Raw genomic sequence first — 250,228 nt, 5'->3', positions numbered from 1 at the left:
AGGGCCTGATGGAAGGGAGCGGAGGGCCACATTGAGCCCCAGGCTTGAGGTTCCCCACCTCTACAATGTTTGGGGATTCTTTCAGTTTATTAGAAGAGTGAGTAAAAAGAGGAGGTTTATAAAACTCCCCGACAAAAAATAGAAACTTCCTTCACCCAAAGCATAACAAACTTTCAGAATTGCTGTCACCAGGTAGCTTCAGAGGTCTAGACAGCTCCACTGAGCAGGAGAAGGCTCTTGAATGCTTCCGGTCAGGCTGGCTAGATGGAGCCTCCACCATCAGGAGCAATGTACCCCTGAATTTCAAGCTGCTCTGAAGCAACAGCGGGAAAGTGCTACTGCAGTCAGGTGACCTGCTTGAAGGGTTCCCATTGGGCCATCTGGTTGGCCGTTTGGGGAAAACAGGATGCTCATCAAGTGAAGTCTAATGGGGTCTTCATGTTCATTTTTAAAAAAAAAAGTTTAGGAATTTTCAGATTTTTCTGCAGTCCTGACAGCGGGACCTGGGAAGACACCTGGAGTCCTGTGTCCAGTTCTGGGCACCCCAGTTTAAGAAGGATATTGACAAGCTGGGAGGTGGGCAGAGGAGGGCAACCAAGATGATGAAGGGTCTGGAAACCAAGCCTGATGAGGAATGGGGGTGAGGGAGTCGGGGATGTTTAGCCTGGATGATAGGAGTCTGAGAGGAGATAGGAGAGCCATCTTCAAATATCTCACATGGAAGAGGCAGCAAGCTGGTTTTCTCCTGCTATGGTGGGTAGGACTCGAACCCATGGCTTCAACTTAAAAGGAGATTCCAACTCAACATCAGGAAGAACTTTCTGAGAAGAGTTGTTTGACGGTGCAACAGACAAATTGGAAAGTGGTGGGTGCTCCTTCGATTGAGGCTTTTAAGCAGTGTTTGGACGGTCACCTGCAGGGGGTTGGACTGGATGACCTTTGGGGGAACCTTGCCAACTCTGCAGTTCTAGGATTCCATCAATGGCTTCTGGCCCCGGTGGCTATTTTATCTGGAGGCAGGAATGCTTCCGAATGCCAGTTTCTGGAAACCCCAGGAGGAGAGAAACCTGCTTGCGGGTTTCCCCTAATGGGCATATCGTTGGCCACTTTGATAAGAGGATGCTGGACCAGATGGGGCCCCCTCCCCCCCCCCCAATTTTTTTATTCATTTTATAACACAAACAGAAAAACAGGCAATACAAGCAAATTCTTGTCTTACCCTTATTTTTTCTAAACATTGTTAGGCGAGCTTCCCCAAGTCCCCCCTATCTGATTTTCATTTTACCTCATCGTTAGCAGTTTACATATATCATAGTTTTTAACCATTTTTTTAAGTCGCACTTACTTTTACCATAAAAACATTGACATTTTACCCCTTAAAAGTAAAACTATTTTAAAATACACTATCTTCTCCTCCTCACCCTACGGCCTATATCCACTTCCAAAGCTATTCTAAGACTTAAATATTAACATATTTTTTTCAAATATTCTTTAATCTTCTTCCACCATCTCTTCTCTCGGGTCTCGGAGTCCCCCGGTCAGTTCAGCAAGTTCCATATAGTCAGATGGGCTCCCTATGGCCTGATCCAGCCAGCTGTTCTCAGGCTCCTTTTGGACATTAGCGGTGGCACGAAGGAGGGAGTGCCAGCCTCTTGTCAAGCAGCAAGCTCTCTCTGCTGCCCTGAAAATGCGTCTCCCAGCCGGCCTCTTGGGGCTGAGCAGAGCCAACAGGGCGCTGCCGTTGCCTTGCGAACGGTCCCCACAGCGAGAGTCAGGATCTGCTTGGCTGGCTGGCGCCTCACCTGAGACGCCCATCCAATCCCCGGCTTGGGATCCAGGCCGGGTTGAGTGGAAAAACCAGCCGGTTGCCATGGGGAGGGCGCCTCTCTGCTGCCTCAAAAGAGGCACTGCGGGTTTTGAGGCTGGGGGGGGGTGGCGGCGGCAACAACAAAGGACTCTCTTGCCTCCCCCCCCCCCCCCCGGCATATCCCTGAGATCTCGGCTGCTGAGCCACAATAAGCTGTGCTGAGAATTGGAAACTGTTTTCTCCAGGATGGGGTTGTTGCATCCATGCTTGCTCTTCCCCCTGGGCATGGTGCCAGCTAGCAAGGGCACAGCTCAGAGAAACACACCTGGCAGCAGCTGAGTGGTGGAGCTGCCCAGGTTTAGTCCACCCTGAAATCTCCATGGAGGGCTGGGAGGGACACCCACTGCCAGAAACCCCAGAAAGCCGCTGCCAGTCAGTGTAGGCATTATTATAATTATTAATATTAGTGCTTTTTTCTAAAAAAAAAAAGTTTATGGTTACAGTGGTACCTCGGGTTACATACGCTTCCGGTTACAAACGCTTCAGGTTACAGACTCCACTTACCCAGAAATAATGCTTCAGGTTAAGAACTTTGCTTCAGGATGAGAACAGAAATCGTGCACCGGTGGCGCAGCGGCAGCAGGAGGCCCCATTGGCTAAATTGGTGCTTCAGGTTAAGAACAGTTTCAGGTTAAGAACGGACCTCCGGAACGAATTAAGCACTTAACCGAGGTACCACTGTACTCTCATTTTCCTTCTCATATTGAAATACTGCCCCCCAATGAGGCCAAACTTAGATTCACAAAATGTTTAGGGGTATGCGTACCCCCAGGAAAAAACCACTGATTATTATTAATTCAATTTATATACTTTAAAGCCCTAAACGGCCTCGGTCCAGTATATCTGAAGGAGCGTCTCCACCTCCGTCGTTCAGCCCGGACACTGAGGTCCAGCGCTGAGGGCCTTCTGGCGGTTCCCTCACTGTGAGAAGCCAAGTTACAGGGAACCAGGCAGAGGGCCTTCTCGGTAGTGGCACCCACCCTGTGGAACGCCCTCCCATCAGATGCCAAGGAAATAAACAACTATCTGACTTTTAGAAGACATCTGAAGGCAGCCCTCTTTAGGGAAGCTTTTAACGCTTGATGCATTACTGTATTTTAATCTTTTGTTGGAAGCCGCCCAGAGTGGCTGGGGAAGCCCAGCCAGGTGGGCGGGGTATAAATAATAAATAATAATTACTATTATTATTATTATACCACCCTTTATCAAAAGATCTTGGGGCGGTACACAACATTAGAAATACACTACAAAACATCAATGATCGAACCATAATAAAAAGCATACTGACAGCCTAATAGAAAAATAATCATCAGAATAACAGCCTCTCCCTCCCCCCGTTTTACAAGCCATAGATTATTTAATGGCCAAAGGGGAATGGTTTTGCCTGGCACCTGAAGGCATGCAATGATGGCGCCAGGCAATCCTCTCTGGGCAGAGCATCCCACAGTTTTGGAAGCCACCACCAAAAAGGCCCGTTCTTGTGTTGCCGCTCCGAACTTCTCCAGGAGCTTAGTGGCAGAACATCAGCCTTGCATGCAGAAGGACCCAGGTCCAAACCCTGGGGGCATCTCAAGGTAGGGCTGGGAGAGGACCCCCCCCCCCCATATGAAACCTTGGAGAACTGCTGCCAGTCAGTGCAGACAATGCTGAGCTAGGTGCAACTTAGTATGCCTTTACATTTTATTTTTTTTAAAGACTCCTTCCTCATTTCTCAACCCTGAGTAACTGACAACAACAATTGCTGACATTGCATAATTATTTTTGCTTCTTATGCATTTGCCTGAAACAAGAGTTAACTTCCGAAACACTCTGCCACAAGATGCGACCCTGGCCATGAAGGTGGGCAGCCTTAAAAGAGGATTAGACGATACAATATTGGTGAAGGCTGTGTCGTGCCTCCAGTGTCCAGCACAGTCTATCCTGGATAGCAGTTGCTGGGGATCACAAGTGAGAAGAGGTTTATGTTTCCATCCAAGTATTTTAAAATTGAATGGATAGAGAAGGGGAGAGAGCCCAGTTAAATACAAAGCAAGTTTGCGGCGTCCGCCGTGGAAAGAATATAACCTTCCAGATGTTTGTGGATTGCAACTTTATCTGCCCCAGCCAGCCCTGGCAATGAGATCAGAGAGAGCAGGAGTTAAAGAAGCCAGGAGGATAAGGCCAGAGCGTGCATTATTGGCTTTGGCCAGATAAAAAGAGGTGGGATGCTGCTGTCACACCAGTTGTATCTTAGCACAAGAAGTTACTGGTTGTCTGCACTAAAGTAGGGCAAGTTATTCCCATCTGGGTCCCAGCAGGAGCTCAGAAACAACAACCAAGCAAGGTAGATTGTTGTGAGACCCAAGGAGCAGAGAAGGGACTGCGAATCCATCTCCCAATACATTGCCCGTTTCCCAGCATAATCATAAGGACTAGGAACTTGCAGGAAGAAAATGAATGTTAAAAAGCTGGGCCGATTCAAATTACAAGGAGATTGTGACTTGAACATTAGGAATAACTTTCTGACGGTAAGAGCTGTTTGACGGTGGGGCTCCCACAGAAGCTGGTGGGTTCTTCTTCCTTGGAGGTTTTTAAGCAGAGGGTGCATGGTCACCGGTTGGGGATCTGTAGCTGTGATCCCTGTATTGCAGGGGGTTGGACTGGATGACCTTTGGAGGTCCCTTCCGAGTCTACAATTCTGGAATGGCTTTTTTGGAAGGATCTCTGCCCAGCCCAGCCAACCCATCTTTGTGTTGAATTTGGACAGATTTCTGGCTCCAAGGATGGGGAGGACTTTATGGGAAGAAAGCGAAGATTAATCAGGGAACTTTGCAAGCCCAACTTGTGCAAAAGGGACACTGGCAGGCGGTCTCACCCTCCAAAAAAAGTCCTTTTCCCACCAAGACTGGCCAAATAAATCTGGCCCTGGCGCTCTCTGCATGCCTGAACTGCTAAATGGGATGTTGAGTTTTCTTTCCTGAACGTCAAGGAGGTTTTGCCATGGAAAAGGCTGCCATGCAGACGCAGCTTCAGGAGTTTGTTCTGGGTTCATGGACTCATGTGACCACAGAAAGCGCACACAGCCTTCATTGAATTGCTTCTGGTTGCTGTCAAGGGCGACTTAAATGATCCGAGGGAAGGAAGCAAATCCCCTGCTGGAATCGTAAAACCGCTGATTTGGAAACTGACCGTATCGGAGCGTCAGGAAAGGCAGCAATTGGCTGTGATGGCTTTTTATAGCATTCATGCACGGTGCAAGCAAAGGGCAGGGAGAGGTTTTTCTTGTTTTCTGAACCTAAGTGCTTGCTGGATCAAGCCAGTGGCTCAAGTAGTCCGGCAAGCCTCCTGTTTTCACAGTGGCCAACCAGCCAGGGTGGTGTACTGGTGAAAAGTGACCAGGGTTCAAATAGCTGCTCAGCCCTTCTGGAAGCCCTTGGGTGACCTTGGGCCACTCAGTCTCTCAGGGTTGTTGTTGTAAAGCGCTCCTTGCAGGAAAGGTGGAATATAAGTGCAATGAACAGAATGGAATGGAGAAATCCACAAACAGGATTCGAACACAAGGCAACTCTCCCCCATCCGAGGTCTCCAGCACCTGGTATTCGAAAGCCTTGCTGCCTCTATGGAGGCAGAGTAGTCTCATCCAGGAATTTGTCCAGTCCTCTATTAAAGCCATCCAGGTTGGTGGCCATTATCCCTGCCTCCTGTGGCAGGGAGTTCCACTGTTCAACTCTCTGCAGCGTGAAGGACTTTTTTCTTTTCTTTCTGCCCTAAACTCTCTTTCCACAATACCAGAACATTGAGTCATCTAACGAAAACAAAAGATTCAGAACAGAGAGAATGAAATGGCAGGGCGTGGTGAACCTGTGGAACTGGCTGCCACAAGGCGCCGCTGCAACTCGCTCGCCTTGATGGTTCTGAAAGATTAAGACAAATTAACAGAGAGGAAATCTGCTGGTCACAACGGCTGGATGCTCTCCCTCCAGCATCAGAGGCAACCTGCCTCTGAACACCAAACACTACAGAAGAGCAGGTATTTACTGTTCTTTGTTAAGATTGAACCTCCAAAACAGCTGCTCAGGCATGTGACCACTTCAGCTGAGAGGGTCCTTGTCTCAGTCAACTTGGTGACGCCTTGTTCCCATCCTGGGACTCTTGAGGGCCCCAGAAACCCAGGAGGTGGCAGCGTTCCAGCTGCAAGCTTTTGCCAGAGTGATGGCTTTCCTTCTCTCTGCAGCACGTTAAGAGTGTGCTCACAACCTGCATCTGATAATAATAATATTTTTATTATTTATACCCCGCCCACCTGGCTTTCCCCAACCATTCTGGGCAGCTTCCAGCTCGGTTCCCCCACGGTTAAGCTGCTCTGTTCCCCAGCGCTTAGTTCAGCTGTGGAACTCCCTGCCACTGGAAGCAGTGATGGCCAACTTGGATGGCTTTAAAAGAGGATTGGACAAATTCGTGGAAGAGGAGAGGGCTCTGGAGGTCTGCTAGCCATGATTTCTCTGCGCAGCCTCCCCGGTTGGAGGCAGCAATGATTCTGAATACCAACTGCTGGAAACCACAGTGGGGGAGAGAGGGTTCTTGTGTTCAGGCCCTGCTTGCGAGTTCCGCTTTGGAGCATCTGGGTGTCCCAACAGGATGCTGTAGCTGCTGTGAGGATCCACAGCCCATCCACCTCCTTGCACAAACTCCTTGAAATGAAGCGATTTGTTGCACGCCCATCCAGGGCCCCCACTCCAACAGCTCCACTTTCACCCCACTCCAAACTCTCCCCCCCCACCCGACGTCTCAGATCTGAACAGGCACTGCCCTCTCTGCTAAAGCACCCAGCATCCAGCCCCACTTGCAACATGCCTTCCACTTATGGGGAAATTCTGGGCAGCCAAACCCATTGCCAAATGGAAGGCAAAGGTTCTCGTCAGTTAATCAAAGGAAGTTTAAGAGCACCCGAGTGCTCTTCAGGCTGAGAGCTCCGTGGCACCATCGCTCCAGGGAGTCCTTCACGAAGCGCACTGTTAAACTCTGGAACTCACTTCCCCAGGGAGGGGGAGAAACCCAGTGTCTTTAAAAGAAAAGGCAGATTCACAGAGAATGCTATGAATTGCCACTAATAATTTATTATTTATACCCCACCCATCTGGCTGGGCTTCCCCAGCCACTCTGGGTAGCTTCCAACAAAATATTAGAATACCGTAATACATCAAACATTAAAAACTTTCCTAAACAGGGCTGCCTTCAGATGTCTTCTAAATGCCAGATAGTTGTTTATTTCCTTGACATCTGATGGGTGTTCCACAGGGTGGGTGCCACTACCAAGAAGGCCCTCTGCCTGGTTCCCTGTAACTTGGCTTCTCGCAGTGAGGGAACCACCAGAAGGCCCTCGGCGCTGGACCTCAGTGTCCAGGTAGAACGATGGGGGTGGAGACGCTCCTTCAGGTATACTGGGCCGAGGCCGTTTAGGGCTCTAAAGGTCAGCACCAACACTTTGAATTGTGCTCGGAAACGTACTGGGAGCCAATGTAGGTCTTTCAAGACCGGTGGGCTGTGCCCTGCCTCCCCAGTTGGAGTCAGCAAAGCTTTTTGATACCAGTGGCTGGCAACTGCAGGAGAGGGAAAGAGGGCTCTTAGGCTCAGATCAGGCTTTGGAGATTTCCTTTGGGAACCTCTGGTTGGCCCCTGTGAGGGTGTGGGAATAGATGGGCTATTGGCCCTCCAACAGGCCCTCAGGTTCAGAAAAACCTCTTCCAGTCCTCCGTTTGCACTGTACAGAAGTTTAATAAAATCCATCGCATCCTCGCTTATCTGAATCAGATTTCCTGCCACTGGATTGCTAACAAAGCGATTCGGGTTTCCAATCAGGCCAGGCGCAAAGGCAGCTGGGAAGGGCGTCTTGCATTTCGCCCCAAGACAGCTGTTGACTAAAGCAGCGTCTTCTCAACTCTCCCACGGGTACAATGCCTTTGGCACAATGGGAGAAATCTTAGCTTTGAGACGGAGCCCCACGTTCCAGCAGGCAGAGGGTGCCAGGTTCAACCCTCAATAGCATCGCAAGTTAAAAAGGCTCTGGCGACAGGAGAGTTGGGAAAGGTTCAGAAAAGGGTGGCTGAAACAGACGGGGGGAAGGCTGCTGTGTCTGGGTTTTCGAGATAAAGAATTAAGCATAGCATGGAGAAAGTGCTTTTCTTCCTCATAAAGCTGGAACTCGTGAACAGCCAATGAGGTTGAAGGTTCAAGATAGAGAAAAGAAAATCCTCCTTTCTTTCTCAGAACAGCTAAACTGTGGAACTCCCTTCTGCAGGCGGCAGTGGTGGCTTTAAGAGAGGATTATCATTATCATTATTGGACACATTCAAGAAGGCAGCTATTTATGGCTAGTAGCAGTGATGGCTATGGTCTGTCCCCACAGCCAGATGCAGTAATGCTCCCGAATATCAGTTGCTGGCATTGTGCTTGGTGGCCTCTGGTCTGATCTAGCAGGGTCCTTTTTAAGTTCTTACTACTTTTGACCTGTAAAATTCAGGGGGAGCAAGAATTGCACTCCAGCAGCATCCAGAGGGTAAAAGCTGTTCTCCCACCCCGAAATGTACATGGAAGAGTTCTGACATGGTATACCAAAAGGCTATATGGTATATTGTAACTGTTTCTGGCAATATTATATAACATTGGATGACCCAGAAGCTGCAGTTAGTGCAGAATGCTGCCCCACTGATGCTGATAGAACATTTGTGCTCCAAGAACATCTGCACTGGTTGCCAGTTTGCTACCAGGTCAGGTTCAAGGCATTACGGCTAGAATCTAAAACCCTTCACTTGGGACCAGGTCACTTGCAAGATCGCCTCACTTCCTATATGCCTGTTCAAGCGCTCTGATCTCTCCAGTATAAACTCTGCAGTTGTAAGGAAGAGGCGCTTTAGTGCGGCGGCACCTGCCCTCTGGAACTCCCTGCCTCTTGATAACGTTCAGGTGCCTTTCCTGAACTCTCTGCCATGTCTGCTTAAAACATTTTTGCTTAGGCAACCCTAGCCACACACAGGTAGATGCTGGCATGCATTTTAATCTCTTTTACTTAATCATTTTTTAAAAAATTAATTGATCATTTTTATCTGTAACTGTCATCTGCTTAGAGGCTTTACTACTATCAAGCGGCATATACATTTTGTAAAATTACATATAGCTAGACGCACCCTTTCTTTATTCCTTCCCCATTTTCTTGTGTGTGTGTCTGCATGGCTTATTTTATCAATACGCACGTACCTGGTTGCAGAAGAGTGTGGGCGGGCCATGTGGCCCCAGAGGAACTGCAATGAGCCCATGCAGCCCTTGGGATAGAAAAAGGGCTAACCACCTCAAGGCTCGTCTTTTGCCAAACAGATTTTGGCACTAGCTTAACTGCCACTGAAGCACTGGGTTGGGGGGCAGACAAAGTTGTTGATGCTTGAAAACCTGTGTGGACCCACAACCCTCCTTGTTTTCCAAATGAAAGTCTCTTCATCCTTATAAAAAGAAAACACTAAACGGCTGCGGTTTCAACCTGCTTCCGTCTCTCGCAACATCTGCCTCCCCGTGGTCAGAAAGAGGAAGTGCCCAATTTTGAACAGATTTAGAAATGGCTTTAAGTTGAAAACAGAAGCTTCCGTTTTGGATTTCTGCAGACAGGGAGCCATCATTCCGCTCCCGAAGAATAAGAAGACACATAAGCATGGTTTCAGATGCCTGCAGACCCACACTCCAAGGTGACAAAGCTGACCCCCCCCCCCCAACTTTGGCATTTGTTTGAAAGCATGTCTGGAGTTACTTATGGAGCCCAAGATGCAATTTATTGCAAAATCCTTTTACATACACTGGTGGGATTAGACTCAGGAGTCTATAGGAAACATTTTGTACAAAATGCATTCAGAGGTGGGAGGTCTTTTCGTACAATGCTGGCAACAGGCCACTTAGATGATACCAATCTGGAAACACAAAAGAAAAAGCAAAGAATTGCATTAGCCGTCTGATCTCCCCCAGCTTTTCTGCCCCTTGGGCATTCACACCCACCCACTGCGCTGCTCCCTCCTTGGGGGAAAAACCTGCCATCTTCTAGCAAAGGAGCTTCACAGCGGCCTACACACTTTCCTACACAACTCAGCCTCATAGTGCAAAAACTGTCCAAGAATTTGAGATCTGGGACTATTTCCTAGAAACCCCATCAGCCAGCACGTATTCTCAGCCATAACAGAAAATCTAGCAGTAATGACCAGAATCACAGAACTGTAAAGGTGGAAGGGACCTCCAAGGCTCATCTAGTCCAACCCCCCCCCAACCATGCAGGAATCACAGCTAAAGAATCCCTGATGGGTGGCCATCCGGCCTATTTTAAACCCCTCAATGAAGGAGAGTTCACCACCTTCTGAGGAAGTCTGTTCCAGCTCTCAGAAAGTTCTTCCTGATGTTTACTAGGTTAGGCTGGTCTCAACCAGAGCCAGGGCCTTTTCGGCCATGGCCCCAATATCTTTCCGCAGGCCTGCAAGACAGAGCTGTTCCACCAGGCCTTTGGCCAAGGCTCAGTCTGACCCCATCCTTTGGTAATCCTCACAGAACTCTAGCCCAATGGTTGCCATTGATTTGATTTTGAAATGATTTTAGAATGAATTGATTTTAGAATGCTGTGTTACTTTTATTGTTAGCCACTCTGAGCCCAGCTTCGGCTGGGGAAGGCGGGATACAAATAAATTATTATTATTACTCAAAATTTCCTCTTTTCAATTTGAACCCATTAGTTTGCTCTGTCTTCCATGCGACAGCCCTTTCGATATGTGAAGACGGCCATTCTACCTCCTCTTCTCCTGGCTGGTAATTCCAGGACTCTCAAGTGGGGAGAGCGCTCTTGCACTCACGTTCTGCTTTTGGCCTTCCTTCTGGGGAATTTGGCTGGCTTCCACAGGGTCTGGATGCTGCTCTAGCCAGGCCCCCTTTGGCCTGATCCAGCAGCCAGGCCCTGCCTGCCCTTACTCCAAGGCCTCGTTAGCCACAGCTACAGGGAAAGGGTCTATCGGCCTCTCCCTCCTTACCTTGTTGGCAACATCTAGCGCATCATAGTCTGGAGCAAGGCGGACATAGGCTTTCTTCTCACCGTCAGGCCTGGAAGCAGACAGGTGGTGTTAGGTCTCAAAAGCAGCGGTGCCGCACCATTCCTACTCTCCAGCCCTGGTGCACATTTGTTCCCTAGGCTAAGAGTGGTGTGTGATATTCTTGCTTCAGCTTTTTTTACTACCTTGAACAATTAGAACTTTTTTAATATTAAAAAAATCATGCTCTTCCTCTTAACAGCACCTGCTCCTCATTTAAATTTTAGGTGTGTGCTTTGAGTTACTTTACACTGGCAAAAACAATCCTTTCCCCGTTGCAAGATGCTAAGATGTTTAAAGAAAACCTTATCTTCCAGTCCAAAACCTTACACTGGATGCTTGGTACCACCCACTCTGGAATATAGCTATCAGGAGAAAATTGTGCATAATCTGAGATGTCGATAAGGACTAGAACGTTCCGGCACTTTTTATATCATTTGCCATTCCTTTTATGACATGTGCAATGGAACCATCATTTTCAAGACAACCTCGTCCCAAGCCTGGCAAATCTTGGAGAAATGCTTGACAATCAGATAATATTCTGTACTTGGAATGTTGTTGTTTTAACCCACATGCCACTGTACTCGTTCTATGTGCCTGTTTTACAGCTTTGTTTTCCATCCTTTTAATTTTAATCTGTTATTATTGTTCTCTGTTTGATATACTGTACATTATAAAATGAACTAAAGCTTTACAGACAGCAAATACCCTCCCCTGAGAATTCTTACACCTCTGTCGATCCCTGGAGGGGCATTTTTTGTGCATCAGTGGTTCCTTTGAAAGCATCACTTTCTTCAGTTCAATAATGTTTCCATCATTTGCACAAGAGTACCCGCCTCTCCCTGCTCTCTCTCTCTCTCTCTCTCTCTCTCTCTCTCTCTCACACACACACACACGGTCTCTGCTCACCTGATAAGCGTGTTGACCTTTGCCACATCAATGTCATAGAGCTTTTTGACAGCCTGCTTGATTTGGTGCTTGTTTGCTTTCACGTCCACGATGAACACCAGGGTGTTGTTGTCTTCAATCTTCTTCATGGCCGATTCAGTGGTCAGGGGGAACTTGATGATGGCATAGTGGTCCAACCTGGGAAGGAGGGCAGCAAAAGGGGGCTTTTTCAGTTACTCACAGAAGTGGTGAGGATGAGAGGTCCTCAAATACAGATCCAGGTGCATCAGTCACTATTAAGCTGTAATCACAACCAATCAGGCTTTGGTCGCTAAATCATCATCCTCTGCACCTTTGATCCTTGGCCAAAGGGGAAGGCCACGGGCTCAGCAATGGAACCCCTGCTCTGCGTGCAAAAGGGGGTCTCCGGTTCAACCCTCAGCATCTCCAGTGGGGCTGGGGAATATCCTCCCTGCCTGAAACCCTAGAGGGCCTCTGCCAGTCTGTGTGCTTAAGATAGACAGGCCAACAGCCTGACTTGGTAGAAGACTTGGGAAATGCCAGAGGTCCCAAATTCAATCCCCAGGGGAATCTGCAGGTAGGGCTGGGAAAGTCCCTCCTGCCAGTGCCTCTGCCAGTCAGAGTAGACAATGATGACCTAGAGGGGTCAGAGGTCTGACTTTGGATAAAACAGCTTTCAACATGCCTGCGTAGCATTCATAAAGCACTGAGATGAGAACATAAAAAGAGCTCTTCTGGATCAGGCCAACAGCCCATTTGTCCCACATCCTGTTCTCACTGTGAACACCTGGATGCTTGTGGGGAAACTCTCAAACTCCCTCAACAATTTGGGGGAGGAGGAGAACAGGAGCAGCAATCATCATTCATGTACCATCATTAAGTAACCATAAAAATAGAATAAATCTAGTTTTATCCTCCAAATATTTTACTAAAGACATTGCACTCAATTATTTCTATGATATATTCTAAGTGTAAATATTTTACTTTTCTTCAGAAATATTTTTTTAAAAATAAACAAAACTGTCAAAATAGACTGGAGCTGAGAGGGACAGTGCAGAAACTGATCAGCAACTTTTAAAGGAAGACACTGTGGAACTCATTGCAGGAAGATACTATATGCCATTTAAAAAATCCATTTTTAATACACAAGTAGACAAGTCATGGGTATTTTGCCTGGCTACCAGAGCTTGGTGGGCCACGCTGAGCATCTCTTGGGCTGACTTACTTGTTCCTCCTTGGCGCACTCTTCCTGGGATACTTGGGCTGCCTCCGTAACCGCAGTGTTTTCGGCCTTCTGAAGGTAGGGGACGTCCGGATCTTCTTCTTCTTGTGACTGTGGACGCCTTTCAGGACTGCCTTTTTAGCTTTCAGGGCTTTGGATTTTGCCTCGGTCTTGGCCGGGACAGCTGCAAGGAGAAGACAGAGTTGAGGACGAGCAGGGAGGTAGGGGGAGGGGAGGGAGAGATCCTCTGCACATCCCATACAGCTTCAATGGGATTATCAGCACATGGCCTTTAAAGCCTATGCAATTTACTCCACATCAATTCAAGTAACAGAAACATGTGCTTTTAGTGACCCACAGAGGGAAGGAAATCTTTGCATAAACTAACGGGCTCTGAACTAGCAGTGAATGGTCAAGAGAGGTCTTGTAGTTATGCTAGCACAATGAAAATGTCGACCCATCATCAAGATGGTGTGGAAAAGGCAAATTCCACATTAGGGATCATCAGGGACTGAAAATTAAACTGTCGTTATACAAATCTATGGTGCAAACTCTATTGGAATATTGTGTTGCCCACACTCATTTAGAAAGAAGGTAAGTTATCCCAGTGTTAGAGGTATAAGCTTTCGTGTGCATGCACACTTCTTCAGATACACTGAAACAGAAGTTACCAGATCCTTCTGTTTCAGTGTATCTGAAGAAGTGTGCATGCACACGAAAGCTTATACCAAGAACTAACTTAGTTGGTCTTTAAGGTGCTACAGGAAGGAATTTTATTATTTTGACTATGGCAGACCAACACGGCTACCCATCTGTAACAGTGTTAGAGGATTCAGGAGAGGCAAGAGTATTTCTTCACCCAGAGCACAGTTAAATTATGGAACTCATTTTCACAGGAAGCAATGATGGGACCAACCTAGATGGCTTTAAAAGGGATTTGGACAAATTCAGAGGGCTCTGAGTGGCTATTAGCTAGGACAGCTATGTGCAACCTCTTCTGAATACCAGTCACAGGAGAACACAAGTAGACAGTGCTGTTGTGATCATGGTCTGCTTGCTATTTGGTTGGCCACTGTGACAACAGGATGCTGGGCTGTTTAGTCTGATTCAACAGGTCTCTTTTTATGAGCACGGGAAGGGTAGATTTATAGTGTTTGCCTCAACACTATCTTAGTCCACTGGTAAGTCAGGATCTATTGAGTCACAACCTGATTTAGGAGTGGGCTGCAATAGCAACACTACAGCTGTACAAAAATATTTCATGGTTAAAAAGTGGGTCCCTGGGTGTCTCTTTGGGTCAAGGGGGGGCAGCATTTCTGAAAAGGCCAGACTCTACTGATCTAGAACATGCAGAATAACATGTAAAGAAATCTGCTCAGGGTTAATAAAGATTTGGGGGGGTGGGGGAGAAAGATACCTGTTGCTATAAAAAAAAATTGAAAAAGGAAGCCTACAAGCTTTCTAAAAGCCAGAAATGAAAGCCACTCAACAGTAGGTGAACTCTTACTTCACTTGTTAGATGGGTCTGGCTGCCAGACAGGTATAAAACACAAACACATGTCACCCTACAGCCTCAGCCAGGGCTGGATATCCCTCAATGCCCCTTCCCATTTGGACTGTCCTGAATCTTCCAACATTCAGTTTCATTGGGTTTCACTATTACAAGGGGAGGGAAATCTTTGTATCCCTGTAATTCCCAGCAATCGTTATTCAGAGGCACTTGCTGCCTCTGACCGTGTGGCTAGTAGGCCCAGGAAGCCCCCTCCTCCCCGATAAATCTGTCAAATTTTCTTTTAAAGCCACCCAAGCTGGTGGCCAATACCATCTCTTCTTGTTTATAGTTTTTTTCAAAATAAACAGTATTTTTACTGTTGCTACGACAATTGCTTTGGACCAGTTTTATATTTATTTTATGGTTTTCTTTTGTAGACTATAATTTTTTTGTTAAAAAAAACAAGAGGGGGTAAAGAAAGGAAAGAGAAAATATTTCAATCTATTCATTAAATGATTTCTTTTTTGGTCGACTTCCATTCCATGCTTCCATGGCCTCCTCAAACCATCTATTTCTGCTGCATATTCTAATCTTCCTAATCATTCTTACATCCAAATTTGAGGGCCAGTACCATGTCAGTCTCCCCAACCCCACTTCATCCAAGCCACCTTGGGGGGGGCAGTGCTGAGAGAAGGGTGAACGAACCAGCAGCCTCCCCAGGAAACAAGCCCTTCTGAACACCCCCCCCAATTCACCACCTCCTCCCTCCCCATAATTTAGCCCCCTCCCCTATTTGAGGGCTGCCTTGCAGCCAAACCACTTCCAACTTGGGGGGGGGGGGAAGAAACCATCAGCCCCCCCGACAAACCCTTCCCAACAGGCCCCCCAGCAGAGAAAGTTAAGTAACAGAGCTATAACAATTATAGGGGGGTGAAATAACTCCCTCTCCGCATTGCAGCCCCCCAGGTCCACGGCTGCCCCAGAGAGGGCGCCCCCCTGCGCCCCCACCACGAGGCTCACCCTCCTTCTTCACTTTCGGCGCCATCTTGGAAAGGCAGACGAAAAAAGAGGGAACCACGTGAGCCTCGCGCCAGCTTATAGCGCCAGCTCTCGCGAGGCTACGGCGCCCAAACGCCGCGAGAAGTCCCGCGGAGAGCCGCAAGCAGCCGGGCGGAAGGGATTTCCGGGGCGGGGTTCCCGCACGCCCGGCTACGCAGGAGGGAGCATGCGCGCCATGAGGCCTCGCGGGGCTATGGAGCGCCGCGGTGCGCGACGGGAGTTGTGGTTTAGCTCGCCTCCCCGCGGCCACGTTTGGAGTGGCAGTCACGGGCGGAGCCTTTGAAATCAAGGGGCGCAGACAAGGCTTATTCATTTATTTCAAGTAATAGAGATATGTAATATTCATCAGGGGAAAGAAACATGAGCAACATTGCATAAAACACCAAAGTGTAAAACAAAAATCAGTATTTTAACACTTTAATTGCTTTAACCATGACACTTGTCATTTATGGATGTATGTTAATAATAATAATTAATAATAATTTATTATTTATACCCCGCCCATCTGGCTGAGTTTTTTATTTTTATACTTTTTTTAAAAAAATGATTTTTATTCAGTCTCTTCAAGGGCGTACAAAACAAACAGCACCTGCCCTGTTTTCCGGAATGCCAATTATACCACCAAATAAAAGTGATCTAAAATAGGGCAGAGAGCAAGACTAGTCCAGGGGTTTTCAGCATGGCACCCTGGAGTGCTTTGAATGATGGGATGCCGCAGGCAACTCTGGCCTCTGTCCCTCTTTCCTTCCTTTTCTCCCTCCTCTGATGCCCACTCACATCTCTTTCTCCATCAGGCCACTAAGGCTGGGGGCATCCTTCCCCCCCGGGGGGGGGGGCGGTGGCATTAGGAGACACCTCTCTTTGGGGTGGAGTGGTGGCTGCTGTCCAGAAGACTCCCAAGGAGATGGGAAAGCAGAGGAGCCTGAGGGAACACAAAAGGAGATTGTTTAAAAAATGCTGAGGGGTTGTCAGTTTTGCAGACAAGGGGTGACATAGCTGGGCTTCTGAGGCTTGGAGTGTTTCCCCTCAGGGGAGACACAGAAAGATTGTAGTTGGACAAGGGAGCCGTGGACTCAAAAAAGTTGAAAGCCTCTGGGCTAAGGGGCGACTTCTAAAGTCTTCAAAAGCACTTACACACCTTTATCCTGGGGCATCACCTTCTTGCAAGGTGATGCTGAGGACTCTGCTGCAACAGAAAAATAAAGATATTCCTTGCTTTCCATTGCTTCCTGCCTCCACTCTAGCTTTTCTGACCCATAGAACTTGGGGTTGGCTTTACAGCCCTATTCCCCTCAATTTTTCCATACCAACTTCTAGGGAAGGGCCCATGCTTGGCATACAGAAGACCCATGTTGTCCCAGGCAGCATCTACCAGTAGAGGTGGCAATGTCCCCAGCATGCAATCCCGGGGGGCAGGCTGCCAGCCAGTGCAAACAATATTAAGTGGCTTCATTTAAAGCTGCTGCAGCCACAGCAGATTCCAAGCAGCAAAACAGGAGAAGAGACTCGCTTCTGCTGGACTAGAATGTGGGGTGGAGGTGCCTACCCCAATCGAGCCCTCCGGTCTGCTTCCCACAGAAGTGCCTGGAAAGATGTGCAGCGGCAGGACCCCGTGGCAAAAGGCCTCCTTAGAAGCTTGGTTTGATTGTATTTCTATGCTTTATCCATTGCAGCTTACAAGCAATAAATAACAGTAGCGTGATAAAGCATAATAAGGTAAAGGTAAAGGGACCCCTGACCATTAGGTCCAGTTGTGGCTGACTCTGGGGTTGTGGTGCTCATCTTGCTTTATTGGCCGAGGGAGCCGGTGTACAGCTTCTGGGTCATGGGGCCAGCATGACTAAGCCGCTTCTGGCGAACCAGAGCAGCGCACGGAAACGCTGTTTACCTTCCCGCCGGAGTGGTACCTATTTATCTACCTGCACTTTGTGCTTTCGAACTGCTAGGTTGGCAGGAGCAGGGACCGAGCAACGGGAGCTCACCCCGTCGTGGGGATTCGAACAGCCGACCTTCTGATCGGCAAGTCCTAGGCTCTGTGGTTTAACCCACAGCGCCACCCGCGTCCCAATAAAGCATAATAGAGCATTAGAAATACAGCATAAATCATACCTAAAATTTAACAAATCATCAATAAAACATTTACAATCCATAAAACCCTATTCACAAAGGGGCAACTAAAAACGTTGTCTCAGGCAGGAGATAGACTGCTCCTGGCCATGGAGGCACCACTTTCCGCTATCATAGTTGGCAGCTACGTCATAAAGATCTTAGGGATGCCAACGTGAATAAAATATTGGGGGGGGGGGCTGGTAAGCACTGCCCCGCGTAATCAATCACAGACGTGGTGCACGCACACTATTGAATAGTAATGCCCATCAACTTGGGGGCGGCCCCCCAAAATGTTTTATTGGAGGGGACCGCGGCTCCCTCGGGCCCTCAGAGTTGCCCCCTTGGAAAGATCTACTGCCCCCGCGCTCCGGGGGAGGAGCTTTCGGGACAGTGACGTAAGTTGCAAGACTCTCTGCTTCCGGAAGTTCCTTCTCCGGGTTGTCAGATACCCTTCTTTTCCCTGCCTAGCTCTAAGCCCCCGGCCGTGACGCAGAGCTATGACGCTTCAACAGGATCTTCTTTCTCTCTCTCTCCCCTTCCCCCCCTCCACTCAAAGGGCTTCCGGTCGAGCCCACCGTCACTTCCGGGCGGTGAGGCGCGGCGGCGGCCATCTTGGGCGGCTGGAGGGCGGGGGGAGGGAAGCGGCGGCGGCGGCGGCCGGGCTTGGGGCCCCTCCTGCTCCTGCTGGTGCGGCGGCGGCCCGAGGCGGCGCCCATGGCCGGGCAGTTCGACGCGGAGGACCAGGCGAGCTGGTACTGGGGCCGCCTGAACCGGGTGGAGGCGGTGGGGCTCCTGCAGGGGCAGCGCCACGGCACCTTCCTGGTGCGGGACTCCAGCAGCATCCCCGGAGACTTCGTCCTCTCCGTCTCCGAGAGCTCCCGCGTCTCCCACTACATCGTCAACAGCCAAGGTGCGCCCAGGGAGGAGCGGGGGCCCCGGGGCCGGCCTCGCCGCCTCCCCCGCCTCCGCCCCTTTATGCGGGCGAGGGGCCTGCAGCTCCGGCGGGCGCGGAGGGAGGCCTTTTCGGGCGCTGCCTTGGGCGGGGCTGCCCCAGCACGAGGCTGGTTCGGCAGACCCAAGCCTCCTCGGTTTCCTGGCGGGCTGGGCCGCGCCTGCGTTTGGCCTGAGGCGGGGTGGACCCCAGTCCTCGGTTAGCTGTATACTGGGAGAGAGGGAACTGACTCCACCTTCGCTCTTCTCCCCCCCCCCCCCACAAAAAATTAGGAGCGACCAGGATCCTGCCTCGCTCCAGCCAGCAATGTTTCTGATTCCTTGCTTTCTGCTGGGAACTTCCTGCTGTTGCGATTGGCCCCCGAAAAGATGTGCGCTGCTCCTACGCTTGGCTTTTTATAATTGCTTCAAAGTTCCAGTGTTGTGTTTGTTGCCGCTTGCTAGGTTCACCTGCACCTGCTTTAAAGGCATGAAGCGCCTTTGAAATCTTTTGGAAGAGCAGCAGTTGCCGAGTTTGCAATCAAGTGTTTGTTGACAGTGCTGTAAAACCGCTTGGCTTGGTTACTTTGGTGGTTGGGGCGCAGATGGTGCCCTGTAAATTGAATGCACAACTTTATGCATGCATCCTCTCCATAATGCATTCCATTATGGAGAGAAGATTGCCCAAGTGATGCTTGCTTTGAGGATGCAGGATTTGTGGGGTGACCCTCCATAACACTGGAGAGTTTTTCTGTTTGCTTTTACAATGAGGTATTAGATATTTTTAGATACTGCCTTAGTAAAAAAGAGTGCTTTTAGATGGTTGCATATAAACTAAGACGGTCACAAATTGAAAAGTTGATTGTACTGAAAGAAAGCTAGTTACAGTCAGAGTTATCTGTTTGGCCATGCTCATAGTTTCTGGAGTAAGTAATCTGTAGTTTTCTTTCTCCCCTCCTACTCCCAGGGTCAAATAATCCTCCTAGGTTTCGAATAGGGGACCAAGAGTTTGACTCCCTGCCAGCTTTACTGGAGTTCTACAAAATACACTACTTGGACACTACAACCTTGATAGAACCTGTTTCAAAATCCAAACATAACAGTGATGTGCAGCTGAGGCAGGAAGAGGCTGAGTATGTCCGTGCTCTCTTTGACTTTAATGGCAATGATGAGGAAGATCTTCCATTTAAAAAAGGAGACATACTGAGAATCCGGGAAAAGCCTGAAGAGCAGTGGTGGAATGCAGAAGACAGCGAAGGCAAGCGAGGGATGATCCCTGTTCCGTACGTCGAGAAGTATAGACCTGCCTCTGCTTCAGTATCTGCTCCGATTGGAGGTAACCAGGATAGTGCGCTCCCACAGCCACTGGGTGGGCCGGAGCCAGGTCCCTATGCCCAGCCCAGCATCAACACTCCGCTCCCCAACCTCCAGAATGGCCCCATTTTTGCCCGGGTTATCCAGAAGCGGGTCCCTAATGCCTACGACAAGACAGCCTTGGCTTTGGAGGTACATAATGGGCAAAAAGAGATCGGTTCAAGCAATTTCTCTTTCAAATAGCCTTGCATCCTAAGAGGTTAAGAATCCTTTTGCTGTTAATCAAACGTAGTCATGCTTTTCATGCATTCTTTGTTTAAAATATATGAAAGCGGCAGTGAAAACATACCATTAAGGGGCCAGTCCTCACCTTGCAGGAATATGTTGTTCTGTATCCCTATGCATCTACAGTACTAAATGTAAATGGCGTCTCCGTGCCTCTGGCACTTGTCACAGTGCCCCACGCGCTAGAAGTGGTTTAGTCATGCTGGCCACATGACCTGGAAAAGCTGTCTGCAGACAAACACTGCCTCCCTAGGCCTGAAAGCAGAGATGAGCGCCATGCCCCATAGTCAAATTCGACTGGACTTAACCATCCAGGGGTCCTTTACAAAATGTGACACGTGTCTAATGTTGGACCCCTGGGCAGGCAGGGTGTGCTTGCCTGCTGTCTCTAGTGCATGCGATTGCCACTTTTGTTTTTTCCTTAAAGGTTTAATTATGCTGAAATCTGGGAGCAGCCTATACTGAACTTTAGAATTGTTTCATTCTGTATGCTTGTGCATCCAAAAGAATGAGGATTCTGTGCTGTTCAGAGACAAGGGGATTCTCTACATCCATGCACTTTTCTGAAAGGCCTGATTAGAGACATTGCTTTGGCAAATAGATTGCTATGCTAAATGTTGTGGGTAGCACACTGCTATGCAGTTCAATAAGGTCTACTGTCTCCTTAGAGGTTTATGCTTTCATACTACAGTGGTACCTCGGGTTACAAACACTTTGGGTTACAGACTCCGCGAACCTGGAAGTAGTACCTCGGGTTAAGAACTTTACTTCAGGATGAGAACAGAAATCGTGTAGTGGCAGGCCCCATTAGCTAAAGTGGTACCTCAGGTTAAGAACGGTTTCAGGTTAAGAACAGACCTCCAGAATGAATTAAGTTCATAACCAGAGGTACCACTGTATTTCCCTTATGTGAGTAGATAAAACCCTAACTTCAGTTGTTCAAGAGCAAGAGGTTGGAGCAGTAAATGGCAAAGCAGACTTTTGTAGGCCAGCTGCTTTGGGAGAGGCTCTTTACTCCGTCTTTCAGGTGATTTGCAAGGCTTTGTCCTGCTTCCAGGGAGGAGTCTGATCGTAGAGAGGCCTGCCTGATGGGAGTGTTACTGTTTCCACTTCCTTAATATTATTGGGAGGCTACACTGTTTCCTTGGGCTCACCAGGTAGCTTTCATCTTGATCATAAATTTGGCGCTAAATCCAAGCCCCACTGGGATCTTCAGTTTCTGCAGCAAGCGGGATTTGCCTTCTGCTCTTTGCATATAGTTAATCATTTGACTGAGCGGTCCTTGATTTTATGAAAGCAATAAAATGGGCCAGTTCAAACCTGAAACCTTTTGTGATTGTAGGCTGCCTGTTAAATGAGCTTAATTTTTCCCAAGTGACTTCACTTGCTTTTGAGCAGCACCTGAGATGGTGCCGCTTTGTGTTTTCTCCTGGACACAGTGGAACGGAAATATGCAAGCAGCTGTGCAGGCTGCACCAGGAAGGCCGTTCTGTGGTCCTGAAAGCGTCAAGCCAAGAGTCTCCACTGATGCTTTGCTGGTTGTGTGTCTTAATTTCACTGCTTCCCATTCTCCTTGGTGCTTTTGGAAAGGGGTTATTGGCTCAGTATACTGTTGTGACTGACTACTTTGACCAAATAATTGTGGACTCTGCTTATCCAAGGAGTTGTTAACAGTGGTGCTTTCATTCTTGGCTGCAGGTCGGTGAGCTGGTAAAGGTCACCAAGATTAACATGAGTGGCCAGTGGGAAGGAGAGTGCAATGGCAGGAGAGGACACTTCCCGTTCACGCATGTCCGGCTGCTCGATCAACAGAATCCCGAGGAAGACTTCAGCTGAGTATGGCTCAACGGTTCTGCTTACAGATGGGAACAAACACACTGTGTTTCACTGCAGCTGCCATAGACTGTTCCTAGATGTCAAAAGCAGTGTCGCTTCTGCAAGGCACTGATATTGTTGAAATATCCCTGGGACCCGACACTTAAAAGAGGCTTGTGTTTTCAGGGTACGAAACTCAATGGCTTCTGTGCCAAAAGTGGCACATAAGGATAGGTAAATCAGAAACATCACTTCCCCTCTCCCCTCCCCTCCTCCCTGCTGGAAGTAGGATTTGGCCACCTCAAGAGGGTTCTTGTGTATGGCTTTACCAGTCCCATTGCTTTGTCTGTAGGCAGCAAACCTGAATGGTTAAGTAGGAAGCTCACAACTTGCTAAGCCAAGAAAATTTCCTTTCTTTGGATTTGACTTGCAACTCCTGCATCATAACTGCTTGTTGCATAATAAGTACAATTTGCACATTGCAGGTGACTGTTTAAACATACTATTTTGATACTGGGGTAGCTGTTGCATAACTACCATCATTTGAATGGGTTAGCTATTGTATAACTATTCTACGTTTTGGCTATTCCCCAGAGTTGCCAAGAAAGGGGGTTTCAGAAATCAGTCTCCAGTACAGGCATAGCAAGTTACTGATTTAATTCCAGAAGTAGAGATTAAAACCTAAAAAATTAGGTAGACTGTTTGGCCTTCTTCTAAGTGCAGAGAACTATGTTTGTTGCACTTTATTCACTAATATGGGTAACGATACAAGTTGCTGAATCTGTTACAGATCTGAGCACTACACTCCAGATGTAACCTTTGATGCGCTGCAGGAAGGAATGGAAGTGCCTCAAAGTCTTTGCGTGCTTTTATTCATTCAGTATAGTAAGATAAGTATTGCCAGTGCTTTTTTTTCTAAAAAAAAAAAAAGATTTGGGGTACTCTCATTCCGTCTGAGACTCAGGAAACACCGTGACAGGAATTGAGGCCGCCATCGGGGGTAGCAACGGAACGGACGATTCACCGTGCTAGAGAAGAAACAATTTTTTAAAAAAACTTTCTTTTCCTGTTAGATTCACAAAATGTTTAGGGGTGTGCGTACCCCTGCGTACCCCCAGAAAATAAGCACTGAATATTGCCATCAGAAATCAAAATGCCAAAACCTTTTTTAAAAACCTATTTAGGTCTGTTTGTTTCCATTTGTAAAGCATTCACATGATGGCTCCATGAAGATCTTATTTTTAATAAACTAATGGAAATACTTAAACGCTTTGGGATTGATTCTAATACATTCAGAATTCACAAAATTAATTTTTATCCCTTCACTTTTTCACTACTTAAACATCCAACTTTTGTGCTAATATTTCCCAGGCTGCTTTCCCCCCAAATCCTTTTTTAAACAATCCAACCATCCACCCAGATGCAGCAATTGTAAAGAAGGCTTTTCTTCCTAAAGGATAAAGAACTGAAATGTCCTTTGGATGATCCCATACAAGTGGGATGTTGTCTTGTTACACATTGCAGTGGAGTAACTGGATCCCAGTATAGAGACCCAGTATATGTGCAGAATACACCACCGTGTGTTAGGCCCTTGGGGCTGGAACACTGCCGTGGTCATGTTCTTCACTTCTGCTTAAGTGCGATTGCTTTACGTTGAAAGGGCAGTGCCTACAGAGTAATGCAAATTGGCTGTGGATGTGTGACAGCATAGACAGGTTTTAGCAAAATGCTCTTGCTGATCAATAATTCAGGTTGGCAGGTAATATTCCTTCTGATGGTGCTTGTTGCATGTTTTATCTAGATCATGCTTCCAAATTCTTGGGCAAGCCGTGAACACAATCAGTTGCCTTCATGAACCTTCTTGGATTTCTATGGGGAATGCAGATTATTATTATTTAATTCTGCTCCTTAACTGGAATTTGATAGTTGAGACCTACCTGACTGTCTCTGTAAAGTTGACCAATTCCTCAGCAAGTTCCTCCCTTTTCTTTTTACAGCATTTCCTGTAAGATAACATAACTCCTTATTAAACAGCTTTAGTACATGCTACAGTCTTAAAATCCATAGAACTTTCTTTGCTTTTGTTGATTTTAGTAGTTCCTCTTTCACACTTTTAAATTTTGTCATGGAACTGTATTTTACAGAGAAATGCAATATTTTTAATTAAACCTTGATGTGCTGCATTTTTAAATAAAAAATATAGGTATTACAGTCCATTTCAGTTTGGAACTGATCAGCTTGGCAGAAGGAAAGGAGCCAGCTTTTGTGCCTAAGTCAACAGTCCTCTGGATGTTACTGGCATTCAGTTCCAGTCAAGCCCAGCAAACCCACCCAGTAGTGCGGAGGTGATGGGAGGTGTCATCCAACAACATCTGGAAGACCCTCAACCCCTTCTCTTAAGTTGTGTGGGGAAAGTCCCTGTGTTTAAGAATGCAACACTGAATGAGACGGAACAGAAAAAACAAACTTCCATTTGCTTCAATGTTTGTGCTGAGTAAGGCTGGAAGGCAGGGATGCATGGATGACATTAAACTCCTGCAAAAGATTGGAGGCTATTTTTTCTTTGCCACAGTGAAGCTCCTTCCTTCATAGTTACTTCAGAGATTTAAGACTGCATCACTTGGTCAGTGTTGGGTGGTTAACTTGTGCTACAGCTAGCGTAACTCATAAAGGTTTCTAACTACAGCACCGCCATCGGCTGCCCTATTTTCATTCTCTTTGGTGCAGTTTTGCACTGGTATACTGAACTCTCTTTGAATGGGCTGCTGTGTATCCTGTCTTCCATCTAAGTCAAACCCAGCCTTTCATACTAAAACTTGCTGTGGTTTAATCTTGTTAATCTGTTGGAATTCCTAATACTGCAAGTATTTTAATCATCTTTAATAACATGCCATTTGGATGAAAGATACTAAGTAAGCGAACAAGAATCAAAAACATGTAAAAATGTGCCACTGTATTATATAACACTACACACTTTCTTGACAGTTACTTTTTGTAGTATGTAATTGACATGTGCATAATACGTGAAGTAAATAAAAATTGCAAAAACCGTATTTGTGACTCATTACTTTAAAAATATAGACATATGGATATGTGAGATACCTAGGATGATTGTAACAAAATTGAAAAGGTACCTCAATATTTTCTTACGTGCGTTGCACATTAGGATCAGTTTCTGGGTAGATGTAGGATGCAAATTGAATTACTATTAAAAGGACATTATGTGTCCCCAAAGTTGATGAGTTTCAGTTTTCTTGCCAGTTTAAATTATATATAACTCACATGGCATACAAGAGTTTTGACACCGCTTTGATGTGCTTGGAAATTTAGATTGCACTGTGGCTATTGGGACTATAGCTGACAAATAAACTAGTTCAAACCAACTTCTCCCTGTGGACATGCCAGCTGCTCACGGTACCGAATATTCACTGTTCACTGAGCTATTTCTGCCTGTTTGCAGCCTACTTGTGCACTGGGCTAGTCCAAAGTTTCTATGGGCCTCTTGGCAGGCGTTGGCATTGAGTGCCTTACAGATGAGGATTATAAAGATACACGTCGGGGAAGTCTGAAAATTTGTGCCATTGGGCTCTCCACCCTCTTGAGCTCTTTATGTTGTGTAAATCACCCTGTGATCCTCAGATGAAGGGTAGTACAGAAATCAAATCTTGTGGAAAGCTTTCTCCATCGCACTTATCCTGCCAACCAGGTTTCAAGCCAGACTGCCAATATTAAGTCAACTGGTTATTTTTATTTAAAAATTCTTAATTTATTACAAAGGTGTCCCCAGATCTGGGCAGCAGATCTTTTGAGAAAGAATTATTTGCTACTTTGCCAAAGTATATATTTGTATACCTCCCTGCATCCAGCAGAAAAAGTGTGAGTCCTTTTGAGAATAGCAGGGGCAAGCCTCCCCCCTGACATTGCATTGCCATTTGAGCAGGGAGGATGGGGAGGCGGCTGCGCAGGGTGACAAGGGTCCGGCCAGCAGTCGTGTGCCTGGGAAGGATGCAAGCGGGGTTGTGAGGCGCACCAGTGATGCAGAATGCAGGCAGAGCCCCTTCTCAGATGCTGCCCCCCCTCCCGAATGGAGTGCTCTTCCCCAGGACACACCTGCGGGCTTGATTTTATTTATTGCATTTATATAGCACACAACAGCCCTGTGAGGTAGGCAGTGAGTGGCCCGAGGTGGCGCAATGAGTTGCAGGGTTGAGGGACGGATTCGAACCCTGGTCTCCCAGGTCCTAGTCCGACCCTCTAACCGTTGCGCCACAGGCCAGCCGCTGCGTGGCGCGAAGAGGCCGCCCGCCCCGCCCGCCGGACAACCGCTGGAGGCCAGGGCGGAAGCGGACGCCGCGGCTCTCGCGGTTGCTAGGGAGCCGCTGTTGCTATGGACGGGAGGGGGAGGGAGGGAGAGCGCGCGTGCATAGCGGAGCGGTGCGCCTGCGCGCGCGGCCCGGAGTGCCCGGATGTAGCGGGAGGAGGCGCCGCCGCCATCTTTGCCCGGAGAGCAGCGAGAGCTGATCGTGGTTGAGCCCCCCCCGCCGGACCATCGGTCTCCATCCGCCCCGCGCAGCCCCCGCCGCCCTCGCCCGACGGACATGGACGACCGGGAGGACCTCGTCTACCAGGCCAAGCTCGCCGAGCAGGCCGAACGCTACGATGGTGCGCGCGGGGGGCGACGACGACGCCGACCCTCTGGCCGGCGGAGGCGGAGAGGGACGGAAGGGAGGGAGGGAGAGACGGAGGGAGGGAAAGAGGCAGCAGGCCGGCCAGCCGGGGAGCCAGAACAGGGCGGCGGCGGCGGCGGCGGCGGCGAGCAAGGGCCAGCGGAGGGAGGGGCGGGCGGCTGCCTCGCTGGCTGGCGGAGGAGAGCGCCGGGCACAAAATGGCGGCGCAGGCCGGCAAGACGGGGCGGGCGGGGAGGCGGCGGCGGCGACAGAGGGAGAAGCGACGGGGCGTGGGGGGGCGCACACAAAATGGCTGCCGCGCGCGACAGGCGCTGAAGACGCCGGCGGGGGAGCGGGGCGGGCGGGGGGCAGGCGGCGCGAGGGTCTCCTGGGCGGGGAGGGGGGCTGCCGGGGAGGACAAAAGCCCCACGCTGGGCCTGGGCGGCTCCCGGAGGTCTCGGCGGCGCAGAGGGGCGTGGCGGACGGAGGCGGAGAGCCAGCCGGAGGGCGACGCGGCTCCTTGTTCCGGGCGGGCAAATGGGCTCCCCCTCTTACGTCCACCCATTTCCCCGGTTCCCGCAGCCCCCGAACGCCTGGCGGGGTGTGTGTGGGTGTTCACTGTCAGTTTCGCGCCTCGCACCGGGGACGAGATCCCGAGATGGGTCTTTTTTTGCCCCAAGCTGGTTAGTTGAAGCGAACACTCTCCCCCCCCCCCCACCGTGTTCCCTTGGAAAAGACCGGCAGAATTGTTGGGTCTTCGCCAGCCTCTTTTCCTCTCCTGGGGCTAAGCCTCGTTGAAAGCAGAGGGACCGGCTTCTAGAATACCACTGCCCGTTATTGGGCAGGGGCAACAACCATTCTGAGGCTCGCAGGAAGATAATCTCGGGGGGGGGGGTACTGGGAAATAGCATGCTTGCTTAGCTGCCATCACTGTCCCTTGCTGGGGAACTGAAGATGTGGGGATTGCTTAGGTCCATTTGCTCTAGTATTTAAAAGCATCTGCTGCTGTGAAACCCGGAAGCAAAAGTACACTGTCCGCTTCACTCAATTTCTCCTTAAGCTTTACAACCTGTAGGTAGTAAGCATTTACCTGGGTTCGTGTGACACTGGCCCGTATCCTTTCTCCATGCTGAGGGGCAGGGAGGTTTGACGGGGCAGAGTGTGTGGGGTGGTGCCCTTGTTGCTGTGGGTAGCACACATTGATCGCAGTGCAGGGAGGTCCTCTCTAAAGCAGGGGAGGGTGGAGCTGTCCAAGGCAGAAAGCCACTTACTATTAGGTGGCCTGTTTCCATCTCATCCTGGCCATGAGGGCTGAGCTTACAATACAAGGAAGGCTGTATTTATTGAAAAGGAGCTGGGCTATTTGCAGTGACGTGTGGACACACTGGGAGTTGTAAACGCTTGACCCAGCCGGCTTTTTGCAGTCTTCGCATAAAGTGCCTTCTAGCTCCTTGTAGACCATGGAAGCCGCCACCTTTGTAGGTTATCCCTGGCCTGGGTAGCATCGTCTTGGGCAAAGGAAAGTGGCAATGGCTCAGAGTGCTGAACAGCTTGTGACTACCACTCTTGGGCATGCCTGTGTGTTTTTTGTGATGACCTGGTTCCGTTTCACCTGTCTGCTTGAAATGTTAAGGCTGAGCTGACTTCTTATTTCACCTCACGTGGTACATGCCTTTCAAAGGCTCCCTGCAGACCCCAGGAGCTGAACATCACAGGTGCTCTTCTCCCTCCCCCTGCCCCTTCCAGGTTACAGCTGCTCTCCTTCCTTAACAACAAGAGGCAAGAGGTTCTCCCAGAGCAGGAGGCCTTTCCTGATTTTGAAAACAGCTTCAGAAGTGCAGTATAAGGTCAAAGGCACTCCCTGCTTGGCAGTGGCCTGGCAACCCCAGATGTTTGGGTGACTTCTAAGCATAAATGGGCATGAGAGCATGAAGGTGCACTGAATATACTTCATTGCCCAATGTGTTTCAGGTTAAAACCTGTACTCAACTCTAGAAACATGATACATGCATAACTTATTAGCATATTTTTAAGACTCCCGCATGAATAACAGTATTGCTTTAAATTCTTTTGGGTAAATGTCTGAGCATTCTTAGTGTCTCTCTCTCCCCTTTTGGTTCCTGCATTTGTTGCCTCTTCATCTTTCCTCTGCTAAAGCAGCCAGGTAACACCTCTTGTCCCCTGCTTCTTAGCCTTTCCAATGCTTCTGTTTCTGCCCTCTTCCCCTCCAAATTTAGAAACCTATATTTTGGAAGCAGAAGGAATTATGCAGTGTAAACATGTGACAACAGATATCAGAATACAATCCGGTCATTTTCATCACTGTTCTCCAGCACACATCTGGCTCAGCATAGCTTGGAATGCCTCATCTTCTATCATATAGCAGATCTTGACTGCGGCTGGTGCCCAGTGATATGTGATGGTTGCCCCAAAGCAGCTTTACATAAAAAACTGGGCTTCCCTTTTAATATGGATACAATTTGGAGTTGGTTGATATATTTGTGCTCCATTTCTGATTATTGTTCTTTGCTACAGTGTCTATAAATCCACTGTAGTGAAGGCATCTTTTGTTTTCATGCTACATGTGCATGAACAGGAGAACACTTGAGGGATAAAAAAGTTGTACGATGTACATCTAATCTGAGTAGCTGACCTGAAATCACAGCCCTGGTGGTTTGTAGCTCAGCACGTCAATGGTGCAGCTCATCAGTGCCCTTTCCTGGCTCCTGGGAATAGCATAATGGATGCAAAAGGAAAGTGCTTTGGTGAAAACAGTCACACCACTTGAGTTCTTGAAGGTCTGTGAAGCTGTCCTGGGTTGTGCAAGTGGCTGTCTGCCTCCTGCCTCCCCTGCTCAGGTTTGTCCAGACTGACATTAATTCAAAGCCAGGCTCGTGTCTGGTTTGGTGATGGTTTTAAATGGAGAGCATGGAGAGCAACTCTGCTCAAGCACACACAGACACACCTATTCTCTCTTTAGAAATGGTTGAGTCAATGAAGAAAGTAGCTGGGATGGATGTTGAACTGACCGTCGAAGAAAGGAACCTGCTGTCTGTTGCATACAAAAATGTAATTGGCGCTAGAAGAGCTTCTTGGAGAATAATCAGCAGCATTGAACAGAAAGAGGAAAACAAAGGTGGAGAAGACAAATTGAAGATGATCCGGGAGTATCGGCAAATGGTGAGTGCTCAGGAGAGAAGGGACCCCTGGGACGCTTGAGGGGCAGCTGGCGGGTTTTGCAACCCTACATGCAACACAGACCAGTGGGTGGGGGGGCTCACAGACTCTGTTGTTGTTCCAAGCATCAGTGTGTGAGTTTCGGATTGTGGAACATAACTTCTCCAGCTGCACAGCCTTAAGGTGCACAGTTTAAGGTGGCCCCCAGGTAAGGGTTGCTTCATGATTTCTCTGTGATGGCTGTGTTTGGGATTAAGCAAGACTTTTCCCAGTGTAGACTGAGGCATGGGTGAGCTTGGGGATTCCCCTCCCTCCCCAACATCCCAGCTGCATTGTTCTGTTGGGCTCTTTGCCAGCAAAACTGTGTGTACCTTGCACTGGTGTTTTGCTTGTGCTCTTCATTCCCATTCAAGGTGCACTTGGACCTTTCCTTGACCTGGGCAGCTGCTTCTTGAGGCACCTGCTCTCTTCCTGGTCTCTGCCTGTTCCAGTCAAGGTGCTGGGTATAAATGTGAATAAGGAATGAGGAGCTGTCTTCAGGGCTGCTGGTTACATCACAGGCACACATTTCATCCTCCGCTTTGTAGCAGATCAACCAGGGTTGCTGGCGTTTATACTAACAACTGCAACTTTCACAGAAGGGACATAATCAGCTGGTTTGAGGGAACCCTAAGATTTACAGAACTATCAAAGAGGGTAAAAAGCCCTGAAAGAGCCCATTGGGAACAAAAACTTCCCAGTCGCTGTTTACCTTTTTCAAGGGATGGGAAAGATGGAAAAGTGATGCTCAGGTACAGGGGTGGGCAGAAAGGACCTTCTTAGAAAAGGGCTAGAACCCGAAACTAGAATCGCTTCACCTTGGAGAGTGTTGCTGCCCATCCTACTTGCTTAGACTGAATCCTGTAACAATAAGGCTGTCTCTGCTTGTGAAATGCCTTTTCTGCTTTTAGAAGACAGTGGATTTGGTTGTTGGGCTTCTGGCCCTCAAAGGCCTTGGATGCTTCTCTAGGAGCCCCAGTAGATTCAGGAAATGGGATTCTTCGAGCACAGGGCAGCTGCAAGGCAAGCGTTCATTCGACCAGGAATAAAAAAGACCTTCTGAAATCTAACGGACAAACAAGCAAACCCATGACTTATCCTCTTCCAGTTAAGCATACATTTTCTGAATACAACTGCCAGTTTTATGGGGTGGCTGTGAATTTAATTCTTTATATTTGCAGCCCTGTAACAAGGTCACATGGTGTGTCATTAAATAAATAAATAAATAAATAAATAAGAAAGAAAGACATTGTGTTGCATCTGATACAATAAAATAAGTCTTTAATAAGCTCCAGGGATAGCTCAGTTGGTTGGAGCAAGGTACTGATAATACCAAGCTTGCAGGTTCAGTCTCCATATGGGACAACTGCATATTCCTGCATTGCAGGGTGTTGGACTAGGTGATGCTTGGGGCCCCTTTCAGCTCTGTGTCTATGATTGTATGAAAACCATGGGCAATATAAAAGTCAAAGCAAAGAGCAAATCATGGCTCTGGAATTATGTGGAGGAGAGAAAAGTATCCACTCCCTTCACAGCACTTGTTACATTTCTCCTTAGCTTTTCGGCTCTCTAAAGGTTGCATCCCATGGTGTCTCTTTGCACATGGAGGCTTCTATGAATTGGAGGGAATGGGTGGTTCCCTTTTCCTCTGCACCCTCCTTCTCACATTGGCTCCAGAGGGGCAGTATTCATGGTGCATGCAGGAGAAAGGGGGAATTGCAACAGTTGGTTCCTGATCATGGAAACCCCTGCGGGAGCCAAGTGTAAGAGAGCACAAATGGTTAACCAGCCTTGGAGTGTGAACCTTTCCTCCTTGTGAAGATCTGCCCACTTCTCCAGTGCTTTGATATCCTTTTTGAAACCAGACAACCAGCCCTGTACCTGCATTTCAAGCACAGACAAATCATCTATTTATATATAAGGCATTTATTATATACATCCCTTTCCTCATAATGCCAAATATTCAGTTTGTCACTGACTGCTGCAGCATAGAGTTTGGCCAACCATGGAAAGCCTGCAAGCAGGACATGAGCACAATAGCACCCCCCCCCCCCGGTGGATTCCACCACAGCACCAGGTCCGAATGGTCTCATTTTGTTCCAAGTGGACAATCTTTGGGGTGGGGGAATCCTTTGTTTGGCACCCATACCTACAATCGAGCATGCTGTCCTTTGCATAAAGATGATGGGAATCGCTTGAACTGGAATTGTAAGGGAATAATGGTGGTGCCTCTGTGCTGTGGAAATGAAGCTGTCTAACAATGGGCACCCAGAAGTCTGCACTGGAGCACAGTGAAGAATTTGCATCTTAGGCAAACCAAGCTCTGGAAAGTTCCCTGGATCTTTAAAGGGCTTTGTGTGTTGTATTCAGTTCATAATAGTAGCTACATTGGTACCTCGGGTTATAGACGCTTCAGGTTACAGACTCCGCTAACCCAGAAATAGTACCTTGGGTTAAGAACTTTGCTTCAGGATGAGAACAGAAATTGCGCAGCAGCGGGAGGCCCCACTAGCTAAAGTGGTACCTCAAGTTAAGAACGGACCTCTGGAAGGAATTAAGTTCTTAACCCCCAAGGTACCACTGTAGTGTCTCAACCTTGGATTCAAATAAGAGTTTAGGAGTTGCTGGATCAAATAGCAAATCATTCAGTGGTCACTGGGAAATTAGGAATAACTTAGATCACCCTATTGCAGTGATCAGTTGGGCATTCATTTGCACTACAGTGAATACACAGATAAGGGGGTATTGTTTCTGAAAGCCGAAGATTTTGGGATCAGGGTGAGGTGGAAGGATGTCGCTGTGAAAAACAGCTGGGGGGAAAATGGGCAAAAAGAATTCCCTACAGGCTCCCATGTTGAGATCTGTGGGACACCTGATGAAATTTGTGCATCTCCCCACCCAATCCCTGCCTTGGATTGCAAAACAACAGCTAGCCCAGCAGGCCTCTTCCTTCAGACCCTCCATTCTGCCCCCTGGGGCATTTAAGTGGGGCACAGGGCGCATCGTGGCTTCTCTGCTCCTCCTTTGTAGGGGAGGGAGGTAAATCCTTGAGTCAGAAACTTTACCTGGGCTGGAGGCAGGGATTGGAAGGCAAAGCAGCACACTTTTCCACAGGAGTGAGACTGGTGATTATTCAAAAATTCTGTTAAAGTTCTGTTTGTTTATTCATTGGCAGCAGGTTTTCTGAATTGGCCATTCTTTTTCCCTCTCTCCCTCAAGGTTGAGACTGAATTGAAACTAATCTGTTGTGATATTCTGGACGTACTGGACAAACACCTCATTCCAGCAGCCAACACTGGCGAATCCAAGGTTTTCTATTATAAAATGTAGGTGTGAAATGGGGAAGATGCCTTAACTATGATGCTTGTGGGAATAATGGGTTCTTCTCAAAGATGATGGGCTCCTCCCTAGTGGTATAACATGTTGGGAGGCAGGGGCAGGAGGGGGTGAACAGTTCTCCTCCTGCCCCCTCCAGAAGGAAGCAGAAGTTCGGAGAGAAATGGAAGTGTTTGTAATATTTTTCATCAGTTCTTGTATAATATTGTTAAGAACATAAAATGTATTGTGAACAACATAGCAAGCATTATTTAGCACATAAAATTATACTCCTATATTTATTAAATTTGACATGAATGAACGCCTTGCCTTTATTCAGACAGTAAACTAGCTACTTCACCATAATGTAACAAACATTTCATGCTTTTTTCGGGGGGGGGGGGAATTATGTTTAAGGCAGAAAACTATCAGTAAAGAAAAGGAAATTGTATTATTTGAGCTTAGAAACAAATCTGTCTCTATAGTCAACAGCTTGCATAGCTGGTTATTTATTTATTTAACTTATATATTTAAATTTCTGCTTAAATGTTCTATATGGAATGCTATGCCAGCTGGTAAGCTGTTGAAGTAAGCAATGTTTTCTTCTTTCCTTCCACCTGCCCCCAGGAAAGGGGACTACCACAGGTATCTTGCAGAGTTTGCCACAGGAAACGACAGGAAGGAAGCTGCTGAGAACAGCCTGGTGGCTTACAAAGCTGCTAGTGACATTGCAATGACAGAACTTCCTCCAACACATCCCATCCGCCTAGGACTCGCCCTCAACTTCTCTGTTTTCTACTATGAAATCCTTAATTCTCCTGACCGCGCCTGCAGGTGAGGAGCAGCCCCCCGCATGGGAGGGTTTGGGGGAGGTGCTGCCTGCTAAGCAGAGTTCTCAAGGTTCTCTCCAGCAGCTCTGAGCAGGGGTGAGAAGCAGATGTCGTCAGGGCAGAGGGGCAGGTGGGTGGGTGTTGCAGCAGCTGCCACTGCTTCCGGGTCTCTGGGCCTGTTGGCGTGTGCAGCCAGGTAGGCATGCAAAAGGGTCGCCCTTGTGTGCCCACCTATACACCCCTGGTCATCTTTGTGGGTTAAAACTTTCCTCCCCTGGTGAGAGACAAAAGGTGGAGAGAATCCTGAGAGTGCTGTAGAAGTGGGCAGAGGCATCTCAGTGGCGATTTTGCATAAGAGCCCTGCAGCCAAAGGGAGGCCACCTATTCTAGCCTCCTGTTCTCACAGTGGCCCAGTGGAAGCCCACGAGTAGGACTTGAGTGCAACAGCTCTCCCCTCGCACAGTTACCAGGAACTGCTTCCAACCATTGTGGCTAGGAGCCATTGCTAGCCTTGTCCTCCATGAATTTGTTTTGATTTGTTAGATCTGGTATCTTGGAACACTGTGTCATCTGTCTCCTTGTAGGTTGGCAAAAGCAGCTTTTGATGATGCTATTGCAGAACTGGATACGCTGAGTGAAGAAAGCTATAAGGATTCTACACTTATCATGCAGTTGTTACGTGATAACCTGACACTATGGACTTCAGACATGCAGGGTGACGGTGAGTAGCTGATGATTCTCCAGCCTTAATCTTAACATGGGAGAGAGCAAGTGGGGCAGAAGGTTGCAGTGCGTCCCCATGGTTCCAGCTAGCCTGGAACAGGAAGTCTGTCACATCGGTTAGGCCGTTGTGGGGGGCACGGTATTTAAGAAGTAGGGAAGAGATAGGGGACACTTTTTCTCTCTCCCAGCTGAGCACCTTGGGACTGTCAGCCTCAAAGCTGAGTCTTTTAATGCTTATATTTTGGAGGACGTGCAGTTCTGATTCCCCATCTAGGATTCTTACTGGCATGACACCAGAAATGCTCCAGTTCTTCTTCTCCATATTTCCAACTGACACATGGATAGTCTCTTGTCTTTTTCCAGGTTTCAACCATAAATTATTGATTGATTGATAAACGGACACAGTCTGGCTTCCAGTTTATGTTGACCCTTTTCCCTTTCCCATGGGCTCAGCTGCAAGCATTTTTTAAAACTACCTTTTCCTTTTAGTTTTTCCACAGTTTTTTAATTGCATACTTGAGTACTTATGTGTACCCAAGGATCTCCGTAGTATGTATAAGCCTCTGCATTGATAGATGCTCAGCCACTTGAATTTGCTGTTGGAGGGGTGACTGCTGTGGCCTCCCCTTCTAGCAGGGCAGCTCTTGTTCAGGGTGCCAGACATCTACTCTGCCCTCCAAGTTACTAGGAACTGTCAGGAGCCCAAGCAGGGCTTTTCCTCAGCACTCCTCATTTTCTTTTCCAGCTCTTCAATGTGCTCATGAGACTGTTTTTCTGGGGTTGCATTTGCTTTTTCCTTTCAGCTACACTCCTGTGAGCCTTGTTCTCATTCTTCTTCTGTGGCCTTGTTTTGGGCTCATTCAGTGACTGCATTTGCTACTGCAGTGAGTTGTCATCTCTGGGTGACAGGCAGGAGGAGGGTGTTTCTTATGTACCTCAAGCATTTAGTTTGAGAATCACAATTTTAAAATTCATTACAAGCAACCCACTCCCCCACTTACGCAGAAGCTATGTTCCGAGGCACTGCACTCATCTGCAAAATTGCATATATTTGAAGCACCATTGAAAAAGCCTGCAAACACCCCTCCCCCCCCCCGCCCGTGATGCTTTTGAGTCACTTCTGGGTTCGGCATGCTCCACTATTGCACACACATTTAGCACGTGTAAACGGGTGGGGTGCCTGTATTATGCATATTGCTGATTGCCTCAGAAAAACATTTCTCTAAGCAAAAATACATTGGGTACAAAACAATGTTAAGGCAGCAGAAATGCAGTCACTTCAATATTGAATCCAGGCCTAGCATTAAAAAGCAAACAAGGACAAGCCACAAAATACATCACAGATAAAAAGAGTTCAAAAGGCCATGAGGGCAGAAAGTAGCCAGTTGCCATCATGAACTTTGCCTGTCAGCTGGGGTCCCACGGAGAAGCCTTGGTTCCACATAGCAGGCAGTTTGATTCCCTCAGTTTAGCTGTGAATGCTGGAAGAAACTTGTTCAGTCCCAGACTAGTTGCAAAGCGTGAAGTGAAGTGAGGAAAAGAAAACGATGGTCATGATCGCATGAGATGTTTCTGTTGAGACCACCAGCATCATAACGGGGTGTGTTTGTTTATAGGGGCTGACCTTTAGTTTCAGAATTATGATCAGTCTTTTGAAAAAGACAAAATTCACTTTCCCAGCTGGAACTTTGCTGCTGTTTAAACTCAGGAATGCCTGGCCATCATTTGTTTGGTCCCCTGCAACAAAATAAAAGTGATGAGATAGTTTCCTCTTTGTTGAAAAAGAAGCATCATCATGATTTTCACCATTCACAAGGCAGATCTTTCATCTCATGAGATGGAAAAGTGTTCTGGTAGCTTGACTTGGCACTGGTAAATGCAGAACTGGTAACAGTGCAGAATGTTGGCGGCTGGAAGGCGGGGAATGCACCTGTGCTTGGTACATGATCCAGACAAGGTGTGGGGTGGCATCGCATGGAACCAGAACAAGTGGAATGGAGCTGAGCACCTTGTCTTGGGTCCTGCAGGAAACCGACCCTCCTAGCCACTAATAGTTGGAGTGCTAGTCCTGGTGGAGCTAATGTGGCACCCAGCATGCTCAGAGGGGTCCTGGAGTTTTCAAGAGTACAAAGCAGTATTTGTTGCTGGTAACCCCCCCCCCCAAAAAAAAGAATCCCCAAGGCTGGTGATGAGGGGGAGAGGAGCAAAAGAAGCTCCATACTGCGCCAAACCATTGATCCACCTAATTTGATAATGTCTGCGCTGACTAGCATAAGCTCAGCAGGGTTTCAGGCAGGGAGTCTTCCAACCCTACTTGAACACACCGAGGATTGAATGTGGGGCCTTCTGCTTGCAAGGCCAGGTGCTCTGCCACATTCCCCCCCCCCCTCCAATGGACTAGATGTTTTTCATCACAAACAGGGAGCCCTCCATGCTGCAGATGCCAGTGCAATAAATGTAGTATTTGGTGTCAGATACTTTCGCACACATTCTCAGGTAGTCAGCAAATTGTCCAGATTTAGATTCCAACAGTTATTTTTTCTAGACGGTACGTTAAAAAGGGGGGGGGGGCAAGCACATGGCCCTTTCCCAGGCAGAATTAAGGAAAAGCACTTTCAGGACAGGTGGCCTCGGGCTTCGTTTTGTCAGACTTGGACGCCCCCCTCCCAGCTAGAGAACGGACCCCCTCTCCAAAACCCTGGACTGGTTCTCCACCCAGCTCTTCACTGTTGCAACACTCCTCGAGTCTTACCACAGGCACACCATTCAAGGTGGGGTTCATGTAGCAGAAATGGTTTTGCTGGTGAAGCCAGTATTTCTCCTCTCAGGGAAATCTTAAGTGTTGCTGTCAACCCTCATTTTCATTCAACTCAGTATTAAAAGGTCCAGTACCTTTCTGGGTCAGGAGTGTGAGGAGGCAGCAGGAGAGAAGGGCTTTTTAAAATCAATTTTTATATGTCCTATCTTTGTATTTATGCAACACATAAAATTTATGCGTTTTGTATTGTGTACATACCATTGTTTATATGGTTTTGTAATTTTTGCATAAATTTTTCTATGTTGTTGCCCACTCTGGAATTGAATTTTTTTTTTAGTGAAGAGTGGACTATAAATACTGTAAACAAAACAGAACAAATCCAAATTAGAATAGTTAAACAATAATAAAGCAAAAAGTTAAAACCACTGCAAGCACAGCAACTTAAAAAAAAATTAAAACCAGTATGGAGCGTTGCATGGTGCACAGATCTCAAATCATTAAAATAGATGCACCCGTTACAGTGAAAATGCCTGGGAGGACGAAAAGGTATTCACTGGGTACTCAAAAGGTCATCCTGTGGACTGCCACCTTCCAGAAGGCCCTGCCCCCACCTCAGCTGCTCAAGGAAGTATCAAAAGAGCAGCAAGGGGTAATCCATTCCTCCTTTTCTGCTTTTGGGGGAAGTTAATTGGTTTTTCATTCAGTAGTCATCCGTATTGTGAAATACAGGCAGCAAGCCTCTATGCACGTCAGCGGAGGGCATATAAGCATGCTCTGTCCCACTCCAAGTCTTCTTTCAAGTCCAAAAGGACCAGTGCGTCTGCGATCGTGTGTCAATTAGACCTGCTTAAAGTGGATACTGCCTGTGTGCTAAAATGACACCCAGGGAAAAGATGCATGCTTAGGAATCCACTTCAGGATGACTGATTCTGCCTCAAAAGTTATTGGTTCGAGTTGTGAGAAAGGGTGAAAAGGGAGCATCAGTGCACAGTGGCAGTTCCCAGATGTGCCTGACTTTTGTGTGTGCTGGTATCTTTGCAGTCCCTTTCCTAACCAGTCAGATTGGGCTTGCCACAATCCCATCTCCTGCTTTCCGTCAACATTGTACTTGGGCTCATTTGCTGCCTCTCTCTAACTCCTGTTTTCCCCCCTTTCTGTTGTGTAGATTCTTAAAAGGAACTCCACCTGTTCATTTTCTAAAACTCTACTTTGTAAGTCTTCATGGTTACTTGGGGAGTGACTGTTTTCCTCCTTGGCACTAATGCTCGTGGTCCTGCTTGCATATCTTGATTCTTTCAGGGCTGTGCACCAGCTCACCTGCTTCCCATAGGTTCTGAATATGGGCCGTTGGCGTTGGGTTTCTGGAGACCTGGGCAGGCCCCCTTAAGTGCTTGCTCTTCAGGCAGTTTTCAACACGTTTCTGTGCCTCTCAAAATGGCAAAGCTTAACTTCTGCACTGCCAGGGCTCCCCTGAGCTTATCATTTCAGTGGCCCCCATGAGAGGGCCTGGGACGTGCAGTGACGCATCCCTTCCACCTCTTGCAAGAGGAGTGCCAGGAGGGAGAGGCACAGACGGCATTTTGGCCACCTTGTTCTTCTGGTTGACCCGAGTCCTGCATGTCTGGGGCTAGATCCATGCCATGTTAGGCGTGTTTTCCTTTGGATGTAGGGGTCCATGCTTGTGTGTGTGTAAGGTCAGGCACCAACTGGTTAGTGGCCGAGGGCAGTGGAGCCGTCTGTGTTCATTGCATGCTTCAGTCTGAGGAGGTGGCTCCAAATTAACGCCAAGCATGTGAACAGCCTTGGTCAAAACAACCCTTTCTGTAACCTTTGGCACAAGGCTGCTTGTGTTGGAGTTGCAAAGTAACCATTAAAACAGTGTTTGCCTTCCGCAGAGCAGGTTTGCAGGGTAGACTAACAGTGTGTCGCTGTAGAGATGTGAGCCACTGAAAAGAGCCGTGGTCCTAGGGAGAAAGGAGGAAGGCGTTTCTTTTGGCTGTAGAAGTTACTTGGTTATTTTGGATGCTTGTTTTGATGGCCAGCGTTTGAGCTTTCACCAATGTGGGGGGGGGGCTGCTCTCGTGACTGTCAGGCACCCCTTGCTGGGCTGCCCACTTGTCCTGCCGCTGCTGTGAGGGGCCAAGCTCTGTAGGTGAATCCTGGCAGGCAGAGGCCTCAACGACAGGGTGATCTGCTGTCCTACAGCCATGGCCTAATTCTGTTGTTTTCCTTCCCAGGTGAAGAACAGAGTAAAGAAGCGCTGCAGGATGTGGAAGATGAGAACCAGTGAGACATCAAGGCCAATAAGAGACCCCCATCTTTGTCCCCCTTCTACCGCACCCACTCCCATAAGCCCCTCAGTGTCCCTGGGAACCATCTGATCTGACGTTTGTGATGGGCCCCAGAATTTAGGTTCCTACCCTGTTGGTTTTTTTACACAGTTGAAAAGTTCTTTAAAAGGCAAGAGTGAATGTCTGTGGATTTTACTGGTGCCAGCTTTCAGTTTCTTTTAAGACACTAACCGGACTGGCTGCATAGAGGCTTTTTCTGCATTCCTGTGTTGTCTTCTGTCAGTGTTGGAGGTGACATCTGGAAGCCATTAGAATTCTAGCAGAGGCTTGCACTGTAGAGTGCATGTGTTGGCATTTTTCATTTTTTATAATTGTTTAAACAATTTTATATGAGTGTTTAGAATTGGGCGTTTAGCTTGAAGTTACCGGTTTCATTGGGACAGTTCTTGTAGTGGTTTTGCTGTAAAAGAAAAAACAAAAAGCAAAAAAAAAAAAATCCAACTGTGCTGAGATGATGTTGCTGCAACAGACGGTGCTGGTAACGGTTCAACAATCCGTGGCTGCTCATTCTTGCCTTCTCTTTACTTTCCCTCCAAGCAGGTTAGCATTGAAGGTGGCGTTGAAGGCCTGCATGTGTGTTCAATATTTTTCTCTCCCTCCCCCCTCCCTTTTCGCTAGCTCAACCTCTTTTGTTCAGTATGTGTAACTTGAAGCTAATTTGTACTACTGGATATCTGACTGGAGCCACAGATACAGGATCTGTATTGTTCTTACTGAAACACAGCATGGAATTAACATTAAACTTAAATAAAACAACCCTAAATTAAAATGATGCCAAATACTACTGCTACTTTACCCTGGTAAATGTTTAGCAAGAGCTGCAGACCGAACAAGTAGCAGGAAAAGTGTTACTTAATGGAAGAGAGGCTGGCCGTAGCAAAATGGAGAGGGCCATCACCAGAATTTGTGGGTCTCAATTGGCGGCTGCCCAGAGAGCGCAAACTTGGGCACTGAATCAATCTGAGGTGGTTCAGTCTGCTTAATTGTTGCATTGCGAGGAAACAGTTTTTATCAGGGAAGCAGCAAGGCAGAGACGCCTGCCTAACTGGGTCAAAAATTTGTACTCTGGTTGAGCTAGAACACCTTTTTGAAAACCAAGCCATGCTCCCTTTCATTTCTTAACGGCTCTGTTTCCTTTCAAAGTTCAACTCCGCTGTTAGCTGTGCTCAGACCTTTTGGTCACATGCTGACAAAACACTGAAAGGATTGTGGGGAAGCCTTCCGGCCCCAAAAACTGTTCCTTGGCTGCTTCAGCCTCCTTCTGCTAATGCCTTGTACCCTCCTTCTGGTCTGAACTGTCTCCTTGCCTTTTAGCTTCATCTGGGCTTTCCCCTCTGGCTGAGCAGTGAGTCTGTTGGATAAATAAAATACTGTGTCAAGATTCTGCACCTCAGACTGCTCTCTACTCTGAACCCTCTCAAAAGTGGGGAATGCTTCAGCACTCAACCAGCACCTGCCAGGCCCCCATCAGTCTCCATCCCTTGCAGTAATATGCTTAGTGATGCCTTTCCGTACCCTTCTTGGTGAGTGGGCAGGGGCTTGGGGCTTTTAACAGTGTTTCCCTCTTGAATGATGCCAAGAATTGTAGTTGGTATTGGAGGGGTAAAATGGATTGCTTGATTCAAGTGCCCATTCCTTTCAGCAGCCGCCCATTTTCATTTTTTAGAGCTGTTCCCTTCTCCCACCCCCCATTTCTCAAAATGCCAAATGAGCCAGTGGTATGGCAAGTCTGCACATTAACGGATTTGTTTGGGGCAAGTGAGGTTCTGGCATTGCCCTTGTGCTAACAGCTGCTACTGCTCCTACCTGCACATAGAACTGAGGTTAATGGATCCCTTTCCTAGGGGGGTATCTGAAAAGAGTGAGCATCTAGCCTGCCACAAGAACCACCCGTCCGTTGAAATGCAGTCTGGAGCAAATGACTGGTCCCAGGACCCCTTTTCTTTGTATTGGCCGTGGAGTGGCCATCTTGGGTGCCTTGTTTGGCGATCGGAGCCAGGAGCCTGGTCCTCCTCATGTGTTCCTAGGGCGGTGGCCTTCAGCCCCCTCCAGTCCACAGAAACGCAATGAACAGATCATACTAGTGTTGTGTGAAAGGTGTACAGTTGCACAAACGGTTCCTTACACTTGCATGGACTCTTCATACTTTTTAGCTATTTATACTTTAGTGGGTGCAAGATGAGGGAAGCCGCTTTGCAGCACCAACTGTACTACAGCTCTGATGAGAAACAGGTCACACACCCATAATACTTGTGCCCTCCCCTTTCTGACTGAACAGGTGACAGCAGACTGTTTCTACCAAGGACTGCACAGCAAGGGGGATTGCAGTAGTTTGCCATTAGGCCTCATTCTGAGGCTGCTTGCTTCATCTTTCTTTGCTGCTAGCTGGAACCATATTGGACTCTAATCTATAGAGGGAGAGGCTGGCACGCCAAGCTCCAGGAGCAGTGAAGTAGAGGCAGACAAGGGCAAGAAATTTTCTGCTCAACATCCACCCCATCCCTGGCTGCCATTGCAGGCACCGTCACTTAGCGATCTGCCACTTCCCTCAGTGCTGGGCAGCAACCAATCTGTTACATGAATTTTTGATACAAGGAAGGAAAATGGTGCTGTAGGAGTCTGGCAGTGCCCAGCTGCTGGCTGCTATTGCATCTTTGGGGTCCCCATCAACTATTCCCTAGGAAGAGGTTGGAATTGGGAGGTTCGAGTTTCTTCACAGGTAATTCTGCTTCATGGGACCAGTTTTCAAAAACTCAAACCAGAAAAGAAAGACCACTGCCACTTTTTGGTTATCAGTTTAAAGCAAGAATTGAGCACACTAATGGGAAGATTTGAGTTGCCACCACTGTCCATCCCAAAACGGGTCGTCTGTGAAAGTCACCCCAATTCCTCCTCTTCCACCTTCAACTACCCTCTGAACTTGTATTGTGTACTGGTATATATATTTTACAAAATAAAGGGTTTTCCAGGCCAATTAAAGCCACACAGGATGCTGCCTTATGTAAGGTGAGAGTAATTCTCCATCTGGAGTATTTGGCATAGTGTCTGTTTCAGGGGTGGTGGGCTTCTGGCCCACAAAGCCAAGGTAATGGTGGTTTTGCGGGGGGGGGGGCGGATGCTGCAGCCTTGGGCTAGGTGGACAAAGTACAGCCCGGCCCCAAACTGCAATGATGAGGAAAATCATCGAACTCTGAAGGAGGAACAATCTGAGGGGTGGCAAGGGTCATCTCCTTTATTAGGTGAGGCTGGGTAGGAAAATGGTCCCCTGGATCTGCATCTGCACATCCATCCCAGCCCCCACCCTTGGGCTAGGAGCCCAGTCTGCCTACCAGTGGCTTCTCTGGATTTCAGCTCCTTTTAAACTGACAGTGCTGTGAATGAGTAGCTTCCACTGAGCTGTAATTTCTAGGCTAGGCCAAATGCACACCACCTCCTGCAGCTTTTACATCTGACCCAGGCTAAGAGATCTCCATAGCTAAAGCCACAGTCTGCCCCCTGTCGTTCATGGACAATGTCCCAGTGCACTTTAAAGCTAGTTTGTAATGCAAAGGAAAATCTGATTTTAGTAAAAATTTATTTGGCATTTATATAGCAATAGTGCATTAAATCTTATATACACTATAGCATGGACAGCATTCCAGGCCTGGTGCAACATTTATTCCTGTCGGAAAAGAAAATCTAATTGGGCTTCTGAAGGTCAGCAGCAGCAGCAGGATGCTAAGGATACAAGCACACCAAGTTCTACATCTTGCCCATCAGTAATGCAAAATCAAATAGTGCCTTTAAGCTTGTCCAGTCCAACCACAAAAGTGACTCGTATTCACATTTTTACACTAAAGAAGTTTTTCCTTTATCTTGAGTAATTGTCCTTGAAAGCACTGCAGCTGCTGTTACTGATGACTTGTAACTACCTTCAAAAGATATCATAGCTCCTCCTTTTTTTGTTTTATGGGATTAAAGAAGTGCTCAAACTTTTGTGGGTCCTGTAAAAGACAAATCATGCCTCCACAGGGCAATTAAGAAATGAAAAGAATTCTGACTCAATGAATAGGGCTTTTCATATAATTTGAACATTCAGATTTAAAACGATATTTGGACGCCAGATGGAACTGTTTCACAAAAAGCTTACCAAAACCAAAAGGTTGGTTTAGTGTCTTAATGGTGGTAAAAAAAAGAATACTTTTGCTTCCAAAACCCAGGGGTTCCCACTGGAGCAGCCAAACACTAGAGCCTAAATTAAGCACCTTTGCATTCTTAAAACTCCACTTTATTTGAAAAGGCATTTTAAAAAGCTCTGGTTCTGTTTCCATGCTTGCCACTTCATGATAAAATACCCTGCAAAGGCTGGGGGTAGATGGGATGAAAGTTCATAGCGGGGGGGGGGGGGGCAGTAACTTGCAGGGGGAGAAACCCCAGAGGTAGCATGTGGGGGAAGGAAGCCATCATTGCCAACTGTCCCAACTAAGCTGGCTGCAATGAGGCCTGGGGCAGACAGATATTCCAGGCAAATAGCCACGAAGGACCAGAAGCCCCTCCCAGCACAAATGGATAGAGGTGCAAGCATGCCAGTCCTCTCTTGCAGCAAAAGCAGCCCAAGTTTTTGATGCAAGATGCCACAAGACTGAACTGAGGAAATGAGAAGGTCAGGGCAAGGCAGACGGGCATTAATTATAGATTGCTATCACAGCTCTTCCAATTAAAAATAAGAAAATAGTTTTCAAAGTGCAAACATCCCATACAATGAGCTAGGGCGTACTAACAGAATTACACACATGTATTATGGCTTTTACATTTTCATACAAAGCATCAAAAAATCTAGGAGAAAACATCTTCATAAAATATTTTTAGTATAAAATTTGGCATTTCGTTTAGTTGGCCGGCAGCTCTACGGGTTCTCCCTGCTGCTGCTGCTGCTGTTCTGGGTCTGGCCTTGATGTGGCACACAGCCGTTCGATGCCCAGGGGACAGAGCAGCCACCACTGCTGTGACAAAAGGTTCCTGCCTGGTACGATGGAAACCAAAGGACATAATTAGAGGATAATTCTTTGGATCTGCAGGTCTTTGGTAGCTAGAAAGAAGGTCTGCAAAGCAGCCCCCACCCCCAAAAAAGTTGGCAGGGAAAGTGTCCAGCCAGGATTACAGAATGTCGTCCGACGAAGAGGTCCCTTGCGGAAGGGCAGCTTTTGTCATCGAGAATTCAGACGAGGAGCCACCTGAGAAGAAGACAAAGGTCAGCTGTGGAAGGAGAGCAACAGCTAGCCCAAAGCAGCTATTCCTGCTCAGAACTGAACAAGGTGAGCTGGCAAGGAGCCTGGTCAGCACTGAGCAGGAACCGAGGCAGGGCTTTGCCAAGAGGGATGAGAGGCTTCTGGTGCAGCATGAACAGCTGCATAAAGCCTATGGCACCTGCAGGGTCACAGGGGAGGGGGAGAGCTGCCCTCATAGCACCTCACAGAGACTGGCTTAGGAGCCGCATGGAGTGATCCCTGGGGGGTGGGCAGGAGGGTGGAGCCACTCCCAGCTTGGCCAGCCCAATGCTACTTACAACCGCAAGATGGCCGTTCTTGGCTTTGGCGACCAGCAGTTCGGATCCCGATGTGAAATCAATGATGCCCTCTTTGCCTTGCCCAACAGTGAACTTTATGCTGTAGAGAAAGGGAAGGAGAAGAGTTGGGGCAGCTTCTACTGGGGCATCTTGGCTCAAAGCACAAAAGCGGAACTTGGGACCTTGCTGAGTCATGTCAAATCCATGTCACCACATACCCAGGGGTGGGATTAATAGATGGAAATTGGTATAATTTGACAATAAAAGGCAGGATTAAAATCAAAACCAACAAACAAGGCTTGTCACTAGTACTGTCTCTTAAGTACAGTGACCCAATCTTCAGCATGCTTCTCGTACATTCTTTTTGCAGTCCTAACATCCCTTCAATTCAGGCCATGGCTGTCTGCAGAGGAACAATCTGAGGCTGAGAGAATGGCCTCTTGTGAGCTTGGAGAAGAGCTGGGATTTGATATCGGGGCTTTTTGTCTGCATTGCCCAGTGGCCTGATGTGGCCCTGGCTTTCCACAGCAGCGCAAAATACACAGGACATTCTTCTGGCAAAGCCGCTTGATCTATAGACTGCCCCTTCCCTTGATAAAGCAGGAGCAGGCCTGGAGGCCTTTGCTCTTAAGAGAAGCAGGAGGGCGGTAGCTCCTATGACCCACATCAGACAGGCACACATTTTAAAATAAAAGCATAGCAAGCTCACCTGCCCTGGTTGATATTCACACTGTTTACTTTGTTGGCACAGATTGCAATTTTGGTTAGAGTCTCAATCACAAAATCACTCTGTAGCACTACATCTCCCTGGAAAACAAACCAAATGTCTTTCAGAGAGATTTTCGAATTCCCACAAGGTACAAATCTGTTGGGAATCTGGCTGCTCATCACTGGACTGAGCCACCAAACCCCAAATCCAGCATGTGCCTGGTCCCTCGCCCAAATTTCCTCCCCTCCCAAATCCACAGCTAATAGAGCAGAGAAGCTACCTTCTGCTTGTTATCCTCCCGGACCACGTGGAGAACGAAGAGGCTGTCACTCAAGCTGCTGACGGAGAGTCCTGTTGAGACAAGAAAGGGCCATTTTGCTTGGCAAAGTGGGCTCACTCCAAGCACGGCCACCTTTCTCTTCTGTGGCAACACTGGCAGCTCCAGCCCTCTAGGCAGAACAGGCCCCTCTTGCCACCTACAGAGCTCCAAGCTAGGAAGCTCTGCCAGGGACCTGGGCAGGGGAGAGAGGCCCACAAACAGGCCCCACAATGCCAGCAGCCAGCCACGTTCTGGAAATCTCAGAGGACAACAAAGTTCTCTGAGTTGGCCGCATCCATGTGTCACAAACAACAGCTCACAAGAACGGGGACCAGGCAACGCTTGCTCCAAAAGCAGCTTCTCCCCCCCCCCCAGCCTCCAGGCCAGCCAAGCGCTTGTTGGTCGCCATCTCCGCACCTGACAGGTTGCTGTAGTCAATCCGCTGCTTGACTTTGGCCTCTTCAACCAGCAGAATTGCATTCTGAGTGAGCAGCAGCTGCCGGGCTCGGGCCTTGTAGCCTTTGCGGTCGTACTTGGTCACGGGAACGGCATACTGAAAGGAGCAGCGAGAATCCCAACAGCAAATTTCCACAGTGCCTGAAGCAGCCTCCAGACAAGAGGCTACGGGGGGGCAGCAGGGAAGAGCGGCAACTTCCATCCCGGCCAGCCCTTCTGAGCCAGCTTGGCCTCCTTGCGCCCTTCCTTCAGAGCCCCTGAGCCGGGGCCAAAGAGCCTCCGTGGCTCACTTACCTTGAGCGTCTCATTTCCCAGCACTTGAAGGATTTTGGCATTAATCTCTTCGCTACCTGCCGCAAAAAAAGAAAGAAGGGGGGCAGTTGGAAGCAGCCAGCTGGAGACGGCAGCCCCACCCCTGGCCAGCCTGAGAAGCCCCACTCACCAAGGCGGGTGTTAAGGAAGAGGCGAGGGACACTCTGAGGATAGTTGTCCTTCTTCCCCTTGAAGATCTCACTGGCCACCACTTTCTGCTCCAGCTGCGGAAGAGACAGGCAGAGTCACAGCGCTCCCCAGGGAAAGGAGGAGCCACTTGGAAGCTGCTCACAGAGAGCCAGGGACAGGCAGAGAAGGAGGCAGCCCCAGCGCTACCCACCTGCAGCTTCCACTCAGGGCTGATCCTCTTGCAGTAGCTCCACACCATGTTCTGCATGCAGAGGTCTCTCAGCAGCTGAGATGCCTGAAGGACAAGGAGCAAACGTAGCTGCCAGATGGAAAGGGAGACCACAAGGGGCAGCAGCAGGGCAAAGACACGCCCCCCCCGTCACCCCTGGGCTGCTCCTCAGCACACCATACGAGGAAGGAGGAGCATTTGGGCAGCTTTTAAGCTCTCAGGACCTACGCAGACACCAGCTCACAGATTTAACTGGCCCCAAGCTGGGAGGGCCCCCTCTGGACATTTGCACAGGGTTCAGGGCAGCCTTGCGGCCTGAATAGGAGGTGGTGGCAATGGCACAACTTCAAACTTAAAGGTTTCCTTAGACAAAAGCTCCCTGCCAAGAGGACCATCTCTTCCTCCTCCTCCTGAGCTAGCTATTTTGAGGTCAGAGAGGGGCTTTCTCCACGCTTCATGCTTTTGCCTGCCTGAATAACACTTTGGGAATGAAAGCAGGCCTCCACCTCTTAAGGAGATGGGCCTGGCACTTGTGGGGCAGCTTGTGGGGCCTCCAGCTCCTTGTACATCACATCTGAGGTAGGGACAGGAGGGAGGGGCGGTGTCTGGCACCAGGTCAAAGGCATCAAGAATCTTCCCTCTTCTCTCCCTGCCAAATGTCCCACAATTCCCAGACTGGGTTGCAGAGTCTGTTTTGCTGACTCCCTTTGGAACATTAACAACAACAACAACAACAACAACAACACATTTATAAACTGCTTAATATTTGAAAATCTCTACGGACGGCAAGGAGGGAGAAGCACTATCACAATGATCCGGGTTCGTTCATTCGAAAGCAGAGCATCTCATTCAGCCAGGAGACGGCGGCCTAGACACTCTCTTGCTGTCACCCGCAACTGCTGATGGACAAAGGCCAAAGCTTCAGGACGTGGGACCCCTGCTTGGATCCAGGCCCGGGACAGCAGCAGCAGGAGGAGGAGCTCCTTGGGCAAGGCAGGGCTCTCACCCACCCCACCCCACTGCGCTGCCCCTGGAGCTACCTCTCTCAGGGAGGGCGGAGGCACCGGCCAGGACTTGTCCAGAACGTTCCGGGGCAGGTTCCGCTTCAAGTTCATCAGGAAGGAATAGCGGATGTAGTCAAGGAAGTATTCGTTCTCGGGGCAGCGAGCATAATTCCGGTAAATAAACCCCTTGATGAACCTGCAGGGAGACCCAGGGAAAGGCCTCTTAGGAGAGTAGAGTGGCACTTACCCCCCCCAACAGCCCCCACCTCCCCTCACAAGCCCTGCAAGGGGCAGGGTGCCCCCCCCCCGGCCCAGGGAAGGGAAGAGGGAGCCCAGACGCACCGCCGGACGGTCTCCACGGCCCGCTTCTTCTTGGCTGCCTTGCGCCGCCCCAGTGTCCCTCGCCACCAGGACTGGATAGTGATGGCTGGAGGGAGCAAAGAGGGGGAGACGGGGGGTCAGGGGCACAGGACAGCGTTGGTGAAGGGGCAGGAATGGTGGAAGGAGCCTGGAAAAGGGCGGTCTGGGAGCCTGGCACAACGGGAGGGCAGACAAACTCCCTAAGAGCAAGGGCTCTTCAGTGGGAAAAGAGGCTGCCTCAGGAGATGGGCAGGGGGGGTCCTTGCCAGAGATGCAGGAGGCTACCCAACACTCTCTCTCTCTCTCGCTCTCTGGGCATTTTGCGATTCCCAACCTTCCCTCCTGAAATGTTGCTGGCTGGCCTTTGCTGGACCCGCAAGGTAGGTCTGCTCCAAGGCATTTGGGCTTCCTGAGGTGAATGAGATGAATCCCCGCTCCCCGGCTGTTCCAGATGCAGAAGCCAATGGGGCTGGGCATGGACTCTTCAACACAGGCCAGTCATGGGCGGCAAAGCAGTGGGTGTGCCACCCTGTCCCTCCCTGGCAGCTGCCTGCCTGCCTCTCGTGGCAGGAGCTGCCCTGAGGAAAGGCGCAGAAGCAGCCCCCACGACCTGCCCCACCTGCAAACGGCTGCTGGAGCAAGCAGAGCACAGGGCCCAGAAACGCCCCTGAGAGGGAGGCCCTTGCCCTGCCCACCCCCCCTGCTAGCCTCAGGGGCTGCTTGGAGCGCCAGCCCTGCTGCTTAACTGGGGCCACCTTGAGCATGACTGTTCCTGCGGTGGACGGGAAGGGAGGGTCTGTCCCTAGAGGAGAAGCCAAGAGCCGTCGCCGCTTCTTACCTGACAGCTTCATCTGCCGAAACTTCTTCCGCCGGTAGTAGCCTCTCCAGCCTGCCTGGAGCTTTGTGGCTGAAGCCGGGGAGGGAAGAGGCACATTGAGCACAGAGATGCCCCCCCCAGGTGGCCTCAAAGGTTGCTGGGGCCCAGCGCCCACCTTCCTTGACCCCTGGAGGGCCCCAGGCATTCCCTACCCCTACCCCCAGGCTCCCCGATGGGCAAACTCACCCAGACTCTGCTTCCGGATCTCCAGGCTGTCTTCTGTCGCAAAGAGAGTCTTGGGGAAACGAATAAATATTTTTGTCCTGGAAAGGAAATTATCCGTAAGAGACGAGAACGTTTATCCCCTACCCCCATCTGGGGCAGCACCCCAAGACTCAGCCGCCTACCTGCCCATCTTGAACTCCTCCTGCTTGTAGCCAAGGTGTTTCACAAGCACAGCCACGCCGTCGTGGGGCCTCCCGTCCCAGGTGGGCCACGTTTCAGGACACAGAGACTTGTACCTGGCCAGGGAAGGGATGGTAGCCTGGTCACATGACCAAGGGAGCGCCAGGCAGAGCCCCAAAGCCCCCAGAAGCTGTATGAGGATCCTGCTGCCCTTCTCCTCTGAGGGGGCCAGAGCTGCCACAGCACAGCAAGCAGCCACAACCCCCCTCCCTTGGCGTAACATTGCAGGCAGAGCAACCACTCTTCATTTCGCCCCCAGGAGCCACCTGCTCCCTCCGAATCGATTCCTGCGCTGTAATGTTCCTGCACAGGGTTTGCACGCACACCTACCTCTGGAGGAAGACTTCGTATTTTCGCCGATAAGCAAAGCCAGCCCGACGCACTCTCAGGTTCTCCATCAAGCCCAAGTACTTCACCTGATGCCGGATCAAAACTTCATCAAAACGGCCTAGAAAATGATCAGAATGAAGGAGAGTGACCCGTAAAAAAGGGCAGCCGGGCCAATGCCTTGCCCAGCGCCTGGGTTGCCCTCTTGCTGTCTATGGAGCTATCCTTCCACAGCAGACAGTGCCCCCCCCTTCAAGAACAGGGCAGTGCAAGCCAGGCAGCATCAGAGGAGGCCTAGGCGGCAGCCAGAGCTTGTAAGTTGGGAGTTTTTGAGAAACGTCCGAGATGAGAAACCTGGAAAGGGGGGAATCCAGCCAAGGCTCAGAATGCCCCGAGACCCCCACACCAGCACTCCCCGCCCTCTGGGAAGGAACCAGGGACAGAGGCTGAGACCCACCCGCCTGCTTGGCATCGTTGGGCTTGATGCAGCGGATGTAGGAGGGGTCTTTGGACATCAGGATTTCCATGAGCTTCGCGAGGCTGTTCTTGAACTGTGTCACTGCCTGCAACGGAGGAGAAGAGAGGAATGGAGCAGAGGGAAGGATCACGGCAGCCTGGGCTTGCAGCAGGGCCACCACCCTCCCACCCTCTTTGGGCTCTTACTGTCTCTGGCCTCTTCTTGTCCGTCAGCTCCGCCCGGTCAAAGCACTGGTTGACAATGGGGTTCTCTGAGTTGCACATGGCCTGTGGAGGCAGCGAGAGGGAGTCACGCTGGGGCAAAGTGGGCCTGGCTTAGCCCCAGGAGCCCTTTGCACGGACAGGCACCTTCCTGCCCAGGGCACAGGCCCACTTCCAGCCGGGACTCACCTCTTTGAGGTTCCTGAAGAGGAGGTCGTTGTTCTTGTCCAGGAAACCTGGGGAAGGAAGCACAAAACCAGTGGCATAAAAGACCCCGCCAGGAGGAGCTGGAGGGAGGGCTTGCTCCTGAAACAGTGTCTGTATGGGAAGGGGGCCACAGGCACAGACGCCCCCCGCTGCCCAACACCGCTGCCTGGAGACGACCGCCATCTACCTGCCACGTTGTAGGTGACATCCCCTGCGTAGTGCTGCAGGCGGAACTCCTCTCGGCCCAAGGACTTCCGGGTCTTGGCATCTGCCAGCTTGTGTCTGTGGAGAGGGAAACCCCATAAATAATAATAATAATAATAATAATAATAATAATAATAATAATAATAATTTATTTATAGCCTGCCCTCCCCAGCCGAAGCCGGGCTCAGGGCGGCTAACAACAATAAAATAGTACAACATTCTAAAATCATTCATTATAAAATTAATTCAAATCAAATTGATGGCAACCATTGGGCTAGAGTTCTGTGAAGATTGCCAAAGGAGGGAGTCAGGCTGTGCCCTGACCAAATGCCTGGTGGAGCAGCTCTGTCTTGCAGGCCCTGCGGAAAGATGTCAAGTCCCGCGGGGCCCTAGTCTCTTGTGACAGAGCGTTCCACCAGATCGGAGTCACAGCCGAAAAAGCCCTGGCTCTAGTTGAGGCCAGCCTAACCTCTCTGTGGCCTGGGACCTTCAAGATGTTTTTGTCTGAAGACCTTAAGTTCCTCTGTGGGACATACCAGGAGAGGCGGTCCCGTAGGTATGAGGTCCTAGGCCGTATAGGGCTTTAAAGGTTAAAACCAGCAGCTTAAACCTGATCCTGTACTCCACCGGGAGCCAGTGCAGCTGGTATAGCACCGGGTGAATGTAATCTTGCAGTAAGGACCCCGTAAGGAGTCTCGCCGCGGCATTCTGCACCCGCTGGAGTTTCTGGGTCAGTCTCAAGGGTAGCCCCACATAGAGCGAGTTACAATAATCCAGAATGGGCAGAAGATGGGAGGGAGGGAGGCAGAACCAGTGGCTCAGGGTCCCAGAGGACAAGGTTGAGCTGGAGGGGATTGGGTCCCTGTAGCAGGAGCAGATTGGCTGCTTCTGTTCTCAAAGAAGCTGCTGAAACCAAAGTGGAGCCTCCAGTCCTGGGCTGAAGATGGAGGGGCTCCTCCGGCCCCCAAGGTGACTCACGTGAGGAAGTGGGGGTGGTTCTTTATTGTCTCCTCCAGTTTCACCAGGAAGGTTGTGTCGGTGGCGTCTCCAGGCCGCAGGCACTCCTCATCCTGCAGGGAGGAAATGGAAGGACTTGGGGGTCTAGCAGGCAACACCACCCTCCTCCTCCCCCCAGGACCATCACTGGAGCCTTTCAGAGCAGATGGAAACCTCCATAGGATCGGGGGGGGGGGGCTTGCAGGTGTCCCCAGGAGGCTGCCTGCTGACCAACTTGGCTAATGGGCCCAAAGGAGGGAGCAGAGCGGGGGGGGGGGCAGGAGGGCATTTCCTGTGCTGTGGGGCTCCCTCCCAACAGAGGTGCCTCTCTTGTGAAGCTGCAGGCAGACAACGTATGTTTTCAGAACCCTATTCCTTTGACCGTAAATTGTTTCCACCGATTAAAATCTTGCCTTTTTGCAGCCCTGGGACCTTTGGGGAATGACGGGACAGAAATGCTATTCCACCCCCCAACAACAACAACAACAGCAATAATAATAATAATAATAATAATAATAATAATAATAATAATACTTTTATTTATACTGCAACCATCTGGCTAGGTTTCCCCAGCCACCCTGGGCGGCTCACAGCATATATAAAAACATACTAAAACATCAGACGTTAAAGACTTCCCTGTGCAAAGCTGCCTTCAGATGTCTTCTAAAAGTCAGATAGTTGTTTATTTCCTTAACATTTGAAGGGAGGGTGTTCCACAGGGAGGGAGCCACTACCAAGAAGGCCCTCTGCCCACAATCTTCTCACACCCTTTTCTTCAAAACATCCTTGAGGACTTACCAAGACTGAAATGATGCCTTTGAATTTCTCTTCCACTAAGTCACAGATGATCTTGTTGTTGAAGTACTGGACAGGTTCCCACTGCAAAGGGGAAGTGAGAGAGTCTGAGTGAAATAGGCCCCGCTTGGGAGGAGAGGCGCATGGGGGAGCAGCTGGAGGCACCAGCAGGCTGGGCTCCCCCTTTGGCCTTAGGGGGCACAAGAGGAAGCCTCTCATTGCCAAGAGTCAGGCACTAAGGCCTCAACTCCTTGCCCTTCAAAGGAGAAGTGACGGCTGCCACGTTCTTAGGCACCTCTCATTCAACAGAAACGTGGCCAGTACTCCAAAGGCTCAGCAGAGCTGGACTAAGTAAGTCAGCCTCCTCAGGTGTAAATGGCAGCCCCTCCCTCACTGGGAGAGCAGCGGAGCCCCCCCCCCCCCGATCACCACTGCCTGCTCTTACCGCAATTCCCTCAGCCTCATATTCCTCCTGCTCCGACTTCAGCGTGAGCTCGATGAAGAGCTGCTGCAACTTTTCATTGCAGTAATTGATGCAAAACTGCTCAAAGCTGCAAAGGAGGGAAGGCAGAAAAGAGCTCTTGGCCCCAGCAGAGACTCTGACCCCCATCCCCCTCCAAGCAACCACTTTCACTGAAGTGGGGGGCCCACAGTCATGGGTGGCAGAGGGAGGCCCACCTCCCTGCTGGTGCTGGTTCTTCTCACAGCCACCGGAGATGCTGAGTTTCAGTGGCACAGCACAAGGTCAGAGACAAACCCTGGAGGAGAGCAGCCTGAGGCCAGCCCTGTGCCAGGCGGCCCCTTGCCCCTTGGAAGACAGGCAGCCCCTCCTCTTCCTCCCCCTGGGCAGGAGCCAGGAAAACCCACCTGTTGTGCTGGAAAACCTCGAAGCCGTAGATGTCGAGCAGCCCCAGGACGGAGGCGCTGCTTCTCCAGCCCAGGCGCTCCGTCTCCTGTCAAAAGGCACAGGGGAGTGAGAGCCCCCCTGGGAACGGCACCCTCCCCTTGCCCCCCTGCCCTGCCTGCCTGGAAAACGGGGACTTTGCTCCTGTCCCAGCAAAGCCACCCTTGCAGAAGGAGGCCTGCTCCTTGAGGGCCCCTTTCCCGAAGCAAGGCCTCCTCCATGGAGGGTGCCGCCCAGGACCCAGCGGCCGTCATGGGGAGAGCAGCCTGCTGACCTTGTAGGCGAGGGACTTGTTGATCTTGCCCACGAGCCAGGAGAAGGTGCGCCCGTAGATGGCCTTGGCGAGGGCGTCCCGTGCATAAGCCGCCTGCTCCAGGTTGAGGGGGCTGACCAGCTGCAAGGAAGGAGCTGCCATCAGCCTCTCTCCGGCCAGCGGACTCGGAGGGGGGGGGAACCAGGTACCCGAACCACCTCCCTTGGATATGGCCACAGTGACCATCACCAGGAAACGCCTCTGGGTTGGCCTGGCCGCCTCCCCCCCCCCCCCTCCGTGGCAGTCAGCCAGCCAACCCTCTTACCTCTTCCCCCTTGGCGATGATCTTCTTGTGGGTCAGAGCCTCTCGAAGCGAAGACCCTTCAACCCCCAGGAGCTGCAAGGCAGAAAAAGGATTGATGGAGGAAGATTGGAAGAAATTCAAAGACTACCTTCAGAAACACTGTAAAATTAAGGAATGTTAGAGTGATGTTGGACTGAAAACAAGAGGTTTCCAGCTGTACAGGTTAAAGTTAATGACAGACTAAGATTAAAGATTAAGATTAAAGATGTTTAAAGAAATGGAAATTTGATATTAAGAGGGAAAATTTTAATGGTATATGATATTAAGACCAAGGATTAGGTTTAAAGAAGCTGAAGTTATATATTATAATATTTTATTAAATTAAAGATTGGGATTAAAAAGTGGAAAAGAAACTGCTGGACAAATAATTTGGATTGGAATACAAAAGAGGGAGGTATGAGGAAGTCCAGAAAATAAGCAACTAAAAAACGGACATGAAACAGAGATATTGTTTTTAAATTGTTATGTTTCTTGTATTTTTATTGTTGAACTTCGCTTTTGTTTTTTTTGTTCTTTGTGTTTTTGTTATATGTATTGTGTATGTTTTTTCTTTATTTCTTTGTTGTTTAAAACTTTAATAAAAATTACTTAAAAAAGAAAAAAAAGAAAGAAAAAGGAGAGCCACGGCTGAAGAGCCGCGGCCAGAGCAGCCTCTGCCCACGGCAGAGGAAAAGGCTCCTTCTCAGCCCCGAGAGGAGCAGGAAGGCAGAGACCCAAACTGGGGGAGAAGTGATGGGTGCAGTGCAGCCGGGAGAGAGAAAAGGTGCAACCTGCCCCAGCCCTGCTTAGCATCAGAGAAAGGGTGTCATTATTTCTCCACACTTTAGAGGAGAATGGAAGTCCAACAGCTGTGACTAATCCTCACCCCCCCAAATATACTGAAGGCCTTGTTTACACTTTTCAAGTACTCCAAAGTCATTTCCTCTGGCATTCCGTCTTCTGACTCCAAGAGCTGCAGGAATAAAACTGTGGCCTGCCTTCGTATTCACTGGACGTTGATTCCCCCAATGTTACTTGGCCATCTCTCAGATTCATTCCTTTCTTTGATCCCTTCTAGAATATAATCCTTTCTCTAGACTTTATGACACACACGTCCCCCCTAAAAAACAGCCTCCAAGTGATGCAGCTCAGGCCCATTCCCGAAGGTACCTGGGGGCCTTTCGCTCCTCTCCACACCCCGCGCCCACTGCCCCCTCCCTGCCAGCTCTGCTACTCACCCTGGCCAGGTACTTGATCTGGTTCTCTGTGGTCACTTGTGCACTGCCCTCTTCGTCGGCAGCAAACTGCACGTTGCCCAAGTGCAAGACGCTGGCCACAATGCTCAGGAGGTCCTGGGAAGGGAAGAGGGGAGGGTCACTAACAGAAGAGCACCACAGAAGGGGACGCAGGACCAGCCCCCTCCCTCCCAAACACGGGGAGGCAGCAGCAGCAGCCGCAGGAGCAAAAGGGGCCTCTTACCTCCACTTCGTTGTCGCTGAAGTTAATGACGGACAGGGCCCTGCGCACGCCCTTCCAGTCGCTCTTGTCGTTGATGGAGCTGACTTTTGCACACTGACCCTGGCAAGAGAGATGGGGAATGTGGGGAGGAGACCCTCAGCAGCGAAGAGGGGGGATGCAGTGGCTGCCCCCAAAATGGACAGGCAGCAGGCAGGCAGGCGGTCCTCAGCTACCGCTCAGCCCCACTGCAGGCCCAGAAAAGCTTCTGCTGGGGGTGTGGGGGGGTGCAGCGCTTTACCTTCACCAGGTACTGGTACTGGTGGGGGCTTTTCTCCAGGCCCAGCCTCCGCAGCAGGTCCTCCTCGCCCCCTTCCAGCAGCTGGTAGAAGATGTGGAAGTTCCTCTCGCCGTGGTTCTGGTGCACCACCCGTGACTTCTCAAGGAGGTAGTTCAGGATGTGGCCCCCAATGGGAGCCCCCTAAGGCAAAGAAGGCAGCAGGTGTGGCTGGTGAGGGCAGAGAGGGAGCCAGCTGCTCAGGACCCCTTTGCAGAGGGGCAGACGGAGCCCGGAGCCAAGCAAGAAGGCTGCTGCCAGAGCTCTCAGGGATTCCCCACCAAGCGCCTGCAGACCGTCCACCAGGGGTCAGCCCTGCATGCGGAGCCGCCTTGGAGCTCCCTGCTGCTGGAGCGCTGTCCTCCTCCTCATCTCAGTAACTGGAGCCCACCCCTTCCGGGACAGGCCGGTCTCTCCTCTCCAAAGAGAGATGCTCAGAAGGACCTGGCTCAGAGAAGCTCACGTGTATTTTCCACAGGGGACATGATGAAAAGCTTTGGGGGCTGGGGGAAACCTGGCTCCACATGAGGACAGAGAGAGGGGCTCCCTCTACTCCTCCACAGCTCAGAAGATGGGGGTTTTCAGTGGCCCAGTGTGCGCACTGCAATGCAGAAGGGTCCAGTTTCAGCCCCCGACATGACCAGGCAAGGCGGGGAGAGCAGGACGGACCAGGAGGCTAACTCGGTTTGCCCTCCTACGGACTCACCTTATAATCGAACTGGACATCCATATATTTCCCAAACCGGCTGGAGTTGTCGTTGCGAAGGGTCTTGGCATTTCCAAACGCCTGTAGAGTAAGAAGAGGACAACTGATCTCCAGCCGTGGGGAAGGGACTCTGGCTCAGGCACAGCCCCTCGGACTGCAGGCCTTGCCTGGCTTGACTTTCTAGCCTGGCCCCCAGCTGGCCTCGACTTGGACTCAAGTGCTGACCACTGCAGGGCCTCTCCTGCCTCCACACAGGCATCCTGGGCCAGGGGCTGGCATATGGGCTCCCCTGGTTGTTGGCACCCAGCAGAGCAAACCAGGCCACCAAGATGGGGCAAGTCCACCAGGTAGGAGCGGCTGTGCTGTGTCCAGCTCTCTTCCAGGCCCAAAAGCCACAGAAGAGAAGGAGCAGCCGCAGCCCCGGCGCCTTCTGAACTGGGCCTCGTGCTCTTACCTCCAGGACTGGGTTGGACTGCAGGAGCCGGTCCTTGATGGTCTCCACCTGCTCGCTGGCTGGGCAGGTGACGGCGTAATACTGCAGCACCTTCTTGGTGGCTTCCGTCTTGCCAGCCCCGCTTTCCCCCGAGATGAGGATGCACTGGTCCTTCCTCTCCGTGCGCAGAGAGCGGTAGGCATTGTCTGCAATGGCGTAGCTGAGGAGGAGGAGGAGAGAAGCAAAGGGCCACGGTCGTCACCACCCGGCCAGCGCCACCATCCAGCGCTCCCGGGGCCTGCGGGGGGGTGGGGGGAGGAGGCCTGCCAGGGGGGAGTCTGTGCCAGAGTTTTGCTTCTACTTCTTCTCTCTTCACCTGCCTGTGCCTTAAAGAGCTTCTGCTGAGGCCCTTTCTCCAGACACCTTCCTCCTTTATTTCCAAAATGTCTACCATAAACCCAGAATGTTGCACTATTTTATTGTTGTTAGCCGCCCTGAGCCCGGCTTTGGCTGGGGAGGGCGGGATATAAATAAAATTTATTATTATTATTATTATTATTATTATTATTACACATTGCCATTAAAACAAAATGTAAAACGAGTGTAAAAGCTGGTTAAAACAGGGACTGAGACTGATATCGACAACTACAGGGTCGGATCCCTTCTGGCCAGGGAAAGGCTGTGGCAGCATCTGATTCCCGTGATGCAGCCGCGAGGGGCTGTTTGGCTGTGGCGTCCCAGCTGGGGAAGGATGCCCCCAAGGAGCCTTGCCCAGGGCCCACAGGGCAAATGTTTTGATACTCAGGGAGGCACTTTCCACTGCTACAAATCCTCATCGACATTTCAAGGATTTTGTCTGCTGGGTCATAATTGAGAATTTGTACCTTTTCGCTGTATGCTGCCCTGAAATCCCAACATGGTTTTGGGTGGTATACGGAGAGCAAACTACTTTAATAAATAAATAAAATGTGATAGGGTTTGGGAGAGAATAAATCCCGAATTGAGTATTCTTTTCCACTCCCTCCCTTCTTTGCTTTCCCTCATCTCAAGGAGGCTGAAGCTTGTGATCAAGAGCCTTGCAGATGCAACAAGTGGGAAGTTGGGAGGCAGCCTGTCCCTCTAAAAGACAGAGCTCCGCCCACTCAGCATTTCCGTTGGGCCAAATCCCAGGGAACATGGGTAGGGGGGCAGAATGTGACCTGGGATATCCCCTCCTCCCCTCTCTTCCTCCCTCCCATCTCCCAAAGCAAAGGCACTCCCTAGATTTTGTACACACACGCCCTGCAAGCAGGGCGGCCGGGTGTTTCGTGCACGCAGGGCTCTTTTGTCTTACGAACCCTCCAAAATTGTGCTCAGAATCAGCGCTCCGTTCTCTAAATGAGGAGTGTTCACCCAGCTATGCAAACAAAGATACTCTGGCGGGTTCCTGGTCTCTTAGCAACGTGGGAAATGTTGGGCAGAGGGAGCAGGAAAAATCCCACCCTTGCCCTCTCGTGCACACACACACACACACACAGATTTTCCTATGCTTTGGGTGTGGCTGGCGGCCTGCGGCTCCAGAGGCCCAGGAGAAGCAAGGGGGGAGGGGGGCTGGCTTGACCCCTGGCGTTACCCACAGGTGAGGAGAGACCTCGTAGAAGCTGACGCCCCGGTAGCGCTCCATGTGCTGCTTGGTGTAGATCTCCAGGTCCTTGTAGGGATTGACGGAGACCAGGACAGAGCCAATGTACGTCTGCAGAGCAAGGGAGGGAGGGGAGGTCAGGAGGAACAGGGAGAAGGAGAGAGCAGCCTCTGGGACACCTGGAGATCCCTCATAGTGACGCTCTTCTTCTTTGCCTTGAAATCTTCCTCCAAGATATGTTTCCTGCATCCCTCAAACAACTTTGCTTTCAGCTTAGTAGGGGAGGCTTTCTCAGGGGGTTATTACTGGATGGCATGAGAAACTGGGGGTGGGGGCAGAATGGTTTGCCTTCCTCAATGTTTGCCTGCAGGGCTGAGAGCAGCTGCACCTCAGGCCCCACCCCAGCCTGCCCTCCTGGACCCTCTGCTCCAGAATCTGCAGTGGGACCGCCCAGCACCCAAAGAGAGGGGCTCTGTGGGGCCACGGCTCCCGTCGGGCAGAGCCCCACAGGGAAAGAGGTAGCTGCTGGATGAAGGGGGCTGCCCCACCCGCTCCACTCACATAGATGAGGTTCTCCTTGAACCGCTTGCGCAGATTCTCGATGAAAGCCGCTTCGCTGGTGAAGTTCTCCAGCAGGACAAAGTCCTGGACTCCCACGCGGTCGCGAGCTGTCAGGGCGCTCTCCATGGCTGCGAGCCGGATCCCGTCACTGCCGACAGGCTGCAAGGAGCAACAAGAGGGGAGGTTGAGCCAGGCGGCCAGAGATGGACAGGGAGGGAAGCCTTGCTGTGCCTGGGCTGGCTGTCAAGGAAGGGCCAAAGGACGGACGCCAGAGCGAGGGCTGGCAGGGCTCAGGGAGAGGCATGTCCACAACAAGGAGGGGACAGAAGTCCCCGACCCACCGGCAGAAGTCCACACGCCCCACTCCAGCCCAGCCAACACCCCTCAGCTGGTTCACTACCAAAGTTTTAACATCTCCTAGAGTAAAGGAGTCCAGGTCTCAGAAGCCACAAATGGCAATGCAAATCAGGATCCTTCCCAGGAAGGCTGTGAGGCAGAAGAGAGTGGCTTTTCCCAACCCCAACACACACACGCTCCACTGGCATCCCATCCAGGCCTCCAGGTCCTGCCCTCGGCCAGCAACACCCTGCGCACGCCATGGGGGCTCACCACATGGTTGGCCAGGTGGAAGCCCATGGGGATGAGAGACCTCTTCTGCTGGATCTGGGCCAACAAGCCCTCAACGTTCATGGCTGGCGTGAGAGGGAACACAGCGTCCCCACGTCCTTCGCTTGCTGGGAGTGGAGCGGAGTGAGCCTGCCGGCCTCTCCCCAGCACTGTGCAGAGGCCCCCCCCCCAATGGAGGAAACTTTCCATGCCAACAGGAACATTTCCTCCCCTAGCAAATCCCCAGGAGGGGAGAGGGAGAAAGGAGGCGCACCTGCGCTCCTCAAGCACCCTCTTCACCTCTCCCTGCCACTCTCCCTGCTCAGGCCCCGCAGGGAGCCTTTGGGGGTTGGCCACTGGGAGGGGCTCTTCCAAGGGGGGGAAGACCTGAAGTTTGGGGGGCAGAGTGGGGAGAGAAAGGCGGATGCCTCAGAGACAGCTGAGCATCTCTCTCTCTCCTCCCCATGCCTGCAGGGGCTCCTGGCACTAGCCAGCCCCACCCCACTGGCCCCCTCAGCACCAGCAGCAAAGGGAGCCCAGAGGTCTTCCTCCAAACACTGGCTGGCCAAGGAGGGGAAAGCAAGAGGTCACATCCAAGCTGGACACAGAGACCTCTGAGTGAAGGACACTGACCCGACCCGGTCTCCCCAGGTGCCACAGGTACAGTTGGGGGACAAAGTGGTGGCTCTGTGGGGGAGGAGTGCCAAATGGCACCTTGAATCTGGGTCACGGTCACCACAACGGAACGTCTGCTCGCCAGGGGGTTGGACTAGATGACCCCCGGGTCCCTCCCAGCGCTACAATTCTACGATCCTATGATCTCAACTGCCCTGCCTGATTGTACTTGATCTTACAACACTTCACTAATCCCAGCATGCAAGGAGGAGAAACACACACAGGGGAAACTATGGATTAAGGCAGAGGTTTTTAAACTTTGCTGCCAACCTGGCGCCCAGAAATCTCCACACAATCGCAATTGGACCTGCGTCAGTAGCAAAACGCCCCTGGCGAATTTTGGACACTGGAGGAGAGGGCAGTGTGGGAGGTGGGAGGGGACTCACCACAAACCAAGGGAGACAAGGCCACAGTGATGCCCACCCCGTGGGAGGGTGGAAGGAGAGAAGCAGGACCCTCACGGGACCCTCACCCCCACACAAATCCAGAAGGCTCATCCCTGGCAGGCAGCCCCCTTGGCCAGCCAGATCAGCTGATGGGCCTGTCTGGGACCAGCCAGCAATGCTCTGCACTGGCTGGCTGCCTTCCCTGGGAGGAGGAGGTGGAGGCAAAGGCCCCAGGGCTGGCTGGGAGTGGGCAGCCTCCCCTTCCTCCAGGACATGTGGCTGGCATGGCTGGCCCACCTGCAGCTTCTCTGCAGACGGGACTGAACCTGCCCGTGGTCCTGAGGGTCCTGAGCCTCTGTCCACCGGAGGGAAGTGCTAGATAGGGGAAGCGGAACGCAGGTGGGGTGGTTTTTTGACTGCCTGGTGATGCAGGCAGTCAAATTCTCTCTCTCACACACACACACATACATTTTGTGCCAGGATCTTACATGCCTTTCTTGCATCTTGGATTGGGTAAAAGCAAATAAACGTAACGTTTAAAAATAGTACCGTTAGGCGTCTTTCTGAAGCAAACAAGTGTAAATTCTGCAGTATTTATTCAAACAAGAATTATAAACATTCCCATCATCGGAGGCAGAGCTGTGAGGCCCAAAGGGCACCCAAAGGCACATTGTTTTGTTGGGGTGGGGTGGAGAGATATGGGGAGGGAAGGAAGGAAGGAGGGCCTTTTGGACACACACAACCCGGGTTTTCCTTTCCAAAGTAGAAGGAACTTGGGCATATAGAGAAGAAGTTCAGGCTGCTGCAGCCTCAGGAATTTCCCTCCCTGCCTCTGCTGGACCACAAGCAGTGATGCCGGGCAGAGGAGAGCTTGCCTGCTCCCCAACAGCGACCCCCTTCCACACCCCATAGAAAGGGGTCCTGCTTTCCACCAGCCCCAGAGGCAATTTCCTCCAGAGGCAGAATTGACCACCGAGATAGAGGAGGCTGACCCTCTTCCCACACTCCAGGAGACCCCAACCCCCTTCAGAGGATAGGCTGTCTGGCTCCACTGCTCCAGTCAAACCATTCGCTGGCCTTTTGATATCTCTACAGGGCCCCTCCCTCACCCAGACAGATGCAGGCACCCCCTCCTCAGCTGCCAGGAGTTTCACGGGGCGTGGCAATGGCACCATTGCCCCAGGGGGTCCCTGCCCTGGCTGGCAAAGAGGCCCCACGTCACTCTTGCCTGGCTGGGGCAGCCTAGCATCCAGGCCAGGGGTCAAGAGGACAGGTGGGCAGCAAGGGAGCCCTTCCAAGGTGCCTGGGCCACCCTGCTCCCTCCCTCCCTGCTTGTTGCTCTGGCCGCCCACTAGGCAAAGCTCCCCTTCCGACTGCAAGACTGAGCATGTCTCACGAGTCGACTTCCTCCTGGTGCGCAAGCCCAGGCCGAGAGCAACAAGAGGAAAGGCAGCAGCAAGGTTTCTCCAGGCCAGCTTCCCCATTGACTGGCGAGCGCTTCTGCTCCCAACTTCCCTTGTCTTGCTGCCCTGCCCCTCGGGCTGGGACTTGGGAGCGGGGCTGTGGGTGTCGCTCAGCTGCTCCCCTGCCTGGCTCAGCCCCCCAAAGGCACCTGAAGGTAAGAGGCCCCAGCGCCACCAGAGGGTCCTCCTTCAACACCCTTCGGAAGGCTTTTTCGACTGTTTAATGGATTCACAATGCCCCCCCTCCACTCGCAACACACACAGAGCAAGGAGACGGGGCAACCCGGAACCCTCCCAGGGGCTGCAGCTGAACAAATGGCTCAGCCCTGTTTGTAAGGGCAGGGCTAGCTTCCTCCGAGGTAGGCTGTGTCTGGGGAGACTCAGGGGCCGGCCGGCCCTGACAAGGCTCCTATGATAAGGGAAGCTGGAGGAGGAACATTGCCTGAGGCAGAGTCCATGTCCCAGGATAGAGAGGGGGGTCACCTGAGGATGATGAAGGCTCCCCCTCCACGCCAGTCCACCCAGGAGGGGCCCTTGAGGCACATCAGGCCTAGCTTTCCTGGGTCACTGCAGGACTGGGGGGGACAGGACGACACCAGAGCCTCACTGCTTGTGGGCTCCCCTCCCCATGTCCTGATCCGGCCAAGAAATAGGCTCCCTCCCCACACCAGATTCAGGAGCCCCACAGAGAAAACCTCCTGATCTTTGTGGCCACATTGACACCCCCCCACCTCCTCCCAAGTCCAGGTCTGCCCCTGCAGGACAGGGCCACAGGGAGGGGCATCAGCTGGAGGCCAGGATCAACCCCCCGGAGACCCACGGAGGGATTTCCTGCCCCTCCTTGCCCTCTCCCCACCGCAGAAGAGCCTTACCACAGCCCTGAACTTCATGGCTGCCCCTCGCCAGAGTCACGGGCCTTGCTTCTCAAAGCAGGGATCCAAAGGATGTTGCCTCTACTCTCTGCCGCCTCTCTCCTCCCGGCAGCATCGCCCTGGGCCCTCCAGAAGGCCTTCCCTCATCGCCAGCAGCAGTAGCCACCGCCGCAGGAGCCCCCCTCCTGGCTCCACGGTGAGCAATGGGCAGCAGAGGCAGGCGGGCAGGCGAGTGGGCACACCCTAAATCACAAGCTGCAGCAAAAGCCTCTGCCGGCTGCCTTGGATGAATAGTTCCCTCTCAGCAGGCAAGAGGGAGAGAAAAGGAATCCAAGTGGCTGGGAAAGTTGGGCCCGAGCCCAGCACTCCTCATAAAAAGCCACAAGGAGGGGGGAGGGAGGGAGGGAGGATGGCGGGCCCAGCTTGGCTCCCAGAGGAGGACGGCAATGGGGAGATGCCCAGCCAAGGTAGCCCAGGAGGGAGGAGCAGTCGGCCACATCCACGGGGCAGTGTGAGAAACGCAAATATATAAGCGAGGGGCTAATGGCACCTTGAATTCTGGGCACCCAGAAGACTCCACATAGTCGCAAACTGACCCACAGCAGGAGCAAAAGGTGCCTGGTGCATTTCGAAGACTTCTGTGAGGCAACCCACCGAAAGGCAACGACTGACCCTTTGCCGCCAAAGTCCACAATGTCCTGCACACACTTTCCTACATCTTGGCCCTCTGGGCAACAACACCCTGTGAGCATCACACACTCACAAAGCACGAGAGGCTGGGGGAGACCTGGGGCCCACCCTGCCCACAGGAATTTGCATGGGGGCTTCCAGGTGGGGGGCTGTGCTGGCTCTTCTCCTGCACCGTCACACTGCCCAACCTCCTCTGGATCTCCACATGGCCAAGCCTCTGGGAAACAGTGGGGGGGGGGCAAGGGCAGCAAAGGCAACTGGGGGGGTCTTCTTCAGCAGTCTCTTCTTTGCCCGGGGGGGGGGGGACGGTGACGGACAGCTGCATGGCTCCCCTTGGCCGTGGTCGGATCCCGGCCTTCCTGGCCAGACTTGCTCTACTCACAGCTGATAAGCACCTGTTTCCCAGCAGGCCTGGAAGGGGCCAGGTGGAATCTCTCCCTGGGCTGGGCAAGGGGGCAAGGCTCTGCCAGCTGCACCACCAGCCAAGCATCTCATGTTGCAGGCCACAAAGGGCAGGATTCAGAAGGGGCAGAAGGGCCTTGGGATCCTCATCTGTCTGTCTGTCTGTCTGTCCCAACGCAGGACTGCCACGTTCACACCTGAGAGATCAATCGGTCAACTGGTTGTCCGTCCCCCCACTGCTTTGCCAGGATAAGCCCTTTGTATCCTAACCCCACAGCTGCTTGAGAAATGGAGGCCACAAGGGAAGGGAGGGGTGGCACCCTTAGGTGGGGCGGGACAGCCTCCCATGTGGCCAAAAGCAGCCCGGCAGCCCCCAGGAGGGTGAGCAGGAGCCCCTCAGTCACCCTGGGCCTCCCTCCCAGGCACAGGCAGTGAGTGGAGACAGAGTGTCTCTCCACAGGGAGCTTTGGGAGGAGAAGCGCCCCAAACAGGCCAGTCGAAGGGGTTTGCTGGCTCTCAGCTGCCCAGTTCCCTGAGGCCTGTGGGTAGGCATACACATCCGGATCAAAGTCAGCCCCGCTTCCATATACAACAGAGGTGCACAGCATCTGGTGCTAAAAGGCATTCAGGGTGAGGAAGACCGGGGACAGGCGGGTGGTGGGGTCCAGAGCCCATGCAGAACAAAATGTCACATTGGTGCCCCTTGCACCGGACCCTGCTTTGTTGTTTGTTGTTGTGCCTTGATCCCCCTCGCCACCCCCAGCACCCAGAGCGCAGCAGCCACGCAGACCCCCGGCTCAGCCCAGTCGCCTGCGGAGCTTCTCCCTCTCCTGCCAGATGTGGCACTGAGGAGAAAGAGCTGGATTCTGCTCAGCCAAAGCCTCTCCTCCTCCCAGCAGCCAGACCGTCATTTTCCTTTTAAGGAGAAAATATGTTTTCACGGGGAAAGTTCAGTGTCCAGAGCCTGCGGTTGCTGGAATCCTCAGCTGCTGGAAATGCCTCCTCCCTCAAGAGGCTCAGGAGAGCGGAAAGACTCTGGGGTCCCCTCCTGCGCCCCCCCTGCCCCACTTGATGCATTGGGCTGATCCAGGCCCTGGTCCGGAGCCGCAGCAATGGGGCAAGAATGCCCTGCAGACGGGGCCTCCCCACGGTTGAGAAGGCTCTGCTCCTCTGCCCAAAGTCAAAAAGCAAGTCTGCTACCTGGCTGCTCTGAGGAGGCTGCTGCAAAGGACGTAAGGTGGGGAGGACGGGCAGGGCCTGCCCCCTCCATCCAGGGTCCCCTCGGGGACACCAGATAGGAAGTGAGAGAAGTGCCGCTTGCAGTCCTCCATTTTTTAACGGAGGAAACAGGATTTCCTCTGGATGACTCCCCCAGCACAATCCCAGGGAAAAGCTTCTAAGAATAGGAAATGACTGTATAAGGGCAGATTTGCACTGGGTGCCTGGCAGTTTGGGAGGGGAACTGAGGAGAGCAGCAGAGCAGATTTGCTGCTGCAACACAAACACACACACAGAGAGAGGCAGGATCTGTCCAGGAGGGAGGAACTGGCCACTTTTCAGCAGCCTCTTCACTTTGCACATATTCAAGGGCACTTAGGCAGCAGCTCTCTTTTCCTCCCGCTCAGCAATGCTTTTGTCTAGGGCTAAGCACCTTGCTCTGACCCCCTGCAAAGCCAGGATGCTTCCTGACATCTTTCCCTTGGGCCTCTTCCACACCTGCTCCACATGCCAAAGGTCCCCAATGGCAGAGCCAGCCCTCCCTCTCCACCACACACCCCCCACTCCCAGCAAAAGTTGAAAGAGGACGCCTCTCCCACAGAGCACTGGGGCCAGGGAAGTCCTCCTGGGGGCCCAGGAGACTGTCAGGGCAGAGGAGGAGGACCAGTTGCCCCCCAACAACAGGTCACCCTTTTCCCTGACAGGGACTCAGTACCTGCAACCCTGTACAAAAGAGCAGTCCCAGCTGCTGCTGCTGCTGCTGCTCAGAGCCAGTCTGCGAGAACTAATTAATTGGAAGGGAAAAAGCCCTCGCCCAAACCCGTCCTGGGGGGGCCCTGACAATGAACAGAGAGCGCTGATCAGGCGTCCCTCGTGGCTCCTGGCAGGTTGGCACAGCGTCCCAGCTCTGAGCCCAGGCGCTGAGCACGCCGCCTGCCCTGTTGATGCCTGACGCTGAGCCCCAGGAGGCGCTTAATGGCTTGTTTGTTCAGCTCCAGACACAGGCCTCTCCCAACACAGAGGGGGGCGGCATGGTCGTGCCACCCCCAGCCTCACGCCCCAGGAAGGCTCGTGCTTCTCTGGCTACTTGTTGCAAGGAACGACAACGAGGCCCGGATCCTGCTGCTCCAAGGGGCTCCCGGAGCCATTGTGGGCTCCTGGAGGAGCAGAGGCAGGCAGGCAGGCAGCTGGGAGGCAGCTGGGGGATGCCACTGGCAGACTAGGGCCAATTATTGATTTGCTGCCGATTCCCACACAAGGCCCCTGGGAATTAAGGGAACGGGAAAGCCTGTGGAGCAGGCAGGGTGGTGATGAAATGCAGCAGCTGCTCCTACTCCCCTTCCTGTGGCCCCCGAGGACCTCCTTCCCCAGGAGCAGCCATGGGGAGAAGGGGCTCTACTGGGGGTTGGGTGGGACCAGGAGGCCAAAAAAGGCCACACTTCAAATTGCCTGATTGCCAGGTCATTTCCAGGCCCCATTCAAGGGGTTTGCATGGCGTTTGAAGCGGTGAAAGACTTAGGCCTTAAATATCTGAGAGGCCACCTCCAGCCCTCCTGACCCTCTTGGGGAGGAGTGAGATCAGGGGAGGGGGGCCTTCTTGGTAACTCCACTGCCCTTGGATGTTGGGGGGGGGGCTGGAAAAAGGCATTCTCTGTGCCAGCCCCCTTAGGGAGGGGCGTGGCCCAGGGGGAGAGGACCTGTCCTGCATGCAGAAGGCACCAGGTTCTGCCCCCAGAGGCATCTCCAGGGAGGGCTGGGAGAGAGAGTCCTGCCTGAAGCACTAGTGATGGCGTCATGGCTACCAGTCCGTGCAGGTAATACTGAGCTGGGTGGCCAGCTTCCCTTGCTCCCTTCCCGCAGAGGTGCAGATATCTGGCACCTTCATTGCACAGTGTGCTGAAGATGCACCTCTGCACCCTGGCCTTTAACACTCGAGATGCGTATTTTTAGAACCCGGCCTATTCTTGCAATTGTAATTTGTTTTAACCTGTTTTTAATCTTGTGTTTTAAATTCTTGCAACCCACCCTGGGACCTTAGAAGAACACAAGAGCCAAATTTATGCATCAAATGAAAGAAAATCCGAATTCTATCAATTCCTGGAAGAAAAAGTCATAGAATATTTAGGGGGGGGGAATTGTATTATTAGGAGATTTTAATGGAGTAGTCAATCCAAACATGGACAGAACAATAAAGAAGAAAGAAAAGAGGCAGAACAAACTCCCAACTATGTTTTTCCAATTAATAGAACTCCTGAATTTGTTCGACAAATTCTTGGAGGTTTAAGAATCCAACAGAGAAAGAATTTACACATTATTCAGAGCCACATAAATCGGCGGGATGAATCAACGCGATCTGGACAACAAAGGATTTATTAAATAATATTACAAAAGCAGGAATCCATCCAAGCACAATTTCAGATCACAGTGCGGTCTGGGTTAACTTTAAAGGGAAAGAAGAAAAGGTTAAAAGGTGGCAACTTAATGAGAGTATGCTAAACGATGAAAAAATTGTACAGAAGGCCAAGCAAATCTTAGAAGAATATTTTAAGTTTAATTTAAATCAAGGAGTAGATCTAGAGACGGTTTGGGACGCGGGTAAAGCCGTCATAAGAGGTTTCTTTATACAACAAAACGCATTCCAAAGGAAAACAAAGGAGAAGAAGAAAATGGAGATCTGGGAGGAAATTAGAAAAAAGGAAAGGATCCTTTTCCAAAAACCAGATGATGAACTAATTAAGCAAAGTATAAAAATTTTACAGACGCAATTCTCCATGATAATAAATGAAGAGATAGAATGGAAGATAAAATGGTTGAGACATAGAAATTTTGAGTTTGCAAATAAACCTGGCAAACTTCTGGCCTTGCAATTAAAGAAGAAAAAGGCAGATAGAATTATCAATAAAATTAAAATTGAAGACAAATGGATTCAAGAAACGAAGGAAATTAGTAAAAACTTTGCTAGTTTTTTCGGAAAACTATATAAAGAAGGTCCAGAGACTCTAGAAAAAATAATTGATTATTTCGGCAAAAATAAACTACCAATAATACCTAAGGAAAAAACTGAAATCTTGAACTCACCAATAACAGCTATGGAGGTGCAACAAGCTATACAGAGATCAAAATTAGGAAAGACACCGGGCCCAGATGGTCTTCCAGCTAATTACTATAAAAAGTTAGAACAAGCATTATTTCTTCCCATGAAAGACCTAATGAATAATATTCTGGCAAATGGAAAGCTTCCGAAAACCTGGAAGGACAGCTTTATTACTCTTATCCATAAACAGGGAACAGATGCCTCAAACATGGCCAATTACAGACCCACTGCACTGCTAAATAACGATTACAAGATATTTGCAGACATTCTTGCAAATAGATTAAAAATGGTGCTGAACGAGATAATTCATAAAGATCAAACCGGATTTCTTCCCGGACAATTTATGCAATCCAATATTAGATATGTGATTAATGTATTAGAATATTTGGATATTAAAATTGATAAACCAGCAGCTATTATGTTGGTGGACGCTGAAAAAGCTTTTGATAACGTGTCCTGGAAGTTTATGAAAAAATTAATGGAAGAAATCGGACCGGGAGAAAATATTTGTAAAGGAAAAAATGCCATCTATTCGGAACAATATGCAAAACTCATCATCAACGGAAGAATTACTGAGGAGTGCAAAATAAACAAGGGAACAAGGCAGGGCTGCCCACTGTCACCACTGATATTTATCTTGGTGATGGAAGTCTTGAACAATCAGATAAGAAAGGATGAGCTTGTTAAAGGCATCACTCTGGGAAACAAAACATATAAAATTAAAGCTTTTGCGGACGATTTACTTGTTATGACTGAAAACCCTAAAGAAAGTCTGAAAAGAGTGCTGGAATTGATTAAAGAATTTGGAGATGTGGCAGGCTTTAAACTGAATATAACAAAAACAAAAATGCTTGTTAAAAATGTAACCACAGAAGAAAAGGACGACTTAGAAAAAATATTGGGCCTGAAAATCTCTTCAAAAGCGAAATACTTGGGTATTTGGATCACCCCCAAGAACATAAACTTATTTCAGGATAATTACACCAAAACTTGGTTAGAGATTAGAAAAAACTTGGTAATCTGGAGTAAACTAAAATTAACATTTCTGGGTAGGATTTCCATTATAAAGATGAATGTGCTTCCAAAATTAATCTTTTTATTTCAAATGATTCCGATACTGGGTGAAGCAGGTTGTCTCAAGATATGGCAAAGAGAAATTTCCAAATTCCTGTGGGAAGGGAAGAAACCTAGGATTAAACACTTGATCTTAATAGACATAAAAGAGAGAGGAGGCTTTTCCCTACCCGATCTAAAACTTTACTACGAGGCTGCCTGTTTCACCTGGCTAAAAGATTGGTGCACGTTGCAGGATCCGGACCTCCTGGACCTGGAAGGTTTTGACAACCGTTGGGGATGGCACGCCTACCTAATATATGGAAAAGCGAAAATTCATAAAAATTTTACCAACCATATAATAAGAAAGTCACTCTTTGCTGTATGGGAAAAATATAAAGACCTGATGGAGCCTAAAGTCCCGTGGTGGACTTCTCCAGTAGAAGCCATAGCAGTAAAACGGAAAAATACTCAGGAAAGCTGGCCAACATATAAAATACTACTGAAAAATGAGGATAACCAAATAAAATTAAAAAACTTTGAGGAGGTAAGGGAACACATTTCAGACTGGTTCCAATACCATCAGTTATTTGGAAAATTTAAATCTGACAAACAAAAGGGGTTCTCAGCAGAAATTTCCCGATTCGAATCTGATCTTGTAAACTCTAAAAGAAAAACTCTTTCCAAAACTTACTGACTCCTCCTTGACTGGACAGTCAAGGAGGAGGAGGTAACAGTGGCAATGGTGAGGTGGTCCCAGGATTTTGGCCATCCAATAACCATGGCCCAATGGAAAAATTTATGGAAGATCAATTGGAAATTCACAAACTGTTACACAATTAGAGAGAACTTTCAAAAAATGCAACATCGATGGTATCTAACACCATGGAAACTTTCAAAAATGCATAAAAATGTGTCAAGTAATTGTTGGAGATGCGGAGACTCAGGAACATTCTACCATATGTGGTGAATATGTAGGAAAATACAGGTATTCTGGGAGAGTATACATGCAGAACTGCAAAAATTGATAAAGATCTCTTTCAATAAAAAACCAGAGGCCTACCTCCTGGGAATAACAGATTTGGATATTCCACAAAAGAGGAAGGGTATCTTTTTATATGCGACGGCGGCAGCAAGAGTTTTGATCGCAGCAAAATGGAAGAGTAATGAAATCCCCTCTATACAAGATTGGATCCAAAAGCTGACAGAATATGCCAAATTAGATGGTTTATCAGAAAAAAATAAAGAATAAATCAAAACAGGAATTTGTTTCTAAATGGGAGGTTTTCAAAGAATATCTGAAAAATAAATATAGTAGTTTAAATTCTGTTGCAGCATTCGAGGAACTTTAGTGATAGTTGCTAGGTAGATAGAAGAAATTAGATTTATTGAGAATAAGTTTAATTATGGAAAAAAATGTGTATTGGCAATACGTAATATGAATTTGAAATATGGAATAGACGGGAAGTTGGGTCTTTAGTGTTAAGACCAATACATGTTTTATTGTTTGCCAAGAAAATTATGTGTCTATGGTTATTTTTGTAATTTGTGTGTAATTTGGTATTCGTGTTTTTTGTGTGTGTTTTTTCTTGTTGTATAAATAAAAAGAAAAAGAAAAAAGAAGAAGAAAAAAAGAAGAACACAAGAGCCTGCTGGACCAGGGCGACGGCCCATCCAGCTGGATGCCCCAATGGGAAAGAGGCCCTGAGAGCAAGAGCCCGTCTCCCCTGCCAAGGTTTCTAGCCAGGAGGACTCAGGCGAAGCACTGCTGCCTCCCTCTGTGGAGGAAGAGCACAGCCATCCATAGCCTTTACCCCCTTGTATTCCTCTAATCCTCCTTTAAGGCTGTCTGTCTAATCCTCTTTTAAAGAGCAGGTAATAAAGTGAATAAACAATAAGCTACAGAAATGTTCATCCCACGGGGAACAGTCAGGGGAGCCAAGGAGAACGCCCCCAACCTCTCCCAGCAGATGGGTGTGGAAAACGCCCCTTGAAACAGCCCAGATCCCACCCTCCTCCCCTTTTCCTCCTCCGGTAAGCAAACATGGATGGCTCCCCCAGGCCCTCCTGGCTCTTCCTGCTGCTTCTCTGCGGAGACGGCACCTTTGCACGCCCTGAAGTTTGGAGGAGTTCCCCTCCCTCTGTCTGTCTCTCCACAACCTGGGACTGCTCAGCACCTGCCCATGAAGCCAGAGCTCTCCAAATTCCTCTTCCTAGGAAGGCTCCCCTTATTGGTGCTGCTGGCCAAACACTCGTGACTCATTCTTTATTGCAGGATCCCAGCCAAGGCACACGGAGCAGAACAAACACGTCTCTGGGGACCAGAGTGCCAAGGCAGTGCCCTACCCAGACAAGGGCAGGCGAGGTTCGCCCTGCCGTCTCGTGAACTCTGAAATGCTGAAACCTTCTCAGAACAAGCACCACCAAGTCCTGCAGGGGCTTTTCTTACTCAACGTGGCTCGGCGGGAAGCGTCTGCTTGCCGTGCAAAAGGTCCAGGCCCAGTGGCGTCCCAGGCAGGGCGGCTAGCAAACTGGAGAGCCACCAGGCGGCCAGCCAGAGGGACCAAAGGTCTGACCAAGGCAGCTTCCTGCACTCAGCAGCTGGGGTGTGGCTGCCGTTCTGCTCCACCATGCCAGCCTCTTTCCATCATTCCTTTCAGATTGTGAGTCTGCTTGACTTTAAGTCCCAGATGAAGAACCAAGCTGAGCTGTTCGGTTGCCTTGCTGCCAGCTCTGTCTGGTCAAATAAAACCAGGTCCCCTTCCGATTCTGCTTGTGTGTCCCCCCATCTCACATTACACAAAATGCAGAAACCAAAATTATCTCAGTCAACCATCACACGTCCCCTGCTAAATCAGGGATGGGAAATCGGCAGACTGTCAGATGTTGCTGGACTCCAACTCACATCACGGCCAAAGATGATGGGAACTATAGTCCGACCAGCATTCAAAACTTGCCAGGCGCTGGGCGCATTTTGCCCCTGGCTACTGGCCACTTGCAATGAAGTGAAGATGCCTGGGCGCCAGGATGACACCTGACGTCTTCACCACCTGGAGGTGCCTGCCTGGGGATCCTTGGATCTGGACTGTTTTCACACACTAGCAACGCAACCTGTTAAGATTCTATCTGTGATATTTTACCTGCACAATCAGAATGATTTTCAGGAACCAAAAAGTCATATTGAAAAATATGACTTTCAAGGCATCTGGTGCCCAAATGGCAACTAGGAATTTAGTTTTGGTGACAGTAACCCTGGTTTAAAGAGCCATTTGGTGCCTAGTGTATATATCTGAGTTTCTAACAGAGTCCAGCGTTATCTGGAGGACCACTCAGGCAGTGTTCAAAATTCCCCAGGCGCAAGGCGCATTTTGTGCCTGGCGCAGGTCCAATTGCAAGCAAGTGAAGACGCCTTGTTGCCAGGTTTCATGGCTGACATTGCCACCATCTGGCTGGTGTGCAGCAGTTTTCTGTTCCTGCATGCTCACGCATCAAAAGACGTTGCTGCATGCCAGCCAGCCTGCCAATCTGTGGCGATGTCTTGCACCTCGAAAAGTCTGGGTGCCATTTTTGCGCCTGGATGACACTCCAGGATTCCTGAAATGTAGTTGCTTTGAAGCAGACGTTAAGAAGAGACAATATGTTAAGGAGCTTAACAATAGAGTAGAGTGTTTTGAAAACTCAAGTATGGTACCAATATTTATATCGTCAACACCAAATTAAACATGCGTTAACAGTGTTGCTGACCCCTCCAGAGGTGACTAGACATTCTGTTTTAACACCCATAGCCCAGGTCTCAGAAACCATTTGGCTCCTACCTTTCCTAACCCAGTTTCTCACACTGACCGTAACCTAGATTCAAGGTGCCATTTGGCGATAAGCTTATCTACCTAATACTGCACCCCGACACTACAGATCTGTTTTACACCCACAATATATACACACATGAAAGGTTCAGGGAGCTATGGACACTTCTGATCCCAGAGGCTGGACCCACAACTGCAACAGCCACCTGCACCTTTTGCCGCTGTCCTTGCAGAGGCGCTGGGGCGTGGGGCAATCCTGCAGCGCCTTCTCCAGGAAGCGTTATGGGGCAAGGCGGGGGGGGGGCCCTGCCTGGGCTGCAGACTGAGATGGCAGCTCTGCTTCCAGCCTGTCATGGCAAGCCCCCCCTCCGCACAAGTCAAGCCCATGGAATGAATGGAATGCAGTTTGTGTCGAGATCTGGCGAGGGTGGGAAAGAGGGAGAGAGCTGACTTCAGTCCTACTTTCCGCAGTGGGGAGGAGTGGCAATGCCAGCCTGTGGAGAATCTTGCTGAAATTCCTCTCTTGCACGGGACCCAAGTGGGGGAGAGGAGCAAGGGAGGGAAGAAAGAAAGAAAGAGCGCAGGGCCCTCCGCAACAATGCTGGCAAGGAGAGGAGAGCAGGAAGCACCCAGGGACAAAATGTCAGGAGGGAGGCTTTCGTTCTCCCAGAGCCCTGAGTGCCTGGAACAAGACGCAGCGGCTGGTTCTTCCTGCCATCCCCACATGCAGGGAGAAGGGCCTGGGTGGGGGAAGCTGGAAACCTCCTTTGTCCAAGGAAGAGCACAGGAACCCACCAGCCTCACAGGTCCCAAGCCCTGAATCCCTACAATTCAAACTCCAAGGCAGTAAGTGGGACCAAATTCCCAGGGCTGCGCTGAGTTGCAGGCTGGGAAAAGGCTGGGATTTGGAAGAGCCAGGAATGTTTTATGTCCTGTATGTAAATGATTTCTATTCTTAGCAGCCTTTCCCCTCAAGAACCTTCTTTCTCTCTCAGCAGAAGAATCTCCCTTGCCAAATATAAAAGTGTCTCAAGTGGTCTTGTTCCAGAGGACTTCAGCCTCACCCCCACCCCCACCCCACCCAGGAATTTCCCATGCCCCCTTCAGCTGCCACTCCCAGCAAACAACCCACAGATGTGGGTCCAAGCCCCACCCCAGAGGGCAGATGGTCCTTCTCTCTCTGACATGCCGCATTCTCATCCCACAAGCTGGGGGGAGAGGGGGGCAAGGCCAGCCAGGGACAGGCGACTTCCTAAGGAGCCACTCAAGCCAGCTGGAGGGTTTGCTCTTGACAGAGCGCACACAGGGACCCCAGCAACCTTCCTGGGCACAATGATGGCGAGGGCTCACGTAAGGAGAAGACACATTCAGGCACCTTCAGTTTGCAGCATGTTCATGATTATCGCCTGGAATAAACAATGTCTTGTTTTGCTTCTCAAAGGCACCAAAGGATAAGAACAGAAGAAGAGTCTGCTGGGCCAAGCCAAGAGCCCACCTAGTGCAACAAACTGCTCTCACAGGGGGCCAACCAGATGCCCATTGTGGGAAGCCCGCAAGCAGGATCCAAGCACAAAACCCTCTCCTCTCCCGCAATTTCTAGCAACTGGTATTCAGAAGCATCACTGCCTCTGACCGTGGAGGAAGAACACAGCCCTCCGGGCCAGTAGCCATTGATAGCCTCCTCCTCCTCCTCCATGCATCTATCCAAGCCTCTTTTAAAGCCACCCACATTGGTGGCTACCCCTGCCTCCTGCAGGAGCGAGTTCCACAGGTTAACCATGTGGCTTGTGAAGGACTTTCTTTTGTCTTCTCCAATTCACTGGATGTCCACAAACCCTTGTACCACAGGGGGAGAAAAACCTCTTTTGCCAATATGCAAAACGCCCCATCGTGTCCTGCCTCACTCACTTACCTAAACCAAAAAGGCCCCCCAAAGTTGTAACCTGACCTGATAGAGGAGTCTCTCCACACACACCCTGTTCATTTTGGTGCCCCCTCTCCTTTTAAAATCACTGTTCATTGTTATTACCTGCAGTCCTGCACAGCAGTTTGAGCCCACGGCATTTCACAACAAAACATCACCCTGGCCTTCAGTTTTGGAGACCCCAATGTGAGGCTAGCACTTCCCTGACCGCAGGAGCATATTGCTTTGTGACAGAAGGCAAAAAACAAAACACAGGTGATCATTTGTTGCACTATCCACAAGCTGGCAGATACCTTTGGCCCCTCATTTCCAGGACTGTGTGCATAATAAAGGTTCTCCATAATAAACTCCACCATTCTCCACCAAATGTGTTTGGCTGCCTTCTTCTGAACCCTTTCAGGCTTCAAAATACCCTTTTAAAGGCAGGGCAACCAGAAATGTGCACCATATTCCAAATGTTTTGTCTAATGTTACTGTGAAAGCGGGAGTTTCATTTTCACTCTCTTTCCTAACGGCCCAGGCATGGCATTTGCCTTGTTCACAGCTGCTGCTGCTGCTGCTGCACACAGGGTCAACATCTTCATAGAGCTATTTGCTGTGTCCCAAGGTTTCATTGCTGGTCAGTCACTGCCAGTTCAGACGCCGGAAGTGTAGATGTGAAATTTAGATTATTATTTTTTTGCCCCAACACGCATCACCTTCCACTTGCTTACAAGGAATTGCTTTCCCATTTTACTTCCCACTTGCGGGGAGGGGGGCGGAATCAGTGGGAAAGAGAAGTAGGAGAGAAGACTCTGCCTTGCACATCCTGCATAGAGAGGTGGACCTGAAGGCTGAAGCACTCTGAATTGAATCCCCACGCAGCCATCCTGGGGTGAACATGAACCAGGCTCTCAGTCTAATCTACTCCACAGGATTGTTGTGAGAATAGGATAAGCCTCTGCCTGCTCGCACACACGCTTACTGAAGGAAGAGCAGGATGAATGAAAAAGCACCTGAGTTCAAGGAAGGGAGTGCTCACCAAGCTTTGTGTACAACCAGCCAGCGGGCTGCCCCTCCTTGTGGGAGATTTGGGCTCTGTTGTGACAAGCACTAGACAAGGACGCAAATAAATGTTAGGCTCCATCTGTTTAACCTGGGGAGGAAGGGAGGCTGGGAGGGCAGAGAGACCTGCAGAACCGCATCTGAATACGCACCAGCCTCTTTCCAGGATTAGAACATCACCCTCCCTCTTGTATGAAGGGCTAACACTTCATTCTGCATTGTCTCAGGGATCTCTCCGTGGTTCTTCATTGGGTGAGACTTAGGCAAGTGAAGAGAGGAAAGAGAATTGACCCAAAGGGCTCCAAAAGTGTTCATCCCGCCCCCACCTTCAAAATGGCAGGGGGCAGGAGGCTCTGGGCGGGGAGAGGGGGCAGGAGGGAGGAGAAAGGATGCCCTGTGCTTTTCAGGAGTGAAAGCGCTGCCCAGGCCCAGCTAAATGCCACCAAGAAGCCGAGAAGGACCTGAGATGCAGCAGGTGGTGTGGGAGCAAAGCACACAGCCCAGGATATAAAAGGCAGTTCAATCTAAAACCAATAATCCACTCCCTTGGAAAAGCCACCAGGCAGGACTCCTGCCAGGCCCTCTGGGGAGGCGAGGGGAGGGGCTGGCTCCAGGATGCGGGGAGGCCCCATGGAAGCCCTTTACCTGTCAACAGGATAAGGGCTTCCACCCAGAAGCTGCTCAACTGGCCCCAGCGGCAGCCAGCACTGCCTGTTTAAACGACAGAAGCCAGGAAATTAGCCAGGCTGCAGCTAAGCGAGTTAGAGGCATTGTAAGCTTGCTCTTATGTTATTAAACCAAGCTGGCCGGGGAAACAAAGGCTCAGAATGTGCACGGCAGGCATGATTTCGGGGACACCAAGTCTGGCCAACAAAATGCATTTTTCCTGCACAAAGAACGGCTCAGAACTGACTGCACCGCACCAGCAGCATCAGCCACTGGTCGTGAAGGAAGCCCACCCAGAACATCCAGCCAGGACTCCGCTCTCCTGGAGCAGCAAAGGCTTCCTTCTGGAACCACAGCAGAACAGGCTGCAACTGAGACAGTCCCTCCCGCTGTGTCTCACTAGCAAAGAGTCACAGCTCCAAAGTCCTCCTGGGATCATCCATGAGCACCACGGAAGTGGGCAAGGCCTTCCTCTCTCAGCAGCAGCAGCGCTGCACCCAGGTGCCCCTCCCTCAGAGGCACCACAGAAAGCAGAATCCGCTTCTCCCAGCATTTCCGGACAGCGCTGAGAAAAGAGTTCCATCACTCTGCTCCTCTCCATCACATCCCGAGACGCCAGCCATGGTAGTTTAGGTACCAGCTCTGCATCAAGCTGGCAGAGGCTTCAGACCTGCAAGCTGGCACCAGCATCCAATTTGCAAATGTTCTGGCAACCTGACATATGGGTTTTTTCCCCAGCCCAACTCACAAATGTAAGATAAGGGTTTTTTTAAGTGCAGTGAATTCAAAAGCTGCGATCGGGAACCAATACTGCTCTCCTCCATGCCACCCAATTTCTAAGGGGAGGGGGAGGAACTCTGCAGATCTCATCCACTTATCCAAGGCACAAATGGGCAGGGGGGAGGTGGAGAGAGCCCATGTCTAAGAGTTTCTCATGCAGACACAGACTGCCATGCCCTTATCACACCTCCTTGGCTGAGACCCCCCAACCCTCCGTTCCCCTGCGCTGCAACTGGGAGCCAGGAGACCTTCAAGCAGCCTCTGCAGAGGTCACCTGCTATGCTTCCTTTCCTCTTTGCATCAAGCCACTCTTGGCAATGCTGATTGTGACTAAGAGCTTCCATAACACTCATAAGCAACAGGAAATAAGAGCCCAGCAGCTCAGCCCAGAAAGATTAGGTAGCCCACCCTGAGAACAAAAAAATCCCCATTGGGGCAGTTCTTGACTTTCCGCTCAGAGTCCAGCTTCCCTGACCCAGCAGCTACTTCTGTAAGCCAGGTCAAAACCCTGGGGAAGGGGGGAGAGTGTGTCTGTGTGACTCCTCCTAAGGCCACGGGGTTTCCCTGCAATCACCAAGCACTGGAATGCAAAACGGAATATGAAAATGTACACGCCTAAACCCTGAGCAGAGCAAGAATACCTTCCGCTCTCCCAGGACGTCCACTAAGTAAGCATCCCGCCTGCCCTTGCAGCTGTGGATTTGCTGACCTCAGGTCACTGTTAATTAATGCCAAATTCACTCCAAGGGCTCGGCCTACTAACAACCTTGACAGAGACACAAGTTGCAAGACACCCATACAAAGGTGGCAGAGTCCAACTCATTTTCCTTTCCAAGGTCACCGGAGGTTTCATCCCTTCTGGCCGACCCTCACCCTCACTCACACTGCACTGAACAGCAACCCCAACTCTCACCAGGCACTTGGAAAGCCACACACACACACACACACACACGCACACACATGAGCAGATGAATCTCCACTCCCTCAACAACACAACTGCAAGTCTGGTCAGCAGGATATATTATGGGACCTCGCCTGGAGCTGAGTCCCAAGATAATCAAAGAAACACAAAAACATAACACAGTATAGGAATCCTCCTGGCCTGCATCTGGGATTTGATGTTCCCATACACTGTTATATACTGCTTATACATATTTATACTATATATGAGTGGTTCCCAATTGGCGGTTCGTGGACCCCAGCGGATCCATGTAACCCACCCAGAGGGTCCTTGTCTCCATTCACATAACAAAAACTACCATAGAGATATCAAAGTTTTCAAAAGTAGGAGGTCCATGTTTTGGCTTTTGAAAAGCATGTTACTTTGGAATCACTTATAATGAGGCTTTAAAAAGAAATATTATTAAAGTGACTTGCCCAGTGGAAAGTTAAACATGGGAGTATAATATGATACGTATGGGAGCAGAGTGCCGCTTGCTGGTTTCCCACAGGCATCTGGTTGGGAGAAGGTGCTGGACCGGATGGGCCATGGGCCTGATCCAGAAGGCAGCCTGAGTGGCTACCCAGGAGAAAGTCCAGTTGAGGCCGAATCTGCCATGTTGCCTTGCCTTTTAACACAGCCAGAGGCCCCTGCTGCACCCAGGAGGGAGGTGGGCTTCACACCTGAGCTCTGAGTGGGGGGTATTCACGTGTAGCTGCTGCCTGGCATACAGGACGGGGGTGGGGGGTGGAACGGATGGCAGCAAGTGGGTATGCCGTGCCATGGCCTGCTTCTCCAGGGCCACCATCCCCCTGTGCCTCAGTTTCCCCGCCTTCCCTCCGGGAGAGCAGCCTCTGCGGCCTCGTCTTCTCCCCAGGGGAAGGCGAGCGTCTTCGGCGAGGCAGCGGCTGGCTGGCAGCAGACGGATTAGGCTGGGGAGCAAGAGCCACGCTTCGCCGCGGGCAGCCCAGATGCCCTTCCGCTTTCGGGCGGCGGCGGCGGCGCCCTGGCAGACCCGCCCCGCCCCGGGGCAGCCGCCTCCCTCCTGCTCCGGCGCAGCCAACTCCGGCGCCGAAGCGAAGTTGTTGGCGGCAGAGCCAGCGCGGAGGGGCCTCCTCGGGAGAAAGCGAGACCCGCCGCCCCCCGGGAGCCCCCCGGGGAGGGGCCGCATTCACACGGGACACGTGGAGACCACCTCCTCAGGGTCGGAGGAGGCGGGGCTGCGGGCGGGACGCGGAGGGGGGAGAGGCGCCCCGCCCCCTCGGCCCCTCGGGGGTCGCCGCCGCACGCGAGAAGGTCCCGCAGCTCCGCCGGGCTGCCTTCGCCCCCGGGGAGACCCAGTCCAGCGGGCGGCGGGAGAGGCGCTCTGCCCATGCTCAGAGGTCCGTCCTGGCCTACCTTGCTGAGTGAGCTGCTGCCGCCTGGCCCTCCTGCTCCGCCGCGCCCTCCTCGTGCCCCGTCGGCGACGCTCGCTCCAGCCGCTCGGTCGGATCGGCGGCGGCGGCGGCGGCGGCAATTGGGGCTCCTGTCACGGGCCGGGCGGAGCCGTGGCAAGGGCGGAATGCGCCTGCGCGGCGGGGCTCGCGGGCCGGCCTGACTCGGGCCCTCCCGTGGGGGGGGGGCGAGGGCAGGAGAGCGGCCTGGCCACGCCCCTCCGCGCCTGCGCGACCCTCTCTCCTCCCCCGCCCCCGCGGGCCTCTTTGCGCGGGAAAGGCGCGCGCGCGAGAAGCGCCCTCAGGACGGGGTGTCTCGGTGTCCCTGAGGGAACTTTCTCCGCCGCCCCGCTATGTGAGGCGTTTCTCCGCCTCGGTCGCGCTCGAGGGGCCCCGGGGGACCATCCGTGGTGGCCCAGCCTCGCCCCCCGGGAGCCTGACACCCGCCCTCAGAGCCGCCGCTGCTGCCCGTCCGAGTGGGCAGCGCTGAGCGAGGCCTGAGCGGGTCCGAGGCGAAGGCCTCCTCACCCTCCGTGCGCCCCGGCCTGCCTCGCCCTGCTTGGGCCGGCCAGCTCTTTCCAGAGGAGCCTCCTCCTTGTTCCCGGAGGGCCTCTTTGGGGCACGGCGAGCCTTTAATGCTGGCGGGGACTTTTAAATACAACTTCTAACATTTGTCAACTCCTGGAGGAGGAAGAAGAGAGCTTGGGATCTGCTCTGCTCACGTGAAGAAAGCAGGAGAGAATTGCAATTCGCCGCAGCCCTTCCCAGGTGCCCACTGCAAGGAGAGCAAACTCCGACCTATAAAATAGATGAGGGCTCTGCCATGCAGAAACCCCAAGGAGACTTTCGGTGGGATTTAGCCATATGCTGCGGGTTGCACAGCACATACACTATACTTAGGGGCAAAGTGGAAGGGTGAACTCCCTTGCAAAAATTGCCTTTTGCAGTTCCCCGCCACCAGCAGTCTTTGCCTTTGCCTTGTGGTTCATTTGAGCCCAGCCCTGCTTGCAAATCTGACCAGTTTACAACGTGTCAGGCTCTGGCAGTTGGCAAGTCCACAGTTTGTTTGTAAAAGGTTGTGGGTTAAGGCTCGGACTTCTCCAATGAAAGGTCTCGGGTGACAGAAGTGTAAGATACACCTGTCTGGAGAGTTGCTGCCAGTTAATGTGCCCAGTGCTGGGGCAGATGCTTTAGCCTGTGAGGGAGCACCTTGTAACACCTGTTTGCTCACTTTGCCTGAAGCTCTGCAGATTTCTAACAATGATGGGGGATAGCGAGGGCAAGGACAGTATTGCACTGGAAGGACTAACAATCCATCTTAGGATAAGACAGCTTCCAACATAAGGGTAGCTGACAGGCTTCTGATAGGGTTGAGTCTTGCCTGTTTTCAGATGCTCCCAAGTGAGCTGTTGGCAGCTAATAGAGCAGCAGAGTGTTATTTTAGTAATAAAATATTTCAAGTTTCTTATTTTGAAGCATCTGGAGACAGGACATTTAAAAGTTCTAAGTGCATTTATGCTCACAATGGCAGGCTCTTCAAACTACACAGCTCTTATTCCCCAAGAATCTCGAGTGTCGTATTCAGAATAGTAGAAGACTGTCTGTGGGTCCATGTCAGAGCTATCCGCAGTACTTCAGCTAAGAGGTAAATTCTGTGTTGCTGACCTGGTAAGGATTTCTCCCCCCCCCCCAAAGTCACCAACAGTTGCACATTTCTGTTATTTTTAGAAGGACCTAATGGACTCTTAAAAAGTAGAGACATCACCTTGCCAACAAAGGTCCGTATAGTAAAAGCTATGGTTTTCCCAGTAGTGATGTATGGAAGTGAGAGCTGGACCATAAAGAAGGCTGATCGCCAAAGAATGGATGCTTTTGAATTCTGGGGCTGGAGGAGACTCTTGAGAGTCCCATGGACTGCAAGAAGATCAAACCTCTCCATTCTGAAGGAAATCAGCCCTGAGTGCTCACTGGAAGGACAGATCCTGAAGCTGAGGCTCCAATACTTTGGCTACCTCACGAGAAGAGAAGACTCCCTGGAAAAGACCCTGATGTTGGGAAAGATGGAGGGCACAAGGAGAAGGGGATGACAAGATGGTGGGACAGTGTTCTCTAAGCTACCAGCATGAGTTTGACCAAACTGCGGGAGGCAGTGGAAGACAGGAGTGCCTGGCGTGCTCTGGTCCATGGGGTCACTAAGAGTCGGACACGACTAAACGACTAAACAACAACAATGGACTCAAAAAAGCTGTGCTGCTTCAAAGCCTTGCAGAGAATTCCAGCCCCCCCAACCCACAAAACAGATATGTCACCTAGGTCCCACATGAAGCAAGAAGTAAGAGTGCATGTAGACCCCATTACTCTGAACCCCACCACATCCAAGTCACATCACACACAAGATCACATGTATAACACAAACAGCAGTGCAGCGCAGCATATTAGTGCAGCATATCAGCTAAAGGAGAGATAGGCATTCTAGGGAACGTGCCTATTTTATAGATGGGGAGCACTGAGGCTGAGGAAGTAAGCATGTAGAAAACATTTACCCCAGTTAATCTCATATTTAACCAATCCATAAAGGCAGCCAGGGTGGGGGGTGAGGAGGAAGGCAGAATAGAAGATGGCCTGGTGCTAGAGGAGAACGCAAGAGATTCATAAGAGAGAGTGGGGGCAGGGAGAGGGAACCAGGAGCTCAAAAGAATGCACAGGCTCCAGCATGTGGGGGTGGGGAGTCTGATCTACATTGCACTCTCCCAGCTACTCCCAGATTAAGTCTTCCAATGTTGCCACAAGTGTCCTGCCAGCAGCAGCCTCCAGCCTTTTCATGAGTGGAACTGCTGCCATTGGACTACAGTGGTACCTCGGGTTAAGTACTTAATTCGTTCCAGAGGTCCGTTCTTAACCTGAAACTGTTCTTAACCTGAAGCACCACTTTAGCTAATGGGGCCTCCTGCTGCTGCTGTGCCACTGGAGCACGATTTCTGTTCTCATCCTGAAACAAAGTACTTAACCCGAGGTACTATTTCGGGGTTAGCGGAGTCTGTAACCTGAAGCGTATGTAACCCAAGGTACCACTGTACAGTACTGGCAAGCCAACCCTGCTGCTGTCACCACAAGCTCCATCAGCAGGCTGTGGCAGCCCAGAATGTTACTCACCCTCTGAGTCCTCTTCCCCACAACCATTGTCATTTCACATTGGCGCATTGGCTGGTACCACATGGGCACAGGAGCTGTCTGAGAGGGCAGAGATAAACAACCACAGCAGAGCCAAAGGGGGGGGGGAGAGAAATCCTGCCGTTATGACAGGGCCTAGCACTTGTTACTAGGAACATCCTGGAGAGTGGGGAAAGAGTCCCAGGGTAACTTGAGAGCCAAATCTTGTCGCCAGAGAGCACAGGGCAAGGAAGACTCCCCTGTGGCTCCCACAACGGGTATAGCCACTAGTGCCCCACAGCCCAGCCCATGGTCCACCACAATAGACACTGGAGAAGACCAGCTGCAGGCAGAGCAATAATCGTTCATCTGGACTGTATAAAGCTAAGAGCCAACATCCTTTGGCAATGCAGGCTGTTAGCTTTTGGAAGTCCCAATAAAGCCAGAAACGTCCACTCCAACCTTTGTGACCTCTTGAATTTGGAATCCTGCCTATGTCACCTGCACAAAGAGTTAGAAACCTGCAGGCAACCTTAATTTAAAGCAACAGAGCAGATATTGGGAGAGATGTGTAAAGCCCAAACCAACAAATGCCTCCTCTTCACACGTATGGTATTCCAGATCCAATCATTCACCAACATAGAGACGGCCTGAAGCCCAGCTAATTTTACACAGCTCTTGGAGCCTTTTCCTTTATGCCCCCGCCCCTGATACTTGACCACCTTGACAGATTTCACTGTGTTTCCTTTTAACTTGCTATAGCATCAGTCCAGTGGTCTGAAATATGGACACCGTTGTTTCCTCCTTCCTCTGGCCTTGCAAGGGCCAGTTTTCTCAAAGCTTGAAGTTGTCACTGGGTATTGTCCTCACTCTCTTCACAAACCATGCTAGAATGTCCCTTTCCATAAATGCAGCAGTTCCCTTGCACTGATAGAACCCTTCCTGAATTGTGCCTCCCTCTTCGTGTTTGTCTGTGCCAAGTTACCAAAACAAGAAAAGGAAAGCAGGTTTAGGCAGCACAGGAAGAGCCATGCTTACAGGCTCAGCCCCTCGATCCTGACCAACCTGGCAAATCATTTCTCCGGTGGGGATAAACTTGGTCCGCAGCTCCATCCTCCCAGGGTTCGGTCTCTGGTTTTCACCATCCCTCTGCAGCCGGCGGACATCGAACAGTCCTGGCATTCTCTGAAGGAGCAGCAGCACAATAAACAGCCTCCTTGGCCCAGCAGCGGAAGAACCGGAGGCCCGTGTTTGTACAAGCTCTAGGTGTGAGCTCAAGCAACAATGCAGTTCAAGCACTTGTTTCCACGTCCTTTCAGCTGTTCCAGGAGCCTTTAATTTATGTCTTTGCTTATTGCTTTTAACTCCAATGTTTCTTCTCTCAGACCCAGGGGACTCTGGAGACCTGGATGGACGTCTGCAATTTTTGGCACCACCTTTGTGACCTTGGCTGTTCTGCCCTGAGAAGGTGCAGCGGAAGGGCTCTTTTCCTCTCTGGGTACATCAGCCCTCCTGGTCCCCCTTGCCCAGCCGGCGCCAGGTGTGTCTTTCTTTCTGTCAGACCTCTTCCTAAGGGGCAAAGCTTTGTGTGCTAATTTGGTAAATTATATGTGAAACTTTTCACCCAAAGGCTCCTGAAGTCAGCAAGTTGTTTTGTTAATAAAAAACAGTGGAAACACCATAAAAAGAGCTGCAAACACATATACTATATATAAAAAAGGCCACCACTGGCAGTAGGCAAACACATGGCAGTGATAATCTGATCTGAACACCTGCGTGACAGTCTTTACCAGTCTGTGAAATGGCCAGGGAGAAGAGAGGCTGCGCCCAAAGGAAGGAGAACCAGAGTCTGCACTGGTGCCACAGCCAAAAAAGACCCTCCCTGAATGTGAACAGCCTCAAGGTCTATTGATGAAGGGTGATATACAAATTTAATAAATAATAATAATTTGGCCCCCTCCATGTTTCTGCTGGAGGGGAAGGTGGGATGTGGAGCAGGGCCTCCCCAGCAGTTCTCAGAACGGCAGGTGGGATAACCAGGTTTAACAACACTTGGGACTAGAGATGATAACCAGCACTTTGAACTGGGCTCAGAAAGAAATCAGGAACTGATTAAGAGGGAACAACAATTTGCCCTCTCCTTATCTGAGAGGTCTTCTATGTCATCAGCCGTTCCATGACAGGCAGAAATTCTACATGCTCGCATTTTGCCTGCCACCACATCTCAATGCTAAGGAAAAAAAATTTTTTTTTGAATTTCTGCCTGTTTTTATGTAAACCACCTTGGGAATTTCTTCTGGAGGACATTATATTGATATCTATAAACAGATAGAGAGGAACAGAGGAAATCCTATAAATCTCCACCAGCTGCAAAGCCCTTGTCAAAGATAGAGTGGTTTACAGTAGTTGAAATATGTGACCAAGACATCATGGGTGATGAAAGTGGCCAGATTTGCCTTCTCCAGGCCAGACACAGCAGCCAAAGCCCAGCTACTGCCAGCATCTGACTCCAGGCAGGCTCAAAAGAAGGAACACTACCCCTTCCAGAACAGGCTGTGTCACCGCTTCTGAGTCTGCTTATGTCTTTTCCAGAATAAGTTTCCCATTTCCAAAGCAAATTCCTTGGTGGGAAGTACTTGCCAACAGTTTCTCCTTTTCCTAAAAACATGGAGCAGACTTGAATCTCTCTTTTCCTTCAGAAGTGGTTTAATGGATGTGCCTTAAGACCCAGGCTGAAACAAAATATAAGAACAGGTTTTAAGAAATAGATGTAAAATGTGGGGGGGGGGGACCAGGAACTAAACGAAGGTGGAAAGGAGCCAAAGAGCACACTGAGGAGAAAGGGAGGCTGGGACACAGCTGTCCAAATATATTCCCCCGAGATAAGCAATCCAAAAATAAAACTAGTTTATTTTTGTTTGGAAAAATGTACTTTTAAGTAATTTATTTGCTGAAACTTTAAATGTTGAGGGGTGATGAGCATGCCCAGAAATACATATGTACCATATTTACTTGAATCTAATGCTCACGTTTTTTGGCTAAATTACGTTGCAAAAATCAAGGTGCATTAGATTTGACAGCACATTTACATTCGCCAGCAATTCCTTTTTTTATTTCAAGGTTCTGAAAACTGAGGTGTGCATTAGATTCAGTGGTGCTTTAGACCTGAGTAAATATGGTATATGAAAAAGAAAAACTCTCAGCTGTTACTGTTGGCTTTTGCTACCCATCTGCCGCCTTTGCTGATAAAATTGAGCTTATATTAGTGCTAGAATCACTCCTGCTAAGGGTTCAAGGTGGAGTTAGGGTTAATTGGTCTGATTAATCAACTGAATCCTTCATCAGAGATTGAAATCCCACCTCTCTTAAAAATAGACTGGTATCAAGCTCAGCTGTCATGTACACTACCCAAACCAGGGTGGGAAGAGGCAGCCTTGCCCAGGTATCAAACTTGTGTTGAAAGAGAAAAGTTGCCTTCTAGTATAAAATAACAGTGTCCTTTCAAAGACTTCATGTTTTCCAAGATGTCTCACAGTTCTGATGAATCTTATATTTATTTATGGAGCCACCTTGGCTCTGGTGTGTCACTGGCTGTAAGAGAGAGTGGCATAGTCCCAAATGCAATGGGACAGTGAGGAGGAGGACGAAAGGGAAAGGTTTTGAACTTGGTGGACTTAGGTAGGAAACCTATACAGAGGTTTGTTTGCAGAAATCAGAGTTAATTAGGCATCCAGTGAAATAGCTAAATATACTTCAATTGTTGACAGTGCAGTTGAGAATGCAAGGGTGTCACAACTATGCTGCAACCTCCCTCCCTCTCTTGGTGGGGTGCCTGGTCAGTCCCCATTCAGGTTTTGAAGGAAGAGAGAATGGAGGAATGATCTGGTGGACATACACTACTGATTTCCTCCCACGCTGCAGTGTTACCCTGCAACTGCTTCCTGATGGGGAGTGCTCTGGAAATTCACCCGCAAGGGCTGTAACTGCCTCTTGGTGATGAGTCCCGCCAGCCTCCGTGAACTTTGTCTCCTGCTTTTCAGAGAAATTGCCTTGCTTGGTCCACGTTCCAGGATAATCAGGTAAGACAGGAGACAATGTTCTGGGACTCTAAGGCTGGGCCGTCTCAAGGAAATCATAATTTAGTTTGCAGGAAGCAGTGGGGAAAGAAACAATGGCTCTTATCAGTGGATATTTTAGGGTCCAGAAAACATGCGAAATATCTTGGAAACATTTCCTGTTTACATAAAGCTGTGCTATGTAAATGCAGAGGTTCACTATTTATCCCCAAGAGAGGGGGTGACCATTGATGGCTCCTGCCTGCGTTAAGGGATGGAGAGGGGGGAGCAAGCTGTCTGAAGAAACCTGCAATGTTTCACTTGCTACCCCTCTGGCTGAATTGTCCTCAAGTGATTTCACTTAGGCAACTTGAAAGCAGACAAATGTTTTCTTTGAGACACAGCCTATGGAAGACTGATGGAGCCAGCAGCTGCCAAGTATCTGACAAATGGGCGGGGGGGGGGCAGGGAAGGGTCATCTGGCAGGAGTTCTTCCTGCCCAAGAGAGAGCTTGGCCTTCCTCATCCACACTGGCAGTTGCAGCATGCTGGCCTCAGCAGGTATTTGTCATTCTTTCATGCCATTGCTTGGGACACATACGCACACACTGGGGGTCCCCTTGCCATAGCATTTTATGCACTTTCGGAAGCCACCAATCAGAATGCAAGGACTTAATTGTAGAGCCAGAGTTTCCAGCACCCCAGCCTGTCTACCACTAACAAGGAGAAGCTTGAAGGAGCCTGCAGATTTTGAATTGGTGGAAGACGGTTGACTCAACCTCCTTGCCTAAGAGGAGTAAAAAGAGCAGGGACTGATTTCGAACTAAGGTTTGAGCAGCCACAATCATGTGAAAGCCTCCCAGCACAGCACCGTCAAATTTGACCCACTTTAACAGAAAGGTTGCTCCCAACTCTGCTAACATAATTAAGTCACATTACTTTTCTTGGTCACCCAAAAGTTCCCTTGGAGTCTAGTTTTTCTGCTGCTCTTAGCTGAAAATGGGTGTATTTCCCCCCACACCCTGCCACATGATGATGATTTTGGCTGTCTTTGGTTCTGAGGATTTCACTAAATAGCTGATAGTTAAGTTAGCAAAATCTCCTATTGCAAGTCATTCCCGATGGTGGCTGGTGCCCCCACCCTCAGGCTCCCATTCCCTACTTGCTCCTGCTCCAACTCTTCCCAGCAAACCACACCAGCTACTTCCCATCAGAGTGAGGAGAAATGGCTGGTCCAAAGCCAGAAAGCAAGCCCATGGCAACTGGAAAAAAGAAAACCCGTGGACACAATCAGTCCATGACTTCTTGTTACTTCCCTAGTACAGCTTGGTACCTAAGACTTAAACAAAAGACAGTTATGAGTCTGTGGCTGTCTGATGCAGTGCCAGAAAAAGGACTCCTAGGCCTTAAGCAGTTGTGCAAAAAAGTTGCAGATGGATGTCGGTGCTGGGTGTTTACAGAGGAACTGCAGCTTGGGTGAGAGAAAATCAGAATCACTTTGGGAAGAAATCCTTGAAAGAACATTCTGCTCTGTCCCAAGAGGAAAGACTCCCCCTGCCCCCTCTACACGCACGCACCCCTGCCCAACCCTCTAGCCTCTTTCCAGGCCCAGGCTGGGAATTAAAAACCCCACAAGACACCTCACAGACTGCTCTCATGCCTCTAACATGCAGCAGCCAGGCCAGGCAGCTTTACCTGTGCTGCTGCCCACAGACAGTTCAGGAAACAGAGCAGAGGAACCCTCACCCTCGCTGCAAAATCTTTCTCTGGCTCTGAAACCAGGAGGATTGGGAGCGGAAGAGAACTTGCAGAAATACTGTCTCATCGCTCTCAACACTGATGGCCCACTTTGCTGCCTCCAGGGCATGTGTAGTTGTCTGTCAATCAATCGGGTCAGGGGCCAACCATCTTCTTGGCAGGCAGCCATAACTGGCTTCTAGGGCAGGGCTTTGTAGGAAGATTTCTGCAGGCAAGGAAGGAGGAAGCGAAGCAGTGTGGGAGCAGCTTTATCTGGAGGGTGTGTTGAGTGGGGGGGGGGGCGCAATAAGGAGCTGCTGCCACCTGCTAGGCCCAAGTCCCATTGTGCCAGGGAGGAGCTGCCTGCTGCTCCCCCATGCAGTCGGGTGGACGAACCAAAGGCAATGGGACAGGAGCAAGCAGCAGCTTCTGCCACCACCTGCCCCCCCCCCCCCCCGTCGGAAGTTTTATCTCCTGACGCTTCTGCTTGTTTCAAGTCTACTGTACTTCATTTCAGTAGCAACCCAGATTCAGCTTTTTTAAACACACACATCAAAACTCTTCCTCTTTGCATTGTGAACCTCAGTGGCGATTTCTCCTCCCTCCTACTTGCTTTGCATTGGCGCTTCTGCAGTGCTGCTAGTGGGGTGGGGGAGAGCTGAGCCAGGCCAAGGAGTTCACAGCATCTTACTAGATCACAAAAGAACACGAAATTGTTTTAGAAACCCTTGCCAGCTGGTGCCCTCCAGATGCCTGGTGCTGTGAGCTGCAGGCCATCCTATCCGGAGGGTGCCAGGTCACAGAAGGCTGTATCGAAGCACATCTTTCCTATCACTGTAGCACTGCTTTTGGAGGACACCATGAACAGGATTGTTTCAATCCATTAACCAGTGAACAACAGTGCCGGGAGGGGGAAGGACAGATGTGAGAACTCCTCCCAGTTTTCTTGTATGCCTAGCAGATTTTTTAAAAGTTGCCTAGTTGTTTCCATGTTCAAGCCTCTCCTCAAATACTTTCCAGTCTCCCTCCCCTCCGCCTCTGGCTCAGTCATCTCTTCCCTCTCAGGCTCCCTGCGCCTGCCCTGTGGAGCCAGCCACTCCCTGCCTGGTTATCTGCTTCCATCCGCAGCACAGGCCCTCTTCCTCCTCCCACCCCATGTTGCACTCTGCCACAAAGGCATGGAAAAGCCACAAGCTGGGAAGATTTAATTAGACGACTTTCCACTGCAGCCGGTGGTAGTAGCATTGTTCTGCTGAGAGATTAGCTTACTAAAGACAGATCCACCCACTCAGTTCAAAAGTGTCAGCAGTTTTCCCTGGCGCATTTCTGAACTGGCATTTCTGAAGCAAGTGATCAATTCCGGTCTTGTTTTGTGGTCTCGAGGATCTGTTCTCCCTTTGCCAATAGGAGCCAAAACAGAAGACTCTTTTGAGCTGTGAAAAAACTTTTCGTGAAAAAATATTCCCACTTCCTTTGCATCCCAAGTTTGAAGCGGGGAGTGGGGGGAACCTTCCCAGATAGGCGTCCCCTGCCAATGGCAGTGAGCAGGGCCATCTCTTTTCACGCTAACAATCTCCACGTCTCCCCAGCAACCCCCTTCCCCCTTGTGCAACGGCATGCACCAGGGTTCAGGACACACACAAGCCTCACTTAAAGGCAGGCGCACCCTATTAATGGTAAAGACTTCTGCACTGCCATCACTCAGAAGAGCTTCCAGAGGAGAGACCACGCCCGAAAAACAGCTGGAACCGTTTCAGCAGAATCTGCGTCCTCTGCAGTGCCCCCTCGTGGCTCAGAGACAACAGCAACAACAACTGGGAGGCAGAGTAACTATCAGAGTTAACATTTATTTTAATATTTCTTCTTTAAACCATTTGTGATTCACCTCAAGGGCTGCAAGACAAGTTACCATCTAAAATAAAATAGTACAGAAGCACAATACAAACTAAGTAGGGAAGACAAATAGCAGCAGCAGCAAAATACAGCAAATAACAGGTATGGGGTTGGGGGAAATACAGTTGTTACTTGGTACCTAAAACATGATTAAAAAAAAAAGTTGATGCACTTGAAAGTGTATCACAAAAGCAAGGCACCAGCACAGAAAACACCCTGTCCCAAATCACCACCTGCCTGACCCGTGACAGTGAGGTGCCAGGAGCTGGACCTTAAGACAGTGGTCTTCAGGAACCAGCAGGTTCATATGGGAGGAAGCAGAGCTCCTTCAGGTACCCTTTAAGGAATTAGGCTTTAAAAAACAGTAGGAGAAGCACCTTGAACTGCATCCAGAAACCAACAGCAACCCAGTGGTAGTCTTGTAAGTATTGCCGATACATATTCATTAGCTTGGACATTCTTCCTAGGCAGTCCCCCACAGTTCTTGGATGTTATCAACTGCAGATGTGGCCAAGTAATTACTCAAGAGGAGATGCACGCTGGTAACCAATCAAAGCTGATGAGAAGTGTTTCCTACCACTTGGGTGTCAACACCAGGACTAGATTTAATGGCAGATTTAACTGTGAACCAGTTTGGTATGGAGAAGTGTGACCCCCCATGCCACAAGACTCTTTGGCACAGTGAAAGGATGGAACACCTGCTTTGCCACATCTTGTTCTGTGTTGACAGAGCACACCTGACTGCCAAACAATTTTCGGGGTGAATCTCTCTCACACACAAAAATGATGTCATGATACAATGACACAAATACGATGCTTATCTTAAATTCGCACAGCAAAGAACAAAGGAAGTGGATGGCCAGGATGCTTAAAAGAGGAGAAAATGAAATTCCACTGAGGAAGCTGCCTTATACCACTGGTCCATCTAGCTTAGTACTGTTTACACTGCCTGGGTTTCAGACTCTCCCAGCCCTACCTGCCGATTGAACCAGCAGCCTTCTGCATGCAAGGCAGGTGCTCTGAGCTGTTGGGAAAAAGCACCAAGGCAAAAGCCAGCTCCAGATGGCTGGAATGCAAAACAGTGCAGATGTACTGTTGGAGAAAAGGTGGAGCCTATTCTCTGTACTGAGCACCGGATGTTAGCTCAGTGTGTCATATGACCTGTACTGGAAGTACAGGGGAGGAGTGTGTGACTCTTCTGATGGAGTCTGAAGGGAACAGTCACATTTCTATGTACTGTTGAATGACAGGAATAAAACATGTAGAGAGGACTCCTGTCTGTCTCATTTCCCCTCCCTGGGAGAATGCAGGGAGGGAGGAAGGAGGAGGGTGTGTCCTGCTCACGTTTGAGGAGGATCGCCGGTTTGTTTACCTAGCCTGCCGGGGGTCGCAGACGGACGGTAAACACACAGTATCTCGCTCAATTGCCTCGGGGGAGGCCAGGTACCTCTGCCTGTGGGCTGAGATACTGACATATGGCAGCCTTCGGATGGTTGCGATTCATCGGACATCTGCATGAGAGGCTGGTGGATTGTCCTCCTCTGCTCCAAGGAAGAAGGCAAGCGTCTGAAAGAAGCCAGAGGCTCCACAGACAGCTGGTGGAAAGAAGAGGTGTTTTCCAAGCAACGGAGCTCAAGGTATGCTGCATTTCGGGCTAAAAGTGTGAACGCAGTCTGATTAATTCACTGGTTCACGGGGAGCTGCGTTTTGGAAAAATACAGCTCCGGGAGAAGAGGCCTGCATTCCACAAATTCTTGTGGTTAAGATAAGAAGTCCCACTGAAATGCATTGTTGCTAGGTAACGGAAAGTTGGAAAGTTACTGGCAAAGGGGCTGGACTGTGATTATGAAGCCTGGGAAAGCGAAACAAAACCGGAGAATGTTTTGGCTACAAAGTTTACGTGCCCTTGGAAGGGACTTTCAATAGCAGCCAGTTTAGCTGCCAGGTGCAAAGAGCGTAAACAACTTGCAGTTTGCCTGCGTGAGAAAGAAAAAAACAGCTGTTGGATTTTGCAGCTTGTTTGGAGGTGAGAGAGGCTTGGATTCAAAATGGATGCCAAGAAGGGGGGAGACTTGCCTAACTCATCTCCCCTGACCAGAGACAGTTATTCATCAGGGTCTGGATGGATAACTACCCCAGAAGGGGTGAGCCAAGATGATGCTGGCCAAGTTCCTAAGAGCTCAATGAAAGCTGTGGAGAGCTTTGACCCCAGAGGGGAGAGTGCAGGAACTGTGGCTGTTGGAACTGTTGGTGTTCCTGAACAAGGTGCAATGGGTGTTGCTGACAGGGGGAGGGAAGAACAGAGTTCAAATCTCCCCACTGATGATGCTACTGGGAAGCATGGTGTAGCATTGAGTGCTATCCGATGCTACAATTGTGGACAGACTGGGCATCTACAGCGAAACTGTAAGAAGCCGCGCCAGTCAAGAGGAGCGAAGAGCAGCTCTACGAAGCCTGAGGCGTCAGGCAAAAGCCGTTCCAAGTGCCAGGTGAAACCTGCAAAGGCTATGATGGCGAAAGGAACCACGCCAGATGTTGGGAACTCGTTCATAATCGACACGGGCTGTACAAAACATTTGTGCCCGCACAGACAACTGTTTACGACGTTGAGGAAGCAAAGCTTCACTGTGAAACAGCCCAACGGTCAGGAGTTGGAAGCGACTGGAATTGGGACTGTGTATCTTGAGAGTCTGAACTTGACTATAAGTGATGTTTACCTGGTTCCAGAACTGAGATTTAATCTGCTGAGCGTGTCGCAGATTGCAAAGAAAGGACTGAAACTGTCCTATGATGCTAAAAGCTGCAAGATCTACAAAGATGGAGAACTGTTTCTTACTGCCAAAGAGAAAGATGGACTGTATTTGTTGACTTTTGATCAAAGTGATTACATGAAATGTAATTCTTCTGTTTATAACGAAATCTCTCTTGCAGGTGTGACCAGTGTGAGCACCAGGAAGGTGACTAAGACGAAGAAGGTCGACAGAGCATTTCAGCGGGTGTATGCTGATGTGATTGGTCCTCTAGAACCATCTAGAGGCGGTGCACGATTTTACCTTGTGTGTGTGGATTGTTTCACTAATTATTCTTGGGTTTATATGATGGAGAAACCGCAAGAAACTTTAGAAAAGTTTCAGGAGTTTTGTGACAAGGTTAAAAGTATGCATGATGCTAACATTGATTGTCTTTTCACAGATGACAAACAAGTTTTTCTGTTACAGAAGTTTCAGAAGTTCCTGGATGGAAAAGAGATAGACCACAAAGTGGCTGTTTCGACCGAAGCGTGGAACAGAGGGGTCTGTGTGAGGGTGAACAAAGAATTGCAAAAGGGGATGAATGCGCAATTGCTGAGTTCACATTTGCCACATGAATATTGGGCCGAATCGCTAGCGTCCTATCTTCATGTGTGGTTGAGAAAGGTCTCAACAGAGTTGGGATGTTCTCCTTTTGAGAAGCTGTTCAATAGAAAACCTTCTGTTGCCTATTTTAAGGTTTTCGGGTCTCATGTGAGAACAGAAGCTCCAGGTGGAGTAAAGAATGCCAGAGGCATTTTTGTGGGATATGAAAAGGGTCTCTACAGAGTAATTTTGTCTGAATCTGGTCAGGTGATTCTCACAAAGTTTCTAGAGAGTGCTCCAGAGCAAGAGCGGGTAGTACAGACATTTCCCACAGGTGGCAATTCTGATGATAATGATTTTTCTGATGTCACAGATTACAGTGGTACTGACGATGACAGTGATAGCTCAGAGAGTTCAGTTGTAACAGTCATTGAGAGAAAATCTCACACAATGGATAGACCTTCACAGATGAAGGAAGAACCACTGATTGCTACTGGTTCTCAACAGAGTCCAAAGGTTGAACCAGTGAGCACAGATAATCAGAACCTCATACGCAGGTCTGAGAGAGTTACAAAGGGTGTACCACCAAAGAGGTACTCAAAAGAGTTTGCTAACTTAGCTGTTGCATGTGTTGCTATTGTTAACAACTCAAAGCAGGTTAAAGCAGTGTCTAAGTCAGAGACAAAGACACAACAGAGAGTAGCTAGCCAAGGTAATGCAGGAGCACTCATTCCTTGGAAGCCAGACAACCAGAGAGGTACACTGGTGAAACCAGTGGTGGGGAGTTCCAAGGGTGGAACTGAAACAACAGGGGACTGTTATATGTATAACAACTGTTTGTTCTCTTCTCTGGATAATGTTTTGCCAATTGATGCTTTTGGGGGAGGATGTTGGGAAAAAGCACCAAGGCAAAAGCCAGCTCCAGATGGCTGGAATGCAAAACAGTGCAGATGTACTGTTGGAGAAAAGGTGGAGCCTATTCTCTGTACTGAGCACCGGATGTTAGCTCAGTGTGTCATATGACCTGTACTGGAAGTACAGGGGAGGAGTGTGTGACTCTTCTGATGGAGTCTGAAGGGAACAGTCACATTTCTATGTACTGTTGAATGACAGGAATAAAACATGTAGAGAGGACTCCTGTCTGTCTCATTTCCCCTCCCTGGGAGAATGCAGGGAGGGAGGAAGGAGGAGGGTGTGTCCTGCTCACGTTTGAGGAGGATCGCCGGTTTGTTTACCTAGCCTGCCGGGGGTCGCAGACGGACGGTAAACACACAGTATCTCGCTCAATTGCCTCGGGGGAGGCCAGGTACCTCTGCCTGTGGGCTGAGATACTTCCTGAAGAGAGTCCTTTCCCAGGGTGCGACAGAGCTCTCAAACAGAAAGATTAAAACAAAAAATATGTCCATCACAGCAATGACCCCAGACAGTATCTCGAGGGTGTTTACCGAAAAGACAATAAAAAACCGCTCTCAATATATCTTCACGCATGTAACAAAGTGACATACAGACAAGCACCTGCCACCACTGGCTCCCAAGGAAGTTCCTGCCCCAGGTAGAATGCCAAGGCTCAAGCGAAGAGTCAGGCTTTGCCAGACAGGGCGCCCTTCTTGTGGGCCAATTTACATAAGAATCCTGCTGTCCATCTGCCACAATTTAACTTTAAATCCATTAGGCAGTGACTGAAGCTCACCTGCTAACAGGCACGGGGAAATCTGCCCCATTCAAAAACCTCCCATACTTACACTTGGTCTGAGTCTAGAAGAGAGCAAGATGGCCACCTTCTCAGAAACAGAAACTCCATTGGGAGAAATGGAAACTAATCCCGATGCAACAGGAGTAATTCAGACAAGACAAAGTGAAAGTGCTTGTACATAAGGATTTTGGTGGGTGCCTCTGCCTTATCTCAGAGTTCAAAGGCTGCCCACCATGATAACACCCACCACTAATTATTTCAGCCCAGGTTTCTCCTGTTCTCTTGGCAGTTTGGTACCTTCTCTCCATGGAAAACCTTTGAGTCACAGGAGCAGCTGACAAGTGCCCAGAGGGCAGGTGCATCCATATTCCTCTCCCTCCCTTGTGAGTGCAAAGGATGGGCATGAGCAGCAAAGGGAATCCCTGCAGCGGCCAAGTCATATCCACACACAACATGCTGCCCACAGCAGCCTCCACATCACTTGCGTGCAGAGGAGAACTAGCCGGCTTTGCTTTATGAGCTTGGGGGCTGCAGAGAGTGCAGCAGAGCAGCCCATCCTGACAGGGGCCTTGAGTGCTGAGTGGAGCCAGAAACTGCAGAAACATGGGCTGAAGGAGACAGGCCAGGTCCACAGAAATTGTGCAAAGGTGCAGGAAATCCGCATCCAGATGAGGACTGGCCCCAGGAAGGTGCCAGCAAGGCTGTGTTGCTGTGGAGCTTGATCCAGAAGGGGAAGGGGGAGATAACACCTGCCCCTGTTCTTTCCTGACCTTTGGCCATGCTGGCTGTGGCTGATGGGAGTTGGGGGACCAACATCATCTGGACGGCACCACATTGGCTTCCCTTGTTGTACAGCTCAAAATAACCCCAGGTGGAATCACCAGCATGGCTGGGGTTTTTTTATGCGACAGGCCATCAAGAACTCCCACATTCCAAGCAAAAGTCAGCTGGTTGGTTGGATTTCAAGAATTTCAAGCACTGAACTCTTGGAGATTAAAACTACCATGTGAAGTGGGGCAGCTGGGAGTAAAGATAACAGAAGCCATGAGCTGCTCAAGTCCCTCCCTCTTCACTGCTCTGTCAAGACTGCTCATTTCCAACCAACCAAAATGTCACAACTGATGGCATACTCTCTTCATCTACGATAGAAAGTGTATTTCAGCTCCCAAGTAAATTCTAAGTGCATTTCATAAAAATAGGGAGCTGAATCCTGGAATGCTGGTTTTTAAAAAACAGACCAACCATTGACTACTTAATATTGCAGTGTATTGCCTGGGTCCTAAAATAACCCCTAGGACAAGGAAGCAGCAGCAGGCCTCAGGAATAAGTGCCCCCTGCCCTGCGCTAGGCCACTGGAAGGTGGATCCTCTTGGGAAAGCTACAATTAGTCAAGGTTCTTTAGTTGCTGAAGGTAGGCACAGCCTTGTTCCAACTTCCTGGGACAGCAATAGAACTATTTATTTCCTAGGAAATGATGCTCTGGGCTGCTCAAACTCACATGCCCACCTGTGTTTCTAGCCTTCTTCAGAGAGAGGCCTGTTTCTAAGGCAGAGGAAGGAGGTTCCCTCCTCACAGACCCCGCTGCAGGGGCACGTGGCACAGTTCAAAAGTCACACGGTGGTTTCTCATCGCAGAGCTGCTCTTGCATCCTGCTGACTCCGTCCCAGGCCAGGTCCTTCTCTGCTAACATTCTCCTTGGTTGAATCTGAAAGGAGAGATCAGTCTTTGTTTTTGTTTCTTATTATTTATTACAGTTCTCTCCCACCTTTCCTTTAAAGAGCTCAGGGCTGCATATACGGTTCTCTTCCCCTCTCTATTTTGTCCTCACAACAACCCTGTGATCCAAAGAGGAGAACCATTTCCCCAGGTGATTCCAGGAACATAGGGAAGAGCTCCCTGGGGGTTCTAGGAACCTAGGAAGCTGGCTTGTGCTGAGTCAGCCCATCAGCCCCATACCTGGAAGGGCTGGCTGATGCCAACCAGGGACTGCATTGTGTTGCTGTAATAACCCAGGAGAAACTCTCCTCCCGTTGCTGGAAGCTCCTCAGCACTGAGATAGACCTGGGGGAAATAAAGCAAAGGCAGTCAGCATTCAGCAAAACATCTGGAACGAAGCAGCCAGCAGTGATAACCTCAGGCTACTTCCCCCTCACCTGCTTGGCATCCTCCTCAGAGGAAATCTCGTTGTCTTGCACCCAGGCGTACATCACGTAGTCATTTGCATGCTTGAAGGTCACCTGCAAGGGGAAAGAGCTGCCTTGAGCACAACTTGGTTGTCAGGGAAGTGAACACCTGTCTAATATGTGAGAGCTATTTGCTCTGGTTAGCTAAGGAAATGGGATGCAAACTCTGAACTGTTTCACACTTCAGTATTGCTAAGAGTGATACAAGGTTTTAGAAATGAGGAAATATGATGACAAAAGCAAGACTAAGCCAAGGCCACACAATGATTTATCACAAAGTTTGTAACCTTTTCTCTAAGGAAGTTATGGCAACACATGTGGTATTTAGAGGCTTAGACACAGACAGAAGAACTGGCCTAAATAATCCAAAAGATTCCCATCCCAAAGACCAAGTCTCTCATCAGTCTTTTGACTGCTTCCATCAAAATGAGACTTTTCAGGCGCAAGGAGGTTTGCCACTCAGGAGCCTCCTCTTGTCTCTGAGCCTTGCCTTTGTTTCTGGGCCAGGGTCTGCAGCCTGTTCTTTCCCCCAAGGGAACCAGACCCTTTGCTCAGGTCACTCAGTGCCTGATACCTCGGCTTCACACAACCCACCACTGCCTCCTTTTAGTCATCCTTGGCTGCAGGATGCCAAAAATCCTCTTGGAACTGTGGGCACTCTGAGCAGGAGGAAATCTCTGACAGTCAGGAGGGACCAGGAGAACCTCTCCTTCACAAGGAGAAAATGGCACAGTTTTTCTCATGACCACAGCACACCTCACCCTCAAAGGAGCAGAGGAAATGGAAGCCAGGCCATTGGTATGTTGGCTCTGTGCTGTCTACAACAGGCATCTCCAACCTGCGGCCCTCCAGATGTTTTGGCCTACAACTCCCATGATCCCTAGCTAACAGGACCAGTGGTCAGGGATGATGGGAATTGTAGTCCAAAACACCTGGAGGGCCGAAGGTTGGGGGTGCCTGGTCTACACTGCAACAGCTCTCCAGGGTTTCAGGCAGGGGTCTTTCCCAGTTCAAGAGGCCAGGAATTCAACTGAGGACTCTTCTGCATGTCTCTGCTGTTGAGCTACTATCCTTCCCCCCTCAGTACACATCTGTGGCAATGTCACCTTGTAGAGACCAATCCAATCCCAGGCACTGCTTGGGAATTCAGGAGCTGTGGAGTAGCGGACGGTGGCATCTTGCTCAGCATCCCAGTTGCCCACAGGATGCAGCCTGACCAGTGGGACAGGGGGCAGAGGCTTCATCTGGAAGAAAGGAAAGAAGTTGTATCCCATAGCCACCCAATCAAGAGCAGTCAAAAGCCGCTCTTCATGCTCCCAACTCTGAAAATGTTAATAATCCTCAAGTGCTGCCACTTAAAGGTAAAGGGACCCCTGACCATTAGGTCCAGTCGTGGCAAACTCTGGGGTTGCGGCGCTCATCTCACTTTACTGGCCGAGGGAGCCGGCGTCCAGCTTCCGGGTCATGTGGGCCAGCAGGACTAAGCCGCTTCTGGCGAACCAGAGCAGCACATGGAAACGCCGTTTACCTTCCCGCTGGAGCGGTACCTATTTATCTACTTGCACTTTGAGGTGCTTTTGAACTGCTAGGTGGGCAGGAGCAGGGACCGAGCAATGGGAGCTCACCCTGTCACGGGGATTCGAACTGCCGAACTTCTGATCGGCAAGTCCTAGGTTCTGTGGTTTAACCCACAGCGCCACCCGCGTCCCACACTGCCACTTAAGCTATCCTAAAAAGGTTGTAGAGTGACCCTCAAAAAAAAAATTGGGGGTGCGGCAGCTTCACAGAAGATCTTCTCAAATCAGTAGGCAGATGCAGTTACAGTTTGCAAGCACCTACACGAGAGAAGAGTTTAAACGGGCCTGGAAATCAAAGGCAGACTCAATCCTGTTTATCTGCTTAGGGTGCAAGGGCTCTCTCCCCACCAACCATAAGATGGTTCGTGATCTGTCTTTGAGACACAGAGCAGGACTGCAAAGCGTCCATCAGAAAATACACCTTGGGTAGCTGGGAAGCTTGTAAAGCCTTCCCAGGTCTTCTGTAGCTGGGCTTCATCTGTCTCTGATGGAAGGGCCCGGAGTCATGGCCAGGTTCCCTTTTCCAAGAGCCAATTCTGCACTCAGGGAGAGGAGAGCATTACCTCAAGTACAAAGGTCCCGGTGACAGGTTTGTGGTCGCTGATGCCATAACTCATGTGGCTGATGTAGCTTTGCAGGGACACAGAAATGGCCTCCTCTTCTGGCATCTCTCCTGCCTCCGAGGCCGACTGCAAAAGGTGCTTCACCCTCCAGAGGATCCGGTCCGTCCAAGCAGGCTTCCGCTTCTTCCCACTGCAAAAGGGGAGGCAGTGAGGACACACCAGCGAAGCAAAGCTGCTATCCATGGCAGCAGCAGAGGCATTATGGGGACAAAGCAAACCAATGCATACATTGCCCCCCACCGCCTTCATTTTATAGCTCAATCAAACAACGTCTATCTGTACGTTAGCAGATCTAAAAGAAAGGCAGACGAAGAAGAAGGGAGGTTAATCAACTTCGTATCAGAAAACAACACGAACTAGCAGCAACCAAGTGTTGGCCAGGTTGCATCAGCTACATTTACAGTGGCCCACGTGGTAAGTCATGAGACCATCCAGTGCTCAGGAGAGGTTTGCCCACATTGAAGTTTGTGCCACCTGCATTTCTGGCCCTGATCCTGGGTAGTTTTTCAAAAACTCTGCTGTCTCTTCAGAGTGAAATGGTCATAACCGAGGGAGACAAATACAGCCTGGGCTGCCTGGTCCTTCTCAGAGGACTCAGGGCATGAGGCTTTTAATCTCAGGGTCATGGATTTGAGCCCCACTTTGGGCAAAGGATTCCTGCACTGCAAGGGGGTGGGCTAGATGGCCCTTCAGATCCCTTCCAACTCTATAATTCTACGATAGAAAGATGTGGGAAGAAGACAGTTTGCTCGGCAGCACTAAACTCTTACTGCCACCGGAGTTACCAGTAGCTCAAGATCTGACCTGTTCACTCCATTCCCCACCTGGGTCTCTTTGAAGGGATTCAGCTACCCAAGGCGCAGCTGAGCAACCTACGAATCCCGTTTCAAGCTGCTGAGCTGACTAAATAGCAGCAAGCAGAGCCCTTTTGTGCCTTGTGGAAGCAAGTGCAGCAGAAGCACTTCCTATCCTGACTTCTGAGGAGCCCCAGCAGGCAGGCAAGAAAGCAAACCTAGTGAGCTGACAAAGTTGAATCCACAAGGGCTATCATGCTGGAGAACAGCTGCTTCCTTCATCCCCATTGATCACTGTGGGGGAAACTCTCCGTTGCGCCCAGGTGCAAGAGGCTCTTTTTTATTTCAGGTCCATCGTGCCAATTAGCAAGTTAGGATCAAGCCTCCAGCAGCTGGAGAGAATAGAGCAGCAACAGTTTGAAATGCTAATAGTCTAAAATGCTGAAGATTTGGAAAGGAGGGCATCAAAATCTCCTTACTTAAACCAAAAGAGCGTCTTCGGCCCCCTGAAATAGAAACAGACATTAGTGCAAAAATCCCAAACACCAATTCCACTGGAGCTCTTTGGGAGGACTGGGCCCAGACACTGACGAAGAGCCTCCTCAGACCAAGATGGCCAGGCTCAGCTCTCTCCTTCCCCAAACTGCCTCCTGCTTTCTTCTCAGGTGGGCTGCTTATTCACCTTCACCAGCCTGGTCATGCACCCAAGATGGGTGTGTTGGGGGGGGGGGGGGTAACCAGCATTTACCTGGTGTCATAGTCATTTGAGTACAGGTCAAACTTGTAGGTGGGTTTGAACTTCAGGGGCCCCTCCATGAATTCTTGAAGAATGGGTTCCTTCTTCTTAGCGATGTTAAGCTGCATAAATAAAAAGAAAGGAATAACAGAAACGCAAAGCAGCAACCAGCCCAACTAAAAGAATCCTACATATGAGAAGTTCTGCAGCCTCCTCAAGGCTTGCTTGCTTCTTTCTTTCTTTCTTTCTTTGGGAAAGAAGATCCACATGAAGGTCATTTTACTCCACAGAAATCGATATGGAATGGGACAGGCAAGTTTCACAACTTCCCAGGAGGAAATTTAGAGCCAGTTGTGAAATAGATATGGACCAGGAATAAGGCAAAACATTATGGGAACAAAATGTAAACATTCACAGATTTGTTGCCAAGTGACATTTGGGGGGGTGAGTCATGGGTGGGTGGAATCAGCAGGAGAAATTGTAGGGTCTTCCATCAGGGGAAGCCAGAAGAGAGAAGAAAGCAGAAGATCCTGGTGGTGGCACCTGCACAGGAATGAAGAGAACAGAACTTGGAGGTAGTACCTGGTCCTTTTCCCACAAAAGGCTGAATCGGCTGTTATTGATTGATTCTCGAATGAAATGCAGGCCGTAATCTTCAATTCGGAAGTTCAAGTCACCAAACCAGAAGAGAACGCTTCACAGAGAAGAAACGAGAAATAAGCGCTTATGGAAAAAACAGGAGAAAGCTGCAAGGCAGACATCAGACATAGCAGATTCATCCGCACATATCATCTCAGGAGCACATTTACTCTGCAGTTCTCCATTATCTTTCACCACTGTGCAAAGTTATCTGTCCTCTTGCTCGCTTTGAACGGCATGCTTTTTTCCCATTAGAAAGCATCACTTAGTCTTGAAAGTGACACAACAGAGGGGAGTCAGGCTCACTACTAACAGTGCTCCCAAAAGAGCTGCCAGAACAATGCTCAAAATGGTCCTCCCTCTCTGGTCCAGGCACCTTACCTCCCTCCCTTCGCAGAACCAGGTGCTTCAGAGCAAAAGGGAAGACTTCCAAGCTTGGGAGTGAGACCAAATGCTGTTCTGCTTGAGGACCTCCTCTTCTTCCAGGAATTTTGTTCCCTTGAACGGACTTCTGCGGAGCTCTGAATAAACCCTAAACTACAAAATTCCACAACCGCTATCTCTTTTTAGGAGTTGGGCAAAAAAATTGTTATTTACCTGGGAATTTGGAGCGTCAAGTAAGTTTGTGGCCTTTTGCTCAGCTTTTTATTAGGATAAGTTGAACTGAATCCACATTTTATTGATGAGTATTTTAGATTGTTTTTAATGTTCATTTTTGTAAACCACTTTGAGTTGCTTTTGTGGAAACAGCAACAAATTAATCACCACCACCATCTTCATGAAATAACCGTCTTCCGGATGCTCTCACTTTGGGTTCAAAGCTATCAGAGGGGCTCCCTAAACTAAATGGACAATGACCTATATAGCAGAGGCCAAGCCAAGCTGGACCCTCTTTTCCTAGAAGCAAGACAGCAGGGCAGCCTTGACCAGATTCAGTTGCCACTCACTCATGATCCAGGACGTTGGGAATCTTTTCGCCTTCAAACTGCTGCATCTCCAAGATATGCTCAAAGTCATCCAACCGCTGTCCTGCATTCTCCATGTGGGCTGGCAGGTGGCAGTTCAGGAAACAGATGGTATGTCCATAGACAGACATGCGAGTGGTGACACCCCCCTTGTTTCCCTACAAGACATAAGAAGCCAAGGCACTGACGGATCAGGTCCCCCAGATCACACAACAACAGCGCTTGAGGCTGTTTTGGGACTTGTTTCCATTGAACTTGTTTCCATTTCCAGGTACATTTCAGAAGCAACACCTACCAGTCATAAATATCAAACACAGTGCTATTTTTCTAGAAAAAGAGGTGTCGGAACTTATCAGGAATACCTCCTTTGTTCTCTTATAATGGCAACGGCGCCCACCTGAGATGTGTCGGAACTGAGTTCCGGTGAGTTTCAGCTAAAAAAAGCCCTGGTCAATCCCAAATTTGTTTGAAGACAAGAAAGGGACTGGAATCCTCAAGACAACAGAGAAGTAAGCCACCAGGAGTGTTAAATAGGTAGCCAGGAATCAGACTCTTCTTTGGGTACAGAACCGAGGAGCAAATTTGCTAGCACCAGGGATGGCAGCACTTTTTGCTCTGATGTGGTCCAATCCTGCATCATCATACAGATTAATCTCCGTAGCCCTGGACAAGTTTATAACTTCAGACAAAATGTTTTAAAACTTTACTAAAAGGAGTAAAATTCTATATGTCCTTTTATTCCTCACTGAAGCCACCGCAGACAACATGCAGAAGCCAAGACTAAGTTGCAAAATGAAAAAGCCATTAAAATGTCTGGAAAACACAGCGAGCTGCTTACCCAATATCCGTAGAGACCCGTGCGAGTGAACTGGCTCTGAATGTCCCGTATGAAGGGGACGTGAGGCTGCTTTGCAAAGACCAGGAGGAGGAGGCCCTGCATGCGTATGGAAGATACCTGCGAGCGGAAGAGATTTTTAAAAAACAAACACTAGCGACCCCCCAGAAAAGGTTAGGATGCCCCAGGAAATCCCAGGCCTGGGAAGGGAGCCCAAACACTGCTCAGTTGGCTAAAGAAAGGCGACTGCATCTCCTCTGAAGGCCAAGGAAAGCGTCTGCTTCCTCCATTCTTGATGGAATTTGAGATAAATGGAAGTCAGGCAGTACCAAAAATCTCTTCCTGCCCAGCCCTGATAAAGGCACTGGGGAGCATCTGACCAAAGCCAGTGCAATGCTCAACAGAACTCTGGCCGTGGAGTAGTGTCTGAGGACCGAGCACAGGAAACATCAAAATTGTAGCCTTGTCTTATTTAATTTAATGCACAGCCACTGCAATTCTAGGTGGTTGGTAGGCCTTTTGGAATCAAACCAGACTAGAACATTCTTGAAATCAAAAGAACATAAGAAGTTCCTTCAGCAACTGGATCAGGCCAAAGGGGTCCTCTAGCCCACTCCCCTGTTTCCCATAGTGGCCAACCTGCTCCCCATGAGCAGGACCTGAAAACAGCATAAATACTCTCCACACTTGTATTTCACCGTATTCAGAGGCACTTATTGCCTCCAGACCAGTGGAGGGAGCACAGAGCCACTGTGGCTACATTACTTCTTGCATCAGAGACAATTCTAGAACACTTAATTCCAAAAGCCAGCCTTGAATGGTTTCTGCTTTGGCGAGTCCCTGGGAGGAGCGGGTAGTCACTGAGAATGCCTCCCCAACGTTCCCTTCCTATGCTGAATGCAAACTCTGGAACACTTGCAGCAGATCTAGGACTGTCTGCTGGTCAGGAAGGAGGCAGGGCCACGCCCAAATGACAGGACACCTCACACGACAGAATATTCATCAGGAGAATGTAAGCCAGAGACCACCAATAGACAAATCAACATGATTACCTTGACATAGCGCAGAGGAGAAAGAACATTCATGAAGAAAATACTCCAAGGATCATCAAAGGCCATGTCGGATAGGAAATTCACAATCTTGGAGTTCACCTCCTGTAAACTGAACAGTCCAGGGTTAACCCAGCTAATCGTACATCTCATTTTGACAAAAAGTACCCAGACCTATTGGGAACCACTAAGAGCAGGAGCGGCTGCTGTCCAATAAAATGTTTGTTAATCTTTTAACCCATCGCCTGCATCCACATGAAAGCAGAGGAAGGGAGGGTGCATCACTACAAGGTGGCACAATTCTGGATACCATCTTAGCACACTGAGTACTGACTACTCAGTCCTGAAATCACACACCAAGAGCATTCTTTCTTGAAGTCCACACAATCCTGAATGGCTGCCCCTTTTCTTGAATGAGATCTCTCACCTGTGCCACATTCCCCCTATGTCCAGAGACCTGCAGTGACCTTCTGCAAAAGATCTCAAGAAGCACCATGCTCTTGAAGGCCGCCCCCTCGCTTCTGCAGATGGCATGACCAGGATGATATCCCCAAGAAGAGCCCCAGCTCTAGTTCCCAAAATACCTACCCAATGACATACATGTCCATTTCCTGGTCTTGCAAGTTGAGCTGCAGCAAAGAGGTGACATCAGGAGGGGGAGAAGCTGTGCCCACGTTCCAAGTCACCAGGTGCAACCTTCAGAGACAGACAAAAGGCAGTGCAGCTGAAGTACAAACAGGTGGGGACAGGCTACCTCGTCATCCCATTTATCTCTCCCCTCCTCGTGCCTTATTATCTGTAATCCTGCCCTAAAAAGACCAAAGCCCCGCTGGAGAGAGCCTGTCTGCCTGGGAAGGGCACCTGATCCCTAGAAGCTTCTGCTTCTGCATCTTCCCACAGATCAGAAAAGCCTCGTCGATGGTGCGTGAGACTTCCTCGTGGATCTCGTCATCGGAGCTGACGTCCTCCACGCAAGCCATGAGCTGTGCCACTCGCTGCCGCAGCTGCAGCCGCCCGCTGGAGCCCGTGCTGCTCACACTGGCCGAGCGGCTGCGCAAGGCAGAGGGGGTGCCCTCCAGGTCCAGCAAGGAGACGGAGAGCAAGTCCTGAAGCGGCTCTTCAGGCTGCAAAGATGCCATGGGGCCAGAAGGAGAGGGGCATGCCCCACTCCCCACTCAAGGCGCCCCCCAGCCAGAGAAGGGTCAATGTAGGCAGAATTAAGCCTTGCTTCTGGCACAAGCTGAGCAAGGAAGCCGTCAACCGCACCAGAAGGCAACTCTGAGGCAGGAAGGGAGGTCCTCTTCCTCTCCTTGCAAGCCCTCAAGGTGCACCCCCCCACACCCATGCCACGCGCCAAGATTTACTGCTACTGGAGCCTGGAGATTTATGAAAAGCTATTGTTAACTGAGGCCAATCACATGTTTCTGCCACTGTGTCATTGAGGTATAATCACTGGTTTTGAGGCACGTGCCCCACATGGAGGGATTGCCAAGCCAGGGACCAAATCTGACAAGTGACCCCCTCAGGAGGCTTTTATTAACACAGCTTCTGGCTAGGAAGGGGTTTGGGGGTTCAGAGGTGGCTGTTGGAGCTTAGCTTGTGGTCAGAGAAGTGTGGGGAAGGGAAAACATATTTGGCCTGTTTCCCCACCCAAGTCAGCCCTCCACAAGGCACAGGGTGTAGCCCAGAGACAGGTGGTCTTCCAAATGCTGCCAGACTACAGCTCCCATCACCCCTGAGCACTGACTCCGCTGCTTGCTGGGAACTAGAGCCCAACATCTACTGGAGGTTCCCCGCAAAGGCAGAAAGCGGATGTGCCGCGCCGGGCCGCGGTTAGGAAGACCTGGCTGGGACTTAAGCGCAAGACCCCCGTCCCGCGGGAGGAGGGAGAAGCGCCACCGGCAGGCAGCCCGGCAGCCCCCGATCCTGGGCGTGTTCCCGGCTGGCTGCCTGCCTTTCCGCGGGCGCACCTGATCACCGCCCCCGGAGGATGTGGCAAGTGCGGGCCGGAGAGCCCCTTTGGCAGCAGGCGCAGCACCTGCTGAATAAGCGGCCCACGAAGGACTCAAATCCCAGCCGGTGCTTTGCAAGCCGAAATCGGCTTTCGCACTTCCCGCGGCGATTAGCATAACTCCCGCTCAGGAGCCGCGGCGCCGCATCCGGGGGCTTTGCTGTAAGAAGGAGCGCCTGTCCGCGGGCGGAGGCCGGTCACGGGGCCCCGAAATCCTTCGGGAGGGGTTGCTGCCTCCTCGCGGGAAACCCCAAGGGGGCGGAAGAGCCTCGAGGAAGCAGCCCTCGCCTCCCCAACAGCGGGGCAGGAAGGCTCGGGCGCACTCTGCACATGCCCAGGGACTCCCTTGACTCCGCCGGGGGCACGTGGGCCAAAGGGGAGTTTCCCCAAGACGGGTCCCCCGCGCGCATGTGCAGGCGCAGCAGGAGGCCCCCTCCGCTTCCTCACCTGAGATGCCGCGGTCCTTCCTCCGGCTCCATCGCGGCTGCCCGAGAAAGAAGAGGAGGGCGAGACGAGCGAGACCGGAGAAAAGAGCTCGCTCCGCTCTTGTGACCGCTGCGGCCAATCGGGGCAGGGGACGAGGTCGGCGCGCCTCCTGATTGGCTGGGATGCCAAGAGGCCGCGTCGTTCTGAGCACGTGATGCAAACAACGGGTAGCGAACGCAGAGCTACCCAAAAAGGATAGAGTGTCATATGCCTTGCGCTTCCAGATAGAAACAAGCATCTGCCCAGAGAAGTCAGTGGGGTTTTGAGGGTCGCTGCGCCGGAAGATGCGACCCTGGTGCCTGCTGCTGTTCATGATTTGAATTAATTTTATAATGAAATGATTTTAGGATGTTGTATTATTTTATTGTTGTTAGCCGCCCTGAGCCCGGCTTCGGCTGGGGAGGGCGGGATATAAATAAAATAATAATAATTAATTATTATTATTATTATTATTATTATTATTATTATTATTATGGAGCCTGACCCCAACCCGCAATATCCGCGCGAGGTTACCCTGCAAGGCTGTTGCAAGCGGCTCTCTTCCGCGCAGAGGACTCTCCGCTCTGCTGCAGCGATGGCCGGCGCAGTAAAATTAACGTATTTCTCGCAAAATAAAAACCTGCACTTTGATGAGGCATTCACGTGCCTGCGGCGTTTTGTGCGGGGAGGGGTCCGGGCTGCCGCTGTTTTCCGCGTGCTGCTCTCACTTGAGGGAGGAAGATTCAAACATGGTTTCTCAATTGGATCCAGGGAGTGGCCCATGCCGGCAGCAAGATGGACCCCTCTATCTATTTCATATCTCTGGGGGAGCGCGGCCCCGACGGAGTCATTTCGAGAGCGGGCCGTGACGTCCCGCAGCTCCCTTCCGGGTCGGCTTCGGGCCCGGGAGGCTTCGCGCTCCGCTTCCTGGCGCCGCAGCCCAGGAGCGCAGCAGCGGGGCTTTCATAAATACAACCTCGATGTGTCCCTTTCGGGAGCGGAAGTGACCGGCCTCAAAGCGCAGAGGAGCTCACAAGAATGCAGAGGGAGCCTCGCCTTGTACTCCCTTTATATATAAATTGGGGCTGTTCCACTAGAAAAGGCCGGACGCCCAAGCGCGAGTGCAAATGCGGAATAAGGGAGACCCAAGAACATGTGCAGAGCACCCCTTCTGCGGTAGGAAGGCATCAGGGGCTCCTGCCTTGCCTCCGGGAAACTGCAGGCTAGGAGACGCTTCTCCCGTCGCTCCTTCGGCTTCTGCCGCCTTCCCAGCGTCTTCTGGGAGGGGATTCATTCACTCACTCCCCAAGTCCCACCCCCAGCTGTCACCAACTCTACTGAAATCATGGTCTCCACTGTAGCCTTCTAAGAGGACAACCAGGGAAGCCCACCCACTCCCTATCAGCCTCTCTCAACCTGTGGGTCCCCAGATGTTGTTGAAATTACAACTCCCATCACCCCTAGCTAGCAAGGCAAGAGCTCAGGGATGATGGGAGTTGTAGTCCAACAACATCTGGAGACCCACAGGTTGAGAACCGCTGCAAGCACTGCTGTGTCGTCCTTAGAGATTTCCCCCTGGTTACTGGAGTCCAGCTGCTCAGTAAGCACAGCAGCTGTCACAGCTTTCCTGCCTGCTTCCCTCCTCCAGTTAAGGAGATGTCATTCACACTGGCTGACACACATACTAAAAGATATCAGGGGTGGGGGAGAGGCAAAACAACCCCTTTCTTCCTTCCCTCTTTCCCACCCACCCAAGAAAAAGCCAGACTGCAGGCCAATGCTCTGTCTATGATTTTATTAGATTTGTTTCCAATATGCCTGTATTGGAAGATTGGGAGACAAAAAAAGGCACAAACTCACATTAAAGAAACAATAAGATCATCTAATCAAGTCTACAAAGTGTTTGCCATAAAAAGGAGTTGCACTAGGAACCAACCAAAACAGATCAGGGAGTCCCTGCAGAGGCCAGCAGAGGATGAGCCCAGAAAGGCAAGAGCATGCTGGTGGGGTGGGGGGCTTCTCTCCCCCCACTGGGCTCCAAAGATGGAAGCCCGGGCAGGTGTTGGGAGAAAGCAGCTCAGCTCAGCAACCATACCCACCCTCCTCCTCCAAGCCAACAGGGTGGGGTGGGGTCTGGGTGGTGAAGCCAATGCAACATGTTACGCAGTGCCTCCACAGCACCCTCTCTGCTCCCATTGCTGGGCTCCCCCCTCCTCCCAAGAAGGAACAAAGAGGTCAGTCGTCACGGGGGGGGGGGGGAGGCAGAGAGAAGGCTCAGAAGATGTGCCTCAGCTACAGTTCGGCAGGAGGCGAACTCTAAAAAAACGCAACACGCAAAGAGCAGAACAAAGGACACACAGAGTGGAAGTTTGCTGCATTTTTCTCGCTCTTACTGCTAAGCAGGAAAGCTTTGTGTTTTAATGAGAGCTTTCACCTTCGTACCACAATCTTCCCTTGATTTTCTCCCCCGCCCTTCAAAATGTCACCATCTGTTTCCATAGAGATGTGGTGTCACCAGCTACAAAGCCTCTCAGCTAAAAAACAAATCTTTAAGCAGCAGGAGTGATAAGAACAGCCATGGAAACAGTTAACACATTCAAGCATAAGAATCCTCTTACACTTCATTACCAAAAAAGAAAAAAATGTTCAGTGTTTTAATTCCCAATTCTCAGTATTTTACAGTACAGGAAGATTAACCAGGGGGCCTCCTTGCCCTGGAGGGGAGGGAGGAGGGAGCACCCGACACATTCCTGGTCCCAACAGACTTTGCCCCAACCCCTGGGCTTCTCTTTCTCAGGCAGGCAAGGCAGGCCCAGTACTAAGCCACGTCTCCCGCTCTGCCTGGGGAGCCTGCTAAAAGCCCCTTTCCCCCAAAGCCCCTCAAGTCATCTGTCAAGAGAGCGCGACCAGAACGGATCAAGCTTGCTTATTGCACTTGGACATCAATAAGGCAAAAAATGGACAAAACAAGAGGACAAGAGGGATAAACTGCCTCCTCTCAAGGCAAAGCTGCCCGTCGTCACCCTGCTTGTCTCCCACCCTGTCTGGCAAGGGCCACTGCTTCAGGCGCAGAGCTTGCTCTGGAGGGAGAAAGGGAGGAGACCCGGCTACAGAGGCTGCCACACCAAGGCATGGCCTCAGCTCTGCTTCCACCAGCTCCTGAGTGAAGCCGGCAGTGTTTGTTCAACCCGCTCTTTCTCCTGTGATTGTCTTAAGCAGCTGCCAGCCCACAGGCAAGTGGGCTTCAGAAGCCCCTCCTCAGCAGCAAAGAGCTCAGCCAGCTTTTGGCCATGACCCCTGCAGCTCCTGGCAACCGAGAGAGACAGATCATCCCCTCTGCAGTGCCACTGCTCCGTGCTATGGGCCTTATTGCTCAGGAGCAGCACAAACGCCCAACACAAGCAGCGCCTGAGCATGAAAGAACGGGATTCTGCTTGTGCAATTTGTTTGCTGGTCGGGTTAAGAGACCATTCCGTTCGTCTACTGTAGTAAAGGGGAAGGTGGAGGAGACCCAGGACTGTTTTCCTAGCAGGCCAACTAAGTCACCTGCTCCCACCACCCCAAAAGCGGCAATGTGGACCTTGAGGACCACACTGGAAGGGGCTCAGCAGGCAGAACCTGGGCAAGGAGCAGAGGCTGATGCAGGTGCACTTCCAAGACCAGGGCACTGCTAGCAGCAATCTTCCCTGCTCCTTGTTGCCAGGAGCCCCGCCCATCACCGCGATATTCAGGGAGCAAAAAGGTTGGCCTGACACCCTCTAATACTGAGTTCCCATCTCCACAAATGGACAAAGAAAGGTGAAGAAACAAAGGCAGCAGTTTATCCCAGTGTTTCAAAGGAAAAATATAGATATATACATACATATGAAATCTAAATCACCACATCACAAGACTATTTCAGCTAAAACGGTCACTTGGAAATCAAAGAGCCACATGGGAATCAGGCTGAACACTCTTCTGGGGAAGGCGGCTGTGTCACAGGTGCAGCCATCCCCCAGGAAGCGCCTCCAGCCCAGGTGCCAAGGCCAGAGCGCTCAGGACCAGAGGACTGTCTATTTGCTCACGATAGTAAGGGCCACTAGAGTTAGCTAGGGGAGGTTGGAAGTCGCCTGCTGACTGGATAGAGGAGGGCTTGATCCAGAGATGGTCCGTTGGTCAAGAGGGTGGAGTTCCTGGGCCTTCCTGCTGGCTGTTTTGCAAACTTAAGGAAAGAAAGAGAGAAACTGGGTTACTTCAGTGGCTTGAAAGCGATCTTCCAAGTGGGGAAACTCTGCTGGGTAGCTGGATTTATTAAACACTCCTGAGTATATGGCAGTCATTTTTGAAGGAGGGGGAACGCAGAGTGCCTTTTCTGTCAGGGATGACATTGCAGGGTTTGAACAGTGAGGGTACAGTCAACTGTGCAATCCTGGAGAGCCAGCAGAAGATTTATTCCATGTCCTGCTCAGACACCCCACACACACACACCAAAAGCCTCCTGCAGCCGAGCCCACAAAGAACATTTGCACCAGGAATTTATTGCACTGGGCACAGATGTTTCTCTTGATATTTATGCTTGGAGCCAATGCAGGATCCTTAAGAAGGGACAACACAGCTCATGTCAGAAGCACCCTGTCCCCATATTTGTGGCATCGCCTCTTTTCTAACCTTTGAAGGCAGCCCCGAAGATGTGGACATACCGTGCAAAGAGAGGAATCCACGCTAGTCATCTGCAGCCGACGTTCCTTTCAAGGGGTCCTTCTGTCTCATCTGCAGCAGGAGAAAAGGAGATTTTTTGGTCTTTTGCAAAATTAGGCCAGGGAGCAGCACAACCAAGTGGGCAGATCTCCTGAAGTGAGAGACCTCAGCAGAGCCTCGTGTCACACACAAAGCATCCAACAGAGAAAAGGAGCAAGAACTCCAGGCACTCGGGCAAGGAAAGCAGAGCTGCTGGCCACCTGCCCGCCCCTGGTCCTTGATCACTCTGGGGGACATGAGGCCCAGCAGACCAAGTCCCTTCCCACTTGCCTCATCCAGCTGCCTCTTCGTCTCGTCCTCCATCCTGCGAATGTCCTCCATGGTCAGGTCAACCCATTTATCAAGCCAGCAGAACAGCTGCCGGTGGAAATTTGTGAAAAGCCGCCTCTCTTGCTACAAGAGAAGGAAGAAGAGCTCAGAGCTCCAGCGCGAGAGCCGTCCACAGCCAGCGTGCAGCAGGGCATACTGAGCCACGCAGCTGAGTCATGCCTCCCCACTCCCCTCAAGGGAGCAGCACTGCCTTGCTCCCTGCCAGAAGTCAGTTCCAATATTCTTGGCCTCATTCAGCGACGGACTGTTCTGAGCTCTGGCAGGCAAGCGCAAGAATGCAAGAGCTCCGATACACAAAGCAGAAGGAAGATGGGCTCTACAGTGCCTGTTCATCTTGCTGGGCGCAAAAGGCCATCTCAGCCCTTGGCTTGCAACTATTCTGAGGCAGGCACAGGTTTTGCTGGCTGTAAATGAAAGCTGTGTGCACTTGCCAAAGGCAAAGCAACAGCAATCCAGATATGAACAGGACAGAGCTGACTGCTCTGGCCTCACGACAAGGAGGGCAACGTGGCAGGGCTTCATTTGCCTGCCTGCAGTTGGTGCGTGGCTGCTCCACCTCCAAGAGAATAATGTGGCACGCCTGGCAAAGCCCAGCACACCAACACCCAAGCGATGGCAGGGACGTTTCCCCACCCAGCCCTTTTGTGAAGGCTGAGGGCTGCACCATCTCACCCGCCTTCCCCAATTACGTCCTGTTGGCCTTTGGGGATGACCTTTCACTCACCTTCTGTATAAAGTTTTCGACTTTGTTCTGCAGCCCCCACCACTTGAACTTGACCGTTACTAGCTTGTAAGCACACATGTATGGACAGTCGGTTTGCTTGCCCAGCTCCTTCTGCAGACGTAAGAGAGGAATCCTCAGAATGGAGCCCTTGGCCCCAAACCAGCCCCACGGCCAGCCCTCCCCTCTTCCTCCTCTCCACTCATTCAGTGTTTATACTTCCGGCAACCCAACCCACAATAGCAGGTCCAGTATGTCTAGATTATCGGCTGTGAGCCAGAAAGCCCCCCATTTAAGTCTCAAGGAAGACAGTCCTGAGCCACCTTCCATCAGCTATGAAGCAGCCTGAACACTTGGCAGCCACAGAGCCCCTATTCTCCAAGGACCACTGCCATTTGGCACAGCACCCAGAATGATGCCAATGCCCACACGTACCCTCCAGTTGGGCCCCAAAGGGCCACGCCCTGTTTTGGTGGATTTAAACTTTGATGGGTCTTCTTCCGGCTTGTAATCCTGGAGCAGATACAACAGGGAGCAGGTTACAGCAAAGGAAGGTAACACCTACCTCCAAAGAAGGGTGCAAAGCAGTCTCCTTTGCTTCCTGGAAAGCAAGGAGCTCAGGGGAGTTCCATTTCCCCCCGTCCGCTGTAGTATCGAGGGCTGCAGCAGCTCCCAGGCTGCCTTGTAGCTCCCTGCACTGGGGACCAGGAGGAAGAAGCCCCAACCCAAGCTGGGCATTTCCACCTTGGCCTGAGCTCCTAATCCCAAAGGCCCCCCAGGGAATGGAAGACGGACAGCACCCCTCTTTTCTCTCCACTCAATGCATGGCACAGCCGCCCTGTCAATTACAATCCTGAGCAAGGGAACAGAGCGATTTATGCTGGGATTTATGGTCCCTTCTCAGCGCTCGCAAATAAAAAGAAAAGAAAAAAGGAACCTCTTACTCTCCTAGAAGCCTCCACAAAATGCCCACAGAAATTAGAAGTCTTAAGTGGTTTTTGTGGCTAGGCCAATTCTTTCATTTGTAAGCTATGCCGCTGCAGAGCTCTGAGGGAAAACTCAAGGTCACAGGCAGCCAGACAACTCTGAAGTGGCTATTTGTGGCTATGCCCAGGGCCCAGTTCGGCCGACTGGAAAAAGCCCCCGACAGAGGCAGCTGCTTTTCTCCAGCCAAGCAAAGCCCCCACCCGCCTGCAGCCCAAGAGGAGCCCTTCTCCTGAACACCCACCCCAGGCCAGCTCTCGCACTCGGCTGCCGTACCCTTGAAAGCACTTGGCTCCGGTCTGCAATGTCGATATAGACGGCTTCTACGTTCTTCCATTCATTCGGGTCCAGTTTGTGAACCTGCAGGCAGCAGAAAGGAGGAGCGTTTGCGTGATGTCTCAGTGCCCCCCTTCCAAGTTTTAGGGCTCTTCTTTAAATTGATTTCCTCCCCCCACCTTCAGCCATTGGAGCTTTCAGGGCAGCCAGCGCAGGACAAGAACATAACAGCCAAGATCTTTAAACACACAGAAACTCATCACCATGAAAACAGTTTTTATGAAAGAGCAGAATATTTATAGTAAGCTATATTCAACTAAGTTCTACTCAGAGTAAACCCACTGAAATTAATGGACCCAAGTTCACTATGCCCATTTGCTTTGGTGCTCCAAGTACGACTAATGTTGGATACTGCTCATTAGTTTTATACATTCTTACTGTTACATTATGATTTTGTACAACCCCCATTGCACATCACTTCAGAATTAATAGTTTTCTAAGTAAGACAAATCAAATAAACACAGCAGCAGCAAGAAAAGACATGAGAGAAGCTGAGGGGTGGCTCATGAAGAGCCAGGTCCTCCGGGGTCCCAAAAACAACCTCTCCTCTGCCCCAGGTGGAAAGAGCTCCTGTCCAAAAGCAAGCCAGTAAGTGAAGAATCCCCCCATTGCCCGCAAGAGCAGGCTGAGGGGACACTTCACCCCACAGCCTGTGTGGTCCAGGGAGAGGCATTTTAAGATGGACACACAAACTCCTGGGGGAACCCCAGCACACGCACGGGAGGCGTATTGTCTTGTGGCGCTCCTGAGCAGTGCATGGGGAGGTGGCTGGGGAGGCTTCACTTGGGGACAAGCACTTCTGGCTTAGAATTGCTCCAAACCAGCAACATGCCCGAGCCTTCTTTGCACTTGGCCACCTCCAGAACGCAAGCTCTGCGTATGGAACTGGCAGAAATGACTGGCAGAATCCGAAACCAGGGAGAAGAGTCGGTGGAAGAAGATTGGAAAAAGTTTAAAGACTATCTACAGAAATATTGTAAAATTAATGAATGCTAGAAAAAAGTTGGAATGAAGTTATATGGCTTTAGTAGAAATATTATAAGGAATTAAGTACAGAGAGGTTAATAGAGCATTAAAGGAAAAAATAAGGTTAGAATGAGTTAAGATAATTATAGGATAGAAAACAGAGGAAGATGGAAAGGAATTGCTGAAATAATTAACAGAAGTGGAATACAAAAAGGGAGGTGTGAGGAGGTCGTGGAAATAAGTGAATGAAAGATGGGATAATGAAATTGTTTGATTTATTTTATTGTCTTTGTTTTGTTTCGTTAACTTGATGTGTTGTATTGTATTGTTTTTCTTCTTTTTAGTGTTTAAGTTTTTGGAAAAATAATAAATATTATTTTTTTAAAAAAAACAGAATGCAAGCTCTGCAGAGCCATCACTTTGCCACCCGCTTCCGGGACGCAGAGCCAGCCACAGGGGCCGTTCCTGCCAAGGGCACTTACGTTCTCCTGCATGCCAAGGTCCGGTTTGTGCCAGGTCTCAATTTTGATCAAGAAGTCGTCTTTCATGTACTCATTCTGCCAAAGAGAGAAGATTCTGTTACCAGCTGGGAATTAGGAAAAGCAAGCGGGAGATACACTTTCCCCAGACTCCACCCTTGGGGCAGCGGCTCTGTCTGCTTGCTCTCCTTTCCCCATTGGCTTCTGAAGTTGGGTCAGGCAACTTTCTCTCACAGGCTGGGATCACATCACAGCCATGGAATTCCAGGCCCTTAGAAACATTTTGAGAAAACTTGCTCTTACATTATTTGGCAGATATCTCAGAACTCTGTGCCTGCTAACATTTAACCTGTACTGTTTTATATATCACAAAATGAGAATGGAGTAGCTTTAAAGATGTTGCAGTGCTCTTCCAGCTAAGAGACAAACAGTCCCTGTTGGGGGCAAAGTGTAGTTGACTAGAACCCTCAAAGAATGCCTGGAGCTGACAGAGCCTTGGCCCCCTGCCCCAGGACAAAGACCGGCGGAGGCTCTCCAGGGGTTTGGCTAGCAGGTCAGAGGGAGCCAGCCCACCCACAACTTCTTTGCCCTGCCTGGAATCCATCGCCAGGGCAGCCACTTCCTAGAGGGGCTGATCGAGGGCCTGCCAGGACCGGCCTAGACACCGAGTCTATAAACCAAAGCACTCTGGGCACAGGATTCAGTGGCCAGGATGGGGGCCCAATGGCCCCTGCTGAGCAGCGAAGGAAGGGGCAAAGGCCACAGGACAGGGAGAGCCGGTTGGTACAAGTGGCCCGGGAGGATCTCAGCTGGCCCAGGATGAGAACAGGGCTGGGGGCAGGAGGCTGTGGAGGGGTTAGGGTTAGTTCACCCCTGAGGAGAGAAGGGTCTTCTGCCAGCTGGGACCTTCTGTGTGCAAAGCAGGGGCTCCACATCACGAGGGTGCAGTCCCTCTGCAAACCCCACCTGGCTGTGGGACATCCCAGTAGCCTCCCCAATCACTCATACACCTCTGCTCTGAAAGAGGGAGGAAGCCACACTCACCGTAATAACTGCTCCAAAAATCGGCACATGGAAAGAGAAAGACAGCTTTCATGAGAGAGAGAAAAGTTTGGAGATGCAGCAGGAACTGTGCCACACTCCTCCATCCCCATGCATGTAGCCCAGTGGTGCCGGGGGGGGGGGGGGGCGACAAATGGATTGCCAGCAGGAAGCGCTCCTGCTGCCCCAAACCCTCCCCACAGCCCTGGATCTGCTCCTGGGTCATTCTGCTCCTGCCTGCCTCTGAATCAACAGCACTGCCTGGGGCTCCTGCTCCAGCCTCTACTTTTCAGAGGGGGCACCAGCTCTAATGCTGTTCACAGGGGTGGGGGGGTCACATCTCAGAGCACGAGGGGCCTTGTGGGTTCACCTAGGAAGCTCCCATATAACAAGGTGGACCACAGCCCTTCATGGTCTGCACTGACAGTGGCCCCGGCTTGTGGAGGCACTCCTCAACCCAAGCCTTACAATAACCAAACATGCATCACAAAGCCATCCCCAGCTCCCTCCTCCTCCTTTCCTCTGCTGGCTGCAGCTGATGGACACTGGGAGTCCAGCAGCATCTGGAGGACCACAGGCCCCCCCCCCTCCTGCAGGATGGGGAGGAAGAAGTGTTCTCCATAGGCAGAGGGGTGTAGGAGACTTTGCTGCCCTGGGAACTGGCTCAATCCATCCCAGAGTTTCTGTGCCTAGAAAACAGGCTGGAAAAGGCTTCCTCTAGAGGGAGACAGCGCACCACCCCGGGGGAAATGTCCCAGCCGCCTGGTGAACCAGGCTTGAGGCTCTGCTGCCATTTGCTTCCAGCTGGATGAGAAGATGGAATAAGTTTGGTCAGGTGACTGCTGCCTGCCAGGCCTTCTCCACTTTGTGCATAAGGACATTCTCCTTCTCTCCCCACTCCAATCCTGCACAGGGGGAAAGAGCCGCCTCCCAGGCCAGGCCAGCTCTTCACATTCCACCGTGTGGTAACCAAAACCAGCACACCAAGTCCAACGCCGGCTGCCAGTAATCAGATGCTTCTGATAGCAGAGCTCCATTATTCATGAGCCAGGCCTTGGTGGATCTGGTGACAGGCCGGGCATCTGCACCAGCCACCGCCACTCTTTCCATTCTGAAGAGGAGGAGCGGAAGCTCACAGGGCAAATGCCAGGGTTTCAACGCCCCGTGTCAGACGGCTGCTCAAAGCGCAGAGACTTCTGAGGAATTAACGCCACCTTTTCAGGACCGGCCAGGTTGCTTGGCCCTACAAGTTTTCACAAGGGAACACCTGGGAATGTACCGGGACAAGAAGCCGCCATGGCAGTTCCCTTGGCGCACAGTCCCAGAGCATGCTGGGTGTGTCGTTCCCAACTTAAAGCAAGGAAGAGAGAGCAGAGGTTCACAGGGCAGGGCTCCTGAATCAGAGCAAGGATGGGCCTCGCACAGTTTGCTAGTTTCTTCCAGGAAATGAAGAACTGCAGTGTCCCAAGATCCCCACTAAGCCATCCCTAGCCCTGCGCAGCTACCACAAAGTGTGGCCTGCCCTGGAAGCAGCACTGCTGCAAGTCCAGGTGGAGGTGCAGCTCCCCCTCCCAACTAGGCTGCCTCCACAGACTCTGGTCCAGGGCAGGAGCAGCAATAGATGTTTCCCTCAGGGAGGCCTGAGCAATGCAAGGACTCATGGCCAGAAGAGGCCACGGCCTGGGCCCCCACCCAGTGTGCCTTCTCTGCCCTTGGAAAACTCAGGCGAAGGCAGCAAGGCCCCCTGTGACCTGCGTGAGCAGCTCCTGCACCGACCAAGCCTTGTGGCTACACCGTTCTCCCACCCAAAATGCTAACATGGCAGGCCTGGAAAACAGAAGTGCTGAGCTATGTGCTGGCCTGCCAGAGGCACAGCTTGGCAGCTGCTGGAGAGAAACAAGGGTTGCTGTTTCCCTTCATGAGAAGCTCATTAGTCCACGGTTTGGGGGAAGCACCTGAGGCCAAGGGACCCTGCAAAGCTTTCAGGGGCAAGAACATTTGCAGCCTCACCCATGCCCAGAGGAAAGCCAGCCGGGCAGCCGTGAAATGTTGGGCAGGAAAGGGGCACCAATTAATGCCAGGACACACTGACCATGCCCTGGCAGGAATCCCGATGTCTCGGGCAAAGTGCTAATGTGATAAGCCAGTGACAAACTGTGATCCTCGCCAGGACAGCTGGCCTAAGCTCTTCCCCCAGGGCTGCCAAGGCAGATGTTCCTCCTGGCCACGGCACCAGGGAGCCAGCAGCTGCCCTAGGGTCCAGCCTCACCCTCACCTGCCAAGGCACGAAGAGGACCCTCCGCAAGCTCCTCCAAACTGGCTCACTCCACTCAGCCCTGCCTGATCTCCAGAAATCTTCCTCTCGGCTGATTTGGAGCAGGGAGAGTCCTGCCTGGCTGATCAACCGGGCAGGATCAGCCCAGGTATCCATCAGACAAGCCCTGTTGTGGTTTACACAAGGAAGCAGAACGGTTGCTTCTCTCCAGCACCAAAGCCCTGGAACTCCAGTTGGCCTCACAAGACAGCTGCCCATCCCAGGGAGGGAAAGTGATCTCAGTTGCAGCTTAGGAACGTCTGTGCAAAAGGTCCCCAAAGCCTGGCCCTGCCTGCACTTTTCCAAACAGATGAGGGGGGTGCCCACCCCACAGAGTGCAAGGCTACTCACCAGTCCGGCAGTAAGGGTAGGCATTCCAGGCTTTCTCGTGGATATTCAAGGCTCCCTCTGGGGCCAGCATCTTCACAAAGGGAGGGACTTTGCTGCAGGAAACGAGCAACAGAAGACAGCTGTCTTTGAACGGCATCTTGCACACGCAGCCCAGCTCCAAAGACAGACAAGCCCAGGATGCTTTTGGGCCTCTGATCTTCTGACTGACTACTGCAACAGCCAGCGAACATGTGTCAAATGCCACAAACACAATGCCCTGCACTCAAAGGCTGAAACAACACCCAGAAGGCCACACAAAGCTGAGAAGAGCCACCGGCCCTGCAGAAAAAGGCAACTGACTTGAAACCACCCCCCAGCCAGCAGTGCTCAGGCCCAGGACCTCAGACTGACCCCCCACCTCCATTACTCACCTGCTGCTCTCCACAGTTGCAAGTAAAGCCAAAGGGCTCGCTGCACAGCAAGCTGCTTTGTAAAGGGGTCAAGAGGGAGCTCCTCTCTGTGGACTCCCCACGTCCTCCCCCCACCCAGCTGTGACTCCTCCTCTCTGTCTCCCCAGTCTGCTCATCACCAGGCCAGAAAGGGTCGATGAGGAACCTCAGCTCACAAGTGCCTGGCTGTGGCCGTCTCCAACGGGCCTGCAGGCTTCCTGAGGGTCACTTGAACAGGTCACAGCACCTGGGATCAAAGCAATACCCCCCACCCAAAAAGGAGCTGCAGCAAGGAGTGCCACAAGAACAGCTGCCCAGAAGCTGAAGCAGGAAGGGGAGCCACTGCTTTTCTTGTGCACAAGCAGCAACAAGCCCAACATGCAGAAAAGCAGAACTACTAGGGCTGAACAAACACCCAGAAGAGCTTCCTTACTGCAAGGGGGAGGGATGAATCTGTGTGTCACTTGAGGGGCCAAGATCCAACCCCCCCCCCCCCCACACACACACTTCCTCCAGCCACCCCTTAAGCTCACTTGGAAGGCTGCTCAGAACTCTGGCCAGAGGGCTCCTTCCTCTGACAGGGTCTGCCTTCCTAAGACAGAGCCTGGGGTCAACTATCCTCCTCTCCCCAAAGGCAAAGAGACTGCAAAGCAGTGGAGTTCACCCCTTCCCCAGGAAGACCAAGCAAGGCCTCAGCTGACCAACACCCACCCTGCCTACAGCATCTATGCCACATACCTCTGCAAGTGGTAGATCTTGTGTGTGTACTGCCCACGTTCCCCGTCGCGCTCATAGGGCTCGTTCACCAGGACCTCCACCCCTTCACCACCGCCAGTTTCGTTCTTGCTGGCTTCTGCCACGGAGTACAGCTGCCCCACTTGGTACTGAAGGAGGAGGGACATCACAGCATCACTGTAGATTCAGCAAGCAGGTAGGCAGGGACACAAGAAGCAGCCCTGGACTGGGGCAGACCACTGGTCCAGCCAGCTCAGCATCACCTACCCCACTGGGTCTCAACCGGTGGGTCAGGAATGATCCAAGGTGGCTTGCAACAGGAGCATGAGCACCATGCAAAGATACGGCAAATGATCGGAGGCGCTGGAGAGATCCTGCGTAGGGCAGTGCTCTTTAGCCGTGGGCCCCCAGATGCTGCTGGACTACAACTCCCATCATCCCTGACCACTGGCTGTGCTATAAGCATAGACCCAGCCCTACAGGCAACCCAAAACTGGACAGAGGAAGGTCTGAGGAGCCCTGTATTGGAAGGCTTTTAACGCTTGATGTTTTATGTTTTTAGGTATGCTGTAAACTGCCTAGAGTGGCTGGGGAAATCCAGCCAGATGGGTGGGGTATAAATAATAACATTATTATTAATTAGTATTATTATTATTGAGCCTGTGTTAGGCAGCTTCCTATGTTCCTGACTGCTTTACACTGTGCAGACCGTTAGCCTCTTTTTTACCTGGCAATGCTGCCAGGGACTGAACCAGGGTCGGGTGCTGGGCACCCAAGCTGTTTTTCTGCCTATGTGCTGCATTTGCTGCCAGGACTTTGCAGAGCCTGTGAGGGAGCTCTGGGTCATTCCACCGGCCAGAAGCAGGGCCTGCAGAGTCCTTGGGGCAGGGGTTGAGCCAGCCCTCCAAAGTGCCCAGCGCCCCCCATTTCACCCTAGAAAGGATTAGGCCGCTAAGAGGAAGCAGCACTAGGTGCTTAGGGGGATTTGAGCCCGGCTCTACCCAGTCCTAGTCCAACACTAAACCTCCACGCTGTGCAAGCGTTTTAGGCCATCTGCCCCATAATTGTGAGCACAGTTGTGAAGCCCCTCCAGTGCAGGGCTGGCATTCACATACACAGAGAGAGAGAGAGAGCAGAGAGAGCCAATACTGGGGCAGACAAGTGGCTTTGTCCCAGGGGGTGGGTGGGGTCTCCCAGACGGGGTCCCCTGGGGACAGAGAGCAGCGTGTCCCCAGCGCTGACGCACTCTCCGGTCACTCTCCCTCTCCTGCATCCTCTCGCTCCACAAGTTCGAGTTCAGGCACTAAGAGGATCAGGCTGCTGGACTGCCATCTTCACCCCTTAATCTTCCCTGTTATTTCTGATCCCCTAATCCCATTGGAACAAGGAAGCAGGCCCAGATAAATTGCTGTGTTAAATAAGAGCAGGCCCCGGGGGAATCCGCCAGAGAAAGTGTCCAAGAGGGCAAGAGGCCCCGTGCCCAGGAAGGAGGGTGGTGGGGTGGCTGGAAGGAGCCGCTCAGCTCAGGTGCTCAGTCCAGCAGGAACAGCTCAGCGCTCTGGGAGGCCTGGCGGTCAGTGGCCCTGTGCTCTGCTGGGGCTAAAACTTCAGACTCAGTGCCATGCTCAGGGAGACACGATCCCGTAGTGAAAGCACCCCTCTTCCTTTCCACCCCTCAGCCAGGCTCCTTGGGGGCCATTCATCCTCCTGGAACCAGCTTTGCATTCAGCTGGGAAAGGCAGATCCTCCAGCTCACAAGCAGGAAGGGGGATGGTTTGGGGGGGGACACAGAGAGTGGGTACAAATGATGGCACCATGTTAGAAGTAACAGCTGAGAACACACCCACACATCCTGCCAAAAAACACCAAGCAACTGATATTTGGGGGAGGGGTTAGATACAATCCTAAATCGCCTCTGGATATTAAAGATGGCCCATCTTGTTTATATTCTACAAAGGTCCCCCTCCCCCATTGAGGCTCTTGCAGATGCCCCTACAGAATACAGAGAATGGACACCTACAAGCCCCACACGGAACCTTGGCCATTGGACTGTAGGACTGTGATGCATTGGATTTTTAATCTGCCTAGGCTGCCTCATTGGGAGGAAGGTTCCCGCTTTCCTCCCCTTTGCCGCCATTGCTTTCCTTTGGAGGAATGCTGAGGACTTCTGTAGGCTCGAGAGAGAGCACAGCTGGCACCCAGCCCGCTCAGGACAAATCCTGCTCTGCAGCTCCCCCTCTTGGCGTCCCTTTACACAGCTCTGGAGAACCCGCTGCTGCCCAGGCCCACCCCCTTCCCTGTCCCAGTAGCCTCAGGGCTTTGGCTCCCACTCTCAGCTCGCGCCTGCAACACCTTCCTAGGTCCTCTGGCTTTCTGGTCTCTTTAATGGAAACGGCACCTGCCTGCATTGGCTGAGTTGTGCTTTGGGACCAGCCGGACCTTGCCAAAGCCGCAAGCCAGGGATGGGAGTCTCCAAGAGAGCTTGACCCAGGGGGCTCCCTGTCGGGCCCCGTCCAGGGAGACAGGAAGCCAGGCTGCTCAAGGGGGGCAGCCTCGGAAGCGGCAAGAGGCCAAGCTGCACTTGCAAGGTGTCAGGAGCCTCCTTCTCCCGTCAAGGCACTCTGTAACCCGAACTCTGGGAAACATGAACCCAACTCTGCTTTGCCCCAATTCTGACAAGGCAGCACCGGACAGGACTCAGGACCCCAGCAGGTGCAGAGCCTGAGGCAGCCAGGCCAGCCCTTGCTCAGGAGGAGCCACCCAGGCGCCAGAGCGTGCTAGCGGGCAGCCGTGGGGATTTCAAGCAGACATATTTACTTCACACATATTGTCTCAGTTACCTCTGCAGCAACCGTACAGGGTTGGCCAGCATTACTCTCCAAATATTCCACATGGGGAACCCAAGCAGAGAGCGAGTCAGTGCCCCAGGAGTGCCATGTCAGAAGACCAGGATGAGCCCCGTCCAATCCAGGCTGGAGGAAGGGCAGCACCCAAAGACCTGGCCAGGAGCAAGGAGCAGCACTTCCAGCAAGGCTCCCCAGCTGGGTCTCCTTCCGTGGGTGAAGCTGATACAGAAGACGCACGTGTGTGCTTCAGGCCACTTGGGCTGACCTACATTCTCCTAGCTCTGCCTCCATTGTCCTTTGTTACTGCCATCACCAGGGTTGGGGAGGGGGGTGGGGGACTTTAGCAGAAAAATGGACCTGGAAGGAAAGTCAACCAGAGCTCTCTGCTCAAGCTGGCGGCCCCCTCCACACTTGTGCTTCAAAACAAATAGTTGGGGAAAATGACACACACTTTTGTGCAATGCGCACATTTGCCACAGGCACCCAGGAATGCCCCCAGTGAGGGTCTGACACTTCCCTGGAGCGCAAAGCACTGAGAGAGAGCAAGGGGAATAACAAGCTATGCATCCTAGGGATGTCTCCACCTCCATTCAAAAGCCCCTGGCAGGCAGGCAGGCTGAAGTTTATGGCACGGTGGGAGTTAGGCCCTCACACAACGCTCACTAATCTTGCTGCAAATGCAGGAACATTCTTTAGTCAGCAGCTTGTTCCTAATAATTCAAATAGTCTTAAGAAGGAGGGCAGGCAGGCAACAGAGCCCAGGAGCCGGAATAAATCTTATAGACTCCTCCATCCATAACTGATGCCAAGAGTGGAGCAGGGAACTGGGTTGGTGGAAAGATCTGCCACACACTTGAAACTTGTGGGTGCTCTGACCATGAGTGTTTAAACAGTGAGAAGAACATTAGAAAGCTTGCAGACAAATGCCAGGCCCTCACACCTTAAGGAGAGTCCCAGAAACTTGTCCAATGTCACTCAACCCCTTGCAGAACTGGTGACAAGTTCCTCTCTACAGCACTAAGCACCCACCTCCTCCCCGCTTGCAGCAAAGTGGCCCCTACCAAAGCAGAAATGAGCTAATCTTTAAGTAGCCACAACACACTTCTCACTGGCCACAAATGGAACTGAGACTAGATTTAAGGCAGGTATTGAAAAAGAAGCAGCAGAGAAGTTGGCACTTACCTCTTCCACAGACACGGGCAAAAGAACACGACTGCAAGAGAAGAGACAAAAGGAAGTTCACTAAAGGTCCAGTAACCAGGATCACTTGCACAGTGTCAACAACAACTCACAGTCCCACTGGAGGATGGCAGCCCAAGGGGTTCCAGTGGAGCTAGGACACACACACACCCGTCCCCACTATTGCCTGCCACCCCCATTGCCAATGCTGTCTCTGCTGGGGAGTTCATTTCTGCAGCCTGGGGCAACTCAGGCAAGGACCTCCCAGAACAGCAATGAAGTTTCCCGTTTCACAGAATGTTGTGTGGAGAAAGAGAAAGACAGAAAGAGAATATATGTGCCTGTCACTTCCATAAACAGGAAAACTAGAACAGCAAAATGGACTCTGTCCCCACCAAGGAACTTTCAAGAAAGAAGACACATGTAAACCCCAACCCAAACACCACAATAATGTTTCTCTCTCTCTCTCTCTCTCTCTCTCTCTCTCTCTCTCTCACACACACACACACACACACACACAGTGGCTAGTTAAACATTAACGTCAGATGCAAAGATGTTTGCTTTATCTAATGCGTTATGATGATGGCATCACAATAGCAGCTGTCACCAAAGCCTACCTCTACTAAAACAAAGAGACAAGGGTTTCTTACAACTATGCCAGTAATCTCCATACTAGGACAACTTAAATATTTGGCAAAGCGCTTGATGTTTGGCAAGGCCAACTGATGAACTCCAGAAAAGTCAAGACAGTGTGGACTGGAACGACTCCAAACTGGGGAAGGGCTCCAGACACGAAATGTGGTAGTCTCTCTTCCCCAGCAATGCAGTGCACACCCAGTAGCAACCCTGAGAGATGCCAGCCCTCTCCCTCTAAGGATGGGAAACTTGCTGTGGCCCTTCAGGGACAGCTGGATTCCAGCTCCCAGCAGGCAACCTAGCAACAGACTGGGATGGCGGGCGTTGGGAGTCCAGGAATGTATGGAATTCTGCAAAGAGACCCCTCTGTACTAGCCGGATGGAAAGCAGAGCTCACGGTGGTCCACAAACCAGGCCGAGGGCAAGACGCCCTACTGAGTGAGCTCCCTCACCAAACCAGTCTTGGGCAAAGGTACCCTAAAGGGAAACATGAAAGTCAAAGGGGAGGAGAGTCACCTGGAAGGGTCTGCGTGGAAGATGAGGAATGAGTAACTTCCTGTGCTTCTGGCAAGGAGGACAGCAAAGAAAGAAGGGCCTTATTTTGTTCTCTGTCATTGGTCAGAGCCAGAAATATATTTCCAAAATGGCTGTTAAAAGCAGGAGCCTGTACCAAAATATTTAGAGCCCAGCCCTAAACTTGGTCATAACAGACCAGAAGACGGGAACAAGGAGACAAAAACGTTGTCCCCATCTTCAAAAAAAGGGGACAAGAAGGCCTAGGAAACTACCCACCAGTCAGCTTGACATCAAAACCAGGAAAAGTCCAGAACAGATAATTAAACAGCACTGAGGGAGGATATTTTGATTACTAAGACCCAGCATATGTTTCTCAAAAACAAGGTGAATGTTGTGGACATAATGTATCTTGATTTCCATAAGACTTTTGACAAATTTCCCCATGATACTCTTGCAGAGAAGCTAATAAAATGTGGCCTGGGCGAAGTAACTGTTAAGTAGTTTTGTTGTAGGTGATTGACTGAATCCAAAGAGTGCTCACTAAGGGTTCCTCATCATCCTGGAATAAAGTGACAAGTGGGGTGCCACAGGGTTCTGTCCTGGGCCTGTTGTTCTTCAACATTATTTATAAACAACTTGGATGAAGAAATTGAGGGGGTGCTCATCAAGTTAGCAGAAGACAACAAACTGGGAGGGGGTAGCTAATGCCACAGAATACAGAATTGGATTTCAAGATGACCTTAACAGATTGGAGACCTGGGCCCAAACTAATCAAATGAATTTCAAAAGGGATAAATGCCAGGTTATAAACTTAGGAAGGAAGAACCAGCTGAATAAATGGAAGATGGGGGACACCTGGCTTGCCAGTAGTGCATGTGAAAAGGATCTAGGGGTCTTAGTAGACCTCAAGCTGAACATGAGTCCACAGTGTGATGCAACAGCAAAAAAAAGCTAATGCTATTCTAGGCTACAGCAACAGAAGTATTGTGTCCAGGACAAGGGAATTAATAGTACCGCTCTATTGTGCCTTGGTCAGACCACACCTGGAGTCCTGCACCACAATTTAAGAAGACCATTGGCAAGCTGCAACGTGTGCAGAGGAAGGCAACCAAGATCATCTGGGGTCTGGAAACCAAGTCTTATGAGGATAAGTTGAAGGAGCTGCGTATGTTTAGCCTGGAAAAGAGGAAACTGAGAAATGACCCTTCAAACATCTAAAGGGTTGTCACATGGAAGATGGAGCAAGTTTGTTTTTTCCTGCTCCAGAGGAGAGGCTCCGAACCAATGGATTCAAATTGCAAGAAATTAAACATCAGGAAGAACTTTCTGACAGTGAGAGGCATTCAACAGTAGAACAGATTCCCTTGGAAGGTATTGGTCTCTCCTTCCTTGGAGGTTTCTAAGCAGAGGTTGGATGGTCATCTTTCAGGGATTACCATATTTTTTGCACCATAACACTCACTTTTTTCCTCCTAAAAAGTAAGGGGAAATGTCTGTGCGTGTTATGGAGGGAATGCCTACGGGTGGCATGCCTACGGATTTTCCTCCTCTAAAAACTACGTGCGTGTTATGGTCGAGTGCGTGTTATAGAGCGAAAAATACGGTATTCAGCTAGGATTCCTGCATTGCAAGTGGGTTGGACTAGATGACCCTTGGGATACCTTCCAACCCTCCAATTCTATGAGCATTTGGAATAAAGCAATGCATGAGATGAGCCAGCAGAGCATGACTCCTGAGGCTAGGATGTGTGTCTGTGTTTGCAAAGAGACAGACAGGAGACAATTAGTAATTTCATACCAGAGAATTTCAGTTCATCATCAAGCAACCTGTCAAAATGCATATAACTTGGGAAAACCAACACTTGTCCAGAAGAAGCAGACTCTGCATAGCCAGCTGTCATTTTCCAGACATGTCAAGGAGTCAGCAAACAGGTAAAACCACCTCAATAACGAAAATACTTTATTTCGAAGCCCTCTCAACTAGAAACCTATAATGGAGCACGATCGAGTCATACTTTCATAACTGAGTAGACTTTGGACCAAGCATGGCTGATTAGCCGTGGCTCACTTTCCTTGGGGCCACAGCTGAGGTTTGGTCCAGGCTTAAAAGAAGCTCTGCTGCAGGGTCTGTCTGCCTCTGAGGTGAGGCAAACTTTGAGCAATATATGAAACAAGCTCTAGTCTGAAACCTCTTTCAGGAAGTTCCATGTGCTTTCAGAGAGGGGAAGAAAAGGGAACGCTGTGCTGTGGGGCCTCGCTCCCCCAAGACGTGACCAGGACCCTGGAGCAGGGAGGAGAGCAGCAGGGCATCCCAGACTCTATCCCACACTGCGGATACACAGTGCTGCAGAAGGACAGAAGTTTAACTCCAGGCAGGTCAAGGAAGAAGCAGCTGCTCTTCGCTGCCGGCATCTAGCTCTCCTCCACGGAAGCCCCGTCAGCATCTGATGGCTGTGGCCATGTTGGCAAGCCGGTTGCCAGGGAGAGCAAATGGTTTGTCCCATCTTCTGGGTCCCTGCTCTGGCGTTTGGCAAATCCCAGCACCTGGAAGGCACCAGCAAAAGTCCTCCCCCCCCCCCCAGCACTCGCTGGCAAGGCAGGACTTTCAGCAGCAGCAGCAGGAGGAGGGAGACCCTGTTGCCAGAGGCCCAGGGAAGGGCCATACCAAGGAGGTTTTGCAGGCTGACCTCAGGCAGGGTCAAGTGACCTTAGCCAAAAAAAACCTCAAAAACAACCACCACCACGGTGCAAAAAAGAGGCAGTCAAGTTAACCTTGCGGCAAGCCCGCACCTTGCTGTGCCCTGTCCGGACGAGCCGGTCCTCCAAGGCAGCCGCTTGGCCAGAGAGGGAAGGTGGCCCCCCCCAGGGGCCAGGGGGGAGGGGGAGGAGGGCGGCCCGCTTCTCCCTCGGGGCTCCCGGCGGCGGCGGCCTTCCGCTCTTCCTCCTCTTCCAAGGTCCTCCTGCAAAAGAGGATGCCGGGCGCCGGGGAGGAGGAGGAGGAGGAGGGAAGCGCGGCTCCGCCATCCTCATCCCCATCCCGGCCTCGGGCGGAGGGTGACCTTCACCGCCCTCGTCCATCCTCCTCTTCCTCGGACCCGCATCCCTCCCACGGGGGGGGGGGGGAGAGAGAAAGACCCCCTCCCCCCGCTCGGGAGGGAGCGCAGCCCCCGTCCCTCCGGACAGTGGGGGGGGGGTCTCCGCCTGCGGAACTCCCTGCCACCTCCCTCAAGCCCTTCTGAGGAGAGACCCCCCTCGCCCCCCCACATGCCCCCAGGCGGCCACTCACTATTCCTTGACGAGCACCATGGCGGGCGGGCGGGCGGCGGCGGCGGCGGCTCCTGGCGGCCCGTCCTGCTCCTCCTCGTCCTGCGGGGCTGCGCTCCGTCTCTCCTGGTCCGCCGTCCGCCTCTTTCTGGGCTCCGCGCGCGGCCCGGACGGAGCGCCGAAGGGAGGGGGGCGGGAGCGAGAGGGGAGGGGGCGGCGCACCGAGAGGGAAGGAACGAGCGTTCCCCGGCAACAGCCGCTGCGTCACTGCGACGCGTCCCCGGCGCGATGGCGTCACGCCGCGGAGGGAAAGCGGGAGGGTGGGGCGCGCGAGCGGCGCGTGCGCAGGAGGCGCGCGGGAAGGTTGAGGCGGCGGGAGGCGCTCTGCGTATGCTCAGAGGCATTCCTTGCTTCCAGTGATAAGGGCGCCAGCCGCCTCTTTCGCTCGCCCGGCAACTCGCCCCCCCTCCACGTCCCTGTCCTGGTGCCTCTGTTTCCATCCATGATAATTTTAGGTTATATGTTAGTGACTAAGTTTTAATTTTTATATTTTTTACTGTTGCTATATCTGTATTGTTCCTGTTATACCTAATTGCAAATTTAAATGTATCCCTATCATGTTTTATGACTTCCTTGATATTGTATGTGGGCTGGAACTGGTCTGTGACCGAAATAATAAAATTCATTTATTCATCCAGAATGTGGCGGAGGTCCAAAGGAGCCCCGTGGGGTTCATCCTGAAACAGAGCAGCGGCTGAGAGAGGGGGCTCTGAGAGCGGGTATTCATTCTGCCACAGCTTCTCTTGAACCGGGGTGGGGGGTGGGCCTCGGTGCTCCCCCCCCCCCATGTTGGTGAACTGCAACCCCACACAGCCCCACGGCTTCCCCCAAAGAATCCCAAGAAGGGTACTTCTGGGATGGGGTAGACTAGAGTTCCCATCTGAAGCTGAGGCTCCAAGACTTTGGCCACCTCATGAGAAGAGAAGACTCCCTGGAAAAGACCCTGATGTTGGGAAAGATGGAGGGCACAAGGAGAAGGGGACGAAAGAGGACGAGATGGTGGGACAGTGTTCTCGAAACTACCAGCATGAGTTTGACCAAACTGCGGGAGGCAGTGGAAGACAGGAGTGCCTGGCGTGCTCTGGTCCAGGGGGGCACAAAGAGTCGGACACGACTAAACGACTAAACAACAACAACATAGTTCCCAGGTTTCTTTGGGGGAAGTCATGTGTGGATGTACCAGCATAGTCAGGGATCGGGGCGATGGGAGTTGTAGTCCACCAACACTTGCACTCCTTCCCCACACCTGCCTATTCAATTTATCACTTAGTTGGTGGGAATTTTTCCATATTTTTTTGAGGTGGGGTGGGGGAAGCACCCTTTTGAAAAGGGTTTGGCTGGAAGGAAGGTTCAGCTGCTGAAAGGTGGTTTGGAGGGCTGAGTCTGGCCCTCCCCCTTTGCCAAGCATGACTCAGCTGCTAAGGAGGAGGAGGAGATCCCGGCCCACCCTGAGCTGGGACAGCCCTTTCTGCATGGCAGGGCAATCTGGTGCCTCCACCCTGCACGGATAATGAAGGATAGCTGCCTGCTGTCATCCTCATTTCAAGGGTTGCTAGGTTTCCGGGTTTCTACCGGCTGGGCTGGTTACACTGGTTGTTCCTCAGCTGCCTCTGATAGTTGGTGGGAGAAGTTTCTCATCGTCTTTGCAGGATGTCACCCTCTCCATGGCCCAGTACAGCCCTGGGAGGGAATTCCAGCAAAAGAGGAGCCCTGCAGGATCAGGCCATGGAGCCCAGCCTCCCACTTCCTGCAGGTGCCTCTGGGAAGCCCAGAAAGGGAATAAAAGCATGGGCTCTCCCTTCCTGCTGCCCTCCAGCATCTGTCATTTGGAGGTAGACTGCCCTTGAAAGTGGAGGTCCTACACAGCCATCAAAAGGCTGCTGCTTTTTTCTCCCTGGATTTCCCCCTTCTAAAGCAACCTGAGCTAGTGGCCATCTCCACTTCATGTGGCAATGAGTTCGGTTACATGCTGTGTGAAGGACTTCCTTTTATCTGTTTTGAATCTCTGGCTCAGGAACTTTTTACAGTCTAAGGGCTGCACACATGTGGGGAGCAGGGGCCAGAAGTAAAATGGGCATTTGCCTTGCAACACAGTTTCTGCACGTATATGCACCCCTCCTGTCCAGTGCCATCAAGAGACGTGACCAGAGTTCATGGGCAGAGTCCAGTCAGGCAAAGCACCAAAGGAGGGCCCAAAGCAGGGCAGGGAGTTGTGGACTGGGAAGAGGGTGTGTGATCTGAGGGAAGTTTAGGGGGCCAGAGAGCGAGAGAGGCTTGGAGGGCAGCAGTTGACCCCTGGGACTGAGGTTCCTGCCCACTGCTCTACCTGATCAATTTCACAAGGTGACCTTGAATTTTTTTAAAAAATGATTTTCTTGCCTTACAAAAATATGTGCATTGTCTCAGGTTGCAGAGTCTTTTCTACAGATCGGTTACATTTGATGTGAGACAGTGTATACAGGATAAGGTTGGGGAAGAAGAGGGGGAGAGGGGTGGGGTGGTAAAACTTATATTCTTTTACTAAGTGTATGTGGGGGGGGGTCTTTGTGTCAGCATCACTTGAGTAGGTTCTCTTTCTGTTTGTTATATTCCCTTGGTGGTAAGGCCCTGGGGCCGTGTGTGATTGGTTGTCTTTAGTTGGCTGCAGTGAGATTTGTTTATGTGAGGGGGGAGGGATTGTTGGGTCAAGTTAGCCATATTAATGTGTATGTAATAAAGGGGAGCCATTCCAGGGTGAAGGCATCCTCGTTTATTTGTTCCCGTGTCAGTTTCAGTTTATTGGTTAACTTTTATGGTAAGGCTTTTCCCAGTACGATTTTGTATTGGTCCATGTTTATACTCCTGACAGGTCCATCTGGCTATGAGGTTTCTGGCTGCTGAGAGTAAGCTCTTTATAATGTGTGTGGTCATTATGGCCTTATGGTTTAGACCACATTCTAGTCCATTGGGTGGGGTTAATTTCGTAACCTATGTTTATGTCATCAGCATTATTGTTTTTTGATTATGTCACGGGGGTTTGTGGGGTTTTGGAGCAGTATTTTGTCATCTCCTTGCTGCGTCCTTTTGCTCTTAGGAGGAGGTTTTCAAAGGTGGTCAAGGGCATATTGGCTGCTGGTTTTATTTTTGGTTTGTTTAAGGCGGTGTGCAGTTTTTGGTGTGTTAGCCAGGGCATTTGGGTGTCACCTAGTTTGCATTTTATTTCTTGTGTCAATATGGGTTTGTTATTTTTGTAGAAATTTGCTAGGTGAGGTTACCTTGAATTTTAATATTCTGGAAGAAATCTCAGGAGATCCTTCAGGGATGCCCCTTTTTGCAGCCGCCTTCTGTGCAAAGAGGAGGCATTTATTCCTACTCTTGGTTTTCTTCTGTTTCAGCCGGTGACCAATCTGTTTAGAGGAATCCACCCTCTTAACCCATGACGGCTGAGTTTACTTTCTGTTCCTGTGAACCCTCTGAGGAACTTACGCCCACAGAACAAAAGAGGCAAAGTCCAAGGCCCCTTATCTAAGGGCTTTTCTCTGCCTTTGGACTTGGTCCCTTGAAGTCAATGGGGCTGAGGGCTGGCAGGACCCCTTGTGGATGAGAAACCTTCCCTACCCGCCTACCTGCCTGGGTTGCTCCCTTGCTCCTGTTGACTGGCTTCAGCGGGGTCTGCCTTGACCATGCCTGCCCCCAGAGGGAGTGTGTTTAACTAAGAGGACGTCATCTTTGGGGAAAGATGCTTCGCTTGCAAAGCTGTCCGACTGCAGAGTGAGCAGCAGCTGCAGCCTGCCTTGTGCTCAGAGGCCAGGCCCCTTCCCTGGAGCCACGGCAGGGAATGTTTGGCTCTGGGGACCAAGCGCAGGCACCTCCCTGGAGGAAGCCAGCATCCTTCATTTGTCCCAAGAGCAAGTGGTGCTTCTTCACACCGCTTCCCAATGGGACACGGTCCCTTGTCACAAAGGGGCATTTATTACTTTTTTATACCCCCCCTCCTTCCAAAGAAGGTGGCATAGGCCTCCTGTGAGGCAGATGAGGCTGAGAAGGAGCAGCCCCCTGTCAGTTTCATGGGCAAGCAGAAGTGTGATCCTGGCTCTCCACTGTCTTAATCTGATGCTCTAGCCCTGGGAGCCAATGCGGCCCTCCAGCCTCTCTCTCTCTGGCCCTTGGGACTCTGCTCAGACCACGCACCCTCCTGAGACCAATCTCTCAGTGCCTGCCTCGAGTGAGCTCTTGAACTGGGATCCTGACTCTGGCTTGCCTGGGTGGAGAGGCAGGTTCATGGGTGCGCACACACAACCTCTTGAGGGAAGGTACCCTGCAGTACCAAGGTGGCAAGAGTCACCGCTGTCCTTCTGGCATCCAGCCTCTGGAAGGATCCCCAAGAGGGGATGTGGCCAGTGGGTTCCGTGCCCCAGTCTTCTCTAACCAGTAGACCACTGTCTTTTAGGGGCCTTAAGGAAAGTAAGGATCCTAACTATATGAAGGGGACACAGATCAAGAACTAGCTTGGCTGTGAGTCCCAGAAGGCCTGCTCTCTTCCTTGCAAGTCTTTTTCCACCTGGCCTGGGAGGGTGGGGCCAGGACTGACTCCAGCTACAAAATCTGAGAATGCTGAACAGACTCAAAGACTGGGGTGTGGTTTGAAGGGTTTTGTTGCAGGGCATTGCTGATGGTGATGTGGGCTTTTTATATATATTTATTTTAGATCTTTATGTGCAAAGCATTCAGTTTGGTTGTGTATTTTTTTTAATGTTTTATTTATTATTTATGACTACTTTTGTTATGTTGAAGTTATGTATTTTTTCATGTTGTAAGCTGCCTTGAACTGTGGAAAGGTGGCAAACAATAAAATTATGTATGTATCAAGAAAATACATGGCCACATGTTCTCACATGGCCAGCCGGATCTCCCAAAGGGAATTCCGAAAGCAGGACCTGAGCAACTCTCCCCAATTGCAATTCCCAGACGCACTCCCTGCCTCCAATAGTGGAGGGAGAACAGATGGGAAGGAGGCCTGGGGATTCTGACAGGGTCCTAGAGTCCTGCCTCCCCAGCTTTGGGAAAGAGGTAGGGGGCCTCTAGGACGCTGCCAGAGCCCTCACATCTTCCTAAAGCAGGGGGAGGGACCAAATATTCTCCTAGCTCAGGGTGCCTTAGTATCAAAGTTTGCCCCATGGAGGACATTTGTTAATGGCTATTGGGACTCTCTATTCAGGAGCATGTTGCCTCTGGGGGGCAGCCTGCGCCGTCAGCCCCTGCCTGCAGGCTTCCCAGAAGCAGCATCTACTGAGCGCTGTAGGAAATGGGATGCTGGACTAGATGGGGGAAACTTTGGCCTTCCAGATGTTGATGGACCCCCCCTCCTACTGCCTCTGGCCACTGGCCCTGCTGGCTGGGCTACTGGGAGACCATCGGAGCCTATGAATCAGGAAGTCTCCTGTTCGAATTTCACCTCTGCCGTGTACTCACAGCATAGTATTTCCCCCTTTCAGCTTCAGCAGTTGTTGGGGGTCGGGACCTGCAATCTGGAGGATAGTAATACTGACTTTACCTCCCAGGGATGTCGCCAGGATGCCAGTGAGATTACGCATGAGAGCAGCATGCAGATTCCGATTCTGGGCTTCCGGTTGATGGAGCTCCTTATAAATGCATGTACATTTTGGTGCCGGCGGCTTTCCTGTGTAGTTTGCACACACACCTGGCATTAAAATATTTCTCTCGCTGTGTCATTTTCTGAAACCTCCCTCGGAGGGAGTCCCTGGGCTGTGCCAGTTTCAGCTGTGTGGGGTGGCTGCTCTGGCATTTGCCGAGTCAAGTTTTCCACGTCTCCGGCAAGCTTGAATCAGGGCCGCTTCCTGCCTGGCTGCCCTCTTGCAACACCCCAGGCAGGCTGTTGCTAGGAGATGGGGCCTGGGAGGGAGTAAACAGCCACCCGCCCAGTTCCCTACACTCTAGCCTGCATGTGCGCAAGGGCTCTGACACCACCTGGAGGTGATCCTGCCTCTGTCCTGTGAATTAAGGACAACAGAGACAAATGCTTCTTTAATTGCCAGGAGGATTTGCTCACGCAGCTGTCAATGGCCGGGCAATGAAAATAATGTAGTTTACGCAGCATGGCAGCCAAAGGCTGAGGAGTCTGCTTTTCTCCCAACTGTGGGGTTGTCAAAAAGAAGCAGCAGGGAGAAGAGTCAAGGAAATGGGCACATCCCTGGCGTAGGCAAGGAGGTAGGGCCTTCTTGGTGGTGGGGCCTCTGCTCTGCCCAAAGCAGGCCGCCTGGTTGTGTTGCACTTTCAGCTCGGCCCATCTCTTCCACCAGGCCCTGCCCCTCCAGGGGGGAGTGGGGTGCGTGTATTTGCTGTGGTGCTGAAATGTTCCTGTTTTAGATGTTTAATCTTTGTAAATGTTTGAGTACTTAATTCCATCCATTCTTAGCAGCCTTTTCTAAGAAGGTAAGAGAAAAGGGAGGAGGAAGCAGAACAAAGTGGCACAGTGTCAGGGTGTGAGACAGCGAGGGAACCGGCCAGCCAGTCCCTTCTCCAGGATACTCCATTCTGTTCCCCCTCCAACTATCTGTCAAACTGAGCATCCTTAGACATCATTTAGCTGTTTTACAGGGAGCGTGTTTTATGAATATTGGCTGCTCTGGGGCCAAGAAATGGGGTGGAGGAGCATCTCTCATCCCTTGACAGCTCTTTTAGCACAGCCCAGGGGATGGAAGGCCCACCAGAGCTTCCCAGTGTTATGCCCAAGGACAGATGCAATGCTGTGGCTATTGAGCATGCTCAGCCTTCACTGGGCTGAGCTTTCCTGGCACAGGTGACACACTTTTTTCTTGTCCTGCAAATGTCAGGGTGCCTGCTGGCACCTCGTGTGTTCAAAGGGGCTCTCTTCCAATCAGCCCTTACCTCTCTCTCTCCCCCTCCCCAAAGCTCACTGCTGGCAGAGGTGGGCTCTGTCTCTGCAGCTGGGCAGGCCTAGCAGAGGGTGCCAGCCTTTGCTTGCCAGGACAAGAGAGCGGGGAGGAGCTGGCAGGTGGCAGCCCTGAGGGTGATGGGGCAGGGAGAAGTGTGGGGGGGGGGGCGTGTGAGGCTCGGGGCATCAGAGCTGGAGGAAGAGGCCAGTTCTGCAGCTGACACCACTTCTGGAAGGCGCCAGGGGGCGGGGGGGGGGAGGCTCCTGCAAGAGGGACTTCTCCCCCTGCCTCAGCATCCTGGCCTGGGAGGTTAAGCTTCCTGCCCATTTCCTTCCCCCCTCCCCAGATGGGGAGAGAAGAGCCCCTGGAGTGACCTGGAAGGTTTCTGCAAGAAGAGGTTGGGGCAGAAGCAGCCTAAGAGAAAACTGCAGCCACTGCTTTTAAAATAATATAATCTCTCACCGCATGTTTGTGCTTGTGCGCTTACACTGGTGGTAGCCCCTTGCTCTTCAGGTTCCGAATCTCCCCTCGGTTAGCTCCAGTTTAACTCCCCCCACACCCCAGTGATGAGCCCCACTCCCCACCTCAATAATGGATCCTCTTGGTTAAAGGTTTGCCTCTTCTCCTCCCCTTCCCTGTCTGCATTTCAGAAACAAAGAGGGAGGGAGGGAGGGAGCAGGGTATCACCCCCACCCATCCTTCTAATAAAGGGGAGTGGGGGAGTTTCAATCCCAGGGAGCGCAAGATGTGGAAGACCCACATCCCTGTCCTGCCCCACCGGAGCAGCTGCTAGTCAGAGCAGCCAACCCTTCCCTGCCCTAGGAGGAAGGCTCTTTTGATGAGAGATTTGTGAAATCAGCGCTCAAACCATGTCTGGGTTTTCCTTTCTTTTTTTAAGAGACAAGACAGCAGGGGAGGAGGTTGTTCAGAACACACAAAACAGGCTGTGTCATCCTTGCCATTGTCACTACGTGTGAGTAAATGGCCCTCCCTGTGGAGTGATTGTCAGCCACCAGGGGGCGCAGAGGCTCCACCAGGCTGCCAGTAGAAGAGGATCAGGGTGAGCCCAAGTACCTTCGGGGCAAAGACATCCGCCACCCTGACCCCCCTTGGCCTGAGAGATCCCCAAATAGTTACGGATGGAGAGGGGTGGGCAAGCTTGTGGCATCCCTTTCAAGAAAGGGATAGGGGAACATTCATCAAGCTTGCCTCCCTGGAGCTCAGTCTAGGCCCCCCCGCCAGCCTATTTATTGCTTTGCAAAGCAGGAGCTGCTCCCTCCCCAGGCAGAGAGGAGAGCAAGCTCCACACACACGCACCCTGCAAAATTCAGTGCCAGCTTCACATCAGACCAGCCCTTCAGTGGGCAGCAAGGGGGAGGGCCCCAGCTCCTCCACCACTAGGATCCAGGCCAGCTGGATGTGCCTCCCAATCTTCCTTGCTCCTTCAGTGGCCCAGGGGCAGCCCCTTGCCCTGCAGCAAGTAGCCATGAGGCCTGTCCGGACCAGAACGAAGAGGTCCGTGGCTGTTGCCCAGGTCAGTCTGCAGAGTCCCATTGGGCTCCCCTCCTCTCCCCGCCCCGTCAGGCTGGAGGACGGACTGGCGTCTGGAGGCAGGGGGAAGAGGCTTGATTCTGGGCTCCAGGAATGGCAGAGGGCAGAGGAGGGCGGCAGGAGAGCACCTGTGTCCTGCACTGGCGCAAGCTGCAGTTGGGGGCAGTGAAGGGGCTCTGCTTTTGCAACCAGTCAGCGCCCCTGCGGCACCAGAGTCCCGTGAAGAAGCAGCGAGGGAGCGGAAGAGGCGTGACGCTGTGTGTGGCCGTAGAGGACTCAGGTGAGGCCCATGCTGGCCCAGCCACTGCCTGTCTCTGGAGGCTGGGCAGAGGAGGACAAGGCAGGAGCTGCGAGGGGGGCACAAGCAGCACCACCAGTGAGTGGGAGGAGATGCTGCTGCCTTTGCCCATAGAGGCTCCCAGCCCAGTCCGGCAAAGAGAAGCCACCTCCTAGACGAAGGCCTCCTGGCTGGGTGTGCCATTGATCTTGAGGAAGAGCTTGGCATCTTCGCTCTTCTGCTGCTTCTCGCGCTCCAGCCGCCGGCGGAAGAAGATCAGGTAGAGCGGGAGGCAGAAGCCCAGCATGCTCGCCCCCAGGAGCCCCACGTTGACCTGCAGGAGGACAGAAGAGGCCGGCAGTGTCAGCAGGAGGAGGAGGAGGAGGGCAGAGGAAAGGCTGAAGCTCAGCCCAAGATGAAGAGCCTGGTGGCCAGCAGAGGCCCTGCAGCAGGGGTGAGGGTAGGGGGTTCCAGCTGCCCAGCACCCCCCTTTGCCCCGAGATCCTTGAGGTGCCTTTGTACAGGGAGCAGGAGGAGGGTGTGGCGATGGCAGCAAAGGAGCTGCTCCAGGCCAGCAACAGAGGGTTGGTTCTTGCAGCTCAGCCTGCCTGGAGCCTGATCTGTTTGCACAGGGGCTTTGGAGGGGCTGTGGGAGAGCCCAGGGAGTGCTGGGAACAGGAATGGCCCCAAAGCCCTGCTGCCAGCCAGTGCTGGCAATACTGAGCCAGAGGGCCAGCTTGGTTAGACTCTATAAGGCAGTAGCCCCCATGGTCCGATTCCCCAACACTCAGTGGTGAGGATGATGAGGAATGTCACCTTGAATCACCTGCCTCCCCCAGCTTGAACTGGAGGGGAGAGCCTTCTGCAAGCAAAGCATACTCTCCCTGCCCCCAGGATGGGGGGAAGCAGCTGAGGGATGTGAGGCCTCCTCCCTGGGTGTTAATAAAATAAATTATTATTATTATTATTATTTCTAATTTATACCTCACCCATCTGGCTGGGTTTCCCCAGCCACTCTGGGCAGCTTCCAACAGAACACTAAAATACAACAACCTATTAGACATTAAAAGCTTCCCTAAACAGGGCTGCCTTCAGATGTCTTCTAAAAGTTTGGTAGTTATTTTTCTCTTTGACATCTGGTGGGAGGGCGTTCCACAGGGCGGGTGCCACCACCAAGAAGACCCACTGCCTGGTTCCCTGTAACTTGGCTTCTCATAGCGAGGGAACCGCCAGAAGGCCCTCGGTGCTGGACCTCAGTGTCCAGGCTGAACAATGGGGGTGGAGACGCTCCTTCAGGTATACTGGACTGAGGCCGTTTACCTGTGCAACCTGGGTATGTTTACACAACAAGGTCAGTTGTTGGTTGGAGGGCAGGATCTGACCTCCTGCTCAGATCTGGGCTGGGGGGAAAAGAGCTGGAGGAGATCCCATGTGGCCAGGATTTTGCCCCCACCCCGCTTGGGATTATCTGCTTGGGTATCATTCGCTGGCCAACAAGCCAAGATCTTCTTGGGGGCAGAGCACTGCTCCTCCAGCAGCCTAGGAGCGTGGGGGCTCTGCTCCCTTGAAAACCCTTTTTTGGGGGGGGATGGATTTTTTTAAGGCATTGTGTGGAAGTGGCTCCTTCCCAGACTGGCTGGTTGCCACAAGAGCTCTGCAAACTCCTGCTGCAGGCCAGCAGCACCCACTGGGGTCTCCCCACAGTAGCTCCAGTTGTAAGGGAAGGAGGGAAGGGGTCTCTGCTAGCCCCAAACCCAGGAAGAAACAGAAGCTGGAAATGCCAAGCAGTTACTGAAGTGTTTCTTCCCTCGGGAAGACACAGCGCCCACAGGAAGGAGTCCTCTGCTCCTGCCAGCCTCCCTCCGGCAGCACTGCTCTGCTGTGCTCCGCAACCCATGTGCCCCCGTCATGATTTGGAAACAGACCAGCGGCTGCCAGCCAGCCCTCAGCTGCTCCCAGGCAGGTGTCAGGTGCTCTGCTGTCTAAACAGAAAACAACGTGGCCTCTGGGAGCCCAGCCAGAGGATCCAAGCAGCCTCCTCCACTTCCCAAACAGGCCCTGGAACACCTTTCAGAGCAGGAGCTGCAGCAAAGAGCCCAGGGTGCCATGGGGGAGCCTGTGTGGCAGAAGCGGCAGACTGGGTCCCAGAACCTTCTGCCCCAGAGGAGGAGGAGGCAGCAGCCCCTCTCAAAGGCTCTGTCGTTCCTGCACTGCCAGAGGCAGTAAATGCTGGGTGCCGGCTGGGGTGAACCCCAAGAGGGGAGAGTTGCTGCTGCCCTCCGAACCCTGCCTTTGCCAAAGGTCTCCTTTGCCTCCCCTCCAACTGCTTGTGCCCACTTAAAGATCAGCCCCACCAGCCCTGGCGTGTTTTCCCCACAGGAGAGGGTGAGGAGTGCCTGTGGCTGAGAAAAGCACCTGGGTGGGGGGAGAGCTATCCCAGCCCTTTGCCTGCTCAGGAACGCCCCCCAAGGCTGCTTTTGGAATTAAAGGCTTGTCTCCAACTCAGCTCTACTCCGACTAACCTCATCAAAATGGATAGTGCTACAGAGGCCAGGTCTATTGATTTAAATGGGTCTCCTGAGTAAGATGCAGCCGACTAATTGTCCCTTGCCGTTTCCTCTGCACAAAAGCCAAGCGCTGGGAGCTCCACTGCGCCAGCCGCCCAACCACTTACTTACCCAGAGAGGGTCTCCTTCCAAGGGCCCCATCATGGCCAGGAAGAGGGGCTGCTGCAGGAGGGCAAAGAGGGCGCTGACCAGAGACTGCAGCCCTGTCAAGCTGCCAAATTGTGTGGAGGGGTACCTGCAGGAGAGGGGGGAGAAAGGGGGCAGTCATGTTTCTGCACTCACGTGGGGCTCCTCCCTGAGCCCAGCCCCACAGCCCATTACTCTCTGGAAGCAAAGGCCCTTGGAGACTTTTCTAACGGCCCATCAGAATCTGAGCAGGAGGCCTCGTCCATATCTGCATTCCAGTCCAGCGGCCAGCCAGGTGCTTCCAGCAAGCCCTGAAAGCAGGGTGTGAAGGCAGAAGCCCCCTTCCTGCCTTACCTTCCTCCTCTGCTGGAGGCAGTAAACGCCCCTGCGTGCCAGTCACCAGGAGTCACATGTGGGGAGGGGGCTGCTGCCCTCTGGACCTGCCCGTGTGACCTTCCCTTTCTAGCCACAAAACAGGGTGCTGGACTGGATGAGCCCCTGTGGCCAGATTCAGCGCCGGGGCTCTGCTTATGTTCTTCACCGCTGGCATTCAGGGGCACGGAGGCTCCGAGCAGAAAGGCCCCACGTGGCAGACACAGCAAGCAGCCATAAAGCAAGATCTCCCCAAAGCCCTGCCGCTCCCTGGCAATTCACGCTCCTGGCGTTCTTCATTCCAGCCTCTCCAGCAGCAGCCTGGGCAATTCTGCCCCACGCAGAGCACAGCTGGAGCAGCCACAGGGCAGGATGCAGGAGGGGAGCTCTGCAGTTTCCCTCCTCTACCTTCAAAGCAGAACATGGGCAGAGATTATTTTCCCCCTTGCCCAAGCAAAAATGAGGACTAGATGTTTGTGTTTGGAAGCAGGGAAAGCCTACAATCCTCAGGAGTCTGGTTTCCACATCATCAAATCCCACAAAAGGCTAAATGCACAAGCTTAACTGATCAAATTTAGCTGTCCCGAAGGGATGCTTCTGGGTAACGTGTTCCAGCTTCCCTAAAGCGGGTGGGAGAGGAAGCTAAAATATTTATGGCATTTGTGCCCTGAGTCCAGACCTTGGGCCAGATCACTTGCACCCCAGACTAGAGGGCCCTTGGCCAGAAACGACTGCTTTGGACCACAGGCCCCTGGATTTCAACTCTCCACACACCCTGAGCTGGAATGTGGGGCACCTCTGAGCAAACAAGAGTCCAGGTTGGGCTACAAGCCTTGGCTCCCTTCCCACCGCCTGCCTGGGCACGAAGGAGCCCTAGAGGAGTGGCCCAGCCAAGCCAGGCAGATCAGCATCATTGATTGGAAAGTGTTGAAGGCTGGAGGTTGCCAGGAGAAAACAGGAGCCTGGGAAAGCGGGCCAGAGGGCTTCTCTTCCTCCTCCTCCTCCTCCAGTTGAGCAATGTTGAAAAGCCAAGAACTGGAGCTGGACCAACAACTCCCGCATTGATCATCACGTTCATATACTTCGTTGATTAAAAAACAAACCCAAGGACAAAAACACCCAAGTCAGGTCAAGCTGAGCTGCAGCAGCTGAAACCGGATCTGGTTATGGGTTGAGCGTTGCATGCCTGATAGAATCAGAGGAGAGGACAGCATCCTTGGGCTCCCCCAGAGACTCTGGCCTAGATGGGGCTCACCAAAGGAAGGGGGTGTTGTGGTGGAGAGAAGCGTCTGGGTAGCCTAAGCAGAGGGCGGGAACCCTGGGCTGGGCCTGCGATTAGGAAACTGTTTTGCTCCCACCAGGAATGCTGCAACCAGAGCAGAGGGTGACATCAAATGGGTATCAGGTGCAGAGGAGAGGATGAAAGCATGTGGGTCATGTTCAGCACCCTCCCCTTGAGCAACACCCAGAGAAGCAGGCCCACAGCCAGCAGCCACAGCTGCTCATAAGCTAATCCAAGAAGGAGGAAAAACATGACCCAGAAACGGGCTGGAAGGTAGGGCAAGGTGGCCAGGGAAAAGGAGCATCCCCAGCCGGGAACTGGGTGCCTGTAAACAAAGTGGGCGGCAGCAAAGCCCAGGCGGGCGATTGGGCAAACATACATGGCCAGAGGCCGGCTGAGGACTAGACTTACACGGCTGCGTAGAGGCCGCCCACGGCAGAATGGATGAACCCTCTCACGATGGTGTGCAAGATGAAGGAAAGGATCTGGAAAAGGGGGAAAGACACGCAACCCTGAATTCTCACCCCAAGTCACCTTCTGAATGCCCAGCACAAGTGCCAACTACTTGCCCATCCCTCTTCCCTCTGGGGAGCTTGCAGGGCTGCCCTCCTCCCCTCCACGGGGTTGTCACATGTTGTCTACATGCAAATGGGGTTGGAGGGGCACCTTGTTCAAACAGGCTGGGAAGTGGGGATCCTGCTCACAGGAGACGCAAGGTCCGCTAAGCCAGCAAACAGGTGAGGCCTGGAGTGGCCCCCACAGCACCTCCCGGCTCAGTTCTTGCCTCTCCTGTGCTGAGCCTTTGACAACTGCTCTCCCTGCCAGCTACTCACTTGTAAAGGCAGGTTGGGAATGAGGCAGGTGATCCCAAAGCCCACCAGCAGCAGATTGGTAAAAGCAAAAGCACGGGTGGCGTTCTCCACCTTCTGGATCTGCCTGTCTCGGCGCTTCTTCTTGCTGCCCCTGCAGGGAGAAGGAGAGAGGAACGGAGGGGGTCAGAGGGGCTTGCAGGGGCCAGTGGGAGATCCGCAAGGGAGGAGGGAGGCCCAGGTCTCCAGCCTTCACTGCACAACAAAAGATGGTGTGAGATTCCCAACACCTTGGGAGAGAAGGTGGTACAAAAAAAGGATCGAATAGATCAGCAAATTAGAGGAAGAGCAGCTGCTTTGCATGCAGAAGGTCCCAGGCATCTGCAAGGAGGGGAATCCCTGGAGAGCCACTGCTGCCAGTTAGTGTAGGCAGTACTGGGGTAAATGGACTGGGGGTCTGGCTGAGTCCAAGGCAGTTTCCTGTGCTCCTAAGTCACAGCAGTCGGGGTCTGGGTAATGCCCCTCAATCCTGCTGCCTGGTGGGGGTCCCTGCTGTGGAGTCTCAATTGCTTGGCAAAGAAAGAGGGGTCACAGGAGTATGCCCCTCTTTTCACCCACCATGCCCCAAGTCCTCAGCCTTTTCAGGCCTGTGACCCACCTCTTACCCACATGAGTGTTTGGGGCAGTCACATCTAAGTTGTTTTACCAGATACTTGCAGGGTGTTTTGTGCTGCTGCAGACCCACCTCAGACCCTCTGGAGGGGCCCAAAGGCCAATGTTCCACACACACACACACACACACACACACACACACACACAAGCCCTGGGGTCATGCCAGCAGTGGGCAGCAGCTGAGCCCCTCCTCCCGGACTGCTGGGAGCCCAGTATCTGCTGGAGGAGCTCAGACGCTCCCCACTCCTGGGATGCCCTTTTGCCCAGGAGGGCAGCTGGTTGGGTGGCAAGCTGGCCGGGGAAGTCTAGCCACAAGACAACCGCTGGCTCCTGGCAAAAACAAAGGCGGAGGCATCTCTCCACATCGGCCTCCAGGCTCTCGGTCTTTCTAGGTCAGCCGAGGGCTGGGCAGACTGTGCTTCCAGCCTTGGCCTAGTGACCTCAGACTCCTCCCGTCTGGTTAGACTCCCCTGGGGAGGAAGGAGCTGGGGGTCCCCCTCCCCAGACGGAGGATCCACAGGGCAGCAAGTGCCCCCGCAGCCTGCCTTTGCGCTACTCACTGGCCGGGGGTGCTCCCCTCGTCCGCCTCCTCCGCAGCGCCATCGTCACACTCCTTGAGCTTCCAGTCCATGATGTATCCGATGACGGGGGCCGTCATCAGGCAGAGGAGCTGCAGGACTCCGAAGATGGTGGTGTAAAGGTCCACTGGGAGGGAGAGAGGAAGGGCGGCGTCAGGGCAGGGCCAGGCGAAGGCCTGCGGGGTTTGGGTGGCTGGAAAGGGGAGACTGAGAGGGGAGCGCAGCTGGCCAACAAGCAAAGGAGGGGCACTGTGTGTGGTGCCCTTTGGGGCAGGCAAGCAGCTGGGATGTATCCCTTTAAAACGGAGGGGACACCTGTGGCCGTCCAGGTGCTGTGCTCCTCCAGCAGCCAGCATGGACAGGGAGATGATGGGAGTTGGAGCCTCTGCAGGGTCACGGATGGGCCCTTCTGTCCTTTGTGTAACACTCCCAGGTCCAGAGCCCGGGCGCCTCCTCGGTGGAGGGCTGGTAAACAGCAAGACCCAGCCCCCTGAGGAGATGCAGCCACAGCCCCCCAGGCTGGGGGCAAAGGAGTTTGAGGACACCAGAGCAGAGTCAGGAGGGAAGTGGGGGTCTGGAAGTCCAGAGTGAAGGCCGAAAGGCTGGCCCCCCCAGCAGAGCTTGCCAAGCAGCGAAGCCCCAAGGAGAGAGGAGTGGGGGGGGGGGGGTCGGCCTGGCAGCCGCTCAGCTTCAAGGCCCCCCCCCCGCCAGCCGCCCGCCTGGCCACTTGCTCGCTCGGCTGCGCTTCCCTTCCCCTGAGCCTCCCTGTTGTTTTCATGAAAGCGCCTCTTGATTTATCTGCCTCGCAGATTCCAGATTTAACAAGCCCAAACTGGATCTCGGTGCGCAAGACACAAATGGTTTCGTCTTGTTGTGCAAAAGACAAACAACCAGCTCATGGAAATCGCTCCCTTTCCTGGCTGGCTCCCTTCCAGCCGCTATAAATACGGGCCTTGAGTCAGCGGCACTGAAGCTCACAAGCACAACCCCCTCTCCCCCAGTGACACCCTGTCAGCTGCTGGGCTTCTCCCTTCGCTGTGGGGAGGGCGAGGAAGGGAAGTGAGAGCCAGGAAACTCCCCCCCCCCCCAGCCAGCAGCAGCAGCAGCACAAGCCGCAGCTGACCAATTTTTTTCTCCCGCAAACCAGAAAGAGTTGTCAGGGCATTCTGAGGAACTGAACTCAGCTACCCCTGAGCCGCGAGACACCCAAGGGTGTCACGGAAACAGGGCCGAAATTAGCCTGGCATTCAGCCGGTGGCTGCCCTCGTAGAGAGGGGCGTCTGCCAGCCTATGCTTGGAGGCACAACCAGGCCAGCTGGACCCAGCTGGTAGCAGCAGGTGCTGGCAACACCTGAAGACCCAGCACAAAGAGGGGTCTGCAAGGAGCACCGCACAGTGTGGCTTCCTGAGCCTCCCCCCCCCCGCCACAAAACACCCTAATTTCACCCTGTGCAGGAACCACCCAGTGGCAAAGTCATCCTGGGTGGCCAAGATGACAAGCGCATGTGAGCGCCGCACTCCTCAGTGGAATGGGTGCGATTCCCGACACTGAACTGAGAGTGCTGTGCCTTTGAATGATGGGGCAGCCCCCAAAGAACCCTAGGTGGGCAGAGCAAGAATAATAATTATATTATTATTATATAAAATCTGTAGTTTGTTGGCAGTGCTGGGAATCAGTTTTGTGAGTAGCAAACTACAGTTCCCAAGACTCTTTGGGGGAAGCCATGACTGTTAATGTGGCATAAATGTACTTTAAACGTATAGAAGGGAGGTGAAACTAGGAACTGTTGGCTTCCAATGCTTCTAAAGGCCCAAGGACCTCTTGGGAGGCCACCGACGAGTCAGGCGGCTTTTTATTCGAGAAAGGCGCTTAGAGAATATTTCAAGGCACTGTTCCGCTGGCGTGAGGATGCCCGGCGGCTGACTCTGTGCAGGCAGGGCAAGCGCTGCTCTTCCCTTGCAAGCCGCGGGGGGGGGGGGGGGGAGCTGCACCCACCTGTCTGCAGATCCCCGTCCACCAGGAACTCCAGGATGTTGTTCATGGCGCCCATGTAGAAGATGAGCCTCAGCTGCGTGACGCACATGGTGACCAGGCTGAGCAGCAGGATGGGGCTGAAGACGCTGTGCATGAAGGACGGGGAGGCTGCGGGGGGAGGGGGGAAATAAGGAAGGGGGCTGGTGGCTCCTTGGGAGATGCCAGTTGCCCCCTGGGCCACTTGGCCAGCACAGGGTCACCGAGGCAGCTCCTGCTGGCCGGGGCCGCCTGGCCATCCCAAAAAACACTCTGCATTCATCCTGCAAATGCGTAGCCTCAGATCACTCGCTGGGGCTGGGAGGAAACTGCGCAGACATGGCTGGCCAAAGTGTGTGGCCCACACAAGTGGAGGAAGCAATTTCCTCCTGTGCTGTGCGTTTCGTGATACTGCTTTTCATGTTGCTATAAGCTTTAAATTTGGCGCAGTTTTTACTAAGATTGTGCTTGTTTTACTTCTGGACACTCTGCTGGGGACCAAGTGGGGCTTGCTGAATATCAGCACAGACAAAGGAAGTGCTCCAACATCAGTAAAGGGGCAGACAACCCTCTCCGTGTCTTTCATGGTTTGGTCAGCTCCTGCCAAACCTCTGGAAGAGAGAGAGAGGAATGGCCCTGGGGCTGGGCAGGGGGCCATTTGCTCCCTGGGGGAGGAGGAGGAGGAGGAGGAAGAGTAGACCATGGCCCTTCCCAGGACGTCCCCAGTCCTTCCTCCGATGGAGAGCTGAGGGGGCAGCTCACAGTGGACTCTGCATCACCAGAAACACACAGCAATAAGACAAAGTTGCATTTCCACATGGGGGGGGGGGTTTGGCAGCCCTGGCAGCTCTCTCTCTCTCTCTCTCTCTCTCTCTCTCTCTCTCTCTCACACACACATGTGGGTCCAGGAAGAGACAACCATAGGACCATCTTGCTGGTTGCCCCACCTGCGCTGTCCGGCTCGCACTTGACTTCCAAGTCTACGGTGGAGAGGCAGAGGTTCTTGCTCTCCTGCAGGGCGGCCAGCTCCTTTGGGTTCTTCATGGAGCCGCCCACACTCAGGCGTCGGCCCACCGTCGTCACCTGCTTGTAGAACTGCTTCCCAGTGATCTTGTGGTCGAATCCCAGCCAGCTGAACTTGATCTTCACCCTGTCCAGTGGGAAGAAAGAGGGCAGAGGAGAGTTGTGACGTCTGCCTGACCTGCTGCCCTACTTGCAGCATCCGGGCTGGGCTGGGCTGACGGGCACCCGGTTCAAGGGAGCATCTGCCCCGGACTGCCTGCAGGGAGGTGAGGCGTCAGCCACTCCGGGACCACAAACTTCTCATTTGCTGAATCCCACCCCAAAAGAGTGGTGGTTTGGAAATGCCCTGCCCGCGTCCCCAAACACCCACCCACCCCTGGCTGGCATGAAGCTCTGGAGAGGCCTTGCTCATGAGTGCAACACAATACCCTCAGCATATTTTACTTGCCATGTTTTAGGGTTGTCTCATGGAAGTAATGTGGAAATGGCAAGCTCCTGTTTTGCAGGGGGTGAGCTAGATGGGTCCCTTGCAATGCAACAATTCTACAATTCAATGCACTGTGGCGGACGAGGTGAAAAATTCCCAGGAACGGCCACCACCCATCCTAAGGAAAGCCTGGGGGGGGGGTCTCAGAAGGGCAGCCAAGGGTCCCCTCAACACACACCAACAGGACTTACGTGTAGTCCATGTCTTCTGGGCCTGGGAAGGGCTCAAGGGGCCAGTTGAAGAAGCAGTTGAAGAAGACAAGGCCTGCACAACAAGCCCAGACAACCAGGATGAGGATGAAGGAGACGCCAAAGTCATAGATCACCTGGAGGGGCAAAGGGAGGAAAGGCAGCCATCACCAGCCAGGCCCTTGGGGGTCACCAGAGGTAGCGACAGCAGCAGGACCCCCTCCTTCCCCCCGGGCTAGGGGGGCATCTCAGGTCGAAGGCATTTGCCATGGAAGAGTCCGGATGTCAGAGCAGAAGCACAGAAGCACATTTTTCTGTCATGTAACTCTGCATCTTCTTGCAATGAATTCCGTAAGTCGTCACAGTCAACCTCAAAGGGGATGAGACAAATGTATGGGGGGGGGCTATCAAGAGGTGTTTGATGGCGAAACAGAGCAGCCCTACCAGCCGAGGGGCCCTTTCCCCAATGCCAGAGGTCGGGAACGAAAAGGGAGAGTGCTGGGCCTGTTCCCCTGACCTCCTGCTTGGGGGTTCCTGACCCATGTCAGGCCTCAAGGCCAATCGCACAGCTCGTCCAGCCAACAAAAAGCATCTTCCCACAGCTGGCATTGGGGAGTCTGGGGATTTGGAACTGGATTCTGCACCCGCTGCCCCAAATGTCTTATTTCCATCCTGCTTTTTCTGTCCATCAGTTTGCAATAAGAGGCCCCTGGTATAATGCCCTCTTTCCTGCAGATTCCTCCGTGGAAAGACAAGCTGGGCATGGCTGCCTATTCTGTCAGCCACAAGTGGGTTAAAAATATGAATTCTGCTTATTCTCCTCCAGTTTATTTGCGTATTTTAAGCAACCCCTTGGTTAAGGGGACCTTCACATTCTCATCGTGGGGCCAGCAGAATTCTAGGAAAGCTCATCTCACTTCACGGTGGCATTGAGGTTTTGGGGGGTCAGTAGCAGGAAGCTGGCAGAATGACTGAAATGCCAAGGCCAGTTACTGAGAATTCCCCCATTGCTCTCTCAACAGACGGCATCCCTTTTTTTTGGAGTGGGGGGGGGGGCAGACAGTCACTGTAGAGAAGCTGGAGGAGTTTAAATACCTCCCCCAGAGAGCCCATCCCTGCATTTGACAAGGGACCCCCGCTCCCCACAGCGCCACTCGCCTGCATCACTGGAAAAGGACCCCATCCGCCTCCGGCAGCAACAAGCTGGAGCTCCAGCCAACCTACCTTGACTCCTGGGAAGGTCACAGCCGACGAGGCGTAAGAGCCAATCATGAGGGCGATGAAGGTGGAGCGAAGGTCGCCAAACATGTTGGGCAGCTGAGAAGGAAGGAAGGAAGGAAGGCAGGAAGAAGGGGAGGGTTAGGGCAGGTGGGCTGTGTGGGGAGGAAAGGAGCCTGTTTACTCGGGAGCAGAAACCAGGGGGGCAGGAGGGCGAGGCAGCTGCTGCCAGGCTCATCAAGAGGCTTCCTAGGGTAGCTTTGGGAGGGAGGTCTCCATATCTTGTGGTATCCAATGCTGGAGGCAGATTTGCCTTCCCCCTTTTAAAGAGTTAAAAGCCGTCTGAGAGCCCCGTAACCCCCTGGCGTCCCCACACAGTTTGCAGGCTTTCTGGTACCATTTCAAATGCCTGCAAGCCAAGACAGGTGTCCAGCCAGCAAGAGGAAGCCTCTCACAAGCCCTTTACAGCCCCCTCAGAGCTGGAAGAGGTTGCTTGCCAGGGAACAGGAAATTCATTCGTTTATTTAATTTGTACCCTGCATTTCACGTGGAGATCACAGGATGGTTCACAAGGTGAAAATACAAAATGAGAGCACAGTGCCCCCCCAAAGCAGCCAGCCCTGCAGGGTCTGTCAGAAGCCACACCAGTTGTAGCCAGCAAGCCTGACTACCATCTCCCCCAAGTGGGCCAGGAGGTGGCTCAGCCGACAAAGGGACCCTCCCTCTTCCGAGGCAAGGGACAAGGTGGGGCTGGGGCTTTGCAAGGCTTGCTCTCTGCACGCACTCTGCTGCCCTCCACAACCCACCCTGGGGCTTCCTCCGGGGCCAGGGCTGTCCCTTGACACGCAAGCTCAGTATATCCACTCAGCACCCTGGCAACATGTGGGGCAAAGACTCTTCTGCGACATCAGGCTTTCGGTTTCAAAGCCTTTTCCCTCCAGGATCCAAGTGAGAAAATGCCACGGCTTGTTTGCCTGCAGAAGGCTCTGGGTTCAAAAAAGGCAGCTGCCGTCAGTCGGAGGAGAGAGCCCAGAACGAGGGGTGCAAATGCGCTGACTCAGCGCAAGGCAGTTTCCCAAGTGTCAAAACAACTCTTGCCCCGGGCTCACCCTCGTGGGAAGAAGATTGCAAAGGCCGGGGCAAGTCTGTGTGGAGGCAGCCGAGGGCAGTGTTGACGAAGTCACCGTTCCAGGCTGCCTTGCCTGCCAACAAAACAAGACCTGGATGTGCACGTACGTCTCAGGTCTTGTCCTTCCCCAGCTGTGGCTGAATGTGCTCTGCTGGGTTAGGCTGCGTGCAAGAGGCCCAGCAAGAAGCTGGGGGGGGGGGCATTGTCCAGCCAGCTGCCCCCACTAAGCCTCTGAGGAAATGGCTGGCTGGCCTGGCACTTGACCTCTGGAAGCACACACCAGCCTTGACTCAGAAACACGGTCCAGCGGAATATTACGGTAAATGGGACTATTTCCTCTATGAACTCTGGTGCCCATTTTGTGCCTCTCTCAGCCCCACCCTCGGCCACCCTGCAGCTTCTGCACACCAAAGGCACCAGGCACACTCGCTCCCTCCAGCCCTGAGAGGCTGCAGTGGGAGAAGCATCCCTACAAGGGGCCAACAGGAGAAGGAAGCACCACTTTGGAAACAGAAAAACAGCTCCCGCCCTTGCCCTGTCTGGGCAAGCAATGGCCAGGAGAGAAGATATCTTAGCCTTGCATGGAAAAGAGAAACCAAGTTGTGAAAGGAACTGGCCGGGGGGGGGGGGGCGGGAGAGAAGTGGGAGACTCAGATCTTCCCTGCTCAGTCAGCCTTCCCCGGCTTCCAGACGTGTTGCCCCATGGCTGCCACCTGAAGAGACATTTCACTTGCCAACCATCTGAAGGGGACACAGGGAAGTGCCAGGGAAGGGGGCAGAGACTATGATGTTCTCCACCCTCCCCCAGCTCAAGAGGCCCCCCCCCTCAACATGCCCAGAGAGATTTGGCTGCTTTTTCCAAAGGCTGCCCGGGCTCCTGTTGCAGCTGCCTGTTTACAGGGCTGAGGATATTCCTGCTGTGAGGATCTCTCTAGCAGGAAAGGGGGGGTTGGCAGTGATGTGGGGGGGGAGCTTCCACCTGGCTCTGTCCCTCCCCCCCCCCCGCCTCTCTAGCTGCAGCGCTTTGGATGCAATGCAGCAGCCGGGTCCTTAAATAACCCCAGAGCAGAGGAGGCGAGCAGCTTACAGATTTGTTCTGCGTTCAGAGAGGGGAGGGGAAGAGGAAGCCGGCTCCAGCCGCATCCTGGACTGCACTGCAGTGCTGTACGCCACCCGGGGGGGGAGGCTGAGGCCCACCCCTGTAGGAGGAGAGGTGCTGGGGGGCTTAGGGCTGCCTGGAAGGAAAGCACCCCAGGTAAAACCTGTTTGAGCCCCTCCAGCTGCCAGAAGAGGGTCTCTGGGAGGCCATCCTGGGAACCGGAAAGCAGATTGCCTCCTGGGTTTAGGGACCCCCCCAGGTCCCTTCCGCTCAGAGGAAGCCCTGGCTTGGAGGGAGCACACAGCCTGGGTCCAGGCAAAGCCCATTCAGGATTGGAAAAACTGACAACTCCCCCCTCAAAAAATACCCCAATATCTGCTCTCCAGACTGTTTCACAGCCAGAGTCAATGGGTGCTGTGGGGGACCAGGAGATTTGGGAACACAGAACCCCCCCCCCCCCCGACAGCCCGTTCCTGTTCTCAACCCAGTTTGGGGCAGGGGACTGCTTGGGAGTCTGTAACCACATCTTTATTTCCAAGAGACTTTGGTGCAACAAAACCACGGCTGGGAGGGGTGAAGGGAGCCTGAGAATGTGCAAGATTCGGGAGAAGGAAGTGAAGCCTTCAAGACAAGCGGAAAAAACAGCCCTGGGCACCAGACGCCTCCACTTCCTCAATGAGGCTTCAGTCCTGGCAGATTCATTCGCTCTTCCCATTTTGAGGTCCCTGAAAGGGCTGGAGGGGTGAAGGGGAGGCCAGGCAGGGACTCTGGGGTGGGGGGCATCAGCTGCCAGGTACAGGGAGCCCCTCCCGTCCTCCCAGCGCACTCTCTCTGCACTCACCGTGAGCGAAGTAAAGGTCATGCACATCCCCCCAAAGCCGTTCAGTGCCAGGGACATGAAGATCAGCACCGACAGAGCTGAGGAGGGAAGGAGGGAGGGCAGAGGTCGTCAATGGGGCAGCAGGCCCACCAGCAAAACCCCCAATGGCCTTCTAGCTCAGCCCCAGCTTTGCGAAACAGGGAGGGGGCCAGATCTGCCAGCCCCCCCCCCAGCTCCATCCCACACAGAGTGCTGAGATTCCTTTTGCAACGGGACATTCTTCCAGGGACTGAACGTGGGACCTTCTGCCCTGCCACTGAGCTGTGGTCCTTCCCCCAAAGGGAAGATTCTAGTAGTCCTTGTGGTTCTGAATGAGAACATGAGCAGAGCTGCCTTTTACCGCAGGTCCATGTAGATGAGCATCTGCCCAGACCAGCAGCAGTTTCTCTGGGGTCTTCCTGATGCCAGCAGCTGCAGTGACCTGGTCCTCCTGTAACCGCAGAGGTGGCTGCCAGGGCTTGAACCAGGGACATTGTCTGCTGCAAAGCCCCCCACTTTGGGGAGGGCTCTCCCCACGGACCTATAGCTCCCTCCCCACAAAGTAGCTTTCAGGCAGGGGCCTCTCCTGCCCCTTTCACTGGAGATGCCCAGGACTGGACCGGGAAGCGCTGTACCCCTGTGTAGATGTGCCCTTTCTCACATAGCTGGAGAATAAAAACCCCTCAACTCTCAGCTGCTGCCGTGTCTAATCATTTAAGGCCAGGGCAGCGGCGGGGGGGGGGGGAATGACTTTTCACCCTTCAAACGTGGCTGAATTCTGTCCAATCAGACTCACCCAAGATGGCCAATGCCCAGGGAAGATGGGACTGCTCAGCCTTGATTCAGGCAGTGCTTTTAACCAGCTTGGCTTCTCAGGTGCCACCCAAAGACCGCCAAGGCCACAAAAGGTGGAGTCCAGGTTGGAGGCACAAACCTCACCAGACAGCCCCTGGCCCACAGCAACCTCCCCTTCCCCTAGAGACAGGGGTCCCGTCCCCTGTCCCCACCACCACCACTAGGCGACTTACAGTCCGGGTTGCTGGCTCCATAGGCGATCATGACGCAGGAAACAGAAAAACAGGCGCTGCAATGGAGGGAAAGGCAACTGGTCACAGGCTGGCAGAGCTTATGAGAAAGATTGATGGGGTGGGGGGCATGTCTGCCTTGCCATGTCTGTCGTCTGTCTTAGCACAGGGATACCTGAAGCCAGCAGATATGGTTCCTCTGCATTCGTCACTTTTTCTGATTTCCTCCCAATTAATGGAGGCTGAAACAGGAAGACAGACTGATACAGGCTTCCCTCTTTGCCCCTCGTTTCCCCCTCCCCTCTTCCTCTCCGGTCTACTTTCCAAGACATCTGTGCTGGATCAGGGCAAGTGCCAAACTTGCAGAACAGGGGAAGCCCCACAGCCTAAATTCAAGACAAAGGGGGGGGGGAGGGAGTGGTGGTGGTGGTGCCAGCCGAGTCCAGCAACACCTGGAGGACACAAGGTTGGGGGCGGCTGGCCTGTTTGCAGGTTCACCCCCAGGAGAGAAGGACGCTCCCCCTCTTCTGCTGCAGAGAAGGGCCAGCTTTCTACCACTGGTTTGCTCCTGTGCTTTTAAGAGCAGTCTGACCTGCAGGCATCAGCAGGTGGAGCTTCCCAAGCTGCGATGGTGGTTCTCCCCACACCCACCCCAGGCTCTTTGCCTTTAAGCCCAGCCCCCAAAAATCTGGAGTCCCAGGTCCTAGACCAGGCAGTCCTCTTTCCAAATACCAGTTGCTGGAAATCACAGGAGGGGAGAAGACTCTGGTGCACAAACGCTGTTTGTGGGACTCTCGCAGGCAGCTGAGAGAGCAAGATGCTGGGCTGGATGGGCCTTGGGCCTGATCCTGCAGACTGCTCTTTATGTTCTCTTTATGAGTGATCCTTAGGCACTCATAAGAATGTCAGAAGTAGTTGGAACAGGCCAAAGGGGACCCGCCTGGTCACATCCTGTCCTCACAGGAACCATCCAGGCACCCCCAAGGGAAGCCCCATAACAGGGCTTGAGCGCAGCAGAGACTCCTAGCAACTGGTACTCAGAGGCAGACAGCCTCACCCAGCGAAAGGCAGTACACAGCCACAGTGGCCACTGGCTAGCAGACATTCCTGCCCCCATTTCCCTTATCCTCTTCTAAAGCCATCCCAGTTGCTGGCTGTCACTGCCTCCTGCAGTTGGGGGCAAAGCAAAGGCTCAGGCAAGGGAAAACACACACACACAAACAAACAAGCACACAAATCACAAACACACACAAATACCCACAAACACCCAGCATGCGCTAAAGACCAGTTCTGCTTCGATTCAGGAAACCTCCAGCTTGGACCCAGCAGGCCTGGTCTGATGCCTGGGGGGGGGGCCCTCGCAAGACCCCTGCTCAGGAACCCAATAGCCCCCAGCCTCACCTTCCCAGCAGCCGCAGCTTGCGGGGGCCATACTTGTCCATGACGATGCCCAGGGGCAGGGTGATGGCGCTGAGCAGGAAGGAGCCCACGGTGAAGGCGAGGTTCAGCATCTCATCCTGCTCCTTGCAGATCAGCCAGCCGTTCATGCGCACCTCAGGCTCTGGGGCCGCCAAGGCTGCTGCCACCGTCCGGTTGCCCATCGCCAGGGAGGAGTTGGCGGGACTGGTGTGCGCCGAGCTGGTGGAGTTCTCTGGAGGGAGATGAGGGAGATCAGCGCAGGCAGCAGCCGCTGTTGCAAAAGGAAGCTCAGCCTCTCAGGACCCTTTGGGACTAATAGGGTGGCTGGAGCAGAAAACCTCCAGCGGCCATTAGGAGCAGAAAGCCATCCAGCGACCCACCTGGCTCAATATAATCTGCACGGACTGGCAGCAAAGGCTCTCCAGGCATATATAGAGGGGCCACCCTCTATATATCTGTAGCAGAAAACCTCCAGCGGCCAGAACTGGCTCCATTAGGAGCAGAAAGCCATCCAGCGACCCACCTGGCTCAATATAATCTGCGCGGACTGGCAGCAAAGGCTCTCCAGGCATATATAGAGGGGCCAGAGCTCAGTGGTAGAACATCTGCTTGGCACAGGAACACAGGGAGCTAGAGGCCTTATACAAAGTCAGACCCTTGGTCAGTCTAGTTCAGTGCTGCCTACTCTGGCTGCAGCAGCTTTCCAGGGTGTCAGGCAGGGAATCTTCCCCAGCCCTACCTGGGGACTTCAGCGGGGATTGAACCCAGGATTGTCTACTGCCCCTGAGCCACAGCCCTTCCCCAAGCAAGAGACCCTTTGCCTGTAGCTGTGGGGAGCTGCTGCCAGCCAGTGTGGGAAATACTGAGCAATATGGACAGACTCTGTTCAATCACCCAATCTGCTGCTGCAGCTGTGAGCTCAGAGAAGCACAACACACACACACACCCCTTGCTCAGAAGCATTTCAAACCCAACAGCTGGCTAATGCCCACCCACCCCTTTCCCCCACCCCAGCGAGGGAGGCTTCTATTGCCAATGGCTCTGTGCAAATATTAACTAAACTCGCAGACACGCTCCCTCACCTGGGCACCCGCAGAGCAGCTCAAGCACGCAGGGCCTGGGGGGGGTCCTCCTGACCGAGAGGGAGAGGCAGGAAACAGGTGGAGGGGGGAGGACAGACTCTGCCAAAGGGGGGTGGGGTCAGAGAAAACCAGAGCAGCCACTGGCAAGGGAGGGGGGCTGCCAGCTGGAGGCTGCCTGTGACCTGAGCTCCCTCGGCTGCAGTTCAGTCAGGCCAGTTACCAGCTGAGCGCAGGACTGGCTTTGCAGGAACAGCTGCCTCACCACAAACAGGGGACTGTTTGTAGTGGAAACACCGATTCTGGCAGGGGACACTTTGCCATGCCCTTGAGAAGCCCCGGCTCAGGTGACAGGCACTCCTACCTGGCATGAGGGCATCGAGGGCACGGAGGATGATCAGCCCAAGGACCTGCGGGCCAAGCTGGGGTGATGGGACCGCTCTCCGGAGCCAAGGTGGGGGTCTGAACAGGAACACTCCCTACGCAGCAACATTTTGCTGCAGGCCCCACTTGTGCAGGAGCTTGGCTGCCATTCTTAATCCCACCCAATCCAGTCTGGGCCCTTTGGTGGTCTTTCACTGGTGGTGCCACCTCCGTGCTCAGCCCTGGCTTGTTATCCCTCATTCGTTAGCCCCAGGCCCAACCAGGAATCTCCTTGGGGGTGTCTACTCCTCAGTCCTCTTCCCCTGCAACCCACTTATTTCATACTTTCTGCATAGAAGCATTAGGAGAGCCCTGAGCAGCAGCTGGATCAGGCCCCAGGAGGCCCACAGCGCACAGCCAGGTGCCCCAAACAGCCCCACTCATGGTTCCCAGCAACAGGCATTCGTGGGGTGCATTTACTGCTTCCAAGAGGGGAGGGAGTGCACAGCCATTGTGGCTTAACTGGCTCCCTGTCCACCAGAGAGGGGTTCCCTCTGCCCCACGGCTGCCCAAGCTCTCCCGGGAGTCCTGGGTGGGTGTGACTCAGGCTACACGCAAGTACAAACCACCACAGGCTTCTTTTAAATAATGACAACAACAGGTGGAGAAGTTGGAGCCAAGTTCCAGCGGGTGACTTCAATGAAAAATACACTGGTTGGGGGGGAGGACACACCAGAGTGCCCCCCCCCGAACAGCTCCCCACTCTGCATTCTGAAGGCACCAGGATGTTCAGTCTCCATCATCCTGCAGCTAAGAGGATCTCAGGTAGCAGGTGATGCAGAGGGCTTAGCGCTGAGACTCTGGAAGCCGGGGAAGGCAATAAACCTGAGCTGGCTGGATCAACAAACAGCCTGCCGAGAGTTCGGAGGCAGCTTCCTACTTGCAACTCAAGCTTGTGCCGTTTTCCTCCCCACCCCACAAACAGAATGTCCCCCAGCCACAATCCAGGCAGGCCAGGCGGCAGCCTCCAGGCAGCCTCTTTGACATTCATTAACCCAGGAAACTGAAGGAGAACAGGGTGATCTCAGCCGTCTGCCCAGGGAGGGAAGGGCGGAGCGAGAGCAGACACAGGATTTGCACAGAGCAAGACCCTTCTCTCTCCCCCCCCCCCCCCCGCCCAGCCTTCAGCTCCACTCTGGAAGGAAAACGCAGGCAGAAACAGCAGCAGCAGCAGCAGCCCTAGACACCCAGATAAAAGCAGATAAGGGAAGCAGAGTCAGCAGGGAGAAGATGCTGGCTCAACAGGTTACTAGGGCAACAGGTTAGTGGGGCAACCGATTAAGACTGGGGCAGAGTAGAAGGAGCGGGTGAGCCAGGTTGGGGGGTGGAAGGGTCCCTTCTCTCTAGGTAGAAGCTCCCCCCTGGGGGTGAGGGTGAGAAGCCAGCACCCATTCTGGAGGGGCCAGAGTCCCTCCTGCCAGAGAGGAGGCTGAAGATCTCACAAGGAGCCATGTGCCTTGCAGAACAGCCCCACACCAGAGTCCCAGCCGAGGAATGGGGCTCCCTTTGGCTGTGACCCCACACCTTGACCCTTGCCCTCTGGACTCCACCCCTCCTGCCCTGTGCCTTGGCTGCGTTGACTCAGCAATCTCAGTTTCTCTTTTCTGGCAAAGGGAGCCTGTTTCCTGCCTCCGGGAGCCGAAGCAGAAGCAGCCACAGAGGACAGGAAACCAGCCCAGAGCAGAGTCATCCCTTGAGGGACCGCCCTGGGCCTCTTGCTTTCCACCAAACCTCTGCCTGGCCCTGAATGGGGCATCTCTTCAGACCCAGTGAAAGATTGACTTGGCATCCAAAGGGCAGTCCTGACCAAGCCGGACAGAGCAACAAAGAGGACACACACACAAGGCTGGGCACCCGCAAGAGCCCCAGGAAGCTGCCAGCTTCCAACAGACTTCTTTGGATGCTGCCTCCTCTTACAACTGTTGCTCCCAAGGACGGGGACCAAGGACAGCCCTGAGATAGCAAAGGCCAGTCTGTTTGCCTGCCCACCAACTCAACTCCTGGTCCAAAAGGCAGCAGGAATGCCCCACTAGCCCAGGACTGGCCTGCCAGATTCATCCTCAGAGGCCACCTGCAGGAGTCGTGGCACCACCAGGGGCATGCAGGGCTTTGGGGCAGGAGAGAGGCCAGGGCCTGAGCCCAGAAGGGGTGGGGTGGGGAGCAGGCACAGCAAGGTTGTCTTAGGCCTGACGTTCCCTAGACAGGGAGGGGCACAAGACCACTAATTCCGGAGTCCAAAACTACTGAACTCCACCACCCTAAACCGGAAATGTCTCCTCGGTCATTACTGAGCAATAAATGGCAGCACCTTTTTCCAATTGCAACACAAGGCATTTTTTCTGCAGATTAGCAGAAGTCTTCTGATAAGCTTTAAGGCCGTTAGCAAATATGTAAGCAGCCAAGGTGGGGAGGGGGAAGGAGAAGATGCTGTTTTAAATAAATCTCTCCTGGCCAGTAAGGTCTGCTCCAGCCTTAGCAGGAGGGGAGCAGCAACAACAGAGTCCACCTAGTCGCTCCAGTGTTTGCTTCACCCCCCCCCCTCGCAGCTGTTAATCTTTGGCAATCATCTAGATCCATTTACAAGCTAATCATTAGATGTTGCAAGGGAAGCGCCCAGAGCAGAGCCTGGGAAGCTAGGAAAGGCAGTGGAGAGAGAGGAGAGAGATAGGAGATCCTGCTATCAACACTGGGGGCCACTCAGTCCTGGGGGTGGGGGTGTACGGGGAGGGGCAATTTCCTGGCAGTGACTGGCCCAGTGGGCAAGGGGGCATCACAGCCTACGAGAAGCGCAGGCCCACGGCGCCAAATCCCTCAAGGGCTTGGGAGGTGGGCTGTGGGAAACGCTGCCCCTAAAAATGCTGGTGAGTTGCAGCTCTTCTGGCCATTGGCCATGTTTGCTGGGGCTGTTGGGAGTTGTAGTTCAGCAGCCTCTCGAGAGCCACAGGCTTTGCCCACTTCAGGAAGGGGGGAAATATGTGGCATGTGGGGATGCTCAGGGGGCACTCCTACTACTACTCTGAACCACCCACTCCTGCCTACCTGGGATGTAAGGAAATCCTTCCAAACTTAGTTTAGAGAGAGGGTCTTCTTCTCCCACTGGTCAGCCTGTGGCTCATGCTCCACCCCGCCCCCCCTGCCACATCCAGCATAGAGCACGGCACTTGGACACGCACAGACACGCCCCTTTCCCAGGCCAGGCCTGCAAATGCCGTGTCCAGTTGAGCTGGTTGAGAAGCAGCTCAAGCTGGCCAGGAATGGAAGTTTGTTCCCAAGGCCTGCCTGGCAAATGCAGAGGGAGGAAGCAAGGTCAGCTCTGGCCAGAATCCCAACCTGGTGGCATAGGCGCCTCCCCCAGCAGCACATGCGCACTCCCAGGAGAGCTGGGAAGCCATTTCTCCCCTTACCTGGCGGGGGGCACAAGTAGGAGTAGAAGCCCTCGGACTTGAGCATGATGAGGAGGGAGCCCCAGCCCAGGAGGACGGCAGAGAAGAAGAGGTTTTCCACCACAGCCGTGCAAGCCATCCACCAGCGCCGCCGGTGGGCCGTAGCCAGAGTGGGAGCCATGACGACGGTGAAGAGGGTGAAGGCAAGGACGGCGGGAGGCAAGCGGGGCCTTCTTCACGTGGGCTCCTCCAAACTGCAAGAAACAGAAAGCAATAAATGCTTTGGCCCTGGGAGAGCTCCCAAGGGGTCTGGAGTCACAGGAGCAGCCACCTCCTCAAAGAAGGAGGTCCCAATCACACCTCTAAGTGGTGAGAGGAGGAAGACCAAGGAGACACAAGACCCTCAACACACACGCCTGCCCGGCCATCATGAATAGTACTAGTAGCCGCTTACATGGGGGGGGGGGACAGAGGATGAGGGAGAAGCACCACATTACATCACGGGGGGACACAGCGTTAAATTCTAGGTCAGGGAATGCAAAGTTCTGTCAAGTTTTAATTGGGCTTTGAAAATTAAGCAGAATCCAGATTCAGCAGAAGGAAGGAACTTTTTGTGGGGTGCGAAATAAATTGAGTTATCCTCCAGCCCCAGTGGCAGAGAAGGGAAGCAAGACCCTGAAAAGTCCTGATCAACCCCCATTTGACTAAGCCATTTCTATGATGATAACTCCTGGGGTGGGGGAGGACTGACTGGGGAAGTGGATTGGGGTGGGGGGGCTTCCAGGTAACCTTCCCCCCCCCTTCTCATCTCCCAGGCATATCAGACAGGTGGTTTCCTATCCTTTCTTCCACTCTGTCTCTTCTGGTGCCGTTTTCTGCTTCTTTAATATTTGCTTAACTGGATTTATTTTCAATCTGTGTTGTATTGTTGTGAATTCCCCACCCACCCCCTCATAATTTGGAAGCATTTTAAAAGCAGGGTATACATAGCCAAAATAAAGATAATAATAATAATTCATTTTCTTTCTTACTGGACCCACCCCCCTTGTAAAAAAAGCCAGAACTGCTGCAAGAAGCAGCCCCTTGAAACTGCCTGGGGGGCCACTGGGAGAAGCTCCCCAGCTCAATTAAGCTCTCCATCCCCGAAGCCTTTTGGTGGAGAGGAGGGGGAACTTGGTGGCAGACACAGGTGCCCCCCCGCCGCCCAGGACTGAGGACCAAGGATCTCCATGGGGCTCCATGTCAGGCGATCTGTGGGTGGCTCAGTCCAAGGCCATGATCCGTGTAAGTGACTCCTCACCCTGTACCTGTTGCCATTTCCCCTTCTCTTGGCTCAGAGGAAGAGGCAACAGCCAAGGCAAGACAGAGGGGACAGAAAATTCCAGTGGCAAGTTATGAATTAAGAAGCCAGACTGTGGGGTCAAAGGGCGTTCGCCCGGGACGGGTGAACTTTTAGCAAAGATATGCAGCGTATTGGAAAAGTGGAAGGGAGCCAAGGAAACTTTAAAAGAACCAGGAATTGCAGGCCTGGAAAGCATTGCTGAAGCGTAGGTGGAGCAAGCCTCACCTGGCAGCTCCTGCAAAAGAGAGGCCAGGCGCTGGGTGTTCTCAAAGTGTCAACAAGCACATCGATAAGGGTCATCCAGCAAACATGATACCCCTGGACTTCCCAAAACATCTCCACAAAGTAAACTCAGCAGTGATAGGATTAAGAGGAAAGTTCCTCTTCCAGATAAACAACTGGAGGGAATAATAAATGGGTAGTTCTCACAATGGAAGGGGGAAGAAAGCCGGGGAGGGGGGGTCCTCCAAGGATCACTGTTATTTAATTATAATTAAAAAGTCAATTGACTTTTACATGCATTTCAAGACAGTTTACAAACACATCACAGAAACAGGTAAAAATAAGTTTTGAAAGCGGTGCTAAACCAACTTTTGAATACAGGGGTAAAAACAATGGAAAATGAGCCCCTGGAGGCAGGCAGAGATTTTCTTCCACCCAATATGGAGAGTTGTGCTTTTTAACATGCGACCAGGAGTTGGGGTGAACAGGGAGGTGGCCAGGTCTGCTGATGGTACCAAATTATCTAGGGTGGTTAAAAACAAAAGAGGAATTTCCAAGGATTTCCAGAAGGATCTCTCCTAAATGGACTTTCAAAGACAAGTGTGGTTTTCTGTGGTGCACGTTTATTGGGGGTGGGGTGAAATTCTGATGGGACACTATTTGAACAATAATCTTGGTCATTTGAATGCCCTTTTTACCCATTGTTGTCTTTTTAATTGTATATATTGCTTGTTTTATGTTGCTATGGCCGTTGGCTAATGCGAATAAAGTTTATCTATCTATCTTCTGATGGGGTATGAACTGGCTGTGGTCATTTAAGAAATATCCAGAGCACCTCTCCACAGCTAATAGAAGCTTGTGGAGCAAAGGAGGTGGGTGGTTTAAAGTGTGGGAAGAGTTAATCAGTGGGGCACTGGGAACCCAAAGCCCAGTCAGCAGAATAGAGCCCCCATCCTAATTCTGAGGTAAGTGGTGCATGTTGCTTCCTAAATTGTGGGGGGCTCCCATAAGACCATGAAGTTAGGAGTCTAAAATTACCCAATTGCACACACAGCTAGGGGTTAAACCCCCCACCCACACACAGCAAAATGGCCCCAATCCAAACTGCACCCGGAGACAACTATTTAGAAGCAGAGGAAAAGAGCCCTCAGCATGCAGCTGCAGTTAAAATCGGGAAATTATTAGGCAAGGCAGAGAGAACTGCCCTTGACTCATGATGCCTTTGCATAAATCTGTGGTGCAGCCGCACAGATCTGGAAGCTAGAAAAAAAGAAAGAAAGAAAGAAAGAAAGAGAAAGAAAATAAATTGCAGAGTTGGAAAAGGTTCATAAGCGTGCCGCCAAACTGATCCAGGGAATGGACAGACCCCCCTATGAGGCAAGGCTGCTTTTGGGTCTTTTTAGTTTAGAGAAAAGATAAGAAGAGAGATCACAGAGGTGTGCAAGATTATTCCTGGTGTGGAGAGATAAAAGTTTCCCCTCCCTCAGGGGCCACACAATGAAGGTAGAAGAGCAGGAGATTAGGACAATCCAAGAGAAGGGACTTCTTCACACACAGCATACAAAAACTGTGGAACTCACCATCGCAAGATGCGGCAATAGCTGCCAAGATAAGATGAATTCGACAGAAACTAGATGTATCGAGCGTAATCAGCCAGGATAACGAAGTAAAGCCTCCATGTGCTAAGGCAGCGTACCTCTGAAGATCAGGGGAAGGCTGCTGCCTTCGCGTCCTGCTTGGGGGGCGCCCGGAAAGGACCTCGATGCCCCCCCCCGCCCAAAGAGATGCTCGCTCGGCAAGGCTCCTCTCTCCTCCCCATTAGCAAACAAGGGGGACCCCCTTTCCACAGGACACCCCCCAAGAGACGCTGCTTAGGGCAGGGCCACCCCCCGGCGCCCCCCCGGGTCCCCAGCCTGGAAGTCGAGTCCGGGACGGGGGTCCCTCCTCATCCCTAAGCGAGATGGGGAGAGCGCGGCGAGGGGGCTCCGGGGTCCCGAGGAGGACGGACTCGGAGCCAGCCGGGCAGCGCCCCTCCGCGTCCCCGGGCGCCGCAGCCGGCCTCCCGCGGCTCGCTCACCTGCCGGTCGCGGCTCCTGCTGCTCCGCCGCTGCTTTCCTGGGCCGGGCCGGCAGCGGCTCCGCGCCTTTTATGCGGCCGGAGGAGCAAAACAAGGCGGGGCGCTGATTGGCGGCGGCGCAGCTAGAAACAGGCCGGGGACCAATCAGGCCGCGCCCGCCCGCCCGCCCGGCGATGGGGAGCTCGCTCCGTTACTCGCCGCGGGCAGCCCCGCGGGACAAGGGTGCCTCTGGCCATGCGCAGAGTGGCTCTCCCGGCGCGCCGCCCAGGCCCCGGAGGGCCGGGGGAAGAAGCGGGCCTCGCCGCGATGCCACCGGCCCTCCGCCCGCCCGGGACTCACCTGGCTGCCGCGCGCGCCCGGCTTCTGCGCGCTGCCGGCGAGGGGGCGCAGGGGCGGCGGGGCGCGGGGCGCGGGGTCCCCTCCCGCCCGCAGCAGGTGCCTCTCGGGGAGGAGGAGGCCGCCAGAGCCGCGCACTTCGCGGAGGAGGAAGGAAAGGCGAAGCAGCGCAGCCGCGGCGGGCCACCGCTTGAGGTTCGTCGCGCCGCCCGCGGGCGCTCCGGAGGCGGCTCCTTGCGTCCCTCCCTCGGTCCGAAGGAAAGGGCGGCGGGGCTCCCGGGCAGCGTCTCCCCCTTGGCCGCCCTGCCTGGGGAAGCCCTGGCCCTCACCTGCCTTGAGGAGCAGTTGGGGGCCGCTGCCACGGCTCTCCCCCCCCCCCCGCCACCCAGGGCGGGATTGTTTTCCTTATGGTTATTATTATTAGCAATGTCGTTGCATTTATTACCCACCCTCATCAAAAGAGTGAAATCAGATTCCCACAACAGGAGTCGCAGGGGGCTGGACTGGATGACCCCTGGGGTCCCTTCCAACTCTACACTTCTATGAATGCAGGGGGCTGGAAACGCACCGCAGAGGCGAGGGGAAAGACGGACGTCTTCAGCTGTATGATGGGGTGGGGTCCACCACTTGGGGGCTGCCGCAGAGAAGACCCCCTCCCCAACTTCTGAGCCAGCCCTGCCTGACGTCCAGCGTCGTGTGACTGGGTTGCTTTGCTCCCAGGATCAGTCAGCCTTTCTTGCGGGAATGGAAAGCAAAGAATTCCTGTGCCTGGAGGCCAAGAAACGATGCTCTTTGGGTGTCCCCTGGAAAGGCTGCAAAGGTGTGGTCCCTCCTTGCCCCCCAACCATAGTTTGTGCTTATGCAAGGAGCGGGGGTGGGCCTCTGGGTTTGGTGTCCTCCCTGCCCACCTCCATGCCAAGCTCTGGTTGGCATGAGCCTGAAGGGGCTGTCCTCCAAGCTGCTGGGGTGGCCATTGGGGCTCACGAGGCAGAAAGAGTAGCTCAGCCCACAGCCAAGGGCTCCTGCCTGCCACAGAACTCCTGGTAGTTTTAGCAGAGATAGGTAGCCTATTCAGCAGCCAGGAGAAAAAGTGGGAGGAAGTCTTTCAGAGTGGCTGGGACAACCCAGTCAGATGGGTGGTGTCAGGGGTTCAGGAGCAGAGGCACAGGAAAGGGAGGAAATAGAGAGCGAGGGGGAGGAGTCCGAAGGTAATGTTAGCGATGACAGCGGTCCGAGGTCTCTGAGTCTTTCCAGCGAATCGGAAGATTCACAGAAAGGGGCTCCCATGGTCAGAGCAAGGGGGGTGCCGAGGGGGACACCCCAGGAAGACGGGGCCAGAGGGGACTCGGAGAGAAGCAGTTGGAAATCAGGACCAGCGTCCACACCAGAGTGCAGTAGGGGGGAGGAGTCCCAGGCATCGGGATCAGGCGGCGCACTGCCAGTGGGAGGACATGAGTCAGGATTGGCCACGCCTCCATCGGGGAGCGAGGAAACGGTCGAGAGGAAGGTTGAAGGCTGGGCGCGCGCGCCAAGTTCAAATGTACAGGAGGGCGGTGCAGTTGGCAGCCCGGATAGGGAGCCAGGTCCCAAAGCCCGCCGAAAAGACGGGGAGGAGTCAGGGGGGTCAACGTCAGCGTCAGAAGAATCCAGGAAGGAAGGGACCCCGGGGGGTAGCAGGACCCAGAGGAGAAAGGAGAGACGGAAGAGGTGGAGTAAGGCTAGAATCTTAAACTGGTGTACAGGGGGCGGAGACTCAGATGGAGCTTCGCCGATCTAACCATGAGACGTAGAGTTGCACGCAGCAGCTTGAGAATGGAAACTGTAACTCAATAAAGACTTTTGTTTAATGATCGCTGGCTAGCGTGATCCTCTGTGAGCTAGGATCTGGAAGCAGCTCTGACAGGTGGCATATAAATTATTGCTTTAATTTTTCCCTTTGCACAAATGGGAAGAGTTGGGGGCGAAGGCCTTGCCTGACACTCTGAAACATCCTTTGCAGTGACAGGTGAACCAACCTAATTGTCAAACTGTCCTCCACTCTTAGTCTCAGGGCACTGAAGGAGTTTCTGGGGTGAAGCGTCTCTGCACAGCCAACTTGCAGGCTGGCTCCATGCACAAGGTCTTGCCTTCAAGGCTCATGTATGATGCTCAGCTCCGTCCTGACATGTTAGTACTACCATCTTTACTGTACACTTGTGAAACATGGGCTACTTATAAACGCCATTTCCAACTCCTCAAAAGATTCCATCAACAGTGTCTCCAAAAAAATTTACACATCACCTGGGAAGATAGAAGATCTAATGTCAGTGTACTGGAAGAAGCAAAGATCACCCATGTCAAAGCAATGATTCTTCAACATCAACTTTGTTAGACTGGTCATGTTGTTCGGATGCCTGATTATCATCTTCCAAAGCAACTACTCTATTCCCAACTTAAGAATGGAAAGCGAAATACCGGTAGACAACAAAAGAGGTTTAAAGACTCTCTGGAGGCAAATCTTAAAAAATAGTATAAACACCAACAATTGGGAAACGCTGGCCTGCAAACGCTCCAATTGGAGAACAGCCTCTACCAAAGGTGTCACGAGATTTGAAGACTCAAACTCAGGACGCAAGGGAGAAACGTGCTAAGAGGAAGGCACACTTGGCAAATCCACACCATGATCAACTCCCGCCCGGAAACCACTGTCCCCACTGTGTGGATCCAGCATTGGCCTCCACAGTCACTTACGGACTCATTGTTAAAACCGTGTTTATGGAAGTCAATCTTATTTGGCTACGAGGGATTGCCAAAGAAGGCACAGAAGCCAAGGCAGTGGTGCTGTGGACAGGCGGTTCCTCTGGGATGGGAGGCGGTGTCCAGCGTGATCTGGGTGGTGTCACACTCCCTCAGATTAGCAGACTTTGTGGGGGTGGAGGGTGCTATTGGGTGCCTAATCTGAAGCACCCTGTGCCAGGTGAGGCTGGTCTGTTGCCAGTGGCAGCAGCACCCCCTTGTGGCCACAGCTATCCTTGCTCTGTAAATATTTTGGGAGAGTGCTTTACAATCAGAGCAAAATGCAGCAGTGTTTTGTAACTGGGACTGGGCATGACAGCATCTCTTTTACACAATTGTGCTGACTCTTGAACCAGTCATGAGTGCAACTCAAAGTGCCGCTTTTGCATTTCAAAGCACCATCGGCATAGGTGGCCAGGATATTTAAATTGATATTGTTGTGCCTGAGGCTCTTTTTGAGACCCCCACTCCCCAGGTTTAAGGCAGGCGGTGACTTAAGAAAGGGTCTTCTTATTCTTGCCCCCCACTCCACTTTGCTTTTGCTCTTGGAACCAGCTGAAAAAACATTTGGTTTTGACTTCTTGTATGCTGCTGTCAGGGTTCCAGCTGCAGAGCAGCTAATAAATCTCTTTAAGTGGAAATAATATAATACTAATCAATAATAGTAATAATCTGGTTTTGATTCTAGGTACATCCCCTGCTCATCTTCCTTACAGTGGTTCCATCCAGGCCTGCGGAGCATCCACACCAAAACTGGCGTCATGACGCTCAGAATATTCTCTGTCAGGGAAGCGTAAACATTCCCCACCAGGGAAATCAGGAGAGATCCGGTATTCTCCGTGTATTAAGGACATGAAGAAACTTGGCTCAGCTTCATAGAAGTCCGTTCTGGGAGAATTCAGAGTTCAGGAGAATAAAGGATGTCTGTGCAGGGGCTCTTCGCAAAGGTAAGCATTTCCTGAGTGACTGAAGATACTGCAGGTGAGCCGGAGGGGCTTCCCAGCCACTTTAGGTGTGTGATAGTGGAGAGCAAGGTCCCAGGGGAGTTTCTAGCAGTTGTTAGCCTGTGAGGAACTCAGGATAAAAACCAGGGATTGGCGCAAAGGGATGTGCATGCACGTGCCACTCCTTTTATCTGTGTTATTTTAAATGGGCCTTTCACCAAACTGACTGCAAGGCTGCTTACCAAGAAAGAAAGTTCAATATTATAAAACCTCATGGCAACCGAATACAACAAAGACACACATGCCTGCAAATTAAAACAGACAAGGAGATATGCAGAAGTTCATTGAAAGCTGGTACTTGAGAATCAGCAGCCTGAGCAAAGAGGTGCTCCTTGGACGCTCCTGGCCCCTTGTTCAAGTTGCCATATGGCAGATTTCTGCCGGATGCAGGAAAGGCGCGTCAGGTGGAACCACGGGCCCCTTTCCCGGCCCCAGCGATGGACATGGCCTTTTACATGGCTGGCTCTCCTCCAGGTGGCTTCCGTGAAGGTTCTTGGGGGTGGGGCAAGTTCTAGGTGCCTACGGAGAGCTAGACCACCCGGAGACATTCTCATACTTTGGCTCCTCCTTCTCCAGCAAGGTGCCTCCTCTACCTCCTCCAGCCGCCACCTCAGCCTGGCTGTGGCTGCTGGGTGACTCACTGCTGCCACCGCCACCGCTCGCTCCACCAGCAGGAGCTCCTGGCCCCCTGGGAAAGCCCTGGGCCTCAGCCGCCTCCTCCGGGGTGCTGGCTTCAGCACAGAGCATGGTGGCAGCCTCCTGGCCGGTCCCACCTTGGGGCAGCAGCCTCCCGGCGTCCCCCTCGGAGTCCAGCAGCCCTCTCCTCCGTGGCGGCTTCTGGAGGAGGCCCTCCAGGCTCCTTCTCCTTGGCCGCTGCTGCGCCTCCTCCTTGGGCAGCTGCCTGGCCCTCTGCAGGCTCCCCAGCCGCTGCAGGACAGCTTGCACTGGCCCCTCGCCCCCCGCCTTGCCCACGGTCACGTAGATGGTGGTGACGCTGGGGCCCTTGGTCTGTGCTTTGGAGGCAGCCTCCAGGGCTTCCACTCTTTGGGCCACGTGCCGGGAGCTGTTCCCCCGCTTCCTGTGGCCCCCGGAGCTGCTCCTCTGCGTGGAGGAGGAGGAGGAGCAGGGTCTGTGGCTCCCTTCCTCCCTGCCACCGGCCTCCACGTTCTCGTAGCATCCCCCTGGCGAATCGCCCATCACAGGGAGGCCCTCCTGCCCAGCAGGGTCCGCTGCGGGCTGCTGCAAGGAGGTGGCTCGGGCTGAGCCCCAGGGGGCCTTGGCCTTCCAGGTGGGGTTCAGGGCCTCCATGGAGCCTCTGGGGCTCTGAGAGACGAAGCGGGTACCTTCTGCGAAGGAGACGGAGGGGCGCTTGGCCTTGGCAATGCTGGAGGTGCGGGGGATGGTGAAGGGCTCTGAGTTCAAGGCTGGCTCCTCCGGGGGGAATCCTGGCTGGTGCTCAGCACCGGCCGCTGAAAGAAAGGGGCGTGGGCAGTTTATTTTTCTAGAAAAAGAGGTGCTGGAAATCACTGTGAGTGTCTCCTAGAATGCCCCCCACTTGAGAGGTGCTGGGACTGAGTTCCAGTGAGTTCCGGCTGGAAAAAACCCTGGGTGTGGGGCTCAGGCAGAGGAGGGGGAGAAGGGCTCAGCTCTTAATAATAATAAATAATAATAAAATGTTATTTATATCCCGCCCTCCCCAGCTGAAGCTGGGCTCAGAGCGGCTAACAACAGTAAAATAATACAACATTCTAAAATCAGTTCAAATCAAATTAATGGCAACCATTGGGCTAGAGTTCTGTCAGGATTACCAAAGGAGGGGGTCAGGCTGTGCCCTGGCCAAAGGCTTGCAGGCCAATATCCAGATCCCTTGTAAGATCAATGGTTAGGTTTGTGTGTGTGTGTTTGCTTTCTGCGTGGGGGGGGCCTGACCTGGGGGTCAGGGAGGCGATTTAGAGGGGTGGCCCCCTCCCTCAAAAATCCAAATGTCTGCATCTGGGCCAGCAAAGGTGTGACTCAGCAGCCAAGGTCTTGGCAACTGAACTGTGGGCCCCCCCACCTCACCAGCCTTCTAGGGAGGCCAATGGGAAGAAGGGAGCAAGACCCACAGCCCTACCTTCCTGGGCAGGGGAGGCTGGGTCCTCCTGGTCGTCGTCTGTGTCGAAGGAGGAGGAGAAGGAGCTGTCCGAAGGCCAGGCGGCTGACGGGGGCTCAATGAAGCTGGGGTTGAAGGGGATCTCGGCATCATGGTGGGAGACTGCCCAAAGCGGGGGGGGGGGGGAGGGGAGAGGGAGAGAGTTGTCAGCTTTGTGCATTGATAATTTTATTGTTTTATCCTTTTAGTAAACCGCTTTGAGGGTTTTCCCTTCTTACAATCGAGCGGGGTATACATTTTATGAAATAAATAATAAATTAACGAGAGTTTAGAGCAAGGCACAAACAGGAAGGTTCCCAGATCCTGGATCTCTAAACCACAGGCCTTCGCTCAGCACCCATCCATTCTCCTTCCCAGGCTTTGTTGCCCCACAGATCTTGGGGGGTGGGGGTTGCCATTGCTGTGCAGTAGCTCAGCTCAGGCGCACCTGCCCCAGCTCTTAGGACAGCAAGTGGGTGGGGTGGAGAGCTCTCCACTGTCAAGTTGCCTTCTACTACATATACACTTGGCTCAGTATTGCCTACACGGATGCTGTTCACCTTTGGTCCTCCGTTGGGACTACAACTCCCATCGTCCACAGGTAGCTTAGCCAAGGATGATGGGTTTTGTAGTCCAGCAGCTTCTTGAGACTCCAGATTGAAGAATGCTGGCTGGCAGCTGCTCTCCAGAGTTTCAGGCAGGGGACGTTCCTATCATCCTCACCTGGCTACACTGACAGGGATTGAACCCAGGACCTTCTGCATGCAAAGCAGCTGTCCTGTCTCTGAGACGTGTGACCCTTTCTTACTTCCAAGGGGCACCAGGAGGCCAAGAAGCTGGACAGCAGCAGCCCCCCGGCTACATCTCACCTGTCACACGTGGGAGCTTGTAGCCCCCCAAGGAGAAGCAGGGCAAGGTGGGGCTGAGGTTGGCCAACGTGCCCAGAACGTGGTGCTTCACGCGGGAGATGGGATCTCCCTCCGCAGCTGCCGACCTGGGGAGGGAGCAAAGAGATGCCAATTTCACACAGGGAGGGTGTTGGGCATTGTGCAAGTGACAAGCAGGGGCAAAGGCCTTCCACACCACACACACACACACACACACACACACACACACACACACACCCCATTTCCCCCTCTCCTGGTGCTGTGGGACAGGGAGCGCAGCTGGAAAAAAGACACTCAGCAGCTCCTTTTCCAGCTCCAGGTGTGGTTTCTGACCCAGTTCTCAGTCTCTGAGGTGGTCAGCCTGTTTGTGGGCTCTGGCTCACAGGACCAGATACCACCGGCACTTCAGAAATCAGTATGGCAGATCTCCTCTGGATCTCTAATGAGAGCAGCTGCTCTCCAGTGATCATACAAGGGCATCTCTCAGCCCTGCTTGGAGGGGCCATCGGAACTGAACCTTCTGCATGCACAGCAGGCACTCTGTACCACTGAACTGTGGGCCTTGTCTTGAAGCACAGACAGCTTCTAGAAGACGAATATTGCCTGCTCTGACTGGCAGCTCTCCAGAATCCCTGGCAGAGAAGGATCTTTTCGCTGGGCACCTGGACCTTCTAAGCTGGAGGTGCCACGGGGACCCTTTGCATAAGTGCTCTAGGCCTTCCTTTCAAAACAAAGCATGTTTCTAGTCCACATTATTCTAAGTCCAAGGCTGGCTTAACTGTTTCTCAAGACTGCCCCCCCCCCGCTCCACCCTCCACCACCCCGGCAATTTCCGTTTCCAAACAGTGTCAGCGCCCCAGGCAGAGGTTGTATACAGCGTCTGGCACATGGCTGTTGGTAAACAGAGTGTCGGGGTTCTCCCCACGGCCTTGTATCAGTACCTGGCGTCCATCGGGGTGGACTCAGAGCAGCAGCAGCAGCAGCAGCAACACATACAGAGGAGGACGAGGAGAATCAAAGGGGTCAGGATTCCTGCTAAGAGGGCTGCCTGGTTCTGTCCTTTTGGGGGAGACAGAGAAGTCAGAGAGAGCAAGGGAAGAAGCCCCCACCTCCTAGATGATCACAGAAGCAAGGCCTGGCTGTGCTGGAAAGCAGGGGTGGCATCCATAAAACACTCCACCTTTCCTGCAGGGAGCTCCAAGTGCCACACGTGGTTCTCCTCCCCCCTCCCCCTTTTATTTTCACAACAACCTGTGAGGTTGGCTGAGAGGGGTGGCAACTAGATCGAGGCCACCTCAGTCAGCGTCATGATGGCCGGGTGGGAATTTGAACCCTGGCCTCTCACGGGTCCGAGTCCAACACTCCAAGCCACCCCCACCCCCACCTCTGGCTGCCTTGCGCAGTGGGTGCAGCTGCAGTCCTGCTTTTCTCAAAGCAAGGACATCAGGGGCCATATCCTGGCGCACCATTTGCCAATCCTCTGCATGCAAAATAAATAAGCTAAGCGTGGTCCTGTATAGCTCAGTTGTTAAGAGTGTGGTGCTGAAAACACCAAGGTTACAGGTTGGATCCTGCATTGCAGGGGGTCGGACAAGGCGATTCTCAGGCTCCCTTCCAACTACGGTTCTGTGATTCTATGTTCTATCTGCCTTATCAGAGGCCAGTTGCTTGTAACTGCAGGTGGGGAGAGTGTCTCTGCCACACTCAGTCCTGCCTTGGGGGCGTCTGATCGGCCCCTTTTGGCCTGGTCCATCGAGATCCTGGCTCTCCCCATGTTCAGTGGCAGAGATAGGTGACATTTGCATGCAAGGCAAAGCGTCAAATTGCCACTGAAAAAATCCAGAGGTCCCTTTATTATTAAGAGCAACTAAAACATCACCAATTAGTGAGCAGGCTGTTGAACCCCACCAGAACTCTTCCTCAAGCTGGATTATCGAGCGGGGTGAATTGGTGCTGAGGCCGTAATGCCTGCATTGGTCTTAAGGTTGTTTTGGTTATACAGTCCCAGAAGGGGAGTGGTTTAGTAAGGAAGAACGTTCCCTTTTCTGCAAATTTAAACCATTTCCAGGCTTGAGGCATCAGGTTGGCCATTGTGAGAAGAGGGCGCTTATGTTCTTATGGAGCCTCCAGGTCCAGAGGTGGTCCACTTAGATTCCTGGGTTCTTTAGGGTATTTGCGGACCAAGAAAGCAGGATTTTGGTCTTTGATGGCCTGACTCGGCTGCTGCTTCTGTGCTCCCTTTGTGCCCTTAGTGACTTACTCCACTGGCAGTCCCCGGTGACAGGGTGGCACAGGTGCCCCCCACACTGGCAGGGCTCCGAGCAGTTGGGGCCGTGAGACCCTTCAGGGCAGGTCCAGTTGCAGCTGCAAAGGGAGAGAGAGGAGCAGGAAGTCTCCAAGCTGCGGCAGCCGCCTCGTGGGCTGGGAGGGGGAAGCCCACATCTCTTGCTCCACAAGCCTCCCCCCCCCCACTTTACCTGGTGCCCCAGAACCCAGCCTGGCACACGCAGGCCCCAGAGGCCGGGTCGCAGCTCCCGTTGAAGCAGTCCGGGCAGGCAAACCGGCATCCATCTCCAAATAAGCCCTCTGGGCAGGAGAGCTCACACCTGCAGGGGAGGAGGCAGGCAAGGGCAGCAGGACAGCTGACGTGGTGTGCAGAAGGTCCCGGGTTCAGTTTCCAAGGGCATCTAAGGCACCCACCCACAAACTAGTGGCGGCTGATGCCCGTAGGGCAGGAGGCAGGGAGCCGAGCAGTAGGTGGCACCAGAGCCTGTGAAGAAGGAGGGGTGCCCCTCTGAGCAGCTTCCACCGCTCTGGCTTGCCCTCCCCCCATGTCGTTGAGCAGGGCCTGCACCAGCCCCATGGAGCCCCTCTCCTTCCCCAGCTGCCCTCCCCACACTCCAGGCAGGTCAGGGCCGCTTCCCACACCCGACCGGCCCCCACCTGCTCCCACCTGGCACCTGTGAGGCCTGCTTTGCAGCTCCGGCATTCACCCGTCTCTGGGTGGCAGCTCTCTCCTCTCCGGCAGCCGGGAGGGCAAAGCAGGGCACAGTTCTCCCCATGGTGCCCTGGTGGGCATGGCTGCTTGCAGTGGGTCCCATTCCAGCCTGGGGCACAGGCCGGGCACGATCCGTCCACGGGAAAGCAGGCCTTGCGGTCCTGGCAGTGGCCGCAGCTGTGGGGAGAGGCAGGATGCGGAAGAGAGGAAGTGGGTGCCCAGGAGAAGGGCTTCCCCAATATAATAATAATAATAATAATAATAATAATAATAATAATAATAATATAAATAAATAAATAAATAAATTCATTCATTCATTCATTCATTATTTATACCCCACCCATCTGGCTGGGTCTCCCCAGCCACCCTGGGCGGCTTCCAACAAAATATTAAAATACCGTAATGCATCAAACATCAAAAGCTTCCCTAAACGGGGCTGCCTTCAGATGTCTTCTAAAAGTCTGGTAGTTGTTGTTCTCTTTGACATCTGACGGGAGGGTGTTCCACAGGGCGGGTGCCACCACCAAGAAGGCCCTCTGCCTGGTTCCCTGTAGCTTTGCTTCTCGCAATGAGGGAACCGCCAGAAGGCCCTCGGCGCTGGACCTCTGTGTCTGGGCAGAACGATGGGGGTGGAGATGCTCCTTCAGGTATACTGAACCCTGCCCCCCCGCCATGGCTAGTGTCGTGTGGGGCCAGGCTCAGCCCTAGCCACAAACCCCCAGCTTGCACGTATTCATAGAAATATTTATATACCGCCGTCTCCCAGAAATATATCATGGCAGCTTTCAGCCAGCTTACCTTTGCATGCACTGAAGCCCGTATTTCCCAGCAGGGCAGGGGTCCTTGCAGCTGTCGCCCTGGTAGCCGGCGTGGCAGGTGCACCGCCCATCCTGGGGGGCACAGGTCCCGTGCAGGCACTGGCAGCTGGCCTGGCAGGCCGCCCCCCACTGCCCTGCGCGGCATTCGCACCGGCCGGTCTCCTGGGCACAGGGGGAGCCGTGGCAGCTGCAGAGCGAGGAGCACCTCCTGCCCCACCAGCCACGGTGGCAGAGGCAGCGGCCCGTCACAGGGTCGCAGCGGGAGCCGGAGAGGTTGCAAGGGCACTGGCGCCTGCAGTCGGGCGCCCACCAGCCTGGCTCGCAATGGCAGACCCCGGTGAGGGGGTCACAGCGGCCTCTGGGGCCACACGGGCACACGGACTGGCAGAGGGGGCCCCACCACCCAGGGTGGCAGCGGCACTCTCCGTTGGCTGGGTCGCACTTCCCGTTGGGGTGGCAAGCGCAGCTCTCTTTGCAGTCCGGACCCCAGTACTGGTCAGGGCAGCCTGGAAGGGAAGGGCAGGTGGTGAAGAAGCTGCCTCGCTCAGCATTCCCTGCACTGACTGGCAGCAGCAACAGCCGCTCTCCAGGGTTTCAGGCCAGGACTCTTCCCTCTGCCATAGAGCTGTGTCTCTCCCCATTAAAATAAAAGAGGGTTCTAGTCCTCATGCTTCTGAATCAAGGGTTGACATGGGAACTTGGACGCTGCCATTGTTTTGTCTAGCTGTGGCTGGATGGTTTCGTGGGAGCCGATTGAAACTAAATCCTTCGAAGACAGAGGTCCTCTGGCTAGGTCAGGATGGCATGGGGATGAGGGCCCAACTCCCTTCTCTTGCGGGGGCCCAATTAGTGCCATTGCCTTCTGTTAAGAGTTTGGGTGTAATCCTTGATGCCTCCCTTTCCATGGAGGCGCAGGTTACAGCAACAGCCAAGGCGACATTTTTCCACCTTCGCCGCATCAGGCAGTTGGTCCCTTACCTTTCCCGCCCCAACCTGGCCACAGTGATCCATGCAACGGTCACCTCCAGGGTTGACTACTGCAATTTGCTCTACGTGGGGCTGCCCTTGAAGCTGTCAGAATACTGCAGCGAGACTCCTCACGGGGTCTCTGCCATGGGAGCATATTCACCCAGTGCTTTTCCAGCTGCACTGGCTCCCGGTGGAGTACAGGGTCAGATTTAAGGTGCTGGTTTTGACCTTTCATGGCCTAGGACCCTCGTACCTATGGGACCGCCTCTCCCAGTCTGCCCCACGGAGAGCCTCAAGGTCCATAAACAGCAACACCCTAGTGTCCCGGGCCCTAAGGAAGTTAGATTGGCTTCAACCAGAGCCAGGGCCTTTTCAACTCTGGCTCCGGCCTGGTGGAACGCTCTGCCTCATGAGACCAGGGCCCTGCAGGATCTGATTTCTTTCTGCAAGGCCTGTAAGACAGAGTTGTTCCGCCTGGCCTTTGGCTTGGAGCCAATTTGATTCCCTCCCCCTCTTTCTTTTTCCTTTTTTCCTTTTCTCCTCCTGTAATGAGGCTGCATTTTAATATTTTAATGTTTCAATATTTTAATGTTGTATTTTAATCTTGTTTTTAAGTTGTATTCATTCAACTTGTTTTTATTATTGCTTGTTAGCCGCCCTGAACCCGGCCTTGGCTGGGGAGGGCGGGGTATAAATAAAAATTATTATTACTATTATTATAGCGTAGTACTGCCTGCACTTGTCCACTGTGTGGGAGCCCCAGTGGGCAGAAGGCAGGGAGCCTAGCAGTAGGTGGCGCCAGAAAGCCAATGAGAAGCAGAGCCCACCCCTGGGTTGGTTGCCATTCAGAAGGCAGGCAGGTGGGGGTTGGCTGAGGTGGTTGGGGCAGAGCCCCATTTGCCCTCGCGGACCAGATGGTCCATCTGTCTGTCTCCCAGCCCCCTCCCACTCTGTCTGCCTGCGCCCCCCCCCCCCTGAAGCCAGTACTCACGTGCAATGCAGTTGGCCCCAAAGAATCCAGGCCGGCAGCGGCAAACCCCCGGGCGGACACAGACTTCCCCCTCCCGGCAGGCGTCTGCTCCTGTGCAGAGTGCTGGCAGCGGCACGAAGGAGACAGAAGGAGGCGTTCAGACAAGCCCTCATTCTCGGGCAATGAGAACCGAAAGAGAAAGGGAAAGGTGGGCATGCTCACCAGCTGTGCACTCCTGGCCCTCTTGTTTCCATCCTGGGCAGCAGGTGAAGACTGGCGGGTGGCTGGTGGTGGGGACAGAAAAACAGACAAACGGCAAACAAAAAGGCACCCTGCTGGGCTGCAGTTGGGAGAGTCATAGCATCATAGAATTGTAGAGCTGGGAGGTGCCCAAAGGAGCATCTAGTCCAACCCCCTGCAATGAAGGGGGCTCCCACTCTCTGGTTACCCCCCCCCCAGCAGCACCACCCTCCGCTGGCAAAAGTACCCAGGAAGAGTCGCAGTTTGATGGCGCCATCTATTACGCGAAGGAGCGTCTCCACCCCCCTCGTTCAGCCTGGACACTGAGATTCAGCTCCGAGGGCTTCTCGGTGGTGGCACCCACCCTGTGGGACACCCTCCCTTCAGATGTCAAGGAGACTTTTGTAACTGTTAGAAGGCAGCCCTGCCTAGGGATGCTTTTTAATGTGTGATGTTTTATTATGTTTTCATATAAACGGGAAGCCGCCCATAGTAGCTTGGGCAATCCAGGCAGATGGGCAGGGTACAAATATATTATTATTATTATTATTATTATTATTATTACTGTATTACTATTATAAACTCCCACAGCCAGTAAGAACAGGCCTGCCTCTTCCTCCCCCCCACCTTTTTTTTAGAGGGGGTGTCTTTGAAGTTCACTTTTCAGCTTTCTCTGTTTCCAGACTGGTCACTTTGGCCTACTGAGCCCAGTAAGGAAACGGAGCCCGCCTTGAGCCCGTATTGCAGCGGGTGGGACTAGATGACCCTTGGCTGTACCTCCCATCTCTACAGTTCCATGATTCTTTATTACAGAACATGTCACCCAAGGGGGCTCCACTCCCTCCACTTTGAGTTTCGCTATCGATCCGCAGGGGAAACTTTGCAAGAGGTCCCTTGCTGGCTCTGTGGGTGACCCTGAACGCAGAGAGGGCGGCTGTTGTTGACTTCCAGCTCAGTCCCAGCAGGTCAGCAGGGTCAATGGTCAGGGATGAGGATGGAAGCAGAAGCCCCATCATCATCTGGGGAAGGGGGGGCACAGGCTCACAGCCCCTGAATGAATGTGCCCATGGAGAAGTGGTTTTGTTTCTTCCTCCTTGCGCTTTGAACAGAGCAGTCCGAAACTTAAATAGACTTCAGTATGAATGGCAGGAAACTGAAAACACAATAGTGGAGGTGGGGGAGATATTCAGAAGTGGAAAATGCGCCTCAAGCAGAGGGCACGGCATGGGGCCCACACACTCTGCCCCCACCCCACAGCTCAGTGACACAGAGCATCTGTTCCGCGTGCAGAACGCCCCAGGCTCAGTCCCTGGAAGCCTCACCAAGAAAGGATGGGAGACCCTGTCCGAAGCACCAGAGAGCAGCTGCCAGTCAGTGTAGGCAATAGCAAGCTGGGTCAGCCCAAGGCCGCATCCTGTGTTCCTTTTTAAATCCAGTCCCTTTACAAAGAACCACGAGGAACAGAATCTCATATACAAGGGAAGGGTTGTAGCTCAGCGGCAGAGCAGAAGGACGCAGGTCTGAACCCTTAAGGCAGGGGTTGTCCACCTTGTCCCTACCGCCCACTAGGGGGCGTTTCAGGATTCTAGGTGGGCGGGAGGGGGTTCTATGGCACAAGCTGAATCCTCCTTCCATTGAGCACTGGTGGGCGGTAAGGAAATTTTACCATCAAGAAAGATGCATTAGTGGGTGGTAGGTATAAAAAGGTTGACTACCCCTGCCTTAAGGCATCCTGCTTTTAAAAGGGGACCAGGGGGCCAGTGATGGGGAAAAGCCAGCGAGTAGCCCGAGACCCTGAGGAGCTGCTGCCAGTCAGAGCTGCCAGTACTAGGCTAGATGGAGCAAAGGTCCAACTTGGTAGATGGCAACTCCCTATACTATGGAGGCAAGGATAGAACCCTTGCTTTGCATGCAGAAGGTCAGTCCCAGGTTCAGCCCCTCCCCCATGGCACCTCCAGTTCAAAAGGATCCCAGATGGGCAGTGATGGGGGGGGGGGAGGTCCTTCTCTGCCTGCATCCTGGGAGAGCCACAGCCACACAGAGAAAGCCATGCTAAGCAAGATGGACTGGGACTCGCCTGACTTTCCCAGCCTGGAAGCGAGGGACCCTCCACCACCCTCCACCACGGGTGGGGGGTCTCCTACCTGCTGGACCTGCAGACGTTTCTCCCACTGGGGTCCAGGTCAGGGCTGCTGCTCCCGACCCCCAAGCCCAGCACCTGGAGGCAGAGGAATAGTGGCAGGGCCCAGTGCTCCATCACCCTCCTTAGGGAGTCCCACTAGACTGACTCTCTGCCCGGTCGGCTGCTGTGGCCACCACTCCTGGGCCGCCTCCTTCCTGTGCTGCTTCTCCCGCCCATTTCCTCCTTGGGTTTTCCTGAGGAAGCAAATTGGGAGGTGGGTGGAGGGGCGCAGAGGGCAAGACCAACAGAGGGACGGACACACATGTGCCCCTGGCTATCTTTAGCCGAATGCGAGAGGAAGAGCAGGGGAAGCTGTGGTTGCCGAGGGCGCCTCTTGGGGTCAAGGGAAGGGAGTCATCTCCTTCCCCCAGTGTGTCTGGTGGTCCAGAAACCTTCTCAGTGGTGGCTGCGATTTTTCAGTGGTGACTCCAGAACGGTGCCTTTTCAATAAAGGCCTTCAGAAGGTCCCAGCCTTCCTCCCAGCCCTCAGGACAGGCTCCAGGAGGGAGGGAGCCCCATGGAGGCAGCTAAGGAACTGGCACAACCCAAAGTCCCACAGTGAAGAGGGGAGTCAAGGGCCTTGTAGGGTCTTTCCTGTTCGCTCCCTCGCCTTTAGCAGAGCTTCATGTCAGCAAGATTAACAGGAAACACCTTTTTCCTGCTCTGATGGATGCTTTGCACAGAGACATTCCCCTGCCGCCACCACCTTTGCTGCTTGAGGACTCGTGTCCGGCCGGAGTCTGTGTCCCAGGCTTTTCTGCATTGCAGAGCTAAAACCAGCCAACCCATTATCAACACCTCTTTCCAGGAAAATCTGTGAAGTGTAGGTGTTTGGGTTTCTTTTATTTCATGCATTTGTTTATTAAATTTCTATACCACTCTTCATCCGAAGATCACAGGGCAGTTTACAATAGAAAAACTCAAAAATGCACCCCAACACACAGTTTCATAGGTTGTTTAATTAGTCAAAGGCCTGGGAGAAGAGCAATGTTTTCACTGGGCACCTGAAGATCTGTAATGAAGGCACCAGGTGAACCTCCCTGGGGAGAGCATCCCACAAGTGGGGAGCCCCCCCCCCCGACCTCTCGCAGAGGTGGCCCATGAAGGGCCTCAGATGGTGATAGCAGCGTCAGGATTGCTTCTTATGGGGAGAGGCGGTCCTTGAGGTATTGTGGTCCTGAGTTGTTTAAGGCTTTATAGGTCAAAAGCAGTGCTTTGAATTGGGCCTGGAAACTGGTTGGCAGCCAATGCAGTCAGGCCAGGTTTGGCACTGTATGCTCAAACCCTCTTGCCCCGGTGAGCAACCTAGCCGTTGAATTCTGCACCAGCCAAAGTCTCCAAGCCATTTTCAGAGGCAGCCGTATGTATAATGAGGTGCAGCATTCTAACCTAGAGGATACCAGAGCACAGAGCACAGAAGTTAGTCTGTCCCTGTCCAGATGGGGGCACAGCTGGGCCACCAGTCGAAGCTGATGGAAGGCATTCCTCACCACCACGGCTACCTGAGCCTCAAGCAGCAGATATGAATCTAAAAGGACCCGCAGGGACTTAGGATGGCAGGGTTAAGTGTGCAAGAATGGCAGCAGGCTCCAAGACTCCGGATTCTGTGTGTTGTACTGCTCAAACTACCTGCGGGGTTTGGAGCCCCACTGTAGAATTCAGCTTAGAAAATTGACTTTAATCTTGTTTTAAGATAAAGGATGTCTCTAGACCTCGGGGAAGTCCTCTAGTCTCGGGGAAGTTTAGTTCTCTTTGGAAGTCCCGAATCCTTCTGAAGGGAGTCAGAGGTGGGCTCCAGGAGAATGGTGTGATGCGCTTATTCTATGAATGGTTGAAGCTGCTCTCAAATCCCAGCCTTTCTTAGAAAAAGGGCAAATGGCCAGCTATAGCAATCCATGGATGCTGCTATGTTCTGCTCCCCGCTCATTGATTCAACTAGCAGCAGCTGTCAAACTAAATTGGTTTTATTGTATGCACAAAGCCAAAAACGCATGCATTTCACAGCTGGTTTCATAATCACTCGGCAACCTTACCCTATTTTGGCTAAGGTGTGTTGTGCCACCATTGATAGGTAACATTAGATTGGTCAAGAGAAGACATTGCAGCCACGCTCCCTTGCAATGAGGGTTTCCCTCCAGACGGTCAGTATTTTGTGAGGCAGATCAAAGCACAAATACAGGTTCACACAATTACCAGGTATGAAAGCACTCTGCTGCAGCTGACATTTTTGCTGTTGTTTAAATTGACTTCTTGCAATTAGGAAATCAATAGAGAATCATGATGTGGGATGAACAAATGATTAACAGATGATGGCTGCCAGGCAGATCAGGAGGGAGGCTCACTGTCGAATCACCGCCCCACAAACAAATCAGAATTAATCAGAATTCAGCTGCAATTCCTGCATTGCAGGGAGCTGGAATTGAGGACCCTTTGGGTCCCTTCCAACTCTACAATGAAATGATTCTAATGGTTAAATAAAGAGTAGGCAGAATGTGTTCTCCACATAAGTTTGGGGCAAGGAAATCAGAAAGGACACTGTATAAATAAGTCATTTGGAGGGGCCCTAAATTTGGAGGGAATCCTGGTGACAGTGTGAGGATCCCCCCCCCCAAATACACACACTTTCTGCAATGCCCCCAGCAGCCCTTCACTCATCTTCTGCATTTCACCAATGGACTGAGCTAGAGCTGATGTAGTCCAAGGCAGCTTCCTATATGATTTAATTAATTAATTAACCTGCCCATCATCCTAAGGTCCCAAGGCAGGCTGCAACAATTAAAACACAATATATATATATATTTAAAAATACAGCTTAAAACAACTTTCCATCACAGAAATAACGTGAGTTCTAAAAATGTACATCTCCAAAATGTCCAAAGAATCCAGGGGTGAAGAAATGAACCTGCAGCCCTGTCCAGTGGAGGTTCCAAGCGCACCTCTGCTGGGAGGGAGCCCCCACAGCTCAGGGTTCGCTACCCCTGGCAGCCATCACCACCCCAAACCTCTGAGGCCCCCCCCCCGCCAATCATTGCACCTGGAGGGAGGGCCCATTCCTAACGCAAAGACCAGTTTCTTGACTAATCGAGAACCCAGGTCACCCCTTGTAATAATATGTGCATGGACTTCCGGCCCACCTTCAGGTTATCACCCTTTGTACCTCCATCCCCTTCATTCAGATTTGGGTCAGAGGGCAGGCTTTGGGTGGCAAATGGAGAGCAGGCCCTTTCTTCTGGGGGTGCAGGTGGCACCCCAGTTGGCCAATAATAAACCCCCCCCCGTTGGGGCTGGCACAAATTTAATAGTTTCTCAGTGCTGGAACGACACCATGGGATTCTCCTGACCTTTAACGGGACGATGTGGCCCCACTCCCCCCCCCCCCGCACGTCTCCGCCTTTCACTGGCTCCTGCTTTATTCGCTTTCAAAGGCTGACATTTTAATTGCAATGTTTGTTAACTACCTTGGGGATCTTCTTGTGCAATATAAACACATCTCTCACAAAAACAAATCACATTCCCCAAACGTGTGCAAATTATACTGAGGAAAGTGTTTTAGGTTTCAAACTGTGTTTCACGGAGTCAGGGAGATTTTGAGGCATGGTTCTAAGGGCACTTTCCTACATGAGATTCCAGGTTCAAGCGTGTTCAAAGCAGTGCTTCCGCCTGCCGTTCATACATCAATGGCGGTGGGGGGGGGCAATGGGGAAGACACACTGAAAAGTCCTTGAAGGAGCCCAGGCGAAATCAGCCCCCCAGCAAAGCTGACGGGAAAAGCAGGTTCACATCCCCCCAGCTCTGCAAGTCAGCTATATCAGTGCACACACGTTCTTCTAAAAACAGGGAGCTTGCTTCCCCTGCCAAGCAGAGCACACTATGCAGGAATAAAAACCTCTGCGCCTCTCTCCTCAGCACCAGCAGACGACTGCCAGAGACACCTCCGAGCGGCTGTGCTGCAGGCCTGGGTTCAAGCGGGACTCTGCAGAGTCCCAGGAGAGGAGCCTTCTGCAAGGCTGCCTCCCTCCCTCTCCAAGGCTGGAGCTGTTCCCGCAAGCCAGGCAGCGACCTCTGTGAGCCTGCCGTCTTTGTGGGGTCAGCCCGGACAGGGCGCTGTTGTGGGTTCGGCCAGCAGCGTCTGGCTCAAGGGAAGGGCGAGGGTCCACTTGGGGGGCTGAAGCTGCAGGAGGCCTCCCTCCCTCCCTGCTCCTCCTCAGGACCCACATCTTGAGGGTCAACTATCTCCCAGGCTCCAGGGCAGTCTTCTGGCGAGTTGCTTTTGCTCCTCCCACGGTACCAGAGGCCAAAACTGCAGGCAGAGAGAGAGAAGAATGAGAAAGAGAAAGAGAAGTGGAGTTTGGCAGAGGTCAAGAAATGCCCCACAGAAGAACCAGAACATTCGCTTTTGAGTGGAGTTTTTGCATCTTCGATTGATTTCACTGCTACCATTTACAGGATTATTAGAGTTTGTGATTGCTGGCTGAGATTTTGTGTTTTTTGTGTTTCTTTTTTGTGTGCTTTGTTGTACATGTTAATTTCTATTTTGATGCTGTGAAACCACTCCAAGTTCTCATGCAGAAAAAGAAACATGATATAAATAATAGACTGATTGGTTGGGTGAGAGTTTGGAGGCAGAAATGCCGGGTGTCCAGCCCATTCCCCCAGCTGAGGTCATATGGGAAAGAGGACACCTCTCACCCCCTAAGAACCATCCCAGGAGCCCCACAGCAGCCGGGTGAGGCCAGAGGGCGCCCATCTAGTCCGGCCTCCTCTGCTTGCAAGCAGGACCTGAAGGCAACAGCTACTCTCCCCGCTTGCAATTCCCAGTATTCAGAGGCATTGACTGCTTGTGCTGCCCATTACGACCAGCAGCCACTGAGAGAAGAAGAAGAAGAGTTTGGATTTGATATCCCGCCTTTCACTCCCTTTGAGGAGTCTCAAAGCGGCTAACATTCTCCTTTCCCTTCCTCCCCCACAACAAACACTCTGTGGGGTGAGTGGGGTTGAGAGACTTCAAAGAAGTGTGACTGGCCCAAGGTCACCCAGCAGCTGCATGTGGAGGAGCGGAGACGCGAACCCGGTTACCCAGATTACGAGACTACCGCTCTTAACCACTACACCACACTGGCTCTCACCCTCCAGGGTTACTGTGGGAATCAAAGGGGAGCGGACAACCATGCATTCCTCACTGTGCTCCCGGGAGCATATATAGGAGGATAAATGTGGGATATAAAAATAATCTTTGTTTTTTTTAAAAAAGCAGGTATAAAACTGCTAAGGTTGTAGCATGATTAAGCCATCCCTGAGAACTCAGAACAGCTTTCCCTAACCAGATTCCCTCCAGATGTTTTGGGCTGCATCTACCAGGCAGCATAGCCCCACAGCTGGGGGTCCAAAACATCTGGAAGGCACCAGGCTTGACAGGTTTGTAAATGCAAAGCCATCCTTTGCAGGCTCCTGCCTCTTCTCCAGCCGCTGTGATCCTGCTCCACTCAGGCTGATTAAACTGGAGGCTGCCTTCAAATTAAACCTGTTTAATTCTGAATTTAAGATCGCCATCTGCCGCCCAGCGGCTCTCCTCCTGGTCCTCCTCCTGAAGGCTCTGCAGGCTTGGACTGGCTGGGGCCGGTTTGCTCTCTGTGTGCAAGCTGTCCTGCTGCCCGGCTGCTCTTCCGGAGACGGGTGCCCCTACCTCTCACTCCAGCCAAAGCAGCCACCCCTCTGCCAAGGGGGCTCCACTTACAAGCTCCGGATCTTGGACTCAGGGAGGCGGCCGTCCACGCAGTCCGAGCCCGTGGGGGACGCCAGCCACACGCCCTCCTCCTCTTCGTCGCTGGGAAGAGAAAGGTCAGGCCGTCAGGTCTTTTGCCAGTGGGGCCCGAGCACAAACTGGAACTGGAGGTTTGCACAGCCAAAGCAGGTTGAAGAAGCGCTTTGTCGCCCGAGCACAACCGATTTCTGCACTGCAGGGGGTTGGGCTAGATGACCCCTTGGGTCCCCTCCCAACTCTGCAATTCAGTGAAACCAGCAGAAGAACCTCCAGAGGTGTGCACAGCATGACCCAGGCGCCTCCTGCTTTCAGCCAGGGCAATGGGGTTGTTTTTTAAAGAAGGGTGGGATATAAATTTAATTGACGACAATAATAATGTGTACCAATTTGATTCCCTTCCCATCTTTATTCTTTCCTTTCTCCTTCTGTGTTGGAACTCCTATTTGGGGACTTCCCTGGCTTTTTTCTGGCCCATGTAGGACCAGTCTGGATAGTTAGCCTTGGTGAAGACTTGACGTTTTTATCCCCAAAGAAGTTTTTGATTGAGTTTCCACTGAAATGAGGCTGCATTTTAATGTATTAAAGTTGTATTTTAATCTTGTTTTTTAAGCTGTATTTCAATCAATTGTTTTTATATTTGGTGTTAGCCTCCCTGAGCCCGGTCTTGGCTGGGGAGGGTGGGATATAAACTTGACGCTGGACTACAGCTCCCATCGTCCCTGACCATTGAGCTGCTGGGAGTTGGAGTTCAACAGAAACCGGAGGACCACAGGTGAGCCATCTGTGAGGAAGTGTAGGATAGACTGCCCTGCTCAGCAAGACATTCTCAGTCCCCAAAAGTCAGTCCCAGGCAGGCCTGTCCCAGTGCATCCACAGCGACCCACTGCCAGGAGCTCCCTCAGCCACTGGCTCTTCCTGCCAGTGTCCCAGGTGGGCCAGACAGACACTGGCCCTGCAGGTATTCCTCAGGCAGAGGCAGCGGGAGACTCACCTGCTCAGGGGCTCCTCTGCTGTGCCCAGCATCTTGGCCCGGATCTTCCTGCGCTGCTTCTTGATGGTGGATTTCACGGCGTCCAGGAGGAGGCTGGGAATCCGCTCATCATTCAGCAACTCCCTGCGGGGGTGAAGAGAGGCAGGAGAGTCTCAGGAGAGCCTTGGAAGGAAGGAAATGGACTCTTCCCACCAAAGGGAGGCAGAAGGGCCTGCGCCTCCCTCCCACCCAGGGATCTCCAGGGCTCGGGAGCACAGGATTTGGGACAGGGAAAAGGAAGGACTGCTTTGCATGGCTCATTGTGAAACTGTGGAACTCCCTTCTGCAGGAGGCAGTGATGGCCACCAACCTAGATGACTTTCAAAGGGGATTGGACAAGTTCACAGAGTCTCAGGCCATCCATGGCTACTATCTGCAATGACTGACATTATTGATTTAACATTCCTGTTGAATTTGTAAGTTGCTTTGAGTCATTTTTACTGCATCTAACAACGTTCCAAACACCTGTGACCTTCCAGATCAGCCTCTCTCAACCTGTGGGTCCCCAGATGTTGCTGAACTACAACTCCCATCATCCCTAGCTAGCAATGCCAGAGCTTGGGGATGATGGGAGTTGTAGTCCAACAACATCTGGGGACCCACAGGTTGAGAACAGCTGTTCCAGATGATCCTGAGCTCCCACAGTCAGCAGTCAGGGTTGGTGGGAGTCAAGAAGAGCCCACAGCTGGATCAGGCCAAAGAGAGTCCATCTAGCCCAGCCTCCTCTCCTCACAGTGGCCTGCCAGATGCCCCCATGGGGAGCCCAGCAGCCAGCAGGACCCGAGGGCAACAACACTCTCCCCACTTTGGGTTCCCAGCCACTGGCACCCCAGAGACATTTACTGCCTCTGCCCCTGGAGGGAGAACAGAGCCCTGGTGTTTAGAAGCCTTTGATAGCCCTCTCCTGCTCCTCCTCTTTTAAAGGCACCCAAGTCAGTGGCCATCCTTACATCTTTGAAGCCACTTAACTCGGGAGGAAGTTGTGGTTGCACAAGACCTGGCCGGCCACAGCTTCCCCACTTCTTAATTTAAGGTAAAGGTAAAGGGACCCCTGACCACTAGGTCCAGTCGTGGCCGACTCTGGGGTTGCGGCGCTCATCTCGCTTTACTGGCCAAGGGAGCCGGTGTACAGCTTCCGGGTCATGTGGCCAGCATGACTAAGCCGCTTCTGGCGAACCACAGCAGCGCATGGAAACGCCGTTTACCTTCCCGCCGGAGCGGTACCTATTTATCTACTTGCACTTTGACGTGCTTTTGAACTGCTAGGTTGGCAGGAGCAGGGACTGAGCAACGGGAGCTCACCCCATCACGGGGATTCAAACCACCGACCTTCAGCAAGTCCTAGGCTCTGTGGTTTAACCCACAGCGCCACCTGCGTCCCTTACTTCTTAACTTACAGGAACCCAACTCTTGGATAAAACTGCACATCCCTCTGCTTAGGGATTCGATCCTCTAAGAGCAACTGGCCAGTAGGACCACCTGGCTTCCCCCTCCCTACACCCAACATAGGATCATAGACATGGAGAGTTGGGAGGGACCCAAGGGGTCATCCAGTCCAACCCCCTGCAAAGGCAGGAATAAACTGACCGCTGGTAATAGGCCAACTCCTCTTGCACCAGGAACAGGCTGGTCTTGAGCTCGTTGCGCTCCTGCAGGATCTGCTGCAGCTCTTCCTTCGAGTAGGACCTCCTGCCCTGGCCGCTGCCAGGAAGCTCCTGGCCAGGCACCACCTCCTGGTCCTGCGAGAAGGTGGGGAGAGGTCAGGACCCCCATCCCACTAGCCCGGCCTCCCGCAGACCACCCTCTCTGGAGCCCATCGAGGGGGGTCCACACAGGGCAGCCATCACCAGCTTAGTGCCACCCAGATATTTTGGACATCTGGGCTGATGGAGAGCACCAGGTTGCCACAGACTGGCACAATGCAAGGCTATTACTGTAACCCGCCAGTATGCCAGTATTTTCACAAGTCGATACGTAGTTCTGGGTTACATCCTCTCACCGTGGCGCTAGTCCTCAAGGCCTCTTGTGCTGCCCCCGCAGCCTTGCTCAGCCTCTCCACTTCTTGGCGGGCCTCCAGCAGGGCGCTCTCCAGCTCCCCCTTCCTCTGGAGGGCGCTCTGTAGCTGGGCCTGGACGATGGCCAGCTTGCGGCGAATCTCCTCGTTGACCGTCATGAAGCGGTTCAGCTGCTCCTGCAGCTGAGGACACAGGCACTGTGTTGCCGGGGGTTGGGCTGGATGACCCCAGGGTACCTTCCAACTCTAGGGTGCTATGGCCCATAGTGCCAGCCCCACACTGGGGAGGGGGAAAGGGGCCCTCGCATGCAGGACACAGCGCTGCTCTCACGTGCCGCAGGAATGGTGCTGAGCGCCTGCCGGTCCCCTCCAGGCCAGCCCCTGTGCCTGCCCACCCTCACGTCCCCTTACCGCCTCAGTGTCCCGGGCCTTGCAGAGGATCTCGTGGGCCTGGGCACGGATCTCATCCCGCTGCTTGTCCACCACCTCCTTGAGGCGCAGCATCACCTCCTTCTCTCTGCGCTGGGTGCTCTCTGGACAAGGACGAGAGAGCTGAGTGGCGCCCCTGGGCGGACAGTCACAGCACCCACCACCCCCAGCTCTGACAAGGTCCTTGGTTGCCTTCATAGCCCCAGACACTCTTCCTGACCTGGCATTTGCCCATGGCATTATTACTATTATTATTATTATTATTATTATTATTATTATTATTATTCATGTGTATCCCACCTCTTCCCCAGACTCAAGTTGGCTTCCACAAATGGAAACAACTACACAGATAAAATCCAAAAAGCTAAAATCACATAAAAGAAATGCAATCAGGCCTTTTGTAAAATTAATATTTGGGAGAATTTTGGCCGGTGCAAGTTCTCCCTGCGCTCAGATAACTTGCGTAGATCTCCAAGAGCAGCCGCCACCAAGAAGCCCCCCTGTGAAGGTGGTGGGACTGAGACAAGGGCCTCCCCCAAAGATCTCAGAACCCAGGTAGGTTCATATGAGGGAAGAGAGGCTTTCAGGTGTCCCTGCCTCATCCTAGGAAGCAGTCAGGCCATCAAGGGAGGCAGCTCCATCCACCTCAGCTGGCCCGTCCATCCATCCCCCACCCAGCTACTGAACAACCAGCCCAGGGCATGGTCTTGCCTGTTGGCTTCCTCCCCTCCATCCTCAGTCTCAGTGTCCGGAAGGACTCAACAAGGAGGATGGGGACAAAATTGGAAGGACTTGGCTCGGTCTCTCTTTGGGCTTGAAAAGGACATCAGAAAATCCTCCTGCCTCAGGCCAAAGGGGGCCATAGAAGTCCAGCTTCCTGTGCTCACAGTGGCTGACCAGGTGCTTCCAATGGGGAACCCGCAATCAGGATTGGAGCACAAGAGCCCTTTTCTGTGGCTTCCAGAAACTCTCTCTGACTGCAGAGGCAGAGTAGAGCCAGAGTGGTTAGTAGCTGTCAATAGCCCTTTCCTCCTCCTCCTCCTCCTCCTCCTCCTCCTCCTCCTCCTCCTCCTCCATGGATTTTTCTAATCCTCTTTCAAACCATTCAGGTTGGTGGTTGGTCCTCACTGCCTCTTGCAGGAAGGAGTTCCACAGTGTAACTGCACTGTCCTTTCATCCTGTCCTGAATGTTCCCTGAATCTCCCTTCTCCTCGGTCTCGGGGGGGGGGGGCAGGGACAAAACTGGAATGAGATGCTTGATAAGAACATTGTGGGGTGGAGTGTGCCTGCCTCTCCCCAGAGATGCAATGCAGGGCAGTGGATTTGGCCGCAGGCCGGAGTGTGGAGACTGTGCCTCCGTCACTACAAAACCTGCCCTGTTTGTAGATCCATCCAGCTGTTACAAAACACCCTAAGCCTCCGTTGACCTCCTTCCAGAGGAAGCTGGGTCTGGGGAAAGGCTGCTCCTGTTGAACTCCGCACTGCTTGGGGGACTGGGGGTGACCGTGGATGGTAAACGGTTGAACAAGTGCACAAGCCTCCCTGCTGTGCTGACACACAGCCCAAGTTGCTGCTCAAAGCACCCAGTCCAGCAGCAGCCAAGCCAACGCCTTTCCATGGACCAGCTGAATGTCAAGGGTTTTCTCTTTTTCAAAAACAAGGCAAGGAGAAAGGGAGGGAGGGAGGGAGAAAGTGCAGGCTGCAAAGGAGAAGACAGAAGCGCCACTGTGTGAAGAGGGGCATCTCTGTTCCTCTCCTCTGCACCCACCCACTCATCTGGGCCTTGGCTTCATGGTCCCTGCAGGGACTTCCAGGCTCATTTACCCGGAGGGGAGAGAGCGCCCAGCCTCTGAGTCTAAAGGAAGCTTTTTCAGTCTGGGGGCCACATTCCTTCACAGACAACCTTCCAGGGTCCACAGGCCAGTGGTAGGCGGAGCCAGGAGCAAAAGTGGGCGGAGCAACACAGATGCAACTCCCACAGGGCTGCATTCCAGCCACACAGAGGGCAAAGACATCAACACATCCTCTCCAACCAGTCAAGCAAGAGAGATGTCACAGCTCAAGGAGACATTCCTCCGAGGACAGTGGGGATGAGGCCAGGGGAGGCCCATGGTCTGAGGGCCAGAGGCAAAGGCCTGGACAGCTGCATTCGGCATTTGGGCCTAAAAGTCCCCTCCCTTGTTCTAAACCCAAAGCAACAGTTTAAAAACTCAGAAGAGTGGTGAGGTACAAGAGTCAGAAGTCCTGTTCCTCCTTAGCAACAGGCACTAGCCAATAGCCACCCACACCCAGAGATGTAGAGGTCCAGGGTTGCAAATTATAAGATTATTGCACTATCTTAGAATGTTGTATAATCATAGAACCGGGCATGGCTATGATTATAATGACAGGACCCTGCACTTCTGAATTTACCACTACACTACTGCCCACAACTGCCCGGCTAAAGCAGGTGAGGGCAGCCAGTGGGTCTCAAACCTCCATTGTGTCTCAAGACAGACAGATGCCAGCCAGACTGCCCACAACATTCAGACAACTGCATTTCACACATTAAGTAAAGCAGGCCAGATTAAGGGAGGGAGGGAGGAAATTGTCATGTAAGAAATGCAACTGAATGCTGAAGAAATGCCTCCCTTTGTCACAGAAAAGTGTGGCATTCCTAGAATCACAGAATCATAAAGGTGGAAAGCACCCCAGGGGTCATCTAGTCCAACCTCCTGCAGTGCAGGAGAGGAAAAACCAGATCTCTCCATTGTCTGCAACCTGTGAATGCGACCTGCCCAGTTATTTGCACTATAGTTGCTTGCTCTTGCTCTGGGAGGCCCCTCCAGCCTGTCTCCTCGCTCTGGTTTCCTCCACACCCTGGCAAGCCAAAGGAGGAGAAAGCAAAAGAGAAACAAGGTGCACACGAGGAAGCCCTTAAAGAGGACAAGGTCTTGGGCGGTCCCGGGCAGGCAGCACGCGGCAAGTCATTAACCAGCTGGCAGCTCTGTCTCCCACAGCCACGTGGGTTGCATTTACACCAGTCACGAGGCAGGCGAGTTTCTGCCCCACCCTGGGAGATTCCCCCAGGCCAGGCACAACAACCCCACATGTCAGTCCAAGTGCCTCCTAAGGCACCTGAGCGTGGCTGGTGCAGTCCGTCCCCCCAATCCCGCCTCCCTTGCATCTCACCTTCCTGGGACTGGGTGCCTGCCAGCTGGGCCAAGAGGCGCTGGTTCTCTGCTTCAGCTTGGGCCAGACGGCTCTGCAGGAGACACGCTCTCTCCTGGGCCTCAGCCAGCCGCAGCTCCAGAGCCTGAGGAAGAGGAGGGAGAGGAAGCTGGACCAGGGAAGGCTCAGGGGCACGTGTGGAGAGATGGAGGCAAAGCGCTCTGTGGGCAGCTCATCCTGGGGGCTGTTTGAGGGCAGCCCTCTAGACATTGTGAACTGCACCTCCCATCAGGCACTGCCAGCCGGCAGGTTGGCAAAGGTTGTCCTGTTAGGAAACCTCTTGGCAACTGGACTCAGGCAGAGCCACTTCAGGCAGAGGACAAGGAGGCAGCTGGGACCTAGCAATCGCCCCCCCCCCCTTCTTCCCAGGGGCACAAAACCAGCCTTGGCCTCCTGAGGATCTAGAACTGGGGGCACACAGAGAGGCCCACGTGGAAAGTCCTGCACACAGCTGCTGAACCGACCTGGGAAGGGAGCAGGTGCCCCCAAGGAACACCCAAAGGTTCCTTTTTAGACGGAGTCTGCCCACTGGTGCATCCAGCGCAGTAGGTCTAGGGAAGGTTTGCTATTCCCAGCCGGCGCCCCCCGACCTCCCCAAGGTGCGCTTTGGCGCCCAGCTGCGCTCTTTCCCTCCCTCCCGTTTCCACTCGGACAGTGCCAGGATTCAGCCCTCGAGCGCGCCCGCCGGGCCTCTGAGCGCGTGCAGAGAGCCACCCTCCCACCCGCGAGTTCGGCCTCGCCGCCCACCTGTGCCAAGTCCCGCGTCGGGCCCGGCGAGGGCTCGCCGGCCTCCTGCAGCTGCCGGGCCCGGCCCGGCCCCTCGTCCCGCTCCGGCCCGCGGCAAGCCAGCGCTTCGAGGAGCTCCAGCAGACGCACCACCTGCGGCACCAGCCCGGCCACGGCGCCCGGCCCGAAGAGGCCCGAGAGCCGCTGCAGCTCCGAGCCCAGCGCCCCCGCCACCCGGTACACGGGCTCGGCGGCCGCCGGCCCAGGCGCCCTCCGCTCCGGCGGAGACTCCATGGAGCCAGCGAGCCGCGCGGGGCGCCGTCCCCGGAGTCCCAGCCGCCGCCGCCGCCGCCGCGCGCCTCGTCTCCTCTCCGGGGCAGCCGCGGCCAACGGGGAGGCGCCGCGCCGCTCCGCCCCCTGCCCGCCTCTCCGCCGGGGCGACTCGGGAGCGCAGAGAGCGGCGGGCCAAGGCGGCCTGGCTGGCCCGGGACCTGCCAGCGGACTTTGGGCTACTGTGACGGCGGCAGTGACGCAGCTCGGCCCCCGGGACTCCCTGCTGAGCCGAGGGAGGGAGGAGCACCCAGGGGGGCTGCTTCGGGGGGGGGGGCTTTTTCCTTCGAGGGAAAAGCAGCGCGGGGAGGATTTTTCTGGTGGTGCCAAAATAACGCCGTCCGTTTGTGCCCCTTGAAAGGGAGGCGCAGGCGGCAGGGCTGCCTCCCTAGTTGATGGTTCTTGCGTCAGTCCGCAAACTTTCCCTCCGAGGAGCTGAAGGGGGATCCCCTTTATCCTCACGACAAGCGAGGGAGCCTGAGAGAAGCGGCGACCTGCTCAAGGTTACCCCGTGAACTTGACGGCTCAGCAGGGGTTTCCAGTGTCCTTCGCCCAGGCCCTCGCCTGACGCTCTAACCATTGCACTGCACTGCTGGGGATTTCCTGGCAAGCTCGTCCTGTCCCACCCGGTGGCAGTTAAGGGTAGGCGGCCAGTGTTTCAGAAAGCAAAAAGCCTGGATGAGGCCCACCTCCCTCACCCAGTGTCCTGTTTCCCACAGCTGCCAGACTCCCCAAAGGGAAGCTTGCAAGCAGGACTCAGCGCAACAGCCACATTATTCCTGATTGCAGCTTCCAGAAACTTGTGGCGGCAGCTGCCTTCAAGTCTTGGCTTGCGGCCAGTTTCATTGCCCAGGGGAGGGTCCAGGCAGCAGGTGGCTTATTGGCAGCCCTGAGCACCTACAAGAAGTATCTGTGTGGCAGCAGCACTCTTCAACCATCTAACCCTGTTCAACATGCTCCGACTGGCAGCAGCTCTCTAGAGGAGTCTTTCGTATCAGCAGGAGGCTTTTAAGTGAGTTGCTGTTGGGGATTGAACCTCCTGCCTACCAGAGCCCCAGTGCTGAGCCTGCGCCACTCCGTATCTGAGCCTAGGAAGCTGCCTTATAAGTAACCAGTCATTGAGCGACTTAGCTCAGTACTGCCAACACTGGCTGGCAGTGGCTCTTGAGGGTTTCGGGTGGGCCAGAGGGACGGTCTCTCAAAGCACTACCGGGAGATGCCACTGGGAGATTGACTTTGGGGGCTCCTGCATGTAACACCATCACAGAAATTAGGGCTTCCCTGGCTTGGAGGGCAAAATTTAACCTCCTTGAAAACTTTTCTGGCAATGGGATGTGACTTACATTTCTGCCAACCCCCTTGTGGAAGCAGGGAGGCTATTGAGCGGTCTTTATTATGTATTTGTGTTTTTATATTGTAATTTGTATGTTGTGAACTGTTCTGAGGCCTCTGTGTATAGAGCAGAATACAAACGTAATTAACAACATCCTCTGCTGTTCCCCACCTGCTGAGAGAGACCACACAAAGCTCCCATTTATACAAAATTTTTATTAAACAACTGTGGAACTACACTCAGAAGCAGGCACTATACACACACACATACCAACCAATACACACACTTTACACAAGTGTTGTAAAGTGACTTGACTCAGAAACCTTAAAAGGGGCGGGGGAGGGAGATGCTGAACATTAACTGGGCAGGTGAGAAAGGGGAGAAGGTAAAACATGGCAGGCACTGTTGAATGTCAACAGTTCTCAGTCTTGGCCAGCGAGCATCTGGTTCCCTCGGCCACCCTGGGCCTAGGAGTAGAGGTCCTCTCGGTCGGCAGAGTACACCTCCCCTTCCTGCAGGAGGGCGAAGTTGAGGAAGTGAGAGGGGCGGTGGACCTCGTGGTAGAACTCTTTGGGGTTCGCCAACTGCAGCTCGTACTTCATGTTGGGATCATGACGGACACCTGCAAGGGGGGGGGGGGAGACACAAACACCGCCATCAGTCCCATCTGGTCCAGCCTCCTCTTCTCGTAGGGGCCACCCAAATGCCCCTGGTTAGAAGCCAGCAAGCAGGATTCGAACACAAGAGCAACTCTCCCCTCCTGGGGTTTCTACCAACTGGTGTCTGGAGGCAGAGCACAGCCACTGTGGCTTCGTAGCCATCGATAGCCCCTGCCCCCCACTTCCTTGATTGCCCTCTAATCCTCTTTTAAAGCCATCCAAGCGGGTGGCGATCCCTGCCTCCTGTGGGGGTGAGTTCCACAGTCTGCGCTGCATGAAGAAGTCCTTCCTTTTACCTGCCCTGAATCTTCTGACATTCAGCTTCAATGGCTCCTACTTTGGTGCCAGGAATGGATGGTGAGAAACAATCAAGGCGGGGCTGAGGCTAGGCCGACATGTGATGGGGAGTTCTGTGGCGTCTCCAGATGCTTTACGGACTCCCAGCAGCCAGGGCTGGTGGGAGCGGGGAGTCCAACAACATATCAAGTGCCACAGATCTCTTGCCCCCAATCCCTGCCCTAGGCTGATTCTGCTGCTCAGCAGGAAGGGCAGAAGTAAGGCTGCCCTCCTCCCCTCCGTTTCCTTTCTGAGCAGAACGGCTACATCCTGCCTGGCAGGAAGCGAAGGCGCAGGTGGGGTGGTGGGCACAGCTGGCTGGTTTTCTCAGCAGCCTCATCTCTGCCACCAGACACAAAAGCTCAGAGCTTAAGGGGACTGGATCAGTCAAGGGGGGAAAGATCCTGGGGAGGGAAGGAGGCAGGTCTTGACCGGAGAGAAGGCTAACCAGGAAAAGCTGCTTCTAGGTCATAGGCCCATCAGCCTGGAGAGAAGAGGAAGAGGCTCATTATGGGATGGGCCATCGTAGCAGAAACCCCTCCGCCTCAACTCACCCATGAAGTTGTAGTTCCAAGAGCCTTGCGCTGGCACCATGAAGAAGCCCAAGAAGCGGTCCGAGAGCAGCATCTGCACCCTCTCGTAGTGAGAGGGCAGGTAGCCCTTGGGGTTGTTCCCTTTGTCGGTGTTCTGCCTGCCCCACTCGTAGCCGCTGGGGGTCAGCTTGTAGGCCGTCAAGGTGCAGGAGCCGGGGGTGAAGCTGGGCAGGGGAGAAACCCAGGGTGAAGACAAGGAACAGGGCAAGTTCTGCTCCGCCCTCCTCCTCAGCAGAGCTCATTTCCCACCTGTGCCCTCCAAGGGGATCCAAGACGCCCAGCGCCCAAGCACACTGCCCAGGTGCGATAGTGATTGCTCCAGCCTCCAAGCAGGGCCCACAGCCTCTCCTGCCTCTGGGACTCACCTGCAGGTGATGATGATGGTCTTTTCGCCATCCCAAGAGGGGTTCTCGGCCATGACTTTGGCATGGGTTGTGACGTCCTGTGGGGAGAGCTGGGGCGACTCATTCGGCTGCGTGTGGATCCACCCCAGGGGCTCCATCTCCTGAAAAATTGAGAGAAAGTCATCGCTGACTCCTTCCAGGGCTGACGGCAGGGGCAGGCTTCCCAAAGGGGGTGAGGTGGGGCGCCGTTGGCTAACGGACAGAGCGAGCCAGACATCTCCGCAAGGAACGCAGGCGGGCCCAAGCCGCTGTGCCCTGCCATGGGGCTCTGTTGTTCCTCTGCCCCCTCCAGCCCACTGGTGGGTGACCAGAAGCAGCACAAAGATGGTGGCAAGAAGGAGCAGCAAATCCCTGCTGGGATGCGTCTAACACCCAAGGTCTGTGTTTTCTAAAAAAGACCACAGACCTTATTATTTCAAGCAGCTTTCCTCGCTGGGCAAAAAAGGTCTCTGGTTTCAGGATTAAAAATAAACAGATGTTCCCACCTGGGTTTTTTTGGAACTGTTTTCATGGGATGTTCCTAAATCACCTTGGAATGATTCAAAAATTCAAGGATAGAACTGTGTTGCTGCTGCTGCATTAACCACTCATGACTTCCTCCCCCAGAGGCACAAGATAAAGGCCCATCACCAAGACCCAAGAGACAACCAGAGCCGCCTCCCCTGCCACGTTTGGGGTGCCCAGGCCAGACGCACCTTGAGATATTCGTGTTGGGGCAGCTGGCCAGGAAGGTGGACGGTCTGGTGAGTGCCCCACTGAGGCACCATCACGATGCACCGGATCTCTTTCACCTGGGGGTTGTCTGGGGGGCTCACCCCATACAGGTATCCTGCAATCTGGGAGGGGGGAAAAAAGAAAAGGCACACCGGCCTCAGTGAAAGGCTTTGGCAAAGCAGCCCCCAGGAGGCAAAAGGCCCAGGAAGCCCCACAGAACCAAGTCGGATGAAATAGGTCAGTAGACAGGAAGGGAACAAGGGTTCAAGGCACACACAGGAAAAAATCAGATCCAGTGAAACAGGCGGGGGAATGACTGGCCCTCCAGTGGTTGCTGACCTACAACTCCCATCATCATCATAATCACCCCTGGTCCCTGGCCCTGCTGGCTGCTGGGAGCTGGAGTCCAGCATCATCCGGAGGCCTGCAGATGATCCCCACAATGACAGCAAGAAGACCCAAGGGGTAGAGAAGGTTGAGCTGGAATTCAGGGGGCAGCAAAGCTTCACAGTATATGACAAAAACATCAGAGCCGTGCCGTCTACGTTGCACTGACATTGTACACAAAGCACAACAGGAAGAACAGTTGTGATGTTCTGGAGTGTTAGTTTTCATGAGGAAAAGAGAACTGAAAGTTGTGTCAATTTTATGACCAACTTCTGGCCTAGTTATAAAGCCTCCCTCCCTCTCTAATTAACTATTTGTCTTTGTCACACACAATTTTACTGGCTGACACTGTGTTATTCTGGACTCCTCCCTATCCCCAAAGAGAAAATTCCTAGCATTTAAAACATTTTTGCTGAGGAATAATACTGGCAGCGGGTATCAGTGAGATCAGGAGGGGAACAGAATGTGGGCAAGAACGCAGCCAGCCAGTTAGTTGGGAGGAGGGGAAAAGAGCCATGGGGCACAGAGAGAGAGAGAGCAAAGACCCCCCCCCAGGGCCCAAGTCCGTTACTCCCTCAACCGCCACCAGCCCCGCCTTCACCACCACCGGCCAGGGCACCTGAGCACGCAGGTCTGATATGCAGATGAACTTTTTCAGGACATTCTTGGGAAGGATGTAAGTGTAGCCTGTCTCCTTGATGTCATCCGACGAGACGTAGATGTGGTTTGTCCGCAGGTGGAGGTTGGCAGCGGAGATGGCCCTGTTTGGAGGGAGACGAGGAGGAAGAGGAAGGGGGTTACTGGAGGACCCAGACACGCCCCCGCCTCACCCAAGGCCACAGCTGCTGCCGCCACCGCCAGCCCCTCGGCTGCCCACCTGACGCGCCACTCTGTCTTGGAGGAGAAGGTCTGGGTCTCATAGTTGCTGGTGGTGGAGGTGATGATCTCATCGCCGTGCTTGTTCACGGTCCGTGTCTGGGTGGCCGTCAGCTGCGACTGCTCCTTGGTCTGCTTCTCGATCTCGGCGATCTGCTGGCGCTGCTGCGAAGGGGCAGAGATCTCCATGCCCAGGATGATGTCCCGGATCTCAGACTGCGTCAGGGAGGCCACGTTCACGCTGGCGAGAGAGGAGCCAGGAAAGGTGAGATCGGGCAGGCAGAGAGACACTCTCCTACCATGGCACCTGCTAAGGCAGCAGGACAAACCTCCCTCCCTCCCTCTGCTTCTTAAAAATTGCGGCTGGTGCTAAGATGGGGGAGAAGGGGGTCAAGCTCAGGGAAGTCCAAAGAGTGCAATGCCTCAAGGACTGCCTCTCTCCACAAGAACCAACATGGACCCTGCGCACATCCTCTGCATCCATTCCTCGTATGCCCCTGCCCCTCCACGAGAGGCATGTGCTTGTCCCCACCCCAAAGAAGGAATGTGTCCCTCTGGCTGAAAAGGCTAGGGAGCCTCTTACTTGTTCTTTTTCCCATAGTCAGCCAAGATCAAGTCCTTCAGCTGCACCTCCACTTTGATCCACTCCTCGTCCGTCAGGGTGGGCCAGATGTGGTGAGGCTCCGTGATGGTGGTCTTGTCTGGCTTCAGGATGACCTTGGCCCGGTCATTGTTTACGTGCAGAGCCCGGAGGATGAGGATCAGGCGGGAGAAGGCCTGCAGGCAGAGAGAGAGGGAGGCAGGTGAACAGGGATGCAAGTGCGTCCCAAAGGGTGGGCACCTGTGGCTGGATCTTGCTGAGGAGGGACTCCTTCTCTGGGAAGCCTCAAGAGCTCAGCCAGAGGGGGTGCCACCATGCTCCAAGCCCCTGGCAGATGCCAGTTTCTGCTGGAGGGGCTCTCCCACCCCAGCCTCACCGTGTAGGAGGAAATGGTCTTCAGCCAGTCATCGTAGAGGTTGAAGAGCACCATCTGGGGCTCTGTGGCCTTCAGGATGAGGTCCCCGAACTTCTCCACTTTCAGGCAGGCCTGGAAGGGCAACTGGAGCTCCGAGCCTTTGATGACGATGTTGGGGAAATCCAGCAAGTGCACCTGGGAGGAGGGAGAGAGAGAAGAGAGGCGGGTCAGGAGAGCAGGGTGAGGCCAGAGGTCTCCAGCGCCACCTGGAGGAGAGCAGACTCTGCAGGTGCCAAGGGAGTCACCCCCATCCCAAGACAAAGACCCCAACCCACCTCCAGAGGGTCCAACATGCCCTTCCGAGTGACGATGATCTGCTTCGGCTGCTCCTCAACGGGCAGGGAGCGGATCAGGGCCGCCACTTCCTCAGCTGTCTTCCACTTGGCTAGCTGGAAAAGGGATGGGGAGGGAGAAAAGGAAGAGAAGGCGCTGAATAAAGAACCAGCCCTGCCATTGGCCCAATGGCTCCTTTTAAAACTCTGGCGCCAAAGCAGCCAAGCCACAGGCGCGTGTACAGGTGGCCGCGGAGCTGGCCCAGGCCCCGCCTCCTCACCTGGCCCAACCGCTTCTGCCCCGCCCACACGGAGGTGTGGATGATCTTCAGGAAGAGCTGCCCCGTCCGGGGGTTGAAGATGAAGATGGCCCCATTGATGGGCTTGGTCGTCAGGTTCCCTTCAAAGGTCTGGAAGGGGAAAGAACAAGCCCTTGAGTTTTTAGACCCTCAGTTGCCCCTCCCCCCGGGTTCAAAGCAGGTTACAGCAGCACTGGGAGATCTCTCAGGCCGCGGATAGGCTGCCTCCTCCCCAGCCCGCAGGGTCAGTGGTGGCTCTCACTTTGTGGATGGTGACCCTGTAGACGTTGGTGTCATCGACAAACCAAATGATCTGGTTGGAGAAGAGCTCCCCGTAGTTCTGGGAGGACAGGTAGGGCTCGGTGGGCTCAGAGGAGTAGAGCTGCAGCCCCTTCCGGATCCGCTCCCGCAGGACGTACAGAGCCGGGTTCGCCTTCATGATCTTAGCCATGGCCTGCTGGATCAGGGGCTTGCTCCCGGGGAACCAGTTCCCGTAGGCGCTGGGGAAGCCAAGCAGGGGGAAGGTCAGGGTCACAGGTCAGAGCCAGCCCCTCCCCTCCCTTCCACACAGCTGGCTGCACAGACACTCCCATTCCTCCAGGGTGGTTGCAGTCACCTATATGGGGACCCATTCTGTGGACCAAAGAAAGCTCGGGGTCTGGTATGGTTGGCTTGCTTATCTACTTTTTGGTAGTCACAGGAGAAGCTTATGGGTGGGGTACAGGCAACTATAGCTATGCTCGACCTCTGAGTAACAGCAGCTGAAGGGAATCGCAGGAAGGGAGCATGCTGTTGCCCCTGGTCCTGCTCATGGGCTTCCAATGATAGCATCTGGCTGGCTATTGTGCAAAGATGGGGGAGATGGGCCCCTCTGGGCCTGATCCAGCAGCCAGGCTCTTCTTCTAAAGGATTGCTCAAATTCACGGAAGGGGACAAGGCTACCACTGATTGCTGGAGGCAGCAGACTCCCTCCGCTGCTGAATCCCGGTTGCTGGAGGACAAGGTGCAGACTGTGCGGAGATGCTCAGACCTTGTTTGTGAGCTTCTCACTAGGGCATCAAGGTCCTGGGCTGTTTATTTTTGCTTTATCTAAACTTCGATCCTGCCCTTTCTCTCAAAGGGGCATATATGAAGCCGACTGTCAGTTTAGTTTTGCCATCTTTAGCGAAAACGAATCCGCCTCCTTTGTCTTTTAGCACTGTTGTGGCTTTTAGTGTTTGATACTTTACTATGTTTTATATATGCTGTAAGCCACCTAGAGTGTCTGGGGAAACCCAGCCAGATGGGTGGGGTATAAATAAAATAATAATTAAAAATTCAAGTCTCCGAGTACTATGGCTACTCCATGAGCTTTTCCTGATCCGAGTGCTGCCCACTGCTGACTGACGCAGGGTTCGCTCAGGAGTTTGATTCATTTGAGTGAGCTGTGAACTTCTTGTAAGAAGGCCGTGTGGGGTTTCATGGTGTTTATGTACGAGGTGATGTGTTTTCTTTTGACAGGGTTACCCAGCCCCCTCACCTTTAGCATAATTGCTTTTAAGCCAGGCATTCTGCGTGTCTACTTTACAGGGCGATTCCCTGCCAACCCACCTGGGCTACCCTGTGTTTCTCCCTTTCTCCCAAAGGAGATTAGACGGGCTCTTCTTAGGTCTCTATTAAGAGGCGACCCCCCCAAACCCTGCTGGGACCCCAACCTACTTTGCATCCCCTGGAAAACACCCCCTCACCTGTGCAGGTTGTAGGCCAGGTCGATGGCGATGAGGACACCGGTGGGAGATGGGTAGATGCTCATGTTGTCTGTGGTGTAGTCCAGGAACTTTGCCCGGGCGTAACGCTCAATGTCGTGGGAGTCGTAGTCGCCCCAGCGCAATTGGATGTCGATCCAGTACTTCTGGGTGGTGGTGCTGTCCATCACGTCCCTGCGCAGGAAGCAGGCAGCCGTTGGCATGGCACTCGGCAAGCCCAGGAGCCTTGCCGCCCCTCCTCCTCCTCCCCCCTCCATCCCCGCTTGCCCTCAGTGGGAAGAAGCAGACGGACTCACTTGGAGTCTGCCAACAGGGAGGGACGGGAGACGTTCCACTTGTAGGAAGCAAAGAGGAGGATGTCTGCGCAGGAGGAGTTCATCTTGTAGGACTTCCTGGGGTGGATCGTCTCCTTCTGCACTGTCTCAATCTCCAGGGCGTCCAGCTCTTGGTCAAACACCTGGGGAGAAGTGGACCACTCAGAACAGCCCCGTGGGCCCAGAAGTCACCACCACTCCCCCAAGAAGGCAGCAGCAACAGAGGGATCCCTCTGAGTCCTGCCTCACCCAGAGGCTTAAGAGGTTTCTGCAAAGCCTAGAGACTCATTCACTGTGCTGGAAGGTTCGCTAAACAAACCCTCTTACAGCCTCTGCCCCCCAACAATTTGGTGCAGAGGTGGTTTTCCCTCTACTTGAGGCTCAGAATGTCCCAGCTTCACCCCGACAGCATCTCCAAGGAGGGCGGTGGTGGTGGAGAAAATCCACTAGCCTGCAACCCCGGACTGATGCTGCTGCCAGTCAGAGGGGGCAGCCTGAGCTAGACTGACCAAGGCCAGAGACTAAGCATAGGGCTGCTGCTCCTGCCCCGCTTGGCCGCCTCCTCACCTGGCACAAGTCCATGACAATGCTCTCATGGATCTTCTGCCACAAATGGGCCCGGAAGATCTGGATGAGGGAGATCTTCAGCGTGGGGATCTTGCCGTGCATGAAGATGCCTGTCAGGTCCAGCTGCACCTGGAAGCCCACGTATACCTGCAAGGAGAAGGGCAGACATTCAGGAAAAGGGGGGAAGCGCCACAAAACCTCAGAAGCGGAAACCTGGGAGGTGCGGAGAAGAGACAGAGTTGATGTCCTCACCAGCTGCCCCTCAAGAGATGACTCAGGAGTAGCCCCCCCTCCCAAGCCAGTAGGAGACTCACGTTGGCCCTGTTGATGGTGGGAGACCACCAGAGGGTGAACCTTCTGTTGGGGATCTGGTTGAGACCTGAGCGCTGGGCGTTGGTCAGCTTCTTCCACTTCATGGACTCCTCAAACCCGGAAGCCTTTTCCCTAGAAGCAAAACACAGGCATGGTGAGGCCTGAGCTAGGGCCGGGAGTCGCGCAAGGGTCTTCTGACCTCTCTCTTCCACACTCCCAATCCTCCTTACCAAAAGAGACCCTCCCAGGTTGGGAAGTAGGTGCCCTTGAAGAGGGTGTGCTCCAGGATGCCCTCCACCCCGCCCAGCGCCTGGATCATGTCCGTGCGGTAGTTGTTCAGGTTCCAGAGCTTCCCGTCGTGGCGCTGGTGGGTCCACCAGAACGGGTTCTGCTTCAGGACCTGGAAGGGGCAGGGGGAGAACGTTAGAGGAGGAGAAGCGTCAGGCGGAGAGGAACAAGAGCAGAGGGCTCAACACCCCTGGGCAGTTTAGGGGGGGGAAGGTTTTGTCGCTTGCCAAGCCACCAGCCCTTGTAAGAGAAAGAGGGAAGGGCTGGTCATGGGCCCCCAGTCCCCACCTAGCCCAGTGGGGCAGGGGAGTTCCCTACTGGAGGTGAATATAACTGCCAGACTCGGAAAAGCTGGGCTCACCAGATGACATTTATCAGTTTTGCTGAATTAAGCAAGCTTAGTAATTTCAATTTCGTTTTGAACAAATGTACAATTAATTGTTACTGAATTCTGATGGGTTACCACCGTCCTTGGTCGGGTTGTGCAGACCGCTCTTCTGAGCGATGCTTTTCGCAGGGCAGGGTGAGAGGGCACTGGGGACAGGTTTGTGGAAGCCAGGGACCCTCCTACCTGGTACTGCTTGAAATCCGTCCTGACCCTCCAGCCCTTGTCGTAGGCCAGGGTGTGGCGGTCCTTCTGGAAGAGGGTGTTGATGCGAGGGATGCCCCTGTCCCACGAGTCCTCCAAATCCTCCAGAGTCAGGCGCCTGGGAAGGAGAGGGGGAGAGACAAGGCTGCAGCTGGCTCCTCACTCTTCCTCTCCTGCCCCACCAGGGAGGGAGGGAGGGAGGGAAGGAGAAGGAGGCGCTCTCCTGCCTCTCAAGCGCACCTGTTCTGAGCGATGGCCTCCTGCCTCTTGAGGGCATACTCGGCCCACACCCGCTGGGAGTCAATGAACTCGCTCTCCCATGGCTGGATGTAGCGGTACAAGTTGGGGATCAGCTGGTCCTCCTCGTGGCTCATCCCTGAGCGGAAGTGGGTGATGCCCACGTCCGTCTGCTTGGACCACCTGCAGGGAAGAGGGGAGAAGGTGTGGGTGGAGAGAAGTCCCTGCCGGAAGGTCTTTCCGCTCCCTCCCTCCCCACCCCACCTGGCCTCCCTCCTCCCAGCTCACCTGAGGTCAGACTGGGGGATGAGGACGTGCCCCATGGACAGCATCCCCAGGCCCCCCAGCTCCTTGGGGGTGTAGAAGACGACCGGCGGAAAGCGGCTGGGCATCTTGGAGTTCAGGCCAATCTTGATCCGAGTCTGGATCTTGTTCTCGCACTTCACCAGCAGGTCCAGCAGCTCCTGGGTGTTCACCACGGCCTCCCGGAAGTAGGTCATCAGCCCAATCAGGGCCGTGTTCCACTTGTTCACGATCTGAAAAGCAGAGAGGGGAGGGCCAGGCCTCAGAGACTCTGCGTTGAGACTACGCAAACACACCCCAGGCCCAAAGACATGCCTCTCTCCTGACCTTGGTGAAGGTGGTGGAGCCGGAGGCCATCAGGATCTGCCTGACCCGGTTGTGGAACCTCTGCATGGATTCATCGTCCACCCGCAGGAAGCACTGAGCCGTCCGCTCCTTGGTCACCTGAAAGAGTAGCCAGAGCAAGGACTTCAGGAGGGCCCTGCAGTGCTGGATCAGGCCAAAGGACTAAACCTCAGGAAGAACTTTCTGACAGTGGACTTTCCTTCTTTGGAAGTTTGGGGCCACCAGCCAGGGATTCTTTAGCCGTGCTGGCATCACAGGGGTCAGATTAGGGGGTCCTTGGGGGTCCTTTCCAACTCTATAATTCTTTTATGAGAAGAGCCAGTGTGGTGTAGTGGTTAAGAGCGGTAGACTCGTAATCTAGTGAACCGGGTTCGCTTCCTTGCTCCTCCACCTGCAGCTGCTGGGTGACCTTGGGCCAGTCACACTTCTCTGAAGTCTCTCAGCCCCACTCACCTCACAGAGTGTTTGTTGTGGGGGAGGAAGGGAAAGGAGAATGTTAGCTGCTTTGAGACTCCTTTGGGCAGTGATAAAGCGGGATATCAAATCCAAACTCTTCTTCTTTGATTCTACCTAGCACAGCATCCTGTTCTCACCCTGACCAACTAGGCACCCTCAAAGGAAAGTCCACAAGCAGCATTCCCTGCACTGGTGATTCACTCCCTGCACTTCTGTCTCCAACAGTGGAGAAAGAACACAGCCCTGTCTGTGAACTTGTCTAATTCTCTTTGAAAGTAATCAGAAGAGGCCTGCAGCAGGTGGATTAGGCCAAGGGGCCCCCATCATTGCCCAAACTTCCACAGTGGTGAATCAGATGCCTCAAAGTGAAGCCCAAAAGGGGAACATAAGCACAACGGCAGCAACTTTCCCCTGCTGTGATTTCCATCGACCAGCATGCAAAAGTAAGCACCACCTCCCATGGACTGACTTGGCCGTGGCCTCTCTGAACCCAAAGGGGACTGTTCCCCGTCCCCAAACACAGCCCGCCCTCTGCCCCCACCTCGTTCTGCAGATTCCAGACGCCGTCCTTGTGTGTGAACTCCTCGTAGCTCGTGCGGCACTTGGGCAGGATGCGGCACTCGAAGCCGCACATGTTGAAGAGCAGGTTGGGGTTGTCCTTGCTGTAGACGGAGACGAAGCTGTTCTCCCACTGCACTGTGGTGACCGAGCGCGGCAGGCGGTTCTTGATGTCCCAGAAGACGGCCCGGCCCCTGGCAGGAGGGAAGAGGCGTCAATCCCCTGGCCCAGGCAGGCCCCACAACCCACCCACTTTCTGGCCACGGAGCCAGGAGGGCCACCGGCCCCTCCACTTGACCCCGGAGCCGGCCACTCACAGGTTGACGTCGTGCTTCATCAGCCGCATCCGAGCATCTCGGGGCCAACACTTCTTGTTGTTGTAGCCGACGATGTTCTCATTGTTGGGGTCCGGGTGCTCTGTCAGGTAGCGCTGAATCAGGTCCCTTGCCTCATCGGCGGTGAACCTGAGGAAGCAGCAGAGGGCAAAGTCAGGAGGGTCAGAACTCCACACCACCAGGACACATTACCCTTCGGGGCAAAGCTGGACATGGGCAGGCTGTGTGCGGAAGGGGGTCTTTCCAGTTCAGCAATGGGATCGTAGGAAGCTGCCTTGTGCCGCTCCATCAGTCCATCCAGATCAGTGTTGCCAACACTGGCTGGTAGCATCTCTGCAGGATTTTAGGCAGGGAGGTTTTCCCAGCCCTTCCTGGAGGCGCCACTAGGAACTGGACCCAGTGCCCTCTGCATGCCAAGCAGGGGCTCTGTGCCACTCAGCTACGAGGGCCCCTCCTCATCTCATTGGCGTTCCTCCTGGAGCCACCTATCTGCAGGAGCACCCCCCCTTCTCCTGCTCCCTCCACGGCCCCCAGTACCTGAAGAAGATGTGGATGCGGTCAATGTATCTGCAGAAGAGGCGGATGGGGTGGGCCACCTCGGTGGCAATGTCCTGGAAGCTGAGGAAGTCATTGGGCATCTGCGGGGGGCCGGCCATCTCACTGGCGCGGTGCAGGCCAAGCACCAGCAGGTCCATCACCAGGCCGTAGTACTGGACGATGAAGGAGGCAAACTGGAGGCCGCGGATGATGCCGTAGGAGTTGGTGTGGTTCATGTCCTGGGGGAGGAAAGAGACAGGTCAGCCAGAGGGGGCACAAGCCCCAGCCAGCAAAGCTCAGACTCCGCCTGTGTGAAGGAGGCCCTGGGCCCTCAGAGGAAGACGCCCCCAGGACCCACCTTGTAGTTGATGACCACGTTGTTCTTGGCTGTCATGTAGTCGGCGATGTTGTGGTCAACAATGAGGCGCAGGAGCCTGTTGAGGAGCGTCAGGTCGATCTTTTCGTACATCTTCTCAAAGCGAGACTCCAGCATGACGTTGCACTCGCCCTCGCTGGTCTCCCACACGTCCTGCAGGTTGTTGATGCCTGGAAGGGAAGGGAGGGCGGGAAGAGAAGGAGCCCAGCTCAATCCAGTTCCATCCTGCTAAGGAAGGAAGGGAAGAAAGGAACCCCCGAGGCCAGCTGTCCCCTGCTCAAAACCCCCCTGAAGGAACTGGAGTCAAGGAATAGGCTCAGGGGCTGACAGTTCAACAGCCAAGGCCTTCCTCAGCCCTCTTCCCAATTAGGAAACACCCAACCCTCTCTCAAAGCAGACATGGATGCTTCCCACGGACAAGAGCACCTGTGATGGCATCTACAGGTATGACTGGGAAAAGCAACGCCCCCCCCCTGAACCCCTGGAGTGTCTCTGCCAGTCACTGCAGACAAAGCTGAGCTAGATGGACCCACAGCCTGATTTAGTAGCAGGCAACTTCCTACACAGCACAACCAAGAAGCCCCCCGCCCCAGGCCCCCTCTCCCCACAGGGCTCACCCTGGCACCACTTGTAGACGAGCAGCGGAGGGGGCTCCGTGTCTGCCGGCTTGATCCAGGGCGGGAAGAGGCGCCTCTTGTCGGCCTCGTACCACAGGTACTGGTCCAGGTAGGCGTCTGTGATCTTCTCCAGGGGCTCCACGTCATAGACCGGGACGAGGTGGCTGTAGAGGTCCATGAACTCAATGCCCACCTGGCCAAAGAGGATGAAGAGGAGTCAGCCAGCAGGGGGCGAGGGAAGGGCACCCCAAGGACGCCACTCTGGGGATGCTAAGGCCCTGTAGGCGCTCTCCCCTCCAACAGCCTCACCTCCTTGAAGGCTCGCTGGGTCAGCAAGTGTCGCTTGATGCGGGACAAGGCCTCGTGGGGGTTGTCGTAAGCCTGCTCAATGAGGCCCAGCTCCTCCCGCTGGGACTGGTTCAGCCGAGACTTCACACTGCATGGGATGGAAAGGAAGTCACATTTCATGGAATGGGAGGCATTCCTCAACGGCCACAATTCCTCAGAAAGCAGGGTTCCCCAAGGCCACCATGAGAATCTGAGAAGAGCCTGGCTGCTGGATCAGGCTCAACATCCCATTCTCACAGCAGCCACCCAGGTGCCCCAAAGGGAAGCCCCCAAGCAGGACCGCAAGAGCCCCTCTCTCCCCTCCTGCAGCTTCCACCAGCAGCTATTCAGCAGTGATGCATAGCCGTTGCGGCTGGTGACCACCAGCACTGGACCAGCGCGCTGTTTGGGCCCCGCAATGTGGCCTGTGGCCTCCCGCCTTCCCTTGGCTCACCTGTAGGCCTCCTTGAGCCTCTCCAGGGCCAGGATGAGCAGCTTGGTGTCGTGCTTGTAGGAGAGCGGGGGGAAGGGGATGGGCGAGAAGCGCCGGCTCTCCAGCCAGTGGACAGTGGTGGTATAGACGGCCACGGCCTCCTCTGCCGTGATGTAGGGGCCATCCTGTGGGGGAGGCACAGCAGGCACACAGTCAGGCAGGGGTCTCTCCGCCGCGCCGCCCCATAGCCCCCCGCCCCACTCCACCCGGCCCCACCTTCAGGTAGTTGTGCTGCCGCTCCTGCTCTGCCTTCAGGTACAGCCGCGTCAGGCGGCCCAAGTTCTTCTTGCAGACTGTCTTGTCCACGGTGGCGCCGCGCCGGATGCGCTCGCGGTTGTAGTGCGCCGTGTTGGTCCACCAGTCGGCCTTGGCCTTCACGTAGCGCAGGATCATGTTCTCAATGGGGGTCGGCAGCCCTGGCACCTGGCAGGGGGAGGGAGGGAGAGGTCACTGGGTGGGACAGGACTTTTACTATGCTGCATAAGGTCAAAGATACACGTACTCCAAGTTCTGGTTTTGTCTATGCTTTTTGTTATTCTATGAAGTTCAATAAAATACAGATTTCTAAGACAGGAAGGACAGAGGGCAGGCTGCCTGGAGGAGTTGGCATCAGGTGGAAGGAGGACAGGATCATTGATCCTGGGTTCAATCCCCAGCATGTCCTGATACAACCTGGGGAGTTGGTGATGTTTAGCCTGGAGAAGGGGCGACTGAGAGCCCAATATCTCAAGGGCCGTCACAGGGAAGGAGGAGCAAGCTTGTTCTCTGCTGCTCTGGAGGGCAGGACTCAAACCAATGGATTCAAGTTCTGAAAAAGGCACATACTCCCTGGAAAGGTGGAGGACTCTCCTTTCTTAAGTTTTTAAAGAGAGGTTAGATGGCCACCTGCTGAGGGATTCGTTAGCTGGGATTTCTGCGTTGCAGGGTGTGGGGTCCCTTCCAACCCTTTCATTCTCTAACTGGGAGAGAGGCCTGCCTGAAACCCTGGGGAGCCTCTGCCAGTCAGTGTGGCCAACAGTGGGCCAGGGAGACCAAGGGTCAGACTCCCTAAGGCAGCTCCCAATGTCCTAGATGGGTATTTGGTTGGGGGGCAGCCAGGGGCCAGGAGGGACTTGCCTTCCAGGGGATGTTGGCTTTCCAGCACCGCCAGGCTTCGCTCAGGTGCTGCAGGATGGTCCTGGCCTTGTTCTGCTTGATCCCCTCGGGCATCATGTCCAGGATGTCGTGCATGACGGCTGCGCGCAGCTCCAGGTCAAAGTGGGACTCCACGCGCTGCTTGGTGACAGTCTTGGCCACCCCCTTGGAGTGACGGCCTAAGAAGGGAGGAAGGAAAGGCTAAGCCAGCCAAATAGCTATGCAGCAAGGGCTCCCACCCAGATGGCTCAGGAAACCCCAGACAAACCAAGAACCTTATAAGGCAGAGATGCTACTCAGGCGTCCTCTTTGTCTCTTAACATTTTTGCAGGGAATGCTCTTTTTCTAGCACAAACACAGGTGTGTTTGGATTTCAATACTGTTGGTATGCTTTGAATTTCTGTCATTTGTAGTTGCATTATTTGGCACCTTCTTAATCTTGGGAGCCTCCTTGGCTGAAAGGCGGCACAAAATGGACAGCAACATAACCCCCCCTTCCCTCCCCCCCATCTGCTCACCTTCGAACTGCCTGGCCAGGAGGTTGCCCAGCCAGCGCTCCAGCAGGGGAGTGATGCCTCGCATGAAGAAGAGCCAGACGCGCCAGCCGGGCGCCCAGAAGCCGCAGCCAGGACCCTTCCCCACCGGCCCCTAGGAGAAGGGGGCAGGAAAAGCATATTAAAAAACTGGGGTGGGGGAACCCAGCAGATCAGCATTCCTCCCCCCGCTTCCACTTTCCACTCCCAGCTCAGCTGCAACCCCCCATCCGGGCTCCCTGCTGGACTCACCGTGTTGAAGCGGTAATAGATGAGGTGCTTTAGGTCTTTGCACATCCGGATCTGCCTCATCAGCTTGTACTTGTACCTGTACATCCCCGTCAGCTGCCCCACGTGGGCAAAGATGTACTGGAGGCCGTCTGAAAGCTGCAGGCAGAGGGGGGCAGTTGGGGATTAGAGAGAGAGAGGAGGCCAGTATCTTACAATGGGGGGGGGGGCACTTGCACAGCCTCTCTGCAAGTGACATGCATCTCCCTTCAGAACTGAAGAGTCACACCAGGGGGGGGGGGCATATCGAGTTGAGCGTCCTCTTATGCCCCGAAGGGGGGGGGCCCTGAGGGCAACCCTGAACCCAGCTGTGATGGCCGCTAACCTAGATAGGCTGCCAAAGACGGCCGGAAAAATTCATGGGGGATAATGGCAATCAATGGCTCCTAGCCAGCATGGCCATGCTCTGCCCACCCCCCGTCAGAGGCAGCAATACTTCCAAATGCCAGCTGCTGGAAAAGGCAGAAGGGGAGGGGACTCTGGTGCTAGGATCCTGCTTGTGGATTAAGGGGCAGCTGGCTGGCTGCTACAAAGACAGGAAGCTGGACTATTACAGGCCCCCTTTGAACTGATCTCGAAGGCTCTCCTTGCGTTCTTCTGCTATGTTCCTTCTTGGCAGCAGAAAAGGGGCTGGGCTGGGAATGACCTACCTGGAAGGCGTCCACATTGCCCAGCCTGTACTGGACGTGGCTGTCCACCACCAGCTTGGTCAGGCGCAGCACCTCCCGGCAAAGGTGGAAAGCATTGCCAAAGCGGGACTTTTTCCTCTCCTGCAGACAAAGAGGAGGGAGAGGAGTGCTGTGCAGAACCCCTCAACACCAACTGCACCGAAGAAGCTGCCCAAGGCTCCAGCAGCAGCTGCCAAGCCCCACTCCCCAAATCAGGCTAGGAGCAGGAGCTGGCTGACAGGGAAGGCCAGCTCCATCTTCCCACGACTCTGAGTGGCAGCAGCTACCCACAATCCCTTTCACGGATGAAGTGTGACCAGAATGGGACTCGGGAAGGGGCTGTGTTGTGGCCCCTCACTGACTGGAGGTCGTCAGCCCCTGTTGGGGAACAGAGCCGGCACCTTGGTGGTGAGGGTCTTGACGGGCTTCAGGTTGAAGTTGTAGTCCAGGTGGAGATAATTGAGGTTCTTGCGGTGGATCAAGAGGTTGAGCATGTTGTAGCCCTGGCGGCAGACCTGCAGCCCCACCTCCACCCAGTCCAGCTTGGTCGACTGGAAGAACTTGGTGGCCTTGAAGGAGCGGAAGAGGTACCTGGAGGGGAGAGAGGGGAAGGCAGGCTGTGTGTCACATGAAGGTGCAGGAAGCTGCCTGGTCCACTAGGCCCAGTTCCCATCACATGACACCCTTCCCTCCTCCCCAAGACGTCAGTGGGGCTTGAACAAGGACCCCTATGCCTGCAAAGCAGATCCTCTGTCACTGAGCTACGGACTCCCCTCCAGGGAGGGCCACTCACCTCTTCTTCTGGGCCTTGGGGGGTCGGTGCTTGAGAGCATTCAGGACGTAGTACTTGAGCAGCTTCTGGTAAGAGACGCGGACTTTGACGGGCTGCCCAGCGGGGCAATGCTCTCGGTACCTGGAAGTCAAAGGCAAAAAGTTTTGGAACTCCCTACCTATTGATATCAGGCTGGCACCTGCTAAAAACATTTCTATTTAAAGAAGTCTATCCAAATATTTAGAAGGATGTTATCCTAACTTTTCGAATGTCTATTGCTGTTAATTTTTCTTAAAGATTATTTTATTGTTTACCTTTTCTGTAATTCACTTTGAGTGTGTTTTTAAAATCAAGCAGTGTATAAATCTTACAAACTAAAATAAGATACAGTAACATGTTATACTTCTCCAGCGATAGCTCCAGGAAGTTTACAACCACTAAGTTAACACTTCAGGCATTTACAACGGAACACTGAAAGAACACCCTCAGTTGTATCTCACCAAGTTCTGCTCAGAGGCATGTTGAATTTAAGGGACCCAAGTTAGTTATGTCCACTTTGGGTAGGACTAAAAGAAACACAGGAAGCTGGTCCACCTAGCTCAGTACTGTCTACACTGACTGGTAGCAGCTCCGCTGGATTTCAGGCAGGAGTCTCTCCCAGCTCCAGCTAAAAATGCCATTGGGAAATGTGTTTTTAAGAGCCCCCTTACCAGTTCTTGACGAGGGGGATGTCGAGGGCCCTGCGGGTCCTGCCAGAGCGCAGGTTGAAGGGCCGAGGGGCCCAGAGGAGGGCGATGCCATTGGCTGTGTTGTCGGTGTAGAGGGGTGTCTCCTTCAGGAAGGGCTCCACAAACTCCGGGAGCTCAAACTCCTCATCGTCATCAGGGAGAGGCTCCTGGCTCTGGAAGGAGAAACCAGCACACACAGTAACCCTCCAGAAACTGCCAGCAAACATTTACGGAGTTGTTTAAGTGAGCCTCCCTGCCTGCCTTCCTTTGTAAGTGCAGTGGGGAAGCTCAGGCCCTTCTGATGCCTCTTCCTTGCTGGACGGAGGACAGATGGGGGGACAAGTGTGTAGGAAATTTCCATTCTTTGCTCTACCCACTTTCAAGGCAGAAAGGCAGGGTGGCCTCACCCCCCCCCGCTAATGAATAAATGTCCCCCTCCTCCCTAGATCCATGAGCCCACCTTAACAGAGTGCCTGTGCGAAATGGGGTTGATGAGGGGGTCGAAGTAGAAAGCTGGCAGGTCCGGATCCTCCGTCTTGATGAAGACGACGTTCGGGGTGTGATACCTGCGCGGAACAGGTGACGTCAGGCAGAGCTGTGCCCTCCACCACTTCCTCCTTCCCTCCCGTCCCCACCCTGCAACTGGCCCAGCCCCACCCACCCTCAAAATCTCACCAGGTGAGGTGGACGTGGTGGGGAAGGTTGTTGTACAGGTAGGGGAAGGCGATCTTGTACTCTGTCCGGATGGGCTGCCGGATGATGATCTTGTTGATGTCGTTGAACTCGTTCCAGTCCTCATCCCTGTTTGGACCAGAAGGGAGGCAGGTGGTCAGGTCCAGGGCTCTATGGGGCAGGGGAACAAACCGGGCACCTCCCTCCTTCCCTTCCTCAACCTGGTCTTGGAGAGATCTCCCTGGAAACAGCAGCCTGCTACAGCTGCCCCCCTCAAAGCCTGCTTTCACTGCCACACAGGTCAAGCGACTGTCCCCCAGTGGTTCTTAGCACCCCACCTCTGGGTCCCATCAAAATACACCTGAAATGGTCCAAGGGCAGTGAACCCCAGATTGGCTTCCTCCAAAAGCAGCCTGGGTCCTAAAACACCAAATCTCCCTCCCACCCCCAAGGGAAAAAGGCTCCCACTTACTGCAGGTTAATGTCTCGGACCAGGGGCTCAAACTTGGGCCCCCCTGGGATGGCCATGTTGAGGGCCTTGGAGGTGAAAAAGGCCTTCAGGTCAAACAGGTAGAAGTAGTTGTCGTCCACAAGGTCCGTGAGGAGCTGGTTGGCCAGGCGGTAGAGGGTGGACATCATGGGGAGGGTGAACTGCCAGCGCTGGTAGGTGGAACCATTGACGTATCTGCAGGCCCAGAGCAGAAAGCCAACTTTCAAACCCATTCTCCTTCCTATTCCCACAGCAGAAACCAGGCCTTGCACACAGAACCTGGTGTGGTATTTTTGCAGGTCAAACTGGCAGTGCTTAGCAATAGAGACAAGGAACGCTTCAGTCACCAAAAGCAGGATATTCTCAGGGGTCCCAGCTGGAACTGATGGGGAGCCTACATCTGGGGAAGGCACAGATCTAGTCCTGAGTTCCACAGCTTCCCAAAGGAGGGCTCTGAAGGCGCCTACTGGGCCCAGCTGAAAGCCAACCCATGTGTACCTTCAGAGCTCTCCCTTCTCCAGCCGGAGACACAAAGGAACGGCCTTGGAGAAAGGGGCTGTTGAGAGTGCAGGCCGTTCTCCCAAGCCAAAAAAGCAAGTGCATCACCTCTCAGCCACCCTAACTGACACTTTCCAAAGCTCTCCAGCAGCACCTGTTTCAAGCCCTAGTGAAGCTCCCCCCCCCCCCGCCCAAGTAATTTCATTTTTAACAAACACGATGGAACAAAAAGCATAATTCAACGAACACAATCCTGGTACGTTTCTGCAGAAAAATCAAAGAAGGGATTTTTAAAAATGGATGTACCGTGCTATATTAGAAGCAAAAAACTTGTTTTGATGAATTGGAAGAGCTGCAAAAAGATTCCATTGAGCACGTGGATTGATAATATGGCCAGATTAGCTACATATGAACGAATTGCATGTCGACACAAAATAAGAATGGATAAGTATGAAGAATCTGGAACGAATATTTAAGTGATAAGGCGGATAGTGGTGGGAAGTAGAGGGAGGAGAGAGAGGTGGGAAAATATTGTTTAAAAAGGTGTAGTCACAGGTATATCAGTGTATCCAAATCTGAAATGTCAAATTGTATTATTACTGTTACTATGGTTTTTGTTGTATGTGTCTTTTGCGGTTGATATTTGTATCGATAAATTGGTTAAATATTTTTTTAAAAAAGGGGATTAGGATCCAGAATCCAGGGTGGGGAGGAGAGTGGAGGGTTACCAGAAGGAGATAGTACGTAAGGACACATTCAGTCTTCAGGTAGATTTTTAGGATCCAGGTTATTTGGAAAACTCATACTGAGGGCTCAAAGTGTTTGCAAATAACGGACGACCACAAAGGATGACGAGAAAGGGGAGAGAGGCTCCTTGCTGCGGTGATACAAATTCCATAAACGGAAACTGATACTGAAATTAGCAACTTGCCTTTAAGCCCCCTAATTTGTCTTCTGCCTATTCTGCAGGCTTCTCAATCACTGCCAGTCGCCATGCCTTGTTTGGGGTAGCAGAATTTAATGCCCATAAAGACACGCTTCTGTTGACTCCCTCTCTACCTGGTCCCACTCTCTCAATCCCTGCCTTCTGTACAGAGCCTGACATAGAGGATTTTCTGCTTTAGCCATGAGCCCAGGCAAGATGGTACCCACTTGCGGTTGTCCTTCAGAGGCTGGTGGTCGTAGAACCAGTCCAGGACTGGGGCGTCCTCCTCGGGATCCAGCTCCAGCTGGATGGCCTCCAGGGGCTCCACGTCCAGGATGTTGTCAGCATAGTCAAGGGGCGGCTCCTCATCATCGAAGGGCGGGAAGCGCATGCGCTTGAAATGCCGCCGGTCCCTCTTCTCCCGCCTCATCATGATCCACATGGACCTGGAGCAGATCGAGAGGGTCAGGGGCTGAGATGCCCATTGCAAGAGCAAGCCCCTGGAGCCGGATGGGAGACCTCACTTACCCCCACTGGGCAATGTAGACTGGTTCGATCACCCACGGGATCTCGTTGACAAAGGAGATGGCCCCCGTGATGTGGTACAGGACAGGGACGTCGCGAATCTGCTCCCAGGGCATCGGCATGTTCTCCAGAAGCTTCAGGACTGCATGGGGCATGTATTTGAGGGCACTGGGAGGAAGGAAAAGCAAAGCTAAAACAGGCTCTAAAGGATGGGCCAGTCCTTTCAAATGTTATACAAACATCGGAAAAGGCCTGCCATGCTGGATCAGGCCAAAGGGGGCCTGTCTAGTCCAGCATCCTGTCCTCACAGTGGTCAACCAGACGCCCCAAAGGGAAGAAGACCACAAGCAGCCCAGAGTGGCTGGGGAAACCCAGCCAGATGGGCAGGGTACAAATAATAAATTATTATTATTATTATTAAGCAGGAAGTGAGCACAAGAGCAAATCTCCCTTCCTGCCATTTCCAGCAACTGGTAGTCAGAAGCTTTATTATCATCAGGGTCAACTGACTTGCTGTTAGCAGGCAACACACAACCACAAAGCTCTGCAGGTACATTTTCCAGAAAAAAAATTGTAGTACTTTTAATTTTCTGTGGGTTGTTTCATGAATGGGTAACAGTGAATGGATGTCAATTGCATGTACTGCATCTGGCAACCTTGACGGTTTCAATGCCTTAAGCTTTGCTTGCTAAATATATGCAAAATATAAGTCTTTGGGGAGGGGGAATTGGATCAAGTTAAGAGGGCCAGATCCAGGAGTGGCCAACCCTCTGCTGGCCACTTCTGACAGATGGATGGGGCTGCCCACCTGTCAATCAGCTGACTTCAGGTCACTGAAAGTTCAAGGCAGAGCTGTAAAGCACTTGCAGTGAACAGGCAGCCACTGAATAGGGTGAAATAAGTAAAGCTATCAATGGCTGCTAGTCCTAATGGCTAAATTAAATCTCCACATTCAAAGGCAGTCTGCCTCTTAGGACCAGTTGTTGAGAAGCCAAAGAAGGTCAGTGCCTCCACATGTGGGAAACCAGGTTGCTGGGCCTTCTGTCCAATTCAGTTCAGGGCTTCTTTGAAGTTCTTAACTTGGAGATCCTCCCAGTAAAAAGCATAAAGGATTCTGCCAAAAGCTCCCAGAATCAACTCAGCCTCCCACCCCTTGAAAGGCCTGGCTGTTCCCCAACATAAGCAACGCCAGAAACACCCCACACCCCCAAACTGCCCGAGGTCACCATCTCCCCTTCTCACCCCAAATAGACCCGCTTGTCATGCCGGAACTTCCTGTTGGTCATGTCCCCGTGGTCCCGGATGATCTTCCGCACGTGCTCTGGCGGCATGTCCTCCTTCTGCGCATCCACAAAGCCAAACTTCCGCTTCTCAGCATAGCGCTTGGCCTGCAGCTGCTGCCACTTGCGAGCTGGAAGGGGAGCAGGCGAGGTCTCAGCATCAATCCTTGCCCTCTCCAAGGAGAGTTGGGAAGGTGCTCTTACTGAAACCCTGGAGAGCTATTTGCAACGAATGCCTTTCAGGCCAAGAGGGCAACCCCCCCCCCCCCCCAGGGTCTAAGCGGAAGAAAGACAGGCCTCCCTCCCTCTCAGATAGGCACACACATCCTGCCAAAGCCATACCTTTTTCCTGCAGCTTTTCTTCAGACATGTAGTCAGGCAGTGGGGTCAAGGGAGCAGGCATTGGGGGGCAGGGCCCCCGGAAAGGGAACACACCTGCCATGTTGAGGAGTTAGGGCTGGGAAGAGAAAGCAAATCAGGGAGAGAGAAGTGGGTGCTCCTCCTTCCAAGGGGTGTGAATTCTACTGCACTGCACTTCCCACAGTCCAACCTCCACTCCCCAAACACACCACCTCTACGGAGAGAGAGAAAATCATAAAAAAGCCCAGAAATCCTTCATGAGCGAGAATATCTCAAAAAGCTGTGGAATATGTTCTGCAGGAAGATTTACACTACAAGAAAATCAGTGTTTCCCATGTTTTACTTTTCATCTGAGGAGGCCTGGCAAAACCTCAGGCTAAGAGGCCAAGGCAGTATCACACCCCTGGTCCGTCCATCTGATGAGGTTGATCAGCGGGAGCCATCCGGGTGTCCTCCAGAGGCTGCAGGGCTACAGCTCCCTCACCAGTTCATTTAAATATAAATATCAAAGCACATCCAAAACACGCCCACAATAATGGCACATGCAAACAAATGACGGCACATTCAACATTTATTAATGTATATGTGTGTGTGTGTGTGTGTGTGTTGCGCCAAGGTCAGCCCTACTCAGAGGAGACCCCCTGAAAGACCCAAAGGGCGTGACTCACGGGGGGGGGGGTCTCCTCCAAGTAAAGCTTAGTTGCATGCAGACTCGTGTGCTGGAGTGTGGGTGCCTTACAAATAGAATTACATCAGCTGTACGAATATGTGTGTGTGTATGTACGTACACAAAGGTGACGTGTGTGTGTGTGTGTGTGTGTGTGTGTATATGTGTGTGTGTACACACACACACACACATATATATATATACACACACACACACACACACACATATATGTAGTTATATACACACATACATATACACACTGCACATATATACAAACATACAGTGGTACCTCGGGTTACATACGCTTCAGGTTATATACGCTTTAGGTTACACATTCCGCTAACCCAGAAATAGTGCTTCAAGTTAAGAACTTTGCTTCAGGATGAGAACAGAAATCGTGCTGCGACGGCAGCGGGAGGCCCCATTAGCTAAAGTGGTGTTTCAGGTTAAGAACTGTTTCAGGTTAAGGACAGACCTCCAGAACAAATTAAGTTCTTAACCCGAGGTACCACTGTACACACACGCATATACATACATACACACACGCTCCACGCATAAATTGGTCGTGCCGTATTTTGCGCGCACATTTAAAACGTCCCTTAGGGCGCTTCTCCCGGGGAGGTGCGGCCCTTAATCCGGATTGGCGCATGTGGAGCCGTTAATCCGAATCGGCCACTCCGGTTTCCCCCAAGGCCCGAGTCTCTTTGCATACCTGTCCCCTCCGCGAGGGGGGCTGCCCGGCTCTTCCTCTCCCCTCGCCTCCGCTCCGGGTCCCGCTTTCTCTCTCGCTGCCGCCGCTTCTCTCCGAGCGCCTCGGAAAACTCTAATGGCCGCCACCAACGCCACCCTGGGGACGCAGATCGCAGCCACTGCGCAGGCGCGGCGGCGCGGAACCGGATGTGGCGGAGCGCGGTGTGCGCAAACGGCCGTTGAAGCCAATCAACCGTCGGCAGAGGGAGACGGACGCGGAATGGGTCCAATCGGCGGCGCCGAGTGGAAAGGTCTTCTCCACCGTCGCTCCGGAAGGCACGAGCAGAACTTCCGGTTAGTGAGAGCGGGAGAGAGAAAGGGCGCGCGCGAGGGTGTCGGTTACGCGCCCCAGTTATTATTATTTCATTTACGTAGAAACCACCCTCTCTCCCCCCTCGAAAATAGATGAGGGGGGCGGGGAGAATTAAATGCGTCAAGCAGGGCCGGGGGGGGCGAATATAGGCGCCCCCAGGAAAGTCCTGAGAGGAATCTTCCCTCACCGGCAAAAGAGCAACTGATTCGCTCGTGACAAGAAACATTTGCGTTGCCTGGAGGTTCTCAATGGCTGCCGGCCTGTATTTATGTAACATACACAGCCATTTAGAACCTTAATAGTAAGAATTCACCCGTGTAATAATAATATTAAGTTGAAATAGGTAGTAACACTTTTATATATTTATATATATCAGCCATTATTAACCTTAACAGTAGTAATGACTCATCCCTTGAAACGTTTAAAATTTAAAATTATAAAAACAATAAGAAAGGTAAAGGGACCCCTGACCATTAGGTCCAGTCATGTCCGACTCTGGGGTTGCGGCACTCATCTCACTGTATTGGCCGAGGGAGCCAGCATACAGCTTCCGGGCACTTATTAACTTAAACAGTACGGTAATAATTATAACAGCAGTTCGAAAACACATCAAAGTGCAAGTAGATAAATAGGTACCGCTCCAGCAGGAAGGTAAACGGCGTTTCCATGCGCTGCTCTGGATTGCCAGAAGCCTGTACGCCAGCTCCCTCGGCCAATAAAGCGAGATGAGCGCCGCAACCCCAGAGTTGGACATGACTGGACCTAATGGTCAGGGGTCCCTTTACCTTTTTTATTGTTTTTATAATTTTAATTTTTAAACGTTTCAAGGGAAACGTTTACCTTTACCTTTGCTTTTAAAAAATACAGCAGCCACTATTAGCCCGAACAGTACTATAGTAATGATTCTCCCTCATAATAACAATTTCAATTTAAGATATTTCAAATGTATCTATGTATGGGGAGCCACTATGGCTTCTCTATCCTGTGAGCCCTGGGTGTCTCCTACAATTGCTGAGGCTGGTCTGCCCAAGGCTGCCACCCTGTTTCCCTGGGGTTACAGGAACGTGTGTGTTGGTGGTGGCCTTCCAGGTGCTGCAGGGGCCCTCCTCCTCTCACCCCCCCTCTGGTCTGGCTACTGGCCATACTTGAAGGGGAGGGGTGCCCATTTTTAGCCCATTTCCCCCTCCCCCAAGAATCCTGGAACTGTAGTTCAAGGGTGGTGGGAATTGTAGCTCTGTGAGGTAAATGGTTTCCAAGAATTCTTGAAAGGGTCAAATAATGTGCTTTACATGTTTGGTGTGTAAGTGGCTGATGTATTAAGTATGTCCTCCTGCCTGTCCGAAATCTACTGCCCTTCAGTTTTACTGGATATCCTCTAGCAGAAGAACGAGGGGCCTGTGACCCTTCAGATGCAGCTGGACTCCAGTCCCTATAATCCCTAGCCATGGTTCTTACTGGGTGATGCTGATGGGATGTGGGAGTCCTGCAACACTTGGAAGGCCACCGGTTCCCTAGCCTTGGTGTAGACACACTTACCTGGGGCTAAGCTCCATTGAAACCTGTCAGGAGACGCACACAAGGTTGTTATCTCCAGAGGAAAGGCCCCAACACTTAGTGCAGAGGACCAGCTTTACCTGCAGAAGGTGCCTCCTCTGTTCCGTTTCAATAATTGTTACAAATTTCTGGGGCAACATCATTATGCTCCACTTTTGGGGAACAGGGGGGCCTTTCTGAATCCTCCAGCCCAGCCCAATGAAGGGTTCAGAAACACTCAAAAGCTTGCTCGTCTGTGACATTTCATGGGTCTTCCTACAGCTATTGGCATGTCGGAAGGCATCTGAATTCAGAAAGCTATCTTTCGGAGTGTGACTACTTCGTGGGGTCTGCCATCTTGTCCATCTGTAAACCTGATCAAACTCCTGAGGACAGTGGCATATCCATCCTGTAAGGTCAGTGTTGCAGGACAACCATGACATTGGCCTGAGCAGCAACACAGCTTTGGGTTCCCCCAGCCCCACCTTCAGGGCCACTTGGAGCCTCCTTCCCCACTGGATGCCAAGGAACCTCCCTCCTGCCAGGTAAGACCGAGCACCAGCATTCACTTTATCCTTTTATTTCTGTTACTTTTGTGCAGACATATCCATACACTTTGTTAGAATAAGATTCTTGTAAGTGCATTCTCCCTTATTGTCTACACCAGTGATGGCGAACTTTTTAGAGACCGAGTGCCCAAACTGCAACCCAAAACCCACTTATTTATCGCAAAGTGCCAACACGGCAATTTAACCTGAATACTGAAGTTTTAGTTTAGAAAAAACAACTCATACATTAACATCTTTTGTCTTTAAAAAACCCCCACAATAACAGTGCTTTCAATGATACAAACAACTTTTTTTTTGAAAGGTAAAAGTTTGCATTTGGCATGCTTTTGAACAATTAGTATGATTTTTGCTGTTGTACACATGCTGATAATTTGTCTAACCTTGCTGAACTCAAGGCGGCTTACTCCCAAGTAGGAACAACAAACTGGCAGGAGGCCCTGGCGCATCAAAAGTCGAGGCCTGGACAGACCGGCAGTTTCCCAGCACGAGCCCTCCTCTCCTCCTCCCCTCAGCGTGGCCCCGAGGGTGAAAATGGTGCCCTAGCAGTGCTGGGACCATGCTGGAAGCGGCCAGGAGCCCCCTGCAGTGCTGGAGCACCAGTTTCACCCCCTAGCTACGGCCCTGCTGGGACAACGGCACACATGTCCACAGAGAGGGCTCTGAGTGCGCCCTCTGGCACGCATGCCATAGGTTCACCACCACTGGTCTACACAATATTGAGGCCTCAGAGGAAGCTGTTTGGCTCTTAGCAGGGTTAAAAGATCCTGGCTCTCAGCATCCAGTACAACCAGGTGGTGCTGTCCCCTGGCACAGGGATGCCTTGGATTAATCTAGGTGGCCAGCAGGGGCAGAACTTGGCCATGGCAGCATCTCTGGCTTAGCCTGGAGAGAGGTGAGGAGAGTGGGATTTGCTTGCAACTCTTCAGAAGAGAGAATAGTAAGAGGACAATGCCAACTGGCACTCCCCCACGCCTGCCTGCAGAGAATGCACCTACAGACTGTTAGTTACTGAGAGGCTCAGCTGAGCATGGCATGGAAGGGCAGATCACATACAGGCTCTTCAAGGAGATAAATATTCTGAAGAGAGAGAGAAAGAGAGGCCAGGGCAATCCTGCTTTCATATGCAGGCAGAGAAGGGCCAGGAGGCAACAAGACAGAGGGGTGAGGGAGAAGGGAGGGATCCTAGCATCCTGCCACTTGCTCTGGCCTGGATCTCAGGTGTTGGTGTCCGGAAAGGGGTCTTGCCTTCTGGAGCTCTGATGCAGTGAAACTCCCTCCCTGCAAGGAGGGGGGGCAGGCAGGTGCCAAAAACAACGGTCAGAGCACAGAGAGTTGTGAGGGCCAAGTCATTTCAACCAGCTCCCTCCCTAAAGGGAGACGTTACATCCTTGGCTACTGCTCCCGCTAGCCCACATTCCTTGACCGCTGCCAAGACCCCTCCCCAGCTAACCAGAGGGCCCCCAAACACTGTCCCAAGAGACTCTCCAGGAGCAGCTTCTTCCTGCCATGTGGTTGCAGCTGTGGCTGCGGTGGCCTTTCCATGATCCAGCTGGAGGGGCAGTTGCAACCTGGAAAGCAGATGTTGAAGACCACCCTCTGGCTCTCCTCTCCTGTCCTGCTGACTTGCTCTCCCCCTTCCTGTGGCCTGTAAAGCCAGCTGTTGAGGAGGGAGGAGCCAGGGGTGGTCACTTCTCCTTCTCACGCCGGCTGGAGGTGAGGAAGTCGTTGCGGAGCAGGCGGTAGAAAAGGACAATGTTCATGGGAGTCATGACGGCCATGCCCACCGTGCTGAGGGTGTAGGTGTTGGGCGGTATGTTCTCCCGGTTGAGCACCAGCCAGCGGGTCATCCAAGCCAGGGTGGTGATGCGGAAGACCACGTAAGTGCCCAGGTTGAGCAGGCTGGTCAAGCGGTAGGAGGTGGTGTGGGCCAAGCCAGCCATCAACAGGATCGTCCGCAGGTGCAGGAAGATGGAGTTGATCTCCACCAGCAGGGCCACCATGGCAAAGCCCACAAAGCGGTGGACCAGGAAGGCAAAGCCGAAGCAGAGGATCACCTGGGAGAGATGCAGGAAGGGAGCAATGGCTGTTAGGAAGCCAGCACCATCTCTGAAGGGTCTCTGGCTGAGGAAAAGGTCTCTCCTACTCCAGCTGTTAACTGGAGAGACTGCCATTGGAGAGTGCATCCTCCATGCAAAGCAGACAGTCTACTTTCCTTCACACTCTCTGTACACCTAGCCCAGGATTGCCTGCTCAGACTGGCAGCGGGTCACCAGACTCTCAGGCAGAGAGCCTGTTCGCCAGCTTCCTGACCCTTGTAAACTGCAGAGGCTGCCATTGGGGATTGAACCTGGCGCCTTCTGCATGTAAGACAGGTGTCCATGCAGTTATGCCTCTTCCTCTCCAGCTGCAGCAACTGAAGATGGCCAGCCTGGAGAGGCTAAGAGCGGATCAGCCCTAGCCAATTTCATGTCACATCATTTTCCTACAATGAAGACTTTGGGGAGCAGCTTCGGGGTTGAGGCTGAATCCACCGGGTGACGAAGGAAGGCAGGGCACTTCTGGCTGGGGGAGAGGGTGAGTGCCTGTGACTGGGTCAATGCCAGTCAAGGGTGCTGTGGTGGATTTATTTAATTTACAGGATTTGTATCAGGCAAAAGGGCACCCACAGCAGCTTACCTACAGTCAATTAAAGCAAGACAGTCTCTGCCCATAGGCTTCCAATCTGAAAAGTACAACACATGAGGCCAAAGGGACAGGGAGTGAGGAGAGCAAAGCCAGGCACCAGCTAAAACAGTTTGAATCTTCAGGTTTTTATAAGGAGGTTTTAACAGCTGCAAGCAAAGCAAAAACATGGCTTTCCCCTTGCATGGCGATGTGGCAGTGGTGCCTACATCACCTGTTGAATTTCTACCTGTCTTGCAGCTGTTAAAAGCAGTGGGGCCTTGTCCAAAAAAATTCTAGTGGCCAGCAAGAGGAGAAGCAGCCAGACAGCTCAGCACCTGAGGGAGGCAGGGAGAGGGAGGAGGATCTTGGGATCACACAGCAGACAGACTCCTCCTCCTCTGTAAACCTCAGTGGATTGGGTAGGACTGCAGAGGAAGGAAGGGGGAGCTGCCAAGATCCCCCTCTCTTAATGGGTGTGTGTGTGTAGGAGATCCATTCTTTGTGGGGGGGGGGGGTCCTCTAGCTCTTCCTAGCAATGCTGTCCTCGGCACAGGCCCTAATGGGATTAGCTGCCCCCTGGGGATTAAGCTTTGTCTCTGCCTGAATTAGATGTATTATTTAAATGGCCTTTTGACCCATCTGGCAGCAGCTTCTAATGGGCTGGAAAGCCACCAGAAGGATAGAAGCCCAGTGAGGAGAGGTGCCTGCCTGGAGGGTGTGCACACTGCCCCCCAACATACTCCAGACAGGCAGCTTAATCAGCTTGGGTCGAAAGGTTGTCTGCATGTGCAGAGACACTCCTGCCTTCACCACCACCTTACCTGCTGTGAGGCTGAACTGCCTTGGGACTGAAAACTGGGGCAAAGCCTTACGAAGGCTCCTTTCCTTGCCTTCTCTACCCCCTGCCCCCCCAGCTGCTCCTAGATTACTTACCACGCGCTCATCCCACCCCCCACTTCAAACTTTGCCCACTTGCAAAGGGACCGGGAGGAGCAGGAAGCACGTTTTCCTAGTAACAGGGTCTGAATGGGGAATGAGACCACCCAGCACATGCAGTCAAGCCCTGCACGTATCAGCTTGCCTGACCCCACAGCCCCTGGCCCTTGTCGAGTGGCCTGAGCCAAGGGCTGCGCCAAGAAGCTGAGCTGCCAGAGACCATTGTTGGAGAGCAGCCAAGCATGGCACGCCCTGCCCTACCCAGCTCCAAGGAGGCACAGGTCAGCTTCTCTTTATGTAAGCTGCACAGACATCATTATAAAACACGCTCAGGGACGGGGCGGTTGCTGACAATCCTCGCCTAGCATCAGAACCAAAGTGCCTGCTGGATCAGATGCCCCACGAGGATGCCTGCTAGCAGCACTCAAGCACAGGAGCAACTCGCCCTTCCTGTGGTTTCCAGCAACTGGCATTCAGGAACACTCTGAATGTGGAAGACAGAGCACAGCCATCGACAGCCCTCTCCCCTTTTATGAATTTATCTAATCTTCTTTTAAAGCCATCCAAGTTGGCCACCCCTGCCTGCTGTAGGAGTGAGTGTGGTTCGTGAGGAAGGCTTTTCTTTATCCTTTCTGAATCTTTCAACATTCAGCTTCACGGGATGGCCAGGAGTTCTAGTGTTATGAGACAGGGGAGGGAGGAAACTTCTCTTATCTACTTTTCTACAGGCCATGCGTAATTTTATAAACTTCTGCCATCTGGGGATTTGCCTGCCTGAAATCCCGGAGAGCCCTATCCCTGAACTAATTTGAGGCACCTTCATTTCTCCTAGCCAGTCGGCTGATGCCTGGGGGGAAGTGTGGTGCAGGGGTGAGAGAGCTGCCCTGGGACCCAGGAGAGACCACTGGGTGTGATCTCGGCCAGCCTCACAGGGTTGCTGTGCAGATCAAGCGAGGAGGAAGAATCCCTTCCCACTGCATGTGGGGGAGAGGTGCTCCCAGAACTCACCACAGAGTGATGGAAGAGCAGTTCCCAGCACTGCTGGATCTTCTGGTGATACATCATGTCGAAGAAGTCCTGCACGAAATAGCCTGAGGGAGGAACAGAAAAGAAAGCGTTAGCAGCCAGGCCCCTTCACACACACACCAGACCAAAGGGGGGGGGGGAGTGTGCCGAGCTTGGCCTCGTGCTCCTCCGAGGACTGGCGTGTGTTAAACTTTCCACAGATTAAATTATGAAGATGCTGAAGAGGCTGGAAAAAAGTCTCCAAATTCCTGGCTCCAGACTCCTTCCACCCTACCCCACCTCTGACTGCTTAGTTTGCAGCGGTCAGATTCAGCCCATGCTAAGAACATGCATACAGGGAGGGGAAGATGGCCCTGCCAGTTTCTTCAGCTCCCAGGCAAGCAGATGCCTGGGCGTTTCCCCCTCTAACCCGATAGATAAAGATCCCCCCTCCTGGTTCTAACGTCTCCATTCAGGGCCAGTGGCAGGGAACGGGGCTGGCAAGGGCTGTTTGCCCACGTTTCCCTGACAATGCCGTTTCCTCAAAAGCTCCCAGCCTTGCACTTTGCCCCCCTTGTAAAAACAACAACAACAGGGCCTCTTCGGGACAAGTCTAGAGAAGGCCTCTCGCTTCCCCTTCTCTCCAAGGTGACAGCCTCTGATCCCAGCAGCCTGTCCCGGGGGCTGGCAGCTCAAAGCCACTTTCCTCAAGCAGACTTCACCAACCTGGTGCCCTCCAGATGTCTTAACATTCATCAGCCCCGGCCAGGCTGGCAAACGCTGTCCTGATGAGCATGGTCAACCGGCAGTGGCACCATGCCACCTGAATACTGCCTCAGCACCTGCACAGGTTCAGAGGCGCTCTTGCCTGTATTCTGTGACTGAGTCCTGGGATTTAAGCTCATGATCCAGGTTGAAGCCATAGCTGCCCCAGCCCTCTCACAGCTCAAGGACAAACCCCACCAGCAGAGCCTGCAGGATCACTCACACAAGGGATCCACTCTGATAGATTGGACCTGCCTGCTCTTACGGCCTTTAGTTATAATTTACGAAAACTGAGTCTCTAGTTGCGGCATAATTTTAACTGCCGGCTGCTGTGCTTATATGTTGCTTTAAAGGTGATCTTCCTAAGCTGCTTTGGGCATGTTTTAAGACAGAATCCCATGCATCAAATAAATGATCTATGGAAACACAGGATTCTCCACCCACTTCTGTCAAATGCTAAGAAGATGAAACCCCTCCAGGCCCCCAAATTGTTCACTGGGACGTCCTTCTCCTCGTCGACATGGGCACGAGTGCCAAGAGCCCAGTCCTGAGTGCCACCAGAGGGATCAAGGCAGGTGAAGACACACAGCCAAAAAATAAAGAGAGTTTTTTTGCCAATAGGGGAAGGCAGCAGTCTCAGCAAGGCTGGCAACCGCAAGGCATTTCCATGTCCCTTTGGCTAGGACTCTGGGACTTGGAATAACAACACCCCACCCCCGCCGACTATTTTAAAAGTCACATGAGAAGCGTTCCTGTTCCTCCTCGTGGCATCCCCTGCCTCAAGAGTATCTGGCAAAGAAATCTCATTGTGCTGGGTGGGGCATCTCCACATCCAGGAATCTAATTCCCCCAGGCGGGTGCCCTGCTCTCTCCTGATCCGGAAGAATGTCTGTTGGAGCAAAAGACCGGAGTGTGGGGAGGGAAAGAGGCCATGTGGCCCAGCTCTGGAAGGCCTCCCCCCAAGCCCCTTGGGCCACTCGCATCTTTCCCAGGCCCCATCCTCAGGGACCTGCGGTCAGGTGCAGTTCTGGAGCCTGGTTTGAAAAGGAGGAGTGAGAAGTCACTCACTGGCTATGCGCTCAAGAGTGTTGCGCGGAACCTCCAGGGTCAGAGGCAGTCTACCACTGAACCACTGGGGAGAAACAGCAGGCGAGGCTTGCCACCTCTCTGTGCCTTGCTTTGCAGGCTTCTGTTGTGGAAAGTAAACCAAAGAAAATGTCCCAGTGACTTTCCCCGTTTCCCTGCTATCTAGAGGAAGCTTACCATGCTATATACTGTCAGTGGTGGGGAGACATAGCCAGACATAGCCCTGAAACGGGTCTGCTGCATGGGCTGAGGCTGGGGCGTGGCCCAAGGGGGGCTTTGCATGCGCTTCAATGACTCTCTATCTCTTGGGGGAGGGCAGCGAGGCTGAACTCTGCGGAGAGGAATTTGCTGTGGCGGCAGCAGCAAGGGATGAGAATGGGCTCGTTTGTTTGCCCCCAGGTCACGTGCCTGCCAGAGGGAAGTGGCGAGAGGCGCACCCAGGAGATAGCCTGGCACCAGCCGCTTCCCGCCCCCTGGGTCAGCTGCTGAGGCTGCAGCCCCAGGGGACAAAGGCAGGCAAGCAGAGCAGCCATTGAAAGGGAAGGCTCTGGGGGCACGGAGGCAATCTTTCCCACACACGTCCTTCTGTGGCTTCCTTGGGTCCAGAGCGCTGTGTTCAGCTTCCAGGGCCCATTTTCAATCCCACTTCAGCTCTGGGCCGGGGAATCGTGGGCAAAGTGCCTCTGGGTGCGCACAGAGTGCCAACCACTGTGCCCACCATGTGCGGCTTCACACACTCCCTCTCGCCCGTCTTTTATGGTCAGCGTCTAGGAGGAGCGGGGGTCGGCTGCAGGCGGGGACCCCTCCTCCTGTTGTTGCCCCTTCTGGCGGCCACTCACCCACGGAGATCCCGAGCAGGTGGTGCGCGGCGGGCAAGTGGGTGTCGATGAGGTCCTCCGCCATCTGCGGGTGGAAGTAGAAGCTGGAAAAGGAGAGAGACAGCCGTGAGACCCCTGAGCGCGCGCTGTCCGGTTTTCCCCCAACTCCGCCCAGTCTCTCTCGGCCCCCCGACTCACCCGAGCAGCGCCCACGAGCCACTAAGCAGACTGTGCGCCAGCGAGGTCCAAATGTTCCGCCACTTCCAGCGGTTGCGCTGCGCCGAGGGCGGCGGCGGCACGAGGCGCTCCAGGCCGCCGTTGAGCAGCCGGAAGGCGACCACCGACCCCCCCAGGACCAGCAGATCCATCGAGGCGCGGGCCGCGGGCCCCGCCGATCTCGCCCGGCCGCGCCCCAGAGAACTGCCCCCGACGGCGGCGCCTCTAGCTCCCTTTGCGCCCGGGCGCAGCAGCAGGAGCAGGAGCCGCCGGACGAAGCGGGCCCCCGGGCGCGCCTCCCATTGGCTCCTCGGCCAGCCCGTCTCCATGGCGACGGGCACGCCCCGACGGGACGGGAGGGGGCGCTGCGGGCGGGATCAGCGGCGGCAGAAGTGACGCGGCCGGAGCGACTTGGTCCTGTAGGGTCCGGTTCCCGGCAAAGAGCAACGGGAGGGCTGCGCGGAGCTCGCCGCCCACAAGCAGCAAAGCGCAGCTGGGCAGCGGCAGGACTACACGGGGATCCCTTTCCAGCGGGGAAACTGGGGCAGGGAGGCACGCCCTGGAGCAGCAGCGTCAGCCGCGTTGGATGCCGTGGTCCCATTCCTCGCCAGCAAGGACCCAACCGGTCAGGAATGGGCAGGGTCAGCTAGCGCTCCTCCGGCGCGCGCACAGAGCGCCACCGGTAGGGTGGCTCGGGTGGGCCTCGCACAGAGCGCCCCGGGAGCGGGGCGAGGGGCCTCCGGAAAAGTGGACCCGGGGAGGGGAGGGGTCTGCCCACCTAATCATTTTGAAAATGATTAACAACCTACCAACATAATAATATTCATGTCTAATTTGTAGATGTGGGTCGTTCTCTCCATCTAAGAGTGTTGTTGTTTGGTCATGTCCGACTCTTCGTGGCCCCCTGGGACCAGAGCACACCAGGCACTCCTGTCTTCCACTGCCTCCCGCAGTTTGGTCAAACTCATGCTGGTAGCTTCCAGAACACTGTCCCACCATCCCGTCCTCTGTCGTCCCCTTCTTCTTGTGCCCTCCATCTTTCCCAACATCAGGGTCTTTTCCAGGGAGTCTTCTCTTCTCATGAGGTGGCCAAAGTATTGGAGCCTCAGCTTCAGAATCTGTCCTTCCAGTGAGCACTCAGGGCTGATTTCCTTCAGAATGGAGAGGTTTGATCGTCTTGCAGTCCATGAGTCAAGAGTCTCCTCCAGCACCATAATTCAAAAGCATCAGTTTTTTGGCGATCAGCCTTCTTTATGGTCCAGCTCTCACTTCCATACATCACTACTGGGAAAACCATAGCTTTAACTATACGGACCTTTGTTGGCACGGTGATGTCTCTGGTTTTTAAGATGCTGTCTAGGTTTGTCATTGCTTTCCTCCCTAGAAGCAGGCATCTTTTAATTTCGTGACTGCTGTCACCATCTGCAGTGATCATGGAGCCCAAGAAAGTAAAATCTCTCACTCCCATCTAAGAGTAGATACCTTGAAATTAACGGACCTCAGGACATAACGCCCATTCATTACTTTGACACTGAGTACAGCCTGTAACAGATTGAGAAAAATCTGTGTTGTTTTGGCTGAGCAAAGGCGCATGTAAATTCCCTCAGGCACCAAACTGCATGGGAAGCGTTGCTAAAGCAGACACCATGCCAGCCTGTGCCAATCTGGTACCAATCCCCCACATGCTTTGGACCGCAACCCCCATCACTCCCAGCCAGCGCAAAACGCTCTGTTTGGGGGAAAACAGGCAAATTTGTCTGCCCTCTCCCAGACTTAGACAATGTTGGTGGCAGAAGAAAAGGTGAAAAAGAAGAAATAAAATCAGCACGAAGCTTGGGGTGAGGGAGCCCAGGGCTCTTAAGGGGATTCAGACCTACCTCCAGTCATCAAATACTGGGGATGCCACCAGCCTGTGTGTGCATATGAGAAAGTGGGAGGGCACACTTTGAGTATGCGCTCTTCCCCACAGGCTTGGCCAAGGGTCAGAGGGCCAGAGCTTAGTGGCAGAGCATCTGCTTTGCATGCAGAGGTTCCCCAGAGAGCATGCAGAGGTTCCCATCAGAGAGCATCTCCAGGAAGGGCTCCCTGTCTGAGACCCTGGAGAGCCACTGCTGCCTGTGAGTGTGTAAGTACAGAGCTAGATGAATCAATGTTCTGAGGTAGAAAGCAACTTCCTACATTCCTAAGGCTAACAGCCCTCCAGAGAATGCCTGCCTAATCTTTGTCCACTGACACAGCAAACTCATTCCGTAGTCTTGGGCGCCATCCTTTGCTATTGCTTTGCCCCATGGCCATGCTTTCTCTTGGGTCCCCCCCCCCCAATCGTTTACTCTACAACTTGTAGGGGAGGCCGTGCCAGAAATTTTCTGCCAATGTTTATTAAGCTATGCCTTTCTTTCTAAACTGACACCCAACCTCTGGCAACGCTAATTTTATGCACACTCTCGTGCTTCTCCAAGCGATACCAGAGCCAGTCAAGTCACTGTTGCAACATCAGACTTGCAGACTTTGCTCTAATAAAGGACTCAGTCAATATAGGACTCATCATTCATTAGAGGACCAACCTGTTGCATCTTTGCTCCCCTGCCCAGGACTTGCCTCTCCCTTTTTCCTGCTGACTCAGAGGCTGTTCTCACCAGAGAGCAGGATCTTGCCCATCTCCCTATCTGCCTGCTGGGTCCCCTCCGCATCCTCCATCAGGCAGGCCTGTCTACCTTCTTCACATCTGCTTGTCTATACAAATGAAAGTTTTGCTGGTTGTTTCATAAAATTTATCCGCCACTTGATTATTAAAAAAACAAAACACCTCAAAGCTGGTTTACAGAAGAGATAAAACAATGAAATTATTACTAAGAAAATATAGCAGCAATAAGTTAAGAAATTTGAAAAGCTAAAATAACAAGGGATTAAAAACGGATCAAAACTCACATCAACTTTCCAAACATCTGGGTAGGCTTGTCGAAGCAAAAGCACTTCTAGCAGGTGCCGAAAAGAGTGCAGCGAAGGCACCTGCCCGGTGTCAATAGGCAGGGAGTTCCAAAGATTGTAGGGGCAGCGGAGAGATGGTTTGCAGTTAGGCCCCAACAGCCTGGGCTTGAGTATTACTGTTCGCCTCCCCCAACTTGGAGAGGAAGAGGATTGAGGCTGCAAGTCCAAGAAGAAGTATCCTTGGCTGGGCTGGCTTTGGGAAGGGTCCTCGTAGCTCAGGGGCAGAGCACCTGCTTGGCATGCAGAAGGCCTGGGCTCAGTCCCCAGTGGCATCTCCTGGGAGGGCTAGGAATGGCTCTCTTTCTGTCAGCGTAGACAGTCCTGAAATGGATGGAGCAACTCCTGCCTCATTGCATGTGATGTAGGAGTTGCCAAGCCTCTGCCACACCCAGGCCCAGCTGCTCATTACCCCATGGGCAGTCTGCACACTCCCTTTCTGACACCTTGATTAAGGAGATCCAGAAGCTCCTCTCCAGGTCTCAGCCCTCCGGAGCAACAGGGGTGCCCCTGGGGGCCCCAGTTTCCAGCAGAGCAACAGCCGTGGAGGAGCTGTGCATTGGCGGCAGGAGGTGAGAGGAGGAACTGGTTGAAGCAGGCCGGCTGCCTCTCTTCACACCCACCTTCTCTCCCAGGAGAAGCCGGGAGGGAGGGAGCCACAGGCGGATCAGCTGAGCTCCAGGGAAACCGAATCCAAGGCCGTGAGTACTTGCTTTTGCCTCGCTGGCACTACCACAGGCCACCTCCCTGGCAGTACAGGCTGAAGGAGGCACAAGGGATGGGGCTTCCCTCCAAGTTTGAAGGGTGGCTGGCCAACATCTGATTCCCCCCCCCCCCCGGGGACAGAGAACCTGTCTTGCCTTTGGGAGGCTGCTGCTTCCTCCCTGGCCTTGCCTGCTGGGCTCTCCGCAGCCAGCCTGGGCTCATAGCTAGGGGTGAGGAGGATGCTGAGGGGATCTGGAGGGCGGCCACCGATGTTTCCCTGTGCTCTGTTGGAAGGGTCTCTGGCAATGAGGAAGACCTTTCCCTGCCTGCCACAATCCTAGCTTAGGTGATCAGGCCGGTTGTTAGAAGGCAGCATCCCAAGTACTCGGGGGTAGAATGTCGCCCTGCAAACGGAAGGTCCCAGATTCAATCCCCAATGGCATTTCCAGGTGGGGCTGGGAGAGACCCCCTGCCTGAAGCCCTGGAGAGCAGCTGCCAGTCATTGGAGACACTATTGAGCAAGATGGGCCAATGGTCTGACTTGATATAAGGCAGCTTCCTATGTTCCTATGCACTGTCTCTCTGTCTTGTAACAGCAGCCATTGAACCCTCACAACGCTCCTTTGAGGTAGGCTGAGAGAGAGAGAGGGGGGGGGGCTGGCTGGCTGAAGGTTCTCCAATCAACGGATAGACATTTGAACCCAGATCCCTCCAATCCAAGCCCAATTGTTAGCCTATCCAGTGGTGATGACCTAGGGGCTGATGGGAGTTGTAGTCCAAAACATGCGTTGGGCGCCAGGCTGGCAAACTCTGTCATGGTGCCATTTGTTTCTGTGTCAGGGAAAGGGTCCCTTGATAAAAAGTTGTATTTGATGAGCTGCCATTGAAGGCTCAGCAATAATTTCACAAAAAATAAATAGATGGCACCCGAAGCACCTGGTTCTGCCTCTTCCGGCCCAGTGGCTTCCCTCCCCCAGGCACATCCTCTTGCCTTTCCACACGCAAGCAGCACACCAGAAGGTGCCTGAGATGTAGAAGGACACTGGCCCTTCAGCTGCGGCTGGGTAAGAGCACTGAGGGAGGTGACACTGGGAAAGACGCACCCCAGGAGCCGGGAGGAGAGAAGCTGGGGTGAGGGGCTCCCAACTGCCCTGCAGTAAAATGAAACAGGGGAACAGCATTGGGTGTGCTAAGTTAGGCTCCTGAATTGGGAGGGGGCAGATGCTGATCAGGAGTGGGGCTTTGTTCCTACATCATGCTTATTTCATGAAAAATATACTGCTTGATTGTAAGAAGCAGCCAACCTCAAAGTGGATTTATGGGAGAGGGCTGTGAGGTCACATCATATTCTGTTTGTTAACTGTTCTGAGGTTGGTTTGTTTTTTACAAAGTCGTGTATACATTTTATAAAATTAAATTAAACGGTTCTGCCACTGAGAACAAAGGCCCTTAGCTCAGAAGGTGCTTGGAGGCTCCCCTGCCCTCTCTGTCTCTCTAATGCCATAGCTGCCTGTCTCTTGCACCTGACTCTGATTGGTAGAGCTTGGGGGTCCTAGTCAGAGGGCACAAAGTAGGTCCCACAAGAGTGAGGTCTGCCCAGCCCTCATCTCAGCTTGGCCTGCCTCCCTCTGCCAGGCAGCCTGCCTCTCTGTCTCTCTCTTTTTTTTTTTAATAATATTTATTAAAATTTCACAAGAAAAAAAAACCACATTAACGAAGAAAAAATTAACAATAAAAAGAAAAAATACAAAGGAAAAAAGGAAAAAACAATTAAAAACAATTTCATCTTTTCCTCACTTCTTTTACATTTACTTGTTTCTCGGACCTCCTCTTACCTCCCTCTTTTGTATTCTAATTAAATATGTTAGTACAACAGTTCCTTTCCCTCCTTTTTAATCCTAATCTTTAATCTTGATATAATATAGCTTTAAATTTTAGATTTTACATATTAAAACCAATTTTTCCATATTCTTTTAGCCTGTACAGCTAGAAACCCCTTAACTTCAATCCAACATCATTCTAACATTCATTAATTTTGCAGTATTTCTGTAAATAGTCTTTGAATTTCTTCCAATCTTCTTCCACCGACTCTTCTCCCTGGTCACGGATTCTGCCAGTCATTTCCGCCAATTCCATGTATTCCATCATTTTCATCTGCCATTCCTCCAGTGTGGGTAGATCTTGTGTCTTCCAATACTTTGCAATGAGTGTCTTCCAATACTTTGCAATGAGTGTCTTCTGTCTCTGGTCCCAGGCAAAGGAGGACTGGGCCTGCCTCACCATCACCAGCTGCTGGCTCATTTCTCAGCAGGAGACACTTCCGGGAGCTGGCCTGGGGTCTTCTGCATGCGGAACAGGGAGCTCTGCCACACAGCTGAGCCCCCCCCCCCCTCAACTCAGGGCTGTCAGCTGGGTGTTATCAGAAACTGCTGAGGGCTGAGCCACCACAAGGTGCTTGGCAGCTGAAAGGGTAGTGTGTGCTAATAAAGAAGAGAGTGCCCCTGAGAGTGTGTGGAGTGCTTTCTCTGCATTGCCAGCCGACTACTAGCAAGGAATTAGGTGTTGATTTGCCCTGGGCTCTCTTCTTTTACAAACGCAACATGAGGGAATCTGGTGTCATCATTGTCAGAGATAATGTGTCACGTAATGCCTTTGATGTCAGAAAAAAGCAAGCTTCGCTCCCGTTCCTTCTGACTGAGTCCTGCCTTGTGGAACTCACTCCCTGGTCTGCCGGAGTGCGCAGCTGGGCAATGTTAATCCAGACTTAATGAACTGGGGTGTGGCCCAGGTGGATTCGGGTGCTTCCACCCACTCACCTCGCTGCTCATTCTGCTGAGAGAGGTCCCAGGGTGGGGGGGCAGACAAGAGAGGCTGCTCAGGGAGGGAGGGAGGGTCTGCCCTTGTTTTCTCTGCCTGACCTTGTTTCTTCTGGGCCTCCAGCAGGAGCCATGGAAGGGGGAGACACAGTCGTCACGCAGCAGGTCTGCCAGGTGGACGACATGTATGACGGAGAGTGAGTATAGATGGCAGGGAAGCGGTAAAAGCATTGCTGCGTTTGTTTTGGCTGTGTGAACAGAAGCAGTGCCACCATGGAAGACCACCAAGCAAGACACGGAGGGAACAGCCCTTTCCTGCCGCTTCTCCCCAGCTGCTCAGGGGTAGACTGCCTCTGTCCCTGGAGGTTCCACATGAAGCTCCTGAGGCTAATAGCCAATGATTGACTTCTCTTTCCTGCATGGATCTGTCTAGCCTTTGAAAGCTGTGAGCTGATCCAGATATATATAGATCCAGATATAGATACACACACAGGGAAGCGTTCTCTCTCTTTCTCTCCCCCTCCCCCACTCCTGAAGGAAGACTTCCTTCCTTCCTTCCTTCCTTCCCTGCTCCCCCCACCCAGCCCTCCTGCTACTAACTTCTGCCTCCTCTTCCTCCGGTTTCTGCTTGGCTACCCAGCCCCTCCCAATTCTGCCCTTTTATAGACCTGCAAACTGTCTGGATGGGGGGGGGTAGGACACATTTTTAAGGCTGCCAGGTTCCCCTCCTCCCTCCCCACTTTTACAATATATGTCTCCTGGCCTTGTGCATGGGCTGCTTTCTTTTCCATTACGGTTTCTTAAGCCATCGGGCTGCCCAGAACAGGAGCTGAGCCAAGCGGCATGTTACGAGCCTGCATGTTATGCAAAGGCCTTTGCATAATTCCCGCTCAGGTCTTATACAAGCCTCCCCACCCATCTGCACATGTCTCCAAGGCCTTGCAGAGTTGTTTGGCAGCTCAGGTTCAGCAAAGGCTTCTTTTCCTGCTTTCACATTAGCTCGTTCCACAGCGAGCTAGACATGCTGTCATTTGCAAACGGTGCAGAACCATCCACCCTGCAGACCTGGTGCACTTGGACCTCCGAGTCAACAAAGAGATTGGAGCATCTGTCCTGGTCCTCTGGCCTTCACTGTTGTGGAGGCAGGAGATTGCACAAAGGGGGGAGGGCAACTGGCAGCAGGACAATCCCTGCCTGCCTGCCTGCCGGACTCCTTTGGACCCTAAACCCTAGAGTCCCTGGCTCCCTTGGGTGTGTGGGCTGGGGGAGTCCAGTTCCTAGGAAACTCCTCTGGAGAGCACCACCGAACCCTCCCAAAAATAGGCTTCTGGAGGGAGAAGGAGCCTCTGCTTCTCAAGGGCCACCTGTCTCCCTTCCGCTTGCAGGATGCGAGAGGTGGAGGTGGCTGGGCACCCGGTGTTGCTCGTGAGGGACCACCTGCAGTTCAGCGCTCTGGGGAGCAGGTGCACCCATGCCGGAGCCCCCCTCAGCAAAGGTAAGGGAGTGCCTCTCTCCCATCTCTCTTCCTCCCTGCCTGTTTCTCTCTCTCCTGCTCAGCTGGTCTCTCCTTCTGAATTCCAGGCTACTTGGGACGGGGACGGATCCGCTGCCCCTGGCACGGGGCTTGCTTCAGCCTCAAGACGGGGGACATTGAGGAATACCCCACCCTGGACTGCCTCACATCTTTCAAGGTGCGCTCTGATTCTGACTGCCCCATCTGCTGGGGCTTCCTTGCACAGAGAACCAAGGGGCCTTTTTCGTCCTGAGAGGGAGGGGGAGGCCTCCGCTGTGGTCCTGCTGCGCAGCTTCCCTGCCTGGGTGGAAGGGGCTGCTAAGGGTGCCTGTGCTCCACTGCATGCCCAATTCAGTGCCAGGATCTTGGAAGGACAGCCTCCCCGCCCAGGCCTTGCTCCTTATCTTGTTGCCCCTTCGGACGGATGGCGGGGCCTTTTCACCTGTGGCACCTGAGCTTGTGGTGCTCCCTTTCGAGAGCGGCTGGCTTGCCTTCTTCTCTCAAGGCCCTTAGGCAGGCTGTGGAAGGGATGACTTCTTCAGGCCCGTTCAACCCCAGGAGAGGTTTGGATTCCTTGCCAGAAATCCCAGAGAGCCATTGCTGCAGGTCATAGTAGAGGATACTAAGCTCAATAGACCAAGGCTCTGACTCAGTTGTGCCATGTGAATTATTACGGCTATAAGCTGCCTTTGGTGGCCACAACCAAAGTCAGCCTCAACTGAGTCAACTGTGAAGGCCCCAAAATGAGCATATTAATGAGTGTGTGTTTTAATGCCTGTGGCAGCCCGAATCCTGGCCTTTGGTCAGCCTCAGTAGAGGGAGGCCAGTCCACAAATGCTGCAGTGGGAAAGAGGATGGCTCCACGTGGCCCCACTTACTTCCCTTGGGGGTAAGAAGTCCCACAAACACAGAACTCCCCTGGGCTTTGATTTCCTCTGGAAGGAAAAGTCACAGGAGACTTACGAACATTTTGTGGCAGTTGCATTCACTTACCAATATACAGGCTGAGCACAGGTGGAGTCGGCAGGCACAGCTTCACACACCCAAAATGCACTGCTCCCCATCAGATCCCCGGAGGGAGGTGGCTCCCCAGAGACCCAGAATCCTCGTCTCTCTCTGGGTCTCCCTTGAAAAGTTCCTGCTCTCCCCTGGCTTCCTGCCCCAGAGACACCCCACACCCTCAGCTACCTCATATTTTCCTTGGTGCAGGGTGGGGGGAGTTAGAGAGCCACCAAAAGATGTCTGTGCCCAATTCCTACAGAGCATCAAGGGATATTTGCAGCCCCATTAACCCTCTGCTGTCCAAGCTCCAGTCAGTATCCTTTGGGTCTCTGCAGGTGACTGTGGACGGTGGGCATGTGTACGTCACGGCCAAGATCAAGGTAAGGAACTCTGACTCCCCTCCCCTTCTCAAGGCTGGATGTCAGGGAGGCCATGGTGATGGCTACCGGTCCTTCCTCCTGCCCGGCCACAGCCCAGGCTCATACCCTTCTTCTCCCCATCTGCCCCTCCCCCCCCCCACTTTCTGGCAGGACCTGGAGAGCAGCCACAGGGTGAAGCCCATGAGCAAACGGAACCCGCTCAACAGCCAGATGGCGCTGCTCCTGGGGGCAGGTGAGTCCAGGAGGGCCGAGGCTGGGGGGGTGTCACCCAGAGTGCCAAAGAGTCATCACTGCTCACCAGGCTGCCCTCTCCTTCCCAGGCCCCGCAGCCCTGACTTGTGCCGAGATCCTTCGCCAGGAGGGCTTTACTGGCAGAATCGTCATGGTGACCCGGGAGAACCACCTGCCCTACGACAAGACGAAGCTGAGCAAGGTCTCTGGGGGGCCTGGGGCATGAGCAGTGGGGCTCATAATACCTGAAAACGCTGAGGGTGGGACATCTCTTTGCCCCTCATTCATTACACCAGGGATCACCCAAGGTTTTCAGGGGGCCCAGACTTTCAGCTTTTGTTTTTTACAATGAGGATGTCTCTAGCTTCCGTAGAAGGAAAGTTACGGGGCAAGAGGTGGAGGCCCCTTTGAAGTGATTTCTGAGAACTGAGAGGGTGGTGTGGCTGCCTTGCCCATTTTTCCTGGCACAGAGGATCAGTATGGTGGGATCTGCCCACCCAGGACCAGCAGGAAGCACTGGCCTTCTCTGGGCAGGCATAAGGTTGCCCGGGGGCAGGGTAGGCATGGCAGTTGTTTAATGGTGTACGATGCCACATTCTGCATGGCAGCCGTTTTGTGGCTGGTGCCCAAGGCACTACCTGTGCCCACTTGCCCAAAAAGATGGGCACCCCCTCTGCCACATGGCATTTTTATACCGCCCTTTAGCAGGAACCCCACCCAGCCAACCCCACCACTTTTTAAATCCCCTGCTTTAGAAGACTGCTGGGCTGGGGAGAGATGAGCTGGGTGCTCCCAGTCTTCAAAGGGGTCTTCTCCCAGGCAGCTTTGGAACTCCCTGCCTATTGAAGCCAGACAGGCTCCCTCTTTGCTGCCTTTCCACCAGCAGGTGACGTCCTTTGGTTGCTTTTTAATGAAAGGGCTGGTGCTGTGAAGTTTTTATTGCAGTAATTTGTATCTTTTAATAGATTATATAGATCCATCGATAGGCATAGTTTTAATTCTATAGATTAGAATTAAATGAAAAAAACTAAAATTAAGAGTTTTTTAATTATTGTTTTCCCCCAGTGTTTTTAGCTGTAAGCTGCCTTGATTCCATGTCAGGGGGAAAGGCAGAGTATAAATAAATATAAAACAACAAAAATAACACTGGTATAAAGCAGGTCTCCTTCCTTTGCTGTTCATAGGCATTGGGTACCAAAGCAACAGACATCTACCTGCGGTCTCAGAGCTTCCTGGATGCTCACAACATCGAAGTCTGGATGGAGAAAGAGGTGAGTGGTGTTGCCACCTGTGAGGGGAGGGGGGAGATTAGGACACTGAAAGGAGACCCCCCCCCCACTAACATGGATGATGCCACACAAACCCCTGCACCTTTGCATAAGGAAGGGGTCTCATGCCATGCAAAATGGGGTGCCCCCATTTCAGAACAATGGAAAGGACAAACAGAAAGGCAGGATGAGGAGTTAGCAGTGCTGACCCTTGTCCTGCAGGATGAGGCTTTTCTTAAGCCCAAGCTCTTCCCCAGGCCATTTAAGGACTGTGGTCAAAGGGTCAACTGAGGAGGATGTTAAGGGCAGATTTAGTTCATGGGGTGGACTAGATGACTCTTGGGGTCCCTTCCAACTCTGCTGCTCTAGGACTCTGTCTATCCCCCATCCCTTCATCACAGTCCCACTTCGGGTCCTCTCTTTGGCCTGGCTGCAGGTAGCGTCTCTGGACCTGGATGGCAAAAGGGCAGAGTTCAGTGACGGGACCTGGCAGACCTACGACCACCTGCTGATTGCCACGGGCAGCAGGTAGGCACTGCCCCCTCCCAGGCATAAGGGTACAGTACTGCGCCCAGAGCTCAGAAACTGCTCGTGCTACTGAAATTCCCTGTCGCAAAACGTGCCTAGAACAATGGGAGTTTTGAACGCTGCCCCTACCATAAGCCAAGCCATCCTGCTCAGCCCCCTCTCCTCTTGCCCCCGTTTCAGCCCCAGGCGTCTCCAGTGCCCAGGCGCCAACCTCCAGAACGTCTGCGTCCTCCTCACCCCTGAAGATTCCAGCCAGATCCTGCGCTTGGCAACGGGCAAGAGGGTGGCGATTGTGGGAGCGTCCTTCATCGGTATGGAAACAAGGCACGCTCAGTTTGGGTGGGCCCGGCAAGCAGCAGGGGGGAAGGCAGGGACAGAGCAGCTGCAGGAGCCTGGCTCTAAGGAACCTTCTGCGAAGCAGGTCCCTAGGAGCAAAGAGACGCAGCTGGCCTCTCCCCCCTGCACCCCGAGTGAGGCACCTCCTCTCCTCCTTGCAGGCATGGAAGTGGCCGCCAGCCTCGTGGGCAAAGCCGCTTGCATCGAGGTGATTGAGAGGGCAGAGTGCCCATACCACGTAGCCCTGGGCTGCCAGGTGGGCCACGTGGCCATGAAGGTGAGCAGCCCAGGCATGGAGCCACAGGGGTTTCTAGAGAGGGACGAGGTGGCAGCTCAGGGCCAGAGTGCCTGCTTGGCATGCTCTGAGGGTGGATCGGACCTTCCTCCCCCCCACACCCAGAGGCTTGACTAGGAGGTGGTCTTGGAACAGCTCCAGGCTGGGTTATGGGGCGACCTCTTGGAAAGAGAAGGTGGAGGGTAATTTCTTGTGGGCATTTTCTGGCACCTGTGATGCCCACCCAAGCCTCCCAGTGTAGCTGCATCCCAGGAGAAGGTGCCGGCTGCCTGCCCTCCCTGGGTGCTCCAAGGCCAACACCTGTGTCTCCTTCCACCTCCGCAGATGCTTCAGGTGCAGGGAGTGAAGTTCCACCTGCAGGCAGAGGTGACAGAGCTGCAAGGCGAAGGAGGAAAGGTCTGTGGGGGGGGGGGGCAGGGGCTGAGCTCAGCGACCACAAAAGCGGGAGGCTGAGGGCTTGTCAGGTCCTCAAATCACAGCTGCCTTCCTCTTCTTCCTTCCCCACCCCCAGGTCACGCAGGTCCTTCTGAGCAGCGGGCAGGTGATCCTCACAGATGTGGTGGTGGTGGGAATAGGTGAGTTGAAGGGTTGGGCTGTATGGAGGGAGCGCTGTCCCCCATGAGCAGCAGGGCAGGCAGCCCAGGCTCTGTACCCCACATAGGGGGATGGTGGTGTTTTCTCCTCCCCCCACACCCAAAAAAGGTGGAAGCCCTTTGCACTCTCTGGCAACAAGGTATGGTGCTCTTGCCACCCACCCATTGCAGAACTGGAATGATTTCTTTCTTTCTCTGTATGTTTCTATTTATTTTTCAAGAATAATATCTAGGCACAGAATAAAAAAAATGTCTTCAGCGGTACAACAGATGTCAAGGCGATAAGCAACTATTTTACTTTTAAAAGACAACTGAAGGCGGCCCTGTTTAGGGAAGTTTTTAATGTTTGATGCTGTGTTGTTTTTAATATTTGGTTGGAAGCCGCCCAGAGTAGCTGGGGAAACCCAGCTAGATGGGCGGGGTATAAATAATAAATTATTATTATTATTATTACATATCCTTTGCTATTTTAGCTACAATGATTTCTAGCATGTCATGCCAGTTGTTCAGAGCCCAGCAGGGTCACAATCTTGCTCTGAAAGGGGGAGCTTAGTGTTCCCCTCAAACAAACAAATAAATAAGCGCACACACACACAGAGAGAGAAAATAATTTGTAAGTCACATGGCTTGGCAAGGAGGGATCAGGCAGGGCTTCAGCAATGCCAGGCTAGAGGCCAGGGCAAAGCACTTTGGTGCCAGCTGGGCAAGGCCACCACCTCACTCCCCCCTCTCCCCCCCCCAGGAGTGACCCCCAATTCCAGCTTCCTTCAGGACAGCTCCATTGTGCTGGACCGCAGAGGCGCCGTCGTCGTGGATTTGGTAGGTGGAAGATGCAGAGGACCCCCCCTCCCTCTGTCCCCTCCCCATCTCTGACCACCATCTATCTCCTTTGCCTCCTCAGTTCATGCAAACCAGCGCCCCCTCTGTCTTCGCTGCTGGGGACGTGGCCTCCTTCCCCGTGGCTCTGCTCGGAGGGAAAAACATCGACATCTGCCACTGGCAAATCGCCCAAGCCCACGGTAGGCACTGCGGGAGTGGGGAAGGAATGTGCGCACCCCTCAGGGCAGTCCCCTCGGCCCAAGTACAGCGTTTGCAGAATTAGTTGCCCAGAGCCTAGAGCTTGCATGTGTTTCTTCTTAAAGAAACACCAGGTTTCTAGTCCTTACTGACGGCAGAGAATAGAGGATTGCTTTCTTGAGGAAGGGGCGGGCAGGAAAAGAAAAAGCCAGAAAGGGGTGGGAGCAGCTATCCCTGCTCAGTCGCTGTGTCCTCAGAGTGATCCCTAGAGGACTGACCACAGCCCCCCCCATCCTTCCTCTGAGGGCTGTTCCCCACTTCTCCTTCTCCCCCCCCCCCAGGCCGCGTGGCTGCCCTCAACATGCTGCAGAGGCAGGAGGAGCTGCACACGGTGCCTTTCTTCTGGACCAAGCTGCAGGCCAAGAGCATCCGTTACGCAGGTAGGCGAGGGGGGGTGGCACACACCAGCCTCCTGCCCCAAAGCCGCCAGGAGGCAGAGGAGCCAACCAACTGGCGGTGCCCCATAATCCCAGCCCTTCATCTGTAAGAACCCAGTCATTTAGTGTGGCAGCGCCTACACTTTGGAACTCCCTGCCCATTGATATCAAGCAGGAGCCTTCGCTGTACTCATTCTGGCACCTGCTAAAAGCATTCTTGTTTAGAAAAGCTTGTTCAGGTGCTTAGAGAGTTGAGGTGATTTTTAACCTGTTTTAACATTTTAACTTTTGTATGTTTTAAAGTACTGCCGCATTTTTTTCTTCATTTCCTCATTTTTATCTTTTAGTAAATCCACTTGGCAGTTTGTCTGGGTTTTTTTAGTCTAGCGCTGTATGAATTTTATGAAATATAATAGTAGTTTTCTTATTTATACCCCACCCATCTGGCTGGGTTTCCCCAGCCACTCTGGGCGGATTCCAGCAAAATATAAAAACATAATATCTGCATAAACCACCTAGAGAATGCCATCCTGGAGCTGTGAGCCTCATGTCCAAGAGGGGTCTCAGTCCTCTGCCAGCTCCCTGCCAACTATCCTGTCGGATCCCAAAACTTTGCTCCCTCTTGCCTGACAGGCTGCGGGATCGGCTACACCGAGACGGTGCTCAAGGGAGATCTGAGCCAGGAGAAGTTCCTCATCTTCTACATCAGGTGAGTCAAGAGCTCCGCTTGGTCATGGGGGGAGCCGAGCAGGGGCCCCAGTTGCCAGTGCAGAAGCCCCCATGCCCAGCGCTGCAGAGAAGCAACTGCCGTGCTTTGGATTGGATTGGTTGCCTTTCTGGGCTGCTTTCCATTCAGATGAAACCCAAAGCGGCTCACAAAACAATGAACAACAATAACAGAACAAGTACAGCACAAACCATTTAATTAATAATCAGTAAAACAACTGCAATTTATGAAATTCGGTCAGCAAAACGGAACCTAAAAAATAAGCTGAACATCAGAATTACAGCATAAGGCATATCGTATTTCTAAATCGACAATATAGCATTTTCTGATCGATAAAACAGTGTTTTCTTTGGGTGGGGGTTAAGGATAGAGCGTTAATGCTGGTGACGCTCCAAACTGTCTTAAGGCAGGGGCAGATAGATCCCTTTTCTCCCCCCCCCCTCAGGCTGATGTGCTTTCTAACTCCTACTGCATGGAAGGGGAGACAGCAAGGGGGGGTCCCCTAAATGCTATTGGTTAGCGGTCAGGGATGATGGGAGTCCATTGCCACCTTGCGGGGGAGGGGTGGCAACCCTGCTCTCTTACGTTGGGCCTGACAGTTTCAGACAGAGCACCTCTGCCGACAGAAACATAGAACTGTAGAACTGGAAAGATCCCAAGAGTCATCTTGGCCAACCCCCTGCGATGCAGGACTCATTCCGCTCTGGGTGGGGCGGGGCAGAGGCTTGTCAGAGTGGCACCCGTCACTGGGGGCGGGGGGACATTGCTGCTGGCAAGTCCCAGGTTCATTCCTCAGAATCTCTCCTTAAAGGCAGGTCAGGCAGCAGGGGCTGATGGGAAAGATCCTGAGGGGGGGGCATCCTGACCCAGCTCTCTCTCTTCCTTGCGCAGGGATGGCATTGTGACTGCAGTGGCCAGCCTGAACTTTGACCCCATGGTGGCCATGGTGGCTGAGGTCCTGTACTCAGGGAAGATCATCACCAAGAATGAGGCAGAGTAAGTTGTGTCAGGGGTCCCCCCCCAACACAGGTGCTGACCCCCACCAGGGCCATGCTTCCTCTGTTTGGGTGACCCCAGCCATCTTGTTTCCTTTCAGGGCGATGAATGAAGAAGCCTCACCAGAGAAGGCCTAACCTCTCTCCCCACCCCATGCCAGGATCGGGGCCAGGGAGAGGCCATGAGGCTCCTACCCCTGCTGAGAAAAAAGAGGCTGGATTTGATCCCAACAGGCACTGAAGCTTCTAATTTTTGCCTAGGTTTCTCACAAACTTTTGAAATTCCGATCTAAGCTGCCCTCTCTGCTTGTGTTGAAGGCCAAGAAAAAGTGCCTGAGCTGAGCTGCCTCCAGATGTCCCACCCTCCTTCCAAGCAGGGCCCCCATACCATGGTTTTTTTTGGGGGGGGGGAGAAGGGGCTGCCAGCCTGTGCAGACAACACTAGATTCTGTGGAGCTGCCTAGTTGGTCTTGCAAAATGTTGTGATATGATGAAGGGCTTTGCCACTTTTGTTCTGAATTCACTGTAGCAGTGTTCATAAACAGTTTGTCCAAAAGAACTCCAGGTGAGAGCCTTTAATGTAATAGGATTTTTGCAGGTGGATCCCCCTTAAGGAGATTTGAGAGACAGACGCCCCCACTAAGCCCACACCTCCTCAGATGGCGAGAGGCAGGGAGTTCCACTCTTGGCCAGCAGAGGGTGCCCTTGCCCCAGCTCTGGCTGCACTCTGGTCAGCTCACTTCCTCATTGACTGGAGGTTCCCTGGGACCAGGGCAGAGGGGAAGGCAGGCCCTGCCCCCCTCGGCTCCCCAGTTTCTCAGCTGCATCACCAGTCAGGCAAGTGTCAGGCAGGGTTGGGCCATTCCAGGCAGAAAGACTTGCGGGAAGGTGAGATTTTGTTGCATTGCAGGGGATTGGACTAAATGACCTTTGGGGATACCTTCCAACCAGTTTGGGGGTGGGGGAGCCTCTGCTACAGAACCATCTTAAGGAGGGAGGAGAGGAATGACACCTCGCAAAGAGCGGCTCGGCATCAGTATTGCACAGGAGGGGTGCCCCCATGTACCCTGGAAGGAGCTGGGGGGGCACTCTGGTGGGGCAAAGGCTGAATCCCTGCCAGGCAGCTTCCAAGGAGAGAACCCTGAGCTCAGAGACAGAACAGCAGCTTTGCATGCAATAAAGGTCCCAGGTATAAAACTCCAGGGAGTTCTTCCTAGGACAGACCTTTGAGGGCCAGGCAGGGGGGAGGGGTGTTCCCCTGCTTCTGCAGCAAGAGAGTTTCTCTTTTAGCTGTAGGAAGGACCCTGCCCCCCCCCCCAATAACCATTTCAAAAAACACAGACCAAGTTCATTTAGCTAAAGCAGACAAGAGGTCCCCTTAAAAGAGGCTCCCAGCAGGAAAGCAGAACTGGATCAAATAAGCTGACACAGGATCCTTGCTGAGAAGAGGGCGGGGGGAGGCTAGCTTGTCCTTTCACCTGTTCCCCTGCCAGAGACACCCCTCACGCCAAATATTCTCCCTCTTATGTCTCAGCTGCTAAGGGTAGCCATGGGAGACACACTGGGCCCCTTCACTAGCCAGTGAGAAGGCCAGGCCCCCTACCCCCCCCCCAAGCTGTGGTGGTGGGGCTCCCATTCTGCATTCCGCTACTGCTGGGCCCCTACCCCGCACAACTGCACTTGCGGATGAAAGTATCTGTGAGGGTCTCAGGTGGAGGTGGCTGGATGCCCACCTGTCCTCGCTTGCCAAGCCTCTGTGGCCCTCTGCTCCACAGAGGAATTCCCCCAACAGACTAGAGGCCCCAACGAGGGTCTCCTTTCCTGGGGAGGGAGAGGAGTGGAGCTCCTCCCTTAACCCTCCTGGAGCTGCCATTTTTCTCTCTCGCAAGCACACACCCTTTCATCCTGTGGCTGTCTGTCTCTACGGTGGTGGGAGCACCAGCAGGGCTGGAACCGGAGTGGGTGGGGGAAACGGCTAAGCGGAGCTGCTGAAAAAGTCCCCTGTCTGGCTGCCCCCCAACAGCAGCTCCCAGCTGGGGCTGCCACGTTGCCCGCGGACCCCCAGCCAAGGCCAGAGCCCGCGGAAGAGACGTCCGACTTACCCGGAGGCCGCAGCGAGGCGCGTCCACACCCATCCGGAGGCGCCGTCGGGGCAGGAGAGGAGCAGCCACGGCCAACAGTTCTTCAACTGGCAGCTTTAGTTGCGAGAGGGGAGACGTAAAGCATGCCACTGAAGAACTGCTGCGCGGTAGCCAGGCGGGCCCACCAGGCGCAGAGCCTGCGGAGCGAGCGGGGACACGTTAGACGGCGCGCACGGACCCCAGGCGGGCAGACACGGGCGCGCAGCCGCCGCCGCCGCCGCCCTGGCCCGGCGAAGGAAAGCCCTGCGCAGCCTCCCCGCCTGCCTTCTCCCCAGGCGGCGGCGGCGGCGGCGCCCTCTGGCCTCCGGCTGGATGCCGAAGGAACCAGCAGCTTCCGCCAGAGCAGCTCTGACTCATCCCCGCTGGAGCGCCGCTCGGCCACAGTCGCCCTCCCGCCCCCCTCGGGGCCCCGGCGCGGCACGCCCCCCCGGCCCGGCCAAAGGCAGCACCTCCACCGCGGGGACCCTCGCCAACGCCGGGCAGCAGCAAGCCCGGCTCCGGGGCCGCCACTTACCCCGCCGAGGGGCGCGAGGCGCATTCCACGCGCGTTTGCTCCGGATGCTCCGCATTCCAGCCCGTCTGCCGCGCTGAACTTCGGCCCGAGGGCGGCCCGGCCGGACTCCACCCCCTCCTGCCGGGGGCTCCGAGGCATGAATCAGCAGCCGGCCCGGGCCAAGGCTGCGGCCCGGGCGCGCCCCGACGGCGCGGCGGAGGAAGGGGCCCCGTGCCGTCCATGGGGTGCTGCCCGGGCGCCTCCCCGGCAGGGCGAGCCAAACTTTGGCGGAGTGGGAAGAGGAGTCGGCCGCCCGGGGAACAAGGCGGCTGGTCTCGGGACTCCCCCTCGGGGTCGGGGGACAGCCACACGAGACACCCCCAGCCGGGTCTCCGCACAGGTCGGGCGCGGGGCAGCGAGCCGTCCCTCCCCGGCCGGGCACAAGGGAAGGTGACCTCCGGCGGGGGCGGCGGTGGGGCGGGTGCCACCCACTGGAAACCCTATAACCGGCCTCTGGTTGCATAAGCGGCGCCGGCCGCAGCCCCGCCGAGTAACCCTTTCGCCCCCACCCCGAAGTAGCGCAGGGACCCCGCTTGGCCCGGGAGGGGGGGGAGCAGCAGGGGGGCGAGGGGGAGTCAGCCGGACCCCTGGGCGGCCACCTCCGTCGAGGGAGGAACCCCCCGCCACCTCTGTCATTCCGGGGTAGGAACCCCGCAGCTGGCCGAAGGGACCCCGGCTCAAGGGGCGGGGCCGGGCTCGCGACTCGGCGCCCCTTCCCCTCTCCCTCTCCCCCCGCCGGCCGCCTGCCTGCCCGCCCGCCCCGCCGCACTCACCGGCTCCCGCTGCCTCTGATCAGCTGGCGGCCTCGCCTGCCGCCCAGCCGTCGCCGCCCCCCGATTGGCAAGCGGGCCCAGCCAATCAGCGCCGGCGGCGTCCTCCCTCGCCCCGCCCCGTCTCGCTGCAACGTGCGAGCCAAGCCGGCCGTGATTGACAGGGGCTGAGCCGGGGAGGGGAGGGGAGAGGGGGCCCGGCTGGCTGGCCCAGGGAGACCCCGCGGCCGCGCCAGGGGCTGCCGGGAAATGTAGTTTGGGGAGCACCGGCTCCGGCACCCTCCCGGCATGCCCGGCGCCGCCGCTGTGAGTTGGCATTTTCGAGGGGAGGAAAAGCTGCGGCGGGGCGAGCCCATCTGGGAGGCCGGGAAAGAGGCTCTCTAGACTCGGAGGGGGCCCTCTAATGAATGCAATAGGGGGAAGCCGCGGGGGGGGGTCATCCATGGCAACTGATGCCATTCATGCTGACTTGCAAGACTTTCTGTCTGGCTCGCCCGCTTTCGCTTTGCAAGCCAGCTCCCCTCCCCCCCGCCCCCGTTTCTTTGCTCCCGGGGTCGCGCGCACTGCAGCTTTAACGAGAGTTCCAGCTCAATGACGCAGGCAAAGATTCCGAGATGTTGCAAACTGCGGGAGCCAATCGGAAGCGCCTCTCTCGTCCTTCGCCGCCGCCCGCCAATCGGAGCCCGCCGAGGGGGCGTGGCCCAGGGAACTCAGTTGAACCCGGTGACTTGGCAATCCGGGCAGGGCGGACGATGACTGCGCAAATTGTTTAAAGAGACAGACGCCCGCTCTGCCCTGCTGCGCCTCCCGACGTGGGAAGGCGCGGGTGGGGGTGGGGAGCTCCGCGGGAGAACTCGGGAGAGAAGTGCCGGGAATCGGGGCGGGGGAAGAAGGGCGAAACAAGAGCGCCCCGGAGCATGTGCAGAGGACTCCTCTCGGAGCCTATTTTAAAGCCCTGATGGTAGCGCAGGCCCAGTTTCCTCGCATCCACGGCTCGGGCGGGGCGGGGTGCGCTGGGCTGGGCGAGAGTGGGGCGCCTCTGGGTGTCTGGGGGATGCGTCATTGGCGGGAGGACGAAGAGGCTTCTGGACAGAGGCGCCGTGTGAACGCACCACGTTGGACGGCTCTTGCCTTTAAGGGCTACCGATCGCTGCCAATGTGAGGATGAGTCAGGGGGATTCACCGGCTCCCCACCTGGGTCGCCGCCCCCCACCTGCCCAGATGCGCTCGCCATACACGTGCGAACCAATTCTCCCTGGCAAACCCGTTCTAGCTGCTGAGCTGGTGGGGGCGGGGGAATTGTGGTTCGCGCTAAACGGGAGGCAGTCTCTGAGCACATGCAGAGTGCTCGCCCATTCCCCATAGCCGCGGAGGCCCGTCTCTGCCCTCCGGAGGAGAGTTTTCCAGAACGAAGGCGGAGCTCTCGCGAGAACCCTGACCTCCAGGACCTATTCCAACTGCCGCCCCACTTCCCGGCCAGAAGCCCCCTTTTGAAGCCTATGAACCAATGCATTGCATTCACACGAACACCCTCAGTGAAGCTTCTGCCGCTTTAAGAAAGTTTGGCCGCCCTTCGCCCCAGTAACAGCTGATGGATGCAAAGCAGCAACCGGGACCTCAGGGGGCCAATCAGCTGTTTCCACATCCCGCCCACGTGATTACCACGCGCCTGAGGAGCCGCAGCGGCGGCCGTGCAATCAACCGGA

General features: G+C 53.1%; 13 protein-coding genes and 3 long non-coding RNA genes across 30 annotated transcripts; 5 read left to right on the top strand and 11 right to left on the bottom strand.

The window, feature by feature from the left end:
• Nucleotides 1–9,641: 9,641 nt before the first annotated feature.
• On the bottom strand, nt 9,642–15,742 carry RPL23A (ribosomal protein L23a). Its single transcript, XM_080983293.1, has 5 exons — nt 15,597–15,742; nt 13,088–13,268; nt 11,863–12,039; nt 10,897–10,966; nt 9,642–9,798 (listed from the first exon to the last, which is right to left on the bottom strand). The coding sequence occupies exons 1-5, from the start codon at nt 15,619–15,621 to the stop codon at nt 9,784–9,786; spliced, it is 468 nt and encodes a 155-aa protein (XP_080839419.1). The 5' UTR covers nt 15,622–15,742; the 3' UTR covers nt 9,642–9,783.
• Nucleotides 15,743–15,934: 192 nt separating this feature from the next.
• LOC308464188 lies at nt 15,935–17,342 on the bottom strand. The gene is made up of 2 exons (XR_013979932.1): nt 16,774–17,342; nt 15,935–16,557 (listed from the first exon to the last, which is right to left on the bottom strand). It is a non-coding gene; the product is annotated as an uncharacterized lncRNA (long non-coding RNA).
• A 1,045-nt stretch (nt 17,343–18,387) lies between these two features.
• On the top strand, nt 18,388–25,141 carry CRK (CRK proto-oncogene, adaptor protein). 2 transcript variants are annotated; one of them, XM_080983208.1, is made up of 3 exons: nt 18,388–18,654; nt 19,642–20,010; nt 21,972–22,115. In XM_080983208.1, exons 1-3 carry the CDS (start codon nt 18,459–18,461, stop codon nt 21,977–21,979), a joined length of 573 nt encoding a protein of 190 aa, XP_080839334.1. In that variant the 5' UTR covers nt 18,388–18,458; the 3' UTR covers nt 21,980–22,115. The 2 variants fall into 2 exon arrangements, with proteins under 2 accessions (XP_080839334.1, XP_080839333.1); XM_080983207.1 differs by having other exon boundaries at nt 18,396–18,654; nt 19,642–20,180; nt 21,972–25,141.
• A 1,403-nt stretch (nt 25,142–26,544) lies between these two features.
• Nucleotides 26,545–41,336, top strand: YWHAE (tyrosine 3-monooxygenase/tryptophan 5-monooxygenase activation protein epsilon). 2 transcript variants are annotated; one of them, XM_080984156.1, is made up of 7 exons: nt 26,545–26,750; nt 29,736–29,935; nt 33,191–33,297; nt 33,914–34,120; nt 34,701–34,837; nt 38,763–38,808; nt 39,835–41,336. In XM_080984156.1, exons 1-6 carry the CDS (start codon nt 26,687–26,689, stop codon nt 38,768–38,770), a joined length of 723 nt encoding a protein of 240 aa, XP_080840282.1. In that variant the 5' UTR covers nt 26,545–26,686; the 3' UTR covers nt 38,771–38,808; nt 39,835–41,336. The 2 variants fall into 2 exon arrangements, with proteins under 2 accessions (XP_080840282.1, XP_080840281.1); XM_080984155.1 differs by lacking the exon at nt 38,763–38,808 and having other exon boundaries at nt 26,547–26,750.
• Nucleotides 41,337–43,505: 2,169 nt separating this feature from the next.
• MYO1C (myosin IC) lies at nt 43,506–85,508 on the bottom strand. 3 transcript variants are annotated; one of them, XM_080984146.1, is made up of 32 exons: nt 85,378–85,508; nt 60,114–60,272; nt 59,548–59,663; nt 57,953–58,151; nt 57,499–57,579; nt 56,757–56,936; nt 56,480–56,578; nt 56,239–56,352; nt 54,983–55,054; nt 54,679–54,798; nt 54,368–54,453; nt 53,946–54,051; nt 53,504–53,584; nt 52,688–52,779; nt 51,693–51,787; nt 51,488–51,534; nt 51,284–51,364; nt 51,078–51,183; nt 50,624–50,741; nt 50,236–50,349; nt 50,075–50,151; nt 49,850–49,918; nt 48,994–49,078; nt 48,688–48,847; nt 47,630–47,713; nt 47,420–47,513; nt 47,272–47,327; nt 46,939–47,074; nt 46,483–46,553; nt 46,203–46,300; nt 45,494–45,593; nt 43,506–45,161 (listed from the first exon to the last, which is right to left on the bottom strand). In XM_080984146.1, exons 1-32 carry the CDS (start codon nt 85,492–85,494, stop codon nt 45,135–45,137), a joined length of 3,240 nt encoding a protein of 1,079 aa, XP_080840272.1. In that variant the 5' UTR covers nt 85,495–85,508; the 3' UTR covers nt 43,506–45,134. The 3 variants fall into 3 exon arrangements, with proteins under 3 accessions (XP_080840272.1, XP_080840274.1, XP_080840273.1); XM_080984148.1 differs by lacking the exon at nt 85,378–85,508 and adding an exon at nt 81,128–81,283; XM_080984147.1 differs by lacking the exon at nt 85,378–85,508 and adding an exon at nt 64,116–64,383.
• Nucleotides 81,390–87,239, top strand: LOC308464674. The gene is made up of 3 exons (XR_013980123.1): nt 81,390–81,517; nt 82,694–82,807; nt 85,698–87,239. It is a non-coding gene; the product is annotated as an uncharacterized lncRNA (long non-coding RNA).
• An 11,029-nt stretch (nt 87,240–98,268) lies between these two features.
• On the bottom strand, nt 98,269–109,016 carry INPP5K (inositol polyphosphate-5-phosphatase K). Of its 2 annotated transcripts, XM_080983868.1 has the most exons (13): nt 108,884–109,016; nt 107,014–107,121; nt 106,429–106,537; nt 105,380–105,496; nt 104,524–104,699; nt 103,520–103,631; nt 102,950–103,059; nt 102,681–102,707; nt 101,348–101,537; nt 100,314–100,451; nt 99,178–99,261; nt 98,981–99,085; nt 98,269–98,729 (listed from the first exon to the last, which is right to left on the bottom strand). In XM_080983868.1, the coding sequence occupies exons 1-13, from the start codon at nt 108,913–108,915 to the stop codon at nt 98,628–98,630; spliced, it is 1,410 nt and encodes a 469-aa protein (XP_080839994.1). In that variant the 5' UTR covers nt 108,916–109,016; the 3' UTR covers nt 98,269–98,627. The 2 variants fall into 2 exon arrangements, with proteins under 2 accessions (XP_080839994.1, XP_080839995.1); XM_080983869.1 differs by lacking the exon at nt 102,681–102,707 and having other exon boundaries at nt 108,884–109,015.
• Nucleotides 107,128–108,224, bottom strand: LOC308464519 (uncharacterized protein). The gene has a single exon (XM_080983870.1). It carries the CDS (start codon nt 107,562–107,564, stop codon nt 107,235–107,237), a length of 330 nt encoding a protein of 109 aa, XP_080839996.1. The 5' UTR covers nt 107,565–108,224; the 3' UTR covers nt 107,128–107,234.
• Nucleotides 109,017–110,681: 1,665 nt separating the features above from the next.
• PITPNA (phosphatidylinositol transfer protein alpha) lies at nt 110,682–130,937 on the bottom strand. The gene is made up of 11 exons (XM_080984157.1): nt 130,786–130,937; nt 126,352–126,382; nt 122,327–122,472; nt 121,157–121,252; nt 117,458–117,551; nt 115,950–116,033; nt 115,125–115,202; nt 114,693–114,803; nt 113,909–114,031; nt 113,581–113,650; nt 110,682–113,102 (listed from the first exon to the last, which is right to left on the bottom strand). Exons 1-10 carry the CDS (start codon nt 130,803–130,805, stop codon nt 113,603–113,605), a joined length of 831 nt encoding a protein of 276 aa, XP_080840283.1. The 5' UTR covers nt 130,806–130,937; the 3' UTR covers nt 110,682–113,102; nt 113,581–113,602.
• A 7,656-nt stretch (nt 130,938–138,593) lies between these two features.
• Nucleotides 138,594–165,036, bottom strand: SLC43A2 (solute carrier family 43 member 2). 2 transcript variants are annotated; one of them, XM_080984150.1, is made up of 14 exons: nt 164,938–165,036; nt 161,318–161,550; nt 156,394–156,643; nt 154,996–155,051; nt 153,950–154,026; nt 150,887–150,979; nt 149,666–149,799; nt 148,912–149,114; nt 147,950–148,096; nt 145,936–146,080; nt 144,728–144,857; nt 144,306–144,379; nt 142,226–142,349; nt 138,594–139,881 (listed from the first exon to the last, which is right to left on the bottom strand). In XM_080984150.1, exons 2-14 carry the CDS (start codon nt 161,475–161,477, stop codon nt 139,720–139,722), a joined length of 1,755 nt encoding a protein of 584 aa, XP_080840276.1. In that variant the 5' UTR covers nt 161,478–161,550; nt 164,938–165,036; the 3' UTR covers nt 138,594–139,719. The 2 variants fall into 2 exon arrangements, with proteins under 2 accessions (XP_080840276.1, XP_080840277.1); XM_080984151.1 differs by lacking the exon at nt 164,938–165,036 and adding an exon at nt 164,441–164,463.
• On the top strand, nt 161,558–164,136 carry LOC308464675. Its single transcript, XR_013980124.1, has 2 exons — nt 161,558–162,031; nt 162,125–164,136. It is a non-coding gene; the product is annotated as an uncharacterized lncRNA (long non-coding RNA).
• A 4,120-nt stretch (nt 165,037–169,156) lies between the features above and the next one.
• Nucleotides 169,157–182,061, bottom strand: SCARF1 (scavenger receptor class F member 1). The gene is made up of 11 exons (XM_080984149.1): nt 180,210–182,061; nt 178,048–178,109; nt 177,847–177,948; nt 175,867–176,392; nt 175,024–175,245; nt 174,548–174,676; nt 174,331–174,434; nt 173,012–173,129; nt 172,053–172,177; nt 171,166–171,306; nt 169,157–170,521 (listed from the first exon to the last, which is right to left on the bottom strand). Exons 1-11 carry the CDS (start codon nt 180,320–180,322, stop codon nt 169,572–169,574), a joined length of 2,592 nt encoding a protein of 863 aa, XP_080840275.1. The 5' UTR covers nt 180,323–182,061; the 3' UTR covers nt 169,157–169,571.
• A 134-nt stretch (nt 182,062–182,195) lies between these two features.
• RILP (Rab interacting lysosomal protein) lies at nt 182,196–193,733 on the bottom strand. 2 transcript variants are annotated; one of them, XM_080984153.1, is made up of 8 exons: nt 193,439–193,733; nt 192,653–192,776; nt 189,464–189,585; nt 189,038–189,229; nt 188,626–188,777; nt 187,000–187,122; nt 185,982–186,071; nt 182,196–184,547 (listed from the first exon to the last, which is right to left on the bottom strand). In XM_080984153.1, exons 1-8 carry the CDS (start codon nt 193,709–193,711, stop codon nt 184,382–184,384), a joined length of 1,242 nt encoding a protein of 413 aa, XP_080840279.1. In that variant the 5' UTR covers nt 193,712–193,733; the 3' UTR covers nt 182,196–184,381. The 2 variants fall into 2 exon arrangements, with proteins under 2 accessions (XP_080840279.1, XP_080840278.1); XM_080984152.1 differs by having other exon boundaries at nt 189,038–189,235; nt 193,439–193,726.
• A 1,542-nt stretch (nt 193,734–195,275) lies between these two features.
• Nucleotides 195,276–219,452, bottom strand: PRPF8 (pre-mRNA processing factor 8). Its single transcript, XM_080984145.1, has 43 exons — nt 219,288–219,452; nt 217,891–218,005; nt 217,511–217,679; nt 216,272–216,436; nt 215,971–216,189; nt 214,303–214,515; nt 213,834–213,959; nt 213,619–213,724; nt 213,141–213,331; nt 212,452–212,571; nt 212,060–212,249; nt 211,641–211,760; nt 210,955–211,089; nt 210,688–210,817; nt 210,152–210,348; nt 209,252–209,458; nt 208,997–209,160; nt 208,525–208,651; nt 208,216–208,408; nt 207,581–207,768; nt 207,223–207,461; nt 206,668–206,814; nt 206,334–206,544; nt 205,319–205,435; nt 204,977–205,224; nt 204,692–204,871; nt 204,434–204,569; nt 203,805–203,974; nt 203,577–203,706; nt 203,263–203,409; nt 202,678–202,838; nt 202,364–202,555; nt 200,899–201,136; nt 200,619–200,747; nt 200,341–200,454; nt 200,027–200,200; nt 199,633–199,826; nt 199,051–199,290; nt 198,793–198,934; nt 197,768–197,908; nt 197,034–197,173; nt 196,630–196,832; nt 195,276–195,702 (listed from the first exon to the last, which is right to left on the bottom strand). Exons 2-43 carry the CDS (start codon nt 217,988–217,990, stop codon nt 195,548–195,550), a joined length of 7,008 nt encoding a protein of 2,335 aa, XP_080840271.1. The 5' UTR covers nt 217,991–218,005; nt 219,288–219,452; the 3' UTR covers nt 195,276–195,547.
• Nucleotides 219,453–219,956: 504 nt separating this feature from the next.
• On the top strand, nt 219,957–245,617 carry LOC308464563 (apoptosis-inducing factor 3-like). Of its 8 annotated transcripts, XM_080983972.1 has the most exons (21): nt 219,957–219,981; nt 221,454–221,716; nt 224,145–224,274; nt 235,861–235,933; nt 237,122–237,231; nt 237,318–237,427; nt 238,587–238,631; nt 238,782–238,863; nt 238,952–239,064; nt 240,047–240,137; nt 240,571–240,658; nt 240,839–240,969; nt 241,156–241,271; nt 241,614–241,685; nt 241,801–241,864; nt 242,625–242,701; nt 242,784–242,901; nt 243,241–243,339; nt 243,970–244,045; nt 244,955–245,059; nt 245,160–245,617. In XM_080983972.1, the coding sequence occupies exons 4-21, from the start codon at nt 235,869–235,871 to the stop codon at nt 245,194–245,196; spliced, it is 1,599 nt and encodes a 532-aa protein (XP_080840098.1). In that variant the 5' UTR covers nt 219,957–219,981; nt 221,454–221,716; nt 224,145–224,274; nt 235,861–235,868; the 3' UTR covers nt 245,197–245,617. The 8 variants fall into 8 exon arrangements, with proteins under 8 accessions (XP_080840098.1, XP_080840096.1, XP_080840097.1 ...); XM_080983970.1 differs by lacking the exon at nt 224,145–224,274 and having other exon boundaries at nt 235,864–235,933; XM_080983971.1 differs by lacking the exon at nt 224,145–224,274.
• TLCD2 (TLC domain containing 2) lies at nt 221,736–229,574 on the bottom strand. Its single transcript, XM_080983986.1, has 4 exons — nt 229,213–229,574; nt 229,036–229,118; nt 226,349–226,431; nt 221,736–223,794 (listed from the first exon to the last, which is right to left on the bottom strand). The coding sequence occupies exons 1-4, from the start codon at nt 229,557–229,559 to the stop codon at nt 223,426–223,428; spliced, it is 882 nt and encodes a 293-aa protein (XP_080840112.1). The 5' UTR covers nt 229,560–229,574; the 3' UTR covers nt 221,736–223,425.
• Nucleotides 245,618–250,228: the final 4,611 nt, after the last annotated feature.

This window comes from Podarcis pityusensis (genome assembly GCF_964106645.2).
Source record: "Podarcis pityusensis genome assembly, chromosome: 15".
NCBI classification, from domain to species: Eukaryota; Metazoa; Chordata; class Lepidosauria; order Squamata; family Lacertidae; genus Podarcis; species Podarcis pityusensis.
This window is presented reverse-complemented; position numbering and strand designations above follow the sequence as displayed.

What these genes read in the sequence shown, in the direction of transcription:
- RPL23A (XM_080983293.1), bottom strand. Translation starts at nt 15,621, where the DNA reads ATGGCGCCGAAAGTGAAGAAGGAGG. An exon ending in GCCGAAAGTGAAGAAGGAGG is followed by an intron (nt 13,269 to 15,596) that starts GTGAGCCTCGTG and finishes TTCTCCTTGCAG; the next exon opens with CTGTCCCGGCCAAGACCGAG. An exon ending in AAGGTCAACACGCTTATCAG is followed by an intron (nt 10,967 to 11,862) that starts GTGAGCAGAGAC and finishes GTCTGCTTCCAG; the next exon opens with GCCTGACGGTGAGAAGAAAG.
- CRK (XM_080983207.1), top strand. Translation starts at nt 18,459, where the DNA reads ATGGCCGGGCAGTTCGACGCGGAGGACCAGGCGAGCTGGTACTGGGGC. An exon ending in CTACATCGTCAACAGCCAAG is followed by an intron (nt 18,655 to 19,641) that starts GTGCGCCCAGGG and finishes TCCTACTCCCAG; the next exon opens with GGTCAAATAATCCTCCTAGG. An exon ending in AGACAGCCTTGGCTTTGGAG is followed by an intron (nt 20,181 to 21,971) that starts GTACATAATGGG and finishes TCTTGGCTGCAG; the next exon opens with GTCGGTGAGCTGGTAAAGGT.
- YWHAE (XM_080984155.1), top strand. Translation starts at nt 26,687, where the DNA reads ATGGACGACCGGGAGGACCTCGTCTACCAGGCCAAGCTCGCCGAGCAG. An exon ending in TCTCCTGACCGCGCCTGCAG is followed by an intron (nt 34,121 to 34,700) that starts GTGAGGAGCAGC and finishes GTCTCCTTGTAG; the next exon opens with GTTGGCAAAAGCAGCTTTTG. An exon ending in TTCAGACATGCAGGGTGACG is followed by an intron (nt 34,838 to 39,834) that starts GTGAGTAGCTGA and finishes TTTCCTTCCCAG; the next exon opens with GTGAAGAACAGAGTAAAGAA.
- MYO1C (XM_080984146.1), bottom strand. Translation starts at nt 85,494, where the DNA reads ATGCCAGGACTGTTCGATGTCCGCCGGCTGCAGAGGGATGGTGAAAAC. An exon ending in AGTACCAGTACCTGGTGAAG is followed by an intron (nt 56,579 to 56,756) that starts GTAAAGCGCTGC and finishes CTCTCTTGCCAG; the next exon opens with GGTCAGTGTGCAAAAGTCAG. An exon ending in GAGGTTTTCCAGCACAACAG is followed by an intron (nt 54,052 to 54,367) that starts GTGGGTTTTCCT and finishes CCTCCTTTGCAG; the next exon opens with CTTTGAGCAGTTTTGCATCA.
- LOC308464519 (XM_080983870.1), bottom strand. Translation starts at nt 107,564, where the DNA reads ATGGCATCTTTGCAGCCTGAAGAGCCGCTTCAGGACTTGCTCTCCGTC.
- INPP5K (XM_080983868.1), bottom strand. Translation starts at nt 108,915, where the DNA reads ATGGAGCCGGAGGAAGGACCGCGGCATCTCAG. An exon ending in ATGGACATGTATGTCATTGG is followed by an intron (nt 106,538 to 107,013) that starts GTAGGTATTTTG and finishes TGGACTGTTCAG; the next exon opens with TTTACAGGAGGTGAACTCCA. An exon ending in CCGGGACCTTTGTACTTGAG is followed by an intron (nt 100,452 to 101,347) that starts GTAATGCTCTCC and finishes CCTTTCTTCCAG; the next exon opens with ATGAAGCCTCTGCCCCCTGT.
- PITPNA (XM_080984157.1), bottom strand. Translation starts at nt 130,805, where the DNA reads ATGGTGCTCGTCAAGGAATA. An exon ending in ACCTTGGCATGCAGGAGAAC is followed by an intron (nt 116,034 to 117,457) that starts GTAAGTGCCCTT and finishes TGCTGCCTGCAG; the next exon opens with GTTCACAAACTGGACCCGAA. An exon ending in CTTTGGGGCCCAACTGGAGG is followed by an intron (nt 114,804 to 115,124) that starts GTACGTGTGGGC and finishes TTACGTCTGCAG; the next exon opens with AAGGAGCTGGGCAAGCAAAC.
- SLC43A2 (XM_080984150.1), bottom strand. Translation starts at nt 161,477, where the DNA reads ATGGCTCCCACTCTGGCTACGGCCCACCGGCGGCGCTGGTGGATGGCT. An exon ending in CCAGAAGACATGGACTACAC is followed by an intron (nt 149,115 to 149,665) that starts GTAAGTCCTGTT and finishes CCCACTGGACAG; the next exon opens with GGTGAAGATCAAGTTCAGCT. An exon ending in GGACGGGGATCTGCAGACAG is followed by an intron (nt 146,081 to 147,949) that starts GTGGGTGCAGCT and finishes TCTCCCTCCCAG; the next exon opens with TGGACCTTTACACCACCATC.
- SCARF1 (XM_080984149.1), bottom strand. Translation starts at nt 180,322, where the DNA reads ATGGAGCACTGGGCCCTGCCACTATTCCTCTGCCTCCAGGTGCTGGGC. An exon ending in GGGCTTCAGTGCATGCAAAG is followed by an intron (nt 175,246 to 175,866) that starts GTAAGCTGGCTG and finishes CTCTCCCCACAG; the next exon opens with CTGCGGCCACTGCCAGGACC. An exon ending in CACCGGGGACTGCCAGTGGA is followed by an intron (nt 173,130 to 174,330) that starts GTAAGTCACTAA and finishes CTCCCCCAAAAG; the next exon opens with GACAGAACCAGGCAGCCCTC.
- RILP (XM_080984152.1), bottom strand. Translation starts at nt 193,711, where the DNA reads ATGGAGTCTCCGCCGGAGCGGAGGGCGCCTGGGCCGGCGGCCGCCGAG. An exon ending in CCTTGAGGACTAGCGCCACG is followed by an intron (nt 188,778 to 189,037) that starts GTGAGAGGATGT and finishes ACCTTCTCGCAG; the next exon opens with GACCAGGAGGTGGTGCCTGG. An exon ending in GAGTTGGCCTATTACCAGCG is followed by an intron (nt 187,123 to 188,625) that starts GTCAGTTTATTC and finishes TCACCCCCGCAG; the next exon opens with GGAGTTGCTGAATGATGAGC.
- PRPF8 (XM_080984145.1), bottom strand. Translation starts at nt 217,990, where the DNA reads ATGGCAGGTGTGTTCCCTTTCCGGGGGCCCTGCCCCCCAATGCCTGCT. An exon ending in GGCAGCACAACTACCTGAAG is followed by an intron (nt 209,161 to 209,251) that starts GTGGGGCCGGGT and finishes CCTCCCCCACAG; the next exon opens with GATGGCCCCTACATCACGGC. An exon ending in AGACCATTTCCTCCTACACG is followed by an intron (nt 199,827 to 200,026) that starts GTGAGGCTGGGG and finishes CTCTGCCTGCAG; the next exon opens with GCCTTCTCCCGCCTGATCCT.
- LOC308464563 (XM_080983968.1), top strand. Translation starts at nt 227,631, where the DNA reads ATGGGCACGAGTGCCAAGAGCCCAGTCCTGAGTGCCACCAGAGGGATC. An exon ending in ACGTCACGGCCAAGATCAAG is followed by an intron (nt 238,632 to 238,781) that starts GTAAGGAACTCT and finishes ACTTTCTGGCAG; the next exon opens with GACCTGGAGAGCAGCCACAG. An exon ending in TTCCTCATCTTCTACATCAG is followed by an intron (nt 244,046 to 244,954) that starts GTGAGTCAAGAG and finishes TTCCTTGCGCAG; the next exon opens with GGATGGCATTGTGACTGCAG.
- TLCD2 (XM_080983986.1), bottom strand. Translation starts at nt 229,559, where the DNA reads ATGGAGACGGGCTGGCCGAGGAGCCAATGGGAGGCGCGCCCGGGGGCC. An exon ending in GGCTCGTGGGCGCTGCTCGG is followed by an intron (nt 229,119 to 229,212) that starts GTGAGTCGGGGG and finishes CTCCTTTTCCAG; the next exon opens with CTTCTACTTCCACCCGCAGA. An exon ending in CCTGCTCGGGATCTCCGTGG is followed by an intron (nt 226,432 to 229,035) that starts GTGAGTGGCCGC and finishes TTCCTCCCTCAG; the next exon opens with GCTATTTCGTGCAGGACTTC.